Source organism: Oncorhynchus mykiss, chromosome 9 (assembly GCF_057628025.1).
Source record: "Oncorhynchus mykiss isolate SJ-2025 chromosome 9, ASM5762802v1, whole genome shotgun sequence".
Classification (NCBI taxonomy): Eukaryota; Metazoa; Chordata; class Actinopteri; order Salmoniformes; family Salmonidae; genus Oncorhynchus; species Oncorhynchus mykiss.
The window spans coordinates 58,437,578-58,687,293 of NC_143030.1; the positions used below are offsets into that span (position 1 = coordinate 58,437,578).

Consider the following 249,716-nt stretch of genomic DNA (forward strand, 5'->3'; position numbering starts at 1 on the left):
TTCACCTCCTGCTTCTTCAAAGAGGGTGCTGTTCCCTGGAAACACCATAGACTACACTATGCACAACCAAAGGCTCTTTTAAGACCCATCCACATTGCAATAAGAGTATTCTCCCATTTACTTAGCTATGTCTACTGCAGTTATTAAATTCCCAGTTTCTATCCCTTTGATTCTACTTCTCAGGTGAGGGTGCTATAGTGTAGTCTATGGTGCTGTCTGTATAAGAGTCATCCATATTGAACACAACTACACACTTGTGTATCAATTTAATGGATTGTGTTATGCAGTAAGCAGGCTCAGGTATATAACTGTGTCTTCTTCCACCTTCAAAGAATAGGCAAGAGGACCAACCATGGAGAATAGTAAGACACTTAATTGGTTATATTTATAGAACTACACTATATTGTTTGTCGTCGTGTGTCTGTGCATGTTTTTCTGCAGCCACTTAGTGTGGACACCAGGTGAGGCCACACACACAGATTACTCTTGAACACTGTCTCTTCAACTACCTTCTTTTCTCAATAACAGTCTCTCTCCTTCACTTCCTCACTTCTCCCTAAATCTTTTAGGTTATTTCAGCTGTGTCGGTGAACCCCTCCCACATCTGAACTGGCTACATAGAGGGCACAGCATGATCAGAGGTGAAAGGTCTCTTGGCCAGGTCAACAGGAACTATTATTAAAACCTCTTAAGGATCCGCCCCTTTTTTTCAATTTTCCTCGAAAATGACATACCCAAATCTAACTGCCTGTAGCTTAGGATCTGAAGCAAGGATATGCATATTCTTGATACCATTTGAAAGGAAACACTTTGTCGTTTGTGGAAATTGGAAAATAATGTAGGAGAATATAACACATTAGATCTGGTAAAAGATAATACAAAGAAAAAAACAAGCATTTTTTAATTACTTTTTTGTACCATCATCTTTGATATGCAAGAGAAAGGCCATAATGCATTATTCCAGCCCAAGCGCAATTTAGACTTTGGCCACTAGATGGCAGCAGTGTATGTGCACATTTCTAGACTGATCCAATGAACTATTGCATTTCTGTTCAAAATGCTGTATCTAGACTGCCCAAATGTGCCTAATTGGTTTATTAATAACTTTTCAAGTTCATAACTGTGCACTCTCCTCAAACAATAGCATGGTATTCTTTCACTGTAATAGCTACTGTAAATTGGACAGTGCAGTTAGATTAACAAGCATTTAAGCTTTCTGCCAATATCAGATATGTCTATGTCCTGGGAAATGTTCTTGTTACTTACAACCTCATGCTAATCGCATTAGCTCAAACGTATCGCGGGTGGGACATCAATCTGTAGAGATCATTAAGAGATTAAAGAGATGCTTTACATTGAAAAATAGATAAAGATGTAGTAGTCCCAGAGTAAATGATCCAAGGTCAGTTTTGCATTTCACCTCCTGATGATTATGATGACTGACAGTGTTAGAACCCCCCCACACACACACAAGGATTAATCATGCTCTCTCTCTCTCCATCTGTTTCTCGTCTGCAGGTATGTTTTGATGTAAACACCGTTAGAGACACTATTATGTAATTGTAATGAACTGAGAGAATATTAAGTTCTTTCTGTCTTTTACATTCTCTTACCTCTCTCTCCCCACCTCTTTCTTCCTCTGTTTTTATAATGCACACCAGATGTGCATTGAAGTACAGATTGAACTTTTATTTATAATATATTATTACAATTATAATATTTCTAATGCATGTATTATGTATTTATAACACTTGGATAATTAACTTCTTTCAAAAAAGTGTTTCACATTCTCTACTGATTGAAATACTACACTTACCCTGTGTCCTCAGATCAGTGCAGATGAAGGAAATTAGATATTGAGATGAATCGGTTTTTAGAGTATTTACCTGATGCGTAGAAAGTGTAGTGTACTGTTTTTTAAATTATGTTTCTGTATATATGAATTATAAAATCAGCCTTTAACTAGTTAAATCATGTTTCTAGTCTATTGCATAGTTACAATGTGTAACCCTATATTTCCCAGGACCAGGATTGGTAAACACTGTTGAAGTGTATTCAGTAATTGTAATACAGTTGAAGTCGGAAGTTTACATACACTTAGGTTGGAGTCATTAAAACTCGTTTTCAACCACTCCACAAATTTCTTGTCAACAAACTTGGAAAGTTGGTTAGGACATCTACTTTGTGCATGACAAGTAATTTTTCCAACAATTGTTTACAGACAGATTATTTCACTTATAATTCACTGTATCACAATTCCAGTGGGTCAGAAGTTTACATACACTAAGTTGACTGTGAATTTAAATAGCTTGGAAAATTCTAGAAAATGATGTCATGGTTTTAGAAGATTCTGATAGGCTAATTAACATCATTTGAGTCAATTGGAGGTGTACCTATGGATGTATTTCAAGGTCTACCTTCAAACTCAGTGCCTCTTTGCTTGACATCATGGGAAAATCAAAATAAATCAGCCAAGACCTCAGGGAAAAGAATGGTAGACATCCACAAGTCTGGTTCATCCTTGGGAGCAATTTTCAAATGCCTGAAGGTACCATGTCCATCTGTACAAACAATAGTACGCAAGTATAAACACCATGGGACCACGCATCCGTCATACCGCTCAGGAACGAGACACGTTCTGTCTCCTAGAGATGAACGTACTTTGGTGCGAAAAGTGCAAATCAATCCCAGAACAACAGTAAACAACAGATGCTGGAGGAAACAGGTACAAAAGTATCTACTGTATATCTACAGTAAAACAAATCCTATATTGACATAACCTTAAAGGCTGCTCAGCAAGGAAGAAGCTGCTGCTCCAAAACTGCCATAAAAAAGCCATACTACGGTTTGCAATGGCACATGGGGATAAAGATTGTACTTTTTGGAGAAATATACACTGGTCTGATGAAACAAAAATATAACTGTTTGGTCATAATGACCATTGTTATGTTTGGTGGCAGTATCATGTTGTGGGGGTGCTTTGCTGCAGGGGGGACTGGTGCACTTCACAAAATAGATGGCGACAGGAAGAAGGAAAATTATGTGGATATATTAAAGCAACATCTCAAGACATCAGTCAGGAAGTTAAATCTTTGTCACAAATGGGACTTCCAAATGGACAATGACCCCAAGCATACTTCCAAAGTTGTGGCAAAAGGGCTTAAGGACAACAAAGTCAAGGCATTGGCATGGCCATCACAAATCCCTGACCTCAATTCCATAGAAAATGTGTGGGCAGAACTGAAAAATCATGTGCGAGCAAGGAGTCCTACAAACCTGACTCAGTTACACCAGCTCTGTCAGGAGGAATGGGCCAAAATTCACCCAACTTATTGTGGGAAGCTTGTTGAAGGCTCCCTGAAACGTTTGACCCAAGTTAAACAATTTAAAGGCAATGCTACCAAATACTAATTAAGTGTATGTAAACTTCTGACTCACTGGGAATGTGATAATTCTCTCTACTATTATTCTGACATTTCACATTCTTAAAATAAAGTGGTGATCCTAACTGACCTAAAACAGGGAATTTTTACTTGGATTAAATGTCAGGAATTGTGAAAAGCTGAGTTTAAATGTATTTGGCTAAGGTGTATGTAAACTTCCGACTTCAACTGTAGGTTGTAATATGGCAATTTTTTCCTGGCTTGGCTTCCCCAGTGATTTCACCCATGTGCTGCTACTGCAGGGAGGGGCAATTGAATGCAAGCTTGAATCCCTGAGCTGACTAGGTGAACACATCTGCCGATGTGCCCTTAGGCAAGGCACTTTTCTACATATTTTTCTCTTGAATCACTATTATCTGTACTATTTCATAATTATTATTATGTTTTTATGAAGATATTATGTATTTGCCAACATTTTCACAAAATTCTCCTTATGTCCAAAAAAGTAATTAAAAAAAAACAAAAAAACGTTTTTACATTGCTCATAATGTAAAGGCCTGAGTTTAACATAACACTGAAAACATATATATTTTCAAATGTAATTATAGTATTATTTGCTACAGACATTTTAAAACTGGTTTCACAAGAATCACCCAATTGCTCCAGGTTTGCCATCAATAATGGCTGATCCCTGGCCATGACCTGCTCTCCGAGGGTGTCTCAGGGATAGTCGGATATGCAATAAAAAAATAATTTCCAATGTACAAGTATAAAATACACACTTGTACACATATGAAATAGGACAAATGTAAGCACCCACCTAAGTATTATTATGGGTAGTAGGGTTATGCTCAACCCACTCAGTTTTCCACCACAAAATACCAGAAAATGGCTGAAAAGAGTAGAACCAGTGACATGCTTTTACACTATGATTTTACTATTCAATGTTTCTTATTAAAAGGAATAGTTTCACCATGTTAAAACGAAAGTTCAGTTCACGGTTGACCTTAAAATGAGGGACAGCTATTATTTTAACTTTAAAATCAATCACATGAAATAAATAGTAAATCTTCAGAAATTACTATTTAAAGCAACAAAATAACTAGGGCTTTACAATTATGGTGAAGTTGGAGAAATGTTGGGTTTAAGTGGGTTAAAATCTTGCTGGAAGTCACAAAGAGTGCACAGAGGGAGATGTCAAAATGCTGAATTTAAGCATTTTAGCAAGTCTTTTTTCATATAAAAATCCATTTTATAGTTTTCCATGTGGACTATGTTAAAGGGCACTTCATTTAACATGTCAGCTTTTAAAATGCAATATTGGTGCACAAGTTCTATTTAAAATGTCAAAGAGACGCAAAAGGGTTGTTTGCCATTGCAAAGCCTTGACCAATCAGCACAGACAATTTATTTAAGGAAGCGTGTGTTCTCTGCTAATAGAATCTCTGGAGAGTCACTCTTGAATTAGCTTGGCAGAGTGGAAAAGCCTGACAGGATGTCGCCAGACCCATATGCTGCTGAGGGGAAATGTTCGGATGGATGAGGTTTCAAGTTTTTGGCATTCCGCAATTTTACCTCATGCCACTCAGTAACCAGTTTATCCATTATAGCCTATATCTCCTCCAAATCTTACCCAAATAACACTATGCACGTGTACAGTCTTCAACAAGGTAATTCTAAGGGAATTATAAGATAACTTAGATTTACACTGAATAGTTGTACCGGTGGTGTGTAGAAAGCACTTCTTGTGTGTAAAGTAAAAACACTATTCATTATATTATCCTCACATCAGCAGTCAACTATTAGGGTGACATTTCAATGAACATTTTATCGCCATCTGCCTGAGCCACAACATAAGTGGCAAAAATATCCTTTTGGAGTCATTTCATGTCACCGCTTAAAAAAGTCTAAACCTCAATAATATGTTAAGATAAGATCTTAATTTGATCAACCTGTTGCAGGAGAACTTTCCCGCAGGACATTTTTAACTTGTAGTGTATTTGAGGTACTTCTGAAGTTTGTAATTTCCACTTCAAAATTTCAGACTTGTTTTTTGCTTACGAAAAATGTTTCAACGCCTACAAAAGGCAGTTTGCTGGAGCAAACTGGCTCAGATTAAGATCATACATCTGTAGACCACCTATAATCCTAACAGTGGAAGGCTCAGCAGACTGACAGAGTGAGAGAGTGAGAGAGTGAGAGAGTGAGAGAGTGAGAGAGTGAGAGAGTGAGAGAGAGAGAGCGAAAGCGAGAGAGCAAGACATCCATCAGTCTCCGTGACAGCGTAAAAACAAACCACTGTCTAACTTTGGGGCAACGTTCGTTCTATACAGTCATTTAAACTTTAGGCTACCTGATTAAAGGCAGCACGGTATATTTGGACAAATACATCTCTAATCAATATGGGCTCCTGCTCCACATCAAAACAGTAATTATGAACAAGGATTACAAAACAGATGAAAGAAGATTAGCAGCATCACATTTTGGAAAAGGAGGAAAAACACCCTTGACAACTCACATCCCCCACAAAACATATTCTTGACAAGACATACTTTTCCTTCCCTAACTCGCATACAGTAACATTTACAGATGTTAGTGTTGTAGACCAGTGAATGATGCACTGCATGCTCTGCAGAAGTTCTGTTAAATGTAATCTGGGTGATCACCATTTGACCAGCCTGAGCTGACTAGTTGACCGGAAGTGCCGGGCCACATCTCCCACTTTCTACAGATTAGACATAAACCATTTATGATACAGAACAGGTCTCTGACTGCTGACCAGGGCCTATATTCATAAAGCTCCTCAGAGTAATAGTGCTGATCATGGATCAGGTCCCCCTTGTTCATATGAAGCAAAACTGGTCCAAATATATAGAGTATGTAAAAAAAAAAGTGGATGAAGCAAACAATATCTGCCCTGAAACAAAAAGCTAGGCTATTTACACCCACAGTATAAGAGATTATCTACTACTACATATATTCTGGCCTAGTTATGTACTGTACAGAGAGAGCGAGCTGATAGAGAGAGAGAGAGAGAGAGAGAGACACACAGAGGGTGAGTGATGGAGAGAGGGAGAGAGAGAAAAGCTAGAGACAATCGAGGCCATAAAAAAACATTTTTTAAAACCTTTATTTACCTAGGCAAGTCAGTTTAAGAACAAATTCTTATTAACAATGACGGCCTACCCCACAGTCTACTCCCGCAATAAAGACAAAGCAAGACAGAGCGAGCGAGAGAGAGAGAAACGATAGAAAGAGAGAGAGAGCAAGAAAGACAAAAAGAGAGCAAGTGCAAGTTCTAGGTCTGTGGAGCATTCTGCAGCCTGAGGCCAATCCAGCCGTGGTTCAGGGGTGTACACTACATTTACACCCCAGGAGGTTGGTGGCTCCCTAGTTGGGGAAAATGGGCTCGTGGTAATGGCTGGAGAGGAATGGTATCAAATACATCAAACACATAGTTTCCATGCGTTTGATGACATTCCATTTGCTCCGTTCCTGCTACTATTATGAGCCGTCCTCCCCTCACCAGCCTCCACTGACTACACTCAGAGTGAGAATATATGGAGGAGAGGCAGAGGCAGAAATAAACGGCTGTCTGAACAATATATAACAAATGACTCATCTAACAGTGAGATGAAACGGTCCTGCCTGCGCGGGTGGTGAGGATTTGGTCAACCTACGGCATCTTCTCACACGAATCTTACTGCCACGGATTTAGCAGTACCAAAGCTGCCAGTTTGGATGTCACACAGTCACATTCGGTTTAAAGTAACTGCCCATTGTTCCCAGATTACTATGTAATATGACCTATAATTGCTTATAATATTAGTGAAATAGTTTTACTTTAAGACAAAAGAAACGCACACACACATGGTGCATGGTACAACCTCCACCCACCAGCTGCAGCGCTAGTCGTGGTAGCCAAGATAGTGTATGTGCTTAGGGCTGGACGGTATACTGTATGTTACGACATACGAGTATTGATGCAGGAACTCGTTTGGGTTTTTATGTTACCTTCTATAACGATATTTGAATGTTTGGTTTGTTAAATGTGATATGCCATGTACAACGTCCATTTTCATAGTTACTTTGAAACTTGAGTCATCTCTCTCTCTCTCTCATGTCACTTTCCACACAGACCTAGCCCTGCCCCCTGTTACTCAAGGAGTGTATTTGTTGTTCCTCGACCACGACACACTTGCATTCAGTTTGCATGGTCAATGCAGTACATGCAACAATGTTGATGACAACGATGCTGTTTTCCCTTTGGTTCTTAATATACATCCACTAGCGTTATATTAATACTATTAGTTTGTGTTTCTTACATCTGAAAATTGCTAGTTTGTCTTTTCTTAGCAAGTTGGGCCTAAATCGTGTTAGCCGCTAATGCTAACTGCTAGTTTGCTGGCTAGCTAGCTAATAAATGTACTGAGTTTGAGCAAATGTAATTAGCTATACAGCCTGATAATACCAGTGATGGTGTAGATGTAAATCAGTATGTTGTTTGTTCAACAGTATCTTCTATCTTCTAGTATCTTCTATCTTCTAGTATCTTCTAGCTACATGAAGTAGTTAAGAGAAAACATTCAATGTAGCCGAAGAATATAGGGTCCCCTAGGAAACACGTATTAACACTTTTGTTCTGACCATGTCACAATAACTTATGATATTGTGTTTAGAGGTAGGTGAAGGAGTCAAGCGCAAGAGAGCAGAGATGTCCGAGTTTTAATAGGCAAGTCCACAAACATATAGGTCAGGTACAATACCAAAATAAACACCCTCGACAAAAGAGAAACCAGTTACTCACGGAAGGAGGAAAACAACTCTCCTAAACTTACACACACTCAGTATAATACGTGAAAATAAATAAAGCACAACCTCACCAGCAACATGACACGAATAGGACGAGGACGACCCGGAGGACGAGGCGCAGGGTGATCCGGATGGAGGCGGTGAAACTCACTCAGCATCTAATATGTCCTCCACTGGCACCCAGCATCTCTCCTCCTGACCGTACCCCTCCCACTCCACGAGGTACTGAAGGCCCCTCGCCCTACGCCTCGAATCCAGTATGGACCAAACTGCATACGCCGGGGCCCCCTCGATGTCCAGGTGGGGCGGACCAGCCAACACCGGCCTGAGGAGAGACACATGAAATGAGGGGTTAATACGGTAATAAGGGGGAGCTGTAACCTATAATACACCTCGTTTATTCTCCTCAGGACTTTGAAGGGCCCCACAAACCGCAGACCCAGCTTCTGGCAGGGCAGGCGGAGGGGCTGGTTTTGGGTCGCCTGCCTAAGCAGGCAACAGGGGTAATTATACACACAGAAATGAAAGCAAATGAAACCAGGTGTGAAAGAACCAAAGACAAAACAGTGATGACTAGTAGGCCGGCGACGCCGACCACCGCCCGAACAGGGAGAGGAACCACCTTCGGTGGAAGTCGTGATATAACTCCTCCTGACATTTTCAATCATGTCAAACAACACTGTATTCAAAGTGCCCACTATTATATTCTAACTATAGAATTTGAATAATCATTCTATTTCCATGATCACAAATGTTCACCCAAGTGTTTTGCTCTAAATCCCAAGTCAAATCGCAATTGCTACATTTGGTTAAAAATAAGGCCTAGATTGTTTGCCCCTATCGTGCAGCCCTACTTGGCAGTGTGGAAATGACCTCAAATGAGGGCACGAAATGCAGAAATTGATGAAAATAATTTATTGTTGAAGTTTAACTGAACAGTATAACAATCAGAATGGCAAAAGACCATCAAAATCAAATGTAAACTCAGCAAAAAAGAAACATCCCTTTTTCAGGACCCTGTCTATCAAAGATCATTGGTAAAAATCCAAATAACTTCACAGATCTTCATTGTAAAGGGTTTAAACACTGTTTCCCATGCTTGTTCAATGAACCATAAACAATTAATGAACATGCACCTGTGGAACGGTCGTTAAGACACTAACAGCTTACAGACGGTAGGAAATTAAGGTCACAGTTATGAAAACTTAGGACACTAAAGAGGCCGTTCTACTGACTCTGAAAAACACCAAAAGAAAGATGCCCAGGGTCCCTGCTCATCTGCGTGAACGTGCCTTAGGTATGCTGCAAGGGGTTATGAGGACTGCAGATGTGGCCAGGGCAATAAATTGCAATGTCCGTACTGTGAGACGCCCAAGACATCGCTACAGGACGGACAGCTGATCGTCCTCGCAGTGGCAGACCACGTGTAACAACACCTGCACAGGATCGGTGCATCTGAACATCACACCTGCAGGACAGGTACAGGATGGCAACAACAACTGCCCGAGTTACACCAGGAACGCACAATCCCTTCATCAGTGCTCAGACTGTCCGCAATAGGCTGAGAGAGGCTGGACTGAGGACTTGTAGGCCTGTTGTAAGGCAGGTCCTCACCAGACATACCGGAAACAACGCCGCCTATGGGCACAAACCGATCGTTGCTGGCAACAAGTGTTCTTCACTGACAAGTCGCGGTTTTGTCTCACCAGGGGTGATGGTCTGATTTGCGTTTATCATTGAAGGAATGAGCGTTACACCGAGGTCTGTACTCGGGAGCAGGATCGATTTGGAGGTGGAGGGTACGTCATGGTCTGGGGCGGTGTGTCACAGCATCATCGGACTGAGCTTGTTGTCATTGCAGGCAATCTCAACGCTGTGCATAAGAGGGAAGAAATCCTCCTCCCTCATGTGGTACCCTTCCTGTAGACTCATCCTGACATGACCCTCCAGCATGACAATGCCACCAGCCATACTGCTCGTTCTGTGTGTGATTTCCTGCAAGACAGGAATGTCAGTGTTCTGCCATGGCCAGCGAAGAGCCCGGATCTCAATTACATTGAGTACGTCTGGGACCTGTTGGATCGGAGGGTGAGGGCCATTCCCCCCAGAAATGTGCAGGAACTTGCAGGTGCCTTGGTGGAAGTGTGGGGTAACATCTCACAACAAGAACTGCCAAATCTGGTGCAGTCCATGAGGAGGAGATGCACTGCAGTACTTAATGCACCTGGTGGCCACACCAGATACGGACTGTTACTTTTGATTTTGATTCCCCCCTTTGTTCAGGGGCACATTATTCAATTTCTGTTAGTCACATGTCTGTGGAACTTGTTCAATTTATGTCTCAGTTGTTTATCTTGTTATGTTCATACAAATATTTACACATATTTACACAGTTTGATGAAAATAAACGCAGTTTACAGTCACAGTTTATGTGTTGCCACCCTAGGGTCACGCACTACTCATAACGCAGATTTGGAACTTTGTTATTCAAAAAGATAAAATACCGTCAAATACCGTCATACCATATTTAAAAATATTTAAATACCGTTTTATGATATTTTGGCCATTGCGCCCAGCACTTTATGCTTGACAGAAGGTATGTTTTTTGTAAACACTAGAGATCATGGGATACACCAAAGTATGTGGACACCTGCTCGTCAAACATCTTATTCCAAAAACATTGGCATTCATGTGGAGTTGGTCCCTCTTTGCTGCTATAACAACCTCCACTCTTCTGGGAAGGCTTTCAACTAGATGTTGGAACATTGCTGAGGGGAATTGCTTCCATTCAACCACAAGAACATTAGTGAGGTCGGGCACTGATGTTTGCTAATTAGGCCTGGCTCGCAGTCGGCATTCCAATTCATCCCAAAGGTGTTCGATAGGGTGGAATGGTCGTTAACACACCTTGTTTATTCTCCTCAGGACTTTGAAGGGCCCCACAAACCGCGGACCCAGCTTCTGGCAGGGCAGGCGGAGGGGTAGGTTGGAACATTGCTGAGGGGAATTGCTCAGGGCTCTGTGCAGGTGAGTCAAGTTCTTCCACACCAATCTTGACAAACCATTTCTGTATGGACCTCGTTTTGTGCAAGGGTGCATTGTAATGCTGAAATAGGAAACGGTTTCCCCAAACTGTTTCCACAAAGTTGTAAGCACAGAATTATCTAGAATGTCATTGTATGCTGTAGCGTCATTATATGCTGTAATTTTTCCCTTCACTGGAACTAAGGGGCCTAGCCCGAACCATGTAAAATAGCCCCAGACCATTATTCCTCCTCCACCAAACTTTACAGTTGGCACTATGCTTTCGGGCAGGTAGCATTCTCTTGGCATCCGCCAAACCCAGATTTGTCTGTCGGACTGCCAGATGGTGAAGCGTGAGAATGCATTTCCACTGCTCCAGAGTCCAATGGCGGCGAGCTTTACACCACTCCAGACAACTCTTGGCATTGCGCATGGTGATCTTAGGATTGTGTGCGGCTGCTCGGCCATGGAAACCCATTTCATGAAGCGCCTGACGAATAGAGGCAGTTTGGAACTCGGTAGTGTGTGTTGCAACTGAGGACAGGCGATTTTTACGTGCTACGCGCATCAGCACTTTGCGGTCCAGTTCTGTGAGCTTGTGTGGCCTACCACTTCGCAGCTGAGCCATTGTTACACCTAGACGTTTCCAGTTCACAATATCAACACTTACAGTTGACCGGGGCAGCTCTTACTTGCTGGAAAGGTGGCATCGTATGACGGTGCCACATTGAAAGTCACTGAGCTCTTCAGTACGGGCTGTTCTACTGCCAATGTTTGTCTATGGGGATTGCATGGTTGTGTGGTCAATGTTATACACCTGTTAGCAACGGGTGTGGCTGAAATGACCGAATCCACTAATTTGAAGGGTTGTCCACATACTTTTGGACATGTAGTGTATTTGTTTCACTTATTGTTTCCGACTGGATTTCCTTTCTGCTGAGACTAGGACGTCTAGGAGCTTAGAGCATGTTAAGGATAGATGTACTCTCCAAGAGAGCTCAGAATGGGCCTGTGTGCGTCAGCCCAGACCTTTATGTAACTACGCACTGTGCTGGATACATAAGCAGGTCTTCTACTGCTTAATGGAGGGATGAGGGCAGAGAGAGAAAAAAGAGAGATAGAAGCAAAGAGAGGAGGGGGGAGTGAGAGAGAAATAGCAGAGAGGGAGAGAGAGAGGGAAAGGGGCATGCCTCCGACCGCGGCATGGCAGCAGTTATATTCTCTCCCCTTAATCCTGGTTTTAAACCCCTCTCTGATTTACTAAAGCAGATTATTGTTGTTTTCCACTTCTCGTTCAGCACTCCGGGTCTGGCCATCTGATGTTACCTTTTGTAATGTAAAACCACCCTCATCTTCCACTGCCATCAGCAGACCGAAAATCTTCTTATTAATCAATATGCCAAACTCTGGAGGAGAAAAAACTAAGACGGGCATGAACGAGAACTCTCGCCCCCTCTCCTCAGCGTGCTGTACGCCTCTCATCCATGCCCTGAAGGTCCTCTTTTCCGTTCCCCTGGTGCTACAACTGCAGCTCAACTCAGCCTCACCGTCCCAAAAATAGCCCACCCATCCTACCAGAAATTACCATGTCCTTCAATGTCATTAAAAACCATTATCTGAAGCCTTCATGGCATTCCATTTCTGTGTTGGGAGTGAGTCGCTGTGCGCTGGTTAAATGGTCCCGGTTGATATGTTATCGAATCGATATTTGAAAAACACCTTGAGGATTGATTATAAAAAACGTTTGCCATGTTTCTGTCGATATTATGGATATAATTAGGATTTTTTTTTCAGCGTTATCGTGACCGCTATTTCCGGTGTATTTCTTAACATAACGTAACAAACAAACGGAGGTATTTTGGGTATAAAAATAATCTTTATGGAACAAAAGCAACATTTGCTGTCTAACTAGGAGTCTCGTGAGTGTAAACATCCAAAGATCATAGGTAAACGATTAATTTGATTGCTTTTCTGATTTGTTACCAAGCTTCCTGCTGCTAGCTGAACATAATGCCAGGCTATCGATAAACTTACACAAACGCTTGTCTTGCTTTGGCTGTAAAGCATCATTTCAAAATCTGAGACGACAGGGTGATTAACAAAAGGATAAGCTGTGTTTCGCTATAGTTCACTTGTGATATCATGAATATGACTATTTTCTAGTAAGATTATTTGGCCGTTGCGCTATGCTAATTAGTGTAGTTGATGACAATTCTCCCGGATCCGGGATGGGTAGTTCCAAGATTAAACAATGGCTTTTTTTCTGGACATTCTTCCTTAAAGCCCAGCTCTGTGGAGTGTGCGGTATAAAGTGGTCCTATGGACAGATACTCCAATTACCACTGTGGAGCTATGCAGCTCCTTCAGGCTTATCTTTGGTCTCTTTGTTGCCTCTCTGATTAATGCCCTCCTTGCCTGGTCCATGAGTTTTGGTGGGCGGCCCTCTCTTGCCAGGTTTGTTGTGGTGCCATATTCTTTCAATTTTTTAATAATGGATTTAATGGTGCTCCGTGGGATGTTCAAAGTTTCGGATATTTGTCCCTGACCTGTTTGGAGAGCTCCTTGGTCTTCATGGTGCCGCTTGCTTGGTGGGGCCCTTTGCTTAGTGGTGTTGCAGACTCTGGGACCTTTCGGAACAGGTGTATATATACTGAGATCATGTGACGCATAGATTGCACACAGGTGGACTTTATTTATTAACTAATTATGTGACTTCTGAAGGCAGTTGGTTGCACCAGATCTTATTTAGGGGCTTCATAGCAAAGTGGGGGAATACATATGCACGCACCACTTTTCCGTTTAAAAAAATTATTATTATATATATTTTTTTTCATTTCACTTCACCAATTTGGACTACTTTGTATATGTCCATTACGTGAAAACCAAATAAAAATTAATTTTAAATTACAGGTTGTAATGCAGCAAAATAAGAAACTGTCAACAAAGTTGTCTTGAAAATGACCGGACCAAGGTGCAGCATGGTGAGTGTACATTTCTTTTTATTATAAATGTCGCCATCAAAACAATAAACAACAAAAACGAACGTGAAGCTTACTAGGGCTATACAGGCCACTAACAAAGACAACTACCCACAAAATCAAAAAGGCTGCCTAAGTATGATTCCCAATCAGAGACAATGATAGACAGCTGTCCCTGATTGAGAACCATACCAATACCATACCAAAACATAGAAACAAAGAACATAGAGTTTCCCACCCGAGGCACACCCTAAACCAACCAAACATACAGAATAAAAAGATCTCTACGGTCAGAGCATGACAAAAACACAAAGGGGGATTAATACTTTTGCAAGGCACTGTAGCTGACCTAATTTCAGGGGGATCCAACAGATGGTAGTGCTGGAGGCGAAGAGTCTCCTGACGTAGCTGTGGTGATATAAATGAATGCCAACCCAGGGAATTCTCCACGCAGCCTAACGACACACACACACACAAGCTCCCTTCTCAACAGCTCCACTCAAGTGACTCAGTTTTTTCCATCATGTCCATTTTCTTCAGGGATACTGAGGTGAGACGTCTTGAACCTGCAGTGAAATCATTTTGACAGGTTCCACCGAACGGGCGCACTCCTTAGTTTTTCCTTTTTCCAACTATGTGACCCACTTTTAATAGGTGGTCAAACAGATGGCTCTTCTCCCAGAGACAAGGACACTCAGGGGTGTCGAAGCAGCCATCTTAACCCGAGCCAAATGACAACCTTCAAACGGCTCTCCCAGGAATTCAAAGACCCATAATCAATTATAGCCAATTTCAGATTTAAATTGGATTGAGCAGTCTAATGAACTCATCATTAACCAAAAAAAGTGTTAAACTAATGAAAATATATTTTAGATTTTAAATTCAAAGTAGCCACCCTTTGCCTTGATGACAGCTTTGCACACTCTTGGAATTCTCTCAACCAGCTTCATGAGAAATGCTTTTCCAACAGTCTTGAAGGAGTTCCCACATATACAAAGCATTTGTTGGCTGCTTTTTCTTCACTCTGCGGTCCAACTCATCCCAAACCATCTCAATTGGGTTGAGGTTGGGTGATTGTGGAGACCAGGTCATCTGATGCAGCACTCCCTCACTCTCCTTGGTCAAATAGCCCTTACACAGTCTGGACGTGTGTGTTGGGTCATTGTCCTGTTGAAAAACAAATTATAGTCCCACTAAGCGCAAACCAGATGGGATGGCGTATCGCTGCAGAATGCTGTGGTAGCCATGTTGGTTAAGTGTGTCTTGAATTCTAAATAAATCACTGACAGTGTCACCAATAAAGCACATTCACACCGTCACACCTCCCACTCCATGCTTCATGGTGGGAACCACACATGCGGACATCATCCGTTCACCTACTTGCATAATATCCATTGCTTGTGTTTCTTGGCCCAAGCAGGTCTCTTCTTCTTATTGTTGTCCTTTAGTAGTGGTTTCTTTGCAGCAATTCGATCATAAAGGCCTGCTTCACGCAGTGTCCTCTGAGCAGTTAATGTTGAGATATGTCTTACTTGAACTCTGTGAAGCATTTATTTGGGCTGCAATCGGAGGTGCAGTTAACTGCAGTTAATGAACTTATCCTCTGCAGCAGAGGTAATTCTGGGTCTCCCTTTCCCGTGGCGTTCCTCATGAGAGCCAGTTTCATCATAGGGCTTGATGGTTTTGCGACTGCACTTGAAGAAAGGTTCAAAGTTCTTGAAATGTTCCGCATTGACTGACCTTGTCATGACTTCCGCCGAAGTCGGCTTCTCTCCTTGTTCGGGTGGCGTTCGGCGATCGACGTCACCGGCTTTCTAGCCATCATCGCTCCATTTTTCATATATCCATTTGTTTTGTCTTGTTTCCATACACACCCGGTTTTCATTTCCCCAATCAATCTACTTGTATTTAACCCTCTGTTTCCCATCATGTTTTGTGTGTAATTGTTTCATGTTATTGTGTTGTTTTATTACGCGCTCTACTTTTGTTATGTTCCGCGTTTTGAGCGCATTTGATTTATGTAGTGCTCTCGTTTTGGAACTAAAATAAAGTGTGCCTGTTTACATCACTCTACTCTCCTATACCTGACTTCACCTCTTATACACTCGATGACAGACGTTCATGTCTTAAAGTAATGATGGACTGTTATTTCTCTTTGCTGATTGGAGCTGTAATTGCCATAATATGGACTTGGTCTTTTACCAAATAGGGCTATCTTCTGTATACCAACCCTACCTTGTCACAACACAACTGATTGGCTCAAGCGCATTAAGAAGGAATTCAATTCCACTATTTACCTTTTAATAAGGCACACCTGTCAATTTAAATGCATTCTAGGTGACTACCTCATGAAGCTGATTGAGAGAATGCCAAGAGTGTGCAAAGCTGTCATCAAGGCAAACGGTGGCTACTTTGAAGAATCTCAAATATAAAATCTATTTTGATTTGTTTAATACCTTTTTTGGTTACTACATGATTGCATATTCTTTCAGTGGCAGGGACTGGGAGACTAGTCAGGATCGAGGGAAAGATGAACGGAGCAAAGTACAGAGAGATCCTTGATGAAAACCTGTTTCAGAGCGCTCAGGACCTCAGACTGGGGCGAATGATCACCTTACAACAGGACATCACCCCTAAGCACACAGCAAAGACAACGCAGGAGTGGCTTTTGGACAAGTCTCTGAATGTCTCAAACATCTCTGGAGAGACCTGAAAATAGCTGTGCAGTGGTGCTCCCCATCACATATATATATGTATAAATATATACACACTTATTTTCCACCATAATTTGCAAATAAATTCATTAAAAATCCTACAATGTGATTTTCTGGATTTTTTTTCTCTCATTTTTTCTGCCATAGTTGAACTGTACAAATGATGAAAATTACAGGCCTCTCATCTTTTTAAGTGGGAGAACTTCCACAATTGGTGGCTGACTAAATACTTTTTTGCCCCCCTGTATGTATATATATATGTGATGGGGAGCATCACTGCACAGCTATTTTCAGTGCCAGTGCATTCCACCAGCTATGGGTTTAACTGACACCCATCGTTCATGACTGGATAAGTTCATGTTTATCAAAAGGGTATTAGGCAAGTATTATATTCTAATACGCTCAACCAGTTGGGGTTTAGTGATAATGCCTGTGACTGGTGGATGTTTAATGCTTATACAGTTATACTAGTTAAAGCGCTAAGGCACATACATTTTAAGGTGGAATGATATTATACGTTTTGATGAGGCTTGTTTCGGCTGATAACCAGACCAGGGTGTAAGGAAGTCTAAGGTAAAGCTAACTGACTAGAGTGCTCACACCCGTTTTATGATAGAACCCATGACTGGTGAATGTTTAGTGCTGAAGGTGATGATGGATAGACTGGGTATCAGTCTGTTTGTGCCATCCTGCCACTCCTTGTCATGCAAAACAGATCTGAGACCAGGCTTTCCCATAATAATAATAATTGTTAACGTTCATGACTTGTTAAGGTTTAGGCCTCTACTAACATCCGTCACTAGTCAAGGTGCCGATGGCTATACTGTAGCGGCGCCACATTCCATCCCTTGCACGTACAGATGGCACACTTGGTGAAACCCCATGTGACCAAAGGCCTGATGGGATACCCAGCACCCCAGAAATAGTCTGGGTAATTACCACCACCACCACAGCCATGTCTCCTTTCTCCTGGCAATGTCAATAGATAAACCCTAAATCAACCAACTCAAGAGAGGGCAATTGGAGAATGTAGAAATGTCTAGGCACCTGTATTATCTATTTTTAGGAATCTGCCGGCTTCGATTCAAAAGTGAGGCGGTGGAGAGAACAACTATTCATTCTGGAGGAAGAGGAGCGGCGTCAGAAACAGAAGACATTAATCAACACAGCCTCTCTCCTCTAGGTGAGAGGAGGACGGTTGTGCATACAGGAGGTATTGTTATAAATAAGTGGGGGAAGAAAGAGGGAAGGAGGTGGTTTTAGGAAAAGCACGTAGTCTGCTTTGTCGTCTTCTTTGACTCCCCAGCAGGTGTTAGTGGGAAATGGTTTTAAACGTTTGGCTTTGATTTGGTGTTTGAGATTAAACATGCTGTCCCCTGAAATATGTCAAAAGTGGTTTATTGTGTAACTCTGGTTGGTGTTTCTCTCACATTTCTCAGAAATCTGTCAACGACTGTTAGTCTAGGCTATATTTTAATGGTTGGCTCAAAAGTTAAGTCATATTGCGTGATTCTGGTTGGTGTTGCTCTTGCAGTTCCCAAATATTTCAAGTGCTGTACACAGTATATTATTAATTTAAACCATTGACTCAAAAGCAAAAGTAACATATTGTATGATGCTAGTTGGTGTCTGTTTTGGGGGACTTGGGGGGGTAAAAAGCTGTCATTTTCAGAGTCACTGTCATCACATCATCACGTGCACTTTGTGCGCTCCAGCTTCCTGATGGCAGCTGCCACAAATCCACCCTCGCTCTATCCACCCTACACAGACACGCAGGTGGAGAGACATGCCTCTAAATGTTATTGCTGGCAGAGCTTTCTTAACCCTCAGCATAATGTATCACATTCATAATAAGAAAGGATTTGCTGTTGTTCCATCCCATATCTAAAGCAGTGGGGATTGAGATCTCAAACAGCAAGAGCAGAACCAGCTTATCCAGGGTTCTTTGACCCCATCCAATTCAGTAGTCCCAGGGTTTTGGGGGGTTTAAGGGAAGCCTAATACATTTCCATGCCATTTGTCACGTTATTGAATATTACGTACGGTATATTCTGGGTTGTCCCCATCTTTGCCGAGTTACATGTGAGGAAAGCTTGAGTCAGTGCTGCCGTGAGATTGCATGGGATTTCCGTGAGCTGTTTTTCTGTAAAAACTGAATTTAACACAGTGTCAGAGTAGTACTCAGAATATGCAACAGCAGCTACAATCAAACTCTATAATTGTGTCAAATATGAACGGCATGAAAAGTGTTATTACACTGCATTCGGTTTTAAGGATGTGTTGTCTTCTAGAGGGGGAGACGGCTATGGAGGGACAGAGAGGAAAGGCAGAGGCAGGATTTGTAACACAATTGTCAGCACTACCACTAGACCTGACTACGGCACAGGCCTCGTCTTTTTTCTTCTAATACAAAACTATTTAATAAGCAAACTGCAAAGCTCTACTGTACATAATGTGAACGAATGACCCTTTCTGACCAATTGACGGACCCATCTACTTTGGACCACAATGCATATATAGAGGCGATTGAACATGCAGATCTTCAGGTCAATGCTTGGCTAAGCCACCCACATAGGCAAGCACACAGCCGTCCCTCGGACTCCAATGGATATCTGTGAATGAACGAGGCCCCAGTCAATCAAAACTAGTGCCTGGACATTTCCAAGGTTAAGCCAGAGTGACGTTCTTCTCATTAGTCTTCACACATAATATTGTAAATATTGAGTAAATGTTATTTTACTGATTACATCACTCCAAATTCTCAAAGCACGAGAGGTAAGTTGTTTTGTCATACATAGGTTAAAGCCTGGCTTTTGGCTTTGGTTGAATATGCTTTTGGTCTTACTGTGAGTTTTCCACTGTATCTAGCAGAGCGTAGGCCTAGTGTTAGTTCATGAGGGAAATCTTACCGATTCACAGGTTGGGTTGGAGAACTTGATGGGGAAGTCCATCTTAGCCTCCCCTGGAATGGTGGGTGTGAACAAAATCTCTAGTTTGACACTTTCAAATGGGCCCACCTCCCCTCTCTGACCTAGGCTTAAGAGGAAGTCTTAAGGGTACAGGTCACAACAACAGTCACATCATCAAGTGCAGTATCAGAGGTGTATTCATTAGTGCACACCGTAGAAAAACATTTTGCAATGGAAACAATATCTTCTTATTGGACAAATTCAGATGGGTCCCTCCCTGTTTCGGCCTTTTTGCTTCTGTTTGGTTCCAAGTAAATACACCCCCTGATGAAATATTTGTAGAGCTATTTTTAATGCAGTACCCTACATCTCACGCATGCGCAACCACACACACACACACACACACACACACACACACACACACACACACACACACACACACACACACAGACAGACAGACAGCAGAGGGAGCAGCAATGCACCATTACCCCCAGGAGAGGAGTAATGAGCCCTAAACAAGCCCACAACTACACAGGGCCACAGGGCACACATGACATTAGTGCACAAACACACCATGGAAGGAGAGATGGAGAGAGGACGAGATGAGAGAGAGATGACAAAGGCAGACTTCTATCACTACAGAACTAGTGAGGATGTGTGTGTGTTTGTGTTAGCATGAAGACGGCTGCTACGTTGCTTTAATGTTTTATACATTTGTTTGTATCTGATAATTCACCATTTTACCCATTCACACAAAAGACAGAGGCAGACTTATATCAACACAGAACTGTACAGAGAAGAGGGGAAGAAGAAAAGCTGCAATCAGGAAGACAACACAGGGTCAAATTTACTAAACATTTTTTTTTACCAAACTTCTGTTCTTCACTCAACATTCCAGTCTCTTCTACAAAGAACTGATGAGGTAGCATTGTCATTCTGTCTCCGTTTTGATCTGGTAATGTGTACATATGACACAATATAATAACTAGACCAAGGGATTCCCATAGCAGTTGTTCAAAGGCACTATACCTCTCCGATGGTGATGTCACTGCCTCCTGCGGCTCTGAGGCCTCGCCTCGTTTTCCTGAGGCAGCCTCCACACCCCCCAGGGTCTCTGACACAGCAGGTGTATGGGCCCCTGATACCACATACATATGTACACATGAGCGCAAAAAATGACACGCCCCACACACACACACTGCACCTCACGCACGCAGGCACACACGCACATTATCAAAGCATCTATTAATCAGTAAAAAAATGTAACATGCTGAGTAGAGAGAGATTTCATTTTTATACATCAAAGAGTCATGTGTTTTATTTACCTGACTGTTTGGAGTTATTCTGTGTCTTGAGATTAGGGTTGGAAAGGCAGGCTATATTACTGGATAAACACAAGTTTCACTAAACTACGCAAATATTTCAAGGATTTTATGTAATCTATTACAAGACATTTAGTAGCCCTTTTGGGTACTTCAGATTTGTACAGATGTCTGCAATCATATCTGGCCCTCTGTGTGGTCTTATCACATGTAAAATATATGAAATACTTTTTTTTTTTTTTTTTTACAATTGCTAGGATCCATTTCTCAATACTTAGGTCACTTTTTCAAAACTCTTCACAGTTTTCCTAACCAAATTTCAGCTTGGTACAGCAGTTCATTTCACATCCAAAATGCACTAAAAACACTCCATACAGCTCTCAAATCAACTCAATCTTCCATAACACTAGCAAAGGTTGTTACCCAACAAGCACACTGTCACTCATAAAACAATGACCTAAAAAACACTAACAGGTAGCATTACGCAATGTTTTCTTTTGTAAAATGTCTTTACAAAACAATGACACCTCTCTACTGTTTAGAATTCACTGCAGTATATGTTACAGGAATTAATCTGACATGATGCAATAAGCTTCAATATGTTATGTCATTTTTTGGCATTGAGTGATTCCAAACTAGAAGAATTTGTATATACACCATTTCCCGATACAGATACAGTAGCAATGCTAGTCAACCCTGTCTTCTGCATTTGGCCACAGATTCTCAACCACATCATATCTTATGTAATCTTGGGCAATACAACTAGGAAAGAATATTATAGCATGCCTGGTCCATCCCTGGCAATCTTTTATAGATATGTCCAGTCAACCAGCATTCATTGCGTCCAGGAGGGACATTTGATCATGTGGATGGTGGTCATGAACCTTCCACCTCCACAAGGAAAATAATTCCTCTATAGGGTTGAGGAATGGAGATTAAGGTGGGAGGAAAAGTGACACCATGCTGGGATGGGCTGCAAACCACTCTGTGACTGCACGGGAGTGGTGAAATGCCACATTGTCCCACACTGTAACGGTTTTCGTCGTCTGAGGAAGAGGAATCATTGGACCAAAGCGCAGTGTGGTAAGTGTTCATGCTTTCTTTATTAAAACGGAACCCAATAACAAAGGGAATAACCGAAACAGTCCTGAAAGGTGCAAAACACTAAACAGAAATTAACTACCCACAAAACCCAGGTGGGAAAAAGCTGCCTAAATATGATTCTCAATCAGAGACAACAATAGACAGCTGCTTCTGATTGAGAACCACACCCGGCCAAACAAAGAATTAGAAAACATAGAAATAAGAAACTAGAATACCCACCCGAGTCACACCCTGGCCTAACCAAAATAGAGATTAAAACCCTCTATGACCAGGGCGTGACACATACAATTACAAATGTTGGCCTATTTCGCCTCACTGCAACCCTTTCCTCACCTGGCACAACCCTTCCATAGAGGTCATCCAGGAATGAAATGAGACGCTCGGTGTTGTATGACCAAATTAGCAGTTTGTGTAACAGCAATCCATCAGAGGATATTGCTGAACACATTGTGATGTTGGCACCCCTCTGGCCATCCACTGTGGCTCTTTTCCCAATCACATTCCTTCCTCACCGCCGTGTTTTGGCCAAGTTGAAACCAGCCTCATCCACAAAAATGAATATGTGGGGTGTTTGCCTGGCTTCAATCTCCATGACTCCAAATCCACAAGGCAATATAAGAGTTAGGCTATTACGGTAGTTTACATTATACCTAAAAACATGCCATTGTATGCCTCTGCCCTGTTTGGTTTTGTTCAAAACTAGTTCTGTATTTTATAGTCATCTTACCTGGACATATTGGTTACTGAGTTGCTTGACTCGTTCAGAGTTTCTCTCAAAGGGGACAGTGTACACCTGCTTCCTCCTGACTTTGTTGTTTCAGGACCCTAGAAATAGTTATGCTTACATTGTGAATATTTCCAAATGTAATATTGTACGCCAACACTCTGTCCCAAATCTCTGTGAGTTTTATGCCATTGTTTCTGATGACCATATCAACTAGCAGTGAAAATCCTACCTCTCCCACCTGTGGGAGGTAACTGTTGGGTCCTAAGCAGAAATACAAAAACAATTACACACAAGTGGGTTTGGAGGCTTTGTCAAATTTACTTCTGTAATGTGCAGTTTAGCCAGATGCCCTTGCAGAATGCACATCTTACCTGATGTTTTGCCGGAGATTTTTCACAATAGATGCCACTGTTGAGCGTTGCAGATTTGGCTGCACTCTCAGACCAGTCTCTCCCATTGATAGACCATGATTTATTACATGATCAATTATAGTAGCCCTAATCTCATCTGAGACTACAGCTCTTGAGCTTCTTCTCAGTCTTCTTCTACCATGCATATGTACTCTCCTTCTCCCAGCCACTCTTCTTCCTCTGTCAGCCACTTCTCTAGCTCTGGCTGGGTCCATGTTTACATTATAGTCCATCATTGTCCCCTTGTATATAGATGGTAATGAAATTGAAAGACTAACACCTGGGTAGGTGTTCAGATACAATGGGAATCAGCTGTGGTTGGTCTAATGGTTTTGATTGCATTTCATTTTTTAGATTTGGAATATATTTCAATACGGTATTACTGTAGAAAAGTTGCTGTCTTATTCAATTTTGTGTTATGTTAGGTTTTGAACTTAAGTTTAACAGTTTGTTTTGAAAAGAGTATGTAAACATGTGCAAATTGGCCTGTAGGTACATATAGTTTTGGTGATGGTTGTGTATGAGTGAGAAAATAATGACATTTTAAAGATGTGGTCATTGAATGATCCACAGTTTAGCCCACATAGACTGCTGTTGTGCTCACTGTGTGAAGAGTTTTGAAAAAGTGACCTAAGCATTGAGAAATGGGTCCTAGCGATTGTAAAAACTGTAATATGTAACTATTTGGGTGACCCAACCAAATTCACATAGAAATGTGAGTTATGTCATTCTCATTGAAAGCAAGTCTAAGAGGAAATATATCTGTTCTATGTGCACTATTTCAATGCTTCCCATGCTTAAGTTTCAATTTTGAGTCTTTTACTTTCGGTTTTGTACACCAGCTTCAAACAGCCGAAAATACAATATTTTTGGTTAGGGAAGCATCAAAACTTACAGAATGGCTACCTGGAGGAAAATGGGTGAGGGTCATGCTTTTTCATTTCAGTCAAGAGTAGGGTTTAGTATTATTTTTTAAATCGAGTCCAGGGGAGGGTCGTGTACTTTGTAATTTATGAAATTTAAATATTTCTCAGTGTTCTAGAATTAGTTGCTTATTAGGCTATACAGTGGGGCAAAAAAGTATTTAGTCAGCCACCAATTGTGCAAGTTCTCCCACTTAAATGATGAGAGAGGCCTGTAATTTTCATGATAGGTACACTTCAACTATGAATCACATTCTAGGATTTTTAATGAATTTATTTGCAAATTATGGTGGAAAATAAGTATTTGGTCAATAACAAAAGTTTATCTCAATACTTTGTTTTATACCCTTTGTTGGCAATGACAGAGGTCAAACATTTTCTATAAGTCTTCACAAGGTTTTCACACACTGTTGCTGGTATTTTGGCCCATTCCTCCATGCAGATCTCCTTTAGAGCAGTGATGTTTTGGGGCTGTTTCTGGGCAACACGGACTTTCAACTCCCTCCAAAGATTTTCTATGGGGTTGAGATGTGGAGACTGGCTAGGCCACTCCAGGACCTTGAAATGCTTCTTACGAAGCCACTCCTTTGTTGCCCGGGCGGTGTGTTTGGGATCATTGTCATGCTGAAAGACCCAGCCACGTTTCATCTTCAATGCCCTTGCTGATGGAAGTAGGTTTTCACTCAAAATCTCACGATACATGGCCCCATTCATTCTTTCCTTTACAGGGATCAGTCGTCCTGGTCCCTTTGCAGAAAAACATGATGTTTCCACCCCCATGCTTCACAGTAGGTATGGTGTTCTTTGGATGCAACTCAGCATTCTTTGTCCTCCAAACACAACGAGTTGAGTTTTTACCAAAAAGTTATATTTTGGTTTCATCTGACCATATGACATTCTCCCAATCTTCTTCTGGTTCATCCAAATGCTCTCTAGCAAACTTCAGATGGGCCTGGCTTAAGCAGGGGGACACGTCTGGCACTGCAGGATTTGAGTCCTTGGCGGCGTAGTGTGTTACTGATGGTAGGCTTTGTTACTTTGGTCCCAGCTCTCTGCAGGTCATTCACTAGGTCTCCCCGTGTGGTTCTTTGATTTTTGCTCACTGTTCTTATGATCATTTTGACCCCACGGGGTGAGATCTTGCGTGGAGCCCCAGATCGAGGGAGATTATCAGTGGTCTTGTATGTCTTCCATTTCCTAATAATTGCTCCCCACAGTTGATTTCTTCAAACCAAGCTGCTTACCTATTGCAGATTCAGTCTTGCCAGCCTGGTGCAGGTCTACAATTTTGTTTCTGGTGTCCTTTGACAGCTCTTTGGTCTTGGCCATAGTGGAGTTTGGAGTGTGACTGTTTGAGGTTGTGGACAGGTGTCTTTTATACTGATAACAAGTTCAAACAGGTGCCATTAATACAGGTAACGAGTGGAGGACAGAGGAGCCTCTTAAAGAAGAAGTTACAGGTCTGTGAGAGCCAGAAATCTTGCTTGTTTGTAGGTCACCAAATACTTATTTTCCACCATAATTTGCACATAAATTCATTAAAAATCCTATAATGTGATTTTCTGGATTTTTTTTTCTCATTTTGTCTGTCATAGTGTAAGTGTAATTACAGGCCTCTCTCATATTTTTAAGTGGGAGAACTTGCAGAATTGTATATCAATGTGTGCCTAATGCCACCCCTCATCTCTGATTCTCCGCTGGGCTTGCAATTTAAATAGCTTGCTACTACTATAATTGTTTTTTATTAAAAACAATTTGTTTCTTGCCCATTATGTATTTAACAGAGTTATTGACCTCACAATAAACCAGATTCGACTAACTTACATTGTGGTGCTGAAACTTGAAGCAGCAGCCGAGGCACACACAATCAATCATAAATGGACAGCTCAGTAGAAAAATTTGTCTCATTTTAATTAGACTTTACTAACAACAAGAGGGCTTTTAGTTGGAGCCAATTTCTTCCTATTTAAGAAATTTAAGAAAGCCTACTTGTTTGACAGGGCTGTTAAGTTAAAACCAAGACTCAATTTTAATTTAATTTATTTCTTCTTTATTCAACCAGGTAGGCCAGTTGAGAACAAGTTCTCCTTTACAACTGCGACCTGGCCAAGATAAAGCAAAGCAGTGTGACAAAAACAACAACACGGTTACACATGGAATAAACAAACGTACAGTCAATAACACAATATAAAAATCTATATACCATGTGTGCAAATGTAGTAAGATTAAGGAGGTAAGGCAATAAATAGGCCATAGTGGCAAAATAATTACAATTTAGCATTAACACTGGAGTGAGATGTGCAGATTATGATGTGCAAGTAGAGATACTGGGGTGCAAAAGAGCAAAAATAAATAACAATATGGGGATGAGGTAGTTGGGTGGGCTATTTACAGATGGGCTGTGTACAGGTGAAGTGATCGGTAAGAGTTGAGGGGGTTATGAGAGGGTATGCAGTAGGTCTACCTTTTATTAACGAAAATGGCAAAAAGCACAGTCCTACCCCTTGATAGCTTAAGATTTTGAAGAAAATAAAATGGATCTGATTAGAAAGTGATCTATAACTGCGCTTTGAAACAAGAAACAAGCTGTAAAATACCCAGGAAAGACGTAACCAATGCATATGGGGATATCATTGTTTTGTTTCTTTGACATTCAGAGGCTGACTTTGCTTGGGAAGTAATCTAATTCATTCACTACCAGTTTATTAAGCTATTAACTTTCTGTACAATAGAAGATGTTTAAACCCAGACAGCTTTTAGGGAAACACTTGTGACTTTCTCTCATTGGGTTAAAGGTAGGCCCAACTTTTGAAAGTACCATGATCAGATTCCTAATGATGTCTCAGATTTAAATATTTACAAACAGGCAAATATAGTGTAGAGAATCCTTGTACCATCTACTGTTTACCCTCACTTATTAAACAGACCAGAGTCTTTGATATGCAGTTTTAAAATCTGTTCTTTCCCCTGTAAGAATTACATGGCAACGGAGGAATTTTGATAGCGCACAGGGCTGAGGGCCAGACCACCATGGACAAAGTTTCATTGCAAACAGTACACACTGGTTTGGCATTAGAGAAATATGGTAAGTTGAACACATACTGTAGGCCTATCTTTCTGTCCATTCTTAGACTGTAATTTATGGTATTAAAAAAAGATTCCACTAATATGTAAAATTACGTAGAATTGCAGACCTGCAAATACGATGATAGATTCATGCAATGCTTTTACCATAAAGGAACTCTTTCCACTACTGCTTGTCCATGGTGGCCTGGCCCGTTCCGGTAACTTTGGCAAACTACCGGCAGCTTTGCAACCTTACCCGTGATGCAGGGCTCTCCTGGCCCTCAGAGGTGCTGCTATTGAAGTGCTTCTCTCCTGCGCGCGCACACACACACACACACACACACACACACACACACACACACACACACACACACACACACACACACACCAGCACTCCATCACTGGCCAGAGAAGTGTCTTATTGGATATATTCAAATCATCTTTGACCATCTGTAATTTTCTCACTCATCATTATTGACAATTCATTTAGAAATATATTCTACTCTTATTTACAATATATGTGACTCCCAAATGACACAATACAGTATTTACCATAAATTTCTATTGGGCAAATAATCTGTAACACAACCAAAACTAACTGCAAATTCATCCAACAAGTTTGTAGAGTCACAAACTTGCTTTAATCCAGGCACATGCACAGATAGGGTTCTACCTGTGCCCAAGCAGCTGCCTCTTTTCCCTCCCACTCGCCAAGTGCCCTTTTGTCATTTTTGTTCTGAACCCACTGGCCCCAAGTTGTCGTGAAGTCGTCAAGTTCGCTATCCCCCACCCCTATGCGGACCACTGGTCTGCTCAGTGGTCTGCACTGTATGGAGCTCATGTGCATCTGGTTGTGCCAACATGCATGGCTTAAAATGCTGAAACCAGTCAAGTGTGTGTAGCAAGCTACCCAAATGACATGGAAACAATGTTGATTCAACCAGTGGGTGCCTAGTTTAAATATCAACAGTACTTCCACAGCAGCATAACATTTGATTAACATTTGATTAGACTTGATTTACATTATCATCATCAATATTCGCTCTGGTTGGCAGCAGCACTTCATCGTTTATTTCCTTATAGAATCATAGCCGCCAGGAACTGTGCTCGAGGTGCTACAACACGCCTGAAAAATGTTACTACATTTGCCAAAGTGATAGAATTACTGCTGTCTGTTCAGAAATAAATCAAATAATTTAGAATAGCCTACCTCACTATGAGTAGGCCTATAATTTAGCCACAGAGGATCAATAGCTCTTTAAAAAATGACCTACAGTAGCTGTGGATTGTGTGTAGCCCAATAACAAGGCATAGCCTACAGTCGGGAACAGTCATTAAATCTGTCATTGAACAGCACTGCAGACAAAATAGGCCTTTGCAATATTTCAAATAAAATCACAGGAAAACACAGGTTGGAAAGCAAATGGCTCCTGCTGAAAAGGGAAGACACTAATCTTTCTGCTGTAGGCTACCCAAATAATTGATCAACTTCCAAATAGTTTTACAAAGTAAAATGAGAGAGGTAGGGTTTTGGCACAAGCACATCGGCCATTGCCGGTGAGTGAGCTGCACATCATTGGGCGAGTCAATGAAACTGGAAAGCTTTTCTAGGACTATAATTTCCTCCTCATTTTGTACAATATGTGTCTCCACACACACCTAGGCCTAGGCTATTGATGGGTTCAAGACGAGGATGTTTTTATTTTTCTCATATTCTCAGTTTGTCAGTGTCAAAGTAGCCTGCCATTTCAATCACTTGTGCAGTATTAAAAAAGATTCTGCCAAAGTCTCCAGTCATGTAAAAATGACGTAGATTTGCATATATATTTTTTTCTCTCCAGATCCTAGGCTACTAAAAATGGTCCTCACGTGTGCAACTTCTGTAAGCGCCTGGAATCTTCTGCTATATGCCACTACACAAATATGATGATATGCATACAATTCTCCCCAAGCCGCCCTCCCTCGCACTCCTTTTCAAATCAAGATGGCACAGTACTGGATGGTTGCCGTTGTCACGTTCTGACCTTTATTTCTATTGTTTTTGTCATTATTTAGTATGGTCAGGGCGTGAGTTGGGGTGGGCAGTCTATGTTTGTTTTTCTATGATTTTGGGATTTCTATGTTTCGGCCTAGTATGGTTCTCAATCAGAGGCAGGTGTCATTAGTTGTCTCTGATTGAGAATCATACTTAGGTAGCCTGGGTTTCACTGTTTGTTTGTGGGTGATTGTCTATGTTGATTGCTTGTGTCAGCACAGTTCTCATTTAGCTTAACAGGCGTTATTTGTTCATTGTTTTGTATAGTGTCTTTAAGTGTTCAGTGTTTTCTTTATTAAATTTCATCATGAACACATACCATGCCACATTTTGGTCTTCAGATGAAGAGGAGGACGCCCGTGACAGCCGTTTTGCAAGCACCGACCCAACTTTGATATTTTGTTTCTTTTTTGTCCACTTTCACTTAATGTCGCCGCTATTATTTTTTACAACCGACAAGAACTCATCAGACCGGAAGTTACTTACCCCAATTCCGGCTTCTACTTCGACTCATTTGTCCTGGGCTCTCTCTGTAATTCCAGCCCAATTTTCGGGCTACTGAAGAGGAAATGCCGGCATTACAGAGGCAAGAGAGGGGGGGTCTTGGTGAGATTAAGGCAAAGGGAAAACCGGCCACCTCTTCCCTCCATTCTACTGGCAAATGTACAGTCACTTGATAATAAGATGGATGACCTCCGATTGTGGATTTGCTACTAACAGGACAATATTCTTTGCTTTTCAGAAACATGTCTCTCAGACAAGATACCCTTCGGCTATCCTGCTCGATGGATTCTCCATTCTCCGGGCGGACAAGACAGTGAAGTGGGGAAATCGAAGGGGGAAGGGTTTGCCTCTTCATCAACTCCAATTGGTGTCCCAATTCCATAATAATGTCCTAGACCACTACTATTCTACCCACAAGAAAGCATTCAAGCCCATCCATTCGGCAAATTCGTGTTTACAAGCAGAAGCTGAAACAGGAAGTAGCAGCGATTCGCTCCATTGAGGAATGGTCACCAGAATCAGAGGGTATGCTTTAGGACTGCTTTGCTAGCGCTGATTGGAATATGTTTAGAGACTCCGCCGATAACTTCGACGAGCTAACCACCTCCATCACCGGCTTCATTAGGAAATGCATCGGCAACGTTGTACCCACGGTGAATGTTCGCTGCTTTACCAATGAAAATCCCTGGATTAACACCAAGATTGGTCTCTAAACTAAAGAGTATGGCTACCGCACACAGAGCTATCGCAGGGTCTACAGTCAATCACGGACTACAAGAAGAAATCCAGCCCAGTCACGGACCAGGATGTCTTGCTCCCAGGCAGACTAAATAACTTTTTTGCCCGCTTTGAGGAAAACATGCGGTCTCTCCTTCACTGCAGCCGAGGTGAGTAAGACATTTAAACGTGTTAACCCTCGCAAGGCTGCAGGCCCAGACGGCATCCCCAGCCGCGCCCTCAGAGCATGCGCAGACCAGCTGGCCGGTGTGTTTACGGACATATTCAATCAATCCCTATACCAGTCTGCTGTTCCCACATGCTTCAAGAGGGCCACCATTGTTCCTGTTCCCAAGAAAGCTAAGGTAACTGAGCTAAACGACTACCGCCCCGTAGCACTCACTTCCGTCATCATGAAGTGCTTTGAGAGACTAGTCAAGGACCATATCACCTCCACCCTACCTGACACCCTAGACCCACTCCAATTTGCTTACCGCCCAAATAGGTCCACAGACGATGCAATCTCAACCACACTGCACACTGCCCTAACCCATCTGGACAAGAGGAATACCTATGTGAGAATGCTGTTCATCGACTACAGCTCGGCATTCAACACCATAGTACCCTCCAAGCTCGTCATCAAGCTCGAGACCCTGGGTCTCGACCCCGCCCTGTGCAACTGGGTACTGGACTTCCTGACGGGCCGCCCCCAGGTGGTGAGGGTAGGCAACAACATCTCCTCCCCGCTGATCCTCAACACTGGGGCCCCACAAGGGTGCGTTCTGAGCCCTCTCCTGTACTCCCTGTTCACCCACGACTGCGTGGCCACGCACGCCTCCAACTCAATCATCAAGTTTGCGGACGACACAACAGTGGTAGGCTTGATTACCAACAACGACGAGACGGCCTACAGGGAGGAGGTGAGGGCCCTCGGAGTGTGGTGTCAGGAAAATAACCTCACACTCAACGTCAACAAAACTAAGGAGATGATTGTGGACTTCAGGAAAGAGCAGAGGGAACACCCCCCTATCCACATTGATGGAACAGTAGTGGAGAGGGTAGCAAGTTTTAAGTTCCTCGGCATACACATCACAGACAAACTGAATTGGTCCACTCACACAGACAGCATCGTGAAGAAGGCGCAGCAGCGCCTCTTCAACCTCAGGAGGCTGAAGAAATTCGGCTTGTCACCAAAAGCACTCACAAACTTCTACAGATGCACAATCGAGAGCATCCTGGCGGGCTGTATCACCGCCTGGTACGGCAACTGCTCCGCCCTCAACCGTAAGGCTCTCCAGAGGGTAGTGAGGTCTGCACAACGCATCACCGGGGGCAAACTACCTGCCCTCCAGGACACCTACACCACCCGATGTTACAGGAAGGCCATAAAGATCATCAAGGACATCAACCACCCGAGCCACTGCCTGTTCACCCCGCTATCATCCAGAAGGCGAGGTCAGTACAGGTGCATCAAAGCTGGGACCGAGAGACTGAAAAACAGCTTCTATCTCAAGGCCATCAGACTGTTAAACAGCCACCACTAACATTGAGTGGCTGCTGCCAACACACTGACATTGACAATGACTCAACTCCAGCCAGTTTAATAATGGGAATTGATGGGAAATGATGTAAATATATCACTAGCCACTTTAAACAATGCTACCTTATATAATGTTACTTACCCTACATTATTCTTCTCATATGCATACGTATATCCTGTACTCTATATCATCGACTGCATCCTTATGTAATACATGTATCACTAGCCACTTTAACTATGCCGCTTTGTTTACATACTCATCTCATATGTATATACTGTACTCGATACCATCTACTGTATCTTGCCTATGCTGCCCTGTACCATCACTCATTCATATATCCTTATGTACATATTCTTTATCCCCTTACACTGTGTATAAGACAGTAGTTTTGGAATTGTTAGTTAGATTACTTGTTGGTTATTACTGCATTGTCGGAACTAGAAGCACAAGCATTTCGCTACACTCGCATTAACATCTGCTAACCATGTGTATGTGACAAATAAAATTTGATTTGATTTGACAACCCTGATGCTATGGCCGAAGACAGGAATAAGTACAATAAGTCCCACTATGACCTCCGCAGTGTCATTAAACGACCAAAATTACATTATAGGAATAAGGTTGAATCATATTACACAGGCTCCGACACCCGCAGCATGTGGCAGAGGCTACAGCCTATCACGGATTACAAAGGAAGACCCAAACGTGATCTGCCCAGCTATGCCTCTCTACCAGACGAACTCAATGCATTTTATGCACTATTTGACCACAACAACATCGAGCCGGGTGTGAGGGCCGTCACCAACCCAGAGGACTGGGGGATCTTGCTCTCTGCGGCTGATGTGAGAAGGGTCTTTAATCAGGTCAACACCCACAAGGCCGCAGGCCCCGACAGTATTCCAGGGTGCATTCTTAGAGCATGCGCAGAACAGCTGGCAGGCATATTCACGTTAATTTTCTTGTCCCAGTCTGTAATCCCCACATGTTTTAAGATTACCATAGTCATCCCTGTTCCTAAGAACTCTAAGGCTTCATGCCACAGGTGGTGAGGGTAGGCAACATCACCTCCACCATGCTGACCATTAACACAGGGGCCCCACAGGGGTGTGTGCTTAGTCCCCTCCTGTACTCCCTGCTCACCAAGACACAATGGTGGTTGGCCTGATCACCGGCGATGATGAGTCAGCCTACAGTGAGGAGGTCCTGACGATGTGGTGCCGGAACAACAACCTCTCCTTCAATGACAGCAAGACCAAGGAGCTGACCACGCCCACATCCACATCGATGGGTCCATAGTGGAGCAGGTAGACAGTTTCAAGTTCCTCAGGGTGCAAATCACCAAAATGGTTCAAACAAACACACACACAGTCGTGAAGAAGGCATGACATTGCCTCTTCCCCCTAAATAGGTTGAAAAGGTTTGGCATGGGCCATCAAATCCTGAAAAGGATTTATACAGCCGTACCATCGAGCATATTGACTGGCTGAATCACTCCTTGGTATGGCAATAGCACCAGCCTCGATCGCATGATGCTTCAGAGGGTTGTGCCGACAGCCCAGTACATTACTGGGGCCAAGCTTCCTTGACCTCTATATCAGGAGGTGTGAAAAGAAGGCCTGGAAATTTGTGAAGGACCCCAACCACCCAAGCCATAGACTATTTTCTCTGCTGCTGCATGGCAAGAGGTTCCGGTGCATCAAGTCTGACACCAACAGGCTCTTGAACAGCTTCAATCCCCAAGCAATACGACCGATAAATAACTAACAAAATAGCTACATGGACCGAGTTTACCTTGTATTTTTATTATTTACCTTTTATTTCAGCATCTCTATGCATACTCTACACACTCACACACACTGTCACTCCAATACACACACTCAATCATTTGCTCATTTACACGTAATTTGCAAATACATTTGTACTGACTCTACAAACCTGCACACCCACTCACATGCAAGCTGCTGCTACTCTGTTTATCTTATATCCCGTTGCCTAGTCACCTTACCCCTAAACATATCTACCTCCATCACTCCAGTATCCCTGCACATGTAAATATGGTATTGAAACTGACTTTCCTTTATATAGTATACTTCATATATTGTGTATTTAATATATATTATTCTTACTTCTAGTGTTTTTTTGTTTATTTTTTTCTAGTAATACATTGATATTGATTAATGCATTGTTGGGTTTTGAATTTGCAAGAAAGGCATGTCACTGTATTTGTGCATGTGACATTAAAACTTGAAACCTCCCAATTTACAAATTAAGCACTGAACACAGGTAGTCTAGACTTTAGATAACCACCATATCAGTGGAGGTCAGTGCCGTATTTCTATTACAGCATATTGGATGACTGTCATTCTTATTCCATTCAACCAGCTCAATGTAACATCTAAAAGTTTAGGCTACAACATGATACTCAAATGTTCCCTATACTCAGCATGAGGTTGCTACCACCTAGCCTATGACTCAAAATTTCCAACGTAGACTTACATTTAAAAAACACAAAATAACAGTTTACAAAGTCAAGTAATCAAGGTGACAGACATTGACACATTCAATACCACCTTGCACACACTTGCCTGCATCTAGCTGGTCTAGGGTGTAATAATTAGTCCAACAGTTGCAATCGACAGTTTCTATTGGACAAACTCAGGTATGTTTATCCCCGCTTCATTCCATTTGCTTCCATTTAATAAGAAACATTTTTCAACATAAAAAAACAATATGGCTCTGTTCGAACCTGATGTGGACACCCCTGTGGCAGGGATCAAGGGTAAGGGTCTCATCTGGGTGCTGGTGGAGGAGGCCTTGGACAGGCCCTGAACCTATGCCTGGAGCTGGGCAAGGGCAGGAAGAGGGGACCAGGTTGAAGGATGTCCCTAGGGCCCTCCTATTGGTCAGGGTGATAGCCCAGGAAATGGTCTGGCCCACCACGTGGATGCAAGACAATGAGGCTGCTGTCTACAGAGAGCTAGGAGATGCATGACATGAGACACAATGAAAATGTGCATAAGTACTTGGATGACAGTACACAGTATGAGAGGGTAAATTAATAGAGATGAAGAACTACAACATTGATAATGTAATACTATACATACGGAATCGGAGGCGTGAGGGCCGTTTGGAGCCATTTAAGGAAATATGCAGATGACATCAGGCTAAGCTGCAGAGTAGGATGCCGAGATAAATGGGCACTCTTCAGACGAGGTCATTTTTAGTACTCACATCACATTTCTTTATGGTGCATCTGATGGGCACAGAGAAGGAGCCAGCTGCTGAAACAAACTGGACCTCTGCCTTCAAATCCCTATTTATCTGGAAGGACATCAATGGTGATAATTTGTAGTTTCTCACTTTGGAGAAGGATGGGTATGCTTGACAGACTGACTGACTTACCATTGGTTGAAAAGCACATGCCATTCATACTTTAGACAGACATTTCAGAGCCATTGAGACAACACAGCGTGATATTTTCCACACTCAGTGGAATGATATTGCAGATCCATTTACAAAATGCTTCTGAAGATTTGACCAGGTCATGCTATACATTACAGATACAATTGAGGCAGATCTAAATGGCAACAGAGTGTGTGTGTGTGAGCGTGTGCAATGTAATTGCTAACTTCCACATGTGCCAAGTTCTGTGTGAAAAGCAAACAAGCTCAAAACTAACATATAAAATATTAAATTGCAACACGTGTATCTGTTGATACATTCCAGATAGAGCCCAGAGATCGCCCAAGAGCACCTCACAATGCTCCTGCCTCCAAAAGATACAAAAGGTTATCCAATCGATGCGGTGGAGAGAACAGGATAACTTTTCAAAACTCAATACATAAACAATGAGTTGGAAAAAACAACCATAAGCAACCATAAGCACAATTTAAGGAAGACTCTATAGAGCACAAGCTGAAAAATCAGTATCAAACTATTGTGTGACAATGATAATACAGTATATTGCTGAAACCCATTTTAGGTCTGATATAACCAGGCTCAACCAAGACTAGTTTTGGAGTGTCCTCTTTCTTCAATGTTGAGGAGGGGCTTTTAATTTTTTATTTTTTTATTTTTACCTTTATTTAACCAGGCAAGTCAGTTAAGAACAAATTCTTATTTTCAATGACAGCCTGGGAACAGCGGGTTAACTGCCTGTTCAGGGGCAGAACGACAGATTTGTACCTTGTCAGCTCGGGGGTTTGAACTCGCAACCTTCCGGTTACTAGTCCAACGCTCTAACCACTAGGCTACCCTGCCGCCCCGGTACTCTGGTACTCTGGCAGAGAGGCTAGGAGAGGAGGGCTGAAATGCTCCCTGGATCCCATTCCTCACCTGCCTACAAATAGGACGTACTGTCGATGCTGTCAATATTTGTCATATTCCCATAAACTAATGATCCATCTCCAAACACCCAGAAAGATGTGTGTGGAAGATTCTGGGAATGGTTAAAAACCAGGAGAGAGCTAGGGATGCTTTGCCTCAAGTGTTGAATTCAACAACCCAGGCCATCTCCTCACAGAGGGTAGGGGAAGTAGCTAGACGTTCTGACCCATCTGACCATGATTTTCAGTTAGAGATCAATATTTGACTTGACCATATTTCTACTTATTGATACAAGCACAGCACTAACACAAATTACAGATGATTGGCTGAGAGAAATTGAAGAGAAAATATTGTGTTCAGTTAGACTTTATTGTGGCTTTTGACATTGTCGATCATAGTCTGCTACTAGAAAAACGTATGTGTTATGGCTTTAAACCCCCTGGTATTTTGTGGATAAAGAGTTAACTGTCTAACAAAACACAAAGGGTGTTCTTTAATTGAAGCCTCTCCAACATAATCCAAGTAATTCCCCAGGGCAGCTGTCTAGGCCCCTTACTTTTTCAATCTTTACTAATGACATACCGCTGGCTTTGAGTAAATGTACATGTTGAATGCACCGAGCTGTCTGTTTGAACTACTGGTGCACAGCTCGGACACCCATGCATACCCCACAAGACATGCCACAAGAGGTCTCTTCTCAGCCCCCAAGTCCAGAACCGACTATGGGAGGTGCACAGTACTACATAGAGCCATGATTACATAGCATCAAGTAACTGATGCAAGCAGTAAAATGAAATAAAAAAAACAGATAAAAATACACCGTATGGAACAGTAGGGACTATGGAGCAACACAAACATAGGCACAGACACGAACACGATAACATACGCACCATTCACACACATACACATGGATTTTGTACTGTAGATATGTGGCAGTGGTGAAGTAGGGGCTTGAGGGCACACAGTGTGTTGTGAAATCTGTGAATGTATTGTAATGTTTTTAAAATTGTATAAACTGCCTTAATTTTGCTGGACCCCAGGAAGAGTAATGGGGGTCCATAATAAATACAAATACAAATACATAAGAAGTTGCATGGACTCACTTTGTGTGCAATAATAGTGTTTAACATGATTTTTGAATGACTACCTCACATCTGTACCCCACACATACAATTATCTGTAAAGTCCCTCGGTCGAGTAGTGAATTTCAACCACAGATTCAACCACAAACACCAGGTAGGGTTTCCAATGCCTCGCAAAGAAAGGCACCTATTGGTAGATGGGTAGAAATAAAAAAGCAGGCATTGAATATCTCTTTGAGCATGGTGAAGTACTAATTATAATTTGGATGGTGTATCAATACACCCAGTCACTACAAAAATACAAGTGTCCTTCCTAACTCAGCTGCTGGAGATGAAGTCAACCGCTCAGGGATTTCGCCATGAGGCCAATGGTGACTTTAAAACAGTTACAGAGTTTAATGGCTGTGATAGGAGAAAACTGAGGACAGATCAACAACATTGTAGTTACTCCACAATACTATCCTAATTGACAGAGTGAAAATAAGGAAGCCTGTACAGGTTAGAATATACCAAAACATGCATCCTGTTTGCAACGAGGCATTAAAGTAATACTGCAAAAAGTGTGGCAAAGCAATTATGTGTCCTGAATACAAAGTGTTATGTTTGGGACAAATCCAATATAACACATTACTGAGTACCACTCTCCATATTTTCAAGTATAGTGGTGGCTGCATATTATGGGTTTGTTTGTAATCGTTAATGACTGGGGAGTTTTTCAGGCTAAAAAATAAACATAACGGAGCTAATCACAGGCAAAATCCTAGAGGAAAACCTGGTTTAGTGTGCGTTCCACCAGACACTGGGGAGATGAATTCACCTTTCATTAGGACAAGGCCAAATCCTCACTGGAGTTGCTTACCAATAAGACAGTGAATGTTCCTGAGTAGCCGAGTTACAGTTTTGAATTAAATCTACATGAAAATCTATGGCAAGACTTGAAAATGGCTGTCAAGCAATGATCAACAACTAACTTGACAGAGCTTTAACAATTAAAAAAAATAACAATGTTCAAATGTTGTACAATCCAGATAAGCAAAGCTCTTAGAGACTTACCCAGAAAGACTCAAATCTGTCATTTCTGCCAAAGGTGATTCTAACAAATATTGACTCATGGGGTTGAATACTTATCTAATCAGTTAGTGTTTAATTTTCCATATTTGTTAAAACAAATCTTAGAATATTTCTTCCACTTTGACATTGCAGAGTATTTTCTGTAGATCATTGACAAAAATTACAATTCAATCCATTTTAATCCCACTATATAAGACAACAAAATGTAAAGGGGTGTGAATACTTTCTGAAGGCACTGCACATCAAACTCCTAAGGAGGAAGAAGTTATTCTAGAAGTTCAGATAGAAAAGGTACTTCCTAAGGATACTCGGGAGAGTAATCATGTCATATCACACTATTTCAAATAGAAATGGGAACTATTGAGTTTCAAAGACAGTCAACAGTAGCCTGCTGTGCCCTGGAAATGAATGAAAGAGACCAAAATGGGCATGCTCACAGAACACTACCAACATCTGTTGTCTCAATAAGAGGAGAGCACACAAAGTAGTACTACTATCTACTGTATCTACACTATCTTAAATTCTACTTTCAAATGTCATATGACATGCAGGAAGCATTCTTTTTTGGGTCAGAATTTTTTTTTTTATCAAAGAAAAATAGAACAGTTCACTAGGGATTGAGTGTTGAGTGAGACCACGTTGAACACATGTGGTGAACAGTACTGTAAATGAGGCCATGTTTACACTTAGATTAAATATATCTGGCTGGAGCCCATGGGTGCAGTATGACTCTGCCTGGCATAGACATTATCCAACTCTCCTGGGTCACACTGATCCCATAACAAATCAATCAGCACTAGTTAGTTCATCAACACTAAATGCTGTCACACCTAAACATGTCTGATGGTTACATACGGTGCTGTGCAAAAACATGACTCCTGTCACATAAATCAGAAAAGAGATTGACAGATTCTGAGTGGTGTCCATTTTGGAACCATCTTAGGCTCCAGCTCATTCTTAGGCAGTAGCATAATGAGCACAGAAGGATGTCTGTAAGCCAAAATGATTAATACATTTTTCTAAACTGTGAAAATGCTGCGTTTCCTTAAGAATAATGTCTTAGTAATGTTTGGCTAGCCTGGGAAGTCCACCTAGCAGAGTCCCAGCTGTATATGGCTAAGATGGCAGGGAGAGCAATAGCCCTGGCACACACACAGCTACGCTGCGGGGAAGAGAGATTGGGAGCAATTTTTAGAATTTCAGGGGGCGTCAAAGGAGCATGCTCTGTAAAAGTCAGATCATGTTCTTGGCTAACGTTTGTCTCCTGATGAGAAAACTCTGAACATAGTGGTCATTTAAAAAAAGATTTAAAAGAATAATCCTCCAAAACAAAATACTAAAATCCACATTACAGATGACATAACAGCTTAACAGCTCTTTTCCAATTCATTTTTATTGATCGCCATAACCATATTACTTATAAGATTATAACAATCCACCCCTATTTTAACCAGAAGCAGATCCTCTTATGTCATTGAAATCGACCTTTTCAAAAGTGATACTACTGCGTACTATAGCTCCAATCAAGGATCCTCCTCCTTCTGAGTCATGGTAGTGGTGGAGGAGAGGCTGTGGCACTGGCACCCCAGAGGAGTGGGTGAGTTGAGCGGCTCACTGAAAAAAGTGTGGAGGCGATGTGTGTTGACAGGCCCTGCCAAAGCTCCAACATGCCCAGCCACGAGACACTCTGACTGGGCTCCGTTTGAGACGGCAGCAGCCTGGGAGGATGAGGACTTAGTTCACTCACTCAGGCAGAAAGAGCAGAGGCCCATGTAACTGCATCAAGTCAGAGGGACCTTACAATCTCTCTGGAAAGGGATAGAGTGAGTTGTGTGTGAGACCCATGTGTAACACTCATCGCTCCTTTGTTTATGTGTGGGAGGGATGGAGGCTCGGGACTGAGAAAAACGCATTACCGAGACTGAGCTGGTGTGTAGGCTGTGTGAGGGGGTGGATGCTCGAGGGAGAAGTTGTGCCGACCTAACCAAAGATGGATCAGATTACCCAACCTCAAATTGTTAACTTAACCATTTGAAGGATTATATAACAATATCACCCTGGACCAGGCATTATGGGCACCTTTGAATGATTCCGGGGTGGACATTCCACTTCCGTCCATGTGAAGTTAGACCCTTACATTAACTAAGCCCTGTTTTCTTGAGCCTACAAGAAATGAGTAACAGTTTTTGAACGGTTAGCAAGACAGTCATTTTCCTCTTCTGTTCCAATTCGACCTACCATGGAACATAGGCTATAAGGCATATCTTACAGAAATGAAATCCATCAGATCCATGGTGACACCAAGTAACTTGCAATAACTGGTTGTGTAGCTGACATTAGTCAGGATGACCTTCTTCTTGTACATAATCATTTCGACCTCAAATTCCTACGTGGATGTGTAAAACAGCTGAATGTCATGAAAATGACTGTCATTTTGTTTGAAGTGACTGCACAACATGAAATAACTGCATGTTCTGCGATACAACACAATGCATAGTTACATAATGCTCAGCAGTGTACATTGAAGAGGACAATTTCTGGCTTGCTGATGCAAGGTGAGCCTTTGAATTCCTTCCCATGTATAACTCTTTTACCAGCCGCTGGAGGTTTTCCCACCTCCAGTAAAGACATGTCTCTGCTCGCGACTGCAATGATTAAGCCTCTTCATTGGAAGTGCTCAGGAAAATTCTGTTAATATTTCAAAGTTGACAAATATCCATATACAGTGCCTTGCGAAAGTATTCGGCCCCCTTGAACTTGAGTTGAGTTGGTCCCCCCCCCCCCCCCCCCCCTCCCCCCCCCCCTTGGGTTGTGCCGTGGCGGAGGTCTTTGTGGGCTATACTCAGCCTTGTCTCAGGATGGTAAGTTGGTGGTTGAAGATATCCCTCTAGTGGTGTGGGGGCTGTGCTTTGGCAAAGTGGGTGGGGTTATATCCTTCCTGTTTGGCCCTGTCCGGGGGTGTCCTCGGAGTGGGCCACAGTGTCTCCTGACCCCTCCTGTCTCAGCCTCCAGTATTTATGCTGCAGTAGTTTATGTGTCGGGGGGCTAGGGTCAGTTTGTTACATCTGGAGTACTTCTCCTGTCCTATTTGGTGTCCTGTGTGAATCTAAGTGTGCGTTCTCTAATTCTCTCCTTCTCTCTTTCTCTCTCTCGGAGGACCTGAGCCCTAGGACCATGCCCCAGGACTACCTGACATGATGACTCCTTGCTGTCCCCAGTCCACCTGGCTGTGCTGCTGCTCCAGTTTCAACTGTTCTGCCTTATTATTATTCGACCATGCTGGTCATTTATGAACATTTGAACATCTTGGCCATGTTCTGTTATAATCTCCACCCGGCACAGCCAGAAGAGGACTGGCCATCCCACATATGCTCTCTCTAATTCTCTCTTTCTTTCTCTCTCTCGGAGGACCTGAGCCCTAGGACCATGCCCCAGGAATACCTGACATGATGACTCCTTGCTGTCCCCAGTCCACCTGACTGTGCTGCTGCTCCAGTTTCAACTATTCTGCCTTATTATTATTCGACCATGCTGGTCATTTATGAACATTTGAACATCTTGACCATGTTTTGTTATAATCTCCACCCGGCACAGCCAGAAGAGGACTGGCCACCCCACATAGCCTGGTTCCTCTCTAGGTTTCTTCCTAGGTTTTGGCCTTTCTAGGGAGTTTTTCCTAGCCACCGTGCTTCTACACCTGCATTGCTTGCTGTTTGGGGTTTTAGGCTGTGTTTCTGTACAGCACTTTGAGATATCAGCTGATGTACGAAGGGCTATATAAATAAATTTGATTTGATTTGATTCGATTTGAACTTTGCGACCTTTTGCCACATTTCAGGCTTCATACATAAAGATATAAAACTGTATTTTTTTGTGAAGAATCAACAACAAGTGGAACACAATCATGAAGTGGAACGACATTTATTGGATATTTCAAACTTTTTTAACAAATCAAAAACTGAAAAATTGGGCGTGCAAAATTATTCAGCCCCTTTACTTTCAGTGCAGCAAACTCTCTCCAGAAGTTCAAGACCTGGCCGTCCCTCTAAACTTTCAGCTCATACAAGGAGAAGACTGATCAGAGATGCAGCCAAGAGGCCCATGATCACTCTGGATGAACTGCAGAGATCTACAGCTGAGGTGGGAGACTCTGTCCATAGGACAACAATCAGTCGTATATTGCACAAATCTGGCCTTTATGGAAGAGTGGCAAGAAGAAAGCCATTTCTTAAAGATATCCATAAAAAGTGTAGTTTAAAGTTTGCCACAAGCTACCTGGGAGACACACATGTGGAAGAAGGTGCTCTGGTCAGATGAAACCAAAATTGAACTTTTTGGCAACAATGCAAAACGTTATGTTTGGCGTAAAAGCAACACAGCTCATCACCCTGAACACACCATCCCCACTGTCAAACATGGTGGTGGCAGCATCATGGTTTGGGCCTGCTTTTCTTCAGCAGGGACAGGGAAGATGGTTAAAATTGATGGGAAGATGGATGGAGCCAAATACAGGACCATTCTGGAAGAAAACCTGATGGAGTCTGCAAAAGACCTGAGACTGGGACGGAGATTTGTCTTCCAACAAGACAATGATCCAAAACATAAAGCAAAATCTACAATGGAATGGTTCAAAAATAAACATATTCAGGTGTTAGAATGGTCAAGTCAAAGTCCAGACCTGAATCCAATCGAGAATCTGTGGAAAGAACTGAAAACTGCTGTTCACAAATGCTCTCCATCCAACCTCACTGAGCTCGAGCTGTTTTGCAAGGAGGAATGGGAAAAAATGTCAGTCTCTCGATGTGCAAAACTGATAGAGACATACCCCAAGCGACTTACAGCTGTAATCGCAGCAAAAGGTGGCGCTACAAAGTATTAACTTATGGGGGCTGAATAATTTTGCACGCCCAATTTTTCAGTTTTTGATTTGTTAAAAAAGTTTGAAATATCCAATAAATGTCGTTCCACTTCATGATTGTGTCCCACTTGTTGTTGATTCTTCACAAAAAAATACAGTTTTATATCTTTATGTTTGAAGCCTGAAATGTGACAAAAGGTCGCAAAGTTCAAGGGGGCCGAATACTTTCGCAAGGCACTGTATATCGATATACTACAGCTTGTAAGTTGTTATAATTTTTCACAAGACAAACAAACAGATAGGCTAACATTTTCTATGTTTCTCTCAAAGCCACATTGACACAAAAGGGCATGGACAATGCAGCCAACATCATGACATAGAAACCATTAAATAAACAATATGCTTATTGTGGGAGGCAGCAGCTCTAAATTCACAATTATAAACTGGGTGGTTCAAGCCCTGAATGCTGATTGTCTGAAAGCCGTGGTATGTCAGACCATATACCACGGGTATGACAAAACATTTATTTTTACTGCTCTAATTACATTGGTTAATAATAGCAACAAGGCACCTTGGGTGTTTGTGGTATATTGCCAATATACCCAGGCACTCCACATTGCATTGTGCTAAGAACTGCCCTTAGCCCTGGTATATTGGCCATATACCACACCCCCTCGGGCCTTATTGCTTAAATAGACTTCAGTAAATAAACTCCACAAACAAAACACCAATTACGTATGATTGTAAACAGTAGTTGCATAATATGTACTGTCCTGCAGAGAGACTGGAAACCGATCTGAATTCTCATGGATAGGCCAAAGTTGGGGGTTTCCTTGGTGGTTGGGTGTGGGGCTGCACCAGTGCCATGATTACTGTATATATGTGATAACCTTTGTATGCTTGCAATGCGCAATGATGGAAAAGTACTGGGTAAACGGAGAAGTACTGCTTTAGTTCTCAGGCTGAGAATTGTCTGCACCTGCTGATAGTCATGCAGGCTCAAGGCCGAGATACCACAGTCTAGACATGTTTTTCTCATTTTAGATACTTTGTATCTAATACAATGCACTAATGTTAAGGTATGATTGACGGTAGGTTGTCCACACCACTAGTATAAAGAGGGTTGTCTCCTGTTTCGCTACACAGATCTTTACTGTAGACTACTGAGGTATTCTGTATGTGAATCTCTGTCTGCAATTGCATTTTATTACTAAAGAGTTTTATACCAAGGTTCCGGTGTCTGTGTCATCTATCGGGAAGACTGATTGTTAAAGGAAACTTACATCACCCCATGCAAAGGACCACCCAACATCATTCATGTCTTGCCTGGCTACCCTAACTCCTTGCTCCGTCCAAATGCTACGCTATGCCCACGGACGTTACTTTCTCCACCAGAATGAGTCTGTAACTGAGTGCCTCCCCGAAGATTTCTAGAATGCAAACACATATCTAACCGTTCTTGTCACGTTTACTCTCGCTCCCCCTCTCCGGCGCTTGACATCGCCAGTTTACTCATTATTACGCACACCTGCCACCATTGTTACGCGCACCTGCTCCTCATGAGACTCACCTGGACTCCATCACCTTCCTGATTACCTCCCCTATATTTGTTACTCCCTTTGGTTCTTTCCCCAGGCATTATTGATTCTGTTCCTGTGTTATATGTCTGTACTCTACTCTTGTTTCTTGTTATGTTTAATTTATTATTGAATTCACTCCTTGTACTTGTTTCCCAACTACTAGTGTACCCGTTACAGTTCTGATTGGTCCCAGAAACAGTTGGGTTGGGCCAGAGCCAGAACATGTGGGTAAAGTAGCATTTAGAAAATCCGTCATTGGGTTTGATACTCTGATTGGTTAGAGATGACCCCATCACTGATGCCTTTTTAATAAAAAAAATTACAATAGCCCTGATTTTGACATCCTCACAAACGATTTCAACGATGGCAGTCTCAGGCTGAAGTATGTAGCGAACATAGAGCAGCGTAAGAATTCAGTTTGAGTCGTTAGACAAATTCATGTCATGCTCAGTTAATCAAATGCTAGACAAGGCAATATCAAGACACAAACAAGACAATACATCAATCTTTGAGGGAGAGCGCTAATGTGATACAAACTTAGGAGTTGAGGATCTGAATAATTTGCTCAGTTTTTTTTTCGACGTCTTTTATATTGCAATGTCGCTTTTTTAACTTGCAACCTCATTGTGATAATAACTGCAATTACAATATAATCATCACCATCATCATCATCATCCTGGAATCAAGAATATTCCTTTGTTATGCTGGAGAAGGCGGTAGAATTTGGCCTATGGTCCTTTTCTTTTGTGTAAACTAAACCCATAACTCGGCTCACAACCCAATCGACATGTGGCATGTTGTCATGAGAACCTCATTTGTGGAAGTGCAAGATAAAAACCTTTCCGCATGACTTCTTGCACACAGTACTATCTGGCCTAAATGACTCTCATATTCCGTTGTAGGCTTTCAAGGCACTAGTAAATGAGAAGGGATGACTGTTGCCATGGATCTCAGGAGTGGGAGAGAGGCAGAGGCAACCTATTGCTGCTGGCTGGGACCTAACTGCTGGCTCTTATCCTAACTCAACTCAATGCCTTAACAATAGCCTTGGGTGGTGGCATTTCATGTTCACCCTCAAAAAAGTGTGCAGTGCTTACTTGGGTGGCTGCAATGTTGGCGTTCAACTACATGATGGCTGCCTGCATCCTTTTCTGCCTCTGATCTCGACTCTGCTGCTCTTTCTCTGCCTCCTCCTGATGCATCCTGGACATGAGGTATGTAGTAGCTATCACTCATAGCGAGTCAACAACATTGCTACTTGTTCATAGCTATCCAACTGGTGTGTCGCCTGTATATAAGCCATTCACTACTGTAGGGCATTCTCATCACCAATTAAGCATCCTATAATTATACCTGTTAATACTGTAGATTGAACACAGCAGTTATCTGTTGACAGTGTCTTTTAGATACAGTGCTGCTTTCTGGGAGCTAGCCTGGGCCACCTCTGTGGTCTCCTCCTCCCTCTCTATGTTCACCTGCCTCCTGTTAACATCTAGGCTACTGTGTAGTATATACAGTACCAGTCAAAAGTTTGGACACACCTACTCATTCAAGAGTTTTTCATTATTTTACTATTTTCTACATTGTAGAATAATACTGAAGACATCAAAAGTATGAAATAACGCATTTGGAATCATGTGGTAACCAAAAAAAGCGTTTAACAAATCAAAATATATTTTATATTTGAGATTCTTCAAAGTAGCCACCCTTTGCCTTGATGACAGCTTTGCACACTCTTGGCATTCTCTCAACCAGCTTCATTAGGTAGTCACCTGGAATGCATTTCAATTATCAGGTGTGCCTTGTTAAAAGTTAATTTGTGGAATTTCTTTCCATCTTAATGCACTTGAGCCAATCAGTTGTGTTGTGACAAAGTAGGGGTGCCATACAGACGATATCCCTATTTGGTAAAAGACCAAGTCCATATCATTGCAAGAACACCTCAAATAAGAGAAATGACAGTACACCATTACTTTAAGAACTTTTGAAAGTTTCTTCAATTGCAGTTGCTAAAACCATCAAGCGCTATGATGAAACTGGGTCTCATGAGGACCGCCACAGGAAAGGAAGGTCCAGAGTTACCTCTGCGGCAGAGGATAAGTTCATTAGAGTTACCAGCCTCAGAAATTGCAGCCCAAATGAATGCTTCACCGAGTTCAAGTAATAGACACATTTCCACACCAACTGTTCAGAGGATTTTTGGTTCCAACTTCCGTGTCTTTGTGAGACGCAGAGTAAGTGAACGGATGATCGCCGCATGTGTGGTTGCCACCGTGAAGCATGGAGGAGGTGTGATGTTGTGGGGGTGCTTTGCTGGTGAGACTATCAGTGATTTATTTAGAATTCAAGGCACACTTAATAACCAGGATGGCTACCACAGCATTCTGCAGGGATATGCCATCCCATCTGGTTTTCTCTTAATAGGACTATCATTTGTTTATCAACATGACAATGACCCAACACACCTCCAGGCTGTGTAAGGGTTATTTGACCAAGAAGGCAAGTGATGGAGTGCTGCATCACATGACCTGGTCTCCACAATCACCCGACCTCAACCCAATTGAGATGGTTTGGGATGAGTTAGACCGCAGAGTGAAGGAACAGCAGCCAAAAAGAGCTCAGCATATGTGCAAACTCCTTCAAGACGGTTGGAAAATAATTCCAGGTGAAGCTGGTTTAGAGAATGCCAAGAGTGTGCAAAGCTGTCATCAAGACAAAGGGTGGCTACCTTGAAGATTCTAAAATACCCTTTTTTGGTTACTACATGATTCCATATGTGTTATTTCATAGTTTTGATGTCTTCAGTATTATTCTACAATGTAGAAAATAGTAAAAATAAAGAAAAACCGTTGAATGAGTAAGTGTGTCCAAACTTTTGACTGGTACTGTATTATATGTTTTATGTCGTTACAGGGGTTAGTGGTAAATATAGAAATACGTAGAAAGAGAGAGGCAGGGAAGGTCAAGGATGAGATCGGTGCTTAAAGGGATACTCTGAGATTCTGGTAATTAAATTTTTTTTCTACACTACTGATTCAGATTAACTTGGGGATACCATGTTTATGTCTCTGCGTGCAGAATGTAGGACGTTAGAGTTAGTTTCACGAGCCAATGCTGACTAGAGGGACTTGATACCAGAGCATAACTCCTACTCTGAGACACTACATACTGTACGCCCCCTGACCTGGCTATATGTGGGTTTGTTTTGTTTGTGCCTACCCATTGTCTGCCTCTTTCTGTTGCTCTATCTCTCTGCTTCTCCAGCTCAGAAATATGCAGACTGCAAACTTTGAGCTCCTTCTTGGAAACCAAGAACAACAACAAACCACCATATAAAAATATTGAATTTTGCTAGTCACAAGACTATTCAGAGATTTTTTGCAAAGTAATAGGTTGGATGTGTCTGTATAAATGATTTTGTGACTGAAGGTGGCCTTGATGAAAAGGTCATAAAGGTGTGCTATAGCAGAGACAGCTGCGAGATTTCAACGCACCCTCGTCTCAACATCTTTGAATAGCCCAATGTTCTCTTTGCAATCAAATGAAGTGAATCATAATGTAAGGGTTTTCCTGTGGTGAAGGAGAGGCAGACCAAAATGCAGCGTGGTTATATTGATTCATGTTTAATGAAAAACGATAAACACGAACACTACAAAACAATAAACGTGGAAAACCAAAAACAGCCCTATCTGGTGCAAAACACAGAGACAGGAACAATCACCCACCAACACACAGTGAAACCCAGGCTACCTAAGTATGATTCTCAATCAGAGACAACTAATGACACCTGCCTCTGATTGAGAACCATACTAGGCCGAAACATAGAAATTCCCAAAACCTAGAAAAACAAACATAGACTGCCCACCCAACTCACGCCCTGACCATACTAAATAAATACAAAACAAAGGAAATAAAGGTCAGAACGTGACACATAATCTGTAACTGGGATAAAGTGCTAAAGCAAAACATTAAGGACCATTATGTTTCAGGTCATCTGTATATTGGCTAAATGCCAGGTGCTTTAGTTGCCATTCCAATATGACCCTGACCACAAAACTTCTTGATTTGCCACACACAATCTATTGCAGTGTGTTGTTTTGTGTCAGCGAAGAAGGACAACCATTTATGTTTCTGCTAAAGGTTTGCATCACAGCTCATTGGGCTCTAAATGGCTTGATGTTGCAGAAAACAACAACGAATGTGGACACATCAAAAGTGCATCCTCTTTCTTTTGAATATCCAAATCAGTGAATTATAGAAACGGTCCCTTGGTTTAGGGCAGGACTGAAAAGGGGCATTGGAATGTATTTGGGCAGAGAAAATCTTTGATTTGGGTTAAGGTGGCATATGGTTAAGGTGGCATACAAAGGTCTGATCCTTGCCAGACACAGGTTGTATCCCGAATGGCATCCTATTTCCATTATAGTGCACTACTTTTGACTAGGGCCCACGCAGACACCGACCTGGCTTTCAGTACGTTGTGCTCCTTCTGTCAGTGGAAGTGGTCCAGCTGGTCTAGGTTTCTTCTCAGCATGAACATCCGTGCTGTCCCGCTATAACTCTTCTTTCCTCTACCGCTGCCATCCTCCACAAGGTCGTTATAATTATCCTCCCTTTGACGATACAAGACACATTGGCCAAGGTTTGGTGAATGGTCAATAATAGATCATCAGTAACAACATGAAGTAATCTAATAGGTATAACAATATAAGGCACACCTCTATTCATTTAAAATAATTTATAGATAACCCATTCCCACTTGCGCAACAGCCTGGGCACGCGGTTAGATAATCCTAGACAAAATGCAATTATTAGTGAAAAGTAAATTATAAGACAGAAGCCAAAATTGGTCTGTTGGGAATATTTAAAACTGAATTAGACCACATTTAGGATTATCAAATCATCTGTTCTCAAATAAGCAGCAGACACCCACCAGTTACTGGTATCTGGGGTGGTAGGTAGCCTAGTGGTTAGAGCATTGGGCCAGTAACTGAAAGGTTGCTATATCAAATCCCCAAGCTGACAAGGTCAAAATCTGTCGTTCTGCTACTGCACAAGGCAGTTAACCTGCTGTTCCTAGGCTGTCATTGTAAATAAGAATTTGTTTTTAAAACTTCATTTGGATAGGGGGCAATATTTTCACATACGGATGAAAAGCTTGCCCAAAGTAAACTGCCCAGAAGCTAGGATATGCATATAATTGGTAGACTTAGATAGAAAACACTCTAAATTTTCTAAAACTGTTAAAATTATGTCTGTGAGACAGAACTTATTTGGCAGGCAAAACCCCGAGGACAAACCATCCAGAATTTTTTTTTTGAGGTCACTGTGTTTTCAATTGGTTTTCTATGGGAAACTATATTTATGAGGAACCTGGTTGCAGTTCCTATGGCTTCCACTAGATGTCAACAGTCTTTATAAATTGGTTGATGTTTTTCTTTTGAGAAATGAAGAAGTAGGGTTGTTCATTGTGAGTGTCAAGCCAAGTGGACTCTTCTGTGTGGCGCTTGAACTGGAGCTCGCTCCACTTTTTTTTTTTATCCGCTATATTGAACACAGTATATTCCATCTTAAATTTTATCAATTATTTACATTTTAGGATATCTAAGGTTGGATTAGGAAAGTTGTTTGAAATGTTTGGACCAGGTTTACAGGAAACTTATTAGATACTTTGTAGTCATGTTGGGCGAGTTGGAACTGACGTATTTCTGACTCAAATGCGCCAAATAAATTGACATTTTGGGGATATAAAGAAGACATTTATCGAACAAAAGGACCATTTGTGATGTTTCTGGGACATTTTGGAGTGCCAACAGAAGAAGATCTTCAAAGGTAAGGCATGAATTATATCGTTATTTCTGACATTTGTGTTGTCCCTGCCTGGTTGAAATATACTTTTCATGTGTTGGTATGCGGGGCGCTGTCCTCAGATAATCGCATGGTTTGCTTTCGCCGTAAAGCTGACACGGCAGCTGGATTTACAACAAGTTAAGCTTTATTTTAATGTATTGCACGTATGAAAGTGAAATATTTATAATTTAATTTGAATTTGGCGCTCTGCAATTTCAACGGATGTTGTCGAGGTGGGACACTAGCATCCCACTTATCCGAAAGTTAACTGACTTGCCTAGTTAAATGTTAAATAAAAAAATCTTAGTCTATAGACAACTCTGTTGCATCAGTTCAGATTGCTCTGAAATTGTTGCTGTTGTTTGAAACAGATAAGATTAGCATTCCAGCAACATTATGTTGTTGAAATATAATTGGAACTCTGAGAAATTAACCTAATTGCACCAAAATTGGCCATTCATACAGAGTGAATTACACCATGACATTACGTCTTTAAAATAAAGATGTAACTTAAATAGTAAAAATTAAGTAACTTTTAATGTGCCATGAACACAACCTGTCAAGATATTTACACACATGAACACACCCAGAACAGGTGGCCTACATTCAATATAACCCATGAGTTGAATAAAAACTTGTTTTACATCCTAGTTCATGAATTGTACATAATGAATGAGTTGATGCTTGGAGACTTCACAGATCGTGTGACATAAAACACTACCTTTCTACCTTTAATGAAATTTATGACAGTGTTATGTCATTGTTAAGCATTTAAAATTTGAATTAGAACTTGAAATCATGGATCTTGGAGATCTCGGGAAATGCACTGTAAGTGGAACTATGTCTACGTAAAATTTAATTATGTTTCACTGTGAAACAGTTGTCTTGGGCACACAAATCCAAAATAATGTAGGACTCTTGCCATGGCAAAGTCGAATGTTTCTCACCTCTAACCAAAATAATCACCTTATATGCCTACTGTCATTAACATATAGCCTACATGGATTGGATGTGCATTGCTCTCTAGCTGTAAGCTAGTTGTCTAGTAATATTGTCGACCATCATCAGTTGATTGTAACGGATTTCCTCCTCTTCGTCTGAAGAGGTGTAGCAAGAATCGGACCAATACGCAGCGTGGTAAGTGTCCATGTTTTAATAGAAAAGACTGAACATGACACAAATACAAAATAACAAAGTGAAATGGAAACGAAATAGTCCTGTGTGGCACAAACACTGACACAGGAAATAATCACCCACAAAATACCCAAAGAATATGGCTGCCTAAATGTGGTTCCCAATCAGAGACAACGATAAACACTTGCCTCTAATTGAGAACCAATCTAGGCAACCATAGACCTACATAAACACCTAGATGGAAACAACCCCACAAATCTACAAAAACCCTTAGACGGTACAAACACCCCAGATGAGACAAAAACACACATATCACCCATGTCACACCCTGACCTAACCAAAATAGTAAAGAAAACAAAGAATACTAAGGTCAGTGCATGACACTGATCCAGGAAATAAAACAAATATTGATAGAATAATAATAATACATCTAAATAAATGATCAACTACTTCTGGTCACGGATGGCACCAAGAACACCAGTATCCACGCGCACCTGAAAAACAAAGCAATTAGAGCTCTAAACAGCTGACTGACAAAAATAAACAATGATAAATCAACAAATACATTGAATGCATTGGAATAAAGGCTATTTTTGGCAAACAAATGGGGAAGTACAAATTAAAATCTATGTGTAAAGGAGCTCAGCTGAGGCCGAAATTCAGCACCACTGAGTGGACAGTGCTGCCACATAGAAATAAATGGTTTAAACCATGACCGAGAGGTGGGGGTGTTAATTTAATTTGGAAGCTTTAATTTACATATTTACCACTGTAAAACATATGTACCACTACATTTGGTGAACAAAAAATGTAATGGCTTATCTGCTACATGTGGCCTATTTGATCCAATAGAAGTTTCATAGTGTTAGGTTGTTAGAAGTATACTGATAAGTAGGACACCTGATATCCCAGAAACTTTGCGACAACATGTTTACTGTTGCCTTGTTTCTCTGTTTGACAAGGAGTATGGAGCTGTGGTTCGGAGTATTGTTTCTTCATCCTATGTAACATATTCAATTTGGTTATGTTTTTTCCCCCTCTTCAGAGAAATTTGTCATTATATGTCCCATCCTACATCCTGATATTACCAAGTTCTGACCACTAGATAGTGAAGTTCCTGCTATTAGGAAAACAAATGTTTTAAAATCAATGTTAAAGGGATAGTTATTGCAAATTGCAAAATTACATATTGTTTTCCTTAACCGGTAACAGTTTATTTTACAAGGTACGAAAGCAACCCATGCTTTGGTTGTGTTTACCTTACCACTAAACCTAACAACTTCAATTTACTGACAATCCATTACATAGGATGAAAAAAAATACTCAGAGCCCCAGCTCCATGTAATTGTCAAACATATAGAACTGATATCGTATACTCGTTGTTAGGGTGGGATTGGCATGGGGTGTGGGGGTCCATGGGTGGCTTTGACTATTAATTTGGATTCCTCAAGTCTTACTCATTGTAAGAAAAAAGTTTGGCACAAATAGGATGTTAGGTTAGGCTAATTATTATATGAATCCTATAAATCTTATCTGTTTATAACAATTTGAGATGGTGGGTGTCATGGCTTGCTGAAATGACATGAAACAGCCAATGTGCCTAATCTGAATTAGTGTCAAAAAAGGAAACACTGTGGAAACACCACTTTAGAATGACTAACTAGATAGGATACTGTATGCTTGCATGAATTTGTGATGAAGGGAAATCTTAATGTTACAGCATACAATGACATTATACACAATTATGTGCTTCCAACTTTGTGGCAACAGTTTGGGGTAGGCTCTTTCCTGTTTTAGCATGACAATGCCCCCATGGACAAAGCGAGGTCCATACAGAAATGGTTTGTCGAGATCGGTGTGAAAGAACTTGACTGGCCTGCAAAGAGCCCTGACCTCAACCCGATCAAACACCTTTTGGATGAATTGGAACACCTACTGCAAGCTAGGCCTAATCGCCCAACATCAGTATCCCACCTCACTAATAATCTTGTGGCTGAATGGAAGCAAGTCCCCGCAGCAATGTTCCAACATCTAGAGGTAAGCCTTCCCAGAAGACTGGAGGCTGTTATAGCAGTAAAGGCGGGGACCAACTCCATAGTAATGCCCATGATTTTGTAATGAGATGTTCGGCGAGCAGGTATCCACATACTTTTGGTCATGTAGTGTAGCTATACTAGACTGCCATTAAAAATGTTCAGGTAGGCTCGTGCATTACAGTCATTTGCAACAGCCAACCTAGCTAACGTTAGCTAGTCAGCATTGTAGTTAGCACGCTAACTTACTAGCTAACCTCAGCCCCCCCCCCCCCCCCCACAAAGAAGAGGGTGCATCCAGAGGTGCGTTCAGCAGGGCTCAACATTTTGGAAAGTTCAGATATTAATTTGTAGCCTAATATAGAACAAATATGCCTCTCCGACATGTAGACCAAGGATAAAAATAAAAAAAAGTTTTTATGAATATTGCTAGCAACGAAATCGCTTACATAACTACAGTATCTTCTTTATGATGATGTCAACTTTATTTCTCAACTCCCTTATACTGAATAAATTACATTCATTGAAGACAATTACACTCACAGGAGAATCTGCTATAGGCTTTTAAAAAGCAACTGTGAATAGGCTATCAGTGCGGCAAGTGCCGCTGGCTGCTATTAAGCTTTCTTGACAAGGACAGCTGCTCTTAGTGAAAATGTGTTTGGAGTTACCTTTCTAGCTAATAGGCTATGTTAGAGTTTACACTCATCTTCCAATTATAATGTGGGGAGGTCAAAATAATGAAAAACTATTTACCAAATCTATTAATTTTAAAATGTTAATTACCATAATTATTCACCTGATGATAACCCAAGACGTATGATGGGGGGTCCCTGGGTGGCTGTCTTGCCTGGGAGGGGGTCCTTGGGAAAGAAAAGGTTGAAGACCCCTGATCTACAGTCAGCGTGTGCATTACTAGGATTTAGGATTTTATCTATTTTCTCTCTCTCTGTTAAAATTGATTGATTAAAACCTCTTTGGACTGAGATCCCGCTAACGGGATCGATATGACAACAGTCAGTGAAAGTGCAGGGCGCCAAATACTAAACAACAGAAATCCCATAATTAAATTCCTCAAACATACAAGTATTTTACACAATTTTAAAGATACACTTCTTGTTAATCCCACCACAGTGTCCGATTTCAAAAAGGCTTTACAGCAAAAGCAAATCAAATTATGTTAGGTCAGAGCCAAGTCACAGAAAAACACAAGCATTTTTCAAAAAGCAGAAATAGAGATAAATGAATCACTAACCTTTGATGATCATCAGATGACACTCATAGGACCTCATGTTACACAATACATGTATGTTTTGTTCAATAAAGTTCATATTTATATCCAAAAATCTCAGTTCACATTGACGCGTTACGTTCAGTAGTTCCAAAACATCTGGTGATTTTGCATAGAGCCACATCAATTTACAGAAATACTCATAATAAACATTGATAAAAGATACAACTATTATGCACGGAATTATAGATACACTTCTCCTTAATGCAACTGCTGTGTCAGATTTCAAAAAAACTTCAGAATAAGCACAGCATGCTATAATCTGAGTACGGCGCTCAGAGACAAAAACAACCCAAACAGATATCCGCCATGTTGTGTAGTCAACAGAAGTCAGAAATAGCATTATAAATATTCACTTACCTTTGATGATCTTCATCAGAATGCACTCCCAGGATCCCAGTTCCACAATAAATGTTTGTTTTGTTCGATGATGTCCATAATTTATGTCCAAATACCTCCTTTTTGTTCACGCGTTTAGCCCAGTAATCCAAATTCATGACGCGCGATCACTAGGAGCAGACGAAAAGTCAAAAAGTTCCATTACAGTCCGGTAGAAACATGTCAAACGATGTATAGAATCAATCTTTAGGATGTTTTCAACATAAATCTTCAATAATGTTCCAACCGGAGAATTCCTTTGTCTTCAGAAATGCAATGGAACTCAAGCTAACTCTCACGTGAACGCGCGTGGCCAGCTTGTGGCTCTCTGGCAGACCTCTGACTCATTCCCCTCTCATTCGCCCCCACTTCACAGTAGAAGCATCAAACAAGGTTCTAAAGACTGTTGACATCTAGTAGAAGCCTTAGGAAGTGCAATTTGACCCCATAGACACTGTGTATTCGATAGGCCAAGAGTTGAAAAACTACAAACCTCAGATTTCCCACTTCCTGGTTGGATTTTTTCTCAGGTTTTTGCCTGCTATATGAGTTCTGTTATACACACAGACATTATTCAAACAGTTTTAGAACCTCAGAGTGTGTTCTATCCAAATAATATGCATATATTAGCATATATTAGCAACTGGGCCTGATTATCAGACAGTTTACTCTGGGCATCTTATTCATCCAAGCTGCTCATTACCTCCCCCAGACCAAAGAAGTTAAGGAAATTAATATTATTAAAACATATGCTGTTTATGTTAGCATTGCAATAATAAAACTGCATTATTCAAGTAGGCTGTACTTGGGACTTCAGTTGAAATGCGTAGGCTAACCATCTAAGTTTAATAGGTAGGGTTGCAAAGGGAGGGTATATTTTTGAATTTTGAATTTACCAGTAAACTACCAGAATTTTGCTATCTTTCAACAACTTTGTGTAATCTATCACATGACATCAAGTGGCCCTTTTGGGTACTTCAGATTATCAAAGGTGTCTGTAATTATCTCTAGCCCTCTATGTGTCCTTATCACACGTAAAATACACGGAACAAAATGATAAACGAAACATGTAAAGTGAAATAAAAGATCCCTGAAATGTTCCATACGCACAAAAAGCTTACTTCTCAAAAAAACATTGCACAAATGTGTTTTCATCCCTGTTTGTGAACATTTCTCCTTTGCCAAGATAATCCATCCACCTGTCAGGTGTGGCAAATCAAGAAGCTGATTAACAGCATGATCATTACACAGATGTACCTTGTGCTGTGGACAGCAAAAGGGGCAGTTGTGTCACACAACACAATGCTACAGATGTCTCAAGTTTTGATGGAGAGTGCAATGCTGACTACAGGAATGTCCACCAGAGCTATTGGCAGAGAATTTAATGTTAATTTCTCAACCATAAGCCTCCAATGTCGTTTTAGAGAATTTGGCAGTACGTCCAATCGGCCTCACAACCACAGACCACGTGTAACCATGCCATTCCAGGACCTCCACATTCAACTTCTTCACCTGCGGGACTGTCTGAGACCAGCCACCCAGACACAGCTGATGAAACTGTTTGTACAACTGAAGAATTTCTGCACAAACCGTCTCAGGGAGGCTCATCTGTGTGCTCGTCGTCCTCACCAGGATCTTGAACGGACTGCAGTTCGGTGTTGTAACCGACTTCAGTGGGCAAATGCTCACCTTCGATGGCCATTGGCACACTGGAGAAGTGTGCACTTCATGGATGAATCTCGGTTACAACTGTAAGGGAAAGGAAAGGAAAAGGGGGATACCTAGTCAGCTGTACAACTGAATGCATTCAACTGAAATGTGTCTTCCGCATTTAACCCAACACCTCTGACTGTACCAGCTAGATGTTGTGTGTGCAAGCAGTTTGCTGATGTCAACATTGTGAACAGAGTGCTCTATGGTGGCGGTGGGGATATGGTATGGACAGTCATAAGCTTCGGACCATGAACACAATTGCATTTTATTGATGGCAATTTGATTGCACAGAGATACCATAACGAGATCCTGAGGCCCATTGTCGTGCCATTGTTTCACCATGATAATGCATGGCCCCATGTCACAAGGGTCGGTACACAATTCCTGGAATCTGAAAATGTCCCAGGTCTTCCATGGACTGCATTCTCACCAGACATGTCACCCACTGAGCATGTTTGGGATGCTCTGGATCGTCATGTACGACAGCGTGTTCCAGTTCTCTCCAATATCCAGCAATTTCGCACAGCCATTGAAGAGGAGTGGGACAACATTCCACAGGCCACAATCAAAAGCCTGATCAACTCTATGTGAAGAAAATGTGTCGCGCTGCATGAGGCAAATATGGTGGTCACACCAGACCAGTTTTCTGATACACTTCCCTAACTTCTTTTTTAAAGGTCTCTTTCACCAACAGATGCATATCTGTATTCCCAGTCATGCGAAATTCATAGATTAGGGCCTAATTAATTAATTGCAGTTGTGAAAAAAGTCAATGGGTGGACTAGTTACAGACGTAATTAAAAATAATGCCATTGTTGATTAGATTGATTAGATGCTTTTTCATTAATTAGGCCCATGTTCTCTTGAACCATATTGACAATCTATTAGAAACTCATGGACAATATGGACACAGATATAAAACATGAATACAACATATGAATAAAAGTTTTTAAGTTATTCAAGTATAAATTACCAAAGTCACAATTGCCATAGAGTTTCTGTTAATTACCAAAATTACTGAAGATTCCGGTAACTTTGCTAAATTACTGATAGCTTTACAACCCTAATAATAGGATACTTATATTGGTATATGTGATTATATTATCAACATTTTCAAGGGTGTCTTGACATTGAGATCCCTATATAAATGACTGCCAATGTACTGCACCCCTGCAGTTAATAGTTAACTAGAGGGAGAGTATAGCCTTAGTCATAAAATCAATTTAGAGTATATCATGATGACTTACATAAAATCCCCATCTATCATGACTTCTGCTTCAAGTACGAAGTAGTGGACACAGTTTGACTGTATATCGCGGGGCAGATATCAGGGGCTTATGCGATGTCCATTGATGAAATTCAAATAATGATATCATTGGAGTGAGACTATTCACCCATTTTGTTTTGACATCCATTGATTATATACGTTTAACTGAGTAAACATGTGTTAGAAGACTGCGTTCTGTGTCACAGGACCGTGAAACAAACAAAAAGGGAAGCTGAGGTGTTAAATGCTGATGTCCCACATCGAAGAATATATTCTGTTATTCTGGAAGATTATAATGAAACATCTTACATGTGCTTTTTCTGGACTGATATAAATCAACCCCAGCTCAGCAGTTTTTTTCTCAGGGTTTGAAATGCAAGTAGGGAGGAAAAGAAAGACAAAATCTTGAGGTTTTTGCTAATTCTTTTTGCCAGGTGTATGTAGATTATGTATGCAGAAAGACATTTTTACATAGTCCTTACAAAAAGATGTCTCATAACTCCTAATTGTGATTCTAATCTATGTCACTATGCACAAAGGCCTTAAAGAAAAAGAGCAACTGACCCACGAGGGAAAAGGCAAGGCATGCGACCTTACAGAATGGCAAAGCAGATAACTGCCCTTTACAAGTGGAATAGTGCCACCAGGAGAGGAGAGCAAGGACAGAGTCACTTGCGAGAGCAAGGACAGAGTCACTTGCGAGAGCAAGGACAGAGTCACTTGCGAGAGCAAGGACAGAGTCACTTGCTCCTTTCTCCCTTGGGTGAAGCAAATGAAAATGAAACCAGGGCAGGTGCATTGATATGAAAATACTTTTACGTTTACGTTTTGGTGTAACAACTGAAATGAATAGGATGTGCAGATGAATGTGCAGATGAATGTGCAGATGACAATAATATATACACGTTTATTAAGATACAAGTTGAATAAATAACAGTTGATCAAATCCATTACATAATATCGGTGTCTTCTTTTTTCGCGCCTTGGGTTTACATTGGAGACAGCGTTTCCATGAGGACGATTTAATCTGACGTTGCTTATAGCAACGCAGTGAGAGAGATTAGTGTGGTCCTATCTCTCTCGAGCCAGTGCTGCGAAAGTGGAGTGCAAGAGTGCGCTCCAGTAATCGACTGTTGTGGTCTGACCAACGAGTTGACACCGTGCGTTCTGTGTGCTGGGCCAGGACAGGGAGGAAGCCAGGCGCGCGTGTGTGAGCAGAACATGGGTCATCACAACAAATTACTTTATTCCGATCTTCCTCCGCATTATGGGACCGTAGGAACGCAGTCTGTGTGAGCCCCTTCGGTTTTTTGATAGGTTTTGGTTCTGGGAACTTTGGCCAGCCATAAAAATGGAGATGTTAACTTTCATGTTGGCGAACCTTGCCCTCTTGAATATCAGGGGCAACATTTTCACCAGGTAAGATTATATATTTTTTGACTAGTGTTACAGAGAAGACCTTCCCATAAAATTTACTCGGGTTTTATGTGAATAGCGTATATTATTGAATTGGAGCCAATTGTTTCGTTCAAAAATAATTTGTGCGTATGTTGTAGGTCAGCTGTTGCGATGTTCTGATTTATCCTATAACATATACTACTGGCCGTTTAGAGTACCCTCAAAGCGTTTAGTGAATTTCTGCAAATTCAGTTTTTAGTTGGATTTAGATTTAGAGCACATTGAGGCCATAGCATCTGTTTCTAATTTAGCCTAGATCATTTTTCGATGGAAACGAATTCCTAACCTACATTTTCTGGATTGGTCCAATTTGCGTAAAATGAACTGATTATTAATGAATTCTAAAACCTGAGGATGTATCTGCAATAGCAGAGGAACAGCCTACTCAACGCCCACATAGCTTTCGAGCAGTGACTGTACAGTTGAAGTGCTGTGGGACCCATCATCAACATACAGTAGACCTGCTGATCATAAGGTCATATTAAAGATAGAGATAGAGGCTCAATCAATAGTGGATATGTGGTAAATAATGTAACATTATATCATGTGTGAAATATTTGGGTACAATGTCACACCATAACTTGTAGGCCCATTGAATTGAGGTCAAGTATCATGTGGTGTTCAGCATACTTCAGTTTAAAACTAATTATTTGTTTAATTTCAATAATTGTATTGCTTAAAATGAGTTGTTAATAACAATGAGATTATAATAACAACATGTTGTTACATAGTCATTTTGTAACTGATTTGTAATTGTATTGTAATAAAATTGAGTGCTCTTTGTTATAACACAAGTGGAACAAGGAACAATCCCTATATACACTCTTGTACAGTACTTACAAAAACGAGTCAATCCCAAAATAACTATGCAATGTCAATGGAAATACTATGCAATTACTAAAGAGTTATGGAACAACATGTTTTTAATCAATGCTGTTATTAGAGTCATTGCATTGTTATGGCATAATAGTAACTTGATGTAAAGTCTTGTTAACACAAGGTTATTGTATTATAATGTCAGAAGATAAGAAACCCAGTCTCTGTCCAATCACTGTTTAAATCAAATTTGTGAGTAAACATATATAAATACAATGCCTTTGGAAAGTATTCAGAGACCTTGATTTTTCCCACATTTTGTTACATTAACAGCATTCATCTAAAATTGATAAAATATTTTTTTCTCAGCAATCTAGACACAGTACCCCATAGTGACAGAGCAAAAACAGGTTTGTATAAAGCAAATTTATAAAAAAAACTAAACAGAAATACCTTATTTAAATAAGTATTCAGACCCTTTGCTATGAGACTCGAAATTGAGCACAGGTGCATCCCGATTCCACTGATCATCCTTGAGATGTTTCTACAACTTTCTTGGAGTCCACCTGTGGTACATTCAATTGATTGGACATGATTTGTCTTGTTCAACCTCGTGTTGTGTTCCAGGGGGTTGTGACTATCGTAGACCTCGCTGCAGCGTGTGTTCATTCTTGTGTTCATTCTTAACTCAAAATGTTTATACCCTTGGGTAAAAAGGGGGCACTTACGTCATGCTGACACGCTCTATGGGCTCCCTGGGGCGTGGCTAGTTACGGTTGTACACAGTGTTAAAGCTCTTCAAGTTACAATGTTTTCATTATAATGTCTTTATAACCATTTTAATGTCATCACAAAATATACATACATTTTCCATATTCCATCTCTCATCATTCCCAACATTTGGATGTTGAAATAAATTGTCCCAATGTCCATTGTTTGATGTTGAAGTTTTGGGCGGAAACCTCTTCTCTAACAAATTGACATTCAATTCACCCTACTAGAATTCAAAAGGAATTGTCTACTGCCTACAATTTACGATCACTTGAGGTGTCATAAAACCCCCACATCCATCCCCCCCCCCCTTCTGCGGTTTAGAGGGCCCTATTGAACGCTGATCCACTGTAACCTGATCTTGGGATCCTCCCAGAAGAGTCATGACACAGTGCATGTGAGATCAAAAACCAAGCCATGAGGTTGAAGGAATTGTCCATAGAGCTCAGAGAAAGGATTGTGTGGAGGCACAGATCTTTTATTTTTATTTATTTTTATTAAAGCTTTATTTAACTAGGCAAGTCAGTTAATTAAGAACAAATTTGTATTTACAATGGCGGTCTACCGCGGCTAAATCCCTAACCTTGATGACGCAGGGACTCCCAATGGGACTCCCAATCATGGCTGGTTGTGATATAGCCTGGAATCCATCCAGAGTCTGTAGTGATGCCTCTAGCACTGATTCTCATTGCCTTAGACCACTGCTCCACTAGGGATCTGGCGAAGGGTACCAAAACATTTCTGCAGCATTGAAGGTCCCCAAGAACACAGTGGCCTCCATCATTCTTAAATGGAAGAAGTTTGGAACCACCAAGACTCTTCCTAGAAACTGAGCAATCGGGAGAGAAGGTGTCTTGGTCAGGGAGGTGACCAAGAACCCGATGGTCACTCTGACAGAGCTATAGAGTTCCCCTGTGGAGATGGAAGAACCTTCCAGAAGGACGTCCATTTCTGCAGCACTCTACCAATCAGGCCTTTATGGTAGAGATGCCAGATGGAAGCCGCTCCTCAGTAAAAGGCACATGACAGCCCACTTGGAGTTTGCCGAAAGGCACCCAAAGACTCTCAGACCATGAGAAACAAGATTCTTTGGTCTGATGAAACCAAGATTGAACTTTTTGGCCTGAATGCCAAGCGTCAGGTCTGGAGGAAACCAGGCATCATCCCTACGGTGAAGAATGTTGGTGGCAGCATCATGCTGTATGTATGTTTTTCAGCGCCAGGGACTGAGAGACTAGTCAGGATCGAGACAAAGATGAACGGAGCAAAGTACAGAGAGATCCTTGATGGAAACCTGCTCCAGAGCACTCAGGACCTCAGACTGGGGCGAAGATTCACCTTCCAATAGGACAACAAACCTAAGCACATATTTTCCGAAGGCTCTGTATGTGAGCAAACAAAGCAAGTGAACTTATCTCAATACTGTCTGTGAATTGACTGAACAGTTTAATTATTTTGTAAGTTGCCACAGCCAGTATGGCAGAGTGGGTGATATTAGAGTGACACACATCCTGGATCTGTCATTGAAACAGTCTCTAAACAGTAAACTGTTGACGTATGTGTCACGAATCCCGCCGAAGATGGTGCCTCTTCATGTTCGGGCGTCGCTCGGCGGTGGTCGTTGTAGTTTTGTCTGATTAGTTGCACCTGTTTCTTGTTTAGGTTTTGGTTTTGGGCTATTTAAACCCGGTTGGCCTGCCAGCTTTTGTGCGGGCTTGTTTTCTGTTTTTTGAGGTGTGTGATTTCTGTGGAAGTATTTTGTTCTCGAACCGTTTCGTCCTGTTGTTTTGGACTGGGTCTTATTGCGCCCGTGTGTGTGGCGTTGACCGACACTGTTGTTTTGGGAATAAACATTCCACATATCAACTACCCTGCTCTCTGCGCCTGACTCCTTCACCCACTACTTCTAGAAGTACTTGACAGTATGTTCAGTTACACAGGATTGCAAAGTGTTGCAATGTGTCCCAGGTCAAAAGGTTGTACAATGTTGTGTACGTACTGGCAAATAAAATTAATCAACCTGGTAGCCCTCCTACCACTCCTGACAACACATACCACCAGAGGGTGTAATTGTTATTAGACGGTGATCTTTCACAGGCTTTTCTGAGATGTGTGTGTTTCTAATGAAGATATCAAATCAAATAAATAATATATTGTCCTCATGATCGTGATTCATTAGCATTTTTTCCCCCAACATACGATCCTTCACATATTTAATGTGTGAGTGTTTTGGAATAACAATCTGATAGTGCCTCTTCTCTTTCTCTCCATGTATTTGTAGTAGTTACCTTGTTACCATCTCTGGTATGCATTTTGCATGCTTTTCACTCTATCCAAGTGTAATTTACCCTGCTCCGAGAGAAATCAACATTTGACAGTATTTCTACTGTCAGTTTATTACTATTTGAAAATAGCTTTACACTTTTTCATAATCCATCCTTTTTTTATCATTATTTTTCACTGGCCTACTAAACTATTAATTGTGTTGCTACTTGACGTTGTGTTTTGACATGTTTTTTACAAAATAAGCCAGATTCGTACTGGCACAATATCTCACTACCTTTGGTGTGAGTCACCGCTGTTAATAAATCTGGATCCAGGTGACATGCACTATAGCCTTGGGGGTGATACGCCTTAGAAGTAAGCCACTTACTGGATAAATTCTCTTCACTCTAAGAAGGAACATATTTTGAAATAGCACACAAATTTCACTGCAACGTGATCTCACATTTTTATGGGATACATTTTTGTTGTTTTAATTAAATATTACGACTTATGATTACGTTCTCAAATAATGTGTGTCCTGTAGAGCAGTTTATTTTACCCACACTGGGCCTAGGCCTACTATTTATTTATTTATTTTATTTTAATTTAATTTATTTTTCATTTCACCTTTATTTAACCAGGTAGAACATATCTGCATTTAAAACAGATGATTGTTGCAGTACACTGGAAGTATCACAAATATCACAATGTGAGGTAGCATTTAATCTTGTTAGCTTAGTGGGGTAGCAGTTGCATAGTCAGTGACCTCTCTTATGCCCTACTGTAAGACATGGGCGGCCCCTTAGGCTAGATGACCTTAGTATGTCCTTAATGCATGCTCCATATGTGCATATCAAGCAGATGCTATTGCTGAGGGGTCCAGATATGTTCTAGCCAAATGACTGTGGGAGCACAGTTACACTACACTGGGTTTGTGATGGAAAGACCACAGTGTGCAGAGAGAACTTTCACCTTAGAGAGGCTGCAGGGAATTCATTTGTCTAATCAAGGTTGGAAATGACAGATCTTGTATCTGTGCAATGCCACCATTTCATTCTCTACTGATTGGCATTTAAAAGGCTGTAGATTTAATTAGCTAGCTTTACGTGCTTTCACATTCAGGATTTACAACATTAACAATATAGGGCTACGCAAGGATGACTAGTGCTAGTGCGGTTCTCTTCTCTGTTCTCAGGTACAAATTGATGTCATTGTAGGAAGCTAATTACTCTTGTTAGAGCTGGGGCTACATTACAAGGCTTTTTTTTACTTTGTTTTTTTATTTATTTATTAAATCTGTGGGAAGAAAAGCTGCTCCTTTTGTGTTTCGTCTCTTTCACCTCAGCACTCAGTGAATGTATCTGAAATGGCTCCCTATTCCCTTTATAGTGCACAAACCATGTCAAAAAGTAGTGCAATGTGTAGGGAATAGTGTGCCATTTCGGACATACCCAGTGTGTTAGCTCGTAAACAGACGGTTAGCGAAACAGGGCCTCTGGAGATCCTGTTAATGAACCAAAATAAAAGACTAAGAGGAACAACATGAGTGGGAAATTGACTTTGAACTGTTATAACAGAGTTTGGAGGGGTGAGAGCAGGCCTAGCATGTTTAAAGAAACCCCCTTGAGACCAATCAAATGCTCTGCACCATTAGCATTTAATGACATCACATTTCCTTTACTGCATGCATAATGTGTATCCTGTTGTGCTATACACTGCACTGGAGTTACTACAGGTAGACCTACAACAGCTTTAAATAGGTCCCATCTCTTTATCAGTTAGGTTATTAAGTTAGAACACATAGTTTCCGAAGAGGATGGCCACAAAGGGAGGCACCTCTTGGATATTCCAATATCTATAGCATACCAGTTGGAAATATACCTGCAAGCTTTGGCCCCATAGTGCCACCATCAGGACAAATTGGACACATTGCCCTAAGATAAGCTAGTTCTGTACTTCTTACCACAGTTGTCAAATATCAGAACGCAACAATGAACAAATAATGCAATATGCTTTTAAAGTATTTTGGACCATTTTGAATGATGTTGACTACTTTAAAGGTCTTCTTCCAGGACTCTAGCTCTAACAATAGGGCGGTTCTCTTCTCTGTGAAAAGATGACGCCGACAGAGATGGTTGCCTCGCTTCGAGGCCTTAGGAAACTATGCAGTATTTCGTTTTTTTATAGATTATTTCTTACATTGTTAGCCCAGAAAATCTTAAAAGTTATTACATACAGCCGGGAAGAACTATTGGATATAAGAGCGACATCAACTTACCAACATTACGACCAGTAATACAACTTTCCCGAAGCGGATCCTTTGTTCGGACCTCCACCCAGGACATTGGATCTAATCGCAGAGCTCGATCCAAAACAACGTCGCTGCAGACGAGGTAGACGGAGTGGCCTCCTGGTCAGGCTTTGAAGGCATGCTCACCGCCCACCGCTTCCGAGTATACTACTCGCCAATGTCCAGTCTCCAGACAACAAGGTGGATGAAATTAGGGCAAGGGTTGCCTTCCAGGGTGACATCAGAGATTGTAACATTCTCTGTTTCACAGAAACATGGCTCTCTTGGGATATGATGTCGGAGTCGGTACAGCCATGGGTTTCTTCATGCGTCGCACCGACAGAAATAAACATCTCTCTGGGAAGAAGAAGGGCGGGGGTGTATGTTTCATGATTAATGATTAATGGTGTAATCATAAAAACATACAGGAACTCAAGTCCTTCTCTTCACCTGACCTAGAATTCCTCACAAACAAATGCCGACCATATTATCTCCCAAGAGAATTCTCATCAGTTATCATCACAGCTGTGTATATACCCCCTCAAGCAGATACCATGAGCAGATGCCCTCAAGGAACTTCACTGGACATTATGTAAACTGGAAACCATATATCCTGAGGCTGCATTTATTGTAGCTGCTGATTTTAACAAAGCAAATTTGAGAACATGGTCACCAAAGTTCTATCAGCATATTGATTGCAGCACTTGCGCGAGCAAGTCTGAGCCGCAATTCAACGGCTCAGACACGTGACGTACGTGGCAGGGTCTACAGGCAATTACGGACTACAAAAAGAAAACCAGCCACGTCACGGACACCAACGTATTGCTTCCAGACAAACTAAACACTTTCTTTGTCTGCTTTGAGGATAATACAGTGCCACCGAAACGGCCCACTAACAAGGACTGCGCACCCTCCCTCTCCTTTTCCGTGACCAACGCGAGTAAGACATTTAAACTTGTTAACCCTCGCAAAGCTGCTGGCACAGATAGAATCCCAAGCCACGTCCTCTGTCCTCAGGCCAGCTGGCTGGTGTGTTTACCGACATATTCAATTGCTCCCTAACCCAGTCTGTTGTCCCCACATGCTTCAAGATGGTCACCATTGTTCCTGTACCCAAGAAGGCAAAGATAACTGAACGTAATGACTCTCACCCCGTAGCACTCACTTCTGTCATCATCAAATGCTTTGAGAGACTAGTCAAGGATCATATCACCTCCACCTTACCTGCCACCCTAGACCCACTTCAGTTTGCGTACCGCCCCAGCAGGTCTACAGACGATGCAATCGCCATCACACTGCACACAGCCCTATCCCATCTGGACAAGAGGAATACCTATGTAAGAATGCTGTTCATTGACTACAGCTCAGCATTCAACACCATAGTACCCTCCAAGCTCATCATTAAGCTTGAGGCCCTTGGTCTCAACCCCGCCCTGTGCAATTGGGTCCTGGGCTTTCTGAAGGGCCGCCCCCAGGTGGTGAAGTTGAGAAACAGCTACACTTCGCTGACCCTCAACACTGGGGCCCCACAAGTGTGTGTGCTCAGACCCCTCCTGTACTCCCTGTTCACCCATGACTCCATGGCCATGCACGCCTCCAACTCAATCATCAAGTCTGCAGCCGACATAACAGTAGTGGGCTTGATAACCAACAACGACTAGACAGCCTACAGGGAGGAGGTGAGGGCACTCGGAGTTTGGTGTCAGGAAAACAACCTCTCACTCAACATCAACAAAACAAAGGAGATGATCGTGAACTCCAGGAAACAGCAGAGGGAGAGCCCCCCTATCCACATCGACGGGACAGTAGTGGAGAAGGTGGAAAGTTTTAAGTTCCTCGGTGTACACATCGCAGACAAACTGAAATGGTCCAACCACACAGACAGTGTGGTGAAGAAGGCACAACTTTTACAGATGCACAATTGAGAGCATCCTGTCGGACTGTATCACTGCCTGGTACCGCAACTGAACCACCCTCAATCCGCAAGGCTCTCCAGAGGGTGGTGCGGTCTGCACAACACATCACCTGGGGGCAAACTACCTGCCCTCCAGGACACCTATAGCACCCGATGCCACAGGAAGGCCAAAAAGATCATCAAGGACAACAACCACCTGAGCCACAGCATGTTCACCCCACTACCATCCAGAAGGCGAGGTCAGTACAGGTGCATCAAAGCTGGGACCGAGAGACTGAAAAACAGTTTCTATCTCAAGGCCATCAGACTGCTAAACAGCAATCACTAATTCAGAGAGGCTGTTGCCTACAGAGGCTCACTAGTCATTTTAAACAATGGCACTTTAATAATGTTTACATGTCATACATTACTCACCTCATTACGCATCTTATACCATCTATTGCATCTTGCCTATGCCGCTCAGCCATCGATCATCCATGTATTTATATGTACATATTCTTCTTCCATCCCTTTAGATTTGTGTGTATTAGGTAGTTGTTGGGAATTGTTAGATTACTTGTTAGATATTACTGCACTTTTGGAACTAGAAGCACAAGCATTTCGCTACACTCGCATTAACATCTGTTAACCATGTACAGTGCCTTGCGAAAGTATTCACCCCCTTGGCATTTTTCCTATGTTGTTGCCACTGTATATGTGACCAATAACATTTTATTTTATTTGATAACAATATGTCCACTATGAGCCAATGCACTTGCATACATTTTTGTCCGGTCCAACTTTGCCACCATGCATCCAAACAGAAGCCATACTCTACAGGTCAGCTACACTCACATCCCTGAGCATGTGTACCAAATTTCTTTGGATTTTGGCATATGGTCTGCACAACCGCATTTCTATTTGACCTCACATGTTCAGCACATTTTGAATTTGTGAAGGTAACAGTTACCTCTGAATTTAGACACCGCTAATTAGGTTAGTGATAGATTACAGCCATCAGTCATACTTAGCCTAGTTCATTACTCTAAAAACACATCCACAAACATACATTCAATGGTTTTAAAAGACAAAATAAAAAAGTGGCAGGTTTATTTTATGGGTATGTTTAAGTTACAATGTAATGACAAATGAACAAGGAGTAATATTAAAAGGGCTTCATTCGTTTGAATGTTGTTGATAAATCACCTCTGCATGTTCTGTGTGCTGTCTGTCTTCTTACAATACTCTCTCTTGTCTCTTTTGTTCAGGAGGGTGCAATGTTCCAAAGCGTTATTCAAATAGACATGCATTAGAACATATATCAATAAGATTGTCAGTCTGGTAGAATAAGGAATTGTTTCTCTCTTAATGACATATCTATCTGCAACGTTTTAAACATCTCATGCCACTGAATACACCATATAGTAAATTGGATCAGTCAGAATGAGACTGTCTTGGCTCGGTGTCTCATTAGTCCATCAGTCCCAACAGTGCACACAGTGAGCCTTCTTAGTAGAGAACTCTGCCTCCTGGTGGTCTGTTTATGTGTGCACTTTGTGCTGTCAGTAAGCAGCACATAGAATATCAGGGTCAGAGTAGGAGTGCTGATCTAGGATCAGTTTAGCCTTTTATATAATTTTGAATAGGATAACATAGGCAAGATTACATAGATAGGACCTAATCCTAGATCTACACTCCCACTGAGACGCTTTATGAGTACGGCTCCAAGATGCAAGGGTTTACATGAATCTCTTGAATTAGATAGCTTTGTCCATTATTCCAAAATCCCTACTGGATAATAGGCACGGTGTAAAAATGTATTATTTTGATAAGTTTGCTCTTTTCTACAGTCAACAGTAAACATATTGTTTTTATTTCCATATATTTTTTTGCATGCCCACCGATCTTGATTGCAAAGCTATGTTCAACATGAAAATGCAGCTTTCTCCTGTTTACTACTATCTTTGCCTCTCTAGCTTTCTTCCTTCTATGCTTCTCCAGTGCTGGGGACGCAGAGAGCTCAAGTGTGCTGTGTTTGTTCCCTATAGGGCCGAGCTGAGTGACATTGGGGACTATGTAGGTTCAGACATACAAATATCCTGGTTGCCTAATCTGGATGAGTTAATGAAGGGCTATGCACGAAATTTCCGCCCTGGGATAGGAGGTGAGTATGAGATCTACTGCTTGTGGCATTGGATTGCATTTCACCCCCTCACATTTACAGCCATTCGTAGCATAGCAGGAACCGGGTATAAGCATTTTCAAATTCATCATGCTGTATTCATCTTATTAAATTCCACTTCGCCCAAGAAAGTGCTTTAACTTATTTTTAAATCCTAGTTTAAAGACATATTTACCCATATGTAAATAATAGCTTTGAATCTATGAAAAGTTTTTGCGATTGAACATGATGCAAAAGATCACAAACAAAAGCAATTAAGTGTTGGAATGAGTTTGAGGAAGAGATTGAAATTATGCTTTGGAAATTGAAGACGTGTGTAGTATTGCTAAATAAAAGAAAGGAGCATTGCTGGAGAATGCCTTTGCTAAGAATGCCTGCCAAATGTGAAATATCCAATGTCCGCAGCATTAGATTTCTCAACCTCACAGCTTAACTCAGGTCAGCAGAGGTGAAAAAACATTGTCGATATAAGAATCCCCACCACCTTGCCAGGCCTTGTGAACCAGCAACAAGGCTACTGCAGCCAACAGCAAACAATTTTACATACTAGAATATAAGGTAAAATCTCCCTCAGATATCATCTAAGTGGTAAGACAGCTACCATAAAGCCAAACTCGGCCATTGAAGAATAATAATATCAGTTGGTGTGGTCTTACTCTGTCTATTCAACTCACATCCCTTCACCATTTCATATCTGAAGGAAAGTGGTGCTACGATAGGCATCTAGAATCTATACAAATAAGTTGAACACTGGGCCTATCACAAAGAGCCATTTGTCAAAATGAGCTCGGTTTTAGCGACAGGCGGAGGGATTATGGATTTATTTTAAATTTCATTGACTTTAACTGTCCTCCCACCTGTCAGTGCTGATGACTGCTCTCTCTATGGTGGGTAGTATAATGGCTACAGAACACAATTTGACGTAAATGGTTATTGGATGAGTACTAAATGACAGAGAATGGTAATATATGATTCCTTAATGTTCAGTATAAATAGCCTTTCAGTTCTGCTTCGGTAATCCTGATCTCCCTCCCTCTAGATTTTCTTCAAGTATCCACGATCTCAGCAGCACAAATTATGCTAATCATCGAGCAAACTACAACAGCATGCTAGCTATGTATGCACTTCTAAACTCACCACTGCGCAAGGCCATGAGACCCCCAATGTCATGTTTATGAATGTACACAGTGCTATGTCACTTCACTTAGAGCAATGTTAAGTGGGGAAGTGGCCCTTGATCCTTGTCTAAGTGTGTCCTTGGGAAGGAGGGAAGGGATGGATGAAGGGAGGGAGCGAGGGAAGGAGGGATTATTTTCTTTTCTCACTTTTTTTTCCCACAGGCCCACCTGTGAATGTTGCCATGGCTATTGAAGTAGCCAGTATTGACCACATCTCTGAAGCCAACATGGTAAAGTGTAAATTCACCTGCAGGCCTTTCTACAGAATGGTTGCCATATTTCACTGCTACTGTACTGTTCCAGTAAAAATGTGAAAACTACCACTTATGTGTCATCCACATCAGCCAATAGGGTTTCTAAAAAGTTAATGATACCCTGCCCTTTTCAGTAAGAGCATGCATGGCCCTGTTTCAATTCTTATGAAATGCATCCTTCCTCCCTTGATGCATTCAACAGATTCAACCAGGTTGGTTTGGTTAAAAGCAATAGTCTTGTAACCTATATTGATTTGATCCAATACTATTCAGATCAGTGATCAAGGAAGGTAATATAGGACACATTTGAAAAGTTTTGAAACAGGCCTTTTATCCATCTCCTATTCTCCTAGTTACAGTACTGTCCTAAGTCTCACCGTGATCCACCACTCTCTCACACCAGAGTTGGAAATGCCCTGAGCTCAGCTTTGTACCTTTGTGTCTGTGTCTGTGTGTGCATCTGCCTGTGCATATGCATATGCTTATGCTTGTTCTTGTGTTACCGTGTGTTACCGTGTATGACCTCTTGGCAGGAGTACACCATGACCATTTTCCTGCGGCAGAGCTGGCGGGACGACCGCCTGTCCTACAACCACACCAACAAGACCCTGGGGCTGGACAGCCGCTTTGTGGATAAACTCTGGCTGCCCGACACCTTCATTGTCAACGCTAAGTCCGCCTGGTTCCACGACGTCACTGTGGAGAACAAGCTGATTCGCTTGCAGCCTGATGGGGTCATCCTTTACAGCAGCCGGTGAGAAGGGCAGAGGGAGGAGGGTGAAGAGAACTAGGAGGAGGGGGGAGAAGAGTGGGGGGAAGGGTTGAGGGGCTAAGGGAAGAGGAGGGAGGAGGAGGAGAGAAGATGGAGGGGGAGAGGGGGTGGAGAGGGGGATGGCAGAGAGGGGAAGCAGGTGAAGGGGGTGGAAGAGAGATAAAAGGAGGGAGAGAGGGGGTGAAGGTAATGTGTGAGGGGAAGGAGCATAGATTGAGTAGGAAAGGATGAGGAGAAGGATGAAAGGGGTAGGAGAGATGGAAGGCATGGGGACAAGGCAGAGAAGAAAATTGTGTGAGGGTTGGAGAGGCCCCTTAATAACTTGCCGTAGCCTGATGTTAAGGCTATATAATGCCTAATGATAATGTCAAAGTGAGAATGACATTTAACCTACCGTTCCTTGTCAAGTTACCATTGTGGTTGATGTGGTTGTTTACTGAATTACTTGTTCTCCTCTCAGGATCACCTCGACTGTGGCGTGTGACATGGATCTGACCAAGTACCCCATGGATGAGCAGGAGTGTATGCTGGACTTAGAAAGCTGTGAGTGGATTTATACATTACATGGCCAAAAGTATGTGGACATCCCTTCAAATTAGAGGATTTGGTTCTTTTAGCCACACCCGTTGCTGACAGGTGTATAAAAGCGAGCACACAGGCATGCAATGTCCATAGACAAACATTGGCAGTAGAATGTCCCGTACTGAAGAGCTCGGTGACTTTCAACGTGGCACTGTCATAGGATGCCACCTTTCCAACAAGTCAGTTCATCAAATTACTGCCCTGCTAGAGCTGCCCAAGTCAACTGTAAGTGCTGTTATTGTGAAGTGGAAACATCTAGGAGCAGGCCACACAAGCTCACGGAACTGGACTGCCGAGTGCTGAAGCATGTATTGCGTAAAAATCGTCTGTCCTTGGTTGCAACACTGACTACCGAGTTCCAAACGGCTTTTGGAAGCAACGTCAGCACAATAATTGTTTGTCGGGAGCATCATGAAATGTGTTTCCATTGCCGAACAGCCACACACAAGCCTAAGATCACCATGCACAATGCCAAGCACCGGCTGGAGTGGTGTAAAGCTCGCCGCCATTGTACTCTGGAGCAGTGGAAACGTGTTCTCTGGAGTGATATTTCCCACTTTACCATCTAGCAGTCTGATGGACGAATCTGGGTTTTCTGTTTTTCATAGTTTGGGCTAGGCCCCTTAGTTCCAGTGAAATTAAATCTTAATGCCAAAGCATACAATGACATTCTAAACGATTCTGTGCTTCTAACTTTGTGGCAACAGTTTGGGGATGGCCCTTTTCTGTTTCAGCATGACAATATCCCCGTGCACAAAGTGAGGTCCATACAGAAATGGTTTGTCAAGATCGGTGTGGAAGAATTTGACTGGCCTGTGCAGAGCCCTGACCTCAACACCATCGAACAACTTTGGGATGAATTGGAACTCCAACTGCGAGCCAGGCCTAATCGCCCAACATCAGTGCCCGATCTCACTAATTCTCTTGTGGCTGAATGGAAGTCCCCTCAGAAATGTTCCAACATCTAGTGGAAAGCCTTTCCATAAGAGTGGAGGCGGTTATAGCAGCAAAGGGGCGACTAACTCCATATTAATGCCCATATTTTTGGAATGAGATGTTCGACAGCAGGTGTCCACATACTTTTGGCCATGTAGTGTATGTACCGCTCTTCTTGATGGGTGGAAGTCAATACCAATAGTCTGTCATGTTCCCTAGCACTCTTAATGGATGGATCTCAATAGTCTACATCATAATTATTTATTTCCCAATTCGAAGGTGGTTTCCTTTTCTCCCTGGTAGTTCAGTGATCGATTATTATTGTAATTGTTAGGCCAGGTAATTCACTCACCTGATCTCCTAAGTCTGAAACAGTCCCTTGATAAACTTAAGGGTCTAAACATGAAATGCTGTGGCTCTGCAGGGACATAGTTAAACAACCCTGCTCTACAGAGGAAACAGGACAGGAAACCATTTTACTCCCATATTGTGTATAATGAGTACCAGAAGCAAGGCGAATACTCCATTGTTGTTGGGATGTTTGTTTGTTGACTGTTTGTTAACTTTTTGTTTTTTGACTGTTTGTTCCAGACGGCTACTCCTCAGAGGATATTGTGTACCACTGGTGTGAGAGTCAGATACACATCCATGGACTAGACAAACTGGAGCTCTCCCAGTTCACCATCATCGACTACAAATTTGTCACAGAGACTATGAACTTCAAATCTGGTGTGCCCCCACCCCTCTATCCTCGTTTCACTATCACCATGGTTACTGTACTGAACAGCCAGTGGGATGTCTGTGAGATTCCTCTTCACTTTTATATACAGAGCTCTAAAAATATGCCTCTTTCACTGTACAGCGCCTCTCCATGCTTTTGAACATGTAGGAGTCCCCAGGACTCCTATAGATCATTTTTTAACTAATATGTTTTGAACCCAGACACCTCTGTGGGTATTTTTTATTTACAGACAGAATGGCTCATGTTATTTAGGAGAGGAGACTTATGAGGGGAAGGGAGTAGATTATATGTTATGACTTCTTCAAGTGAGAAATATGGTACAGCCAGGAGGATGTGCCCCCACCCCTGAGTCTGTTTCCTCTCAAGGTTTCTTCCTTCTAGACTTTTTCCTTGTAACTTCTTTGGGGCATTGGTCTTGGTCAGGTTACCGTAGGACTTTGTGACAATTGTTGATATAAAAAGGGCTTTATAAATCATTTGGATTGATCGACTGATTGATCGAATAGCTTATGTTGGTCTACTTTTTTGCTCCAAGCCGGACGTTTTCCGCGGCTCAGCCTTCGCTTCCAGTTGAGACGTAACCGAGGCGTCTACATCATCCAGTCCTACATGCCCTCCATCCTATTGGTCGCCATGTCCTGGGTGTCCTTCTGGATAAGCCAAACAGCAGTCCCGGCTCGTGTATCCCTAGGTTAGTATCATGTTAAGAGTATTCTGTTAGTGATATTGGTGCAGTGGAGGCTACTGAGGGGACAACAGCTCATAATAATGACCAGAATGGAGCAAATGGAATGGCATCAAACACCTGGCAACCATGTGTTTGATGTATTTGATGCCATTCCACTGACTCCGCTCCAGTCATTACCACAAGCCCGTTTTCCACAATTAAGGTGCCATCAACCTCCTGTGTATTGGTGGCGAAGTCTGCAATCTAGTTTGCACGGAATGCGGCCATTAGCTTGCTGCGGGTATGTTAGTAGAGATACTGTATGAGTGTTAAGAAAACACAGATGAATGAGACAGCAAGAATAATTGAAAGTGAACTGAATGTGTCTGCGTGTATATTGAAAAATAGACAGTACTAGTCAAAAGTTTGGACACACCTACCTACTCATTCAATAGTTTTTCTTAATTTTTACTATTTTCTACATTGTAGAATAATAGTGAAGACATCAAAACTATGGAATAACACATATGGAATCATGTAGTAACCAAAAAAGTGTTAAACAAATTCAGATGCTTCAAGGTAGCCACCCTTTGCCTTGATGACATCTTTGCACACTCTTGTTATTCTCTCAACCAATTTATTTAAATTAACAGGTGTGCCTTGTTAAAAGTTAATTTGTGGAATTTCTTTAGTTCTTAATATATTTGAGCCAATCAGTTGTGTTGTGACAAGGTAGGGGTGGCATACAGAAGATATCCCTATTTGGTAAAAGACCAGGTCCATATTATGGCAAGAATAGCTCAAATAAGCAAAGAGAAACGACTTTAAGACATGAAGGTCAATCAATCTGGAAAAATTCAAGAACTTTGAAGGTTTTTTCAATTGCAGTCGCAAAAACCATCAAGCACTAAGATGAAACTGGATTTCATGAGGACCGTCACAGGAAAGGAAGACCCAGAGTTAACTGTGCTGCAGAGGATAAGTTCATTAGAGTTACCAGCCTCAGAAATTGCAGCCCAAATAAATGCTTCACAGAGTTCAAATAACAGGCACATCTCAACATAAACTGTTCAGAGGAGACTGCGTGAATCAGGCCTGTCTGGTCGAATTACTGCAAAGAAACCACTACTAAAGGAAACCAATACAAAGAAGAGGCTAGCTTGGGCCAAGAAACACGAGCAATGGACATTAGACAGGTGTAAATCTGTCCTTTGGTCTGATGAGTCCAAATGTAAGATTTTTGTTTCCAATCGTTGTGTCTTTGTGAGACGCAGAGTAGGTGAACGGATGATCTCAGCATGTGTGGATCCCACCCTGAAGCATGGAGGAGATGGTATGATGGTGCAGGGATGCATTTCTCGTGAGACTGTCAGTGATTTATTTAGAATTCAAGGCACACTTATCCAGCATGGCAACCACAGCATTCTGCAGTGGGACTATCAACCCACTTGAGATGGTTTGGGATGAGTTGGCCGCAGAGTGAAGGGAAAGTGCTCAGCATATGTGGGCACTCCTTCAAGACTGGTAAAGCATTCCAGGTAAAGCTGGTTGAGAGAGTGCCAAGAGTGTACAAAGCTGTCATCACAGCAAATGATGGCTACTTTGAAGAATCTCAAATATAAAATAATTTTGATTTGATTAACACTTTTTTGGTTACTACATGATTCCATATGTGTTATTTCATAGTTTTGATGTCTTCACTATTATTCTATAATGTAGAAAATAGTAAAAATAAAGAAAAATCCTTGAATGAGTAGGTGTGTTCGAACTATTGACTGGTACTGTATGTTGCCCTAGAACTTGAAGAAATAAAGTGCATTATCAGTGAGACATATATTAATAGTTGTGATATACATGACAACATATTTGATTAATGAAAAATGTGAAACCTTCGTTACAGTTCTAGTTGTAGATTCTTATTTTAGGTTGTTTGTGGTGCGTAGACCAAAAAGTAATCCGTAATGAATAGAAAAAAGGTTTGTACTCTATCTTGGCAGTGAAATAATTGGAATACAATTTAATCTTAAACAAGATGGAATTTATTTATCTTTCACTTTTTTATTTCACTGCAAAGATTGAGTCTGGACCTCTTTTCTATTCAAAATAAATATTTAATTTCCATATATATTTTGATAAAGGGATCACCACTGTGCTCACCATGACCACTCTGATGGTGAGTGCCCGCTCGTCTCTCCCTCGAGCCTCGGCCATCAAAGCGCTGGACGTGTACTTCTGGATCTGCTACGTGTTTGTGTTCGCAGCGCTCATCGAGTATGCCTTCGCTCACTACAACGCTGACTACAGGCTCAAAGAGAAGGCCAAGAGCAAGGCCAACAAGATGAGCTCAGAGGTAAGAAGGGAGGACAGCGCTCCCCAACCTGTGGTGTTTAGTGCTAGGCCCGTTCCTTATTTGATCCATTTGTACCACAACATTCATTCAATGTTCATACAGTGTTCAAGGGACATTGGGTTGACACGATAAGTGCAAAAAAGGTAGTAAGAACCTGCAAGCACTTGAATTATTAACATGCAAGCTTTCCTTTGGGTTCCTTTGGTGTGAGGTAAAGATGCTTCACGAAGGAATTGACTTGTAGCCTTTCTCTATTGATATTTTTCTTCAGTCGATCGTGAAGAATGGGAAGCAGGCCATGGTGCTCTTTTCCCTGTCTGTGGCCGGAATGAACCAGGGCCTGATGGTCTCCAGCCGCCGTCCACAGCGCTCCGGTGCCGAGACCCCCAGCGAGGAGGACGTGGAGCATAGGAGGGGGCGTGGGGCCAGAGCGTCAGTAGAGAGAGAACAGGAGAAGAAGTGCTGTAGTTGCTGTTCTAAGTGTTGTTGCGCTTGTAAGCCTCTCCAAGCAGACACCATAGATGTCTACGCCAGGGCCGTGTTCCCAGCCACCTTCGCCATCGTCAATGTGATCTACTGGGTGGCATACACAATGTGAGTTGGGAGGACTAAAGACAGGCATCATCGCCAAGGACGGGTGTACCGTACATAGGGGAAAAGGGCCACTTTGAATTCAGTGACTTATATATTGGCACCGATGTAACCAAGGCTTCCTTAAGAAGAACTGTATTCATGTATACAGTAAAATGGTGAAGTAAGGACCTAGTAAATAGCAGATAGACAAACAAAATCAGATGAGGTATATGGACATGTTCTGAAGTACAACTAAGTTACGTACAATGGAGCCTTGAGTGGTCGCCGATGTCTTATCCTGAGTGAGGCTCACTGTATGATAACCCAAAAACAGGCTTTTATCTCCAAAACCCTCTACTAGCCACCCTACCCCTACCCCTACTGCTCTAATCCCTTTCAATACTGATCGCTACCCACGAAGCCACAGCAATGGACTGACGTTCAGCTATGTCCTATTACCGCACATGTATGAACTCTGCTCACACCAGCAACATACACAGCAAGCTAATGTCTCATTGCTGAAAACAAATGCGCACAACAGTTGCTATTTGCTTAACTCACAAACACATCTGTGGATGGACTAACTGTTGAAAAAAAGAAACTGTCCAAACTTCATAATGATGAGATGAGGTGTAGTCTATTATTCTGCATGGTTGATGCCCCCCCTTTCACCATCCCAACTCCCCACTTCTTTTTTTCCCTCTTATAATTCCACCCGTTTTTCCACTCCAGTTTGTTTTGGGCTTCAGAGCATCTTATCTCCTCTTGCCAGGTCTTCCTGTTTCCTGATTATTATTATTATTAAAGGACTTCCTCCACTACCTGGGTATCTCCAAGCTGGACATTTTCCCTTTGGAGTTTTAATGCCTCTACTTAAAGTTTAAGAGCAGTTGTTTATCATGATTGTCTTGAGAACATCTACAATCACATGTACTTGTAACGGCAGATTTCCTCCTCTTTGTCTGAAGAGGAGTAAGGATCGGACCAAGATGCGGCGTGGTAAGTGTTCATGACGATTTTAATAAGAAAGGCACTGAACACTATGAAATCCAAAAACAATAAACGAATATGTGAAATAACCCAAACCGAAACAGTACCGTGTGGCGACAAACACACACGGAAACAAACACCCACAAAACAACAGTGAAACCCAGGCTCAAGTATGATTCTCAATCAGAGACAACTAATGACACCTGCCTCTGATTGAGAACAATACTAGGCCGAAACAGAAACCAAACATAGAAACACAAACATAGACAGCCCACCCCAACTCACGCCCTGACCATACTAAATAATGACAAAACAAAGGAAATAGAGGTCAGAACTTGACAGTACTGTAGGACTGATGAAATGTTTCTTCAAATTCCAAATGTTAAGTCACTTTGTGGGAATTATGGTATATGATGAATTCATTAACAGCATCAAAATGGTGGCTTACACATTTATTTTTCCATCTCTTTTGCAACAGGTGATCTATGAACTCAACTCTAGTTTGAGGAATAGACCAATTGGAGGCATGGAGAATAATTTAATCCAATTTCCAGATGATGCACTTGATGTGAAATGAGCAATATTTACAGTGCCTTGCGAAAGTATTCGGCCCCCTTGAACTTTGCGTCCTTTTGCCACATTTCAGGCTTCAAACATAAAGATATAAAACTGTATTTTTTTGTGAAGAATCAAAAGACCTGAGACTGGGACGGAGATTTGTCTTCCAACAAGACAATGATCCAAAACATAAAGCAAAATCTACAATGGAATGGTTCAAAAATAAACATATCCAGGTGTTAGAATGGCCAAGTCAAAGTCCAGACCTGAATCCAATCGAGAATCTGTGGAAAGAACTGAAAACTGCTGTTCACAAATGCTCTCCATCCAACCTCACTGAGCTCGAGCTGTTTTGCAAGGAGGAATGGGAAAAAAATTCAGTCTCTCGATGTGCAAAACTGATAGAGACATACCCCAAGCGACTTACAGCTGTAATCGCAGCAAAAGGTGGCGCTACAAAGTATTAACTTAAGGGGGCTGAATTATTTTGCACGCCCAATTTTTCAGTTTTTGATTTGTTAAAACAGTTTGAAATATCCAATAAATGTCGTTCCACTTCATGATTGTGTCCCACTTGTTGTTGATTCTTCACAAAAAATACAGTTTTATATCTTTATGTTTGAAGCCTGAAATGTGGCAAAAGGTCGCAAAGTTCAAGGGGGCCGAATACTTTCGCAAGGCACTGTATATTTCAGATTATCTAAGGCAGCGTGTCCCTTTGTGTAACAGTTTAACTGGAACCTTATGGGGTATAACATACTGATGATGAAATAATTAATACTGTGGTCCCCTAGAAGTAATTGCGGCTGCACATGATGAAGTAAATACTGAGTTGCATTTGGGCAATTCCACTTAACAGAATGACACTGAGACTACGATTTTTTTTACTTTAAAAGTATTCCAAACAAAAACGATTGATTGCAAAGTTAAACAAACCATACAACGGCATGCACAATAACTACTTTGAATAATTTCCACAGAAGATTTTACAAAAACACATTCACTGGAAGAACTGTGCAGATGTAAAGTTTGGTATCAGAATGATGGTAAAATCTCCCTCAGTATTTAATGTGACCACGTTTTCCCAAAACTCTTAAATATCTACTCTGCATTAAGATTCAAAGATGTCTACAGAAGGAATGGGGTGTCAACTATGATATAACACCTTGAGTTGGAAAGCATTTATTTTGGTTATTGAACTACAGTAAGCGCTCTATTCAATCAGATCCGCTCTAGTCGGCATGCGCATAGTTGTTGTTTTGGCGGTGTTTGAGAAAGAACTGTATACTTAAAGCGGACATTGCCATTGTCTGCACAGCGTCACATTACAAGAAATCCCATGCAGCCTTGTTTAGAAGTTCTAACACTGGAATGTGAGATGTAATCTACATTAGGATGATTGAAATTCTCATGATCCATTTCATGATTTTTCAATTTGAGCGTAATTATTTCTATATAGCCTACACTTTCTCGTTCTGAACTTCTAACTGGTGGGGCAAGTGTGGCTTCTTGACAATGATCTAGCAGCTGCTCACCAATTTGACGGCTGTAACGCAGTTCCACCTTTGAGACCACCAAAACATCCTCTATTTGGGTGTCTGTTATCGCCAGTTAACACTTGATCTGATTATATCTAGGCCTAAATGAAGTGGATTAACACCCGGTAACAGAATGATAGTAACATAATGACATCATGGGTCCCTGATTTGGACTACAGAAATTATGGATTATGGATGTAATTATTTTCATGGTGATGTATCCTGAATCCTACACAAAGGTAGGAAAGCTTCCATTGCATGCTTGGGTATTGCTCTACACACTGGCTATTATTCAACCCCCAAACAAAACCAAATTCGGTTTGTCCGAATCAGACCAAATCTGTACCAATCACAGACGTCTATGTTTCACAAGTTTGGACATCACAGTAGTTCACAGTAAAGTACAGGACAGCAGAGTAGATTAGAGTATAATTCAGTACAGCACAATACAGTACACTACAGTAGGGTGCAACTTTTAAGAGTAAGTTGAAAGCTGGACTGAGTTCCTTAAAATAAAAAATTAATACAAATAATATATATACAGTGGGGCAAAAAAGTATTTAGTCAGCCACCAATTGTGCAAGTTCTCCCACTTAAAAAGATGAGAGAAGCCTGTAATTTTCATCATAGGTACACTTTTATGACAGACAAAATGAGAAAAAAAATCCAGAAAATCACATTGTAGGATTTTTAATGAATTTATTTGCAAATTATACCTATACTTGTTACTTCTGTGAACTTTCATTATCCTCCCTCATGAGGCAAATCATTTCTGCAAAACTAAATAAAAATGTTGATATTAGTTGGCAAGGGTCTTACCTTCAACATTATTGTGTTTGGATGTAATTCTAATATATTTTCAGACTTCTTCTGCTAGATGTTTTCTAAGACCAGTTTTCCATCTGTTTGACCAGAAATCCAATTCTAAATATTTAGGATGGAAAATGGTTGAACATTTAAAAAATGCCTTATTTTCTGAAAAATATATACTCCTAGCTTTCATTTTACACCAAATTTGATGTGCTCCTATGAATTTACAGCTCATGGGGCTTTTTTACATGGAAATGCTGGCTAGGGGGCGAGTTAGTAAGGCTGTTATCGGACCCAGCAGTGCTGAACAGGGCAGGGACCAGACCTAGGTGGGAAAGGGCAGTGCTGGGTGCTGGGTGCTCTTTGAAAGTTGCCCATTGAAGACTTGCTCCACTAGGGTAGATTTGTTCTGGGCTTTGTTCTTGTTCTGACATCATGAAGGATGGCGGTGAAGATGTTGTCGCAGAGACGGGAAGTGTAATCTGCTGTCCTTCACTAACAATGGCACCCAGAGGACACACACACACACACACACTGAAGAGGTCTAACATAATATTTACAGTATGATTGGTGCTCCAGGCCAGAACACACAGTCCACTTCAGATACACTTTCTCATGGCTATTGTCAGAGAAAAGTTCCTAATTAAATAAGACAATCCATAAGACAATTCCAAGTACTGTTTACCCAGTGGCATTTTGCCAAATTAAGAGATCATGAGAGGAAACTTCTAATAATGTTGGATAAATGTGTTCTGAAAGTTGTTATGAATGATTCTGCAACACTCATGAAGGTATTATGACTGTTTTTTATAAATATGTTATGAATGCCTTATATATACCCAGTGGCGGAACTAGAGTTTTATACATGGGGCTACTTCAGGGGGTCCATAGACCATGAAAGAAAATGTGTGTGTAACCCTAACCTGATATCTAAGGAGCATGAATGAATCCTATGATTGCTGATTAGATGTAGAAGTGATAATTCACTTCAAAGTGGCAGATAGCACGCACGAACGCATGCACGCACGCACGCACGCACACACACACACACACACACACACACACACACACACACACACACACACACACACACACACACACACACACACTCTGTTTTCAGTAATACATAATCTAGGTCTATAAGTGTTGAACATCCAAAACATTTTCTGAAAATAAAGCTCAAGCACCAAGGAGATAAGGTAGCATTTGTTTGTTACATAAATTGCATATTTTATTTACCAAAAAGTACATTTACAAACAGAGGCTCCTCATTCAAGAATGTTGTACTCTTTAGGTTGAGAGACTGGACCCCTTGCATTATCTCACAATTATTTTTGAAAAACGCCTCTGTAGCTCAGCTGTGAGACTGTCAAGCACCTGATAAAAGACAGCTCTTTGGAAGCTCTCACCATCACTTTGGTCACTATTTTCTGTCCTACAGTGCTCATCGTCAATGAGTCGTGAAATCTTAAGCTTGTTTTAGGCTGTCTTTTACATACTGTTTGTACACTTATTTTGCAGTGCTCTGACATCTCTCAACCTCTTTCCATAGTTCTCCAAAGTAACCCTCACTTCTGCAGTCCTGTAATGTGTCTGTAAGGGCACCTACTAGATCCACAGACCTTGCTAGGTCATTAGAGAATGTCAGAAAGACATTTGGCATCACCAAGCACTTTACAAAAGGTAACCAAAAGCCCTCTGAGAAAGAAGGCCCCTTTCCTCCACTGATCTATCACCACTATTTTTAAGTGTGATATCCTGTAGCACTCTCAGAACTGCTGGAAGCCTGTCCCTCAGATTACAGCATGCCATGTATCTGCATGCCCACTGTCGTGTCTTTACTATCATTAAATTGAAGACTTATAGTTTTTATCAAAGGTTCTCTGTAATTAGTATTACGCGATCAAACTGATTAATCATGTACGTAACTGTAATTAACTAGGAAGTCAGGGCACCAAGGAAAATATTCAGATTACAAAGTTATGATTTCCTAATATAACCTTTCAGATATTTTCATATCTGATCAATAGTCTTCTGATTAATGTATTATTTACTTTACCTCACGTTAGTCTCATTCCAAACGTCGTAAATGGTTGGTTATCTGCACGAACCCAGACTTCACTATGAGTCATCCATACATCAATTGTCTTAAATCATTTACTTATTAACTAACTAAACAATCACAGAAGTGCACACACAAACAAACAAAGTAAATATGGTTACAAGAAATGATAGGAGAATGTGCCCTAGTGGGCTAAACCGGCATGGCGGCTTGTTAGGGAAGTGGGGGTCAACTGAGAAGTCACTACAGAGTTAATAATTATAACAATTGAAATAATAATCCTTTGCACATGAACGGGAACAATAGCAATCAATATGTATATTTACGCTCAGTGTGTCGTTGGGATCTTTGTTGAAAAGTTAGTTTCTGTTGGAGTTTTCATCCTCTCTCTCTCTCATGGTTAGAGGGGATAGTTCAGAGTGACATTCATTCATGTTGTTGTAGAATGGATGTTTCGACGGTTGTCGTTCTTCGCGTTCAATGATACAGAATTCCTAGCTGTAGACTAGTTCAAATCCCCGAGCTGACAAGGTACAAATCTGTCGTTCTGCCCCTGAACAGGCAGTTAACCCACTGTTCCTAGGCCGTCATTGAAAATAAGAATTTGTTCTTAACTAACTTGCCTAGTTAAATAAAGGTAAAATAAAATAAATAAAATTAATATCAAAGACTTGTTCTTATTCTGTCGGTATCGATAGTCTAAGAGTTTAACCATGTGGTATGGTTAAAAGATTCAGCAATGGTCTGCAACCTTTGTCCACTCGTAATAGAGAAAAACATGGTCTACTGAGAACTTCTCAAAGTTGGGGTTTTATTCGGAATTGCAGAAAAGGGCCTGACCCTAACTGGGCTCATGGGCCCAGGCTCTGATTTAAACTCAAACTCAAAAGGGAATTGGAGTTTCCTTCATTAAACAGTTCAAAATCACATTACACAATTTTACAAACAGTATCATCCTCACTCATTCATCTTATACAACAATTAGATGTAAACCTCATATCTGAGGCTATTATATAAACAGCGTTATGGTAATGTGGCCGCACCGTCTCCCATGAGCTTCCCCAAGTTGTAACAAACGGACCAGTTCGTAGCTGGATTCTTCACCAATCTTTTATACCTTCTCCGGAACGTAAATGTTGTTCCGACCTCAAGTTCTGTGAGGTGGAAGAAATTGCTTTGTTGTCTATGAAAATTCACTATGTCTCTATACTGTGTGGCCACGAGGAGATCCTCTATTCAGGAATTTACGACCTCTCTGACCACAGCAGCCTAGTTGAAGGAGGCAAGGGGGAGGCAGGGAGAGGGGGATGGGGTTTGCTGTACCCAATGAGGGCAACGTCATGACACCACCTTACATCCATAAGTATCTGTACTTCCCTGGGCTGCTGCTGTGGATACAGCTCTTTCTGAACTGCAAGCCACTTGAGATGAATGTAAGAGCCAGATACAAAGTTATTAAGCTTCTGCAGGATAGCAAAAAAGTTAACTGCCTCAAGCACTGATTTTACAGCATCGACAAGAACGAATTTCAAACAATGTGCATTACAGTGCACATAAAATGCAAATCTTGCACTGTTTTTAATCCGTGCAGACACACCAGAATGCTTTCCGCTCATGATGGAGGCAGTGTCATAGCCTTGCCCCACAAGATTATTTCTGTAGTCCAGACCATGTTTTTCAAGGCAATCAATTATAATTTTTGTGAGGCCTGCTGCATCTAAGCATTCAGCTGACTGAAAGCTTTCGTGGATGGCCTCGTTGTAATAGTACCTCACAAGTAACAACTTTTTTATTTTTTATATAAATCTTTGGTTTCATCTGCAATTACTGAACACTAACAACTTCACTTTCTTTTACTTCTCTTATTATTTCACTCTGTACCATCTCAGCTAAGCCCTTAAGAACTTAATTCTGGATTTGGTGGCTTGTGTACCTAGCATTGCCACATGCATTCATCCTTTTCTCTATGAGAGGGTCATGCTTTGCTATTTCTTCTAAGATTGTCAAAAAAGTACCCTTGTTGTGAGAGTCATCAAACTATCGATGACCTCTCTGCGCTATATTTTGAGTGGCAGTTAATAGGAGCATATCTGCAATTGTTTTAATGTAAGTACAGTTTCCTCCACTTTCTTTTTCCGGTCCTCATTGATGAGTTGCTGTCAATAGCCCTTTTATGTTGATTCCAAGCATACATAGCATTGATATGATGCTCTGCCTTCGAATGGATCTTAAACCCAGAATCTTTAAACAGTGCCTTTTTTCCTGTTACGAAAACCAGACTGTGATGTGAAGGCAGATTCATTCGGGTGTATTTGGCAGAGAAAAATGCCTACAGGCGAAACAATAAGTTGAATCTTGACTTACAGAATTTTCAAGCCATGAATTGTCATACCAGGAGCTGTTGTAAACCCTTTTCCTAGTACCATGCTGAGTTCTGGGAAATGTTGTCAAACACGTCTGTACAGGAACCTCTTCTCTCGATCTTAAAATGTCTGAAATACACGTTAAATAAGGTGGCATATCTCTATGGAAATGTATAATTAGATTAGATTCTAACAGCTGCTAACTAAAATGTGTAGTTTAAAGTATTGGACTGGCCTACCACTGGGTCCTTTTGGAACAGCATATCTGGTGCTTGATGCAGTTGAGAGGGACTCGATGACATCTCCTGGCAGCTCTGGCTCACTGTCTTGCTCAGAGCCAGAGGTCTCTGTGTCATCCCTTAATATATCTATTACATTAAAATAACACAATAACCATTGGTGTATAATCACAATAAAAATGCCACAGTCATCCAAACAAGAACACATATGAATCAACAACCAACATTTTAAAGTGAGGCTTAATCTGACAAAATCATCTATTACAAGCTGAAGCTAAACTTAAATTCTGAATTGGGCATGTGACTGATTGCCTGGTAGATGCTCTGACCTGGTGGTGGTAGACTGGGTCCTTGTGAAATCTGACCACACTGACTCTGACTAGCCTCAGATAGGGAGCTGCTCTGGGGTCAGGTGGTGATGCAATGGCTGGGGTCTGTTTGCACCTGATCTGCCTGTCTATGGGGGCGCTATTTCATTATTGGATAAAAAAACGTGCCTGTTTTAAGCGCAATATTTTGTCACGAAAAGATGCTCGACTATGCATATAATTGACAGCTTTGGAAAGAAAACAGTCTGACGTTTCCAAAACTGTAAAGATATTATCTGTGAGTGCCACAGAACTCATGCTACAGGCGAAACCAAGATGAAACTTCAAACAGGAAATGAGCAGAATTTCTGAGGCTCTGTTTTCCATTGTCTCCTTATATGGCTGTGAATGCACCAGGAATAAGCCTGCCCTTTCTGTCGTTTCTTCAAGATGTCTGCAGCATTGTGACGTATTTGTAGGCATTTCATTGGAAGATTGGCCATAAGAGACTACATTTTCCAGGGGTCCGCCCGGTGTCCGTTGTCTAAATTGGTGCGTAATCTTCAGCTGCGGGCATTTTCTCCTGGGATTCAGAACAGAAAGCACACTTCCACTAACGATATATCATCGAAGATATATGTGAAAAACACCTTGAGGATTGGTTCTAAACGTTTGCCATGTTTCAGTCGATATTATGGAGTTAATTTGGAAAAAAGTTTGGCGTTTTGATGACTGGATTTTCGTTTTTTTTTGGTAGCCAAACGTGACGCACCAAACGGAGAGATTTCTCCTAAACAAATAATCTTTCAGGAAAAACTGAACATTTGCTATCTAACAGAGTCTCCTCATTGAAAACATCTGAAGTTCTTCAAAGGTAAATTATTTTATTTGAATGCTTTTCTGGTTTTTGTGAAAATGTTGCCTGCTGAATGCTAACGCTAATGCTAACGCTAAATGCTACGCTAGCTAGCTACTGTTACACAAATTATTGTTTTCCTATGGTTGAGAAGCATATTTTGAAAATCTGAGATGACAGTGTTGTTAATAACAAAAGGCTAATCTTGAGAGCTAGCATATTTATTTCATTTCATTTGCGATTTTCATGAATAGTTAACGTTGCGTTATGGTAATGAGCTTGAGGCTGTATTCACGATCCCGCATCCGGGATGGCTAAGTGCTAGAGGTTAAAAAGAAGTCTGATACCTCTCCCTTTCTTTTCATGTTTAATTGACCCTATGCAAAAATAAGATCGTCTGTGGTTACATCTAAGCTTCCAATTACACACATTTTAGACCAATCTCAATCTTAATTACAAATTCCCATTATCATAACTGTACCATAAAATCAACTACCAGCTTAAATTACTAGTTAGATCATGGCTAGCCCTACTCTGCAGTAAGTAGCAGCAAATTGTGGTAATCTTTTGAGTAACGTTAAAAGATTGATAATAACAATTGTTAGTTTTGAGTTCAAGTACAAAAATCTAGAAGTCCTTTCTATTTCTGACGCAGATCGCGCTGCAAGTCCTGCCTCTCCCATCTCCTCATTGGTTTATAGAAGCAGGCACCCACGTAACATCTTCTCATTGGTTATACCCACGTGGGTAATTGAAAGACAAACTGTTTTGCCGGTCGGCGTAGTAATACTATGAAAGTTCAAAGATGAAAAAGCCAGGAAGAAGGAGAGATGACTAGAAACGATTAGGTTGGCCGTTTTATGTGTGGAATAATTGTTGGAGTAGAGGACCTTGTGCATTTCAGGTAAAATCAAAACTCAATGTTTATATCCCAGGACAAATTAGCTACAACAGCAAGCTAGCTAAATAGGACAAATTAGCTAGCAAGTGCAAGCTAACTAGCTAAATTGCCATAAATGTTTAAAGCTTTTCGACCTGTCCCCAAATTAATGTAATTGGCTCAGAGTTTGTTTTGATATTTTAACCTGCGTGTCGTGATCGCGTTTGGTGTAGAGGGACAAAATACATTTATGCACGATGCCGCACGATGGCGCACGAGTGCAGCCGGTTTGGTTCCGTGTTACGTTAACTTACACAGTGACTCAACTTTCGTGGAAGTTGTTCAGGAAACCTAAACCAGATGCTAAACCGTGACAGGGGGCAGTATTTTCACGTCCGGATGAAATGCCTGCCCAAATTCACCTGCCTGCTACTCATCCCCAGAAGATAACATATGCATATTATTAGTAGCTTTGGATAGAAAACACTCTGAATTTTCTAAAACTGTTTGAATTATGTCTGTGAGTATAACAGAACTTACGTAGCAGGCGAGACCCCGAGGAGAAACCATTCAGATTTTTTTTTGAGGTCACTCTCTTTTCAGTAGTTTTCATTGGGAATCCAGAATTCTAAGGGACCTTCTTGCAGTTCCTACCGCTTCTACTGGATGTCACCAGTCTTTAGAAATTGGTTGAGGTTTTTCCTTTGTGTAATGAAGAAGTAGCCCTGTTCAAAACGAGGGTCACTTCAAGTGTACTGTTTTTTAGAGGCGCGTGACCTGAAAGGTAGCGTCAGTTTGTTTTCTTCCTGTATTGAACAAAGATCATCCCGTCTTCAATTATATTGATTATTTACTTTAAAAAATACCTAAAGTTGTATTACAAAAGTAGTTTTAAATGTTTTGGCAAAGTTTAAAGGTAACTTTTGAGATATTTTGTAGTCACGTTGCCCAAGTTGGAACTGGCGTTTTTCTGGATCAAACGCGCCAAATAAATTGACATTTTGGATGTATATATCGATGGAATTAATCGAACAAAAGGACCATTTGTGATGTTTATGGGACATATTGGAGTGCCAACAGAAGAAGCTCGTCAAAGGTAAGGCATGATTTATATTTTTATTTCTGTGTTTTGTGTCGCGCCTGCAGGGTTGAAATATGTTTTCTCTCTTTGTTTACGGAGGTGCTACTCTCAGATAATAGCATCGTTTGCTTTCGCCGAAAAGCCTTTTTGAAATCTGACATGTTGGCTTGATTCACAACACGTGTAGCTTTAATTTGGTATCTTACGTGTGATTTCATGAAAGTTAGATTTTCATAGTAATTTATTTGAATTTGGCGCTCTGCATTTTCTCTGGTTTTTGGCCATGTGGGACGTCCCACATATCCCAGAGAGGTTAAAACTTACTTCAAATATGATGCTTTCGCCAATCGTCAAAAGAGCTTGTGGAGCTGTGGAAATATTATCTATTCTTCTTATTCTTATTCTTCCGTATCTTGCAACCAACGATAATATTCTCCCTTCCTCGTCCTCGCTTTGAAAAATGCGGCGCCGAACGTCAAAATAAATGAGAGGTGAAATGAGATCAGTCAGCATCAAACTGCCAGTAGCAAATTACATTTTGTGTGGCACCCGGAGTGGCCAATCAGATGTCAGGGGTGACCAGTGCCACAGCCGGACACCCCTCAGGCTCCGCCCCTGTGTATACCCCTTTCAAGTGAAATGTTACCCAGATATTCAGGGATCCCTTATCTCCTGTGTCTACTCATCCAGTGGGGCTACCTCCAGGGCCGGATTACCAAACGGACACACAGGGCATGTGCCCCAGGGCCTCTGACCTCCAGGGAGCCTCCAGGTCGGGTGTCCCGGGGCCCCAAATGCGGTAGTCCGGCCCTGGATCATGTCGGGAGCCAGGGGTGGTGGTGGTGTGTGTATTTAAGGTGGGAGGCATTTAAAAGGTAGACACAGTGGCACAACGTAGCCATATCATATAGAATTTAGGGTCTGCGAATTACAGGGGTGTATCTACTCACAAAAACAAAAGCCTGTTATTAAACTTGAAGAAGAAATATTGGAGCTACATTTAAACCACTCTCAGCAAAGATTGAATTTAATCTGGAATATTTTCACTCTGTAAGTATGACCATACAGTTTATATATTGTATGAAGAAATTAGATTGACAACACATTTTGATCATCACAATAAGATTTTTTTACTTTTTGTACATACAATTTAGTTAGTTAGCTACTCATAGTTTAGTTAGCTATTTAAGTACTCTAATTGTGTTAGTACTCAAAATATGAAGTACATAATCACTGAAATTCAGTGACAAGTAAATTCCCAGTGTGAATTTAACCAGCTGAAATTGTAACCAACAGTAGATGTACCAAACAGGGACAGGACATTGGCCAGGGACTGCTCCTAGTCATCATGATCATACAGCAGATGTACCAAATATATAAAATGATACTCATTAAAAACATGTTATTCATTTTGATGTCTCTGTACAGTCTTTTGAAATTGACTGGTCAGAACAGTTGAAAGGTTTGTAATACATGCTCACTCATCACTCTCACAGTCCCACTTTGGCTCCTCGCACTGTTTTCAATCAGCAATGGCTTTGTTTCATCCTACATCCTAGTTAATAATACACTATGGAGAAGCTATTCACTGTCTAATGCCAATTCAACTGTTTGGTTTGGTCACAGTATGGGCTAATCGTGACTATGGTTTGATAAAGCTATTAGCCATACAGTATGGCATTTATTTATTTTTATGATGACTCAAATATAAAAGGCTTTTAGAAAAGTGACTCAGTACACTCAGTTCGTAGCAAAAATGTGTTAAAAAATATGTTATTTTTCCTAACCTCTAACCACTCTTACTATCCTGCCTGCCACTGACACTCACTAACCTCCTGGTTGATACCTCACATACTGTAGTAGAGCACTGGTGAGGTCCCAGGTAGAATAGCTGATTCTAGTATAGGGTTATCATTATGCTGTGATTACTGTTGATTTCAAGAAGCTGTAAAGCACTTGCAGGACGTTTTTTGAACAACAGAGGACTTTGGGGGGGAGGTCAACAGTAATCACAGCATGATGATACCCCTATGATACAATCAGCTACAGGTAGGACAGATTTAGGATCAGCATACCTCCTTCATAGGCTGGACCAATTTGTTTGTGTTTTAGCCAACTCCTCTGACTATTCATGTATGGCATGGCAACGATAATCTGAGGATTTGACTGAGGCTGATATGGGATCAGACACCACATTTCATCCTGGTCCTAACCATTAGGGGCCAAAGGTCAGTGTCTTAGTGGACAATACATTCTCCTCCACTGGGGTTGTGGGACTCCTCTCTCAGGCAGGATGTGTCATGTCATCAACTTCCTGCTGGCCCCGCTGAGCCGTTTCCTGTTTGCCGTCCATGGCGTGGCGACCGTGTGGTGTGTGGTCGCCGTCAAAGGGGAAGGGATCCCCTCTATCGGCTGCTTCTGATGGGCGTGGATCTGTTGGGGGTGAAGATGGCAGTCACCATCAAGTATACCCGCAACGCAGAGTGGAAATGGTAACAATGTCTATATAACGTATATAGCCTTACAGTGTCTTCTACAGCAATGACACACTAATAATGATGATCACTCAGGATCATTACCTATCATACACGATTAAGTCTTATAATAACGGCATTAAAAACGCATTACACTTGTTGGCAAAGTGTCACGTTCGTCATAACGACGAGACCAAGGCACAGTGTGATAAGAATACATACTTATTTTAATGAAGAATAAACACAGAACAAACTATACAAAACAACAAAACAAACGTGACGCTAATAACACGAGTCCTGATAGGCAACTACACTTAGACAATAACCCACGAAATACCCACGGAATATGGCTACCTAAATATGGTCCCCAATCAGAGACAACAATAAACAGCTGCCTCTGATTGGGAACCAATCTAGGCAACCATAGACATATAAACACCTAGATATACAACAACCCCTAGACAATACAAAAACTACACAAATCACCCTCGTCACACCCTGACCTAACCAAAATATTAAAGAAAACAAAGATAACTAAGGTCAGGGCGTGACACAAAGAGAAGTATTACCCAAACTAGTTCTGGAACAAATGTTGTGTAAGAATAAACGTTAACACTTTACTTTACACCCAGTGGCATAACACAGTATGACACGGTCATAACCATGTCATAATATATCATGACAGTTGACATAACTTGTCCTAACTTGTCATAATATGGTCATAACACTGTCATGACCCATATATTTACAGCGGTTGTGACATGTGTTATTTTATGGTTGGTTATGAAACCCACATAATTAGTTTTTTCCCTGCCAAGATGTTTCCTTTGAAAGTTTGTATCTTACATCCTTTGTTGTTGTAATGAATCACAGTCATGTTTTTTTCATCATATTTTAAACAAGTTGTAGAATATACACTTTATGACACTGTCAATAAGCATTAAGGAAAGGGAGATACCTAGCTAGTTGTACAACTGGAATGCATTCAATTGAAATTTGTCTTCTGCATTTAATCCAACCCATCTGAATCAGAGAGGTGCGGGGGGGCTGCCATAATCGACATCCACGGTTTCAGCATCCGGGGAACAGTGGGTTAACTGCCTTGCTCAGGGGCAGAACGACAGATTTTTACCTTGTAAGCTCGGGGATTCGATCCAGCAACCTTTCAGTTACTGGTTACTTGCCCAACGCTCTAACCACTAGGCTATCTGCTGCCCCGGCTGCCATAATCGACCAACCTACGTCACTTTACTTGGACTAAGAAAATACACTTTATGACACTGTCAAGAAGCATTATGACCATCCTGTGTCATTTGGACTAAGAAATTACACTTTATGACACTGTCATCGAAGCATTATGACCATAATAAGCATATAAGGCAGATAGGTCTATTACATACATGGTGTCTTGTCCTGCTCCTGAAATCTGCTTCTGCATTCATCCCAGACAGCAGCGACAGACCATTGGGGTAGGTGCATGTCTGACATCAATGTGTGCACAATTACAATGATCATTTAACATGGCAAATAAATAAACCCACAGGCTATGGTGTAATGGAATTGTTTGCCTTGTGTAGGTTTTGACACTCTTATGTAGGTGTCATAACCAGCCATAAAATAACTACCATGGTAGGTTTTGTGGGTTTTTACACTCTTATGTAGGTGTCATAAGCAGCCATAAAATAATGCAATATATGTCACAACAGGTTTAAATATCTGTGCAATGATAGTGTTCTGACTATATTATAATAGGGTATGACAAGTTATATCAGCTGTTATGACATATTATGACATGGTTATGACTGTGTAATAATGTGTTGACGCTGGGTGTCAAGTAAATAAACACATATGCCAGTGCTTCCTCCTTTGCACTGTATACAGTCCTTCACTCCATCTACATTCCACAAGGCAGTAACTTGTCTAACATCATCCACTTTTACTGCACTTGATTCCAATTTGTATTTACACTCACATTCTCAACTAATTTAGCAGCAATATGTTCCATTATTTTGCATGACCTTGATATACACGTCTTTATTTTCACATTCCGCACACGCGCGCACGCACGCACGCACACCACACACACACACACACACACACACACACACACACACACACACACACACACACACACACACACACACACACACACACACACACACACACACACACACACACACACACACACAAACACACACACATACACATACACATACACATACACATACACACACACACACACACACACACACACACACACACACACACACACACACACACACAACAACGTAAGACTTACAGCGGCACCTCCATTTTTGCACCATCTTCATGATCTAGTTCTGTCTCGGAGTCATAGCCCGAGTGGAAAACCTAATGAAAAACAATCAAACAGCCCCGGGGTTACAGAGCAATTGTAATAATGATTAACCACACAAATGAACTCATTAATTTGATGCGAGGAAAATGTTTTTTCCTCTCCTGTTCATGTTGCGATAAATGGAAATGTTAGATAGAAAGACATTAGCAATTCACCCGTTGGCCTAGCTGTCTTCGCAGTCTACTCTGCTCTGCCTGTGTTTTTGGTTTTACAGGGGTGGTATAGGATTGTAGTTAATAAACCTAAACATAAACCTTTTTGTATGGGGATAAATCATCTCTGAACTCACCACTGTACTGGTGGAACTCTTTTATGAGTTCCTGCCAGAGGCTGTGTATGCATCCAAAATATCTCTCACTCTTTCTCTAAAAAAAAGCTTCTTTGTCCTTCAAAAACACTCAGTCAATCTCTTGCTTGCTGGAAGCACTGTCATTCTCCATGAAAAGCCACTCTTTACATATGTGTGTGTGTAGACGTCCAGTTATTTTACCTTCATACTCCTTTTCTCACCATTGTCTACTGCATGGCCTGGCTCAGGCCCTGAACTGAATTAACAAGCTTTATTTCACACCCTTCAAAGAGATGACACAAAATGATGTCATTGCTGACTGAAACACAACGGTGGAATAATTTCTCCATCCATCCAAACGATGCTGAATCAGCCAGCCATCATATTGCATCCTATGTGCGGAGGGGCATGCTGAGACGGAAGCTTACTCCAGGTCCCTCTCTCCCTCTAACTTTGAAGTTCTCTCCTCATGGAGAAGGCTTTGCGCTGTCAAGTGGGATTTGCATACATGATGAGAATAATTGGCTGTCTGAAATGGGACACTTGTGGAAGCATTACTTCTTATACTGACTGCCCAAAAACTAAGTGTGTTGCTAAAAATAACTCTCCCTATCCCGTCCTCGCTGCTTTGCTTTTAGGTTCTCCCCCATGGTTTCCTCTACCTCAGTGCCGTCATCCCCTCAATTTGGTTCCTGGAGCTCAGCCTGCTGCAGTACAAGCTCCCGGTCAACATCTCCTCTAGCCTTGAGCTAGAGGAGCTTCTGGCTCACATCCCCATCTCAGCGGTAGGTGTTACACCACAAAACGCACAGCAACTTTCTTGGAAAGTAGACATTAAAGTATCATCTAATCTCATTGTGTGTTGACTAACGCAGGACATCTTGCAGCTGGGCCCAGAAAACTGTGCGGCTGACCTGAAGCAGACCATGCTCATCGTGCTGGTTCTGGGTCATGTCCCGAGACCTGCTCTCCCAGCTCCTCATGGCCTACATGGGCCTGGGCGCCAACATCCTGGACATCTTTGACACCTTCACAGAGCCAGATGTCAAGACCAACCGGGCTGTCATCGACGTAGGACTGGCCCTGTTCTCCTGGGCCCTCATGGATTTCCCATTGGACCTCACCCAGATCTGCCCCACCAAGGCCCCGCCCCATCCTATCTCGTCCCAGCCTGGCTCGTCCCAGTGGAGTCTCTCTCAGGGGGTAAGCATGGCTGTGGTGGAGGGCATGCCTGGAACTCCCTCCTCCTGCTATCCAGGGCTATGCTGTTCCAGGGAAGTGTGGCGCTTGCTGTTGACTGTGGGGCACCAGGATGGGTCGTTCCTCGTCTACTGCCTCTACCTCATGATCAGGAAGAATGTGCTCAACCAGTTGATGATCTTCTTCACCTGCAAGAACATCCTTGTCATCTTGCTGGAGGTCTACAGGATCTTTGTGGTGTAGTGTGAGCAGCAGGAGGAGACATCACAAGGGTGGCTGGAGACATGTTCAATGCCCTGGTGCCAACAAGCCCAGGAGGAGGTTGTGGTGTGGGAGGGAGGGAGAAGGACAGGTGAGCGAAGGACAAAGCTGCCTGACAGAGGTAGAGGTGGAGGGGGGAGGGTTAGGGAGGAAAGGAGAACAGAGCTGCCAGACAAAGGTGGAGGGAGAGAGGGAATCAGAGAGGTTGCCAGGTGTGGAGAGCATATACGATGCTGTGAGGCATGACTCGACCCTTAGGGGGAATCTCCTTCACACACCAGGAGTCAAGTTGAACAGATCTGCCAACTCTATAATCTCCAGTTCAAAAGTGTACCATGAAGAGACTCGGGTCTTTGGAGGAGGTTCAATGCCAAGGAGTAGAGTATACCACTGAGCAAGGTCCCTGAAGATTTGATCACACAATATTATGTAATTCCAATGATAAAGATAAAGACGAGAAAGGGAGAGAGCAACACTATCACCTGACATACAATGTTCACCAAGTTCACTAGGACCCAAGTCACACTTGGGAATATCTCTGTGACTGTCTTTATATTGTATAAAATGTTGTGTATTACTTAGGTATTGTGACTTTGTTTGTATGTGTCCTTTAGAACTCTCTCACTTTTTATATCTCAATTGGAAATGTTATCATTTTGTTACATTATACATTGAGACATAGGTATCATAGGTTAGTGTGCCATTTTTTGGTTTGGATGATGATGATGGTGGTGGTGGTAAATGTTGTGAGAGAACTGTCTGTTTTTTTAAATCAACGTTTCCAGAAAATGCTTTCAAGCTTTACACATTGAGAAATACATTTTTGAACATTCCTTTCTCTTTATACCATGAGATGGCAGTGTTACCAAGTCAAACAAACCACAACTCGTCTGTTTATCAGATTGAAACATACACTCAAATGTGTTTAAAGCTTGTGCTGTGCTCCTAGAAACGCCTCATTCTAAAAGAAGCAAGCCTTTACATAGAATGATTGTCAAACGCCTAACTGCTTATATTGACAGTGACCCTTTATATAACTTGAAAGGTTTAAATTGGTGTCCAGATAGAGCCCTTACAGACCTGTCATCTTCAAATCTTAAAGTGCTGTCTCACCCGCTTTAAAACATTGGCAGGAGATGAGCAGCAGGTGTTCCCGATTAGAGATTTGAGTTCAATTCACTCTTATTACATTCCTCTGTGTCTGTTAGCCACCAAATAGCTCCGCTCCACCACCCAGAGTATAGGAGAGGAGAGCACTAGAAGGCAATGTTTTTCTTCCAGTAAGCTGCCTGAATTGGTGGAGAGAGGAAAAAAGATGCATGGTATGAAAATATTTAATAATGCATCTTTAATCTGTTAAAATGTGTGTGACAAGTCGGAGACCATTACATCAGAGAGAGAGGGAGAAAGAGGGAGAAAGAAGAGAGCGATAGAGGCAGACAGAGAGAGAGAGAGAAGGGGGAGAACGAGAGAGGGGACAGGAGAGAGAGCGAGGGAAGGAGAGAACGAGAGAGGGAGAGAGAGGAAGTGAGAAAGACAGACAGAAAAAGAGAGAGAAGCAAACACAGAGAGAGAAGCAAACAGAGACAGAGAGAGAGAGAACGAGAGAGTGACATATTTCTGGAATGGAAACTAGAGAGCCTCTCTAGAGGAACAGTTAAAGAGCTGTATTCTCCCAAGTGGCATAGCGGTTTAAAGCACTGCATCTCACTACAGTCCCGGGTTCGAATCCAGGTTGTATCACATCTGGCCGTGATTGGGAGTCCCATAGGGTGGCACACAAATGGCCCAGCATCGTCCGGGTTTGGCTGGGGTAGGCAGTCATTGTAAATAAGAATTTGTTCTTAACCTTTAAGCCAACCTCCTACTTTTTCGAACATTCTGTTAAAAATCACCCAACATTTCAGCGTCCTGCTACTCATGCCAGGAATATAGTATATGCATATGATTAGTATGTGTGGATAGAAAACACTCTCACGTTTCTAAAACTGGTTAAAGCCTAGTTCAATCAAAAAAAATTATGTGTTTTTGTTGTGACACATTGGTTTCAATTATCCATGGAGGACTGACTTTCACTTGAGAGATAAACATATATAACGACATGTACAGAGATGTCATGTCTGCCCAAATGCAGCATTCACTTAAATATCAGCCCACTCTCTCTAGACCATCAAAGGAATCAAGTGACACAAGCTAATGTACAATGTGGCTTATTTAAGTCTAAGTGACTTTTTCTAACACACCTACAGTGGGGCAAAAAAGTATTTAGTCAGCCACCAATTGTGCAAGTTCTCCCACTTAAAAAGATGAGAGAGGCCTGTAATTTTCATCATAGGTACACTTCAACTATGACCGACAAAATTAGAAAATAAATCCAGAAAATCACATTGTAGGATTTTTAATTAATTCGTTTGCAAATTATGGTGGAAAATAAGTATTTGGTCAAGAACAAAAGTTGTTTTTGTTATTGACCAAACACTGTTGCTGGTATTTTGGCCCATTCCTCCATGCAGATCTCCTCTAGAGCAGTGATGTTTTGGGGCTGTTGCTGGGCAACACAGACTTTCAACTCCCTCCATAGATTTTCTATGAGGTTGAGATCTGGAGACTGGCTAGGCCACTCCAGGACCTTGAAATGCTTCTTACGAAGCCACTCCTTCGTTGCCCAGGCGGTGTGTTTGGGATCATTGTCATGCTGAAAGACCCAGCCACGTTTCATCTTCAATGCTCTTGCTAATGGAAGGAGGTTTTCACTCAAAATCTCACGATACATGGCCCCATTCATTCTTTCCTATACACGGATCAGTCGTCCTGGTTCCTTTGCAGAAAAACAGCCCCAAAGCATGATATTTCCACCCCCATGCTTCACCGTACATATGGTTTTCTTTGGATGCAACTCAGCATTCTTTGTCATCCAAACACGACGAGTTAAGTTTTTACCAAAAAGTTATATTTTGGTTTCATCTGACCATATGACATTGTCCCAATCTTCTTCTGGATCATCCAAATGCTCTCTAGCAAACTTCAGACGGGCCTGGACATGTACTGGCTTAAGCAGGGGGACACGTCTGGCACTGCAGGATTTGAGTCCCTGGCGGCGTAGTGTGTTACTGTTGGTAGACTTTGTTACTTTGGTCCCAGCTCTCTGCAGGTCATTCACTAGGTCCCCCCGTGTGGTTCTGGGATTTTTGCTCACCGTTCTTGTGATCCTTTTGACCCCACGGGGTGAGATCTTGCGTGGAGCCCCAGATCGAGGGAGATTATCAGTGGTCTTGTATGTCTTCCATTTCCTAATAATTGCTCCCACAGTTGATTTCTTCATACCAAGCTGCTTACTTATTGCAGATTCAGTCTTTCCAGCCTGGTGCAGGTCTACAATTTTGTTTCTGGTATCCTTTGACAGCTCTTTGGTCTTGGCCATAGTGGAGTTTGGAGTGTGACTGTTTGAGGTTGTGGACAGGTGTCTTTTATACTGATAACAAGTTCAAACAGGTGCCATTAATACAGGTAACGAGTGGAGGACAGAGGACCATCTTAAAGAAGAAGTTACAGGTCTGTGACAGCCAGAAATCTTGCTTGTTTGTAGGTGACCAAATACTTATTTTCCACATAATTTACAAATAAATTCATTAAAAATCCTACAATGTGATTTTCTGGATATTTTTTCTCCATTTTGTCTGTCATAGTGTACCTTGAAGTGTACCTATGACAGGCCTCTCTCATCTTTTTAAGTGGGAGAACTTGCACAATTGGTGGCTGACTAAATACTTTTTTGCCCCACTGTATATGGATATGTATAAGAAAGAGCGTGATCATGGCAGACAATTGCATGATGAAAGATCTGCTTGCCTAAGAGTCCATTTCTTCCTCAGATTAGCTGCACACTAACAAGATTGTGTTGGCACGTGGGCAGATGGGACTGTCAGCTGATCGCTGCTTGTTAAACCACGGGCTGCCTTAGATAGAGCTAGAGAGAGAGAGGAAGAGAAGAGTCAACTGCAAGCCCGCATGCATGGTAAAATGAAATCAGCTCTCCACTTCCCAACAACTTCTTCACATGAACAACCACAGACTGAGCGAGAGAGACACACACGCATGCACATGCACACAAGTACATTTGCCTATGCATGCACGCACACTCCCTCAAACAAAACAGGTGAATGTTATGGAAACCGAGATCTTTAATCACTTGCCACGATTTGCTCTCTCATCTCAAAGAATCATGAAGGACCAAACATGCAACTTTGTGCATAATAATCAGTTGGAAATCCTTTATAAACCGTAGGCTAATGACAACATGCCATTTCCATGTCCAAAAGGGAGGAGAGAACGATGGAAAACTTCAAATGAACTTGAGAAATTTCTGTCTGCTGGCATACTTTTACTGCAGTAGCATCCCACACGAGTTGGCAGGATAATTAGCTCCATTTCGATTGAGCATGTATGTTTATCCTCCAGCATGCTGTGTATCAACCCCAATCTTGTAAGACCTCGTCTTGTGCCCACTTTTTGACTTTTCTGCCCACCTTTAACTGACCCAGAATTTTGGGCAAACAATCGCAGCGCATTTCCATTGGAAAGCAACCGTCGTTGAGTCCGACACCTCAGATAAGCTCATGTTTAAATTGCATGACGGCCAATAAGGGTTATGGCAAAAACAGAGTTTTCTTGAAAAATGTAATATTTACATTTACCGTGCACCAGGCATACTTGCTACGGTGATTCCTGAAATACAGACACCCGTTGGAGTATTTTTTGAATCTTAAATTATTACATTGTTAACATGGTTAACTAGCTAGCAGTCTAAGAGTAGGCAGGTTTCCATTGACCCAGATTTATTGCAATATGTGTAATGGAATCGGCAGATATAGGAGACATTTTCTAATGATCAACATTTTTATCCATTCGTCAGAAAAACATTTTTTGTTGAACTTTCTTTATTGCATCAAAATAATGAATTAAATTAATAATAATTGTCCAGCAGGAAGGCCGGTCTGGGCTTTGCGTGCTAAATGATACACCCTATGGCGTTTTCCGGTGTATTGGGATCTGAAAATAAATGTAGTCCTGCTTTGTGGCATTTCGCGAAGGCTCTATGGTGATACTGATCGCAATATACTGTACGTCTTTGTGAGTGGAGATATGGTTGTCCTTGTTCGATAGAGCCATTGGACGTCTTTCAGAGGATTCATTGCTAAATATAGGAGCTGACACATTTTTTCCAGTCTCTGAAAGACCACAACTCGTGTAGGGTGGTGCTTTGTGCTGTGGCCCCATCCCTTCCTCAATGCAGGCTTTTTTGAAAGGGAGGCAGACACTAACAACACAATTCTTTGGACTAAACTGATAGAACTGACCAGACCACAATTGCATCAAGTGATTCCTCTCATTAACACAAATTTTTTCGGAGCATTTTTTTTTTGCTACATGGTGACATTCCACCATGCATGTTTCAACCGGAATATAGCAAAGAAGATTCAAAACAAAGAGTTGGATTTATATAGCTCAGCTATACCTGATGCCAGCCCCAAGAGGGCAAATGACAAATACGGTGGCTAGCCAAGTAAGTCATTTTTCCTGCAAGTCACCTAGCTAGCTAGCTAACTTTAGTAAATCTACTGAAACCCACATTGTGTATTGCTGGCTAATGTTATAGGGGGAAAATGTAATAATTGTTCTGTTTGCTAACTTAGATAGCTAGTTAGGTAGATATGTAGTCTAGCAATCCTAAATTAGCTAAACAACTACAGATTGGCAAATCTATGACTAAAAATAGAAGTTTTACAATTTGAGATCTTTTGTATCTCAATTGTAAAAGGACTCCAAACAGATGTAAATGAATGATGTTGCACTGCTTAGAGGTTCCACTAGATGTCAACCATCAATAGAAATTATAATGAGACGTCTATGATGTTGTGGGAGTGAATGATCGAATATTTATCATGTAATTTCTTGTTTATGTTGACGCCATCTTTGCGGCTGTGGTATTTTTACTTTTGAGCTCCGTCTCAGATTGCATGCGTTTCTTTTTCCGTAAAGTTTTTTTGAAATCTGACACAGCGGTTGCATTAAAGAGAGGTATATCTATAATTCCATGTGTATAACTTGTATTATCATCTACATTTATGATGAGTATTTCTGTTGAATGATGTGGCTATGCAAAATCACTGGATGTTTTTGGAACTAGTGAATCTAATACGCCAATGTAAACTCAGATTTTCTGATATAAATATTAACTTTATCAAACAAAACATGCATGTATTGTGTAACATGAAGTCCTATGAGTGTCATCTGATGAACATTATCAAAAGTTAGTCATTCATTTAATCTTTATATGTGCTTTTTCTCTCTCTCTCTCTGGCTCGTAAAATTGGCTGTGTATTTTAGTAAGTTGTTGGTGACCTAACATAATAATTTGTGTTGCTTTCCCCGTAAATCCCATTTGAAATCGGACACTGTGGTGGGATTAACAACAAGACTACCTTGAAAACGATATAAAATACATGTATGGAATTTTAATTATGAGATTTCTGTTATTTTGAATATGGCGCCCTGTACTATTACTGGTTGTTGTTATATCGCTCCCGGTAAAGGGATCTCAGCCATAAGAAGTTAATCAGACCAGATAATCTTGTTTCTCATGTTCTGAGAGTCCTTTTTGGCATACTCCAAGCGGGCTGTCATGTGTGTATTTACTGAGGAGTGGATTCCGTCTGGCCACTCTACCATAAAGCATGGCCATTCTCTCCCGATTGCTTAGTTTGGCCGGGCAGCCACCTCTAGGAAGAGTCTAGGTGATTCCAAACTTCTTCCATTTAAGAATGATGGAGGCCACTGTGTTCTTGGGGACCTTCAATGCTGCAGACATTTTTTGGCACCCTTCCCCAGATCTGTGCCTCGACACAATCCTGTCTCTTAGCTCTATGGAAAATTCCTTCAACCACATGGTCTAGTTATTGCTCTGACATGCACATTCAACTGGACCTTCAGATGAGTTATGTGAGGCCTGTGGGCACCTGTCACACACTGATCTGTTTCACCTGTCTTTATGCTTGTCTCCACCCCCCTCCAGGTGTTGCCCATCTTCCCCATTATTCTCTGTGTATTTATACCGGTGTTCTCTGTTGACAGTTTGTTTTGTTTGTGAAACATACCAGCATTTGTTCCCCTGCTCCTGTCTGTTTCTTGCTCCTGTTTCCTAGTCCTTCCCGGTTTTGACTCTTCTGCCTGCCCTGATCCTGAGCCTACCTGCCGTTCTATACCTTGCCCCACCTCACTGGATTATTGACCCTTGTCTGTCCTGGGACTGCATGCCATTCTGGACCCTTTGCACCTTCTCTGGATTATTGACCCCTGCCTGCCTTTGATCTATCGTTTGCCTGCCCCTGTATTTGAAATAAACTTTTTTACTTAGACTCTGGGTCATACCTCAAATGTGATAGTACGAACTGGTCATGACTGACCCAGCAGACTCGGACCAGCTCAAAACGTCCTCTCCTCACAACATGTACATGTTCGTGAGAGTCTCAAGTTTCCACAGAGGGGTATTGGTGTGTAGCCCAAACTGTTTGGACACCACAGACAGAAGTTGGCAGATCGGCTGTACCAACTTCAGATGAGTCCCAAGATGCTTTTGGGGGGTTGTAGAGAACAATGGAGAACACATGAGAGTCTCATCTTTACATAATAGTTTGTAGGCAAAATCGTTCGGACACTACAGGCAATTTTGTGAGAAACCTACTTTCGGGATGTCTCATGGTCTGACAAACACCTCTCTAGCTCTGTCACCTTTCACCTCAGGTGCGGAAGTGCGTCAGATTAGATTTCCTTGGGAGAGCGGATATCAAATCTAGGGGGTTTTAACCACCCCACTAATCGTATTGATCTGTATTAGACTGGCTAGCTTTGCACACCTAACATGGACATTTAAGTATTGTCAAGTTGCTGTTAGTTAGCCTCACTTAATTGGCAGCACGATTGCTAGCCAGCTGAGAACCAACTAACCAACCAGAGACAATTTATGCATATTCATCATTACTACCCACACAGAGAGTGAGTTAGCTATATCGAAATTTCTATTTTTAGTAAAGGAGTGTTTTCCAGACAAGGGTGGAATAGATGGCTACCAGATTGATTTACTCTTATTTTCTAACATTAGCTAGCTTACGTTAGCTAGCTTACACTAGTTAAAGATAAAATGAACAGACAAACGTTTTTACTCTGCTGAAAGTAGCTACCAGTCTAGCAGTAACTATGGCATAGACAAAATTGATTGACAGTGCATGGCCAAAAGTATACAGACACCCTTTCAAATTAGTGGATTCGGTTATTTCAGCCACACCCGTTGCTAACAGGTGTATAAAGTCGAGGACACAGACATGCAATCTCCATAGACAAACATTGGCAGTACAATGGCCCGCACTAACGAACTCAGTGACTTTCAACGTGGCACCATCATAGGATGCCACCTTTCCAACAAGTCAGTGCGTCACATTTCGGCCCTGCTAGAGCTGCCCCGGTCAACTGTAAGTGCTGTTATTGTGAAGTGGAAACATCTAGGAGCACAACGGCTCAGCTGTGAAGTGGTAGGCCACACAAGCTCATTGAATGGGACTGCCAAGTGCTGAAACACGTAGCTCAGTTTTTCATGGTTCGGGCTAGGCCCCTCCAGTGAAGGGAAACCTTAACGTTACAGCATACAATTACATTCTAGACGATTGCTGTCATGCCTTGTCCATATACTGCTTACAGGGTAAAGAAACCAATATGTCATTTTGTATTTTGGGTGAGAAATCGCTTGAAAATAACATGTTTTCTTAGCTAGCTAAGTTAGCAACTCACTGTTAGGAATACAGTGAGTACAGAGCCATTCAGTGGCTAGCTACACTAAAAACATAATTTGACCAGGTTCCTAAGAAGCAACCGTAATGACAGTCCAGCACAACATACCCAAGAGTTTCCTGATTAGCAAGGGGTAGTCTGTGTTCAAATTCACTGTGTATTAGAAACACAGTCTGAGATCATTGTGAGGGGATTTCGCCAGTGGTTGAATGGGGGAAATTGGGCTTCCCGGAAAAATGTTGTCCAAGGTTGCAACAGTAACCAGGGAGGGAGAGCTTAGCGAAGGGTCAGTTGGTACACTTGCCTGCTGTTCAATGATTATTTCAATCAATCTGTAGGTATGTGCATGTACTCAAGACTTGTAGAACACACAACCGAGTGATAGCGGTAGTGTGTTCTACATCACCCAAAGATTATAAACAATATAAAAAAGAATAACATGGGTCCAAATTCAGACATTTCTTATGAAATGTGTAATTGTGCTTTATATAGTCTGAGCATTGGCTATGGATATAGACAGGCTTAACAATACATTGACAAATACATTAATAATGTTGTATACTGTTGGAATCGGCTAAACTTTGGACATTGAGATATTAAATAAATGATAGAGATGAAGCCTTGAATAGAAAGAATCTGTAGCAACCCAGAAGGCTTTGAAATGTGTTTGATGGAGGAGAGGAGAGCGATTTGTTGATATAGGGAAGCAAGATGGATATCTGTGGATTAGGTGATGGGGGGTTGAGGTCAGGAGGTGAGGGGTAAGGTCAGTTCCCCTTAAGGGAGTAATCAGGGTTAGTATCTGGTTACCTTCTTTCTCTTGGGCATAAACTAAGGATGGAGAGAGGGAGTGTCTTAAGTAGGATGTATATAACTGTGATGTCTGAAATGTTTTGTTGTCTGATCACAGCTGTAGAGAACCTTTGGGAATAATTATACTTGGTTAAAGCTTCTCTAGTGTCCGTGGGTTATTTACTCTGAAAAATAAGAACCTAACAATACATAACAATGGGCTTCTATATGGCTAACAGAAGAAGTAACGACATCTAACGTATTCATGTTTTACAAATAAGGAATCTCATAATTTATTAAGGATAATGGGTATATAGTAATTTATCCTCATTAGCATAAAATGTACAGTAGTAATTTGTACGAGATACCAACTCTACCATACACTACCACACATGTAATTCAATGATTCAGTTGTCCATGGCATTTACTATCGTACCTACAGACCAGACCATAGCATGCACTGACTAAAGAAGTCAAGATAAACCAGACCAGTGTTATTCAATCACAGTAGCACTAACACTCTGATTCAATGTATTACCTAATAATTAAGCCCTTGATCAAGTTGAATTAGGTGTGTTAGTACCCTGTGGCTCTCCAGGACCCGGATGCAAGAAAAGTGTCCAGCCAACAAATGTTGGTTCCCAGAATGTTGTGGAAAAGTTCAAATGTAAAATAACCAAAGAACGTTATGAGAACATTCTGTGTTAGCTAGGTGAACTAGAGCATCAACTTCACATGACTTTTTTCTAACTAAATGTCTTCTTTGTGCATTCAAATTTGACATTGAACTACTCTGAACTATGTGCAAACTAGAAGCTGCATATCCTAAGGGCTGCATTTATTGTAGCTGGGGACTTCACTAAAGGAAATCTAAGTTCTATCAACACATCTCCTGTGCTACTTGCTCATCGAGCACTCTTGACCATTGCTACTCCCCATTCCAGGATGGTTGCAAGGCTCTCCACCTCCCTCCACTTCTTCAAATCAGATCACGCCTCCATTTTACTCCTCCCCTCCTATAGACAGCAAATTAAACAGGAAGCATCCATGGTAAGGACTGTTCAATTTTGGTCTGACCAATCGGAATCTATGCTTCAAGATTGTTTTGATCATGTGGACTTGGAAATGTTATGAGGTGCCTCTGAGAATATTATCAATGTCTACACTGACTCAGTGATTGAGTTCATCAGGAAGTGCATAGAGGATGTTGTTCCCACTGTGACGATTAGAAATGATCCAAACCAAAAAGTTTGGATAGAAGGCAGCATTTGCACAAAACTGAAAGCGCAAACCACCAAATTTAACCATGATAAGGTGACTGGGAACATGGATGTTTACAAACAGACCAGCTATGACCTCCATAAGGCATAAAGAGGCAAACCGACAGTACAGGGACCAAGTCAGCTCAGACAAGAGATGTCTGTGGCAGAGAATCCAGACAATCACAAATTATAAAGGGAAAGCCAGCCACATTACAGACACTGTCGCCTCGCTCCCAGACAAGCTAAACACCTTCTTGGCCCGCAACGAGGAAATAACAGAGTCACCGATGCGGGCCGCCGATGCTGGCCACCGCCACTCACGGGGACTGTGAGCTCTTGTTCTCCGTGGCCAGCGGGTGTCACACCCTGATCTGTTGCACCTGTCTTTGTGATTGTCTCCACCCCCTCCAGATGTCACCCAGTCAACCAGTGTTTTTAACTCAGCTCCTGCTTTTCCCAGTCTCTCTTTTTCTCGCCCTCCTGGTTTTGACCCTTGCCTGTCCTGACTCTGAGGACGCTTTCCATGACCACTCTGCCTACCCCTGACCCTGATCCTGCCTGCCGACCTGTACCCCTGCCCCACCTCTGGATTATTGATCTCTGCCTACCCCTGACCCCGAGCCTGCCTGCCGACCTGTACCCCTGCCCCACCTCTGGATTATTGATCTCTGCCTACCCTGACCCCGAGCCTGCCTGCCATCTGGTACCGTTGCCCCACCTCTGGTTTACTGACCCCTTTCTGCCTTTACCTGTCTATTGCCTGTCCTTTAGATTATTAAACCATTGTTAATTCGACGTTGTCTGCATCTGGGTCTTACCTTTCTTTATACATGATAACATGAGTAAGGCATTCAATCTCTGTCATGTTCGTCGTATCCATAATGAGCGGACCAAGGCGCAGCATGAGTAGAGTTCAAAAAACAACAAAGATGAAGTTCGTAGCGCACATAGTACTAAACCAAAATGAAACAATATCCCACAAATGCAGGTTTGCAAAGGATCACACTAAGTATGATCCACAATTAGAGGCAATGATCATCAGCTGCCTCCAATTGGGAACCATACTCACACCAACATAGAAATTCAATACTAGAACACCCCTAGTCTCGCTCTGACGTATTGCACCATAGAGAACCCCAAGGGCTTTCTATGGTCAGGGCGTGACAATCTCTCCTTATCCCAGTCTGTTGTCCCCACTTGCTTCTTTCCAGATGTCCACCATTGTTCCTGTACCCAAGAAAGTGACGGTATCTGAATTAAATGACTATCACCCTGCAGCACTAATTTCTGTTGTAATTAAGTACCAACAACAACAAGACAGCTTACAGGGAGGAGGTGAGGGCCCTAGTAGAGTGGTGCCAGGAAAATAACCTATCCCTCAACGTCAACAAAGTAGCTGATAGTGGGCTTCAGGAGACAGCAGAGAAAGCACACCCCCCTCCACATCGATGGGGCTGCAGTGGAGAGGGTGAAAAGCATTAAGATCCTTGGCGTGCACATCATTGACAACCTGAAATGGTCCATTCACACAGACAGTGTGGTGAATGCGGTGCAACAACACCTCTTCAACCTCAGGAGGCTGAAGAAAGTTGACCCCCCTGTCACAGCCTGTTCACCCTGCTACCATCTAGAAAGCGGATACAGTACAGGTGCATCAAAACTGGGATCGAGAGACTGAAAACATAAGCATTTCGCTGCACCTGCGATAACATCCGCAAAATATGTGCATGCAACCAATACAATTGGATTTTGATTTGATCAATTCTTTGGCATAGAGAACTGCTTAACATAACTTGCCAGGTCTTGTGTAAAACAAACATATCACATTTCATTAGTAAAGAGTTCCTGTGATCACGGAAAAGCAACCATCATGCCCAAATATGATGTCACTCAAATATAACTGCATAAACTATCACTTACCTTATTTTCACTCGGAGTGGAGTGGAATGCAGGGTGGAGTGGAGGGTTGGAATCATAAAAGGGATTTTAAAAAAGTGATACAAAAAAAAAAACTTTATATATGCCAAAATCAATAATTAACAACCATCAGAAAGGGTGATGCTTAAAACACTTTGAACAAGCTGTGGAGGAAGTGAATAAATACATAAATTGCACGTGTTTGTGAACCATGCGAACAAGAAACCCAGCGAATTGAAATTACACAGAGATGATGAAAGGGGGAAGTAATTTGAACCATGAACTGCCAGAAAGCTTTTTAACTCTTAAACTGTCAAAAAAATAAAACACTCACACCTAACTGAACCAGCCTTAGAGGCCCGCGAATCGACCAAATGGTATGTTTTCACTTAACAGGCCTGATGCTGCATTGTGCTTATCAATTATATGGAATACTTTGAGTGCCACTGTATGTTGTGCCACTGATTTGCATTCAGCTTCGGCCCATACAGTTCTGGATCCATTCCACTTTACTTCACTTCAAAACGTAATGGAACATTAAATGCTATGAAGGGACTTTCTAACCCTTAAAGTCACTCAAATGAATGTCAATGATGGAGGTCTAAGGCGTTTACCACACTATAGGAATTATGCAGTTTCACTAAGTGACTATGGCTGAATCACAAATAGCACCCCATTCCCTATATAGTGCACTATATGGGGCTCTGGTCAAAAGTTGTGCACTATATAGGGAATAGGGTGCCATTTCGGATGTAGCGATAGTCACTCAGTGTCTATGGGAGAGAATGTTGATGGTAGTCTAATGTAAAGGAATTAATCATAGGTGGGGTTGGGGGGGGGGGGGGGGTGGAGCAGTGAAGGCTCCTTGGAGGAGGAAGGGGAGGACCATCTGTTATGTGGCGCGGAACAGGTGATCCCAAGAGCAGACTCAGATAAGGAGACTGGGACGAGGTACCCAAGGTATTTATTGAAACACGGGGGGAAGATTGATTGCAGGCCAGGAGAAGCTCGGGCGGGTTGCTGGGAGGTGCGGAGGCTGAGGCTGGAGCGAGAGGTGTGGGGACACGGTAAGCAGGTCCCGAGGGGAATCCAATGGAGCTTAGAGTGGGGAATCCAGGACAGAGTAGCAGGACTGACGAGAAGTCGGACTGGAGACAGGGACCAGAGTCAGAGCGGGCAGAACTGTAGCAAAGAGGGCAAAAGCATCAGGCAAGGAAAAACAGGTACAACAGGACAACAGGAACAAAGGCTAGAAACATGGACTGACTGGGCAGAGATTATGACCTGGCAGTGTGGAAGTGGCAGGACTGAGTATTTGTAGAAGTCTTGATTATGGAACAGGTTGCAGCTGGTGAGGATCTGCTCTGACTCCAGTACACCTGTCTCCGCCCACACAATCACACAAACACACACAAACACACACACACACACACACGCACACACACACACACACACACACACACACACAGGAAGAGGGAGAGAGCACTGGGGGAGTGGCGGCAGGTCAAGGAGACACCGGATGAGCACTAGAGGGCATGGCAGGAGCAGATGTGACACCATCCTCCTCAGTGAATTTCCTAAAAATTAAAATAGTGAAACATTTAAAAATCTGTCATTTTTAAAATAAAACTATACTAAATATATTCACGTCACCAAATAATTGATGAAAACACTGTTTGTTTTGCAATGAAGGTCTATAGTAGCCTCAACTGCACTGTAGGATAGCACCATGGTGTAGTCAGAGGACAGCTAGTTTATGTATTTATATATAAAAAAACATTACACTTTGACAGAGTATTTTGTGACAATGCTTTGCAAAACCGAAGAATTCCAAGGGGTCGTAATATTTTTGCAAGGCACTTTACATCAATATTAACCTGTTTGTTTTGTTGATAAAATCAGACATTGGAGATGCATATAAAATTGGCACTAACTGACTGGGCATGATAAAATGCACCACATAGCCTCATAATTGAAACTGGGCAGTGAACTGAATTTCATGCACTTCAGGTCCAAAATTATTTTAGATAGCAAAGGTTTTAACATTTTGACTACAATGCCTCTGCAAACTTGACATCCCAAGAAATTTGCTTCATTTAGCCCACTATTTGGTCCAGTTTAAAGGAGTTTAGCACCCTCAACAAAATAAGGGCACAGTGAATTTCTCGAATGAGGAACTCCGTCCATCTAGACCGCCGTGGTAACTTTTGATTCACTTAATTCCCCCTCATTTCAAGATCATGACTAGGCGGTTCACAAAGCTGGGGGACTGACAGTCTCTAACAACACTGCGGAGTGAGGAGTGAGGCAGCCATATCACATTGCCTCCATGTCAGAGCGGCTCTCGCACTCCGTTCGCCAGAAGCCACCTCCCCTTAATAGGCAGAGTAATTAGGTGTCAGTCAGGACGGTGTCAGTCAGAGTTCCTCTTTCTCTTTTCTTGACATGTCTTGCGAGAGAAGAGCCATCTTGTCACGTTTCTGGAATTCACTTTACATTGTGGGAGCGACAACAGAGCCACTTTGGGTTGTCCCATGCGGGGTCTCCCTGGGCCTGCTCTGGCAAAGAGCGAGAGAGAGAGAGAGAGAGAGAGAGAGAGAGAGAGAGAGAGAGAGAGAGAGAGAGAGAGAGAGGAAAATAGCTAGACAGAATGAAAGAGAGAGTGAGAGACAGAAAGAAAGAGAGAGTGTGAGACAGAAAGAAAAAGAGTGAGAGACAGAAAGAAAGAGAGTGAGGAAGAGAAATTATCAGTGTTCTGCACTCTCAGGCCTGTCAGAACTGTTGCAACAGAACTCTGGTCTTAACTGTCCCCCTCCACCCCTTCTTCTTCCAGGGCTGTCTGCAAGGAGACACAGCTATCTCTTCCAGGGTCTGTAGACTGTACACCTCCTCTGGGAAAAGGGAGCCAGGAACGAGATGTCCACAACATTGTAAGGACACAAGAGGCACCATCAGCTCCTCCTTCTACAAGTAGTCAAAAGAGTTTGACAGGAGGAAAAGACAATGATGAATGTGGCTATAAAACCAGTGGCCGACTTCCACCTGTTTCAGTAAAACAGATACCAGGGGAGTAACCAAGCTTGCTGGAGCGATGAGAAACTAGGCGATGAGAAACTAGGTGATGTGAAAAGCACATTGGAAACAAATCTCTCATACGTTTATGCCTTTTCCTGCTCAACAAATCCTGCTTTTTCTGATTGGGCCTAAATAACTGCCCTACATGTTGCAATCACCTTTAAATGTGTGATGCTTCTTAAGTGGTGTTCGTCGCTTCATCATATGCCACTTCCTCAGCAACTTTGACAGTCAAAGTCTAAATTTCATTTCATTTTAAAGGTGGATCACACTTTATTTGAACAGTCCGTATGCTCTACAGATGGTTGTACTATCAACAAACTATTTGGGTTTGATACATTTTGGAGCAAAGTCTGAAATGTTAAAGTGGAAATTAAACTTTAGAAGCCTTTTTAAACCAAACCAAACCAACAAGTTTGCATTTACTGCCGTGCAGGAAAATTGTCATCAACAAAAGACTGATCAAATTAAGATCCTACATCTGTAAGGTTATGGTTAGGGTTAGGGCTAGATTTAGTAGAAAGTTATTTGAAATGTTACTAATAGTCTGTAGAGCATCTATAGATGGACTATCCAAATAAAGTGTTACCTTAAGGTTTAACGTGAGTAATGCAGAGCAATAAAGAACCAAAGTGCATAATCAGCCCTAACTAACCCAGTTTGTCATGTGACGCCTCTTATTTTTTTCATTTTGCATGTCGCTAAATCATGCTGTCTCGAACACCACCAGCACTCTTTATCCAATCACTCACATTATCATAGAATTGACTTGTAACATCACGTTTGTGTCTGATGTTTGATGCCTTCACATCAAATAAATGAAAAAAACTGTGTACCCACTACAGTCTACATGTACATTAAAGTCTATGGCTGCTTGTTACTGATACACTACTGAACTATCTTCCTATTGTCTTCTGTTGAAAACAGACTCAATTAACTGGACTGCTACTGTTATTCTTATTCATTGCTTTTTCCTTTCTTTCTGTGGTAACTATTGATTGAACATTTAAGTGAGCCAAAATGAACACCACCAATGATATTGCTTTATCTTTTTGTACTGTATTTGTATTGATGTATTTACCTCCTTTGCCACCTTCTATTCTCCCTCCATCCCTAAAGTGTGTTTTGAACAAATATTTGTTCAAAACAAAAGCTCAGCAAAAATTATTCTGTTATGGATAAAGCATTATGTCAGTTTATGCTCATGGGAAAATATGCTAACACCTCCTATGAGGAAATCTGTGCATGTGTAGTCAAAGCAAAGCATTCCGTTTGATCATGCCCCCCTATACAACTATATTCTCACCTCAATATCTCTATGAATATATGCATATGCACTTCTAAACCATACTTAAACGTGTGGATAGAAATGTACAAGAAATAGGGCCATGATGCAACTCAAAGTGCTTGAGAAAAGTGCATGTCCTGTCTTTGGGTCAATGTCCACATTGAATTCACCTGGGCCAGTGCTGACAGTGACAAGTGTCAGCTGAGGGTTTGAGAGGGGCTGGACCCTTCTGCATGGCATACTGTACCAGCGATCATTCCATTTCTGGCAAGCTCACACAGGGCGAATGTTAGAGAACCTATCTTCAAAGGATTTTTTGTGCCGCGTACCTGCGCCAAGATACTTCAAAGTGAATCAATCAATTATAATTTGGGAACATATTCTATTTGAGTTAACCAGTGCAGCAGTACCCCAACTCCCCTAGAGTCTAAGCCTTGTTTTAAGATGGCCATACCAAGGATAATTTAGCTAATTGAATTGGAATTTTAGAACCCCTTTAGGTGTGTGTATATATATATATATTTTTAAATGATTTGATGAAACATAGAATTTGGCCTAACTGCTTTTAGCTCATAGAAACGCATTGAATAATAGATGCCTACATGGAAAAACAGATAGTAAAAAAGGAAATCCACCGGAAGTTTGTTTTTTGAAGTGTTTGTCCTATATGAGAAATATAAGAAAGAGCATTTTTTTGAAATTAACACTTGTTACACGTACCTTTAGGCACTGAACTACACAACCGTTCAAAAGTTTGGAGTCACTTAGAAATGTCTTTGTTCATTAAAATAACATCAAATTGATCAGAAATACAGTGTAGACATTGTTAATGTTGTAAATTACTTTTGTAGGTGGAAACAGCAGATTTTTCTTATGGAATATCTACATAGGCGTACACAGGCCCATTATCAGCCACCATCACTTCTGTGTTCCAATGGCACGTTGTGTTGGCTAATCCAAGTTTATCATTTTAAAAGGCTATTTGATCATTAGAAAACTATTTTGCAATTATGCTAGCACAGCTGAAAACTATTGTGCTGTTTAAAGAAGCAATAAAACTGTCCTTCTTTAGACTAGTTGAGTATCTGGAGCATCAGCATTTGTGGGTTTGATTACAGGCTCAGAATGGCCAGAAACAAAGCACTTTCTTCTGAAACTCGTGTCTATTCTTGTTCTGAGAAATGAAGGCTATTCCATACAAGAAATTGCCAAGAAATTGAAAATCTCGTACAACGCTGTGTACTACACCCTTCACAGACCAGCGTGAACTGGCTCAAACCAGAATAGAAAGAGGAGTGGGAGGCCTAGTTTGAGAAACAGACACCTCACAAGTCCTCAACTGGCAGCTTCATTAAATAGTACCCGCAAAACACCAGTCTCAACGTCAACAGTGAATAGGTGACTCTGGGATGCTGGCCTTCTAGGCAGAGTTCTTCTGTCTAGTGTCTGTGTTCTTTTGCCCATCTTAATCTTTTATTTTTATTGGCCAGTCAGAGCTGTGGCTTTTTCTTTGCAACTCTGCCTAGTTTTGTTTTGAGATTAAAGCGAGAGCTGCATGTAGCCACGTGTTCACATTTTGTTCATATCCTTTGCTAGTTAGTGAGTTATTAGCCCAGTTATAGATAATTTGTAGACAGCAATAGGGGAGGGATTGCTTCCTAAAATAACACAAAATGTGTACATTTCTAGACATCTTTGAAAAGCCAGTCGGGTAAAGAGCTTTTTTTTATGTCTTAAAGAGGACTTTTGTTTTTTGAGACAGGATTGAATAGGCTAAGTAGACAATAGGCAGAGGGTAACATGATTTGTCTGATTGTAAGTAATAATGGTATGGGAATAGCCATTATTCCCATACCAATTCTGTAAATTGGTTTCTTGCATCAAACAACACAACAATATTTTCAGTCACCTTGTCTGAAGGACAAATGGATAAAGAGATTAATGTCAAGCCTTGCATGTTTGTTTTCAAAAGCCTCATGGATTGCAGGTCGACATTGAAAACCACACATGGGCTGAATGATAGAACAGCTATTTCCATGTTAAAATGTTATGGGATGCATTTTCTACATTTGTTTTTGTGGTGGGCCACTCTGGTAGGCCTACATTATATTCAATAACAACCACAGTAGCATACTTAAAGTGGGTACAGCCTCAGTGTTCACAGTAAACACAGGGTTTTTTTGTGTTTTTTTTAACCTTTATTTAACTAGGCAAGTCAGTTAAGAACAAATTCTTATTTTCAATTACGGCCTAGGAACAGTGGGTTAACTGCCTGTTCAGGGGCAGAACGACAGATTTGTACCTTGTCAGCTCAGGGATATGAACTACAGTCCAACGCTCTAACCACTAGGCTACCCTGCTGGGTGATGGAAGTTGCACAGAAGTTTGTGCTCAGCAGACCTGAAATTTGGAACATTGGTCACGTGTCAAAAAGTTTGAGAACCACTGAGCTAGTGAACAGATTGCTGATTTTCTGTACAGCTATACTACAGGATAGGGTGCAGCACAAAGTCAAATTGTAGGTAGACAGGATTGCCATAAATAAATATACAGCTCCAAAAATTGTTTGGTGATCAAGAATATTAGGCAAGCTCACTAGCAATGGGGCATCAACCAACAATTTCTAGAGTGTGCCTGCCTACTGGTCTTTCGGTACGTCAAAATTGCTTGAAATTCATAATTGACTTACATTTGGAATTTATTGTTCAAATGTATTATTACATAATCAAAATGTGTTCAAGATAAAATTATGAAAAGGGCTGTCTGGTAGCCTCAATAAATAGACAAAGATTTGTATATATATATATATATGTATATATATTTATTATTTACTTGATTTGAGAAATTGTGACTCGACTTGTTCTTAGAATGCACAATTTCAACTTGGCTCGAGACTAGTTCTGTTCTACTTGGGACTCAACTTGAGACTCGGACCTTGTGACTTGAAACATTCTTGTGACCCGAATAATTTTGACTTGATCTCACCTCTGGCAACTGCAACTGCTAACCAAAACAACATGCCTATTCTCAGTAATTAGTAATTTAGCAGAAGCTCTTATAACAAAAGTTTCTCAATACTTTGTTATATACCCTTTGTTGGCAATGACAGAGGTCAAACGTTTTCTGTAAGTCTTCACAAGGTTTTCACACACTGTTGCTGGTATTTTGGCCCATTCCTCCATGCAGATCTCCTCTAGAGCAGTGATGTTTTGGGGCTGTTGCTGGGCAACCGGTACTTTCAACTCCCTCCAAAGATTTTCTATGGGGCTGAGATCTGGAGACTGGCTAGGCCACTCCAGGACCTTGAAATGCTTCTTACGAAGCCACTCCTTCGTTGCCCGGGCGGTGTGTTTGGGATCATTGTCATGCTGAAAGACCAAGCTACGTTTCATCTTCAATGCCCTTGCTGATGGAAGGATTTTTTCACTCAAAATCTCACGATACATGGCCCCATTCATTCTTTCCTTTACACGGATCAGTTGTCCTGGTCCCTTTGCAGAAAAACAGCCCCAAAGCATGATGTTTCCACCCCCATGCTTCACAGTAGGTATGGTTTTCTTTGGATGCAACTCAGCATTCTTTGTCCTCCAAACACGACGAGTTGAGTTTTTACCAAAAAGTTATATTTTGGTTTCATCTAACCATATGACATTCTCCCAAACTTATTCTGGATCATCCAAATGCTCTCTAGCAAACTTCAGATGGGCCTGGGCATGTACTGGCTTAAGCAGGGGGACACATCTGGCACTGCAGGATTTAAGTCCCTGGCGGCATAGTGTGTTACTGATGGTAGGCTTTGTTACTTTGGTCCCAGCTCTCTGCAGGTCATTCACTAGGTCCCCCCCGTGTGGTTCTGGGATTTTTGCTCACCGTTCTTGTTATCATTTTGACCCCACGGGGTGAGATCTTGCGTGGAGCCCCAGATCGAGGGAGATTATCAGTGGTCTTGTATGTCTTCCATTTCCTAATAATTGCTCCCACAGTTGATTTCTTCAAACCAAGCTGCTTACCTATTGCAGATTCAGTCTTCCCAGCCTGGTGCAGGTCTACAATTTTGTTTCTGGTGTCCTTTGACAGCTCTTTGGTCTTTGCCATAGTGGAGTTTGGAGTGTGACTGTTTGAGGTTGTGGACAGGTGTCTTTTATTCTGATAACAAGTTCAAACAGGTGCCATTAATACAGGTAACGAGTGGAGGACAGAGGAACCTCTTAAAGAAAGAAGTTACAGGTCTGTAAGCGCCAGAAATCTTGCTTGTTTGTAGGTGACCAAATACTTATTTTCCACCATAATTTGCAAATAAATTCATTAGAAATCCTACCATGTGATTTTCTGGACTTTTTTTCTAATTTTGTCTGTCATAGTTGAAGTGTACCTATCATGACAATTACAGGCCTCTCTCATCTTTTTAAGTGGGAGAACTTGCACAATTGGTGGCTGACTAAATAGTTTTTTGCCCACTGTACATATGAGATGAGTAATGTAGGGTATGAAAACATATAAAGAGGCATTGTTTAAAGTGGCTAGTGATACATTACATACAGATGGCAAGATGCAGTAGATGGTATAGCGTACAGTATATACATATGAGATGAGTAATGTAGGGCATGAGAACATTATATAAAGTGGCATTGTTTAAAGTGGCTAGTAATACATTACATACAGATGGCAAGATGCAGTAGATGGTATAGCGTACAGTATATACCTATGAGATGAGTAATGTAGGGTATGTAAACATTATATAAAGTGGCTAGTGATAAATTGATTACATCAATTTTTTCATTATTACAGTGGCTCGAGTTGAGTCAGTATGTTGGCGGCAGCCACTCAATGTTAGTGATGGCTGTACAACAGTCTGATGGCCTTGAGATAGAAGCTGTTTTTCAGTCTCTCGGTCCCCGCTTTGATGCACCTGTACTGACCTCGTCTTCTGGATGATAGCGGGGTGAACAGGCAGTGGCTCGGTTGATTGTTGTCCTTGATGATTTTTATGGCCTTCCTGTGACATCGAGTGGTGTAGGTGTCCTGGAGGGCAGGTAGTTTGCACCTGGTGATGCGTTGTGCAGAACTCACTACCCACTGGAGAGCCTTCCGGTTATGGGCGGAGCAGCTGCCGTACCAGGCGGTGATACAGCCCGACAGGATGCTCTCGATTGTGCATCTGTAAAAGTTTGTGAGTGTTTTTGGTGACAAGCTGAATTTCTTCAGCCTCCTGAGGTTGAAGAGGCGCTGCTGCGCCTTCACCACGCTTTCGATGTGGGTGGACAATTTCAGTTTGTCCGTGATGTGTACGCTGAGGAACTTAAAACTCTCCACCCTCTCCCCTACTGTCCCGTCAATGTAGATACGGGGCTGCTCCCTCTGCTGTTTTCTGAAGTCGACAATTATCTCCTTTGTTTTTTTGACGTTGAGTGGGATGTTATTTTCCTGACACCACACTCCGAGGGACCTCATCTCCTCCCTGCAGGCTGTCTCGTTGATGTTGGTAATCAAGCCTACCACTGTAGTGTTGTCTGCAAACTTGATGATTGAGTTGGAGGCATGCATGGCCACGCAGGCGTGGGTGAACAGGGAGTACAGGAAAGGGCTGAGAATGCACCCTTGTGGGGATCCAGTGTTGAGGATCAGCGGGGTTGAGATGTTGTTTCCTACCCTCACCACCTGGGGGCGGCCCGTCAGGAAGTCCAGGACCCAGTTGCACATGGCGGGGTCGAGACCCAGGGTCTCGAGCTTAATGACGAGTTTGGAGGGTACTATGGTTTTAAATGCCGAGCTGTAATCGATGAACAGCATTCTGACATAGGTATTCCTCTTGTCCAGATGGGTTAGGGCAGTGTGATGGCGATTGCGTCGTCTGTGGACCTATTGGGGCGGTAAGCAAATTGGAGTGGGTCTAGGGTGTCAGTTAGGGTGGAGGTCTCTCAAAGCACTTCATTTAGCTCAGTTACCTTAGCTTTCTTGGGAACAGGGACAATGGTGGCCCTCTTGAAGCATGTGGGGAAAGCAGACTGGGATAAGGTTTGATGGAATATGCCTTTAACCTCTAGCGTCGAGCAATCCCGTATCCGGGAGCGTAATCATAGCCTCAAGCTCATTACCATAACGCAACGTTTCCTATTTATGAAAATCGCAAATGAAATAAATATATTGAAACACAAGCTTAGCCTTTTGTTATTAACAACACTGTCATCTCAGATTTTCAAAAGATGCTTTAACCAAAGCTACACAAGCATTTGTGTAAGAGTATTGATAGCCTAGCATAGCATTAAGCCTAGCATTCAGCAGGCAACAATAATTGCGACGGAGGACACCAAGCGACCACCTGGTAAATGTAGTCTCATGGTCAATCTTCCAATGATATGCCTACAAATACGTCACAATGCTGCAGACACCTTGAGGAAAACGTGGAAAGGGTAAGCTGACTCCTAGCTCCTCCACAGCCATATAAGGAGTCATTGCCATGAGGCGGTTTCAAAAATTGCGTCACTTCCTGATTGTATTTTTATCTGGGTTTTTTCTGTAACATCAGTTCTGTGGCACTCACAGACAATATCTTTGCAGTTTTGGAAACGTCAGAGTGTTTTCTTTCCAAAGCTGTCAATTATATGCATAGTCGAGCATCTTTTCGTGACAAAATATCTTGTTTAAAACGGGAACGTTTTTCATCCATAAATTAAAAGAGTGCCCCCTATATCGAAGAAGTTAAACACACCAGCCAGCTGGTCTGCGCGTGCTCTGAGGACGCGGCCTGGGATGCCGTCTGGGCCTGCAGCCTTGCGAGGGTTAACACATTTAAATGTTTTACTCATGTTGGCTACAGTGAAGGAGAGCCCACAGGTTTTGGTAGCGGGCCATGTCAGTGGCACAGTATTGTCCTCAAAGCGAGCAAAAAGTTGTTTAGTCTGTCTGGGAGCAAGGCATCGTGATCTGCGACGGGGCTCATTTTTCTTTTGTAGTCCGTGATTGACTGTAGACCCTGCCACATACCTCTCGTGTCTGAGCCGTTTAATTGCGACTCCACTTTGTCTCTGTACTGACGCTTAGCTTGTTTGATTGCCTTGCGGAGGGAACAGCTACACTGTTCTGTTCGGTCATGCTTCCAGTCACCTTGCCCCGATTAAAAGCAGTGGTTCGCGCGGTCAGTTTTGCGCGAATTCTGCCATCAATCCACGGTTTCTGGTTGGGGAATATTTTAATAGTCATCAATGTTGTTGTTCGACGCAATATGGAACATATCCCAATCCACGTGATCGAAGCAATCTTGAAGCGTGGAATCTGATTGGTCGGACCAGTGTTGAACAGACCTGAGCGCAGGAGCTTCCTGTTTTATTTCTGTCTATAGGCTGGGAGTCGTGGTCAGCTTTTCCGAAGGGATTGCGGGGGAGGGCCTTATATGCGTGGCGGAAGTTAGAATAACAGTGGTCTAGGGTTTTGCCAGCCCTGGTAGCACAATCGATATGCTGATAGAATTTGGGGAGCCTTGTTAAAATCCACGGCTACAATAAATGCAGCCTCAGGATATGTGGTTACCAGTTTACATAGAGTCCAATGAAATTCATTCAGGGCCGTCGATGTGTCTGCTTGGGGGGAGATATACACGACTGTGATTATGATCGAAGATAATTCTCTTGGTAGATAATGCGGTCGGCATTTGATTGTGAGTAATTCTAAGTCAGGTGAACAAAAGGACTTGAGTTCCTGTATGTTGCTATGATCACACCAGGTCTCGTTAATCATAAGGCACACACCCCCGCCCTTCGTCTTACCAGAGAGATGCTTGTTTCTATCGGCGCAATGCGTGAAGAAACCAGGTGGCTGTACCGACTCAGATAGCGTCTCTCGAGTGAGCCATGTTTCCGTGAAACAAAGAACTTTACATTCTCGGATGTCTCTCTGGAATGCTACCCTTGCTCGGATTTCGTCTACCTTGTTGTCAAGAGACTGGACATTGGCGAGTAGTATACTCTGGAGCGGTGCGCCTGTCTACGGAGCCGGATCAGAGACCGCTCCGTCTGCCCCTTCTACGGCGCCGTTGTTTTGGGTCGCAGGCTGGGATCCGATCCATTGTCCTGGGTGGTAGGCCAAATTGAGGATCCACTTCGGGAAAGTCGTATTCCTGGTCGTAATGTTTGTGAGTTGACGTTGCTCTTATATCCAATAATTCCTCCCGACTGTATGTAATAAAACGTAAGATTACCTGCGGTAACAACGTAAGAAATAACAGATAAAAAAACAAAATACTGCATAGTTTCCTAGGAACGCGAAGCGAGGCGGCCATCTCTGGCGCCCTTGTAACTCTCAAAAGAAAAAATTCTGGTTGTTTTTTATTTGGATTTTCTCCTACCATATCTATTACGTTATATTATATTACATTATTTTTTAATTTCTACAAACTTCAAAGTTTTTATTTCCAATGGTACCAATTAAATGCATATCCTGGCTTCAGGGCCTGAGCAACAGGCAGTTTACTTTGGACACGTCATTTAGGCGGAAATTGAGAAAAAGGGGCCTAGCCCTACATTAGGATGGGCAAAATAACACAGACACAGGACAGAGGAACTCTGCCTAGGACTCCAGCATCCCAGAGTCGCCTCTTCACTGTTGACGTTGAGACTGGTGTTTTGTGGGTACTATGTAATGAAGCTGCTAGTTGAGGACTTGTGCGGTGTCTGTTTCTCAAACTAGACACTAATGTACTTGTCCTCTTACTCAGTTGTGCACCGGGGCCTCCCACTCTTTCTATTCTGGTTAGAGCCAGTTTACGCTGTTCTGTGATGGGATTAGAACACAGCATTGTACGAGATCTTCAGTTTCTTGACAATTTCTCGCATGGAATATCCTTCATTTCTCAGAACAAGAATAGAATTTCAGAAGAAAGTACTTCGTTTCTGGCCATTTTGAGCCTGTAATCAAACCCACAAATGCTGATGCTCCAGATACTCAACTAGTCTAAAGAAGGCCAGTTTTATTGCTTCTTTAAACAGAAGGTGCTGTGAATTTTGGGCCTGCTCTGAAATATGTGATAGTTGGCTTCTAAACGAGTTTGAAAAAGTGGGTGTGGTGTCAGTTTGTATCAATTTGGTGTAAGAATGATATCTAATTGACTGATGGATGGTGACTTGCTGGCTGACTTTTGTCCATTTGCAATATGTGTAAACAGTGATAGACCATCACCAAATTGACATTCTGAAATCAACACCAATGAGTGATGGAGAGGAACCAGAATCACTGCCCGGCCATCCCGAGTTCATCGGGCCAGTCAATTTCGTATTCCTGCAGTATTTTTGAGCATGTCAAATTCGTGATGGTAAATGCCCATTGAAACATATTGCAAATGGACAGCCATGCACCTGGTGATTGGAATGTGTTACCAGGAGCACATTTTTAAAATGGTTTTTAATGCCTTTATGGGGGAGCAAGGGGTCTACGGTTGGGTAGGGAGAACCCCCCCACCTGTGCCTATCCAGGGGGCGCCCCTGGTCATTTTGGACATTTTTTTCAAAATATCATTAAAAAAACAACAGAGTCCCACTTCTCCCTCATCATTCATGACAAATAGACCATCTAGGTGGATTCATCGCTTAACATTGTGCTATATATCATCTGGGCAGTATAAATGCCATTTGAACATGGTTCACTGAATTTTGGGTTTGGAAATTTACTTCCTATGATCGTACATGGTAAACGGAAAAAACATCCTTATTTGGCACATTCAATACTTTCATATTGCTTTTGGACATTTCTTATGGCATTTGGCAAAAACAAAAAAGTCATTGCAAATGGACAAAACATATGCCTTATGGATAAGTAATAAAAATATGACAAAAGTATGTTCATACAGTTCTTATACATGTGTAATTAACAAAAAGCACTTTTAAGTGCCGTTTTCTTTGATAAAATACATTTTTATAGCCTAAATCGAAACATTTTGTAAACCGTTTGTGCCGTGAATTCCATCTCTATCAATTTTTTATGGAGCATTCAACGTAATTATACACCGTAAACAATCGTTTATCTAGACATGGTTGGTTTCAGTGCATTCCTCTGGATGTTTGCAACACAGCCAAACGTCATTGTTTTTTTTGCGGGGAGTATTGACCGAAGTGAACTGATTTGAAGACAACGAGGCATTTACTACCTTGCGCACCAATAATTTTAGGGAAGCTTCATTGAATCAAATCAAATCAAATGTTATTTGTCACATACACATGGTTAGCAGATGTTAATGCGAGTGTAGCGAAATGCTTGTGCTTCTAATTCCGACAATGCAGTAATAACCAACAAGTAATCTAGCTAACAATTCCAAAACTACTACCTTATAGACACAAGTGTAAAGGGATAAGAATATGTACATAAAGATATATGAATGAGTGATGGTACAGAGCGGCATAGGCAAGATACAGTAGATGGTATTGAGTGCAGTATATACATATGAGATGAGTATGTAAACAAAGTGGCATAGTTAAAGTGGCTAGTGATACATGTATTACATAAAGATGCAGTAGATGATATAGAGTACAGGATATATGTATGCATATGAGATGAATAATGTAGGGTATGTAAACATCATATTAGGTAGCATTGTTTAAAGTGGCTAGTGATAAATTTTACATCATTTCCCATCAATTCCCATTATTAAAGTGGCTGGAGTTGAGTCAGTGTGTTGGCAGCAGCCACTCAATGTTAGTGATGGCTGTTTATCAGTCTGATGGCCTTGAGATAGAAGCTGTTTTTCAGTCTCTCGGGCCCAGCTTTGATGCACCTGTACTGACCTCGCCTTCTGGATGATAGCGGGGTGAACAGGCAGTGGCTCGGGTGGTTGTTGTCCTTGATGATCTTTATGGCCTTCCTGTGACATCAGGTGGTGTAGGTGTCCTGGAGGGTAGGTAGTTTGCCCCCGGTGATGCGTTGTGCAGACCTCACTACCCTCTGGAGAGCCTTACGGTTGTGGGCGGAGCAGTTGCCGTACCAGGCGGTGATACAGCCCGACAGGATGCTCTCGATTGTGCATCTGTAGAAGTTTGTGAGTGCTTTTGGTGACAAGCCGAATTTCTTCAGCCTCCTGAGGTTGAAGAGGCGCTGCTGCGCCTTCTTCACGATGCTGTCTGTGTGGGTGGACCGATTCAGTTTGTCTGTGATGTGTACGCCGAGGAACTTAAAACTTACTACCCTCTCCACTACTGTTCCATCGATGTGGATAGGGGGGTGTTCCCTCTGCTGTTTCCTGAAGTCCACAATATTTCTGCCCAACTGATCTTCTTGAAATCTGTCTGGGTAGATAGCTAATGAGCTGAGGTAAAGGCCAGTATGTAATGGTTTTGGGTTGGACCAACATTCCTTGTTTGTAATCGCACGCGTAAGGAACTCCATTCTCGCCTTGACTATCAGATGACTTGCTGTGACGCTTGTTACGCGCAGCAGTATTTTGAAAAGTTGTATTTTCAACGATTTCATTGAAGATATCATGGCGAATAAATCAGAAAAAGCGAAGTCAAAGTCTAAAGTGAAAGTGAAAAAGTGAAAGTGAGACAGATTTTTTGTTTGAGGAATCTTTTAGTGTTATGATTCAAACAGGAACTGAGGAGCTGTTTCTGCAAGGACATGACGTACTTCTGGACGGGTAAGTGCTAATGCCGTTTTATGAAATATAAATATATATATTTGCATTTTTTTAAATATATATATTTTGCAATTTGCAATGAAATGTGTGGTTTTTGTGTGTGTGTGTGTGTTGGTTTGTTTGGGTGTGTATATATGTGTGTGTATATATATATATATTCCATGTCAGATATATATATTTTCCATGTCAGATATATATATTTTCAATTTTTTTATTCAAATGGAATGGAGTAGAACAGCAAACACACACATGGCCACTGCACCTGCTACTCCTCTCCATTTCCATATGAAATAGCCAGTGCTGTTCAGGGGAGGGCAGGCCCACAACAATGGCCGAAGTTGAATGAAACAGCACTTTACCCTAGTGACTGTTCCCTCTGCTCTATACAATACATATCTGTTTATTTTATGTGATGATAAAGGATCATACAATACAAATATTTTTTTATGTTTTCTTTCACAGTGATAGTGACTCCGACTGGGAGCCCCCGGTGCCAAGCTGCCCGCTCTACCTCTGCCCCCAGTGGTGTTCATATGCCACAGTTCATTACTGCAGGCATGACTGTGCCTCAGGGCCAAAAGGGCACAGCATGGAGGCGTCGTTGTGTTCTGTGTCTCATGGACTGCACCACTTGTTCAGTTTGCCTCTGCTTTGCATCAGAAAGAGACTGCTATGGGACATGGCACAGACAGCAACATATTGTGTTGAGGACTTCCAAAGGGTGTACTGTTTTTAAAAATATTTATTTACAAATATTTTTTTGTAACTTTTTTTTTTGTGTGTGTGTGTGTTAAAATTGCTTTTTGATATGTTGTATATAGTTATTTGCACTGTTGTTTATAATTATAGGTCATTTTACCAATTCGGCCACTTCGGCTACATTTGGGCAACTTGCACACCTACAGTTGCCCTCTTCTGTTATCCATCAAAATTATCTCCAGCATCCTATCTGACGGTGTGGCTATTCTAGTACATGTGAAAGATGATGCTACAACAATAAAAAACATTAAAATGATACCAAAAATATGCATATCCTTGCCTCTGGGGCTGAGCTACAGGCAGTTAGATTAGGGTATGTCTTCAGGCGGAAATTGAGAACAAAGGGATAAGAGCCATAAGAGGTTAAAGCACTTCCGGTTGGCACAGGACAGTCTAAGTAAACACATATCCTGATTGGGGTATGCTCTTACAGAATCCTGAGATGTAAGTCTTTACGTTAAGAACTGACTGATTTACACAGGGCTGAATGCACTATTTCTCTCAAACTGCAGGTTTGGTATATCAAAACACCTTCAGGGTGAATTTAATCACTTCCGGTTGCTCCAGGAAGCCTAGAATCAACACAGGTAGACCTCATAGTGGCCTGATCGATTTTCATCGAAGACAGGTTCATAAGATATTCATAACGCACATAGGCTTCAGGTTGAATTTTGGGGAGCAGGCAATGTATTCCTGTGGGGAGAGAAGTCATTGCAAACTGTTTGATGTAAACACCTACTTTTCACTGTTAAGGGTTAATGCCACATGGTCAAGGTTAGGCTTGCACAGATCGGGAGGACTCAGGAATGTTCCCGAGGTCGAATTGTGCTTCTAACCCTAACTGTTCTCCCGCTGTCACCCAAAAGCACCTGCAATTTAGGGCCAGGCTTCATTATGGGCCTACTTTTTTCATGGTCGCTGAGCTCAGACCGAGCAAGCTACGGTCAAGCGGGGTCTCTCCTTGAACTCGGCATAGTCTAGAGATTATGGTAATGCCATTGCAGGCTCTGTGTGTCTTTAAGCCCCGCACTGTGTCACTCCATCCTTGCTCTCTCTCTCTCTGTGTGTGTGTGTGTGTGTGTGAGCTTTTCTTTGACATCTGTTGGGAGAAATTACTGATTTACGGTTCATGAGGGTTGCCTAATCACACATATTTTGAAAAGATCTGACCTTGTTAACCCTTCAAAACAGCCACTATGACACCATTTTAAGGTACATCCGGTTGACACAGGAAGCTGAAAGTGAACACATATCTTCCTTGGGGTAGGCTCTTATAGAATTTTGAGTTTTTATGTTAAGAACTGACTTATTTATAGAGGATTGAATGAGTGTGTGTTATTTCAGAAAATCAAAGAAAATCAGATATTTCGTAGAACTCCGAAACCCACTTAAAAAAGATTTGTCTGAACACGCTGCAACTGGATCTGTTACTTTTTTATTGAACATCACCAATTTTACATTGTATGATTTCTCTTAAAACCTGTCTAGGACGGGCGGTCCGCTAGCGGAACCCCACCTCAACATTCCCCTGAAAAGGCAACGCGCAAAATTCAAAAATATTTTTTATGAATATGTAACTTTCACACATTAACAAGTCCAATACAGCAAATGAAAGATAAACATCTTGTTAAAAAATATATATATATATTTACAGCGAAAGCACCACATATGTTAGGTCATAGTCAAGTCACAAAAACACACACAGCCATTTTACAGCGAAAGAGAGGAGTCACAAAAAGCAGAAATATAGATAAAATGAATCACTAACCTTTGATGATCTTCATCAGATGACACTTATATGACATCATGACATCATGACATCATGTTACAGAATACATAATTCGATAATGTGCATATTTATATCCAAAAATCCCAGTTTACATTGGCGCGTTACGTGCAGTAATATTTTGATTCAAAAACATCCGGTGATTTTCCCCGAAATACTTTCCCCGAAATCCCCGAAATAAACATTGATAAAAGATGCAAGTGTTATTCACAGAATTAAAGATAGACTGATCCTCTATGCAACCGCTGTGCCAGATTTAAAAAAAACTTTATTGAAAAAGCATCATTTGAGAACGGCGCTCAGTACCTGCTTATAAACAACTAGACAATTCCACCATCTTGGAGTCAGCATTAGTTCGAAAAAACACTATAAATATTCACTTACCTTTGATAATCTTCATCAGAAGGCACTCCCAGGAATCACAGTTTGACAATAAATTACTGATTTGTTCCATAAAGTTCCATAAAGCCCATCATTTAACCACCTGTTGGTATAGCGTGTTCTGTCCAATAATCCATCTTCATGGAGGCACGACCATTTCCTCTATGACAAAAACTCAAAAAGTCCCGTTACAGGTTGTAGAAACAAGTCAAAACATGTCTGCAATCAATCTTGAGGATGTTTTTAACAAATATCATCAATAAGGTTCCAACTGGAGAATTTCATTGTCTGAATAAAAGCCCTGGAACGAGAGGACACTCTCTCGGGAGCGCGCTTCATGAGACTGAGGCTCCCTGACCACTCACTAAAATGGGTCTCTTGAGCCCGTCCTTTATAGTATAATCTTAAAACTAGGATGTAAAGACGGTGACATCTAGTGGAAGCCATGGGAAGTGCAAGCACATCCATATCTATCAGGGATTTAAATTGGCTCTGTTTTGAAATTTGACTTCTCACTTCCTGTTTGGATTTCTTCTCAGGATCTTGCTTGCCATATGAGTTCTGTTATACTCACAGACATCATTCAAACAGTTTTAGAAACTTCACAGTGTTATCTATCAAATATTAATAGTAATATGCATATATTAGCATCTTGGACAGAGTAGGAGGCGGTTCAGTTAAATTGCGATAGATAAATGGCTGGTTCTTTTTTTCCTGACACCGTAGTTTCATGTACTTTGACGTAAAGCAGTCAAATTAGCGCTCTGTTTTCATTTGACCTTTAATCCCAGAGAAATGGCCATAACTCAAAAGGCGTTGAGGCCTTGATGCCATCTTGTTCGGGGCCAACTGCCCATTATGCCAAACCTATGCTCACCAAGTTTCGTCTTCGAAGTATTTTCCATTTAGGAGAAAAGGCCAAGTCGTGATTGGTGATGTTTTGTACATTTGCATTATGATTCTCTGGTGGGATTTACCGGGACAGCGGAAAAATGACCAAAATTTTAACATTTTATAAAAACGGAAACCGAATGTCCGAGAGACTTAGTTCGATGACTTCCCGGAAGATCTGGCCCCGGTGCACGGCTCGCCACCGTCCGCAAATCTTACAAACATTTGCGGACATCTAGTAAGGGACCGTACATTTGCAGTATGGAGTTTCTCGTAGACCATAAGCAAATGCCAAAATGTTCCCTTCGTGTATGTAAACTTACAACTTCAACTGTATATATGTAGTTCCAGTCAAAAGTTTGGATACACCTACTCAAATATGTATTTTTTATATTTTCTACATTGTATAATAATAGTGAACACATATAACTATGAAATAACACATATGGAATCATGTACTAACCAAAAAAGTGTTTTATATTACAGATTCTTCAAATTAGCCACTCTTTGTCTTGATGACAAGCTTTGCACACTCTTGGCATTTTCACAACCCGCTTCATGGCTATACTAGTTCATTTAGCAGACAAGATTAGCTTAAAATTCCGTGGCATTATTTTATAGTAGGAAGAATACAATTTGAGCAAAGCTGAATAAAATAGAAATTATGTTATCTCCAAACGTTTTGAGGGAGTGCGCACATGTAGCTATTCTGCGTTGAGCAGTTATTAACAAATACATAGTTATTCCTATATGCTTACTTTAGAGTTATTAATGTAACTTTAGTTGTTCTACAAACGTTAGGCTACATGTTTAGATTTTTAACACATTGTCAGGCTGCATGGTGCGACTAATGATGATTTTAAAAAATCATGGTTTGGTGATAAATGAGTACCTAAAATGTAAATTTAGGTGCTCTAAAGCTTTTTACTATCATTCTTTACATATCTTTTATTTCTTTGTTTCATAGTATAATTTCTTATTTTTATTCAGTTTAGTCACATGATTTCTCAATTTGCAGCACGCTTGCCAATCAGTTGTGCAGGCAGACTTATTTCCCATTCATTTTGCAATTTGAAACGATTTTTACTTTTACTTGTGGTATTTAAGTATATTTTAGCAATTACATTTACTTTTGATACTGAAGTATATTTAAAACCAAATACCTTTAGACTTTTACTCAAGTAGTATTTTACTGGGTGACTTTCACTTTTACTTTCATTTTCTATTAAGGTATCTTTTCTTTTACTAAAGTATGACAATTGGGTACTTTTTCCACCACTGGTGGAAAAACCTTGGTACGTTGACTGATAACCTGAAACAGGTTGCAGGCACTGGTTACAGTTTGCAACGTTTTCTTTAGTGGGCAGCTTGATGAAAGCCAGTCAATATTGAAATCGAACAGAAAATATACCTCTCTGTTGATATCACATACATTATCAAGCATTTCACACATATTATCCAAATACTGACTGTTAGCATTTGGTGCTCTATAGCAGCATCCCACAAGAATAGGCTTTAGAGGAGGCAGATGAACCTGTAGCCATACTACCTCAACAGTATTTAACATGAAATCCTCTCTAAGCTTTACATGAATGTGGTTCTGAATATAGACCGCAACACCGCCAAAATTGGCATTTCTGTCTTTTCTGTAGATGTTATAACCATGTATTGCTATCACTGTATCATCAAAGGTATTATCTAAGTGAGTTTCAGAGAATATTAATATAATCTGTTAATAGCGAGTTATTGATTTCGTGAATGTGGGCTATTTTTAGCATTTATATTTGAGCTGACAATGCAGGGTGAGCTGCACACTGTGGACTTCCTACTACGGCACACTGCCTCAGTACTAACAGTATTAATCTGGTTCACAATCATAGGCACATGATTACTGCATACAATAGCTGTAGGATCAACCGAGGCATTCAGGTCAGTTAGAGGGACATAAATTAGGTTACTTTCATTGTGTCTGCCAACACCACTGGGAAAATGTACATTTGCTGCAGCATTATGACAACTCTATGACGACACAATGGTAGGGAATAACTTGGTTCATTGATAAATCATTGTCTCAATGCAGCCTTGAAATGCGTGGAGAGTCCAGGAGCCAAGATGATTTTGATGTACTACGTCATTTTGTAGAGCATCTTCTGTTTCTAGAAGGTGTCGAAGTTATCTATAAAAGGGATCCCAACAGAGCTACAGTAATCTTTTAGCCAGGTGTGTAATGCCAGTAGCCTGGTGCCATGGCTGAGGAGGTCCGGCTGGTCTTTTGCCTCAAGTGGTTTCGCAAACCCCTCACGTACCGATGGACCTGAGCCAGTTGTAGTATCCATAATGGATGGGCGTAAGTCTCAGACAGCCTCACGGTCTGATGAGGGTGGGAGCTCTGAGGATCTGAACCTGAGGTAGAAACCATCATTGAGTTACACAATACATTTTTAGATACTTTAGGATGATTTGGATATGATGCACGAAAATGCTAATATAGGTACTGTCATGACGTGGACTATTCATTAATGTGAAGACTGTTATATTGCCAAATCAATTCTCAGTGTAATTATTACGTGATTAAACTAATCATGTAAACATTAATTAACTAGGAAGTCGGGGCACCACGGGAAAATGTTGTTTAAAGAGTTACTATTGCCCGAATGGAACTTTTGAGATATTTTCATATCTTATCGATTACAGTCACTTATTATTAAGTCATTCCTCAGTCATTCTGAACGTCATAATTTCTTGTAGTCTGCACGAACTCAACTTTATTGATGAATCAGCGATACACAAATTGGCTCAATTATTTATTTACATACTAATTAAACAATTACAGAATGCACAAACACACACTAACATTATACAGTAAATAGTCTATGGAAGACTAACAAAACAGGACATTTTGGTTATAACACAGTGGCGAATTCAGAGAGAAGGGGGGAAGGGCTAGACAAAAGAGTTAGTCTATTGGACATTGGGAAGCTACACTCACGAAATACAATATCTTAAGCACTCTAATAACCGCTCATTCGTAAAAAGAGAATGCAATTTATATATTTACAATTGAGCTGTCCTTGATCGTCCAAATCCTTTGGTCACAGAGATGCTGGGTGTACGACTCTGGTTCGGCCTCCAGAGATCACCATGTCCTTCCTTAGGTTAGAGCTCATGGTTGTGTGGTTTTAAGAATGGATACTTCGACGTACCCTGTACAGTAGTTCTTAGAGTTGATCTCGTTAGAATGCTTCAGAGATTGTCTGTGTTCCTGTCCAAGGCTACGTACATTCTTAGCTGCAGACTGATTAAGCAACGTCTAGGATTTGCTTCTTCTGTAGTGATTGATAGTTTCAGAGTTTATAACAAATTTTCAACATTCAGCCTACACCTCAGTCGGCTTCGTCTGTAGAGTGGTAACCATTTCAACGTGGGGACCAGCGTCCTCACGTTCTCTGGTCTTGTCCTTTGGTAAAGTTGGAGTTTTAAACCATTTTGCAACATCCAGCTCACGACTTAGTCTGCTTGGTCTATAGAGTGGTAGATTTCTTAACCATTTGTAACGGATTCAGCTGGCGCTGCACGTAACTGGTCTAATATGTTAATTCTTCAGTGCGTCCTTTTAAACACTTGGGGAAAAAAGGGCGTTCCATTACGTTTGGCATAATGTCCGTGCTCACGTGGGTGTGGCTACTGACTAGATAAACTTTACATGAAAAAACTTTCTCATTTAGAAGACTGAAGTCATATTTCTATCTTTTCAAAAGTATTCTGATACCTAATCATTCATTTTCGACAACATTCAGATGCAAACCTCATTATTGAGAAGTGTAGACAAACAGAGATACAGTTATGTGGTTCAACCGTCTTTCATGATGTCACAACATAAAAACGAATTCAACATGAAGGTTCTTTGAGTCTCCACTGATCATTTCCACAATCTCAAAAATATAAATATTGTTATATTGCAGTAGAAGACCCTTTGTTCTACTAATGTCTCTCCCTCCATACTGCTTGGCAAGGAATGGTATTTACGACCATCATAAAACTGGCCAACAGCCCAAAGAGAGGAAGGAGTCTTCAGACCTTTACCTAGCCGGTACCCCCAATCTCCATCTCAGGACTGGCAAGTCATGACAGTACCATTAAGTTGCATTGGATTTGTGACACAAATGCTAAAAAGTTAGCATTTGAAACAGTAGAGGGAAGAGCACCATCTAGTGGTCAACACATGGCAATATCAGGATGAAGGATGGTACATAAACCTAACAACTTCAATGACTATTGTCTCTGAACGGGGGGACAAAAATCACCAAACTCACTGGCAAATTCACTGCTCAATACTACTTGTCAAACATAGAGAACTGATACTATATACTAGTTGTTGGGGTGGGATTGGTATGGGGTGTGGGGGTCCGTGGGTGGCTTTTGACTATTTCTGTGGATTCCTCATGTCGAACTCTGGCCCAAATCGGATGTTAGGTACTATATTTATTGAATATTATATGAATGTTATAAATTAAAATGGCCAATCTGGGTGCAATCAATTAGCTGAATATCTCAGAGATCACATATTTCAACGCAGGAATGCTAAAATTTGGTGTTTTTAACAGAAACGATTTCAGAACAATCTGAGATGGGTGTCGAAATTCCTCTTTCTTGTGCTTTTTGAGGTGGAAAGACCCTGAGACTTTTCTGCGAAGTAGAGAGGCCCTTTATGCGGCTGTATGCCTCATACTACAGATTCTCCAGCAATATATTAAACAGAGACTCTGGGGGCAGCATGGCTAAATAACTAATGTGTAAAAAAAAAATGTTTATTCTCTGAATCAAGCCTCTTCTCCTCACCACTAACCCACTTCTTTAAATAGATCTGCTCTATTCACTCTCTCCAATGTTCCAAAGAGAGAAATCGCTTCTGGCTGTCTATGTCCTACATAATGTAATTATGTAAAGCAAAAGATAAAAAAATCATGCACACCACATAATCTACAACACAATTGATAGTTGACAATTTAGATTGAAACTAATTGAAAACACCGATCTGAGATCAGCTTAAGTGTATGGAAAGGATGCTGTTGGTGTTATTTTATGAGGTGCTTCAGTGGAAAATGCTTTGTATTAGGTCTTATTCTTGAAATGAAAGATAATATTCTTGAGATGTAGGGCTGTAAAAGTGACGGGAGATGTAAGTTTTGAGCTCAAAAATATTTCTTAGAGGCAAATGTATGTGCACTTTGATTGTTTGTGAGGAATTGATAATATTCCTTCACTTCCTCAACATGCTTTGTTATTATCTTGTATCAAAAGAGAAATACATTTGTCTCCAACAGTAGCAAAACCAATTTGTTAACTCAATCTTTATCATAATAGGCCAATGTTCTATTGAAACGTTACATGAGTTGCTCAGGACTCATTTTCTCTTCAGATAAAGATGAAACCAGGACTGTACTTATTTAAGATGAAACAGAAAAACAGGCTAATTTCTTCTCCATTTTACTCTTGTTCATCAGCATACTGAAAGTTCTTATTTACTTCGCTGATGCTTTTATGGCAAGATTAACTATCACATTCATACAGTATAAATGTCGCACACCTCGCTAATTCTAACCCTTCCTACGAAGCGCCATTTTTTAGATTGGAGTCAAGTGACTGAAATCCAGAAAAATAGCCTAGTTTTACAACACCTCCTATCAATAATGTACAGTTATGCATACATCAATAATGAGGATGGAACTACTACTTGTGTCATTGTCTGGTTGGCTCAGATAATCAAAACCAATTACAGTGTCCCCATCCATTATCCTATACTCAGACTCTTGTACGTTGAGCTACCTCACCCCTCTAAACACTCCTTGTCCCCTCTTCATAACCAGTGTCAATAAGGCCATGAGCATGTTGCTCAAGTAAACCGGTCAGTTCAATGAAGACACACATAGAGCGAAGTGACAGTGTTTTTTCAGTATTGACCCCTCAACCTCACACACCAGCCACATGCATGCAGGTCACATCTAAAACACTTATTTCATAGTATAGGCACATCAGTGGTTCTCAAACTTTTTTTGTACCAGGGATCAGCAAGCTATGGTCTTCCTTCTTGGAGGTCTGCTAAAAATGAACAGGATTGTTTGCCACTTACTGCCTGGTAAACTATGGGAGGATTCATTTTCATATGACATCCATCATGCAGATCAATGCTGTGTTCTCTTTCAGAGGGACTTGAGGGACTAGTCGGCAACATCCCAGGGACTTGTGCTAGTCGAAGGACAGGGGGTTGAAAAATACACTGCACACCAGAAATGTGTTTATTAAGTCACATTCCAATCGACACTGGACTGCAGAAAGACTAATACACACAGGACTTGGATTGCAGAGGGAGGGTATATTACTGGAAACTTTACCAGTAAACTACAAGAATGTTGGTAACTTTCAATGACTTTATATAATCAATTATAGACACCTGTGTCTTGTGATAATCTCTAGCCCTCTGTGTAGAGTTATTCATTAAATCTGATTTTTGTTGATAAAAAATAATGGCAAAGCTGTAAAATATTATCCTAAATATAAACCATCAACTTAGTGAATACCATTCGTGTTTAATATGAGGGTTTCATTTATTTTACAATGTCAATATGTAGTGGTTGTCAATGTTTTGGGCCTCAAACTGGTGGTAGTTGTGAAAAAAGTAAATAGTTGGATGAGTTGCAGAGGAAATTGAAAATAATGACATTATTGATTAGATGCTTTTTTCGTTAATCATCCTATTTTCTCTTGAATAATATGGTTTATCTACTAGAAACACATGGACAATATGGACAGATATATATATATATTATTCATTGTATACAAGTTATTCAAGTATAAATGACCAAAGTTAGATTGTCATAGATTTCCTGATAATTACCTAAATTACTGAAGATTCCAGTAACTTTGGTAAATTACCGGTAGCTTTGCAACTCTGCTCAGGACTATCATCCTGAAGGAGTAAAGAATTGGGACGCTGCCATACTATGAGGCAGATGGAAGATGGAAGCCAAACACACTCAGAAAAATAAATAAGAATAAAATAGGTTTCTAAACACTTCTACAATGTGGATGCTACCATGATTATGGATAATCCTGAATGAATTGTGAATAATGATTAGTGAGAAATTTGAGGCATAAATATCATACACACCCCCCCCCCCCCCACACACACACAAAATGCTAACCTCACCTGTTATTGTAATGTTGAGAGGTAAGCATGTCTAGGGGGGTATGATACTTCTGCGTCTAACCTTCTCACTCATTATTCAGGACTATCCGTAATCATGGCAGCATCCACATTATTGTAGAAGTGTTTAGAAACATTCTATCCTTATTTACAATAAAAGGGACTCCAAAAGGACATTATTTACCATTAGTTTCAATTGGGCACAAAATAATCTGAAACAAAACCAAAACAAACAGCAAATGCATCTGTCACGTTCGTTGTAAGGAGGAGACCAAGGTGCAGCGTTGTATGAGTACATTCTTCTTTATTTATGAATGAACAGTAAACAAACAAAATAATAAAACGAATCGTGAATCTAATATGAGTAGTGCAGACAGGCAACAAAACACAGAACAAGAACCCACAAACACAAAAAGGAAAATGGCTACCTAAATATGATCCCCAATCCGAGACAACGATAAACAGCTGCCTCTGATTGGGAACCAGATCAGGCCACCATAGACATACAAATACCTAGACCTACTAAACCCCTAGACAAACAAAAACCCTAGACAATGTAAAACTAGCATACCCATCCTCTTCACACCCTGACCTAACCAAAATATAAATAAAACAGAGATATGAAAGGTCAGAGCATGACAGCATTCAACAAGTGTGTAGAGTCACAAGCTTGATATAATCATTGTGTGCTAGGAATATGGGAACAAATACTACGCTTTTGACTACATTAATAGACATACAATAAGTAAATGTCCCCATGCCTTTTGTCCCCTAAAATGGGGGGGGGGGGGGGACTATGTACAGTGCTCTAATTTCTAAACGGTTCAACCGATATGGATGAAAATACTCTCAAATTAAAGCTGACAGTCTACACTTTAACCCAATCACCATCGTATAATTTCAAATCAAAAGCGCTGGAGTGCAGATCCCAAACAACTTAAGAATGTGTCACTGTCTCAATACTTTTGGATCTTACTGCATATGGCCATGTTAAAGACTGACAGGTCTACAAATCACTTTGCATCCTAAATAACTACTCATTATTTATAGATCAATCAGTCTCTCAACCAGCGACTGACCACAGTTGATGCTCTCAAACACAGCCACAGAATTTCTGACTAGAAGCTCATAATAGAGGGGGAAGAGTGGCTGCTTTCCCCAGCTGGAAAAAGCAGGGTGTGGAGGAGGAGATGCCTGATTAAAATCATCAATGCATAATCTCTGCTCCAGATGTGCAAATTGTGCTAATGTTCACAGTGCATTGTTTAACTGTGTATGGAGTTCATTACTCCATTCATATCCCATATAAACTATTTTACTAGGAGGCGTTTAACTTGGGGAGCAAAGTGAAATTCATTTTGTTCTGGGTAAAGGCCCAGAAACAACAATACTGGATTGTCTCAGACAGCCAAATGGGTTGAAAGAAAAGGGTAACTTCTGAGTTAGCTTTACACCTGTATCTTTTTGCGCTGCTTTGTGATGAATCAGGAATTTGTCTGTAGTGGAAAAAAACAAATCAAACTACTTCATAAGGAGTGCTGATGCAAACATTCACTCTCAGGAAAATCCTCAGGGAAACTCACTTCATTTTAGCAATTCCTTAAAAAAGTACAGTACTTTAATATATCTGTGATGATTATAACTTCTTTTCATTGAATGATAGATAATGATAATCTGTTTGTACAGACAATGATCTATTGAAATTAATTTGTAATTTCGTACAGAATTTGATATCTTATCTATGTTTCACGAGGGAATTCAGAAAATGAAAATGACTTCAGTGAAGTGTATTTACCTCAAGCAAGTTATTACTTTTATCTGGCTTAAAACAGTTGATACCTGTGCTTACATGGTATTATAGGCACTAGGCAGGTGTCAGTAGCCTACAGTTTACTGTAGGTACAGCTTGTCAAATAACTATAAAAGCTGTTTTCATTGGCATTCGATTTGTACTGTAAACAAGCGTTCCTTGCTTCAAAAGTGCAGTAGTATCTAACTACAGCAGTGTCTAATTTACAACAATACACACAAAACTAAAAGTAAAATATTGGAAATAAGAAAGATATAAATATTAGGACGAGCAATGTCGGAGTGGCATAGACTAAAATACAGTAGAATAGAATACAGTTTGTACATATGAAATGAGTAAAGCAGTATGTAAACATCATTAAAGTGACTAGTGTTCTATTATTAAAGTGGCCAGTGATTCAATGTCTATGTATATAGGGCAGTAGCCTCTAAGGTGCAGGGTTGAGTAACCGGGTGGTAGCCGGCTAGTGATGGCTATTGAACAGTGTGATAGCCTTGAGATAGAAGCTGTTTTTCAAGCTCTTGGTGCCTGCTTTGATGCATCTGTACTGACCTCACCTACTGGATGATAGCGGGATGAACAGGTTGTGGGTCGGGTGGTTGATGTCCTTGATGATATTTTTGGCCTTCCTGTGACATTGGGTGCCGTAGGTGTCCTGGAGGGCAGGTAGTTTGCCCCCGGTGATGCATTAGGCAGACCGCACCACCTTCTGGAGAGCCCTGCGGTTGCGGGCGTTGCAGTACCAGGTGGTGATACAGCCCGACAGGATGCTCTCGATTGTGCATCTGTAAAAGTTTGTGAGGGTCTTGGGGACAAGCCAAATGAATTCAGCCTCCTGAGGTTGTCTGTGTGGGTGGACCATTTCAGATTGTCAGTGATGTGTAAGCGGACGCTTTCCATCTTCACTGCGGTCCAGTCGATGTAGATAGGGGGCGTGCTCCTTCAACGGTTTCCTGAAGTCCACGATCAGCTCCTTCCTTTTGTTGACTTCAAGGGAGAGATTATTTTCCTGGCACCACAGGCTGTCTTGTTATTGTTGGTAATCAGGCCTACTACTGTTGTGTCGTCTGCAATCTTGATGATTGAGTTGGGAGGCGTGCGTGGCCACGAGGGGGCAGGCACCCCCTCGTGGCCACGCGAGGTTGTTTCCTACCTTCACAACCTAGGGGCGGCCCGTCAGGAAGTCCAGGACCCAGTTGCACAGGGCGAGGTTCAGACCCAGAGCCCGAGCTTACTTATGAGTTTGGAGGGTACTATGGTGTTGAAGGCTGAGCTATTGTCAATGAACAGCATTATTATATAGGTAATCGTCTTGTCTAGATGGGATAGGGCAGTGTGCAGTGCGATGGCGATTGCATCTTCTGTGGATCTATTGGGGCGGTAAGCAAATTGAAGTGGGTCTAGGGTGTCAGGTAAGGTAGAGGCGATATGATCCTTAACTAGCCTCTCAAAGCACTAGCCTCTCAGAAGTGAGTGTTAGGGGGAAATAGTCATTTAGTTCAGTTAACTTTGCTTTCTTGTGTACAGGAACAATGGTGGACATCTTGAAGCAAGTGGGGACAGCAGACTGTGAAAGGGAGAGATTGAATATGTCCGTAAACACTCTAGCCAGCTGGTCTGAGGAGGAGAGACCACAGTCCTTGGGAGCGGGCCGCGTCCGTGGGACTGTGTTATTCTCAAAGCAGGCGAAGAGGGTGTTTAGCTTGTCCTGGAGCAAGACGTCGTGGTCTGCAACGTGGCTAGTTTTCCCTTTGTAATCCGTGATTGTCTGTAGACCCTGCCACATGCGTCTTGTGTCGGAGTCGTTGAATTGTCTCTGTACTGATGTTTTGCCTATTTGATTGCATTACGGAGGGAATAACTACTGTTTGTATTCAACCATATTCCCAGTCACCTTACCATGGTTAAATGCAGTGGTTCGTGCTTTCAGTTTTGCACGAATGCTGCCATCTATCCACGGTTTCTAGTTTGGGTAGGTGTGGGTGTTTGAGTGAGAAAGACATGGAGGAGAACCAACCAGTAGAAGCACAACCCCCTTCATTATCGACAATTTGTGCCGACAACATCAAAAGAGCCATTCCAGACTCTGAAGTCAGGGGGAATTTCAGAGTTAGGTGTTAGGAAAAAAAACTGATTAGAACCCAAAATATAAGCTTGTTTAACTCCAATGTTTGTAAACGATGTAAATGTAAAAAAGAATGTATAGCCTCAAACCATTGCTAAAACTATAGTTAATGGTCAGTCCTTGAGTCCATAGCTCTGTATATGAATTTGAGAGTGGTTGCATTTCTCCAGGCCCATCCCAGCTTTTTCAAAAATCAGAGTCAGAGAGACCGCTCACATACTGTTTGAACTACGGATTCTAGCTCAACTCAAATGTGCGTTTCTTTAAAAAATCCTTGAAATTGTGCATGCCGTAAAAAGGTTTAGTTGTGTACTTATACTGTATTTTAAACACATCAATACACAGGTATTAGGGCAGCTTTAGTTATTGGAAAATGGAATTAGTAGCCAATTTCTCAAGTCATTGTAGTGTTGCCTATGATCAGTCTTAGGTCACATTCACAATTATAAAGTATTTTGCTGCACAGAAAACAAATTGGTGATGAATTGGATCCCAAGATGTAATGAAATATGGGGAAGTTAGAGCTACTTTTGTGACTTTGTTTGACTCTGTTCTTAATTACTGCTGGACGGATACAGTTTACAGAAGCTTGCGTCATGCTCCTTAGTTGGTCTAGTGCAGGGGTATTCAACTCTTACCCTAGGAGGCCCAGAGCCGGTTGGTTTTCTATTCTACCTGATAATGAATTACACCCACTAAATCAGTCTCTGATTAGAGGGGAACAATTAAAAATGCAGAGGAACTGGCTGTGAGGTCCAGAGTTGAGTCTGAGGGGTCTAACTTTTACAGAGGTGCCTAGCCAACATAAAAAGTCCTCCTGCAGCTATAACTCGCTGTCCTTCCAAATGTTCCTCCATCAAAAACGTTTACACTTTGGGCTGTATTCTGACACTGTACAAACCAGGACTTGTAATCTATTGCTAACTTATGTGAAGATTTGAGTTAAAACGTACACATTCAAGTCAAAATTACAAATATTTTCCTAAAATATATCCAGCATGAAACATGAGATCATGCCTGTCCATGTTTACTGCATTTGCACAACTTCAACACCAACCTGGGAGAGACCAAGTGGTGCTTGAGTGTTCACAATTGATTAGAGCCTATTATACCACCCAGACCCATTGGATTTCATCAGCTGGCAGAAGTGTCTCAGATGGATCAATATTGATCAATTGAGGCTGCAGCTGACAAATTCATCTTGGATAATTAAGACGCTTAACAATGTTTTCTGATGCTGAAGCAGCCAGTAGCATGGCGAGAAAATACTGCTTGTCTGGTAAGTTGTCTAATTACCACATGGCCTCACCTCTCTGTTAGATCCACTTTATTCGTTTTCCAAGCCTCATTAGGCGACTCAGTCTAATTAGAGGACATATATCTAAAGACTCCAGGGTGTCCCACACTGCTATGAAAAATAAAATGCCATGAATCAATCTGCTTAGTCGCCAATGTTCCGGACAGTTGAAAACAAAGCCATAGCAACTAATGAAGCTGCGTGTTTTTTCAAATCTGGTTGGCTATGCATACAGGCTGTCCGTTTCTAATAGGATTAGCATGTGTTTATGGGGTAATCTTTCTGCGCTGTCTACTTATATCAAAGCTACACTGAACAAAAATATATAAAAATATAAACACAACAGGTAACTTATTGTTGCCATGTTTCATGTTCCATGTTTCATGTGTATTTTCTCAAATTGTGTGCACAAATTTGTTTACATCCCAGTCACTGAGTATTTCTCCTTTGCCAAGATAATCCATCCACCTGACAGGTGTGGCATATCAAGAAGCTGATTAAACAGCATGATCATTACACAGGTGTACCTTGTGCTGGGTACAATTAAAGGCCACTCTAAAAAGTGCAGTTTTGTCACACAACAAAATGCCACAGATGTCTCAAGTGTTGAGGGAGCGTGCAATTGGCATGCTGACTGTAGGAATGTCCACCAGAGCTGTTGCAAGATAATTTAATGTTCATTTCTCTACCATCAGCCGCCTACAACATAATTTTAGAGAATTTGGCAGTACGTCTAACCGGCCTAACAACCACAGTCCATGCCAGCCCAGAATTTCTGCATAAACCATCTCAGGGAAGCTCATCTGCATGCTCATGTGCTCGTCGTCCACAATCAATCAATAAATCAATCAAATGTATTTATGAAGCCCTTTTTACATCAGCCGATGCTACAAAGTGCTATATAGAAACCCAGCCTAAAACCCCAAACAGAAAGCAATGCAGATATAGAAGCGAGGTAGCTAGGAGAAACTCCCTAGAAAGGCAGGAACCTAGGAAGAAACCTAGAGAGGACCCAGGCTCTGAAGGGTGAACAGTCCTCTTCTGGTTGGGCTGGGTTGAGATCATAACAGTACATGGCCAAGATGTTCAAACGTTCATAGATAACCAGCAGGGTCAAATAATAATAATCACAGTTGTTGTAGAGGGTGCAACAGGTCAGCACCTCAGGAGTAAATGTCAGTTACCTTTCATAGCCGAGTATTCAGAGTTAGAGACAGCAGGTGCGGTAAAGAGAGAGAGTCGAAAACAGCAGGCCCAGGACAAGGTAGCACTTCCAGTGAACAGGTCAGGGTTCCATAGCCGCAGGCAGAACAGCACGGCCAAGTGGACAGCAAAGAGTCATCAGGCCAGGTAGTCCTAAGGCATGGCCCCAGGGCTCAGGTCCTCTGGGAGAGGGAGCATACGTAAATTCACACAGGACACCGGATAAGACAGGAGAAATACTCCAGATATAACAGACTGACCCGAGCCACCCAACACAAACTATTGCAACATAAATCCTGGAGGCTGAGACAGTGGTCCCATCTGACAATACCACAGGACAGGGCCAACCAGGCAGGATATAACCCCACCCACTTTGCCAAAGCACCCCTAGAGGGACATCTTCAAACCACCACCTTACTACCCTGAGACAAGGCTGAGTATAGCCCACGAAGATCTCCTCCACGGCACAAACGCGAGGGGGGGGGGGGGGGGGGGGGCAAACCCGGACAGGAAGATCACGTCAGTGACTCAACCCACTCAAGTGACGCACCCCTCCTAAGGACGGGATGGAGGAGCACCAGTAAGCCTGTGACTCAGCCCCCATAATAGGGTTAGAGGCAGAGAATCCCGGTTTAAGGAAAGGGCCAGGCAGAGACAGCAAGGGTGATTCGTCGCTCCAGTGTATTTCCGTTCACCTTCGCACCCCTGGATCAGACTACACTCAATCATAGGACCTACTGAAGAGATGAGTCTTCAATAAAGACTTAAAGGTTGAGACCGATAGGCAGACCATTCCATAAAAAATGAGCTCTATGTGAGAAAGCCCGGCCTCCAACTGTTTGCTTAGAAATTCTAGGGATAATAAGGAGGCCTGCATCTTGTGACCGTAACGTAAATGTAGGTATGTACAGCAGGACCAAATCGGAGAGATAGGTAAGAGCAAGCCCATGTAATGCTTTGTAGGTTAGCAGTAAAACCTTGAAATCAACCCTTAGCTTTAACAGGAAGCCAGTGAAGAGATGCTAGCACTGGAATAATCGGGTCAAATTTTGGGGTTCTAGTCAAGATTCTAGCAGCCGTGTTTAGCACTAACTGAAGTTTATTTTGTGCTTTATCCAGGTAGCCGGAGAGTAGAGCATTGCAGTATTCAAATCTAGAAGTGACAAAAGCATGGATTAACTTTTCTGCATTATTTTTGGACAGAAAGTTTCTGATTTTTGCAATGTTACGAAGATGGAAAAAAGCTGTCCTTAAAATAGTCTTGATATGTTCGTCAAAAGAGAAAACTGCGGTTAGGTCAAGACACTGGTAGCAGGCTGGAGTGCTGCAGAGATGGTTGTCCTTCTGGAAGGTTCTCCCACCTCCACAGAGGAACTCTGGAGAACTGTCAATGACCATCGGGTTCTTGGTCACCTCCCTGACCATGGTCCTTCAAACTTCTAATTTGAAAAATGAATCTCTCCAGAAATAACTCTCTCACTGTTGCCACCTGCTACCGACCCCCCTCAGCTCCCAGCTGTGCCCTGGACACCATTTGTGAATTGATCGCCCCCCATCTAGCTTCGGAGTTTGTTCTGTTAGGTTACCTAAACTGGGATATGCTTAACACCCCGGCAGTCCTACAATCTAAGCTAGATGCCCTCAATCTCACACAAATCATCATGGAACCCACCAGGTACAACCCTAAATCGGTAAACAAGGGCACACTCATAGACGTTATCCTGACCAACTGGCCCTCCAAATACACCTCCGCTGTCTTCAATCAGGATCTCAGCGATCACCGACTCATTGCCTGTATCCGCTACGGGTCCACAGTCAAATGACCACCCCTCATCACTGTCAAAAGCTCCCTAAAACACTTCTGCGGGCAGGCCTTTCTAATCGACCTGGGTATCCTGGAAGGATATTGACCTCATCCCGTCAGTTGAGGATGCCTGGTCATTCTTTAAAAGTAACTTCCTCACCATCTTAGATAAGCATGCTCCGTTCAAAAAATGCAGAACTAAGAACAGATATAGCCCTTGGTTCACTCCAGACCGGACTTCCCTCGACCAGCACAAAAACATCCTGTGGCGGACTGCAATAGCATCGAATAGTCCCCTTGATATGCAACTGGTCAGGGAAGTCAAGAATCAATACACGCAGTCAGTCAGGAAAGCAAAGGCCAGCTTTCTCAAGTGGAAATTTGCATCCTGTAGCTCTAACTCCAAAAAATTCTTGGACACTGAAAAGTCCATGGAGAACAAGAGCACATCCTCCCAGCTGCCCACTGCACTGAGGCTTGGTAACATGGTCACCACAGATAAATCCATGATAATCGAAATGGCTGGCCATGCCTTCCTCTTGGCTACTCCAACCTCGGCCAACAGCTCCCCCCCCCCACGCAGCTACTCACCCAAGCCTCCCCAGCTTCTCCTTTACCGAAATCCAGATAGCAGATGTTCTGAAAGAGCTGCAAAACCTGGACCCGTACGAATCAGCTGGGCTTGACAATCTGGACCCTCTATTTCTGAAACTATCCACCGCCATTGTCGCAACCCCTATTACCAGCCTGTTCAACCTCTTTCATATCGTCTGAGATCCCCAAGGATTGGAAAGCTGCCGCAGTCACCCCCCTCTTCAAAATGGGAGACACCCTGGACCCAAACTGTCACAGACCTATATCCATCCTGCCCTGCCTATCTAAAGGTCTTCGAAAGCCAAGTCAACAAACAGATCACTGACCATCTCGAATCCCACCGTACCTTCCCGCTGTGCAATTTGGTTTCCGAGCCGGTCACGGGTGCACCTCAGCCACGCTCAAGGTACTAAACGATATCATAACCGCCATCGATAAAAGACAGTACTGTGCAGTCATCTTCATCGACCTGGCCAAGGCTTTCGACTCTGTCAATCACCATATTCTTATCGGCAGACTCAGTAGCCTCGGTTTTTCTAATGACTGCCTCGCCTGGTTCACCAACTACTTTGCAGACAGAGTTCAGTGTGTCAAATCGGAGGGCATGTTGTCTGGCAGTCTATGGGGGTGCCACAGGGTTCAAATCTCGGGCCGACTCTTTTCTATGTATATATCAATGATGTTGCTCTGGCTGCGGGCGATTCCCTAATCCACCTCTATGCAGATGACACCATTCTGTAAACTTCTGGCCCTTCCTTGGACACTGTGATATCTAACCTCCAAACGAGCTTCAATGCCATACAACACTCCTTCCGTGGCCTCCAACTGCTCTTAAAACGCTAGTAAAACCAAATTCATGCTTTTCAACCGTTCGCTGCCTGCACCCGCACGCCCGACTAGCATCACCACCCTGGATGGTTCCGACCTAGAATATGTGGACATCTATAAGTACCTAGGTATCAAACATCTCCAATCTAAAATCAAATCTAGAGAGTTGGCTTTCTATTTCGCAACAAAGCCTCCTTCACTCATGCCGCCAAACTTAACCTAGTAAAACTGACTATCCTACCGATCCTCGACTTACTTAAAATAGCTTCCAATACTCTACTAAGGAAACTGGATGCAGTTTATCACAGTGCCATCCGTTTTGTTACTAAAGCACCTTATACCACCCACCACTGCTACCTGTATGCTCTAGTCGGCTGGCCCTCACTACATATTCGTCGCCAGACCCACTGGCTCCAGGTCATCTACAAGTCCATGCTAGGTAAAGCTCCGCCTTATCTCAGTTCACTGGTCACGATGGCAACACCCACCCGTAGCACGCGCTCCAACAGGTGTCTCACTGATCATCCCTAAAGCCAACACCTCATTTGGCCGTCTTTCCTTCCAGTTCTCTTTTATCTCCCTCACCAACTTTAAACATTTGCTATCTGAGCAGCTAACCGATCGCTGCAGCTGTACATAGTCCATAGGTAAATAGCCCACCCAATTTACCTACCTCATCATACTGTTTTTATTTATTTACTTTTCTGCTCTTTTGCATACCAGTATCTCTACCTGCACATGACCATCTGATCATTTATCACTCCAGTGTTAATCTGCAAAATTGTAATTATTTGCCTACCTCCTCATGCCTTTTGCACACAATGTATATAACTTATTTTTATTTTCTGTGTTATTGACTTGTTTATTGTTTACTCCATGTGTAACTCTGTGTTCACACTGCTATGCTTTATCTTGGCCAAGTCGCAGTTGTAAATTAGAACTTGTTCTCAACTAGCCTACCTGGTTAAATAAAGGTGAAATAAAATAAAATGTGTGCGCCTTTCCAAATCATGTCTAATTAATTGTATTTACCACAGGTGGACTTCAATCAAGTTGTTGAAACATCTCAACCATGATCAATGAAAGCAGGATGCACCTGAGAGAAATTTTAGGTCTCATAGCAAAGGGTCTAAATACCTATGTAAATAAGGTATGTGACTAATTTTTTTATATATAAAAAAAAAAAAAAAAAAAATCTAACATCAATACCACCCCAAACCAACCATGCCCACACCCCATATAGGCCCCCTAAGGTCAGACCTACAGTATGCCCTTCCTGTTAACCCCATGCCTCCACTCCCGCAAAGTGGGCCTCAACTTGAACGCCACACATACACCATGAACAGGCAAACAGGCCCAAACCTCACACTAGCCCAAGCCAATGGCATGTACCAGATGCTCAGCAGGCCCTGCTCACACTTACTGGTCTGAGGACTAACAACATTGGACACTTTATGGAAATCACTCTCTCATTCTGGAATATCCAAGGCATGAGGTCATCTGACTTTGGCCTAAAGAGTAGGAACCTGGACTTCACCAAAGAAATTAGAAATACAGACAGTCCAGTACCGGACTGGGGACACGTACTTCAGGGCGAGTACGAGGAGGAGACACAGGACATACCAGACTGGGGAGACGCACTGGAGGCCTGATGCGTGGGACCGGCACAGATTGCACCGGACTGGTGACACGCTCCTCCAAACGCCTACATTGCCGCATACTCCTCGCCAACTCTATTCTCCGGCATCCCTCCTCGCACTGTTCAATTGAATCCCAGGCGGGCTCTGGCACTCTCCCTGGGTCGACCGACCACCCCCTCCCAGGTTGTCTCTGGTTCACACCTCGGCACCGCTGACCACCCCGTGTGACCACCCCGTGTGCCCCCCCAAAAAAAACTTTTGGGCTGTCCTCTGGGCTGTCTTTGTGGCCGCGAACCCAGGCCTCGTCGCTGTTGCTCCTGCCATGATTTCGTCCCATGTCCAGGATGTCCTACACTCCGCCTGGCCATGCTGCTTGGTCCGTGGGTGGTGGGATCTTCTGTCACGTTCATTGAAATGAGCGGACCAAGGCGCAGCGTGCATAGAGTTCCACATGTTTATTAAAATGAAACTCACCAACAAACAACAAACGAGATGTAACGACTGGAGTGCTCACAGGCACTACACAAACAAGATCCCACAAACTAAAGGTGGAAAAAAGTCTGCCTAAGTATGATCCCCAATCAGAGACAACGATAGACAGCTGCCTCTGATTGGGAACCATACCCGGCCAAAAAATAAATAGAAAAATAGAATGCCCGACCTTACCAAATAGAGAAATAAAAAGGCTCTAAGGTCAGGGCGGGACAAGCACTTATCTCTTAATCGCCTCACTTGAATAAATGAGTCTGTTAATTTTAACTGAGCAAGCTGCTAATTATTTCAGTGTCTAGGCTACTGTAGACTATCTGAAATGAGATGCAAGCCTATCAGGGGCTATAGGCGACCTGCCTTTATCCAAGCAAACCATGACAACACAGATTTGGGTCTGTATCCGATGCCAATTGAAATTAGTGAATCTCCCAAATGAGCCACTGTAGTCTTAACATTTAGCACATAATAACAGCACAATTGCCAGAAAATAGCTCAACATTAGTTTTTTTTGTTGATTCAAGTATTTCTTGCTCAGAGATTGAGATCCTCTGTCCAACTTTCATCACTCAAACTGTCCTGTCGGATGTATCTATAGTTATGCACATACGCAAAGGGAATTTATTTACAATTATAAACCTGGTTCAAGCCCTGAATGCTGATTGGCTGAAACCCGTCGTATATCAGACCATATACCACGGGTATGAACAAAAGCGTAACTTTTTACTGTTGTAATTACAATGGTAACCAGTTTATGATAGCAATAAGGCACCCCGGGGTTTGGGGTATATGGCCAATATACCAAGACTTACGGCTGTATCCATGCACTCCACATTGTGTCATGCATAAGAACAGCCCTTAACCTTGGTATATTGGCCATATAACATATCCCCTTGTTCAAATGATCTGGCGAGTTTAATAAGGGCAATGATCTTTTCTCTTGCCACATATTCAAAATTCCAATAATTATGCTTTTGAGGAAACTACATTTTTATTGTATACGTATGGCAACTCCTCTCTTGCTGTGAAAAAAAATTGGGCTAGTTCTCAGGCCTTTTGGGTGGGTTTTGAGTGGTCATTGGGCTAGAAATTGTCTCTTGACCCGGCAACCCTGCGTGCAGCTCCCCCGGGTTACCAGCATATTTAAATAATGATTTACATATTTTCATTAAAATGTTATTGATTTATTTATTAATTCATACTATTTCATCCTACCACAAGAAAATAGTCCCGACACAAATCTAGGATTACTACCTAAGCTGGCTGGTCGTTCAATAATTTTGTTTTGTATCTATGGACGCGACCCAGTCGTTCAGTCTTTTTGTTCTGTATCTATGGACGAGTCGTTCATTCTAAATGTTCCGTTGCCATACTGGCTGCAATGTTCTTATCCTTTGCTTGCTAGCCAGCCAACTACAGCTAACTTACGGTCACATCAAATCCAAGTTTATTGGTCACATACACATGGTTAGCAGATGTTATTGCGAGTGTAGCGAAATGCTTGTGCTTCTAGTTCCGACAACGCAGTAATATCTAACAGTAGTCTAACAATTCCACAACAACTACCTAATACACACACATCTCAAGGATGGAATAGGAATATAAACGTATAAATATGGATAAGCGATGACTGAGCGGCATAAGCAAGATGCAATAGATAGTATAAAATACTGTATATAAATATGAGATGAGTAATGCAAGATATGTAAACATTATTAATTAACATCAAAAAGTGCATGCAGAATAACCCCAAAGTAGCTGCAAATGAATAAGCTGTTTTCCTGTAAAATATTTTGGGATACATCCATAACAATGAGCTAGTAAGGTGCGATTTCTCCTGGCATTGAAAATGTGCTCACTCGTCAGGACACTGTTGTTCAGAGGAGCTAGCCAACAACACAGCTAAAACAATAACTTCAAACTGAAGCTGGAAAGACTGCAAACTAGTTGCACTTAATTTTGTTTTTCCTTTTTAAAATGTACATTTATGTTTATATAACCATAAAAATTATGCCAGCTGATTTCGACTGGCTGAGAAACGTTGCCTGCCAGTCTCGTCCTGACATGTTCAATACTGGAGATTGAATTTGAATATTGAAACAATGTTGCAAATGTCGGAGACAGGCCGCAAGGTTTATACAAATTTCAGTTGTTGAAAACTAAATGTTACTCTTAAAACCTCTTAAGGATCCGCCCTGAAATGACATACCCAAATTTAACTGCCTGTAACTCAGGCCCTGAAGCAAGGATATGTATATTCTTGGTACCATTTGCAAGGAAACACTTTGAAGTTTGTAGAAATGTGAAAGGAATGTAGGAGAATATAACAAAATAGATCTGGTAAAAGATAACACAAAGAAAAAAACAACCGTTCTTGTATTTTTTTGTACTATCATCTTTGAAATGCAAAAGAGAAAGGCCATAATGTATTATTCCAGCCCAGCTGCAATTTAGATTTTGGCCACTAGATGTGCTAAGTTCATGACTGATCCAATGAACCATTTCATTTATGTTCAAAATGTTGTATCAAGACTGCCCAAATGTGCCTAATTTGTTAATGAATAACTTTGTTTTTTTTTAAAAGTTTACTTAACTAGGCAAGTCAGTTAAGAACAAATTCTTATTTTCAATGATGGGCTAGGAACAGTGGGTTAACTGCCTTGTTCAGGAGCAGAACAGATTCTTATCTTGTCAGCTCAGTGATTCGATCTTGCAACCTTTCGGTTACAAGTCCAACACTCTAACCACTAGGCTACCTGAGCTAAAGGATTGTGCAGTCAGATGGAACAGAGTAAATAGGCATTTTAATGTCATAGATTTAGCTGGGGGTAACTTGTGGAATAGACACGGGCTGGAATGCGGTCTTAACCTATCAGCATTCAGGATTAGACCCACCAGTTGAATAAATGTAAATAGACCATTGTCATATATGGATCTGTGCCATTTACTTTGATCTGGACTGTATTTACAGCTGTGGTCGTGAGTTGTGCTTGTTTTGAGATCAAAGCGTGAGCTGCATGTAGCCACGTGTGCACATTTTGTTCATATCCTTTGCTAGTTAGTGAGTTATTAGCCCAGTTATAGATCATTTGTAGTCAGCAAGAGGGATTGCTTCCTGCACATCCGACAGAGATGGCTTCGCCTTCTCAGGAAACTATGCAGTATTTAGCTTTTTGTATTATTTCTTACAATTGTTACCCCAGGAAATCTTAAGAGATATAAGAGCAATGTCAACTTACCAACATTACAACCAGGAATACAACTTTCCCGAAGCAGAGCCTCTGTTTGGACCACCACCCATGACACTGAACTTCATTGGACTCTATGCAAACTGGAAACCACATATCCTGAGGCTGCATTCATTGTAGCTGGGGATTTTAACAAGGCTAATCTGAAAACAAGACTCCCTAAATTTTATCAGCATATCGAATGCGCTACCTGGGCAGTAAAGAAATCCTGGACCATTGTTACTCTAACTTGCCCCGCCCTCCTTTCGGAAAATAGGACCACGTCTCCATTTTGTTGCTCCCAGCCAATAGACAGAAACTAAAACAGGAAACGCCCATGCTCAGGTCTGTTCAACGCTGGTCTGACCAATCTGATTCCACGCTTCAAGACTGCTTCGATCACGTAGACTGGAATATGTGCCGCATAGCATCGGACAACAACATTTATGAATACGCTGATTCGGTGAGCGAGTTCATTAGCAAGTGCATCAGTGATGTCGTACCCACAGCAACTATTAAAACCTTCCCGAATGAGAAACCATGGATTGATGGCAGCATTCGTGCAAAACTGAAAGCACAAACCACTGCTTTTAATCAGGGAAAGGTGACCGGAAACATGACCGAATGCAAACAGTGTAGCTATTCCCTCCGCAAGACAATCAAACAATCTAAGCATCAGTATAGAGACAAAGTAGAGTCGCATTTCAAACGGCTCAGACATGAGAGGTATGTGGCAGGGTCTACAGTCCATCACGGACTACAAATAGAAAACCATCCCCGCCACGGACCACGATGTCCTGCTCCCAGACAAACTAAACAACTTCTTTACTCGCTTTGAGGTCAATACAGTGCCAACGACATGGACCGCTACCAAAACCTGCGGGCTCTCCTTCACCGCAGCCAACGTGAGTAAAGTCTTTAAACATATTAACCCTCACAAGGCTGCCGGCCCAGACGGCATCCCTAGCCGTGTCCTCAGAGCATTCGCAGACCAGCTGGCTGGTGTATTTATGGACATATTCAATCAATCCTTATCCCAGTCTGCTGTTCCCACATGCTTCAAGAGGGCCAACATTGTTCCAGTTCCCAAGAAAGCTAAGGTAACTGAGCTAAATGGCTATCGCCCCATAGCACTCACCTCCGTAATCATGAAGTGCTTTGAGAGACTAGTCAAGGATCATATCACCTCCACCTTACCTGGCACCCTAGACCCACTCAAATTTGCTTACCACACCAATAGGTCCACAGACGACAATCGCAATCACACTGCCCTAACCCACCTGGACAAGAGGGATACCTATGTAAGAATGCTGTTCATCAATTACAGCTTGGCATTTAACACCATAGTACCCTCCAAATGTGTCATTAAGCTCGAGACCCTGGATTTCAACCCCGCCCTGTGCAAGTGGGTACTGGACATCCTGACGGACTGCCCCCAGGTGGTGAGGGTAGGAAACAACATCTCCACCCCGCTGATCCTCAACACTAGGGCCCCACAAGGGTGCGTTATCAGCCCTCTCCTGTACTCCCTGTTCACCCATGACTGTTGGTCCAACTCAATCATCAAGTTTGCAGACGACACTACAGTGGTAGGCTTGATTACCAACAACGATGAGACGGCCTACAGGGAGGTGGTGAGGGCCCTCGGAGTGTGGTGTCAGGAAAATAACCTCACACTCAACTTCAACAAAACAAAGGAGATGATCGTGGACTTCAGGAAACAGCAGAGGGTGCACCCCACTATCCACATCAACGGGACAGTAGTCGAGAAGGTGGAAAGTTTTAAGTTCCTCGGCGTACACGTCACAGACAAACTGAAATGGTCCACCCACATAGACAGCATGGTGAGGAAGGCGCAACAGCGCCTCTTCAACCTCAGGAGGCTGAAGAAATTCAGCTTGTCACCAAAAACACTCAAACTTTTACAGATGCACAATCGAGAGCATCCTGTTGGGCTGTATCACCGCCTGGTACGGCAACTGCTCCACCCACAAGCGTAAGGCTCTCCAGAGGGTAGTGAGGTCTGCACAACGCATCACCGGGGGCAAACTACCTGCTCTCCAGGACACCTACACCACCCGATGTCACAGGAAGGCCAAAAAGATAATCAAGGACAACAACCACCCGAGCCACTGCCTGTTCACCCCGCTATCATCCAGAAGAAGAGGTCAGTACAGGGGCATCAAAGCTGGGAACGAGAGACTGAAAAACAGCTTTTACCTCAAGGTCATCAGACCATCAAACAGGTCATCAAACAGACATCACTAACATTGAGTGGCTGCTGCCAACATACTGACTCAATCTCTAGTCACTTTAATAATACATTTAGTACATCCAATTTTGTATCATTAGTCACTTTAAACTATGCCACTTTATATAAGGTTTACATACCCTACACATCTCAAATGTATATACTGTACTCTTTACCATCTACTGCATCTTGCCTATGCCGTACGGCCATCACTCATCCATATATATTTTATGAACATATTCTTATTCATTCCTTTACACTTGTGTGTATAAGGTAGTTGTGAAATTGTTAGATCACTTGTTAGATATTACTGCATGGTCGGAACTAGAAGCACAAGCATTTCGCTACACTCACATTAACATCTGCTAATGCGTATGTGACAAATAACATTTGATTACATGAGCACAAATCGTGTACATTTCTAGACATCTTTGAAAAGTGAGCCAGGTAAAGAGCTTTTATGTCTTAAAGGGGAAGTGTTGTATTTTGAGACTATTTTGAAGCTAATAGGCAGAGGATAGCATAATTTGTACGATTCTCAACACAACACCATTTTCAATCACCTCCTTGTCTGAAGGACAAGTGGTTAAACAGGTTGATGTCAAGACCTGCATATTTTATTTAAAAAATACACATGGAATGTAGGCCTACATTGAACACCACACAATGGCTGGTACTGTAGGTTAAATGACAGCTATTTCCATGTTAAAATGTTATGGGATGCATTTTCTCCACGGTTCTTTTATGGCAGGCCATTCTGGTAGGCCTACATTATGATCAAATAGCCACAGTAGCCTAATTGGCCACTGAAACTAACTTAAAGCGGGTATAGCCTTAGTGTTAACAGTAAACGTGCACGCTGGAGGTTGCACAGAATTTCACAATTTTTAAGTTTGCGCTCAGCAGACCTGAGATTGACTCAGTGCCGAGAAATTTGAGGGAACATTGGTCACGAGTCAAAACGATTGAGAACCACTGAGCTAGCAAACACATTGCTGATTTGCTGTACAGTTGTTGGATAGGGTGCAGGGCAAACGTCAAATTGTAGGTAGACAGGATTGCCATAAATAAATGTACAGCTCCAACAATTGTTTGGTGTTAAAGAATATTAGGCTTAACTGTTCACTTTGCAAGCTCACCAGTAATGGGGCATCAAGCAACAATTTATAGCATAGGCCTGCCTACTGGTATTTTGATATGTAAAAATAGCTTGAGATTCATAATTTACTTAGAAGCTTACTTTTGGAATTTGTTGTTAACTGTATTATTACATAATCAAAATGTGGCCTCAATAAATAGACAAAGATTTGTAGTTGAACAAGTCATTGCATCTATCTATATATATATATAAACAAACTCGGCAAAAAGTAACGTCCTCTCACTGTCAACTGCGTTCATTTTCAGCAAACTTAACATGTATAAATATTTGTATTACCATAATAAGATTCAACAACTGAGACATAAACTGAACAAGTTCCATAGACATGTGACTAATAGAAATGGAATTATATGTCCCTGAACAAAGGGGGTCAAAATCAAGTAACAGTCAGTATCTGGTATGGCCACCAGATGTATTAAGTACTGCAGTGCATCTCCTCCTCATGGACTGCACCAGATTTGCCAGTTCTTGCTGTGAGATGTTACCCCACTCTTCCACCAAGACACCTGCAAGTTCCCGGACATTTCTGGGGGGGAATGGTCTCGGTGTACATCCAAGGGCCAGTCGTGCTGCCCTGTTCTGAGCCAATTGCAATTTTCCTAAGTCCTTTTCTTGTGGCACCTGATCACACGACTAAAGGAGGCTTTACTATTCTTGGTAAGCAGAATGACTTTAGCTTCCCTCCAGGCCTGAGGGCACACTCTCTAGTTGGCTTAAATTGAAGATGTGGCAAATAGGAGAGGCAATATCATCTGCTATTATCTTCAGTAATTTTCCATCTATATCGTTAGACCCTGGTGGCTTGTCATTGTTGACAGAATTTTTTCCACCTCTTCCACACTGACTTTACGGAATTCAAAAGTACAATTCTTATCTTTCATAATTTGGTCCGATATACTTGGATGTGTAGTGTCAGCGTTTGTTTCTGGCATGTCATCCCTAAGTTTGCTTATCTTGCCAATGAAAAAGTAATTAAAGTAGTTTGCAATATCAGTGGGCTTTGTGATGAATGAGCAGTCTGATTCAATAAATGGAGCAGAGTTGGCTTTTTCCCCAAAATGTCATTTAAGGTGCCCCAAAGATTTTTATTATCATTATTTATCTGTTTCATAGTGTAGTTTCTTTTAATTTAGTCACATGGTTTCTTAATTTGCATTATGTTTGCCAATCAGTTGCCAGACTTAATTGCCATACCTTTTGCCTCATCCCTCTCAACCATACAATTTTTCAATTCCTTATCAATCCAAGGGGATTTAACAGTTTTTACTGTCATTTTCTTAACTTCTTGGATATAGGGGGCGCTATTTTACATTTTTGTATGAAAAACGTTCCCGTTTTAAACAAGATATTTTGTCACGAAAAGATGCTTGACTATGCATATAATTGACAGCTTTGGAAAGAAAACACTGACGTTTCCAAAACTGCAAAGATAGTCTGCGAGTGCCACAGAACTGATGTTACAGGCGAAACCCAGATAAAAATCCAATCAGGAAGTGCCGCATTTTTTGAAACCGCCTCATGCCAATGACTCCTTATATGGCTGTGAATGGGCCACGAATGAGTTTAGGCTTTCTGTCGCTTCCCCAAGGTGTCGACAGCATTGTGACGTATTTGTAGTTATATCATTGGAAGATTGACCATAAGAGATTAACATCTACCAGGTGGTCGCTTGGTGTCCTCCGTTGCAATTATTGCGTAAACTCCAGCTGCAGTATTTTTCCATTTGCTTCTGATGAGAAACCAACTGTCACGCCTGATATATTATCGAATAGATATGTGAAAAACACCTTGAGGATTTATTCGAAACAACGTTTGCCATGTTTCTGTCGATATTATGGAGCTAATTTGGAAAAAAGTTTGGTGTTGTAGTGACTGCATTTTCCGGTCTTTTTCTTAGACAAACGTGATGAACAAAACGGAGCTATTTCGCCAACACAAATAATATTTTTGGAAAAAATGAACATTTGCTATCTGAGAGTCTCGTCATTGCAATCATCTGAAGTTCTTCAAAGGTAAATTATTAAATTTGAATGCTTTCTTGTTTTTGTGAAAATGTTGCCTGCTGAATGCTAGGCTTAATGCTATGCTAGGCTATCAATACTCTTACACAAATGCTTGTGTAGCTTTGGTTGAAAAGCATATTTTGAAAATCTGAGATGACAGTGTTGTTAAAAGGCTAAGCTTGTGTTTCAATATATTTATTTCATTTGCGATTTTCATGAATAGAAAAAGTTGCGTTATGCTAATGCATTATAGTTTAAGTATTTTTCTGTCGATTTCTCAGCAAAGCAGGATGAACAAACGTGACGTTTTTCACCTACAAAAATATTATTTTTGGAAAAAGGGAACATTTGCTATCTAACTGGGAGTCTCCTGAGTGAAAGCATCTGAAGTTCTTCAAAGGTAAATGATTTAATTTGGTTGCTTTTCTTATTTGTGAAAATGTTGCCTGCTGCCAGCACAGCCTAGCATAGCATTATGCCATGCTAAACTTACACAAATGCTTGTCTAGTGTTGGCTGTAACGCATATTTTGAAAATCTGAGATGACAGTGTTGTTATCAAACGGCTAAGCTTGTGTTTGAATATATTTATTTAATTTGCGATTTTCATGAATAGGAACCGTTGCATTATGGCAATGCGCTTGAGGCTATGATTACGCTCCCGGATACGGGATTGCTCGTCGCTAGAGGTTAATGGGGGCGTGCTTATTAGTAACTGGAATAAGTAGTTTCATGAATGCATCAAGTGCAGCGTCTGGTTGCTCCTCATTACACAACACAGACTAGCAAATATTCTTTACATCATCAACATAGGAATCACTACAAAACTTATTGTACCTCTTATACACTATATTAGGCACAGTCTTTGGAACTTTGGTTTTCCTAAATATAGCTATTACATTGATCACTACATCCTATGGATTTGGATACTGCTTTAAAGCAAATATCTGCAGCGTTAGTTAAAATGTGATCAATACATGCTGATGATTTAATTCCTGTGCTGTTTGTAACTACCCTGGTAGGTTGACTGACAACCTGATCCAGATTGCAGGAACTGGTTACAGTTTAAAGTTTTTTTCCTGAATGGGCAGCTTGATGATAGCCAGTCAATATTTAAGTCACCCAGAAAATATACTTCTCTGTTGAGATCACATACATTATCAAGCATTTCACACATACTATCGAGATACTGACTTATCACTTGGTGGTCTATAGCAGCTAGGGTTTCAGATGTTTTCTGAAGATGGGCATGTACTCTGCTGTCCTAGCTTCAGGGGGACACTTGTTCCACTATTGGGTTGCCAGGACAGAGAAGAGTTTGGACTGGGCTCAGTGGGAGCTGCCCTCCTGTAGGGGTGGGAGGGCCAAGAGCCCTGAGGTGGCAGAACAGAGTGCTTGGGGTGTAGGGTTTGAACATAGCCTGAAGGGAGGGACGGGCAGTTCCTCTTGCTTTTCCGTAGGTAAGCACCATGGTCTTGTAGTGGCTGTGAGCTTCGATTGAAGCCAGTGGAGTGTGTAGAGGAACGAAGTGACATGAGAGAACTTGGGAAGTTTGAAAACCTGGCGGGTTGCAGCATTCTGGATAAATTGCAGGCGTTTGATGGCACAAGCAGGGAGCCCAGCCAACAGCTAGTTGCAGTAGTCCAGATGAGAGGACAAGTGCCTGGATTAGGACCTGCACCGCTTCCTGAGTGAGGTAGGGTCATACTCTGCGGATGTTGTAGAGCATGAACATGCAGGAGCGGGTCACTGCATTGATGTTTGCAGAGAACGACAGGGTGTTGTCCAGGGTCACGCCAAGGTTCTTTGCACTCTGGGAGGGCGACACTGAATAGGTCTTTGTGCGGGCAGGTATTTTCCGGGAGATTTGTCTTGTCATGGTTGAGCTTGAGGTGGTGGGCCGACATCCAAATTGAGATATCTGCCAGGAATGCAGAGATGAACGTCGCCACCTGGGTGTCAAAAGGTGGGGAAGGAGAAAAGTAGTTGATTGTCATCCGCATAGCAATGATAGGAGAGACCATTTAATGATACGACAGAGCTGAGTGACTTGGTGTGTAGAGAGAAGAGGGCCTAGTACCGAGCCCTGGGGGACACCAGTAGTGAAAGTACGTGGGGCAGACAGATCCTCTCAACGTCATCTGGTAGGAGTGGCATGCCAGGTAGGATGCAATCCAAGAGTGTGCAGAGCCTGAGATGCCCAGCCCTGATAGGGTGGAGAGGAGTATCTGACGGTTCACGGTGTCGAAAGCAGTGGATAGATCTAGGTGGATTAGAACAGAGGAGATAGAGCCAGCTTTGCAAGTGCGGAGAGCCTCCGTGACACAGAGAAGAGCAGTCTCGGTTGAATAACCCATCTTGAAACCTGACTGGTTAGGATCAAGAAGGTCATTCTGAGAGAGATAGTGAGAAAGTTCAGAGACAGCACACTCAACAACTCAGGCCATTTTGAAGTCAGAGGGGTTAGGGATGAGTTGATGAGGGAAGTGAGGAATGGAATAAGGTCTCCAGAGATGGTATGGAGAAGGGAGGAGGGGATGGGGTTTGAGCGGGCCGGCTATCGGGTGGCCAGAACTCACTAGTCACACAATGTTATCTGGAGAGAGAGTTGAGAACGAGGTCAAGGCGTAGAGTAGTTCTGTGTGAATGAGACAAGCTTGCAATGAGTCACTCAGCCACGGAGCAGGAGGGGAGGGCTGAGCTGGCCAGGAGGAAAGGGGACAGCGCGAGTCATAGGTTGTGGAAAGGTAGGCGAGTAGGCTCAAAGAGGCAGAATTAGGAGACACGAGGGAGAAGGATTTAGTAAAAGGGAGAGATGATAGGATAGAAGTGGAGAGAGTAGTGGGAGAGAGAGAGCGAAGATTGTGACGGCGCATCAATCTGGGTGGATGGTTAGGTTTGGAGAAAAGGAGACAAAGTAGTGATCAGAGACCTGGAGTGGGATTGCAGTGATATTAGTAGGTGAGCAACTTCTAGTAAAGATAAGGTCAAGCATATTATCTGCCTTGTGAGTTAGAGGAGATTGGGAAAGTGTGAGGTCAAGAGGCAAGGAGGGGAAAGAGAGTTGGGAAGAAATTAATCGAAGGCAGATGTTGGGAGATTGAAGTCGCCAAGTACGAAGAGCGGTGAGCCAATGTCAGGATATTAGCTTATCAAGGTGTCAAGTTCATTGAGGAACTCTCCACAGGCACCTGGTGGGCGATCAATAACAGTAATATTACATTTGAGTGGACAAGTGACAGCATTGAATTCAAATGAGGAGATGGACAGGTGAGAGAAAATCTCCACTTTCTCCACTGAGAAATTAGCAGTTGTGCTACCCCACTACGACCAGATTCTCTCAGACTATGAGAGAAAACATATTCAGATGAAGGAGCAGCTAGAGTAGCAGTGCTCTCTGGGGTGATCCATGTCTCCATCAGGGCCAAAACGTCAAGGGACTGAAGGGCAGCATAGGCTGAGATGACCATAGATCGGCGGTTCCAAACGCTGCCAGAGACCTAAAGTTCAACATGGTTTGTGCACGCAGGGTGCACTAAATTAAAAGAGTTGGAGCCAAGGGGTGGGGAGCAACTAAAGCCTACAGGGAGTGGAGTGAACAGGTATAGAAAACACACATACTGTAGTTGCCAAAGCTACAAAAGAGCAAAATTAGATCTGTAAATACAATAACTAGGTATAATACTCAAGTGAGAGATTGGTGTGGAGCCTTCCTCTCTTTCCTCCCTCAAACAACTCTGCAGAACAACTCCACAGAACCATCTGTTTCAGTGATGCTCTTAGTTTTGAGACAAAATTGCCACTGACACGACCGTTGCTTACAGCCGCCGCTGAGAATCCAGGGGAGACTGAAGAACTAACACTGATTGCTAATTGCCTAGCAGAGGTGGAGAGCACACCTCCCTGTACTAATTGTTGATTGCCTAGGAGAGGTGAAACCACTCCCTCTCCAATACAGCCACTGATTACCAAAACAAGTCACAAATTGCCATGCCCCTTGATTCTGGTTGATGTGTCGACAACTATATGCAAATTATGAGCAGTCAGCAGTTCACAAACCAACATTGAAATTAATTGGCTAGCTAGCTAACGTTAGCTAGCATATGGATCTTCTTAGCTAGCCACTTCGAGTTGAAACATTATCTAAAGCATCAAGCCTTATCATCAGCTGCAATGTTAGTTCTCCAAATCTTCCTCTCTATTACATCACATTACACATAAGGGAGAGCTTTTGTATTAGCTGGTTACATCAGTATCATAAATAGCTAGCTACTGACCAGCTACAGCCATCATGTCGTACTTTTGTTGTATGCATTCCTTGCCATCTTGTGCAATATTGTTGAATGCATTAGAATTTTATGGAAGCCCATTTTCACCCCTATGCCGAGCAAGTGTGTGTGCGTTGACTTGACAATATGTCCGCTACACATGGCAGCTGGGGGCGGACCACACCTTGTTGTGTCTGGGAAATTGGACATCATTGGCAAAAGTGGGCATGTACTGTAAGTAATCCGTACCCAACCCATGCACTTCCAAATCTAGTTTTGAACGAGACTGACTTTATGACCAAAATTATCCCATTTACACTTTGTAGTTAATTTTGACACTAGAATTAATGTTTCTGACTCATATCGATGCCACATAGGCCGTCTATAACCAGAGAAGTTGGTTTTAGTAAGCATTTCCCCTTCGTTTTTCACAACATTAATGTAATTTCCTAAGTGATTGTATGACTCTTAGGGATGTTTTGTGATTTCAGCCCATTGCATTAAAACATGTCTACTGTATTTTTATTAAAAGATGTACTGCTTGGTGGATTGTTTGAAATATTTCTGAGTGTTAAATTATTTATTTCCTTTTCTGCATCAAAAGTTTGCTTTGTTTTACCAGAGGGATCTAATTCTTCCATAGAAGTTCCCGTGCCAATGTTAGTTGGCTACATTAAATACAAATACAATGTGAATGTAAGAAGTCTTTCTTGGTTTGACAGTAATTTATACTATTAACTCAGCTGATGACTGTCTTTTTGTACTTCTTGAAACACATTACTTCCTCATGTATCAAAAGCTCAAATAAAGTACCCTTTTTAAAATAAAGAATTCGATCAAAGTTCAAGACCTTGTGGTTTTTCAAATGCTATAGTCTACTTTAAAAGGAGAACTGGCAGACAAGAAGTGAAGATCTTTATATCATCTATCATAACTTTTGTCAGTCTTGATCATCTATCTCTGTCTACTCAAACATTTACGCCAAAAATCTCCCTCTCAACACTTAGTACAACAAAAGAGTCAACTCGGTTTTTAAAATACAAAATTTCTCAAACTTTAGTGTTTATTTTGCAGATACCTGTTTTGACTTGTAATGTTGATTAATTTAGAATATAGGTTACGAAAGTTCAATCAGGAAGGCTGGTCAGAATGCTTGTTTAACTTCATCCAGTAAGTGTAACTTAATTCACTTTGTTTCCTATTTTACGGGCATAGTGGGAATGAATACAAATGTACTATCAGCATAGCGTCTTGTTTCTTCTCCTCTTTCTTATTAGCCATGTACGGAATGTCATTCAATTCACCTATTTACCTTATAGCCGATAAGCACAATAATGTACATTCTTAACGCTTGCTGTGTAGTCTATAGGTGCATTCTTGCAATTATCACCCTCTCTTTCAACCAATGGACCTACAGTACATCTTGGGATGTAATCATACTGTATGTTCACTTGTAAGCTAGGCCCCAATTTATGTGCTCTCTGCCATCACCGGGCGCATGGCAAATGGCTCAACAAAACACTATGCCTAAGGAGCAGTCAGCCATTCCCCCGACAAAAGGCCAAAATGTATCTCTCTCTACAGTATCCAGAGGAATGGTTATTGGAATGTGTGTTAGGAATGATGTTGCATCCAGGTTTGGTATCTATCTGAAACTTGTCCCCTAAAGATAACTATTTCTGCTATCTATCTATCTATATGGATGTATGATCTCTGTGGTAACTTGCACTTGTACATGGTGAGCTCTAAACTACTCCATGCAAAGGACACTTATGGTCTTTAGGAATTTTGTCTTATCTGCATTAGGTCTGATACCCCACACAAGCCTTTAGATGCTGTGACATTGATTGGAGATTGGGCCTGGGTAATCCGGTTACTGTAACTTGGTATTGTTTGATTGGTCAAAGGTGGTTGGTTTAAGTTTGAAAGGGTCACTTCAAGTGTTATAAATAGAACTTATACTGTATTCTGCCCATGGAATAAGGCTGTATGAAATGCTTCTCTTGTAAGCTACCCAGGCCTGAGGTGGTCTGATTAGTTCATGCTTTGTCTTGTAAGTTAACCTTACTATCCTTATTCCTAGATTGTGAATGCTGATGTCGGTGTTGCTTGTAACTGAACGTATATGCCTTGTATGTGATTTCATTAATTTGGCAAAGTTATTAAATAATACTTACGTTTTGTATTCACTTCTCATGACCATTTCCTTAGTCATCTAAACACATAATACTTGATTGCACATGGTTTTACTATAATATTTAATGGAGTCATATAGTCCAACTGTAGATTGTTAAATATTATTTATCATCCAGGCATTTCCAGCCATGAGCTCCTCCAACTGGCTAATATTAATGTGCTTGGCTCATCTCAACAACTCCCAGATGATGGCATCCATTTCTCGGGAGAAGAGGTCAGGTCTCCCAGAGGGAGGAAAAGGCTCCAGAATTCAGCTTCATCAGCAAGGGCCAGACCCAGATGCAGACACGGGAGGCAGATGGTTTGAGTGTTTGATATTTATTAGTTCCAAAAGGGGTAGGCAAGAGAATGGTCATGGACAGGAACAAGGTCAAAACCAGATCAGAGTCCAGGAGGTACAGAGTGGCAGGCAGGCTCGAGGTCAGGGCAGACAGACTGGTCAGGCAGGCAGGTACAGAGTCCAGGACGACTAGCAAAAGAGAGAATAGCAACAGCAGTCGCACGGGAAAAACACGCTGGTTGACTTGAAACAGACAAGACGAACTGGCACAGAGAGACAGGAAACACAGGGATAAATACACTTGGGAAAATAAGCGACACCTGGAGGGGGTGGAGACAATCACAAGGGCAGGTGAAACAGATCAACGCTAGACAAGATGAGAGCCTTTTGATTTCGTTGGTCAGGCGGGTCCTTCTTTCTCTGCAGCAATGCGTGCTGCGGCTGCCTTGACCAACAACCTGGTGATGGCTATCAAGACATTTTTAAAACCTCTGATCCAAGGCTACAGCATATCCTTTCCATCACATAGTTTGTGGTAGCATTTAGCAGAAGGAGAGCATGATAAAGGAGAAGAGAGAATGATAAATTACATCTCAAATATTTGCGGCCATGGTTAACCATTGTCCCATGTTGATACAGTTGAAGTCGGAAGTTTACATACACTTAGGTTGAAGTCATCAAAACTTGTTTTTCAATCACTCCACAACTTTCTTTTAACAAACTATAGTTTTAGAAAGTTGGTTAGGACATCTACTTTTTGCATGACACAAGTAATTTTTCCAACAATTGTTGGACAGATTATTTCACTTATAATTCACTGTATCACAATTCCAGTGGGTCAGAAGTTTACATACAGTAAGTTGACTTTGCCTTTTAAACAGCTTGGAAAATTCCAGAAAATGACATCATGGCTTTAGAAGCTTTTGATAGACTAATTGACATCATTTTATTGATTTGATTGTGGATGTATTTCAAGGCCTACCTTCAAACTCAGTTCCTCTTTGCTTGACATCATGGGAAAATCAAAAGAAATCAGCCAGACAGACCTCAGAAAACAAAATTGTAGACCTCCACAAGTCTGGTTCATCCTTGGGAGCAATTTCCAAACGCCTGAAGGTACCACGTTCATCTGTACAAACAATAATATACAAGTAAAACACCATGGGACCACGCAGCCATAATACCGCTCAAGAAGGAGACGCATTCTGTCTCCCAGAGATGAAGGTACTTTGGTGCGAAAAATGCAAATCAATCCCAGAACAACAGAAAAGGACCTTGTGAAGATGCTGGAGGAAACAGGTATCGCAGCAGGTATCGCAGCCGGCCGCGACTGTGAGACCCATGATGCGGCGAATAATTGGCCCAGTGTTGTCTGGGTCTGAACCCGTTGGGGAGTTGCAGCGATGAGACAAGATCGTAATTGGATTGCAATTGGATATCACGAAATTGGGGAGAAAAATAAATACATAATAATTCAAAAAGCAGCAATGTCTCTCACAATGGGCCTTAAACATGTTCTAAGGCACCTGTATTTATTTGGTTTTACCATTAATCAAATCAAATAATTTTATTTGTCACATGCGCTGAATACAACACTTTACCATGAAATGCTTACTTACAAACCCTTTCCCAACAATGCCGTTAAAAAGAAACATTTGCAAAAGATGTCAAAGGAAATAGTAACACAATATATGCAAGGAGTTGGTACTGAGTCAATGTGCAGTGGTACGATGTAGTTGAGGTAATTAAGGTCCTTTGCACATGCAGGTAGTGGTAAGTGACTGGGCAATCAGAATAGATAATAAACAGAGTAGCAGCAGCGTATGTGAAGAGTGTGGAAGTGTGTTGCAGTGTCTGGGTAGAGTCCAGTGAGTTTGCATAGAGCCGGTGCAAGAGAGTCATTGCTAATAAAAACGGTGGTCACTGAAAATAGTCAGGGTAGCCATTTGATGAACTGTTCAGCACTCTTATGGCTTGGGGGTAGAAGCTGTTGAGGAGCCTTTTGGTCCCAGACTTGACACTCCTGTACTGCTTGCAGTGCGGTAGCAGACAAAATAGTCTAGTATTTGGGTGGCTGTCATCTTTGACAATTTGTAGGGCGTTCCTCTGACACCGCCTGGTATAAAGGTCCTGGATGGCAGAGAACTCAGCCCCAGTGATGTACTGGGCTGTACGCATTACCCTCTGTAGTGTCTTATGGTCAGATGCCAAGCAGTTGCCATAACAAGCGGTGGTGCAGCCAGTCAAGATGCTCTCAATGGTGCAGCTGTAGAACCTTTTGAGGATCTGAAGGTCAATGCCAAATTTTTTCAGCTTCCTGAGGGGGAAGAGCCGTTGCTGTGCCCTCTTCATGACTTTGTAAGTGTGTTTGGGCCATGATAGGTCCTTAGTGATGTGTACACCGAGGAACTTGGCTCCCGACCCTCTCCACTACAGCCCAGTCGATGTGAATGGGGGCGTGCTCGGCCCTCTGTTTCCTGTTGTCCACAATCAGCTCCTTTGTCTTGCTGACATTGAGGGAGAGGTTGCCAGATCTCCGACATCCTCCATACAGGCTGTCTCATCGTCGTTGATGAGCAGGCCTGCCACCGTCGTGTTGTCTGCAAACTTAATGATGGTTTTGGAGTTGTGCATGGCCATGCAGTCGTGAGTGAACAGGGAGTACAGGAGGGGACTAAGCACGCACCTCTCAGGGGCCCTTGTGTTGAGGGTCAGCATGGCGGATGTGCTGTTGCCTAACCTCACCACCAAGGGAGCGGCCCGTCAGAAAGTCCAGGATCCAGTTGGAGAGGGAGGTGTTAAGTCCAAGGGTCCTTAGCTTAGCGATGAGCTTGGAAGGCACTATGGTGGGGAACGCTGAGCTGTAATCAATTAACAGAATTCTCACATAGGTGTTCCTTTTGTCCAGGTGGGAAAGTACTACTTTTTTATTTGTACTTTACTTTACACTTTTGACAACTTTTACTTTTACTTCACTACATTCTAAAGAAAATAATGTACTTTTTACTCCATCATTTCCCCGACACCCAAAAGTACTAGTTACAGTTTGAATGCTTAGCAGGACAGGAAAATTATCCAATTCACACAAGAGAACATCCCTGGTCATCCCTACTGCCTCTGACCTATGCCGGATTAAGTGATATGACATGCTATTCTATAAAATAATTTCTCTGTAATTAATATTACCTGATTATAGATTATAGCTAATAGATTTTTATAGAGCTGTTATCTTCTGAATAAACTCTTAAAGATCTAGTAATCTTTTACATCAATAGCAGTCAATATTAATCATCACCTCATTTCAGTCTCATCTGAACATCATAGAATTCTTGGTTATCTTCACGAACCTTGGCTAACAAGTTTAATCAGCAATACAAACTTTGGTTTAATTATTTATTTACTAAATACCTAAATAATCACACAAAATTGCATAAACACAGAATGGATATTATGTCATACAGAAAATGTCCCTGGTGGACATGATGGCTGGATACACAAAGAAAAGGGGGTTGGGTTTGAGTGAAAGAGTGGGAAGACTGAGGAACAAAGGGAGAAGCTATGCTATCGTAAATACAGTATCTTATGCATTCTAAATTACTGCCCATTTGAAAAAGGAGAATGCAATAAATATTTCCTCTGAGCTGAGCTTCGGTAGGTTGGTCGTAGATGCTGGCCGTGTTGCCCAACAGAGATCTTCCTTGTCCTTTGAAGAGTGTCTCTGGTGGTAAACTGGATACTTGATGGTATCGTGTTGTTTGTTAGACAGGTCATTTGTCCGTCCTTTCCTAGCCCACGTTTACAGCGGCCGCTGACAACTCGACGGCTAGGAGGTATTACTTCTGGAGTGAATAAGATTTCAAAGTTCATACCAAGTTGCCATGATTTTAGCTCATGCTATATTCTGGCTGGTATAGTCAATTCATCCTTTCGGTGTGTATAGGTCGAAAGGATGAAATTGAAATCCGAAGCTAATTTCGTTAGGTCCTTGTCGTTCAACCAGAGCTCATGCTAAGGTCTGCTTAGTTCTTTAGGTGATCTTTGTCCTATCCCTGGAACAGCTTATTATCTGAATACTTTCAACATAGGACTGTTGCCCTAATGTCATCGGAACAGAAAGTTATATTTTCGTAAAGGGCTTATATAGTGGAGGGATAGAAGGGTGTGTTTCATAGTTTACAACCCATGTCTGTTCACATGGGCGGGCCACTGAGTGAGCAGAGTTTTAACCTTATGAAAACCCAATTCTCTCATTTGGAAGCTAAAATTACATTTCATCTTTTCACAAATAGTTTCATATTTACCTCTTAAGGCTAGGCAGAATACTGCCCCCTTTGGAGGAATTGCGTGCCCATAGTAAACTGAAAAAAAATCTGTCAAAAATTGCTAATATATGCATATAATAATTATTATTGGATAGAAAACACTCTAAAACTTCTAAACCCGTTGGAATTATGTCTGTAAGTATAGCAGAACTCACAGGGCAGGCATTCTTCCAAACTAGTTTTGTGGTCATGAAAGTTGGGGTAAATTTGACGTCATCGCCCCCACCCTTCCCAACCAGCTATGGATCTGGGGATACTTTCTATGTCTTCCACTAGATGTCCTCATTCAGTAGAGCGTTTAATCGTTCAAATCCCGCGAGAATTGGCCCTATGGGAGTGAATTGAGTGAGTGCCGCGAGAAAATACCTGTGCGTTGGGGCGCGAATTGGTCCCAGCCATTCCTTTGTTCCAGCACTCCGGGGAGAGCTAACAATGACCGGTTGAATAGAAAATTGTTTTGTATGTTTACAACATCCTAAAGCTTGATTCTGCACTTAGTTTGACCTGTTTAGTCGACATATAATATGTAATTTTGAAGTTTTGATGCGCATCTTTTCCGGACCAGAGGACATTTTGGGTGCATTTCAGCTGATATTGTTAGCAGTAGCTAATACAAAGACTTGAAACCAAACAATGTTTTGGGTAAGTATGAACCCTTCCAGTACATTCTGAACGAAGACCATCAAAGGTAAGGGAATATTTATGCTGAAATCTGTGTTTCTGTTGACTCCAACATAGCGGAGAAATATTGCTTATATCTGAGCGCCGTCTCAGAATATTGAATAGTGAGCGATTTCTGTAACGTTAAAAAGAAATGTAACAAAGCGATTGCATTAAGAAGCAGTGTATCTTTCTAACTATATGTAGAACATGTATATTTAGTCAAAGTTTATGATGTCTATTTACGTTATCTTGCCGCGCTACCTACAGTGCCTTGCGAAAGTATTCGGCCCCCTTGAACTTTGCGACCTTTTGCCACATTTCAGGCTTCAAACATAAAGATATAAAACTGTATTTTTTTGTGAAGAATCAACAACAAGTGGGACACAATCGTGAAGTGGAACGACATTTATTGGATATTTCAAACTTTTTTAACAAATCAAAAACTGAAAATTTGGGCGTGCAAAATTATTCAGCCCCCTTAAGTTCATATTTTGTAGCGCCACCTTTTGCTGCGATTACAGCTGTAAGTCGCTTGGGGTATGTCTCTATCAGTTTTGCACATCGAGAGACTGAAATTCTTTCCCATTCCTCCTTGCAACACAGCTCGAGCTCAGTGAGGTTGGATGGAGAGCATTTGTGAACAGCAGTTTTCAGTTCTTTCTACAGATTCTCGATTGGATTCAGGTCTGGACTTTGACTTGGCCATTCTAACACCGGGATATGTTTATTTTTTGAACCATTCCATTGTAGATTTTGCTTTATGTTTTGGATCATTGTCTTGTTGGAAGATAAATCTCCGTCCCAGTCTCAGGTCTTTTGCAGACTCCATCAGGTTTTCTTCCAGAATGGTCCTGTATTTGGCTCCATCCATCTTCCCATCAATTTTAACCATCTTCCCTGTCCCTGCTGAAGAAAAGCAGGCCCAAACCATGATGCTGCCACCACCATGTTTGACAGTGGGGATGGTGTGTTCAGCTGTGTTGCTTTTACGCCAAACATAACGTTTTGCATTGTTGCCAAAAAGTTCAATTTTGGTTTCATCTGACCAGAGCACCTTCTTCCACATGTTTGGTGTGTCTCCCAGGTGGCTTGTGGCAAACTTTAACCGACACTTTTTATGGATATCTTTAAGAAATGGCTTTCTTCTTGCTACTCTTCCATAAAGGCCAGATTTGTGCAATATACGACTGATTGTTGTCCTATGGACAGAGTCTCCCACCTCAGCTGTAGATCTCTGCAGTTCATCCAGAGTGATCATGGGCCTCTTGGCTGCATCTCTGATCAGTCTTCTCCTTGTATGAGCTGAAAGTTTAGAGGGACGGCCAGGTCTTGGTAGATTTGCAGTGGTCTGATACTCCTTCCATTTCAATATTATCGCTTGCACAGTGCTCCTTGGGATGTTTAAAGCTTGGGAAATCTTTTTGTATCCAAATCCGGCTTTAAACTTCTTCACAACAGTATCTCGGACCTGCCTGGTGTGTTCCTTGTTCTTCATGATGCTCTCTGCGCTTTTAACGGACCTCTGAGACTATCACAGTGCAGGTGCATTTATACGGAGACTTGATTACACACAGGTGGATTGTATTTATCATCATTAGTCATTTAGGTCAACATTGGATCATTCAGAGATCCTCACTGAACTTCTGGAGAGAGTTTGCTGCACTGAAAGTAAAGGGATTGAATAATTTTGCACGCCCAAATTTTCAGTTTTTGATTTGTTAAAAAAGTTTGAAATATCCAATAAATGTCGTTCCACTTCATGATTGTGTCCCACTTGTTGTTGATTCTTCACAAAAAAATACAGTTTTATATCTTTATGTTTGAAGCCTGAAATGTGGCAAAAGGTCGCAAAGTTCAAGGGGGCCGAATACTTTCGCAAGGCACTGTATATTTTCTGCGGACATTTTTGAGCATTTATGGATATAAATGGCATATTATTGAATTTTTTTTTTTTTACTGTGTAACATGTCCTATTACTGTCATCTGATGAAGATTTTCAAAAGGTTAGTGAATGATTTATTTTTTAATCCTGCTTTTATAATTTTATATTTTCTGGGACAAAATGGCTGCCTCTTGTCTTCGTTTCGGTGGTGGTCTAATATAAATATGTGGTGTGTTTTCGCCGTAAAACATTTAAAAAATCTGACATGCTGGGTAGATGAACAAGGTGTTTATCTTTCTTAACTTGTTAATGTGTGGAGGTTAAATATTTCTAAGAATATTTTTGCGTTCCATGCGCCACGTTCCAGCTGAACGTGGGAGGGGTCGTTCCCAAAGGGGAACCCTAACCCGTCATCAGGTTAAACATTTAAATTGCACAACAATTCCTTGTGAATCTGACAACTAGAATGTGTAGACTTTCCAAGACACAGTTTATGTCGTCCTGTCAACAACTGATCGGGCATCATATTCATTGAGTACCAACGCATATTTTCAACTGGTTGGATTACCGAAATATGGTTCCTTTCCCCCCACCTTTTGATGTTCCCAGACTCTCTATGTTTAACCAACGCTATTCAAGAGTCCTTCTGTAGAGTCAAGAGAGAGGAAATGGAGAAAGGTATTTATGGGGGGTCATGAACCCTACCCACAGGCCAACGTAATGACATAAGTTACCTGAAAACTTGGTCCAAACATTTCAAACAATGTTTCTAATCCAACTTCAGGTACCCTAAAATGTAAATATTCTATCAAATTTAAGACGGATACAGGAGAAAAATAACGAGGAGCGTGCTCATGTTCACCAAAAGCGCACCAAAAGACTTGAGTCCATCTGAGTGACACATGGAAAGAATAGGACTACTTCTTAATTTCTCAAAATAAAAACATCTAACAATTTCTAAAGACTGTTGACATCTAGCGGAAGCCATAGGAACTGCAATCTAGGTCCCCCATAGAAAATCATTGGAAAACACAATGACCCCCAAAATAATTTTGCCCTGGATGGATTGGGCTCTGGGTTTCGCCTGCAAATCAGTTCTGTTATACTCACAGACATTATTTTAACAGTTTTAGAAACTTTAGAGTGATTTTGATCCAATACTGCCATGCATATGCATATCCTAGCTTCTGGGCCTGAGTAACAGGCAGTTTACTTTGGGCACGCTTTTCATTCGGACGTGAAAATACTGCCCCCTAGCCCGAAGACATTTTAAGGTACTGTATCTTTACTTTTACTCAAATATGACAATTGGGTACTTTTTCCACCACTGAACGCTAGCATGGCAGAATCTGGTGCCTTCTTGCCGTGGGCTCAAAACTAAAGAGAAAATCATACTTGCTTGTTCTAATGGTGTTGTACCTAGTCTGTTCTCCTTTTTGTTTTGTCCACTTTCAGCATGTTCTCTGTGATGTATTCTATAGGAGTTTTGTAACTTTTTCTACCTTGGCTTCGTGCTAGCGTGCTAGCTGACTGACCTCTGGAAATTATCTATTTTGGATTTTTCTTGCTATGTAGCTATTGGATTTCCCTCACTGGTGAAGTGCCCGCCTCCACCTCACTTTGGTAGCTAACTCGGCCTGCACTCTTTAAATGTATTACCATTGGATGAGCCCCAGCCATCAAACTGTAACCTTGCAGGTTGAGTTGTAACAATAAATTCATAAATTATTTGCTTGTAAGTTGGCTGAAATCAGTTGTCATGGGGCTACTGGCGATCACTTCATCTGGTTCAGAGGTTCTTCCTTCGGAGATGAGGCCATTCCCCAAACTATTTAATAAAATGTAATATTTCATTCTGTCTTTGCCTGTACTCGATTGAACTGCATTCAGTCCATTCAGTTCATTATTTTGCTTCTGAAGGACTGAGGGAATAATAGGTAATTGTGAGAGGAGAAAAATGGTTTGAGTAGGGAATATGAAAATGTGAAACTTCAAAGGACAGAGAACTGATGGCACGATAAACAAGAACAAGGAAAACATATTCAAATAGGATAGAGGAACAATGGAAAGAAGAATAAATAGTAGAATGGAAGGACGTTCTGATGAGAGAAGAAAGGAACTTTTGAGTACAATAAATGAGAGAAGGAACCGAGGGCATATCTGTGAGTACAAGACAGAGAGAAAGCATGAATGAACGAGAGACATGAGCAAGTTATTCAACCCCTTATGCAACCTCTAATGCACTGAAACTATTGACTGGCTGAGGACGGCTTTATTGACTTTGATCTGAATTGAGTGACTTTCATGGTCAATTTTGCCCCCGCTGCAAGCTCAGCATGTCAATTCTGCCCCAGCCTTTTGGCGGAAAGGAAATGAGTTCCCTCCTTGAGTTGATGATCTGCTTTGAGACAGAAAAGGGATGTATGTTCTCTCTAACCTTTCTTACACACACACACACAGACACAGACACAGACAGTGGGTTCAAGTTAAAATGGTGTCATCCACCAGCCATTTAAGATACCATGTGATGCACAGTCTTTGTTAATTCTCCCTTGCATTCTCTCGCTAAAGAGCTCTGGCTACTGGGAGACTCAGGGAGAAGCGTAAGGATAAAGTTAATAAAAAATGTAGAAGAACATCAGTACATACTTCCCTCAGAGTGAGAGCACTCTCATGATTTCTTCTGGTACGTAACATACAAAGTATTTTTTCCTCCTTCAATTTCTCCACTGCAGCCATTTTTCGGGCAATTTATTTTGCATGAGTGAACCATTGTGTTGCTCCGTCCAACTGCTCCATCGAGGGAACAGTTGAAGAGGACAATCCACCTGCTACTACAGTGCCATACTTTTCCTATGAATAAAGAATGGTACTTGTCCATATTCCTTACACTTATTAGGGTGCTGTTATCTTCTTCAGGAGTGCCCAATACTAATATTGATAAAATTATTTCATTCAAAAGGGTATATATTATATTAATATACATACATGTATGGTAACTTTTCCATAAGCATAATGTGAAGGATCTTCTCATGCATACCTAATGTTAAGTAACTGAAATGCATTAATAACACATTGTGATGTGTTAGGGATGTAGCTTTGTACATTATTTTATCAATTTGAATAAATTAGTTGTTATTTATGATGTGTCATTTTCAGGCTAGGATTATCAATCTGGTTTGGCTGTACTGCACTGTTTGCTTTCCTCTTCCTGTCATCACTATGTACACCATGATAGCCTGATATACTGGAACTCCATGCACACATCCAAGAGTAGACTGTGCCTAGGTGCTACACTATCCAAATCTAATCCTGATGGGTTTTGTATTTTTTTTTCTGGATGTATGCCTCGCAGACCATAAAATCCAATACTTCATTGCTAGGCAACTAGTCTTTGCAGAGAGAGAGAGAGAGAGAGAGAGACTAGGCTGTGTTCTGTTTGTTGTCAGAGATCTGCTGCTGGTGGGAGTAGTACAGCGCAACCTAAAGAGACCAGATGATACAGAAATGAAAGGAAAACAATAACAGTAATTCAATCAAGTCTTTCAATGACTCCTATTTGATGGTCAATTACAGCAGAATCATGTATGACGTGAATACTGTACTTTCCCATTCCTCTCCAGATGGATTCTATCAGAATATTAACTGGTTTCACACAGTGAGATGTCGATTATTACCATACTGTATATTTACTGGGCAGAGTGCAGAGGGAGAGGGTGAACACAGAAGAGAGTTCAGCAGAATGGAAATGATGAGGTAATCATTCACCCTGATCTGAATTAATAAGGCCTCATTACACCGCTGTAGATACTGCTGCATAGAGGATAGACATCCAGAGCTGTGTGGATCGGCCCATCCACTTATACCGAGTCACAGGCTACACAGGCAACATGCCACACTGCTTCTCTCTCACAGACCAACCGCTTAGTCTGACTGTATCACAGCTAATTTGTATACATCTTTTAGTCTGAATTGACTGATCAGAGTTGCGTGGAAGTTCTTCAACGGTTCAGATCTGGTTAATTGACTTGTGGATGGATTTGCAAGGTGTTCATCAGTATGGGAGAGGTGCACTGTGTGACGTTTGCTGCCTGCACATGATACCTTTTTCATACAGTTAGTGAATATTGGCAATTGTCCACTATTTTATAGTTATATCATAAGGGCAAGTCTGGTAAGTGCACAATGGATAAGTACCAACTATTTGAGTGCAGTGCAGTTCACCACCAATCCCAATTGAAACATAGTTTTTGTGCTGCACATATTATGCTACAGTATCTGCATGCCTCAGTTTAGAGCACTTATTCACAATGTTCCCAAGCCCTTGTATATATCCCAAGTCCACTGTTAAAGCATATAGTATGTTTAAGCTTGAGTGGATTGAAAACACCTCAGTGGCCAAAAGCCTACTATAGCCTACTTCTTCTACTCTCATCAGTTGTCATTAGCCTTTTTTGCTTTCCCCCTAGACAGTGCGCAATACAATACAGTACCTGGGCAATGAGAATGTGAATGAGAATATTTATTATATTAAATTAAAGAAGATCTAGAACCTTTCGGATTTCATTACCCAGAGTAAACACAATAACACCGGGACTTGGTCTTTTGTATCTGCCCCTTTCTGTTTTTAAAGTTCAATAGGTTAGTTGTCCGGCAGCAGATCTCAGAATAGGAAGGAAAATGGTTTCATGGAGTGGAAGCCTGTGGTTTTGGTTTAATTCCCAGGGTGCACTTGCCCGAGTAGACTGAAGGGCACTCGGGTTCAGAAAGCGCCCCATCTCTCCTCACACTAAGTGGATGTGACAGGTGGCCATGGTAAACGCAACAGGGACACAGCACTGAAATTACGGACATGAAACCACAGTGTTGCTGGTAGGTTTTTTTCACTCGACATGGGATCCCAATTGGAACACAACCAACCAGAAAGGCGGGAATAGCTATAGAATAGCATGAGTTTAATGTGTCTTGTTTATTGCTGTTAAGATTAACCTTCAGTCACAACACAAGATAATGGGAAATAAATGTAATAAAAAAACTATTTTTAAATTAGTTGATAAATTCTCCTCTGTGTTATTAGAGCCAGTCATCTTAGATGAGGGAGCAACGGGTTTCAATATATTGTTTTGTGTCATTGCAACAGGTTCCAAAAAGGGAATGAGGCATAATACATATTAAATATTGCCACAGATAAGTTATTGCCCTGGTTCGTTCATTGACCTACTAATTCTGTTTAGGGCAAATTGTTGCAAATTGAGGTTTTAATGTAATAAGAGAGAGAAAATGTGGCCCCAATCAGGAAAATTGTTGTAAATGTCAATCAAGTAAAGCAGACTGAACTCGTTTTTAAATTGAATGAGCGGATGACCTCCAACAAATTATAATCTTTGCCAATAATTTTGTTGAATGCAACGTTCTTTGATTTTGGGTTCCCGCCACTGTAGATCTCAATTGTTGTGGAAAGCAAACATGATTCTCAGGGGAGAGGTCATCCATAGGACACAAAGTGAGCTGTCCACGAAAACAAGGCTTTCTATTTCACTTAACAGACAAAGAAGGAAGCAGAGTCCCTTTCTCATACATAGTGGGACTGACCACATATCTGTCTGTAACATCCAGAGACTACTTTGATGGCTAAATCTCCTGAAAAAAACAAACTACTAAGGGAGCAGATTCAATTTACACAACTGTTACCTGGAGGAAAATGGGGGAGGATCATGGTTTTTCAATTTCAGTCAGGAGGAGGGTTTAGTATTTTTTTATTTAGTCCATGTCATTTGTAATTGTTTGAATGTCATATTGCTTAGTGTTTGAGAATTAGTTGCTTATTATATCTTCATGTGTGCCCGATTCTGCACATCATCCCTGATTCTCTGCTGGGTGCACAATATGAAATGTGCCTAGCCTGGTCTCAATGAAATTATCCATAGCCAATACGATAGGCTATAGGCCTAAGCTATACAAAGAGAATGTTCAAAGAAGCACAGGGCAAAGTCATTAGCTTGCTCTTGCTATAATTGATTTTAAACAAATCATCAATGGTACCGGTTCGATTTTAAACAACATGTTTCATTGACCATAATGAAGCTATTCATCAGAGTTATTGACATCACAATAAGCCATATTCGAGTAATATGTATAACTTACATTACTAAGAAGCAGCAGCCACAAAGATGGACAGCACGTGTTCTGAAAGTAGGCTAATTCGAGAAGGCCTAATTAATTGAAACAGTCATTATTATAATGTGGCTTTAGGCTACTTACAACAACAGGGCATTGTGTTGAGCCTACTTTTCCTATTCAAGAAATAAGAGGTAGGCCTACCTGTGTGACATTAAATTATAGTGTACTATCCATATATTTTGTCAGCCAATTCCTTCAGTCACCTGTCGTGGATATTCAAATCAATAATGAGGAGAGACAAGGTCAATCACCATTCGGGATATTACTTTATTCAAAATGAATGAATGAATGAATTATTGCAAAAATAAAGCCGGTCGACAAACCACTCTTAGATGATTTGTTGAGAGCCCAACGAGCGGATTTGAGCCACAGCATTTTATAGCAAAGTACATCCTCCTGAATGTTCATGACAAAGAACAGATGTACGGAACGGGTCAGAAGGTGAGACTTGAAATATGAAAAAGGAGTATCCCCCTGCCAGATAGCATTTGCCTTGAAGACTGTTGTTAATGTACGGAAACCAGAGTTTGGCCCCTAAGACAACGCTCCCATCTCGTCCCTGGTACCTCAGAGCACAGAAACAAAAACTCATTATATGGCATAAATCAATTATCAGCTCCAGATACCCCTATCTCAAAAGCTCCTCTCAGTTCACATGGAAAAAATAGAGTCCTAAGAACCCTATTCTGTTGCTTAAAACAAACATTTGATGCAATAACAACATTATAAGATAATCTTGTAATTTCACCAACAACACACCACACACTCCTTAAATATTTCAGTGCCAGTGCAGTGCTTGCTGTGTTAAATTTAAACCAGTGCTTGCTGTGTTAAATTTAAACCAGGGCTTGCTGTGTTAAATTTAAACCAGCGCTTGCTGTGTTAAATTTAAACCAGGGCTTGCTTTGTTAAATTTAAACCAGGGCTTGAATTGAGGGGTTATGTGGGTATTTTGGCTTTTGTTAAAGAAAATGGCTAAAAGCATAGGCATACCCCTTGTTAGCTTAATATTTAGCTAAATAAATGTATGGACCTGATTATATAAAGCAATCAATAACTACGCTTTAGTCCGCAATGCTAAAAACAAGCTGTAAAATTCCAGGGAAAGATGTAACTCCGATGCAAATGGGATTTATTTGTTTTGTCTCTATGACATTCAGATGCTGCGCTGCAACCTATAGCCTAGGAGACAAAAATGTACTTTGCTTGGGAAGTAATGTTTGATTCTGTCACTATCAATTGACGTTTAACATTTCAACAGGCTATTAATAAACAACATACTAACTCTAAATCAGTCAGGTGCAAGCCAAGTAGCCTAAGAAGGAATAAAATTAATTATTCAGGCTATATTATTATTTCAAGACTATAGCCTGCCATTTAAGAAACACATTGTGAAGCATTTGTGACACGATACAGGCTGGCAGGAATGTCCAGCATTTCAAAAACAGCTCTTCAACAACACGCCTATAAATTTTGCATTTAGGCTGTATAAAATGAAATGTAAAAAAAATATGACTTGGAATGAAATAATAATGGAAGTAAAATTCTTTAGGCTGTGCCTTTTTAGAAACATGAGTTTGGCCAGTCTTTGGTTTGAGGATCATGAAGTGAGCTATTCATGCCTAGTTTGTTTATTTAGCTTAGCGGATGCCCTTATATTCTTAAGCCCTAATAACAGTCAACACAAATCTACTTTGCAACAACAATATCATGGACTAAAATATAATACTGTAATGAAACAGGCAGGGAGCAGGCCTTGAACCCTCGACCTTCTAGCCCGAAGTCCAGCGCACTATCGACTGTGTCCCAAAAGCATGCTCAAGCGACATATCCAGAGTCAATATCCACGCTTATAAACCAAGGGTCGTTACACTGCTCCCTCCTTTCAAAGAGTGCGTCCTCGCTCTAGTTTGTGACTCTACGTCTTATAGGAATGCGCTAACTGGCCAAGCACACGCACTGTCGTGGATGCAAGGTCCGATCACTTCTGACACCAATGTAATGAAACAGGCAGAGAGCAGGCCTCGAACCCTCGACCTTCTAGCCTGAAGTCCAGGGCGCTATCGACTGTGCTGCAAAAGCATGCTCAAGCATCAGAGTCGATATCCGCGATTATAAACCCAGGGTTGTTACAATACAAATGGCTTTTTCTCATTCATTGATGATCAGATACTTCAGTTGTACCTGGTTCTGTTGCACACATTTTTTTTTACACAGTTGATATAAAACTTTAGCACTATTCTAAACTTAGACTATCCTCTTTTTTAACAATAGCCTGTATAGAAATCAAAATGTCCGTGGTGCTGCAGCACTTAGCTAATTTTTTGTCATGCTCTGTTGTGGTATTAAAAAAGGTGCTGCTTGTCTCCAGTCATGTAGAATTTCATGAAATACATTTCTAAAAGGCTATTTCATTCTCAGACCGCAAATAAGATAGATTCATGCTACTTTCACCCTTACCCTTGTCTGCGAATCCACAACATTCTGGCTAACATATAACGCTGTCACGTACTGACTATAGAAAACCTGTATTTTCTATGGTAGAGTAGGTCAGGGCGTGACTAGGGTTTTTTGTTCTAGTTTACATTTTCTATGTGGGGTTCTCGGTTTGATATTCTATGTTGGTGATTTGTATGATTCCCAATTCAAGGCAGCTGGTTATCGTTGCCTCTAATTGGGGATCATACCTAAGTAACATTCTTTCCAACTGTGGGTTATGGGATATTGTTTATGTTTAGTTGCCTGTTCACACTGCATTGTTGTCATGGTTTGTTCATTCTTTATTTGTTTTGTATTTGCTTAAGTTTCACTTTATTCATTAAAATTATGTGGAACTCAAAGTAAGCTGCGCCTTGGTTCGATCATTATTACGAACAACGTGACAAACGCTTATATCTCTGATATACACTGTTTTAATTACAATTTTGGGTATAGGGGAGGGAGACTTGTTTTTCAAAAAGCATTCAGGGACGGTCGGGTAAAAATATATTTTACTGAAGGGAGAGCCATCCATTATTATTTCTGAGAGGTCCGATATTCTCCAGGTATTCTTCATTACAAATAACGCACGGTCCCTAAAAGCAGAAATATTTACTGGTGTTCAAAAATAAATGAAAATGTGTAATCAGCAGTATGAGGGGCTAAGAGCAGCACTCTTCACATCATCTAACCACCATGTCTGATTAAAGGGATCCTATGAGCCAGCGTGTCACATTAATATGGAAAGGTCACATTGAGACACAGCATGTGACTGCGCATAGAATTCCATTTACAGTATATTCATTAGTTTCGCCTCTCCTTGGTCGACGGATAAATATTCCCACTTTTTAGGCGAATCCACTTTCACACTTTTTATTTTACAAGTGACCTTAATGGCAGAAAACACTATTGCAAGTAACTACATCTCTCTCAGCATACACAGCATTCACTCTCAAAGTTCTGCTCTCAAGAACGCTAGTAAGGTTAGCTCCAGCGATTTCTGCAATTTGCCCTAATGGTTTTACATACATCATTCCCTGAAACAGTCACTTTGATTTACCTGTTCTGTGCAGGCAGCTGCAAGGACATTGAAATTATGCCGGATGGGTCCCATGTACAACAGTCGTAAATAATCCAGAGTGTGTGTTCAACAGATAAATGGCTTTTTGCTTGAGTGCCATCCCTCCTCTATGGTGCATGGTTGGACTGGAAGATAGAGGGGCCGAGGGTGGTCCCATCCTTCCCCATCATAGTTTACACTCATATAGCACCACTGTTCGCTCATTGTGGCTTGTTCTCATTTGTTATTTAGATCATCGAGGCCTATTTTCCTCTATAACAGCTCCGAACATAAAGATAATCTCTAAGAACACGTAGAGGTCTCCTCCAGAAACATATGGCTCCAGTATGCTCCTTTACAATAGCACATCTGTCTATTCTCCTCTACATAAGCTGATAGATGTATTTTATCACTGACTGTAGTGGTTTCTTGAGGTCCATGGTAATAACAGCAGTGCAACTACAGTAAGAGTAGACCAGTCCCATGTCCCCCTTTCATTATATGTCTTTTCATATTCTTACTGAGATCCTTCATGGCCTGCCTGGCTGACTCATTTATTTATTCAACCCTTATTAACAGGTTCTTCTCATTGAGATTAAATCTATTTTTACAAGAGAGACCAGTTCAATGGTCATGATGCCTCTTGACAGGTCAATGATTCACTGAGTCACATTATGGTTTCTCCACCAACCATACCATCCACTGTGAATATTTCAAAACTTTTTTTAAATGCATGTTCATTCGGTTTGAGCTAACTTTGTCGTTCACGTGGGGGAGAAAAAGAAAAGAGGAGAAGAAAAAGACCATCAACAACCCTGAATGAAACCTCTTGATGAGTCCATGTGCACACCATGTTCTATTCAGAATTAATATTAATATGTAAAGGTCATGTGAATGCACGTCAGAAGGCTTTAGTGCAAGAGAAGCTGGAAAGATACTCCTGTTTTGTTTGGGTTTTAACTGAAGGCTGAAGCATATAGAATTTGCCTGTTATCTGCTGGGTACTGTGGTTATTTATTCCCTTGTTAAATTCCTACCTTCCCACTCCCTGTGCTCACTGAGGATATAGGGCCCAGCACACACAGCCCAAAATGGAGCCCAGATATTACCTGTCTACACTAGTAGCTGGTATAGATGACTGGGTAAAGAAATGTAGTGGTTCCCTTTTTCGTAGGCATGATCCATCTAACGACCCAGTTTTACCAGGCATTTCCTCTAGCAATCAAACTACCGGAGATCAGTCACTTTCAATGGAAGGAAGACACAAAAAGAGACAATCAACAAGTTACCGATTGCTGACTATTTGAGTAGAATGTCCCCCATTTATGCAAATTAGAAGTTTGCTACATAATGGTGGATAGGCTAGGAGCCAATGTGATATCTTGCATGCTGTTTGCTGTTTCTGCAATACCTTGTTACTTCGCAGCTTCTGGTGAAACCATGGCATAAGCCCTCTAGATTTTCTTTTGACCCCATAGGCCATTCTTAAAATGCCACCCGATTTGTCCACCAACTACAAATGGGTCCCAAACCACCATTTTGGGAAACACTGACCTAGAGTGCACAAATGTTGTAGTGCTCCTTAGTTATTCAAAGTAAATCTGTCTGTGCTCTGTCTGGTTCAGGTAGATGTTATCTGAGGAGGATCATACCTGTGGCTTATTCAGGGAGGCAACACTACATAATGGCCAGAAAGAAATGTATTGAGTTGAACAGACTTAGAATCTCATACCCCTTGACGTATTCCACATTTTGTTGTGTTACAGCCTGAATTCAAAATTGATTAAATATATTAAATAAACACAATACCCCATAATGACAAAGTGACAACGTGTTTTAGAAATGTTGGCAAATGTATTGAAAATGAAATACTGAAATCTAATTGACATAAGTAGTCACACCCCTGAGTCAATACATGTTAGAATCACCTTTGGCAGCAATTGGTCTTTCTGGGTAAGTCTCTAAGAGCTTTACACACATGGATTGTAAAATATTTGCACATTCTTCTTTTAAAAATTATTCAAGCTCTTTCAAATTGCATGTTTAACATTGCTGGACATTTTCAAGTCTTTCCATAGACTTTCAAGCCTATTTAAGAAAAAACTGTAACTACGCTACTCAGGAAAGCTACTCCAGTGTATACTTGGCCTTGTGTTTTAGGTTATTATCCTGCTGAAAGGTATATTTGTCTCCCAGTGTCTGTTGGAAAGGAGATTGAACCAGGTTTTCCTCTAGGATTTTGCCTGTGCTTAGCTCTATCCTGGTTCTTTTTATCCTAAAAAAACTCACTAGTCCACTTCATAGGGCTAGGCGTCCCGCCAGCGGGACACCTGTCGACAGCTCCCGGTGAAATTGAAGGGTGCGCATTTAAAATAAATAATCATACAAATTATGGATATTAAACATTTAGGTACATACAAGTGTCATATTGGTTAACCTTTCTGATCTCCCCATCCCGGATCTGGGATCGTGAATACAGACTCAAGCTCATTACCATAACGCAACGTTAACTATTCATGAAAATCGCAAATGAAATGAAATAAATATGCTAGCTCTCAAGCTTAGCCTTTTGTTAACAACACTGTCATCTCAGATTTTCAAAATATGCTTCTCAACCATTGCAAAACAAGCATTTGTGTAACAGTATTGATGGCTAACGTAGCATTTAGCATTAGCATTCAGCTGGCAACATTTACACAAAAAAACAGAAAAGCATTCAAATAAAATCATTTACCTTTGAAGAACTTCAGATGTTTTCAATGAGGAGACTCTCAGAGAGCAAATGTTCAGTTTTTCCTGAAAGATTATTTGTTTAGGACAAATCGCTCCGTTTTCTGCGTCACGTTTAGCTATGAAAAAACCCCTGTATCCAGGATTGTGTAAATCTATCAGCAAGCTCATTAGCATAACACAACGTTAACTATTTATGAAAATCGCAAATGAAATGAAATAAATATGCCATCTCTCAAGCTTAGCCTTTTGCAAACAACACTGTCATCTCAGATTTTCAAAATATGCTTCTCAACCATAGGAAAACAATCATTTGTGTAAAAGTAGCTAGCTAGCGTTAGCATTTAGCGTTAGCATTTAGCATTAGCATTTAGCGTTAGCATTAGCGTTAGCATCCAGCACGCAACATTAACAAAAACATAAAAGCCTTCAAATTAAATCATTTACCTTTGAAGAACTTCTGATGTTTTCAATGAGGATACTCTCAGTTAGATAGCAGATGCTCAGTTTTTCCAAAAAGATTCCTTGTGTATTAGAAATAGCTCCGTTTTATACATCACATTTGGCTACCAAAAAAAATCCGAAAATTCAGTCCTCAAAACGCGAACTTTTTTCCAAATTAACTCCATAATATCGACTGAAAACATGGCAAACGTTGTTTAGAATCAATCATCAAGGTGTTTTTCACATATCTCTTCATTGATACATCGTTCTTGGACACATGCTTTCTCCCCTGAATCAAATGGTAAAGTAGAAGCAGCTGGCAATTGCGCACCGAATTCGACGCAGGACACCAGGCGGACACTTGGAAAATGTAGTCTCTTATGGTCAATCTTCCAATGATATGCCTACAAATACGTCACAATGCTGCTAAGACCTTGGGCGAACGACAGAAAGTGTAGGCTCATTCCTTGCGCAATCACAGCCATATAAGGAGACAATGGAAAACAGAGCTTCAGAAATTCTGCTAATTCCTGGTTGATGCATCATCTTGGTTTCGCCTGTAGAATGAGTTCTGGGGCACTTACAGACAAAGTCTTTGCAGATTCTGAAACTTCAGAGTGTTTTCTTTCCAAAACTGTCAAGAATATGCATAGTCGAGCATCTTTTCGTGACAAAATATCGCGCTTAAAACGGGAACGTTTTTTATCCAAAAATGAAATAGCGCCCCTAGAGCTCTAACAGTTCATCTAACTGCATTGTCCGATTTACAATAGGCTTTACAGCGAAAGCATGCCATGCGATTGTTTGAGGACATCAACATTATTTTTCCACCGGCACAGGCTTCATAAAATCACAAATAGCGATTAAATGTTCACTTACTTTTTGAAAATCTTCCTCTTATTTGCAATCCAGAGGGTCCCAGCTACAACATGTATGGTAATTTTGTTAGATAAAATCTTTCTTTATATCCCAAAAAGTCAGTTTAGTTGGTGCCATCGATTTGAGTAATCCACTCGTTCAACATGCAGAGAAAGGAATCCAAAAAACTACCGCTAAACTTTGTTAAAACAAGTCAAAATACGTTTATATTTAATCCCCAGGTACCCTAAAATGTAATTTAACTATAATATTTATTACGGAAAGAAGTATGTTCAACAGGAAAGCAAAATTAGCAGGTGCACAGACTGATTTCCTGACTCCCATTACTAAAACTCTAAATTCTTCCTCGTTTGGGAAGAAAGAAGCATGAAACCTTGAACAAAGACTGTTGGAAGCAATAGGAATTGCAATCTAGGAGCTGGAATTGCATATGCCCCTATGCTTTCCATTGCAAGAGCATCAATTGTGTTATAGTTATTATTTGAACATTTCTACAAACTTCAAAGTGTTTTCTATTCAATGGTACCAATTATATGCATATCCTGGCTTCTGGGCCTGAGCAACAGGCAGTTTACTTTGGGCATGTCAGTCAGACAGGAAGTGGAGAAAAATAGATCCTAGCCTGAAGAAGTTGATTACAAGCATACCCATATCATGATGCAAAATATGGATTGTGGTACTCAGTAATGTGTTTTATTAGTATTTGTATTTATTATGGATCCTCATTAGGCACTGCCAAAGCAGCAGCTACTCTTCCTGTGGTCCAGCAAAATTAAGGAAGTTTATACAATTATAAAACATTACATTCACAGATTTCACAACATACTGTGTGCCCTCAGGCCCCTACTCCACATCTACATTACTAAATCCATGTGTATATATAGTGCGTATCTTATCGTCTCTGTGTGTGTGTGTGTATGCATGTGTCTGTGCCAATGTTTGTGTTGCTTCACAGTCCCCACTGTTCCATAAGTTGTTTTTTAAATCTAATTTTACTGCTGGCATGAGTTACTTGATGTGGAATAGAGTTCCATGTAGTCATGGCTCTATGTACTGTGTGCCTCCCATAGTCTGTTCTGGACTTGGGGACTGTGAAGAGACCTCTTGTGGCATGTCTTGTGGGGTATGCATGGGTGTCCGAGCTGTGTGCCAGTAGTTTAGACAGACAGCTTGGTGCATTCAGTACCGACAGTATTGGATTTGTCCCCAAACCTAAAACTATGGTGACACCATTTACCAGATCGCAGCATCCACTACACTTAAACCATTGGATGCCATGACAGTTTTAATACTCATCACTGCATCCTGTATCAGAAGGTCGGCTGGACCTCACTAAAGTCCCGTAGATCACTTCATTACTCCCTTCTTGTTTACTAAGCTCTGCTCCACAAGCTTTCAACATACCTTACTTCCCTGTTGAAATGTAAAAACATGAGATACTAAACCTTTTTGAGGTCCTGCTTGTCTACACAAAGTTTGATAAATACACCTTTAGTTTTAACGTACCACAGTTATGGAATACCTTTCAAACAAATTACACCTGGATTCCCTGGTGCCGATAGGGCGGTTTAAAACCCTGTTGTTAAATTTGTTTACTGAAGTGTGCAATTGTTTCAATTTACTATTATGACTTGTTGTAATAACCTAATGTAATGTATTTACCGCTGTCTTGTAGTTTTTAATCTTTTTGTTGTGTTGATGGAATTTCTATCTTTAGGAAACCATTGCAAATGAGACACTGGTCTCAATTGGGCTCCCCTGAATAAATAAAAGTAAATAAATTATGCAACATTTGCCTTTTATTCTTTTCAACATTCTTTGAAATTAGTTGTTGATCGTTGCTAGACAAACATTTTCAGGTTTGCCATAGATTTTAAAGTAGATTTAAGTCAAACTCGGCAACTCAGGAACATTCACTGTCTTCTTGGTAAGCAACTCCAGTGTAGATTTGCCCTACAGCGTGTAACAGCAGTGTAAAAACAAAGGGGATGGGGTGTCAATGTAAATAGTCCAGGTGGCCATTAGTTGATTGTTCAGTCTTATGGTTTGGGGGTAGAAGCTGTTAAGGAGCCTTTTGGAACCAAGACTTTGCGCTCCGGTATCACTTGCCGTGTGGTAGCACAGAGAGCAGTTTATGACTTGAGTGAGTGGAGTTTTTGACAATTTCTTGGGCCTTCCTCTGACACCACTAAGTATATGTGTCCTGGTTGGCAGGAAGCTTGGCCCCAGTAATGGGGTACAGAAATTAGTCATTCAAAATCAAGTCAAAACTATTATTGCACACAGAATGAGTCCATGCAACTTATTATGTGACTTAAACCTCGAGTGTAGGGGGCAGTAATTTTGATGTTTGGATGAAAAACCTACCCAAACGAAACTGCCTATTTCTTAGGCCCAGAATCTAGAATATGCATATAATTGTCAGATTGGGATAGAAAACACTCTAAAGTTTCCAAAACTGTCAAATATTGTCTGTGAGTATAACAGAACTGATATTGCAGGCGAAAACCTGAAGAAAATCCAAAGAGGAAGTGCCTTCTATTTTGAAAGCTCCCTGTTCCATTGCATACTTTCCCTCCATTTAAAGGGATATCAACCAGATTCATTTTCCTATGGCTTCCACATGGTCTGAACAGTCTTTAGACATAGTTTCAGGCATTTATTCTGAAAAATGAGCGAGAAAGATTGCGTTAGCGTCAGTGGATGGCTGGGTGCCAGCAGAGTTTTGCATGCGCGAGCAGCTTGGAGCAGACATTTTTTCTCTTTCTCCTATTGAAAATGCTACTGTCCGGTTGAAATATTTTCAATTATTTATTGTAAAAACTACCTGAGGATTGATTATAAAAAACGTTTGACATGTTTCTACGAACTTTACGGATACTATTTGGAATTTTCGTCTGCTCCGTCGTGACCGCTCGAGCCTGTGGATTTCTGAACATAACGTGCCAACCAAATGGAGGTATTTTGGATATAAAAATAATCTTTATGAAACAAAAGGAACATTTATTGTATAACTGGGAGTCTCGTGAGTGCAAACATCTGAAGATCATCAAAGGTAAGCGATTCATTTTATTGCTTTTCTGACTTTCTGCTGCTAGCTGATTGTAATGTTTTGTCTGCTGAGAGAGATGTCCTTACATAAACGCTTGGATAGCTGTCACCGAAAAGCTTTTTTGAAATCTGACACGCCAGGTGGATTAACAACAAGCTCAGCTGTGTTTTGCTATATTGCACTTGTGATTTCATGAAAATTAAATATTTTTTGTAATTTAATTTGGGGCTCAGCGGATGTTGACGAAAATGATCCCGCTAAAGGGATGGGTGCGCCAAGAAGTTAAGCAAATGTTGACTCCTGAACCTATGTAGGCTTGCCATAACAAAGTGGTTGAATATTTATTGACTCAAGACATTTCAGCTTTTCATTTTTTGTTAATTTGTAAAAAATATCTAAAAACATAATTCCACTTTGACATTATGGGGTATTGTCTGTAGGCCAGTGATACAAAATCTCTAGTTTTAAATTCAGGCTATAACACAACAAAATGTGGAAAAAGTCAAGGGGTGTGAATACTTTCTGAAGGCACTGTACATTACATTTCTATGCAATGTTGTAATTAATGCATTACACGGAATAAGCCCCTGATCATGATCTGTGTGGGTCTGAGTTTTGAACCTCTCTGGGATGTGTGGGACGGTAGCGTCCCACCTCACCAACAGCCAGTGAAAGTGCAGGGCGCCAAATTCAAAACAACAGAAATCTCATAATTAAAATTCCTCAAACATACAAGTATTTTACACCATTTCAAAGATAAACTTGTTGTAAATCCAGCCACAGTGTCCGATTTCAAAAAGGCTTTACGACGAAAGCACACCAAACGATTATGTTAGGTCAGTACCTAGTCACAGAAAAAGAGACCAGTCACAAAAAGCAGAAAGAGATAAAATGAATCACTATCCTTTGATGATCTTCATCAGATGACACTCATAGGACTTCATGTTACACAATACATGTATGTTTTGTTTGATAAAGTTCATATTTATATCCAAAAATCTCAGTTTACATTGGCGCGTTATGTTCAGTAGTTCCAAAACATCCAGTGATTTTGCAGCGAGCCACATCAATTTACAGAAATACTCATAATAAACATTGATAAAAGATACAACTGTTATGCATGGAATTTTAGATAAACTTCTCCTTAATGCAACCGCTGTGTCAGATTTCAAAACAAACTTAACGGAAAAAGCACACCATGCAATAATCTGAGTACAGTGCTCTGACAACAAAACAAGCCATACAGATATGCGCCATGTTGTGTAGTCAACAATAGTCAGAAATAGCATTATAAATATTCACTTACCTTTGATGATCTTCATCAGAATGAACTCCCAGGAATCCCAGTTCCATAATAAATGTTTGATTTGTTCGATAAAGTTAATCATTCATGTCCAAATACCTCTTTTTTGTTTGAGAGTTTAGTACACAATCACAACGCGCGGGCAAGTCCAGGCAAAAGTTCAGACGAAAAGTCATATTAGAGTTAGTAGAAACATGTCAAACGAAGTATAGAATTAAACTTTAGGATGTTATCATAAATCTTCAATAATGTTCCAACCGGAGAATTCCCTTGTCTGTAGAAATGATGGAACGTAACTAACTCTCATGTGAGAGTTCATGATCAGCTCATGGCACTCTGGCAGACCTCTGACTCATTCAGCTCTCATTAGCCCCCACTTCACAGTAAAAGCCTCAAACAACGTTCTAAAGAGTGTTGACACCTAGTAGAAGACTTTGGAAGTGTGATGTGACCCCATAGACACTGTATATTCGATAGGCAATTACTTGAAAATCGACCAACCTCAGATTTCCTACTTCCTGGTTGGATTTTTTCTCAGGTTTTTACCTGCCATATGAGTTCTGTTATACTCACAGACATCATTCAAACAGTTTTAGAAACTTCAGAGTGTTTTCTATCCAAATCTACTAATAATATGCATATATTACCAACTGGGCCTGAGTAGCAGGTAGTTTACTCTGGGCACCTTATTCATCCAAGCTACTCAATACTGCCCCCAGTCCCAAAGAAGTTAAGAAGGAATGAAGAAGAAGAAGAATACATCAGTTGAGTGCAGTACAATCTGCCAATTAGCAGTAACTAAAATAGAAATATTGGTGCATTCTGCAAATCAGCAGAGGGCATACAGCAATTGAAGAAAAAAAAGCCTTAAAATACATTCCCATGTAATACATACAATTTGGAACATACATTGACTCTAACCCAGAGAGATTTAAAAACTCAAAGAAACAATGAAAGAATCTGGAGTGTAAATTATCTGTCTGTTATTCCTTTGTTGTTCCCATGAATTTTGTCAGTTCCAACAAATCCAGGAATTGAGCAGAGTAGAATCCTCTGCAGCATTACATTTGGGTCTCTCTTTGGCAACCAGAGTGAAACTACAGAAATGAGCGAGAGCGTGTGTGTTAAAGTATACCCTTGTTTGGCAGTGTCAAAAACATGTGAAGTAGGCGTAATTGTTTTATGTCCCCCTAGAATTATGAATAAATGTCAATTTACAATAGAGGCAGTAAGCTAGCACGGGTGAATATTGGAAACATGATAATGATAGAGACAGACCAACATCCATAGGGAAGTTAAGAACTTGGGTGGGGGTGGTAACTCTTGCAAAGTCAAGGGTGAATGGCTTTAGTCTTTATCTAAGATTTTCAAAGTTTTACTCTTTGTCTGAGATATTTTACATTACTTTGATAAATCTAGGAAGTACAATCCGTCTGGGATGCTTTCACCTTTATGTCACCTTTACCTACGTCTGCAGCATTGATTTGCCTGAATTGGATCACATACTACTCACATTTGTCTTTGTCTTTATTTAAGAGATTCTCTTTTCAGGTTCAGTGAACATATTCAGGAACATTTGACAGAGTCCGTATGCTGTCTGTCTGCAGAAAGGCAGCCGAACAATAGAGCTAATTTGAGGTGGCTTATTTTTAAAGATGAAGATATCAAATCTGGAGGGGAAAAAAACGAGTGAAGGTGCAATGGCAGAATGACGGTCGAACATTAACAATTTAATGATTGTGGTTCTTACAGCTAGATGGAGAGAACTGTAACGGTTTTCGTTGGTGGAAGTAGAGGAGGACCAAAGCGCAGCATGGTACGTGTTCATGATTTATGTAACGGAACACTGAAATACAAAACTACAACGTGAAGAAACGAAAAAACCGAAACAGTCCTGTAAGGTGCAGAAAACACTAAACAGAAAATAGTCACACACAACTAAAATTGGGAAAACAGGCTACCTAAGTATGATTCTCAATCAGAGACAACAAACGACACCTGCCTCTGATTGAGAACCACACCAGGCCAAACACATAAATACTTACATATAAAAAAGAACAGACTACCCACCCCAACTCACGCCCTGACCAAACTTACACAGAGACATAATAAAGGAACTAAGGTCAGAACGTGACAAGAACTTTGTGACCAGTCGTCAGGCATGAAATTATAACTCTAACTAATAGTACTAAAACTAGGCCACTCATTCTACTATGTGCAATAATAAAAGCAATACGTATTATCATTGTGAGCTTTCATTCCCTTGTTAAAAGTTATAGACAACTAATTTGGACAGCGATCTCAGAAGTCCTGAAACCTCTTGTCCTGACTATGGAGAGGACAACATGTTCAAGTATCTGTCAATCGAATCATCTTTCTAACCACTGTAACATTGTTCCCCTGGAACAGCATGTGTGCAATTTAATTTAACTATTTAATTGAGTGTTAAATAATGCAAATAAACTGCAGCCCATTGCTCTATTTAGAAACATAAATCAGTTATTTAATTCTTCATGAGAAAAGTGGAAAAAAACAAGACATTGCCAGAGACTAGGTTTACGATAATTGAAGCGGGCTAAATACATTTCCATATAAAACAGACATAATGCGAAGGGTTCTGTCAGGCGATTACATGAAACTGACCCATATGATACACAACACATTGATGAACTCTATCAAGGTTACAAGAAGAAAACACTGGGAAAGAAAGAGAGGGGGCATATGCAATGTTAAATTGTGTGAAGTTAACCCCTGGACTTGAAAGGGAATGGTGGCAGATGATCAAAGCGTATGACTTCTGAGGGAATGCGCTATAAACAACAGGAATGTCATCGAACTAAACTGTGTGCCACGGAGCCCACATTATGTGACTTGTGCCAGTTAATGAAAATGTATGAATTAATAATCTCTCTCATGACAATTGCAGTGTTGTGAGGTAACACGAGCTAACAAGCTATCTATGGTCAAATGATGTGTCAGTGGTAGCAGAAGCCCTATAGTGAAACACTATGCAGGCCACATCTCTCACACACATATATATATATGGATACTTTAGACTGAATTGTCTCCTAACGACTTCTTCCACTATACAGGCTCAAAGGAAAACTGAGTATTGCTGTTAAAGTGTAACAGACCAACATGGGCCAGTCTTTGTGTTTCAGAACCACAATCCAGTTCAACTCCAAAGCAATGTCACAATGTTGAGCAGAAATGAGTCAGACAGTCAGAACTGGAGCATCTTAAAAGGACAAGTCGCCAGCACAAAGAGGACAAATCTCTCCACAGTTGGCTGTCCCATCGCTTAGGGCTCTTCGAACATCTGTTGAATGTATTAAGATCTAAACCTCTGCCAATTACCAGTGAGGAACACTGCCCCCAGTCAATCCTTAGCTCCGTCCCATTTGCCCATATGCATGACTGGTTGTTTGCACCTTTCTTCCCCTGCAGGTGTATAGCAGCGTCTGGTCCAAGGACAGGACTGAGGAGACTTTACAAAGCAACAGAAATGAGGACCTTGCAGTCTGACGCGCTTCATACAGAAATCTATGCGCCAACACAAGTGGGTTGTGTGGGGGTGTTTGTTTGTATTGCTCATCTCCTCTCTCTGGTAGCTATTTAACATAGATATATTAAAATGCAGAAATGTGTTTCGTTCCTGGTGTTTTCATGTGTTCTGTTGTGCATAGGTGGCTGGACCTGAAACAAGAGGTGATTATGTTAGATTGGTGGCTGTTCAAAGGGTTTCCAAATGGGCAACTGCCAGATCACTGCCTGGTGGATAATGGACAGTAGGTAAACAATTAATTAAAATTACATAATTTCCTTATACCAGAACACTCAAATGGAATAAAAACATGCCACCCACCGAGCCTTTTCAAACATTCGAAAAGGCTTTGGCAGGTAGTCCAAATGGAATACATCTGTGACCGTAGAACAGCGTGGTTGGAGATAGGGCACATGCTTCAGGTCTTGGCTGCATCCATGACATGAGTATGCTTTGTAAATCTAATAACGCCTCCATGCTTGTGTAATGAAAAATAAATCCAATGCTGTGCTCTGTAGGAGTCAAAGCCAAGGCCATAAGAAACAACAATGTACATATTTGACACAACCTATTTGTGTGTACAGACATTGAAGATGACTCTCATGCCAGGTGTATGAACCACTTAAATATGTCACTGGGACAAAATGCAAACATATACTTCTGCACCTGGAAAAGGTGTTTCATTACCAACTCAGTCTCTCCTTCTCTCCCAATTACCCCTGTTATCTGTGAACTTGCTTTCCTTTTTCTATCACCACCACGCCAGCTGAACCCCAGATGTTGTCCCTCGTGAATGTCTCTCACTATTGTAGTATCCACAAGAATTTTACAGACAGAACCGCTCTCTGCTAGCCCACTGTTAAATACAGGACTTATTCTGTATGCTTTGTGAGGTACTGTACCTCATCAGATCAAACCTTGTCCAAGCAAATGTTTACAATGTCTAGACACGAATCTAGGTGCCACACACACAAATATCCAATGACAGTTAGAGTAAGAGTATACTGTAGATTGCTGTTCTCATTGTCAGTTAAATGTCATCAATATCAAAAAGGTAGGTCTGCTTATCTTTAATCCCTCATTTACTGAATGTCGACATTTGAGGTGATCCCCTTATTTAATAATGCCTACTCTATGGTCCAATGGCTTTCAGTGCAATGATTTTCACCCACTGATGACTGACTGGTAGCACCACTAATTTACCTTGCACACATGATTCCATGCCTGGCTCATTAGCTACTCATGTAATGGAAATGTGGTGGGCTGTGTAACTGCATCTGGGTGTGTAAAGGCGTTCCCATTTTCTCATGCTCAACAGTGCAGCCCGGAAAACTGTTGCCATTTCTTTGTTTATACAAGAACGATGCAATGTCAAGCAGTGCACAACTTCCATCAGTTGTCTGTCAGCCATATCAAAATCAATTACACCCGTCAAAGTGAGCTGCTTATGCCTCTACAAAAAAGTAATTTCACACCAATTAAAAGCTACAACAACAGAACTTGTGATTCTGTATCATCGACTCCTTCAATCGTGCTTGCGGCCCAGACAATGACATCATGGACATCGTGACAAGATGGACCCCAATCTTTTTTTGGGGTCCCAAAAATGATCCATCTGCTCTTTTAAACCTCATGCACTTTAACTGTGGTGTTTAGACTTGATGAATAAAACTAACATTTGAGAATACATCTTGTCTTTCTGAGACCAAAAAAAATAGTGAAAAAAGAGGGGAGAGAACACACTATTAAGGGAGAGGAGAAACAAACACAGAGCAGCTGTTGAAGAGGCTAGATAATTAAAGCTATAGCATAATACACGTCTCTACCCCATTGGCTTTTATGGGCAGTGTTAAACTGCCAGATTATATTTAATGGAAATTGGGTTGTCAGTGTGCCTTGAGAAATTCGAGAGAAAAATTAGCACAGGTTACCAAATCACGTCATTGGTGCCCATGTCAACAGCTATTTCTTCCTAAAGAGGCACAAGCATAAAAAAGGCAGGATGATCCTCTGCATCCATCCTTAGGTCATGGTGCTAAACATTTTTGCACCAGTTTTTTAATAGCTCGCCTGTGGGTTGTCACATCATTCCAACAGAGAGAAAGAGAATCCAGTCTTCAAGGACAAGGATATTCGGTTCCCAATCACCATAATCTTCCACTCTCTATGACAATGTGACATCTGAGAACTGGGCCCATTTTTAATAACTATAATGTACCTCAAACTATCTAGGTTGGCATTGTGTGTCTAGAAAATACACTGATCAGAACATCTGTGAAAACAGGACTCCAAATGCATCATCAATGATGTGAACAAATATTGTTTCCAGAAAAACTTCAACGTCTTATAACAAAACCATGCATAAATGGCAATGAAAACTATCACAATAAGGGCAATCCCACGGTAACAGAATTACAATTTGACTTGAAAATGTATGCCAAACAAAAACCAATGCACAAGGACTACTTTCAACAATTTTGACTGAAAAATGTACCAAAATTAATTTAGTGGAAGAACTGTGCGCAGATGCAAACTTTGGTAACATAATTACAGTAAAATCTCAGGTTTTTATGCTACCACGTTTTCCAAAAACTAAAAAATATGCTTCAAATTAAAATTCAAAGATGTCTGAAGAAAGAATGAGGTCTCAGCTATGACATGGCTTTGAGTTTGAACTACAGTAAGTGAAGTAGATTTACACCCGGTAACAGAACTATGGTAACGGAATGACATCATGGGTCCCAGATCTGTACTACACAGAAATTCATAATTATGGATATGAATGTCATTCTCATGTTTTACAGGTTTATACACCTCAGCTCAGCAGAGCACAGTAGAGTAGCCTACAGTGTAGTACAATACAACACAGCAGAGCAGGGTAAAGTGAGTAGAGCACGGTAGAGTGAGTCCAGTAAAATACAGTGAGTAGAGTACAGTAGAGTACAGCCAATAACATACAGTACAATAAAATGTACTGTACTATACTTTTCTATACTGTACTGTAATGTTCTCTACTCACTGTACTATACTCAGTACTGTGGTATCCAAACAACAGAAAGACAAAGAAAACAGTTATGAGCTGAACATAACAGTATGCCGGGGGAAGGGAGGACAGTAGAAGGTGACCCAACTGTGGTTTGTGACTATTTGTGATTGTGGTTTCCCATTGTAGCTAACTCAGTTGCAGTAATTCCATTATTAATTTTTTTGGTACCAATTTGGTATCGGAATTGAGTTTTAATCACATAATATATATATTTTTTAATAATATCAGTAAAATCGCTATAACTAGGACCAGAATCAACTCAACAGCTTCTACCCCCAAGCCATAAGACTGCTGAACAATTCATAAAATTGCCACCGGACAATTTACATTGACCCTTGCACTGCTGCTAATCACTGTTTGTTTGTTACCTATGCATAGTCACTTCGCCCCCACCTACATATACAGATTACCTCAACTAGCCTGAACCCCTGCACACTGACTCGGTACCGGTGCCCCCGGTAATAACCTTGTTATTGTTATTCTTATTGTGTTACTTTTTATTATTAGTTTTTATTTTAGTCTACTTGGTAAATATTTTCTTCTTCTTGAACTGCACTGTTGGTTAAGGGCTTATAATGAAGCATTTCACAGTAAAGTCTACATTTGTTGTGTTCGTCGCATGTGACATACATTTGATAGGTCTACTAACAATTAGAAAATATCTTAAAGATATGTGGGGCAAGGCAATATTTCTTAAACTTAGAAGGTTAACAATTTCTCCAAAACTAAATATAAGTGGCATTAGTTGGCAGGGGTCTTCATGGCAACATTATTGTATTTTTATGTATTTCTGATTCCTTTTCAGAATTTTTCTGGTAGATGTTTTTTAATAAAAATACCCCTTTTCCATCTGTTTATCCAGAAACCAAAGTGTTTTTTTTATGCCACATTTTTTTTATGGAAAATGGCCTGATAGGGGGCAGCATTTTCACTTTGGATGAATTGCGTGCCCATAGTGAACTGCATCCTACTCTGTCCTAGATGCTAATATGTGCAAATTATTATTACTATTGGATAGAAAACACTCGGAAGTTTCTAAAACTGTTTGAATTATGTCTTATTATGTCTTAAAACTGTTTGAATTATGTCTTGAATTATGAATTATGTGAGTTTATTGACCAGTTTATTCGACCTGGAATATAACTTTTTGAAGTTTTCGTTTGAGTTCGCCTGGACCAGCGCCAGCTTTTGGACATGTGAGCTAAACCTGCTAGCAAAAGCAGCTAATTGGACACTAGTAGTGGACATTATGGAACAAAACAAGGATTTATTGTGGAACTAGGACTCCTTGCACTGCATTCTGATGAAAGATCAAAGGTAAGGGAATATTTATGATGTAATTTCGTATTTCTGTTGACTCCAACATGGCGGAGAAATATTGTTACGTCTTTGCGCCGTTTTAGATTATTGCATGGTGTGCTTTTTTCGTAACGTTTTTTTTAAATCTGACACAGCGGTTGCATTAAGAACCAGTGTATCTTTAATTCTATGTAAAAATGTATCTTTTGTCAAAGTTTATGATGAGTATTTCTGTTATCTGACATGTTTAAAAAGCTAACCAAACAAAAACATATTTTACGATATATGTTTGTGCCCTCATGTGCATTAGAAGCACAATTTCAAACGTATTTACATTCGTTTTTAATTACATGTTGACTTCTCCATATTGATGTTGGTTATAAGTTATGGCTGACTTTTCTTAGCGGATGTACAATCATCGCAAATGGAATTATGGGGTATTTTAGGCCCCGGAGTGAACAGAATTACCCACTCGCACACTCGATTACAAATGAGAGCTGAGGGGCTTACGTCGTTGCCAACTTCCCCAAAGGCATAAGGCGAGGGTAAGTGGAGGACGGTGTCTTTTACTTGTTTGAAACGAAGCCCCAACTCGGTGATGCCCCCCCCCCCCGCTTTGAACAATGCATAAACATAACGTTTTGCCATTGATAAACAGTTCAATAAAAAAAACATGTATGACGTGTGACTATTTGTAATTTTAAAGGGTTTTTCATGGTTGGAAAGGGACAAATGCCACTGCAATTCAACAACGACCCTAATTAAAATTCAACATTTTTCTGAACAGTTACTTATCAAGGTCAGCAGTTCATTACAGATTGTGATAAACTTCTGCAAACTGTTTCTGTAACAATCAATATACAATCCCCAATTACTGCTGTGTCACAATCTACGGCTTAACCTTGTCACTCTGTATTGTGTCAACTGATCTTGTAAGTTGAGGTATTTGAAAAGAGAATGCCATCTTCCTATTTAACTAGATAAGGAATTCTGGTTTCCGCCGTCTCTGTTTGATGCTCCATGTTTCCTCAGAAGCAGGTAGCGCCAAATATGGTGGCTGTGAATTTATACAAATGAATTAGATACACAAGGAGCTTTTTAACGTGAGGCCGTTATACCTGACACTGAGTGTCCTCTGTCCTGGGAGATTTCTCCCAGACAGATACAGTAGACTGAGTGACATTCTATAATACATTCCATTTTATTGGCTGCAACAGCGAAAAACTGCCGAAAAGCTGTTGTAACTTGCCAAAAAACTCATTATGGAAACTGTCAAATATCCGAGTTCCAGTGACATCAGTCGAACAACAATGCATGGTATAATAAACTTGTCCGAAAAGGGAGATAGGACATTAGTTCTATTATGGTGAGCTTGTGTCCCACCTAATGCTGGGGCAATGAGGAAGATTGTGTACACACAGACACAGAGTTGTACTGTCTGAGCCTGGGTGTTGACTGTGGCAAAGCTGTGTGGCTGAGGAAGATGGAGGTATGCATTATGATTGGTATCAAATAATGTATCTTTATTATGTGAAAAGAGGGGGAAAAAAATCTGTGGACAGAATGGGAGATGTCGATAAGCCTAGAGAATTACTATTGCACATCGATATTACATGTGGCAAATCATAAAGACAATCAGTCATAAAGATAAATATGTATCGCAGCGTCAGCTGTGAATATTTCTCAAATAAGTCAGGCTTACAACACGTTATAATATTCAGACATAAAACTCCTAATTGGACTGATTCACTCCCTAATTGAAAATATTCAATTATCAGAGCTGTGTGAAAAGTGAGTTCAGATACATAGGTAATAGGCATTTGTCCATTATTAGGGTCCTGCACATTCAGTTTTCACCATCAGGCAATCCGTTCACAAGTTTGTACAGGACATGAGCAGTTGCAAAAAATAAAGAGATTGGGCAAAATAATCTCAGATATTTTAGATATCAATGGTGTCTAGCCATTGGACCTCCCTTTACGCTTTGACTCCCATTTGTGAGCCTCATGGAGTTTCAAAGATCATGTGGTTTCATTTAGAGGGTTGATAAAGGCTTGGTCGTGCCTTCATGTTAACGATGAATAAGCATTATGTGCATATTTCGATATTGCATTCCTGTTGCCTGAGCTGTGGCGAGCCATCATTCAGGGCAGGTGGGGCAGAGCTGTTTTGAGCCCCACCTGTTTAGCTAAAATTATAAACTCAGCAAAAAAAGAAACAGCCCTTTTCAGGACCCTGTCTTTCAAAGATAATTCGTAAAAATCCAAACAACTTCTCAGATCTTCATTGTAAGGGTTTAAACACTGTTTCCCATGCTTGTTCAATGAACCACAAACAATTAATGAACAGCTTAGAGACAGTAGGCAATTAAGGTCACAGTTATGAAACCTTAGGACACTAAATAGGCCTTTCTACTGCCTCTGAAAAACACCAAAAGAAAGATGCCCAGGGTCCCTGCTCATCTGTGTGAACATGCCTTAGGCATGCTGCAAGGAGGCATAAGGACTGCAGATGTTGCCAGGGCAAAAAATTCCAATGACTGTACTGTGAGACGCCTAAGGCAGCGCTACAGGGAGACAGGATGGACAGCTGTTCGTCCCCACGTGTAACAACACCTGCACAGGATCGGTACATCCGAACATCACACCTGTGAGACAGGTACAGAATGGCAACAACAACTGCCCGAGTTACACCAGGGAGGCACAATCCCTCTGTCAGTGCTCAGACTGTATGCAATAGGCTGAGAGAGGCTGAGAGGACTGAGGGCTTGTAGGCCTGCTGTAAGGCAGGTCCTCACCAGACATCACCGACAACAACGTCGCCTATTGGCACAAACCCACCGTCGCTGGACCAAACAGGACTGCCAAAAAGTGCTCTTCACTGACGAGTCGCAGTTTTGTCTTACCAGGGGTGATGGTCAGATTCGTGTTACGCCGAGGCCTGTACTCTAGAGTGGGATCGATTTGGAGGTGGAGGGTCCGTCACATGGTCTGTGTCACAACATCGGACTGAGCTTGTTGTCATTGCAGACAATCTCAACGCTGTGTGTTACAGGGAAGACATCCTCCTCCCTCATGTGGTACCCTTCCTGCAGGCTCATCCTGACATGACCCTCCAGCATGACAATGCCACCAGCCATACTACTCATTCTGTACGTGATTTCCTGCAAGACAGGAATGTCAGTGTTCTGCCATGGCCAGCGAAGAGCCCGGATCTCAATCCCATTGAGCACGCCTGGGACCGGTTGGATCAGAGGGTGAGGGCTAGGGCCAATCCCACCAGAAATGTCCAGGAACTTGCAGGTGCCTTGGTGGAAGAGTGGAGTAACATCTCACAGCAACAACTGGCAAATATGGTGCAGTCCATGAGGAGATGCATTGCAGTACTTAATGCAGCTGGTGGCCACACCAAATACTGATATTTTTGTTCAGGGACACATAATTCCATTTATGTTGGTCACATGTCTGTGGAACTTGTTCCGTTTATGTCTCAGTTGTTGAATCTTGCTATGTTCATACAGATATTTACACATGTTAGGTTTCTGAAAATAAACGCAGTTGACAGTGAGAGGACTTTCTTTTCTTGCCTAGTATATAAACACAGTTCCATCGGAAATGATTCAGACCCCTTGACTTTTCCCACATTTTGTTACGTTACAGGGCTCTTAAACAAGATTGTGTCGAGGCACAGATCTGGGGAAGGGTACCAAAAAAATGTCTGCAGCATTGAAGGTCCCTGTTACGTACGCCTCTTGGAGGAAGGAACGCAACACCCCGCTACATCTCAATTCCCCGTGGAGTGAAAAAAGTATGTGATCACACACGGTAACGTGGGGAAAAGGGGCTGGACGGAACCAAAGCAAAGAAAGTAAAATTAAGGAATCCCCTCTCCTACCTTACCTGCCTTCCCACTTCTAACCTTTAGCACCACCTGGCGCGCTAACCAAAATACAGGGGGTGGTCCTCCAACGTCTTACCTAGTCTGCATAGACAGATTAAATACTACGGATTTTGTATGCCCGCAGGCTTCTTGCCTAAACACTCCCAAGGTGTGTTCCCCTCCCCCCCGGGAACTAATAAAACACTGAATAATTGAACAATACTCTAAGTGTTAAATTTCAACAACCACAAACCACAAGTCCTATTGTCATACACATACATCTGAAGGAGTGGCTACAAAATAATATAAAAACAACTTTGACTGACCCACACAACAACCAACACAGGGCATAAAAATAAGATCTCCTCTCTGACGAAGGGACACTGGCTTTTATCATGCTGGAGAAGGAGTAAGTAATTGAAGAAACAGCTGTATCCCATGACGAGAGGGAGGGGTCAGAGCTCCAATCAGTGATGGGGCCGACCAATCAATTGCTTTAGGAATCCGGGAAGCCATTTCCTGAAATAGACACACATACAAACCCACAACAACACAGAAACTGGGGAACGTAAAACTCCCACGACGTTCGCCGAACCCTTCACATAATGAATCTGTACATTGTATATATATATCCTGTTAGATCTACCCCCCCCTTTTTTGAAAATTCTGTTAAAAATCGCGCAACTTTTCAGCGTCCTGCTACTCATGCCAGGAATATAGTATATGCATATGATTAGTATGTGTGGATAGAAAACACTCTGAAGTTTATAAAACTGGTTAAATCACGGCTGTGACTATAACAGAGCGTGTGTTTCATTGAAAAACGCAAGAAAAACTGCTCTCTGAAAGCAAAAAATAATTTCCATAAGTCACTTCCACCAGTTGTTAAAGGACAACAGAATTTAATGGAAATTTGCCTGCACTTCATACAAATTCCGCACGATGGCGCCATTGTACTAATTTTCAATCGAATTAATTGTTGGAAAATCCATCTGTCTGACCCCAAGTTTTCCAGTCTTCACCCGGATGCAGTTCAAGGAGAGATCAGATTGCATTGTTTTTGAAGTGAGGACCTATTGAAGAGACATCGCCCTGTAATCGTTTTGATAGATTATAAACGTTTACTAATACCTAAAGTTGGATTACAAAAGGATTTCGAAGTGTTTTGTGAAAGTTTATCGTCGACTTTTTTAATTTTAAAAAATTACGCAGCGTTTAAAAACGATGAATTTTTCTGAATGACACTACTTCAATACAAAGCTATTTTGGGTATATATGGACCGATTTAAACGAAAAAAAGACCCAATAGTGATGTTTATGGGGCATATAGGAGTGCCAAGAAAGAAGCTCGTCTAAGGTAATGAATGTTTTATATTTTATTTCTGCGTTTTGGGTAGCGCCGTCTATCGCAAAATCTGTTGTTTACGTGTCGAGCTGGCATTTTGGGGGGTGCATGCTATCAGATAATAGCTTCTGATGCTTTCGCCGAAAAGCATTTTAAAAATCTGACTTGCTGGCTAGGTTCACAACGAGTGTAGCTTTAATTTAATACCCTGCTTGTGAATTTTGATCAAGGTTTGAGTTTTAAGTACATTTAGCATTTAGCGTAGCGCATTTGCATTTCCAGGTGCCTACTTGGGACATGTGCGTCTCAAGTAGATTCAAGAAGATATATATGTATCCCTACATTTGAAACACTAAAGGATTATGTAAGGCCAGAAATAAAGCCAGGGTCTCTTGTTCAATGGTGGAATACTTTGACTAACTGCCAGTTATTGGGCGCCCTTGACCTCGTCCCACATGCTTCCCTAATTAAGTTACAGTAGCCTTCCCAAACTCACACTTGGCCAAATTGAGGGTTAAAGAAGCATTCTCCTACCGCTGATACACCCTTTTCAAGGTGGCGAGATGATCAGACCAAGTAGACAAATGAATCACCACATCGTCAAGGTAAGCAGTACAATTTGGCACATCCGCGAACACAATGTTAACTTCTTGGTGACTGGGGGGCAGTATTGAGTAGCTTGGATGAATAAGGTGCCCAAAGTAAACTGCCTGCTACTCAGCCAAAAAAGAATATGCATATAATTAGTATATGTGGATAGAAAACACTCTGAAGTTTCTAAAAATGTTTGAATGATGTCTGTGAGTATAACATAACTCATATGGCAGGTGAAAACCTGAGAAAAAATCCAACCAGGAAGTGGGAAATCTGAGGTTGGTCGTCTTTCAACTCATTCCCTATTGAAGATACAATGGGATATTGGTCATGTTGCACTTCCTAAGGCTTCCACAGTCTAACAGTCTTTAGAACCTTGTTTGATGCTTCTACTGTGGGTGGGGCCGAATGAGAGGGGAGTGAGTCAGAGACACCTGACTCTGAGGTTGGTCGTTTCGGCTGGACTTGCTTACCAAACGCCCTACCAAAAGTAGCTATTTGGACATAAATAATGGACATTATCGAACAAAACAAACATTTATTGTGGAACTGGGATTCCTGGGAGTGCATTCTGATGAAGATCATCAAATGTAAGTGAATATTTATAATGCTATTTCTGACTAATGTTGACTCCACAACATGGCGGATATCTCTTTGGCTGTTTTGGTCTCTGAGCGCCGTACTCAGATTATTGCATGGTATGCTTTTTCCGTAAAGTTTTTTTGAAAACTTTTTTTTGCATTAAGGAGAAGTTTATCTAAAGTTCCATGTATTACAGTTGTATCTTTTATCAATGTTTATTATGAGTATTTCTGTAAATTGATGTGGCTCTCTGCAAAATCACTGCATGTTTTGGAACTAGGGAACATAACACGCCAATGTAAAATGAGATTTGGGGATATTAATATGCACTTTATCGAACAAAACATACATGTATTGTGTAACATGAAGTCCTATGAGTGTCATCTGATGAAGATCATAAAAGGTTAGTGATTAATTATATCTCTATTTCTGCTTTTTGTGACTCCTCTCTTAGGCTGGAAAAATGGCTGTGTTTTTCTGTGACTTGGTGGTGACCTAACAATCATTTGTGGTGCTTTTGCTGTAAAGCCTTTTTGAAATCAGACACTGTGGCTGGATTAACGAGAATTGTATCTTTAAAATGGTGTAAAATACTTGCATGCTTGAGGAATTTTAATTATGAGATTTTTGTTGTTTTGAATTTGGCGCCCTGCACTTTCACTGGCTGTTGGCGGGGTGGGACGCTACCGTCCCGAATATCCCAGAGAGGTTAACTAGGTGCTGAAATGTAGCAGGTGCATTACACATTCCAAAGGGTATCACAGTATACTGTACGAAGTTATCAGGCGTAATGAAAGCCGAAATGTCAGAAGCTCGAGAGTTCTGAGGCACCTGCCAATAACCTTATAGCAAATCTAACTTACTAACATAAGCAGCAGAGCCAATTCTATCAATGCAGTCATCTAATCGAGGTAGAGGAAAATAATCAGATATTGTAATGGGATTTATGCAACAATAGTCCGTACATAAGCAGGACGTACCGTCAGGCTTAGGAACGAGAATACACGGGGAACTCCTGGAGCTGTTACTGGGTTTGCCATGTAATTCTGTAATAAATAAGCTACCTCACTTTTCATTACCGCCCGTTTCTTAGCGTTAACCCGGGAAGGATGCTGACGAATAGGAGCAGCGTTCCCCACGTGATGTTCCAAGATGGATGTGCGACTTGGAATGTCCTGAAACACATTGAGAAAGTTATTTATCAATAGGATAAGGTCATTAGTTTGATCTTTATCCAAGTGTTCCACTTGAGAGGGTAACTTTTTCAGCATCTCCAAATTACATAGGCGTTCACACTGCTGTAATGTATGGCGTAACTCCAACCCATCCTCCTTAACCTCCCCAGCCAGGCTTCAGCACCAACGCAGCCACAATGAAGACGGCTGGCTGGACCGGCTTACCTGAGGAGCTGTCTGGAGCATGTTACTGACATAATTCAACACATTTTTAGGGGCCCTACAGGGTGTAGGAGATGTTCCTTCAAAACTTTTAGCGGACCCCGTGGTGTGTGTCCAAACACAAGGTCAGCAGGGCTGAACCCTAAGGACTCTTGTATTGTTTCCTTGATAGCAAAGAGGACGAATGGTACCCCCTCATCCCAATCGGTACTGGCATCCATGCAATACCTGAGTAGCATCGCCTTAACCTTTCTGATCTCCCCATCCCGGATCCGGGATCGCGAATACAGACTCAAGCTCATTACCATAACGCAACGTTAACTATTCATGAAAATCGCAAATGAAATGAAATAAATATGCTAGCTCTCAAGCTTAGCCTTTTGTTAACAACACTGTCATCTCAGATTTTCAAAATATGCTTCTCAACCATTGCAAAACAAGCATTTGTGTAACAGTATTGATGGCTAACGTAGCATTTAGCGTAGCATTTAGCATTAGCATTCAGCTGGCGACATTTACACAAAAAAACAGAAAAGCACTCAAATAAAATCATTTACCTTTGAAGAACTTCAGATGTTTTCAATGAGGAGACTCTCAGATAGCAAATGTTCAGTTTTTCCTGAAAGATTATTTGTTTAGGACAAATCGCTCCGTTTTCTGCGTCACGTTTAGCTATGAAAAAAACCCTGTATCCAGGATTGTGTAAATCTATCAGCAAGCTCATTAGCATAACACAACGTTAACTATTCATGAAAATCGCAAATGAAATGAAATAAATATGCCATCTCTCAAGCTTAGCCTTTTGTAAACAACACTGTCATCTCAGATTTTCAAAATATGCTTCTCAACCATAGGAAAACAATCATTTGTGTAAAAGTAGCTAGCTAGCATAGCATTTAGCGTTAGCATTAGCGTTAGCATCCAGCATGCAACATTTCAACAAAAACATAAAAGCCTTCAAATAAAATCATTTACCTTTGAAGAACTTCAGATGTTTTCAATGAGGAGACTCTCAGTTAGATAGCAGATGCTCAGTTTTTCCAAAAAGATTCTTTGCGTATTGGAAATAGCTCAGTTTTGTACATCACATTTGGCTACCAAAAAAACCCGAAAATTCAGTCCTCAGAACGCGAACTTTTTCCAAATTAACTCCATAATATCGACTGAAAACATGGCAAACTTTGTTTAGAATCAATCCTCAAGGTGTTTTTCACATATCTCTTCGATGATATATCGTTCGTGGAAGCATGGTTTCCCCTCTCAATCAAATGGAAAAATACTTGCACATGGCTTTACGCACCAGTTTCGACGCAGGACACCAGGCGGACACTTGGAAAATGTAGTCTCTTATGGTCAATCTTCCAATGATATGCCTACAAATACGTCACAATGCTGCCGACATCTTGGGGAAACGGCAGAAGGTCTAAGCTTATTCCTGTCGCATTCACAGCCATATAAGGAGACATTAGAAAACAGAGCTTCAGAAATTCTGCTCATTTCCTGTTTAACGTATCATCTTGGTTTCGCCTGTAGAATGAGTTCTGGGGCACTTACAGACAAAATCTTTGCAGATTCTGAAACTTCAGAGTGTTTTCTTCACTGTCAAGAATATGCATAGTCGAGCATCTTTTCGTGACAAAATATCGCGCTTAAAACGGGAACGTTTTTCATCCAAAAATGAAATAGCGCCCCTAGAGATGCAACTGGTTAAGCATCTGACGTCAGCATTCGAGGGCCCCTTGACTCTCTGGATGATATGGACTGGACACCTGATGAGAAATACACAGCATCTTTAACACATTTGAGAACAGCTTTGACAGTTTGGATTACTTTAGGGAGTCCAAACGTAGAGAAGAACTTAACTAGTGCCTTCACCACAGTCTTAGCCGTTATAGTACGGAGAGGGATAGCCTCTGGGTATCGAGTAGCACGGCACATTATTGTTAGTAAAAACTGGTTACCTGATCTGGGTTTTGGCATCGGACCTACACAATCGATTATCATTCATTCAAATGGTTCCCCCACCACAGGAATCGGGCAGAGGTGCACGAGGAACTGTTTGATTAACTTTCCCAGTGAGTTGACATACATGACATGTTTTACAAAATTGGATAACGTCAGACTTCAAACCTGGCCAGAATTGTTTTTTAAGGACTCAGTTATAAGTCTTCGTAATCCCTAAATGTCATGAAATTTGGGCACGATTTCACTTTCTCCTGCCTTAGTTTTTACAGGGGTAGAAACCGTCGGTCTTGCAGAATGAATACTCTGTGCATTCTCTTCTACCTCAATATGCTCAAAAATGGAACTAGACAAATCCACCACATCTCCCAGCTTGCGAGATTGTGCCCTCGTTAACACACAAGCATGAAAACATGAGGAAATGCTTGAAACAATTTATCATTCTCAGTTTTGATATCTGGGTTGTCTACTACTTCTAACACAGGAGTCACGTTACCACCAGCGATATTGTTCCCTAGTAGCAATGTGACTCCTTTTACTGGCAGTGTAGACACTACACCAACATGGAAACGTCCTGATACCAAGTCTGACACTAAGTGGACCCAGTGTACAAGTTCGCTTTTTGTCTCTATACCCAGTAATATGACATGCAAGCCACAATACATTTCAGGGGACCAGGGTAAAGCTTCAGTAACGATCACGGACTGCGCCGCCCTTGTGTCTCATAATATTTGTATGGTCTTTTGATCAGCTTATTCTCCTGTTAAGGAAACACAACAGACAGATATAAACGGAGCATAGATATGATCCGGTTTCCCAAATGCTGAATCAATATGTCGGTCCAACGGATGTGCCACAAACGGTGGTGATAGGGACTGTTTCGTTTTATTTTTCAAAACCAGGCAGTCTGCAATCACGTGTGCGTCAGAGCGTACTCATCTGCCAACACTGCTTCTGGGCTAATGTCACCACTTTCTGTTCATTTAAATGAACTACAATTATATCAGGCAGGTTGCTTTTAAAATCCTCAAACAGAATCAATTCCCAAATATCAGCAAATGTGTTAACTTTAACTTTAAACGTTAACTTTAAACAGAGACTCTTTGTCCCTAGGAAACTCAACAAAAGTATGGTGAGAGGGTTTTTTGTGGTTACTGAAGCTCTGCCTATAAGCTTCAGGCACCAACTCATAAGCCCGCAACACAGTTGTTTTAACTATATCGTACTGTAAACTGTCTTCCAGGTAGAGAGCAGCTCCTACTTCCTGGGCTTTCCCATACAATTTACATTGCAACAGGAGCGGCAAATCTCAAGCGGCAAATGCAGCGCAGCGGCCACACGTTCAAACGCAGAGAAATAGGAATCAACTTCCAACTCTCGAAATCGACTAAAGCAATATTTTTTACTTACTTCGAAGTGGGCTTGATGACGGGCAGGTTGTGGAGTCGCACTGGAGCCAGGGTCTAGCTCAAGTTGTCATATCCTCAACTCCTTGTTGGTTTCTATTTCCATATTTCTAAATCAAACTCCAGCTGTCTAACGCGCATCTTTTAGCTCCATTTCCAAACGGGCCATTCTCACCTTTAGCCTAGCGGTCCCGTCTGAATGACCCGAAGCAGAAGATAAAGGGTGGAATCGTGGCAATGTAAAGTGGGTAACAAGCAACTCCTTCCTCTGCGCCGTCCTCCGACTTGGCATCGGAAGGTCTACCCTTCTCCACTCCTGAAGCCTCCCTCTCCTCATCTTTCAACAAGAATTTGTTTCCCACTATACCCTCCCTGACTAGCACCGAAAGCTAAGCCTTTAGGGCTTTCTCAGGAACGAAGAGTCGATAATGGTCAGCTATGGCGCAAAGGTCTACCTTAGGCAACCCAACCAACCGATGAACAGAGGGAGCTTCAATAAAATACACAGCAGCCTATTGAACACACGTAAACTAAACAAGTCACCCAAACTCACAACCTTAACCACCACGTCTCAATCACCAATCACAGATAGCTCAGAGCATCGGGGTCCTGTGGATTTAATAATCCCGGATGAGCCTCTGTTATGTTTCATATGCCTCTTGGAGGAGGGAACGCAACACCCCGCTACATCTCAAGCCCCCGTGGAGTGAAAAAAGTATGTGATCGTAGGTGCGGGGAAGGACGACAGAGGCAGAGAAAAATACCGTTTACAGGGAATGTATTATTCCTAACACAGGGTAATGTGGGGAAAAGGGTCTGGAGAAGGAGAAAGAGAGAGCGAGAGAGCATACATAAATTCACACAGGACACTGGAAAAGACAGGAGAAATACTGCAGACATAACAGACTGAGTCTAGCACCCCAACAAAAACTATTGCAGCATAAATACTGGAGGCTGAGACAGGAGGGGTCGGGAGACACTGTGGCCCCGTCCAAAGATATCCCCGGACAAGGCCAACCAGGCAGGATATAACCCCACTCACTTTGCCAAAGCACAGCCCACACACCACTAAAGGGATATCTTCAACCACCAACTTACTACCCTGAGACAAGGCTGATTATAACCCACAAAGATCTCACATAAACCCGAGGGGGGCGCCAAACCCAGGCAGGAAGATCACGTCAATGACTCAACCCACTCAAGTGACGCACCCCTAGGGACGGGATGGAAGAGCACCAGTAAGCCAGTGACTCAGCCCCCGTAATAGAATCAGAGGCAGAGAATCCCGGTGGAGAGAGGGGAACCAGCCAGGCAGAGACAGCAAGGGCGGTTCCTTACTCCAGTGCCTTTCCGTTCACCTTCACATCCCTAGGCCAGACTACACTCAATCATAGGACATACTGAAGAGATGAGTCTTCAATAAAGACTTAAAGGTTGAGACCAAGTCTATGTCTCTCACATAGATAGGCAGACCATTCCATAAAAATGGAGCTCTACAGGAAAAGCGCTGCCTCAAGCTGTTTGCTTAGAAATTCTAGGGACAATAAGGAGGCATGCGTCTTGTGACCGTAGCATACATGTAGGTATGTAAGGCAGGACCAAATCAGAGAGATAGGTAGGAGTAAGTCCATGTAATGCTTTGTAGGTTAGCAGTAAAACCTCAAAATCAGCCCTAGCCTTAAAAGAAAGCCAGTGTAGAGAGACTAGCACTGAAGTAATATGATTTTTTTTTTTGCTTCTAGTCAAGATTCCAGCAGCCATGTTTAGCACTAACTGAAGTTTATAAAGTGCTTTATCTGGGTAGCCGGAAAGTAGAGCATTGCATTAGTCTGATCTAGAAGTGACAAAAGCATGGATTAAGTTTTCTGCATCATTTTTGGACAGAATGTTTCTGATTTTTGCAATGTTACGAAGATGGAAAAAAGCTGTCCTTGAAATATTCTTGATATGTTCGTCAAAAGAGAGATCAGGGTCCTTCACAGTTTTATTTGAGACGACTGTACAACCATTAGGATTACTTGTCAGATCCAACAAAATTGATCTTTGTTTCTTTGGACCTAGAACTAACATCTCTGTTTTGTCCTAGTTTAAAAGAAGAACATTTGCCGCCATCCACTTCCTTATGTCTAAAACAAAGGCTTCCAGGGAGGGCAATTTTGGGGCTTCACCATGTTTCATCGAAAAGTACAGTTGTGTATCATCTGCATAGCAGTGAAAGTTACCATTATGTTTCCGAATGACATCACCAAGAGGTAAAATATAGTGAAAACAATAGTGGTCCTAAAACAGAACCTTTAGGAACACCGAAACTTACAGTTGATTTGTCAGAGGACAAACCATCCACAGAGACAAACTGATGTCTTTCTGAGAGATAAGACTAGGCCAGAACTTGTCTGTGTAGACCAATTTGGGTTTCCAATCTCTCCAACAGAATGTGGTGATCGATGGTGTCAAAAGCAGCACTAAGGTCTAGGAGCACGAGGACAGATGCAGAGCCTTGGTCTGACACCATTAAAAGGTAATTTACCACCTTCACGAGTGCTATGATGGGGTCTAAAACCAGAATGAAGCGTTTCATATACATTGTTTGTCTTCAGGAAGGCATTGAGTTGCTGTGCAACAGCTTTTTCAAACATTTTTGAGAGGAATGGGAGATTCGATATAGGCCGATAGGTTTTTATATTTTCTGGGTCAAGGTTTTATTACCGCCACTTTTAATGAGTTTGGTACACATCTGATGGATAGGGAACCATTTATTATGTTCAACATAGGAGGGCCAAATACAGGAAGTGGATCTTTCAGTAGTTTAGTTGGAATAGGGGCCAGTAGGCAGCTTGAAGGTTTAGAGGCCATTACTATTTTCTTAAATGTGTCAAGAGATATAGGATTAAACAACTTGAGTGTCTCCCTTGAGCCAGGGCATGGCAGTGTTGTGCAGACTCAGGACAACTGAGCTTTGGAGAAATATGCAGATTTAAAGAGGAGTCCGTAATTTGCTTTCTAATGATCATGATCTTTTCCTCAAAGAAGTTCATGAATTTATCACTGCTGAAGTGAAAGCCATCCTCTCTTGGGAATGCTTTTTAGTTAGCTTTGCGACAGTATCAATAATAAATGTTGGATTGTTCTTATTCTCCTCAATTAAGTTGGAAAAATTGAGCAGCAGTGAGGGCTCTTTGATATTGCACAGTACTGTCTTTCCAAGCTAGTCGGAAGACTTCCAGTTTGGTGGAGCACCACGTCCATTCCAATTTTCTGGAAGCTTGCTTCAGGGCTCGGGTATTTCCTGTTTACCAGGGAGCTAGTTTCTTATGACAATTTTTTTTTGTTTTTAGGGGTGCCCCCTTTATTTATCCTAGGGTCCTGTCTTGGTGTACAGGGAGAATACTGTAAGAACGGCCCATGTTCTGAATTCTATTCCTGTACATTTCAAAAGTGCTCAACAAATAGTATTGACTATGTCCGTCTTAGCTCGCTTGTTAATGTCTTAATTGAAATGATGGATTGCCTCTTATCTGCTCATCCTTCCCTTATGCCATAGTTTGTACATCTCAATTGTCAGTAGAAACCACATTTGTTTAAGCAAGTTAGCCATATCAGCTATGTTTTTTAAAAAGGCAGTAAATTAGTTTTAATAAAGTTTTTTCGCTGCCAAACAAGTCTCTGTTGATAGCCAGGTGTAGCGGTGGTGAGGATTCACTCCATGGTGCTGAAAAGAAAGCTCTGCTGTCGGGACAGCTTTATGTAGGCCCTAACATACATCTTACAGTTTGTGGGCAATGTTTGTCACCGTTATAGTGCAATTAATGTATTGTTTAGTGTTGTGGAGTGGCTTTGCTGGCCTGCATCTGAATTTTTTTTGGGGGGGGTATGCCCCAGGGTCATGATACTGCTTTTCATACAACCACAAGATAACACCGAAGCACCGTCACAAGACGTAATGTTTTACAGTGGACAATGCAGCAGAAGCGAACTCCTTCCTCCTCTACGCTTACCTCCGCGTGAGGCTACAATAAATTGAGTTTCCCCGGGAAGCTGTGAAGCCAGATGTAGCCTATTGCATGATTGTGTTTATGAGTCAGTTATTAAAGAATGTGAAACAATGTTTTGTAGGTTAACTATTGCCTGATTTTGTTAATGAGTCTGTAATTAAATGTGTATGTTATCGGCTTTTCATTAAATCATATATGGCTACAAATATTGTATATACATTCCTTCATATGGGCAGAAAATTGTAGCCTAGGCTTATCTAAATTTGATCATATGGGATGAATGTTGTATATCAATTCATTCATATGGTTATATAAAGGCTGAAGGTTAAAAACAGACAATATCTAGTTTCTACAATGCATTTTCTTTTTATAGAAGGTATAGAAAATGTATCTCGTTTTTACACCAACCATTCACTATAAAACCTTTTATTTATAAACAAAAAAGCTTAGCAAACTACAAAAAATGATGGGCCAAAAATAAGTAGGACTAAAACATCTACTTCAAATAACAATAAAATACATACACAAATTATGAGTAGGCTACATATCAATGCAGCATGTTAAAAACATGTTCAGGAACAAATCTACCAAGAATGTGCTTAATGTTCTGGTCTCATAAGGATTTTGGAGTCATTGAAAGGGTTGAAATTGATGTGTCATGAAGAAGTGTCTAAGTAGGCTAGGTGCTCATTTTTCTCATTTAGATTTTGGAGTTGCAGCTCCATTCTCATTTCACCTCTGTGACGCTGTCATTGCAATGCCTCGATGAACTTCCAAATGGTGGGGTGGGTAGCGCCAAGATTCACCAAAAATGTTGGATGACAGGCCTCCACGCCGTTGTTGGTCTTCGCCAAGTTTTGCAGGACAGCATCCTAGCAGTTCTGCAGAACAGAGGTAGAATCAGATTAGCAACCATGTTATTGGCCCTGGAAATGCTGTCATCAATAATACGAATAAGAATAATTAAGCCATTATTATGTTAAACAAGACATGTATTTATTTATTTTTACCTTTATTTATACAGGTAAAAATATATACTGTACTCTATACCATCTACTGCATCTTGCCTATGCCGTTCTGTACCATCACCCATTCATATATTTTTATGTACATGTTCTTCATCCCTTTACACTTGTGTGTATAAGGTAGTTGTTGTGAAATTGTTAGGTTAGATTACTCGTTGGTTATTACGGCATTGTCGGAACTAGAAGCACAAGCAGACCTCACTACCCTCTGGAGAGCCTTACAGTTGTGGGCGGAGCAGCTGCCGTACCAGGCGGTGATACAGCCCGACAGGATACTCTCGGTTGTGCATCTGTAAAAGTTTGTGAGTGCTTTTGGTGACAAGCAGAATTTCTTCAGCCTCCTGAGGTTGAAGAGGCGCTGCTGCGCCTTCTTCACCACGCTGTCTGTGTGGGTGGACCAATTCAGTTTGTCCCTGATGTGTACGCCGAGGAACTTAAAACTTTCTACCCTCTCCCCTGCTGTCCCGTCGATGTGGATAGGGGGGGTGCTCCCTCTGCTGTTTCCTGAAGTCCATGGTCATCTCCTTTGTTTTGTTGACGTAGGAGGTTATTTTCCTGACACCACACTCCGAGGGCCCTCACCTCCTCCCTGTAGGCCGTCTTGTCGTTGATGTTGGTAATCAAGCCTACCACTGTAGTGTCGTCCGCAAACTTGATGATTGAGTTGGAGGCATGCATGGCCACGCAGTCGTGGGTGAACAGGGAGTACAGGAGAGGGCTCAGAATGCACCCTTGTGGGGCCCCAGTGTTGAGGATCAGCTGGGTGGAGATGGTGTTACCTACCCTCAGCACCTGGGGGCTGCCCGTCAGGAAGTCCAGTCCCCAGTTGCACAGGGCGGGGTCGAGACCCAGGGTCTCAAGCTTGATGACGAGTTTGGAGGGTACTATGGTGTTAAATGCTGAGCTGTAGTCGATGAACAGCATTCTATTCCTCTTGTTCAGATGGGTTAGGGCCGTGTGCAGTGTGGTTGCGATTGCGTCGTCTGTGGACCTATTGGGGCGGTAAGCAAATTGAAGTGGGTCTAGGATGTCAGGTAGGGTAGAGGTGATATGGTCCTTGTCGAGTCTCTCAAAGCACTTCATGATGACTGAAGTGAGTGCTACGGGGCGGTAGTCATTTAGCTCAGTTACCTTAGCTTTCTTGGGAACAGGAACAATGGTGGCCCTCTTGAAGCATGTGGGAGAGGCAGACTGGGATAAGAATTGATTGAATATGTCCGTAAACACACCAGCCAGCTGGTCTGCGCATGCTCTGAGGACACGGCTGGGGATGCCGTCTGGGCCTGCAGCCTTGTGAGGGTTGACAAGTTTAAATGTTTTATTCACGTCAGCTGCAGTGAAGGAGAGTCCACAGGTTTTGGTAGAGGGCTATGTCAGTGGCACTGTACTGTCCTCAAAGCGAGCAAAGAAGTTGTTTAGTCTGTCTGGGAGCAAGACATCCTGGTCCGCAATGGGGCTGGTTTTATTTTTGTAATCCGTAATTGACTGTAGACCCTGCCACATACCTCTTGTGTCTGAGCCATTGAAATGTGACTCTACTTTGTCACTATACTGACGCTAAGCTTGTTTGATTGCCTTGTGGAGGGAATAGCTACACTGTTTGTATTCGGTCATGTTTCCGCTTACCTTGCCCTGGTTAAAAGCAGTGGTTCGCGATTTCAGTTTCGCGCGAATGCTGCCTTCAATCCACGGTTTATGGTTTGGGAATGTCTTAATAGTTGCTGTGGGTACGACATCGCCAATGCACTTGCTAATGAACTCGCTCACTGAATCAGCTTATTCGTCAATGTTGTTGTTTGATGCCTTGCGCACCATATCCCAATCCATGTGATCGAAGCAATCTTGAAGCATGGACTCAGATTGGTCGGACCAGCATTGAACAGACCTTAGAGTGGGAGCTTCCTGTTTTAGTATCTGTCTATAGGCTGGAAGCAACAAAATGGAGTCGTGGTCAGCTTTTCCAAAAGGAGCGCGAGGGAGGGCCTTATACTGTATGTGTCGCGGAAGTTAGAATAACAATGATCCAGGGTTTTACCTGCCCTGGTAGCACAATCGATATGCTGATAGAATTTAGGGAGTCTTGTTTTCAGATTAGCCTTAAAATACCCAGCTACAATGAATGCAGCCTCAGGATATGTGCTTTCCAGTTTATATAGAGTCAAATAAAGTTAGTTCAGGGCCATCGATGTGTCTGCTTGGGGGGGAATATATGCGGCTGTGATCATAATTATATGCGGCTGTGATTATAATTATTATAATCGAAGAGAATTCTCTTGGTAGATAATGCCGTCGACATTTGATTGTGAGGAATTCTAAGTCAGGTGAACAGAAGGACTTGAGTTCCTGTATGTTGTTATGATCACACCACGTCTCGTTAATAATAAGGCATACCCCCCCGCCCCTCTTCTTACCAGAAAGATGTTTGTTTCTGTCTGCGCGATGCGTGAAGAAACCAGCTGGCTCTACCAACTTCGATAGCGTGTCTCGAGTGAGCCATGTTTACTGTTAATGTACAGTATATACGTTTGAAGTTAGAAGTTTACATACACTTAGGTTGGAGTCAATTAAACTCATTGAAACCACTCCACAAATTTCTTGTTGGCAAACTATAGTTTTGGTAAGTCGGTCTACTTTGTGCATGACACAAGTCATTTTTCCAACAACTGTTTACAGACAGATTATTTCACTTATAATTCACTGTATCACAATTCCAGTGGGTCAGAAGTTTACATACGCTAAGTTGACTGTGCCTTTAACCAGCTTGGAAAAATCCAGAAAATTATGTCATGGCTGAAGAAGCTTCTGATGAGCTAATTTACATCATTTGAGTCAATTGGAGGTGTACCTGTGGATGTTTTTCCAGGTCTACCTTCAAACTCAGTGCCTCTTTGCTTGACATCATGGGAAAATCAAAAGATATCAGCCAAGACGTTAGAAAAAAAAATTGTAGACCTCCACAAGTCTTTCCAAATGCCTGAAGGTACCATGTTCATCTGTACAAACAATAGTAAGAAAATATAAACACCATCGAACCACGCAGCCGTCATACCACTCAGGAAGGAGACATTGGTACTTCGGTGCGAAAAGTGCAAATCAATCCCAGAACAACAGCAAAGGACCTTGTGAAGATGCTGGAGGAAACAGGTACAAAAGTATCTATATCCACTGTAAAACCAGTCCTATATCGACATAACCTGAAAGGCCGCTCAGCAAGGAAGAAGCCACTGCTCCACAACCGCCATAAAAAAGCCAGACTACGGTTTGCAACTGCACATGGGGACAAAGATCGTACTTTTTGGAGAAATGTGGTCTGGTCTGATGAAACAAAAATAGAACTGTTTGGCCATAATGACCATCATTATGTTTGGAGGAAAAAGGGGGATGCTTGCAAGCTGAAGAACACCATTCCAACCGTGAAGCACGGAGGTGGCAGCATCATGTTGTGGGGGTGCTTTGCTGCAGGAGGGACTGGTGCACTTCACAAAATAGATGCTATCATCAGGAGGGGAAATTATGTGGATATATTGAAGCAACCAGTCAGGAAGTTAAAGCTTGGTCGCAAATGGGTCTTCCAAATGGACAATGACCCCAAGCATACTTGTTGTGTTGGGCAAAATGGCTTAACCTTTCTGATCTCCCCATCCCGGATCCGGGTTCGTGAATACAGACTCAAGCTCATTACCATAACGCAACGTTAACTATTCATGAAAATCGCAAATGAAATGAAATAAATATGCTAGCTCTCAAGCTTAGCCTTTTGTTAACAACACTGTCATCTCAGATTTTCAAAATATGCTTCTCAACCATTGCAAAACAAGCATTTGTGTAACAGTATTGATGGCTAACGTAGCATTTAGCATTAGCATTCAGCTGGCAACATTTACACAAAAAAACAGAAAAGCATTCAAAAAAATCATTTACCTTTGAAGAACTTCAGATGTTTTCAATGAGGAGACTCTCAGATAGCAAATGTTCAGTTTTTCCTGAAAGATTATTTGTTTAGGACAAATCGCTCCGTTTTCTGCGTCACGTTTAGCTATGAAAAAACCCCTGTATCCAGGATTGTGTAAATCTATCAGCAAGCTCATTAGCATAACACAACGTTAACTATTTATGAAAATCGCAAATGAAATGAAATAAATATGCCATCTCTCAAGCTTAGCCTTTTGTAAACAACACTGTCATCTCAGATTTTCAAAATATGCTTCTCAACCATAGGAAAACAATCATTTGTGTAAAAGTAGCTAGCTAGAGTTAGCATTTCGCGTTAGCATTTAGCGTTAGCATTAGCGTTAGCATCCAGCACGCAACATTAACAAAAACATAAAAGCCTTCAAATAAAATCATTTACCTTTGAAGAACTTCTGATGTTTTCAATGAGGATACTCTCAGTTAGATAGCAGATGCTCAGTTTTTCCAAAAAGATTCCTTGTGTATTAGAAATAGCTCCGTTTTATACATCACATTTGGCTACCAAAAAAAATCCATAAATTCAGTCCTCAAAACGCAAACTTTTTTCCAAATTAACTCCATAATATCGACTGAAAACATGGCAAACGTTGTTTAGAATCAATCCTCAAGGTGTTTTTCACATATCTCTTCATTGATACATCGTTCTTGGACACATGCTTTCTCTCCTGAATCCCAGGAGAAAATGACCGCACCTGAAGATTACGCACAAATTTAGACAAAGGACACCGGGCGGACCTCTGGAAAATGTAGTCTCTTATGGCCAATCTTCCAATGATATGCCTACAAATACGTCACAATGCTGCTAAGACCTTGGGCGAACGACAGAAAGTGTAGGCTCATTCCTTGCGCAATCACAGCCATATAAGGAGAGAATGGAAAACAGAGCTTCAGAAATTCTGCTAATTCCTGGGTGATGCATCATCTTGGTTTCGCCTGTAGAATGAGTTCTGGGGCACTTACAGACAAAATCTTTGCAGATTCTGAAACTTCAGAGTGTTTTCTTTCCAAAACTGTCAAGAATATGCATAGTCGAGCATCTTTTCGTGACAAAATATCGCGCTTAAAACGGGAACGTTTTTTATCCAAAAATGAAATAGCGCCCCTAGAGCTCTAAAAGGTTATTAAGGACAACAAAGTCAAGGTATTGGAGTAGCCATCACAAAGCCCTGACCTCAATCCAATAGAGAATTTGTGGGCAGAACTGAAAAGCGTCTGAAAGCAAGGAGGCCAACAAACCTGATTTAGTTACACCAGCTCTGTCAGGAGGAATGGGCCAAAATTTACCCAAATTATTGTGGGAAGCTTGTGGAAGGCTACCCGAAACGTTTGAACCAAGTTAAACAATTTAAAGGCAATGCTACCAAATACTAATTGAGTGTATGTAAACTTCTGACCCACTGGGAATGTGATGAAAGAAATAAAAGCTGAAATAAATCATTCTCTCTACTATTATTCTGACATTTCACATTCTTACAATAAAGCGGTGATCCGAACTGACCTAAGACAGGGAATTTTTACTACGATTAAATTCAGGAATTCTGAAAAACTGAGTTTAAATGTATTTGGCTGAGGTTTACGTAATCTTCCGACTTCAACTGTACAAATAATATACAGTACCAGTCAAAAGTTTGGACACAAGTACTCATTCAAGGGTGTTTCTTACTTTTTACTATTTTCTACATTGTACAATAATAGTGAAGACATCAAAACTATGAAATAACCAAAAGAATGTTAAACAAATCAAATTATATTTGAGATTCTTCAAAGTAGCCAGCCTTTGCCTTGACGACAGCTTTGCTCACTCTTGGCATTCTGTCAACCAGCTTCATGAGTTAATCATCTAGAATGCATTTCAATTAACAGGTGTCTTGTTAAATGTTAATTTGTGGAATTTCTTTCCTTCTTAATGTGTTTGAGCCATTCAGTTGTGATGTGACAAGGTAGGGGTGGTATACAAATAGATAGCCCTATTTGGTAAAAGACCAAGTCCATATTATGGTAAGAACAGCTCAAATAAGCAAAGAGAAATGACAGTGCGTCATTACTTTAAGACTTGAAAGTCAGTCAATCCGGAAAATTTCAAGAACTTTGAAAGTTTCTTCAATTGGAGTCGCAAAAACCATCAAGCGTTTTGATGAAACTGGCACTCATGAGGGCCGCCACAGGAAAGGAAGACCCAGAGTTACCTCTGCTGCAGAGGATAAGTCCATTAGAGTTATCATCCTCAGCAATTGCAGCCCAAATAAATGCTTGACAGTGTTCAAGTAACTGACACATCTCAACATCAACTGTTCAGCGGAGACTCCATGAATCAGGCCTTCATGGTTGAATTGCTGCAAAGAAACCACTACTAAAGGACACCAATAATAAGAAGAGACTTGCTTGGGCCAAGAAACACAAGCAATGGACATTAAACCGGTAGAAATCTGTCCTTTGGTCTGATGAGTTCGAATTTGAGATTTTTGGCACCAACCACCCTGTCTTTGTGAGACGCAGAGTAGTTGAATGGATGATCTCTGCATGTGTGGTTCCCACCGTGAAACATGGAGGAGGAGGTGTGATGGTGTGGGTCTGATTTATTTAGAATTCAAGGCACACTTAACCAGCATGGCTACCACAGCATTCTGCAGTGATACGCCATCCCATCTGGTTTGCGCTTAGTAGGACTATCATTTGTTTTTCAAAAGGACAATGACCCAAAACACACCTCTAGGCTGTGTAAGGGCTATTTTACCAAGAAGGAGAGTGATGGAGTGCTGCATCAGATGACCTGGCCTCCACAATCCCCCGAGCTCAACCCCATTGAGATGGTTTGGGATGAGTTGGACCGCAGAGTGAAGGAAAAGCAGCCACCGAGTGCTCAGCATATGTAGGAACTCCTTCAAGACTGTTGGAAAATCATTCCTCATGAAGCTGGTTGAGAGAATGCCAATAGTGTGCATAGCTGTCATCAAGGCAAAGCGTGGCTACTGTTAGCAGTTGATGTTATTAGTTGATGTTATTCCTCAATGACACAGACCCCAAAGCAAATCAGGGGGAGAAAAATAGGTTTATTCAAAGAGAACAAATCATAGTTGTTTTGCTGGAAAGTAGATGGACATTCTTCTCTGTTCGCAATGTCTTCTCCTCAGAACAAAGTGACTGGATGTAATTTATAACCTAGCTCTAGCCTGTGGTTGACCAATTAGAATTCCTTGCAATAAAACTGGGCCAATGGCCAAATACCAAGTATCCTGTTTCAGGCTCAATGAGAACTTGCCACATGTATCTATGTGTCCCGGACTGAAATTCCTCCCGTGCCTAGGACCCATTAATCATGAATTCCCTATTACAGAAAATACACTATTTCCATTGATCATTAATTCCCTCTTGACCTTTAGTCCTCTGCATTGTGTATTTATCTTCAAATATTCTTACACTACTTTGAAGAATCTCAAATATAAAATATATTTTGATTTGTTTAACACTCTTTTGGTTACTACATGATTCCATATGTGTTATCTCATGGTTTTAAAGTCTTCACTAATATTCTACAATGTAGAAAATAGTCTAAATAAAGAAAAACCATTGAATGAGTAGGTGTGTCCAAATCTTTGACTGGTCATGTACATATTATTTTTAAGTAGCCTATTCGTCCCCTTGAGAGCTAGAGAAAGTTGCATTTGCTAGCACTTTACATGAAGTTGCTCTATAAAGCTGATCTGTAATTACTATTAACCTCATATTAATATGAGTATTCCACTTGCATAAAATAAAACACACTTAAAACACCTGAATTACTATGCAATTGCAATGCAACCACTAAACTGCTATGTGACATCTTAAATTCTGTTTCTTGGGTATTGACAGTGTTATACATGTAAAGCCAAAACTTACACAACTCCCCCATACCCAATTACAGTCAATGATAATATAAGCAAATGTCATATGGTCTCAGAAGTAAATGCCTCATTGACATGTAGAGTTATGAATTAACAGCTTGAATGCTTTTTGTCTAATTGGTAATTCCATCAAAAGCCTTGCAAATGAATAGCAGTTTTGCATATCTGGAGGGGTGATATTTTATAAAATTCAAAGCCAAGGTTCAATAAACACTAAACGGAGGCCATCAAGACTGAGGAACCAACAACTTCCTTAAAAATAACCTGTTTAACCATGTGTTATGAGAATTTTGTTAAGATTTATTTGGCCTGAATTTGTCACTGAACGCTCAATTAAGTATTTATGGTCAATGCATATCTCACATTAATTACAGAATATTTTATGAATTATTGAAGTATCTGATAACCAATAAAAAGTATTCAAATGTATTCCATCTGAAATTCCAGTTATCACTGCTAAGACTCTAATAAAAGTTTGCTCTATGTCCAGTTTGGATTTCTGGCAACTTTATAGTAAGGTGACTGATCTCTCTAACTGATATAAAATAAATTACATTTAGATTTGTAATTAGCTAATATAATTTTTGTGTTAACCACATGCAGGAATGCAATTACAGCACATATAATTTTGAAGCACACAAAAAGTTGAAAATACATGCCCATACCATGGTTAGGATTCAACTAATCCTGTAAGAGATTATTGTGGTTCCTCCGAAATTGGAAGATGTGCATTAAGTCAAAATGTCATTATGGCGTCATTTATATAATTGCTTAGAAAAATAAAGGAGGACCATTAAATGAGCTAAATAAGGCCCCATTCCTTAACCTCTCTGAGCACGGAACCCGGTAGCAGGCTGAAATTCCACAAACATTCCACAAACATTCATGAAAATACAAGTGTCTCACATGTATCAAAAGCCTAGAATCTTGCTAATCCAACTGCATTGTCAGATTTAAAAAAAGGAGTTACTGCGAAAGAATACAATGCGATTATCTGAGTATAGAGCCCCATAAAAAACAACTATTTCAACCAGCACAGGCGTAACAATCACAAACTGCATTAAAATAAATTGTTTACCTTTGACGATCTTCGTCTGTTTGCAATCCCAATGCTCATTGTTACACAATGAATGATCTTTTGTTTGATAAAATCCGTTATTATAGCCTAACACGAAACATTTTGTGAACCGCTTGTGTCGTGAATTCCGTCTCATTCCATTTTCGACGACACATTCCAGGTAAATAACCCACACAGAACGTGACTTTTCCAGTCATGTTTGGTTTCACTGCAATCAACTGGTTTGTTTGTAACACAATCAAACCTGATGGGTCATTTCGCAGGACGTATTGACTGAAAGAAACCGATTTGAAGACAACAAGTCATGACATCATTGTGCACCAATGATTTGCCCGCTGTTTCGTTGATTGACTGTATTTTAACCCAATGACCACTGATCATCTTGAAATATAGCTGGGTAGATAGCCAATGAGCTGATGTAAACGGCAATAGGTCATGTTTATGTGTTGTAAGCTCCGGCGTAAAGAGAGAAATTTGCTATTGAAGTCTCATACCGGAAGGAGAAACACATATTACGCACAGCGTTGTTTCGTATATTCAGCTGTTTATATATCAATCATTACGGTGACTAAGTCAGGGAAAGCTAAATCTAAGTCTAGATATACAGATGTACACACAATTTTAGAATAAATTGTTGTAGGACGATTCATTTAGCGATTGTGGAGGAATATTTTTTGAACGGGAGAGGACATCGTTTTGGACTGGTAAGTTCTTATCATGCTAATGCCCTTTTTTTAAATTAATAATATAAAATATTATTTGTGATTTTTTAAATTTATTTTAGAAGCAATATATAATCATGTAATGTCATGAAATGTGAGATGCGTGTGTCTGTCACAGACTAATCCCATATCCAATTGGGACAGAAGGGTAGCCTAGTGGTTAGAGCGTTGGACTAGTAACCGAAAGGTTGCAAGTTCATATCCCCGAGCTAACAAGGTACAAATCTGTCGTTCTGCCCCTGAACAAGCAGTCATTGAAAATAAGAATTTGTTCTTAACTGACTTGCCTGGAGAAAAAAAGAAAAAATATATTGTATTGTGGGTTTCTGACTTTCTGAGTGTGCACCACAAAATTCCTCAAAAGATCCGTAAAAAAACATGTGCCCTGAGAAGGGATCTATTTTGCATATATTTCACTTTTCCCAGCACTCCATCACACCTCTCTCATACTCATGGCGACATGTGTCAGGAGGAAATTGAAAGCATGGTTGTTATATGGCACTTGTAAGAGTCCCAACACCACACTTCCTGATTTATTTAGTTTTACCTCCCTGGGCTCTTCTCCCTTACCTCTCTTCCTCTCCCACTTTCTCTCTCTCTCTCCCTTTACAATTATCTCTTACAGCCTGTGAGGTGATTAATGGCTTTCATTTGATGTCCTCTCCCACCCTCCACCGAGCACCAACAAATAAAACTAGAGCCAACACACAAATTGTCCCTCAGAAGAGCAGTAAAAGGGGAAATTACAGGGGCTGTGAGGGACAATGAAGCAGAGAAAACTGGACTTTGGAAAGAAAAACATTTGCCAAGGTATCGAGCCTGGAAGGCTTTCTCCTTGTAGCCCCTCTCCCATGAGAAATCCCCTATTGCTAATCTACAGTTATTGCTTCCGCCGACGGCCGTCTGCAAATTAAAGGAGGGGCAGGAGATAACACTTAAATCTTAACGTTCCTCCTATTCCCATCTCTACTTTGACGGAACTCATTGCTACAAACAATTTACTCTTCATAAAAACAAAGTTGTTGTCTTGGATACGATGCAGGGTCGTCGGTTTTTAATATGGAAAGACAATGTGGTGTGGTTGGTCTGACAATTGGGAATGGGTCCAACAATTTAAAGTCGGATTTTGGAACAGCGAGTTATGGAATGACTTGGAATGATGTGCCTAATCGAAATTACAACAATAGCTCATCAAAAGCATGACTTCAAGAATGCAAGAACCTGGATAATAATAAGTCCTGGTTGGTCAAGAATTAGGGGCTGGAGGATATCACAAAAAATCTAATCGCCATGTCATCACAAGACGAATAACTGCTGTGGAGACAGCTTGCACTCTTTGAAGAGACATGACACATAGAAAATATGACAGGGAATTACCTCCCCAACATATTCAGTAGGGCCTACATTACATAATGAGGAAAATGTACTACTGTACAATAATTCTCCGAAAGATTTGATAACTTTCAAAGACGATAAGCATAACATAAACGTATGTACAGTGCCTTCAGAAAGTATTCACACACTTTTACTTTTTCAACATTTTGTTGTTTTACAGCCTGAATTGGACATTTATTAAAACGATATACAGTGCCTTGCGAAAGTATTCGGCCCCCTTGAACTTTGCGACCTTTTGCCACATTTCAGGCTTCAAACATAAAGATATAAAACTGTATTTTTTTGTGAAGAATCAACAACAAGTGGGACACAATCATGAAGTGGAACGACATTTATTGGATATTTCAAACTTTTTTAACAAATCAAAAACTGAAAAATTGGGCGTGCAAAATTATTCAGCCCCTTTACTTTCAGTGCAGCAAACTCTCTCCAGAAGTTCAGTGAGGATCTCTGAATGATCCAATGTTGACCTAAATGACTAATGATGATAAATACAATCCACCTGTGTGTAATCAAGTCTCCGTATAAATGCACCTGCACTGTGATAGTCTCAGAGGTCAGAAGTCAGAATGAATGTTCCGAGTTAAATTTTGACTTAAATCTACAAGAAAATCTATGGCAAGACTTGAAAATGGTTGTCTAGCAATGATCAACACCCAATTTGACAGAGCTTGGAGAATTTTTAAAAATAATAACGGGAAAATGTTGCACAATCCAGGTGTGTAAAGCTCTTACACACTTAGCCAGAAAGACTCACAGTTGTAATTGCTGCCAAAGGTGCTTCTACAAAGTATTGATCCAGTGGTGTGAATACTTATGTAAATTAGATATTTCTGTATTTAATTTTCAACACATTTGTTAAAAACATGCTTTCACTTTGTAATTATTGGGTATTGTGTTTAGATGGGTGAGACAAAGTCAGACTAACACAACAAAATGTGGGGTAAGAAGCAATGTTAAAATAATACAATACTAGGAGCAGAAAAACAAGGTTTATATCCGACATGTTTCTTAGATGTTGATGTTTTATTTAAAACTACATGGGGAAACTACATGTGGATATCTAAGGGGACCTCTAAGTCATTCATTAAGAAAGCCTTTTAGTCAAGGGGTATGAATACTTTCTTGAGTCAACTATTTGGACCAGATGTGAAATGAGAACGGTTTATTTTCGGACATATTGGAAAATATTGGCTTTGTTCGGAACAAGAGAGATGCAAATACCACTAATGTCTGATGTAACCTATAAGAATCGACACAATTGCTCTTTGAAAACCTGATCACAATCTGACCTGCTTTTCTCTTGGCTTTCGAGAGATCTGCTTTCCCAGGCCATTTCTCAGCTGTCTTTCCCTGAGACCCGAAGAAAATGCTAGTGAATGACATTCAGCTCAGTTGAGGGTACATCAGTCCATCTGCTTAGTGTAGCAGCTGTCTGACAACTTACCAAACCCTGTCTGAGCATCACTACCACATGTTCACTGCCCTCCAAACAAGTGTACCCTATGTGAAACAAATACAAACAACCCTCCTAGGTCATTCAGATGTGGACTATAGGATGCGAGAAGAAGAAGGACACAGCTAATGCTGCCTGTAAGCCATGGTTGTCTTCTAAGTGTCATGACATGCGAGATAAATATAATTTCATAATATTGAGATTCAAACTATTAAATTGTTCATATCAAAGTGTGTTAAACAAACATAACATTTCACCATCCTGCAAAAGCACCGCAGCCCAGTCACAGTACCTCTCAAGTTCGAGGAGATACTTGGTTTGTAATTAGCAAATGTTAAACTACAAAGTACACTCTTCCACAATATCCCAATGAAGCAAGGTATTCTGCAGAAGTGAGCAAAGTGACGGAACACACCGCCACATTTGACTTTAACAAGGAAACTAAACCAATGTATAAGGAGGGGATAAATCATTCAACTCACCTGTCCTAGAGGGAAAGTATCGCAGAGAGGGAAAAAGTGGGTCTGAGAGAACTTTACAGGGCTCTCAATAAACATATGACATAATGTTGAGAGTGTCATTAAGGCTGGCCTGCAATCTGATCCCAAATCGATGCATCAAGAATTAATGAAATGCAGTGGAGAGGGAGAGGAGGACCGCAGGGGAACTAACTGTGGTGGGATTAGAAGGTGATTAGAAAAATATCTCTGTGAATTACTATGCTGCCTGAGAAAGTGCTGCATTAGGGGAAACAAGGGAGGTGTAAAAGCCAAAGAAGGAGCCTATCTACTGTCCCGAATTTGTCGAAGAGGCAAGTTTGTGGTCTATCGTCAGCAAATCACAAGGAGATAAGAGTTTCAGTGTATACTGTGTGAAATAACAGTATATGGTTCATTCCACGTTGCTGTGCTATACTGTACTCTACTGAGCTCTTGTGAAGCATAGACGTCTATGATTGTTTCAGATTTGTTCCGATTTAGACCAACCAAATGTGGATTTTTGTTACTGTACTGAACTCTACTCTACCGTACTGTACTATAGTTTTCTTTACTGTGCTGTGCGGTACTGTACTCTGCTGTCCAAACTTGTGAACCCAACTGTTGTTTGTGACTACTGTGATTTTTCATTATATTAATTGCAGAAATTCCATTAAAACTGCTTAGGATTCAGACCCTTTTTTTCAATTTTCGCCTAAAATGACATACCCAAATTCAACTGCCTGTAGCTCAGGACCTGAAGCAAGGATATGCATATTCTTGATACCATTTGAAAGGAAACACTTTGAAGTTTGTCTAAATGTGAAATTAATGTAGGAGAATATAACACATTAAATCTGGTAAAAGTGTTGTATCAAGTCTGCCCAAATATGCCTAACTGGTTAACATGTTCAAGTTCATAACTGTGCAGTCTCCTCAAACAATAGCAGGGTATTATTTCACTGTAATAGGTACTGTAAATTGGACAGTGCAGTTAGATTAACAAGAATTTAAGCTTTCTGCCCAAATCAGATATGTCTATGTCCTGGGAAATGCTGCGCACGATGTATATCAGTAAAAACACTATAAGAAATTGATAGGTCTACCTTTACTTGTTACTTCTGTGAACTTTCATTATCCTCCCTTCTCATGAGGGAGAGAAATTAGAAAGTATCTTAAAGATATGTAGGTTTTTGGTAAAGGAATTTCAAGGCACAAGGCAATGTTTCTTAAACTTACAGAAGGCAGAAAAATTTCTCCAAAATGAAATATAAGTGTTGATATTAGTTGGAAAGGGTCTTCAACATTATTGTGTTTTGATGTATTTATGTACTGAAAAATCCCTTCACAGTCTAAGCCCTTGCTTAAACTGACAGATTGTTATGGGGATTTTTATATTATGCTAAGTAGATTTATGCGAGGGTGCGGACATCGACTCTATGGGGTTAATTTCTAGTCCTTTGAACCTCTCAGGTTGGGTCCTATTAAATGGAAACTACCATACAGACAATAGGCCTCATTTCATTCACACCTAGAGATGTGCAAACTGTACAAAACAAACAAGCAAGGATATTTATCAAGTATCTCTGAAGAACCAGTGGACACAAAGTACTCATAACGTCCTGGTCTCCTACATACAATTAGGAAAGGGGCGTCAATTGGGTATGGCAGTCGCCATACCCTAGATCAACAACAAAAATGTAAAGTAGGCTAATAAAATCATTCCAGTGTCAATTAAAAGGCAAATGTATGAAGGCAACCAGGACGGCAGGCTGTTTAACGGTAGTAGAGAGCATGTTTTAGGACTTAAAAACCTGGGCCCCTCAGAGATGGCTAGGACGCTAGGTAACTGCTGTTTGACTTGACATCAAACTAAACTTGAGTGTTTAATCCCTGTGCTGAGCTAGGGCATAGCAGCTAATTGCTGTTTGATGTGAATTAAGCTATAGCAGCTAAGGTAATAATGGATGGAGTCAATTTACCTTGTTTTTGCTGTTCTCCAAATAGCATTGTAGAGTTTTTAAATTGTGTAGAAATGCAGTTAATGAACTTCAACTTCATAAAAAGTCTGTGAGATGTACACACAGAACATTAAGTTTACGACCGCTATGGACTTACATGTGCGACATTTCTGATTAATACCAACTTGGAACATTTCTGTTCTCTCAGCTCAACTCCATTCTCCTTCTGCTGGACACTTCTGGGCGAGTCGATTTGCGGTTGGGTGCTCCCAGTGCTTGGGGTTTGTCACTGAAACTGAATTAGTGCAAATTTACGGTATTACTCCATGGGCTGTGCCACTGGGATGGTTTAAATCACTCCGGCGCCGAGCAATAAAAAATCTCAACGAGCAAATTTAAGACACTCCGGATATGAACTTTTCTTTTCTCTTCACAAGCATCACAAGGTTGACATTTAGAAATAACGAAGCCCCTTCAAGGAATGCTCGTAATCATCTTTTCTTTGTATCTTTTGGGCCATACTTCCATTCGTCTGTTCCAGTTAAAGGATAGCACATATTATGAGGTATTCATAGTTTTAAAATGATTTTATCTGCTATTGAAAGGACTCTACGAATGTATTGTATAATTTACACCACAGCTACTACAACACACACTTTTTTTTTCACTGTCTCTTGGGTATATGTGCAATATTGATATAAATGCACTTACAATCCCCATTGAGGTTGGTGATACTTTTTCGCTCCCTCTTTAGCCAAATATGTACCCCCCTTTTTTCCGCTCCTCCTCTGCACCCAGTGAGGGGATGCCAAGGTAGTAAAATGAGGGTCATAAACTCAATCTGATTCTTCACAGGCTAAAACCAGATTAGAGTTTAATCCAATGTACAACAGGGGCTACAGCTCCCATCACTACAACATTTCCCTAATAACACAATATTGGCCACCGTCTCTTCAATTCATATGGTTATGTTAATGACTGCATATTCAAGTCCTCATTTGTGGAACATCTTACATACAGAAGCCAACATCTTTAAACATATATCTTTAAACATAAATAATACATTTTTCTATAGTGGCTACCGCTTTCGCCACAGTAGCCTAACCTATAACTAATTATAATATTTTTTCTCCTTAGTGTGCTAACTTCTATAGTTGTCTTTGGATGATCCCCATCCTGTCCACTCCTGCCATCTTCCTCTGTAAATATCCCATGGTGCTTAATCCCCTACCTACCCAACCATGTGTGATATTGTCCACCCTAGCTTGCTGGTTACCCCGTCCACCCACTGCACTCAAGCTATATTTTGTTCCTCAGCTAGTAGTAGTGGAATTATGGTTGTTCTGACATTTCATTGCTCCAATTTCCCAGTTAGAGAAGCACAATGTCCAGGTGACAGGCAGGCAGACATCTCTCTGCTAGAACTGGATGGAAATGAAGACTCTAGCTAGGTCTACTAGTAATAGCCCAGTTGATGTGAATATGTGGAAGGAGCTAAAGCTACATTATAACCCAATGACAACTCCTTCTCATGTGGCAGCTGTCTTGATTGACAACCACTGGCCCTGTGGATGAGTATCGGGGAGAAATGTTGAGGAGACCAAGGGTGGAAAGAGACGGGTCTACTCTCTGAATTTAGGATCATACAGGTTCCACAGTTTATAGTGTATACTATAAAAATCATGTATGAAATTGAGAGAAAACAGTTCAAGCCTTGGTCAGGGTTGTACTCAAGTTCCTGTTATAGTTTAAATAGGTTGCTACACTGTACATTATTCCCAGACATTCACATAATCCCAGGCTATTTAATGGTATCCATAAAATAACTGCACTGATCATATGTGGAATGGATTTGTGAACAAGTAGTGGGAATAAAGATTACAGAGGAACTCCAGGGGCTTTTTCATTGTCGGTAAACTGCTGTTGCCATTAGTTACAAAGCGATTGTATGTATTCGATTTCATGTGTGTGCGAGTGTGAGGAGGAACAAAATGTTATTCTTGCTGTATCTGTCTATCGATGTATGACCAAGTAAAATAGTTTACGCCATTCATAGACTTTGTTCAATTTCATCGAATAACCTATTTGGTACAATGTATTCCTCAGCACAGTTTCTATTTTAAGTTGTGGCCTATGTATGCCTTTTTCCTCGAACGTTACCCTTGTTTCCATAGCAATGACTTTTTCTGTGCTCCCACGCTTACTCTCCTCCTAGGTAGGCACTCACAGGCTGACTTCATAAACTGGTGGATCTCTGAGCAGTAGACTAGAGTGTATGGTGAGACATTTCCATATACATAAGTGGTATGCCCTTGAGGGGGTCCAAGGCGCTATTAGCAGACGTTCTTTGAAATGTTTTAATAACAGAATGTTTACTCCTGGCCTTGTCATATTAATTGCAGAGTGCAGAAAACATTTCAAAATGTGTTAGTAAGTACTCTTGTGTGAGCATTTGCAGAAGATTCTCAGACAATAGATAGAACAAACATTTATTTGCTTTGACCGAGGGTCAGCATTCTATGTTATAAGTCTAAAAATGACAGAATAGTGATGTAGCATTCTTAGGCACACATCTTCTGAAGTAAAGTTTTCCAAAATGGAAATTCAATAGGTTTTTCCAAGGTTGGTTCCCTCATACCTCACACAAGCTGCATCCTGCTTTGACCAGTTCTGCTAATGTTGCGCAAACAGTAAGTGAATTATCTCACCACATTTGTGAGATTCCCCAAAAATACAAAGATTAACTTGCGGGGTAGATGGGTAGGGAGATTTTGTGATGCACATGTTAGCACCTAGTTATAGTAACAGTAAAAAGCCACATGAACAAGACGTCTTCATTTTAACAACAGACAGTACATGATGGATGTAATAACACCACTTCATCTCAGTTTAAGGGCTTCTTCTGTCTTATTTGTTTCAGTTTTTATTGCTGGTTTTTGTTGCTTGTTCCTGAGAAGTGAAGCCAATTCTGGTTGTTTTCAGAAAGAGTAGGAGTTATCTTCCCACACTAGGCATTGATTCCCACTGATGCCATGATTCATAAAGCTTAGCCTACTAATTCTTAGCCTGCAAGATGACGCCAACAGACATGGCAGCTCTGCTTCAAGCTCCTTAGCAACTTTACAGTATTTAGTTTATTTGTGTGTTATTTCTTACACTATTAGCCCAGAATTTTGGGGGGTGGTGGTTTATGCTTCATGATTAACCTTTCATGGTGGGATTGTGAAAACTTAAAGAAACTCAAGTCCTTTTGTTCATCTGACCTAGAATACCTCAAAATCAAATGCAGACCGTATTACCTCCCAATAGAATTCTCTTCGGTTATAGTCACATCCATGTATATTCCCCCTCAAGCCGATATCATGACGGCCCTCAAGGAACTACACTTGACTTTATGCAAACTGGAAACCACATATCCTGAGGCCTCATTTAATGTAGCTGGGGATTTTAACAAAGCAAATGTGAGGAAAATGCTACTGAGGCTCTATCAACACATGACCCTGCTATTCTCTCTTCTAGGATGCCTACAAGCCCCTCCCCTACCCTCCCTTTGGTAAATCAGATCATGACTCCATTTTGCTCCTCCCTTTCTATAGGCAGAAACTCAAACAGGAAGAAACCGTGCTAAGGTCTATTCAACACTGGTCTGACCAATCGGAATCGATGCTTAAAGATTGTTTTGATCACGCAAACTGGGATATTTTCCAGTTAGCCTCGGATAATAACATTATTGTACAGTATACACAGTGACTGAGTTCATCAGGAAGTGTATAGGAGATTTTGTTCCCACTGTGACTATTAAAACCTACTCCCGTTCCTCCCCTCCGGCGTTCGATGTCGCCGGTATACTAACCATTGGACCTGGGATCCATCATTACGCACACTTGGCATCAATCAATACCCACACACCTGTATGTCATCATGAGGCACACCTGGCCTCTATTACCACAAATATTATCTCCCCTATATCTGGCACTTCCTTAGGTTCCAGCCCCAGTCAGTATTTATCCTGTGTTTATGCAAAGATGCTACTGTTATGTTGTCTCGTTCCATGTTTGTTGTTTTATTAGACATTTCACCTGCTTCGACTCACAGCATCTTCATTACATCCAAACCAGAAACCGTGGATAGATGGTAGCATTCACGCTAAACCGAAAGCACAAACCATTTAATGTGGTTGAATACAAACAGCGTAGATATTCCCTCCGTAAGGCAATCAAACAGGCAAAACGTTAGTACATAGACAAAGTGGAGTCACAATTCAATGGCTCAGACACAAGATGTATGTGGCAGGGTCTACAGACATTCACAGATTACAAAGGGAAAACCAGCCACGTCGCAGTCACTAAAGTCTTGCTCCCAGACAAGCTAAACACCTGCTTTGAGGATATCACAGTGCCATTGACGCGGCCCGCTCCCAAGGACTGTGGGCTCTCCTTCTCCGTGGCCAACGTGAGTAAGACGTTTAAGTGAGTTAAGGATCATATTACCACAACCTTAACTTCAATAGGCTTACCGCCTCAATAGATCCACAGACGATGGAATCGGCATTGCACTGCACACTGCCCCATCCCACCTGGTCAAGAGGTATACCTATGTAAGAATGCTGTTCATTGACTATAGCTCAGCCTTCAACACCATAGTACCCTCCAAGCTCATAATCAAGCTCAGGGCCCTGTGTCTGAATCCGGCCCTGTGCATCTAGGTCCTGGACTTCCTGACGGGCTGCCCCTAGGTGGTGAAGGAAGGAAACAACACCTCCACTTCACTGTTCCTCAACACAGGGGCCCCAAAAGGGTGCTTACTCAGCCCCCTCCTGTACTCCCTGTTCACCCATGACTGAGCCACACACACCTCCAACTCAATAATACATTTTGCAGACGACACAACCATTGTCACGTTCTGACCTTAGTTCCTTTTTTTATGTCTCTATATTTGGTTTGGTCAGGGCGTGAGTTGGGGAGGGCATTGTATGTTTTTGTTCTATGTTTTGTATTTCTGTGATTGGCCTGGTATGGTTCCCAATCAGAGGCAGCTGTCTATCGTTGTCTCTGATTGAGAACCATACTTAGGTAGCCTGTTCCCACCTGTGTTTGTGGGTAGACGTTTTCTGTTTTGTGTGTATTGCAACTTGCAGAACTGTTCGTTTGTTGTGTTGTTGTTTTTTGCTCAAGTATTCATATTTATTAAAAGTATTATGAATACTTACCACGCTGCACCTTGGTCCTCTTCTCCTTCTCCCGACGAAAATCGTTACAGAACTACCCACCAAAAAAGGACCAAGCAGCGTGGTAAGGAGGAGCAGCCCGATCTGGAGAAATGGACATGGGAGGAGATATTGGACGGCAAGGGACCCTGGGCACAGGCTGGGGAATATCGCCACCCCAAAGAAGAACTGGAGGCAGCAAAAGCTGAGAGGCGGCGATATGAGGTAAGGCAGCGCAACAGGCACGAGAGGCAGCCCCAAACATTTTTTGGGGGAGGAACACACGGGGAGACCTGAGCCAACTCCCCGTGCTTACCGGAAGAAGCGTAGTCCTGGTCAGGCACCGTGTTATGCGGTCAAGCGCACAGTGTCGCCAGTACGCACTCATAGCCCGGAGCGCTATAGGCCAGCCCCAAGCAAGTGCCATGCGAGAGTGGGCTTCCAGCCAGGGCGTATTGTGCCGGCTCAGCGTGTTTGGCCTCCGGTACGCCTTTTCGGCCCAGGGTATCCTGCGCCAGCTCTGCGTGCTGTGTCTCCGGGGCGCTGGGAGGGTGCAATGCACCATATGCCTGCGCTCCGCCCGTGCTGGGCGTATCTGGGCATTGAGCCTAAGGGAGACCAGATCTCCAGTGCTCACCCACAGCCTGGTTCAACCTGTGCCTGCACTCTGGAGGGTCCGGGCTAAAGTGGTCATCCAGTCTGGAGGGGTGGTGCCAAGGCTGCGCACCAGTGCTCCCCCACAGCCCAGTCCATCCGGTGCCTCCTCCACGCACCAGGCCTCCTGTAGGTCTCCCCAGTCTGGTGGGTCCTGTGGCAGCTCAGGTCAACCCAGGTGAGTCAGCACCACACTCACCCAGAGCTTCCTGTTGGTCACATGTTTATATTAATTTGTTTTCTTAAGTTTTCTCCTTCTCTCCAGCGTAAGGCGCTAATGGATTCAGGCACAGCTGGGAACTTTATAGATCGCGGACTCGCCCAGAGGTTGAGGATTCCGTTAGTACAGGTAGACCCCCACTTCCCCATGCACTCCTTAGATAGTCGACCGTTAGCGTCAGGGCTGGTCAGGGAGGCCACGATTCCTCTGGAAATGATTACGCGTGGGGATCATAAGGAGCAGATTAGTCTGTTACTTATCGATTCACAGTGGTGCTAGGGATCCCCTGGCTGGCTATTCACAATCCTAGGATTTCGTGGAGACAGGGAGCTCTCCAGGGGTGGTCCAGACCAGGTTTCCACCATGCGCATTCCCACTGAGTATGCCAATTTGAATATCGCCTTCAGTAAAAAGAAGGCGACCCAATTACCACCCCATCGACAGGGGGATCGCATGATAAACCTCTAGGTAAACGCTGCACTGCCCAGGAGTCACGTGTATCCTTTGTCCCAGGAGGAGACGTTGGCTATGGAGACATATGTCACGGAAGCTCTGGGACAGGGGTACATTCGGCCCTCCATGTCACCCGTCTCCTCGAGTTTCTTTTTTGTGAAGAAAAGGGAGGGTGGTTTGCGTCCGTGCATTGATTATCGAGGTCTCAATTCCATCACGGTGGGTTTTAGTTAGCCACTACCTCTCATCGCTACGGCGGTGAAATCATTTCTCGGGGCGCGGTTCTTCACTAAACTGGACCCCAGGAGTGTGTATAATCTTGTGCGTATTCGGGAGTGAGATGAGTGGAAAACCGCGTTTAGTACCACATCTGGCCATTATGAGTACCTCGTCATGCCGTACGGGTTAAAGAATGCTCCAGCCATCTTTCAATCCTTCGTTGACGAGATTCTCAGGGACCTGCATGGACACGGTGTGGTGGTGTATATTGACAATATCTTGATCTACTCCGCCGCGCATTTGTCTCGCATTTGTCTCACAAGGCACGCAAGGTTCTTGGGCGACTGCTGGAGCATGATGTGAAGGCAGAGAAATGTGAGTTTTCCAAACGAGCCGTTTCCTTCCTGGGTTATCGCATTTCCACCTCGGGGGTGGTGATGGAGTGTGACCGCGTTAAGGCCGTGCGTAATTGGCCGACTCTGACCACGGTAAAGGAGGTGCAGCGGTTCTTAGGGTTTGCCAATTACTACCGGAGGTTTATCCGGGGTTTTGGTCAGGTGGCGGCTCCCATTACCTCACTGCTGAAGGGGGGGGCCTGTGCGTTTGCAGTGGTTGGCAGAGGCAGATGGAGCTTTCCGTCGTTTGAATGCTCTGTTCACAAACGCGCCAGTGTTGGCACATCCGTACCCCTCTTTGGCTTTCATAGTGGAGGTGGACGCATCCAAGGCTGGGAATGGAGCCGTGCTCTCACAGCGCTCGGGTACGCCACCGAAGCTCCGCCCCTGTGCATTTTTTTCAAAGAAGCTCGGGCCGGCGGAGCAAAACTATGATGTGGGGGACAGGGAGTTGTTGGCTGTGGTTAAGGCCCTGAAGGCGTAAAGACACTGGCTCGAGGGGGCTAAGCACCCTTTCCTCATCTGGACTGACCACCAGAACCTGGAGTATATCCGAGCAGGAGAGACTGAATCCTCGTCAGGCAAGGTGGGCCATGTATTTCACCAGATTTAGATTCACGATTTCGTATAGACCAGGTTCCCTCAACACTAAGGCCGACGCGCTGTCCCATCTCTACGACACCGAGGAGCGGCCCATCGATCCTACTCCCATCATTCCGGCGGCTGGGCTGGTAGCACCGGTAGTATGGGAGGTGGACGCGGACATCGAGCGGGCGCTAAGGTGCCCGGAGGGTCGTAGGTACGTGCCGCTCGCCTTTCGTGATCAGTTGATTCGGTGGTCATAGTCTTAGTCTACCCTCATCAGGTCACCCGGGGATTTCGAGGACAGTGCGGGGTCTTAGGAGGAAGTACTGGTGGCCCACCTTAGTCAAGGATGTGCGATTATATGTCTCCTCCTGTTCAGTGTGCGCCCAGAGCAAGGCTCCTAGGCACTTGCCACGAGGGAAGTTACAACCCCTCCCCGTTCCACAACGGACATGGTCCCATCTATCGGTGGACTTTCTCACTGATCTTTCCCCGTCTCAGGGGAATACAACGATCCTGGTCGTTGTGGATCGGTTCTCTAAGTCCTGCCATCTTATCCCGGCACTACGGGGTGCCCGAGGACATTGTTTCTGATCGGGGTCCCCAGTTCACATCCCGAGTGTGGAAGGCATTTATGGAACGTCTGGGGGTCTCGGTCAGCCTGACCTTGGGGTTTCACCCGGAGAGTAACGGGCAGGTGGAGAGAGTGAATGTAGGTTTCTGCGGTCGTATTGCCAGGACCGGCCGGGGGAGTGGGCGAGATACGTCCCCTGGGCTAAAATGGCCCAGATCTCACTACAGCACTCTTCTACCAACATGTCACCATTTCAGTGCATGTTGGGGTACCAGCTGGTCCTGGCACAATGGCATCAGAGCCAGACCGAGGCTCCTGCGGTGGAGTAGTGGGTGCAGCGCTCTAAGGAGACCTGGAGGGCCGTCCATGAATCACTACGTCAGGCGAGTGGATGGCAGAAGAGGAGCGCTGACCGTCACCGCAGTGAGGCCCCCGTTTTCGTACCGGGGGACAGGGTCTGGCTCTCGACCCGAAACCTGCCCCTTCGCCTGCCATGCCGGAAGCTGGGTCCGCCATGTGTGGGGCCATTCAAAGTCCTGAGGAGAATAAACGAGGTGTTTTATCGATTACTACTTCCTTCGTATTATTGTATTAACCCCTCGTTTCATGTGTCTCTCCTCAGGCCGGTGGTAGCTGGTCCCCTGCAGGAAGGTGAGTTTCCAGAGGTCCCTCCGCCCCCTCTGGACATTGAGGGGTGAGGGGCCTGCAGTACCTTGTGGACTGGGAGAGGTATGGGCCGGAGGAGAGGTGCTGGGTCCAGGTGGGGGACATATTGGATCCATCTATGCTGAGGGAGTTCCATCGCCTCGATCCGGATCGCTGTGCACCTCGCCCCCCGGGTCGTCCTCGAGGCCGGTGTCGGCGCGCTGCGGGAGCCGCGCGTCAGGGGGGGGGGGGAGGTACTGTCACGATTATCACCGAAGGTGGCTCCCCTTCCCGTTCGGATGGCTTCGGCGGTCATCGTCGCCGGTCTACTAGCTGCCACCGATCCCTTTTGCCCCTTTTCGTTTGGTTTTGTCTAATCGGTTTCACCTGTTCCTTGGTTCATCCGGAGAAGTTTTGTTCGCAACGAGCCATGTGGCCCAAACTGCTGCATATACCCTGACTATGTTGCACAGGACGCAATTGTGACACAATTTAGTTAAAATAAATTAATGTTAGCAGGCAATATTAACTAAATATGCAGGTTTAAAAATATATACTTGTGTATTGATTTTAAGACCGGCGTTGATGTTTATGGTTAGGTACACATTGATGCAACGACAGTGCTTTTTTCGTGAATGCGCTTGTTAAATCACCAGTTGGGCGAAGTAGGCTGTGATTCATTGATAAATAAACAGGCACCGCATCGATTATATGCAACGCAGGACAAGCTAGATAAACTGCTAATATTATCAACCATGTGTAGTTAACTAGTGATTATGTTAAGATTGATTGTTTTTTACAAGATACGTTTAATGCTAGCTAGCACCTTACCTTGGCTTCTTGCTGCACTCGCAAAACAGGTAGTCAGCCTGCCACGCAGTCTCCTCGTGGAGTGCAATGTAATCGGCCATGATCAGTGTCCAAAAATGCTAATTACCGATTGTTATGAAAACTTGAAATCGGCCCTTAATCGGTCGACCTGTAGTTTACATACTGCTTTCCTGTTTTCACATGTACACACTGTATTCTATTCTACTGTATTTTAGTCAATGCCACTCCAACATTGCTTGTCCTAATATTGATATATTTTTTAATTCCATTATTTTACTTTTAGATTTGTGTGTATTGTTGTGAATTGTTAGATGGGATGAGAACTGAGGACCCTGGTCGGAGACCATGTCCACGGGCAGTCTATGGATAGTTTGGGGAGAGAAATTAAGTGGGCGGCATTGGAGAACCGATCCACCACTGTCAGGATGGCTGTGTTGCCATCAGACGGGGAAGAACCGTGACAAAGTCCAGGAACATGTGGGACCAGGGATGGTGGGGGACAGGCAGAGGTTGGAGGAGACCAGCCGAAGCCTGCCGAGGAGTCTTGTTCTGTGCACAAACTGTGAAAGCTGCGACAAATGCGGATATGTCTAGGACCATGGTATGCCACCAAAAGCTGAAGCATCGGCTTCCACAACGAACTGACGAGATGGGTCCGGATGAACCAGGATTGGAGATTTGGTGAAGCGATGTTTGAGATCCCAGAACGCCCGGGACCACGTGAACGAAACCTTGGGCGAGGCGAGTGCTGACAGGGGGGAAGCCAGAGTGCTGTAACCCCAGATAAAGATGCGACAGAAATTGGTGAACCCCAGGAAACGTTGCAGCTGCACCCTTGGCTGAGGCCAATCCATCACAGCTCTCACATTCCCGGGATCCATCTGGAAACTCCAAGCAGAGTTGATGTAACTCAGAAAGGGGATTGTGGAGCAATGGAACTCGCACTTCTCCACCTTCACAAACAGCTGATTCTCCAGAAGGCGTTGAAGGACCTGTCAGACGTGGAGCAAGTGTTCTTGAGAGGAGTGGGGGAAGACGAGGATGTCATCAATGTAGGCGAAGACGAACTGGTTCAACATGTCTCAGAGAACATCATTCACCAGAGCCTGGAACACAGCAGGGGCGTTGGTGAGGCCAAAGTACATGACCAGATACTCGTAGTGGACACTGGTCTTGTTGAAGGTGGTCTTCCACTCACCCCCCTCTCGTATCCGTGCCAGGTGGTAAGCGTTCCATAGATCCAGCTTGGAAAACACAGTGGCCCCTTGGAGCAGCTCGAAGGCCGAGGAGATAAGTGGTAGCAGGTATTGGTTCTTAACCGTAATGTTGTTAGTCACCGGTAGTCAAGGTGCAGGGTCTTGTCCTTTTTCTCCACGAAGAAGAAGCCTGCGCTGGCGGAAAAGGGCTGGATAAATTCAGCAGCCAGGGAGTTCCCAATATAGGTATCCATAGCATTGGTCTACAGACATCCCCAGGCTGCATGGTGCTAGGGAGAAGGTCAATCCCGCAGTCATAGGATCGGTGCTGTGGACACAACATGACCCGGACCTTGCTGAACACCTCCCGGAGATCCTGCTTCTACACCTGCATTGCTTGCTGTTTGGGGTTTTAGGCTGGGTTTCTGTACAGCACTTTGAGATATCAGCTGATGTACGAAGGGCTATATAAATAAATTTGATTTGAAATTTGATTTGGTACCCTGTGGGAATAGCAGAGAGGTCCGGGGCACCGTCCGAGCCCCCAGGAAGATGTCCCTAGACAGGTTGTGCTGACTTCAGGCAATGGGCGTCGCAGAACGGGCTCCAGACCATGATGGCACCAGTAGACCAGTTAATGATGGGATTGTGTAGTTGGAGCCAGGAGAATCCCAGTTTATACGACCATCAAGGTCATACAATAGTACCCATTCTAGCAAAATACATTCTAAGTCAACTCTTTCACCTGGAGCGATACTAAAGCTTTTATGGCAATCACTTCCTCTCTGGCATAACATACCCAACTGTATCTATGTTTTACAGGCAGTCTCTATCGTGTAGTCTGCACCAGCTGCAGGCACAGCACAATAACAATGTCATCCTGTTTTGCCTCTAGGCCAAATATTTATTTTCAAGTTGAAATTTTATTGGAAAAAGTATAGTGTTTGTCTCTGTATTGACAATATGACATTTAACTGAAAATATACTGAACAAAAATATAACCGCAATAAGTAAAGTGTTTGTCCCATGAGCTGAAATAAAAGATCCCTGAAATGTTTCATACTGTATGCACAAATTTGTTCACATTCCCGTTAGTGAACATTTCTTCTTTGCAAAGGTAATCCATCCACCTTACAGATGTGGCGTATTACAAAGCTTATTAACCAGCATGACCATTACACAGGTGCACCTTGTCATCCTGACTGCAGGAATGTCCACCAGAGCTGTTGCCAGATAATTGAATGTTAATTTCTATACCATAAGCTGCCTCCAACATCGTTTTAGAGAATTTCGCAGTACATTCAACCGGCCTTACAACCACAGTGTAACCACGCCAGCCCAGGATCTCCCCATCCAGCTTCTTCACCAGTGGGATCGTTTGAGACCAGCCACCCGGACAGCTGATGAAACTGAGGAGTATTTCTGTCTGTAATAAAGCCCTTCATTCATTCTGATTGGCTGGGCCTTGCTTCCCAGTGGATGGGCCAGTCTCCCAAGTGGGTGAGCCTATGCCCTCCCAGGCCGACCCTTAGCTGTGACCCTACCCCGAAATGTGAAATCCATAGATTAGGGCCTAATGAAATTATTTTCAATTGACAGATTTCCTTAGTATATGAACTATAACTCAATAAAATTGTTGCATTTCTATTTTTGTTCAGTATAGTTGAGCCACAGTGGGCGCAGGTCCAGTATGTGCTGACAGGTTGGCTCTCTCGCTGTAGTTGGTTTTACTATCCTTGTAGGGACATTTCACCGGTCCACACAAGGAAAAAGGCTATGTTAGGTTTAGGGGTTGGGTTTAGGGTTAGGGTTAAGGAAAATAGGATTTTGAATGTGAATCAATTGTTTTGTCCCCACAAGGATAGTGTGTGTTTGTGTGAGTGCGGATGTGAGAGAGGGTGGGAGTTCAAGAATATACCTCTCATGGGAAAGAGAGAGAGAAAGAGAGTTGGTACAGTAGATGTAGCTATTTGCCAGGCCCTCAGTCGGGAGTGTCTAGTATCACAGAGATGTACAGATTAGGATGGCAGGAGATCAATGGGGGCGGTTCATCCTCACAATCTTTAAAAGACCCCCTGCCCAGGCACACACACACACATGCTGGAGAAGTAACATTTTATATAGTGCCTTTATACAGCCACGGTTACTGACTAGCAGCTGTGTGATGGCTCAGCTGGCTCAGTAGTGTCAAAGTGAGCCGAGATGATTAGTCATAGGATAATAATAATAATAATAGTAAAAATAATAATACATGGGACTTATATAGCGCTTTTCAAGGACCCAAAGTTGCTTTACAATTATAGAAATGAAAAAGAAAAAGAAAACAATACATCAAACTTAACAAAACATGAATAAAGAGAGGGGTGGGCTCAAAGAAGGGAAATAGTGATGTATCCGTGTATGGGGAGAGGAGGGTTGGACACAAACCCGGTTTAGGGTAAGGGGTGGAGATTGGGATTTGGATACACACACGGTACAGATCTGAATCCCATGGAAAACATATGGTGAGATCTGACAACAGCAGTTGGTGGAAGGCACCCCCTCAAACACTGAAGAATTTGAGCAGTTTGCAGCTGAAGAGTGGGCCAAATGGCCAGTAGAAAGGTGAAGCAATCTCATTGATGGCAGGCAGTTATCTTGGCCAAAAGCTGCGAAAATAAGTAATAGATATGAGGTGCCAATAAGTTTGTCAATGCCATTTCTAATTTTGATATCATGGATGGTCAGTCCTTGCATTCATAGCTCTGTCTATGAATTTGAGAGTGATTTCGTTTTTCCAGCCCCATCCCTCAGCATTTTACCGAAACAATGGAGGGCTACACACAGATAAAGTGCCATCAGAAAGTGTTCATAACCGTTGTCTTACAGCCAGAAAAAAAAGACCTACACCCAGTACCCCATAATGTCAAAGTGGAATTATGGTTTTCGAAATGCTTACCAATTAATACAAAATTAAAAGCTGAAATGTCTTGAGTAAGTATTCATCCCATTTGTTATGGCAAGCCTTAAGTTCAAGAGTAAAAATGTGCTTAACAAGTCACATAATAGTGTTTAACATGATTTTAGAATGACTACCTCATTTCTGTACCCCACACATACTGTACAATTATCTGTAAGGTCCCTCAGTCGAGCAGTGAATTTCAAACACAGATTCATCCACAATGACCAGGGAGGTTTTACAACGCCTGACAAAGAAGAGCACCTATTGGTAAATGGGTAAAGAAAGCAGACATTGAATATCCCTTTGAGCATGGTGAAGTTATTAATTACACTTTGGATGGTGTATCAATACAACGCTCAGGGATTTCACCATGATGCCAATGATGACTTTACAACAGTTAGAGTTTACCGGCTGTGATAGGAGAAAATTGAGGATGGATCAACAACATTGTAGTTACTCCACAATACTAACCTAATTGACAGAGTGAAAAGAAGTAAGCCGGTACAGAATAAAAAATATTCCAAAACATGCATCCTGCAAAAAGGCACTAAAGCAATACCGCAAAAAATGTAGCACAACAATTAACTTTTTGTCCTGAGGACCAAGTGGGTCCCACTTTAAATGATGTGCAGCATATAAAGGCTTCATAAAGACTTCATAAAGCCTCCATAAACACTACATACATGAATTACAAATCATCTATAACTGTATGTCATGCTTTATAAAGAGTTCATAAATGTGGCATAACTGTGAGACGTAACCACCAATGTCAAATGTGATATAACCCACTATGTCAAATATGAGATAAATCTGTGCTTTATAAAGGGTGGCATAAGCACCACTTAATAAAGTCTTTATAAATCATATTAAAGTGAGGCTTCACAAAGCATTTATAACCCTGTTTATGCATCTTTGTAGAACATTGAAATGCCAGGATAGTGGGTTCGATTCCCGGGACCACCCATACATAAAGATATATTCACGCATGAATGTAAGTCGCTTTGGACAAAAGCTTCTGCAAAATTGTATATATTATTTTACTCTAAAACATTTTTAGAATGACCCAACTTCTTTCCCTCTTGGATGCATAGTCAATATTGGACCTGACGTCAACTTTCCCCAAAATGCTGTGCTGCAGGATGACACACCCTAAAGTGCAGTTATGCACAGCAAAAAACATTGTCAGGGCCTTGTAAAATTCGTTTGAAACCTCCCCCAAGAATTAGGAAAAAATGAGAAAGTCAATTTTTTGTTTTTTGTTTTTCCAGGTTATGAATGTACCCCATTTGTTTTATAGAAAAGCAACAAAATTGGATTTTCGTTGTTCACAACAGTGCTTAAACCACATTACGGATGACTTTTCAGGTCTGGGAAAAATCTAAGAAACTATTGGCCCTCTAATTCCGTGCACATGCCCTGCACTGTTGTTTGGTTAGCTGTGTTTCTGTTTCTGTAGTGCAATAAATGCACATTTGACAGGTTTGCAAATCAAAAAAAGATCAAGTTAACCTTTATTTATTGTAATTTAAATTTGTTTGTAGTAGTTAAGTGTTGAGTTAGATTACATACAGTAGCTACCTCAATCATTATTTCAAATCATTTTGGTAACTTCACAGCAATTGCTAGCTAGTCGAGATTCAGCAAACTAATGTAGTAGGCTCAAGCTAAATAAAAATCCCCGTAGATACAGCCACGTCTCATAGTCACGTCATGAGGTTTGTATATGAAAGAGGAATATAATAATACGAATTGAATGGAGTTTCCCATCTCCCCAATTAGAGTATTTCTGGCGCAGGACAGAAATGTCCTTATCCAGTTGGTGAGATAAAGGCATTTCCTAACAGACCTGCTAACTTTATTTGTTGTTACTTTTATGGTTGGAACCAACTGTGCCTCCAGCAGGTAGAAAGGCAAGAACCATTCATCCACTAGCTCAGAAACAAGCTACACTGTGCTGGACTTTTTGAAACGGTATTTGTCTTGTTTTAAAATGTACAAATAAAAGGAAATGTATGGTTGAAACATGTCTTTAATGTTCATTTGTTTTGGCTGTTAGTGATAATTCCCTAAGTGATAATACATTGTGTTTACATAATTAAGCCATTAGTATGTGTTATGAACGACCAAAGGTGTCTGACTTTATTGTAAGTACAGCATCATATGATATAAGGCATTTACAGTATGTGTTATAAATGACCAAAGGGGTCTGACTTTAAAGTAAGTATAGCATGATGCGATACAGAATCTTTATGGATGTGTCATGAGTGACCGAAGGTGTTTCACTTCAAACTAAGTATTACTGCTGATTCATGAAGATTATCTCATGATCCACAAGTTATTGTAGGGTGTGAGAGGTATTTAAATAGTTTGAGGAACCTGCAAAGCTTGCGTGTGCGTGTGTGTCAGAGCCAAGATGATTTGGAGTAGTCCAACATGAGACTACTGCTGGAGACCAGGGCTTAAATAGAACCCGTTACAATGGTGGCAACATTTTGTGGCTGATCTTTCAGCGAGGGAGTGGATGAATGTGTCAAAGACCTGACTGGGCCCAGCACCGCACGATATTGCTTGTTATATTGTTGTGTGCGTGTTTGTGTACTGAGGAACATGTACTGTAACTTGGTTCCAGAAGAAAGACACTTTCAATTTTCTTATGTTGGAGGCTTTCATCAAGGGAAGTGTTTCTTGGTGTAAAGTCGTGCCCAGGCTATTGCGCACCCAGCACAAATAAGCCTGGGATATCAACTATTCAAAGTTGGCCTTAGTTGCAGTGACCATAGAATTCTAAGGGAGAGCCCTTCCTGAGTAGAGTATTTCTCATCGGGCTATGTCCTTTGCTAACAAAAACATCCCCCCTGGTTGTCAACTAGTAAAAAAATCCACAAAGACATAACTATGGCTAAATCCTGCTGATTTTCACAATTTATCTTCTTAAAATGTGATTTTAAACCTAATAACTAACGAAGGCCAAGTTTGATGCGTTGGTCCACCAAACATTCAGTGCATTTGGGTGGAAGTGTCTGGGAACGAGATTAGGTGTAATGTGACTAACATGACATCACTTTAGAGCGTATCCCATCCTTCAGCACAACCCTTTTTAAAGCATATGTTTATATAATATTCGACATAGTTGGTTATGCCACATTTGACAGTGTTGATTATGTCACACAGTTATGAACACTTTATAAAACATGACATATGGTTATAGATACTTTGTAAGACATTTATGTAGCGCTTATGAAGGTATTATGAAGCCTTTATAAGCTGAACATAATTTAAAGTGGGACCATAGAGGGTCATGTTCGGGACAAATCCATTACAACACAGCGAGATATTTCTGTATATATTTTTCAATTAATGTGCAAATATTTCTAACACGTTTTCAATTTGTCATTATGGATTGTTGTGTGTAGATGGCTGAGAAAGCACATATATTTAATCTATTTTAAATTGAGGCTGTAACACAACAAAATGTTGAATAGGCAGGGTTGCACATTTTGGGGAATATTCAAAGGTGGAAACTTTCCGTGGGATTTAACAAAAATATATGCAAATCAATATTAATACCATTTAAATGTAGATGTTTGCATTGGATATATTTACCATATCATATGGCGATAGAAACATAAACCTTTTACCTTATCATAAGTAGACAGAATTGAAAATTATTAAATTCTTCTAATAGAAATAAAAAAAACAATTTAGTTACGAATTGAACTTTAATTAAATGAGTTCACATGGGATGATTTCACTGAACAACAAAATAATGATCCATTGCATCTCCTAAAAACCTTTTCAACAAACATCTGTAAAATGATAGTTTCCAGACTAAAGCGTTGGTAGTCTTCCTCTCAGGCTTCCATGTCATCTCCCTGGACCTCCTTAAGGTCCACCTCTTGAACATCAGACTCTGAGGCCTCATCTTCACTGTCACTTTCCAACCTTGTTGAGGATGGCTCGTTGTCAGGCTCAAAAAGCCTCAAATTTGCCCGGATGGCCAACAATGTTTTCAACCCTTGTATTGGTCAGCCTGTTGTGTGCTTTAGTGTGTAGGTTCCCAAACAAGGACCAGTGGTGCTCTGAGGCGGCTGATGTGGTGGGATTTGGAGGATCATGGAGGCAACAAGGGACAGAGCCTTAGATCCACAATGTCCCTTCCACCAGGTGGTGGCTGATATGTTGGCACGACTGCCATATTGCATCTCCATCCCAAAGCCCTTGCGTGGAAGTGTACTTCTCCAGATTGCCAAGAACCTTGCCCTCATCCAGGCCAAGGTGGCGAGACACGGTTGATGACACAATATGCCTTGTTGATCTCTGCACCAAACAGGATGCTTTTGCCAGCATACTTGGGGTCCAACATGTACGCTGTGGCGTGTATGGGCTTCAGGCAGAAGTCTTTACACTTTTTGATGTATTTCAGAACTGCAGTTTCCTCTGCTTGGAGCAACATGGAAGTGTGAAGGGCAGTACGGATTTCTTCTCTTACATCTGCAAGCAGAGTCTGAACATCAGACAGGATGGCATCGTCTCCCTCAATCCATGCAATGGCTACTGCTATAGGTTTCAGGAGTTTCAGGCTGCTTACCACTCTCTGTCAAAATACATCATCCAGGAGGAACCTCTAGATAGGGCTGTCCATATCGGCAGACTGATATGGCCATATGTTGGTGAAACTCCTTCCCCTCCAGGAGACTGTCAAACATGATGACAACGCCACCCCGAAGGGTGTTGCTGGGCAGCTTCAATGTGGTGCTCTTATTCTTCTCTTTGCTTGGTGAGGTAGATTGCTGCTATAACTTTATGACCCTTCACATACTGAACAATTTCCTTGGCTCTCTTGTAGAGTGTATCCCTTGTTTTCAATGTCATGATGTCCTTGAGGAACAGATTCAACCACCCATCAGAGATGATTGCAATAGAGTCTGCTTTCTATATGATTTGCTTGACCTTCACTTGAACTCTGTTGAACTTCGCATCCAGCAAATTAGTAATTAAAGCATGTCTGGTTGGATGGGTGTATGCTGGGCGAAGAACATTCCGAGATCTCTTCCAATAAACATTGCCTGTGAGCATCGGAGGTGAACCAGTTGCATACACAGCTCGAGCAAGACGTTCATCACCATTTCTCTGACTACGTTCCTCCATTGAGTCAAAAAAACGTCTGATTCCAGGAGGACCATGAGCTGTTGCTATCGATTCATCATTTTCACCTCGAATACAGGTAGGGGGACTTTTATCAGAGGTTGCTTGTTGTGAGCGCCGAGGGAACTTTATGCACTTGGCCAGATGTTTCTGAAACTTTGTTGCATTCTACACATATGATTTGGCACAGTATATGCAAATGTACAAAGCTTTTCCTTCTACATTAGCTGCAGTGAAATGTTTCCACGCATCAGATAGTGCTCATGGCATTTTCCTGTAAAGATTAGAAAAATGAGTAAAAAAAAATGAAAAATTCCATGCACAGATAAATAGTTAAGCAGTTAGATTAAACAACTCCTTTGTAAGATATATACATGCATGTTTAAATGGAACAGGTGAATTAACACTCCTCAGTTAGCACGCTCAAGCAATCTAAAACCCACATGGCAGCAAAAACTAACTAGCAGAAATTGTTAACAAGAGAGAAATTATTTAAACCAACTTTGCTGTAGGCTACTATTTACTAGTTAACAAAAATCATGTACAGTTGAAGTCGGAAGTTTACATACACTTAGGTTGGAGCCATTAAAACCCATTTTTCAACCACTCCACACATTTCTTGTTAATTAATAAACTATAGTTTTGGCAAGTCGGTTAGGACATCTACTTTGTGTATGACCAAAGTAATGAATCGAACAATTGTTTACAGACAGATTATTTCACTTATAATTAATTGTATCGCAATTCCAGTGGGTCAGAAGTTTACATTCACTAAGTTGACTGTGCCTTTAAAAAGCTTGGAAAATTACAGAAAATTATGTCATGGCTTTAGAAGCTTCTGATAGGCTAATTGACGTCATTTGAAAGACTGGAGGTTTACCTGTGGATGTATTTCAAGGCCTACCTTCAAACTCAGTGCCTCTTTGCTTGACATCATGAAAAAATCAGCCAATACCCCAGAAAAAAAATTGAGGACCTCCACAAGTCTGGTTCATCCTTGGGAGCAATTTCCAAATGCCTGAAGGTACCACGTTGTCACGCCCTGACCTTAGTTATCTATGTTTTATGTATTATTTTGGTCAGGTCATGGTGTGACGAGGGTGGGTATGTGTGTTTTTGTCCTGTCTAGGGTTTTTGTATATCCATGGGGTTTTTGTGGTGACCTGAATTCGTTCCCAATCAGAGGTGGCTGTTTTTCGTTGTCTCTGATTGGGGATCCTATTTAGGTTGCCATTTTCCATTTTGGTTTTGTGGTTTATTCTCTATGTGTAGTTGCATGTCAGCACTCGGTCTATATAGCGTCACGTTAGTTTGTTAAGTGTTCTTTTTTTATTAAAAGAAGAATGATTCATATCACGCTGCGCCTTGGTCTCCTCTATACGACGAACTTGACACACGTTCATCTGTACAAACAATAGTAAGCAAGTATATACACCATGGGACCACGCAGCCGCCATACCGCTCAGGAAGGAAACGAACATACTTTGGTACAAAAAGTGCAAATCAATCCCAGAAAAAACAGCAAAGGACCTTGTGAATATGCTGGAGGAAACAGGTACAAAAGTATCTATATACACAGTAAAACGAGTCCTATATCGACATAACCTGAAAGGTGCTCAGCAAGGAAGACTACGGTTTGCAACTGCACATGGGGGACAAAGATTGTACTTTTCAGAGAAATGTCCTCTGGTCTGATGAAACAAAAATAGAACTGTTTGACCATAATAACCATCGTTATGTTTGGATGAAAAAGGGGGAGGCTTGCAAGCCGAAGAACACCATCCCAACCGTGAAGCACACCATCCCATCCTTGAAGCACGGGGGTGGCAGCATCATGTTGTGGGGGTGCTTTGCTGCAGGAGGGACTGGTGCCCTTCACAAAATAGATGGCATCACAAAATTATGTGGATATATTGAAGCAACATCTCAAGACATCAGTCAGGAAGTTAAAGCTTGGTCGCAAATGGGTCTTCCAAATGGACAATGACTCCAAGCATACTTCCAAAGTTGTGGCAAAATGGCTTAAGGACAACAAAGTCAAGGTATTGGAGTGGCCATCACAAAGCCCTGACCTCAATCCGATGAACACACAATCTTAGCTGAACATCGTTTGTTGCTATAAGCACAAACTTGGCAAGCTGTGCCAAGAGTGAATGGAGATGCATTGTATTCCAGATTCCCAGCAATTATCACACAAAAAACATACAAGGTTTCTGATGTCATTGTTTGCAGTTGTGCAGAGTGGATTTCCCCACAGTATAAACAAGTGCAATTTAAACCATTCATCATAGCAGGGTAAAGTTGCTCCTCTCTCTGTCTTCCCCTTCTAATGAGAAAGCTGTGAAATATAACACCAATGCATACGTGGTCATTATTCAGGAAAAAAGCATACATGAGTAGATACATCAAAAAGGTCATCATTGTGAATGAGGAAAAAAACTCCCACTGAATAACTACTCTTAGATTTATTCATTTTTAAAGGAATTTACTCTGAGTTTTAGTTTTACATCGCAGCATACAGTAAGGAAATCCATTTTCATCCACACTGGTCTAAGGTTATTACTTGGCACAGGTGCCCCAGAGAAGTTATGGAACATTTAACACAATGCATAAAGTTTTACAACTAAATCCCCTAGCTCCAAAGGCAATGATGGAATATCATATTGCTCAGGTGTTGCAATTCAGAGTCGATATTCTGTATTTCATGAAATACCATTCTCTTCCAGGGACATGGCCAATGATAGCAACTTTTATTAAGCACAAACGGAACACAGAAATTCCATTCTGAGGCACTGAAGAGCTATGCAGACAGGCTGCATTGCCAAAATCCCTCTCCCTTTAATTCTAGTCCTCGTTGCGGGGCGTTAATGACTTACACAACAGCTGTTTCACC

The 249,716-nt window shown here is 41.5% G+C and overlaps 2 protein-coding genes and 1 long non-coding RNA gene across 4 annotated transcripts; 2 read left to right on the forward strand and 1 right to left on the reverse strand.

The window, feature by feature from the left end:
- Positions 1–59,580: 59,580 nt before the first annotated feature.
- Positions 59,581–79,303, forward strand: LOC110532390 (gamma-aminobutyric acid receptor subunit delta). Of its 2 annotated transcripts, XM_021616261.3 has the most exons (9): positions 59,581–60,171; positions 70,295–70,410; positions 71,769–71,836; positions 72,394–72,614; positions 73,093–73,175; positions 74,742–74,879; positions 75,428–75,583; positions 77,698–77,909; positions 78,181–79,303. In XM_021616261.3, exons 1-9 carry the CDS (start codon positions 60,104–60,106, stop codon positions 78,505–78,507), a joined length of 1,389 nt encoding a protein of 462 aa, XP_021471936.1. In that variant the 5' UTR covers positions 59,581–60,103; the 3' UTR covers positions 78,508–79,303. The 2 variants fall into 2 exon arrangements, with proteins under 2 accessions (XP_021471936.1, XP_021471937.1); XM_021616262.3 differs by lacking the exon at positions 70,295–70,410 and having other exon boundaries at positions 59,789–60,171.
- Positions 79,304–95,949: 16,646 nt separating this feature from the next.
- LOC149981277 (transmembrane protein 26-like) lies at positions 95,950–97,601 on the forward strand. The gene has a single exon (XM_090185631.1). The coding sequence runs from the start codon at positions 96,259–96,261 to the stop codon at positions 96,748–96,750; it is 492 nt and encodes a 163-aa protein (XP_090041757.1). The 5' UTR covers positions 95,950–96,258; the 3' UTR covers positions 96,751–97,601.
- Positions 97,602–109,661: 12,060 nt separating this feature from the next.
- On the reverse strand, positions 109,662–206,017 carry LOC149981278 (uncharacterized). The gene is made up of 3 exons (XR_016483353.1): positions 205,409–206,017; positions 110,865–111,157; positions 109,662–110,762 (listed from the first exon to the last, which is right to left on the reverse strand). It is a non-coding gene; the product is annotated as an uncharacterized LOC149981278 (long non-coding RNA).
- Between the last annotated feature and the right edge of the window lie 43,699 nt (positions 206,018–249,716).

Excerpts from the sequence above, each read along its gene's own strand:
- LOC110532390 (XM_021616261.3), top strand. The coding sequence starts at position 60,104 with ATGGAGATGTTAACTTTCATGTTGGCGAACCTTGCCCTCTTGAATATC. Across the intron at positions 70,411-71,768 it reads TTTCCGCCCTGGGATAGGAG|GCCCACCTGTGAATGTTGCC; the intron begins GTGAGTATGAGA and ends TTTTTCCCACAG. Across the intron at positions 72,615-73,092 it reads GTCATCCTTTACAGCAGCCG|GATCACCTCGACTGTGGCGT; the intron begins GTGAGAAGGGCA and ends TTCTCCTCTCAG.
- LOC149981277 (XM_090185631.1), top strand. The coding sequence starts at position 96,259 with ATGTCCCGAGACCTGCTCTCCCAGCTCCTCATGGCCTACATGGGCCTG.